The sequence below is a fragment of the Python bivittatus genome, unplaced genomic scaffold (assembly GCF_059951505.1).
Source record: "Python bivittatus isolate LINGU-HERP-01145 unplaced genomic scaffold, Pbiv_v1 ctg000480_np1212, whole genome shotgun sequence".
In the NCBI taxonomy this organism is placed as follows: domain Eukaryota; kingdom Metazoa; phylum Chordata; class Lepidosauria; order Squamata; family Pythonidae; genus Python; species Python bivittatus.
Window position 1 is genome coordinate 89,620,269 of NW_028277075.1, and position 288,358 is coordinate 89,908,626.

At 39.5% G+C, this 288,358-nt stretch overlaps 2 protein-coding genes and 1 long non-coding RNA gene across 6 annotated transcripts; 1 reads left to right on the forward strand and 2 right to left on the reverse strand.

Annotated features, from left to right (window-relative positions):
• Positions 1 to 6,596: 6,596 nt before the first annotated feature.
• DARS1 (aspartyl-tRNA synthetase 1) lies at positions 6,597 to 66,321 on the reverse strand. Of its 2 annotated transcripts, XM_088146509.1 has the most exons (16): positions 66,061 to 66,321; positions 63,660 to 63,717; positions 62,391 to 62,483; positions 51,025 to 51,127; positions 38,883 to 38,985; positions 36,681 to 36,761; positions 35,791 to 35,850; positions 19,357 to 19,468; positions 18,152 to 18,286; positions 16,480 to 16,627; positions 13,570 to 13,716; positions 12,714 to 12,756; positions 12,413 to 12,493; positions 9,869 to 9,980; positions 8,126 to 8,197; positions 6,597 to 7,144 (listed from the first exon to the last, which is right to left on the reverse strand). In XM_088146509.1, exons 1-16 carry the CDS (start codon positions 66,130 to 66,132, stop codon positions 7,053 to 7,055), a joined length of 1,512 nt encoding a protein of 503 aa, XP_088002635.1. In that variant the 5' UTR covers positions 66,133 to 66,321; the 3' UTR covers positions 6,597 to 7,052. The 2 variants fall into 2 exon arrangements, with proteins under 2 accessions (XP_088002635.1, XP_088002636.1); XM_088146510.1 differs by lacking the exons at positions 6,597 to 7,144; positions 8,126 to 8,197 and adding an exon at positions 8,204 to 9,285.
• A 5-nt stretch (positions 66,322 to 66,326) lies between these two features.
• On the forward strand, positions 66,327 to 134,882 carry LOC148215066 (uncharacterized). 2 transcript variants are annotated; one of them, XR_015797195.1, is made up of 4 exons: positions 66,327 to 66,468; positions 116,813 to 116,864; positions 131,609 to 131,723; positions 133,628 to 134,882. It is a non-coding gene; the product is annotated as an uncharacterized LOC148215066 (long non-coding RNA). The 2 variants fall into 2 exon arrangements; XR_015797194.1 differs by lacking the exon at positions 116,813 to 116,864 and having other exon boundaries at positions 66,328 to 66,468.
• Positions 134,883 to 143,634: 8,752 nt separating this feature from the next.
• CXCR4 (C-X-C motif chemokine receptor 4) lies at positions 143,635 to 149,976 on the reverse strand. Of its 2 annotated transcripts, none has more exons than XM_088146512.1 (2): positions 149,860 to 149,976; positions 143,635 to 145,338 (listed from the first exon to the last, which is right to left on the reverse strand). In XM_088146512.1, the coding sequence occupies exon 2, from the start codon at positions 145,336 to 145,338 to the stop codon at positions 144,277 to 144,279; it is 1,062 nt and encodes a 353-aa protein (XP_088002638.1). In that variant the 5' UTR covers positions 149,860 to 149,976; the 3' UTR covers positions 143,635 to 144,276. The 2 variants fall into 2 exon arrangements, with proteins under 2 accessions (XP_088002638.1, XP_007439392.1); XM_007439330.3 differs by lacking the exon at positions 149,860 to 149,976 and adding an exon at positions 149,589 to 149,693.
• Positions 149,977 to 288,358: the final 138,382 nt, after the last annotated feature.

Sequence of the window (288,358 nt, forward strand, 5' to 3'; positions counted from 1 at the left end):
AAACCATCTCAGCATTTTTAAAAAAAAGACGGTAAAAAGTCTAAGCAGAATACATTGCAGCTGAATGGATTCAGATCAACTGCCGACCTCAAATAAAGATATGACAACATAATACAATAATATAAAGTTCATAATATGAACAAATCAAAAGCAAATAGATTTCAAAGTAAATAAATAAACATAATAGTTTAAAATGTCTGAATATGTTTTCATCTGGTTCCAAAATAGCATGATAGCAGTGTTGGTGGCAGCTGAGTTAAATAGAAGAGAATATATGTAGCTCAGGGTTGAACTACGGAGTCCTTGGGGTTCTCTGAGCTTGGTTGTTTTCTTGCAAACGTTTCATTACCCGGCTAGGTAACATCTTCAGCGCTAGAATGGGATGGGTTTGCTCTCTGTTTATATACAGTGGCATGCCCTGCCTCTTGTTTTTTTTTTCTTGGTAGTTCCTTGATCTTGGTGTTGTCTGCTTATCTGGGTGATGATTACTGGCGAGGAGATGTTATGGTCTTTTGTTTCCTTTACCATTGTTAAACCAGTCCTGGTTTTCTCAGTCCGGTTTTCTGCATTTGTAGGAGACATAAATGAACCACAAACCATACAAGCTGACTTTACACAACATGATAGCCTGAAATGTGTTTGCTTAGCTTGGGATTCCGTTTGTAGGACAAGCAACATTTGCATGTCTGAGCAAAGAACCCAAAGAAAAGTCTTCCCTCAATAGTCTTGAAATACAAGCAATTTATTACAGGAAAGTAGAATTTTTCAAACAACTTTTTTCTGACACCAATAATTTTCATCTGCTGAGTTTGTTCTATTCAAAGAGAGCTACAGTATCTACATCACTGTCGATCAAACCGTTTGAATATTTGGAATTGTTCAAAATATCCTCTGAAAAGTTGGCATTTTGCCAGACCTACTTTATCAGTTGAAGACCTAAAAGTATTGGATTTCCCCTTTATGCTTTTGAATGCCAACCTTTATATTTCTTGGCCATTTTGTTTCACTGGGTAAGTGTAAGTATTTTCTCTTTAATTGGAGAAAAGCCAAAAAAGCAAGGCATAGAATAACTGGCAGTCAGTAGTTTCCTGCCCGGAGCTGGATAAAAAGCTATGAGTTAACTGCACAGCTAATGACTTTATCCTTGAAGATTAGGATGGATGTACAGCAAGAGACATCCTCTCAGATAGGAAATATGCTGAAGCTGCAGTGGGAGCAGTAAATTGTTGGCTATAATGGAGCAAAGTATTATTTAAAGGTATAAGTAAGGGGTAAAGGAGAAGAAAAAGCCCTTGGTACTGCAATTATTTTAAAAATCTGTACTTTGCTGCCACTATCTTTTACTCTTGTTATCTCTCATTTGCTGCAAAATAAAGACAAAGTAGTTTTAGGCTTGTAAATCAACTGTACTTTGATATGTTACTGCTATGATACTGAAGTATCATCTCCTTTAGGAGACTGAAGTCACAACAATGCGTCATCATCAGCAAATTAAAAAATGGTAATTAGATACTCCTCCCACTGAGCTGGGTCTGTGACCTAGCACTCCATTTATTTAGGTAAGAGCTGCCCATGGGCTCAAGGGATAACTTAAAAACATTAAAATGCCTTCTGGAGAAGAGTTGGCATCACGTTTTCCAGAAAACACAGTTTTGCTGGCTTGCATGTAGAAGACTAAAGCCTTTCCCTTTAGTAAATTCTAGTATAGGTATCATGTGGAGAAACTAAAGGCCATTGTATTTGAAATAGAAAATTCAACAACCTCTGCTATTGCCTCTGCAATCCTTTGGCTTATCTTTAGAGATCTTAATTGCAACTTTGAATTATGCTGAGGCATAGAATGGTAGCCAATTAGCAAACAATTAGCACACTCGTTTTACAGGCTCTGTTTTGGCTCCAGTATTCTGGGTCTGTTTAAGTTTCTAAGCCTTTTAAAAAGGCATCCCCGTGTAAAAACTTGTATAATAGATGAAATGGTGTGTAAACAAAGAGCATGATGTCTCCAGGAGCTGTTACAGTTAATGCATTGCTTTTAGGGGTGAAAACTTGAATCTGGAGTATTCCCCAGCTGCAGACCTGTGTGTTTCGTAAGTTGTTGTTTAGTCGTTAAGTCGTGTCTGACTCTTCGTGACCCCATGAACCATATTGCGCCAGGCCTTCCTGTCCTTCACTGCCTCCCTGAGTTTGCTCAGTTTCATGCTCATTGCTTCAGTGATGCTATCTAACCATCTCATCCTCTGCTGTCCTCTTCTCCTTTTGCCTTCAATCTTTCCCAGCATCAGGGTCTTCTCCAAAGAGATCTCTCTTCGCATTAGGTGACCAAAGTATCTGAGCTTGAGCTTCATTATCGATCCTTCCAATGAGCAATCAGGGTTGATTTCCTTTAAGATTGACTGGTTTGACCTCCTAGCAGTCCAGGGGACTCTCAAGAGTCTTCTCCAGCACCACAGTTCAAAGGCATCAATTCTTCGGCGCTCAGCCTTCTTTATGGTCCAGCTCTCACAGCCATACATTACTACTGGAAAAACCATAGCTTTGACTATGCGGATCTTTGTCGGCAAGGTGACGTCTCTGCTTTTTAATATGCTATCTAGGCTTGCCATAGCTTTCCTGTTTCGTAAGTAGGAGGTCTAATTTGTGGCATCTCCAGGGAGGGCACACAAAGTTGGAGATCCATTCCTAATCAGTATTGACAATGATAGTCTAGATTGGTCTTTTTCAAACTGGGTTTCAGGAATCGTAGGGTTCTTCAAGGACGAATGGGTTCTGTAAGGGACTAAAGGGGAAAAAAAAAACATTCTTGGCAAATTATTACCGGGGGGGCCCACCCTCACCCTCACCCTCACCCTCACCCTCACCCTCACCCTCACCCTCAAATGCACTCAGCCATCTGTTCTCACCTCAGTGCTCTTCTTCCCCTCTCACTGGCTGGACGTCATCAGCATTTGCAAGTGTGCTCCATGCAAGAAGCAGTTGGCTCCTGTTCCCTCACGATGTGCACCCAGACAAAACCTGACTCCCTGCCCACCCCCAAAGTCTGGCACACATTTCTAATTCTGCAAGAGCAATTGAAGTGAGTTCCTCTCTGTTTACTTCCACATTGCAGAATATACATTTGCCTGTCCCCAAAACCTCTGGTGCAAGTTAGCATCCTATGCATTAAGAATGCTTAGGAATAAGTCCCATTGAGCAGTGTGGCAATTAATCAAGAAACAGGATTGCACTGCTTAGCTGGTCAGTTGGCAACCCTAGTTGCATTCCTGCTCTCCCTCTTTTCTACTGTCAATCATTTGTTTCCTTTTGTACCATGGCAGTGGCACCTAGAAACTCTGGGGATGATGGAAATTGAAGTTCCAAAGATGTAGAGCAGGGCTTTTCAAACTCTGCTTGATGGGGTTTTGTGAGGAACTAAAGGGAGAAAAAAAGTTCATTTGAATGCAGACAGTTTGCTATCTTGATTAGTTCTTTGTCTCTTTATGAGGGTTCTGGATCTTTTTAAACTAACAAATTGCATGGCCTGAACATTTTGAAAACCCCTGGTCTACATGGTCTTAGTTGCCTATGTTCCTAATATCAAACCTGACCCATATTCCTAGTTGCAAATATTCAGGAAATTCCGAGAACTGTGTTTAGAAAGTAGTTTTCAAAATCTCATTTAGGTGCTGTTATGTGGTCAGCATCACAAACCAGTCAGCAACTTTTGCTTTACAGACTTGCTGTGTTTAAGATATATCTTTTAAAAATGTTTTTCTATTGGGATTTGGGCCTATAGCATTAATATTTTTTGCTTATTTTGAGATGTTGCAGAATAACTAGGTATGTACAGTATGTTCCAATAATGGGTGTGTTTGCATGACATGCTTAAGTGAGCCTGGCACGGTCTGTGGGTAAGTGATTTCCCAAGTGATCTAGCCCTAAACAGATGCTCAGAGGACTGTAGTACTGTACAGGAGTGCAGCTATCTTGGCTGGTATCCAAGCCATCTTTGCAGGGTTAAGCAGTTTCACAGTAAAAAAAGGTAAAATCCAGTGTTCTAATCAGCATTATTGCTAGTTTTGCCATCCCCTCTCCAAAACAGTATACCTGTTTCACATTCTCTGCACTTACAAAGGAATTTATTTATCAATCAAATTTATATGCCGCCCATCTCACTTTATCAGTGACTCTGGGCAGCATACAAGTAAAAAGAAAGGTATAAAAATCTTTACAAAAATATACAGTTAAAAAACAGAGAGCGTGTCCTCAAGCCACCAACCACCCCCAGTACTGCGAACCCCCATTGGATCCCCATGCTAGGTGGCATGGAATGGAAGAAAAAGCCCAGCATGGCTAGAACAGCCCCATTAAGCGGTTCTAGCCTCCCATTTTTGTATCTAGGCTGAAAGGGTGATCCTGTTTCTCTTCTGAATTTGAAAGAAACAGTATCCTGGATAAAGCAAATAACCCAATAACAAACCTTAGATACTAGCTATGGTCAAGATACTCTGCCTTTGCCAATTTCTTCTCAGGTTCCAGGTTCACAAAATGAAGTTGGTCTTATATATTACATAAGCAGTCCATATAATAAAAACTATGTGTTTGAGATTTCAACCCCAGTGATAGATACCCACATACATACGTACTATTACAGACTATCTATCTAGCCTTTGCTTGAACACATCCAGTGGAGCTGATTTCTCTGAAAATTGGATCCACTGTTGAACTGCTCTGTTGGGAACTTTTATCCTAATGTTCAATTGGAATCTGTCTCTTTAACTTAAATCCATTATTCTGTCCTGCAATCTGGAATGAGAAAGGTCTTGATTTACTTATTCAGTTTTCTTGGCAAGATTTTGGAAGTGATTTGCCATTGCCTCCTTCCTAGGGCTGAGAGTGAATGACTGGCCCAAAGTCACCCAGCTGGCTTTGTGCCTAAGGCAGAACTAGAACTCGTCTCCCGGTTTCTATTCTGCTGCCTTAACCGCTACACCAAACTGGCTCTCATGATTTACTTCTATTTGATACCTTTTGAGCATGTGAAGGTTCATATCCTTCAGTCTTGGCTCAAAACTAAATGTACCCAGCTCCATCAGACTCTCTTTGTAGTTCATTTCTAATCCCGATCATCTTTTTTGCCCTTCTTTTAATCCTTCTTACTGCACTGTGCCCAGAATTGGGACCTAACCAAAGCCAAATGGAGCACAATTAGTTCCTGATTTGGAAAGTATACTTACATTGATGAAACCTAAAATTGCACTTGCTTTTGTTATAGCCATATTGTGCTGCTGGCTCATGTTCAGTTTGTAATTATCTATTAATCCACAACCTTCTTTGCAAATATTATAACCCAGCAAGATACTCCCCCCCACCCTCCTGCCATCTTATACCTGTGCATTTAATGTTTGTTTCTTAAGTGAAGAACATTGCAGTTGTCTTTTGTTTACTTCCACACCATTTCTGTAACCTGCTGAAATCCTCTGAAGTCTATCTAACCCACCTGATTTTTTTTCACTTGAAATTTTGATAAGGTCTGATTAAGGAAAGGTAATTGTATTTGATTCCAATTGGATTAACTAAATGTAAGATTATTAGGAATAAATCTGAGGTAAATTGTTTTTTTTATATTCCACTGTCAGGTTAAGCCCAAGAAACTCCACGAGACAGTACTGGAACAGCTCAGTTACTTTATTAGCTCGCACCTGCTAGACAGAATCTCACCAGACTAACTCTAAACTCCCCAAGCCAGCAACTAAACACTATGAATTGCTTAGGGTGGTGCCAGTCTCATCCTCTTCACTTTCCCATGCTCAAACTGTGGGCTGAGGAGATGCTTCTGTCCTTGAACCTTCTCATCCCAATCCATCACACCACTTAGCAAACATAAATGCAAATGGGGAAACAAGCATTAAAGGTAATCCTCATTTGGGGACTGCCTCATTTAGTGACTGTTTGCAGTTACGATGTTGATGGAAAAGTAACTTTGCAACCAATCCTGCCATTTAAGACCTTCGCAGGCCTGTAGAACAAAGGAAAGCTGAGGCAAGATCGTAAGCAGTTTTGTAGTTTCACTTAGTGACCACTTCACTTAACAACCATGTTGCCGATCCCAATTGTGCTCACTCAATGAGGACTACCTATATATGCTGGTGTGTATGTGTGGAGCTGGTCTATTAAGCAAAGTTACCTTGCTTGGATGAGTTCACAGGTCTTAATATCTGAAGTTCATATATTTTTTTACACTCCCATATGTTTTCATCACACAGTCTTATTAAAATTTCTAAGACTTGTACTCAGTGACATTTATCAGTGGAGTGAGTTCCTCCCACCTTGCACCATCACATCTACTTCAGAATTGTTCTGGAGGATTGACGACCCTTTGGAGAAGACTGGGGTGTGTAGGATAGTTGGGAAAGCAAGAGGAAGTTCTTACGTACAAGAATAAGTCTGCTTGCCTAATGCTAGATCTATCTCTAGGTATACATTTTATATGTGAACTCTTGCAACAGAAACCTTAATTCATGGCAATGCCCTGTGTAAATAAAGCTGGTGTAATTTTAGCATCAGATAAGCATCAGGTACTATTTCTGAATAAAATATATTCTACAATATGGAAAAAAATGATGCGTAGAATAGTTTTATTGCAACCTTTTACATTTTAGCAAGATCAAACTGTCCATTATTTCCAGTTGCTTCTCAAGAAAATCTTGTCCAACTTACTTTCCACTTTGCATTATTCTTGACAAAAATCTAATTTGAGATTTTATTACTTTGCTTAAAGTGTTGAAACAATTTCTTTATTGCAAAACTATGAATTTTATTAAAACTTAAGGTTTTTTAGAAATTTGCTTAGATACACGGTAATAGTACCTTAACTTTATTATTTTCTTAAAAAGTTAGGACATTTTCTGTATCACTCTAGATCTGTTAAAATAGCTGAATTTAAGTATTAGTAATGAGTTGAACGATTGTTACTGTGGCACTTGAGTAGATGAGATATCCTCCCACTGCATATTGATTTATGCTGGATTATTGGAAGCAACATTAAATCTTTAAAATTTGACACTGTAGTCTTCTTAAGGTGTGAGACGCTTGGGGTCACGAGGAAACATGGACGTTTGCCGGACATTGCTCAACCCAAGATATAGCATGGTGACTCTTTCCAAGCCTGTCAAAATTAAATCAAGTCTAATTAATCTGAAGATGGAGTTATGTGTACATATACTGAAATACTCACAAGCAGAACAAACAAGAACAGACTGGCTGGGCTGTTCATGATAAACCAAGTCACTACCAGATATTCTTCTCCAACTGCCGCTGCCAGGTGGAATCTGGCACATGCCTGAGACAAAAATTAGCAATAGTGGAATTGAAGGAGAACGTTGGCAGGGATGCAATGCTTTTTCTGACCTCCCCAGATATTCTAGAGTCTTCCATCTAATTAGCATTTAAAGGGAAAATTGGATTGCTTTTTTTCATAAGATCTAAATTTGATATTATGAAAAAAAATATCTAAATTTAGGTAAAGTGGCAAGGGGGGAAGAAAAATAATAGCACTCAGTATTCTTGTTTTTATCATATTAGAATATCAACCATAGAAACAGATCCCCATCAAACAGCAAATGTTCCTTTGCCTCATTATTCCATGCCCTGTTAGATGAAATAGAAAGGGGAACGCAGCAAATACGTATTATGATTCCTTTTGTGATTAAGGATCTTTCAGTATTGTTTGATTACTTCTTTGGTAACTGTTTCATAAGAAAAGAAGGAAAGCAAGGTTTACAACAAAACTTAAAAAAAAACATCACTATGTATCTTCAGAGATAAACAGCTTGGAATTAGAATCTACAAAAAACATGGATAAGACTCAGATAAAGTGCACTGATGACGTTACCTAGTCGGGTAATGAAACATCTGCAAGCAAACAACCAACCTCAGAGAGCACCAAGGACTCCACACTCAGATAAAGGCAGTGAGTATCATGTGAAGTTGGAGTATCTGCATTTCTCAAGCACACGCATTACTTGTAAATGCAGGATAGTATTCTAAATTAAGATCAAATGCTAGAATGCTTTTCATCCTGAATTGCGCAGGCATTTGAACATAGACCAAAGTGAAAACAGAATATAATGAAAATAAGCTACATTACCTATGCCGCCACCAGCATGGGGAGGTGCACCAAAACGAAATGAATCAATATAAGACTTAATCTTCTCTAAATCTGAAAAGGAAATACTTTATTTTAGCTCAGGCCTAATTCCACTTAGCATCATGAAAAAAGTATTCAACACAGAGGAAAGCACCATTATTAACCAACTGTTTCAGCGCTTCTTCACAAAATTCCAACATATATTTTTACATTAATTCAATATTACTATCCAATGTAAGAGACCCAGTTTGGTTTAGAGGTTAAGGCATCCTCCTGCTAGAAACCAGGAGACCATGAGTTCTAGTCTTGCCTTAGGCACAAAGCCAGCTGGGTGACCTTGGGCCAGTCCCTCTCTCAGCCCCGGGAAGCAGGCAGTGGCAAACCACTTTCGAAAAACCTTGCCAAGAAAACTGCAGGGACTAGTCCAGGCAGTTGCCAGGAGTCAACACTGACTTGAAGGCACAAAATAAATAAATCCAATGTAAACCATCACCGTTGTGAGGTGTGAACTGCAGCACTGAAAAGAGGAAGCAGACAAATGTAAAGATTCACTTAGGAAATGGAGTAATGCTGCAGATGTTTCTTCTCATCTAAACTCATATTCCATATCCTATGCATAAGAATGTGTGGCAGCCTAACCCTATGAATCACTCCTATTTATTCAGACATGTTTGTTAATATCTTGGAAGGATGTGTTTTATTATAGCCAGGTTGAAATACATTTTACAGAGTTCTGATCTGAAGTCTCGAACTATCTTCTAAAATGAAATCTTGCTGAGAATCTCTTCGCTGCTGAAAGGAAAGGCAGTTTGGCTGATGTGGCAGTTTTTGTTAGGCCAACTCACACAAACATAGGCACAATGGCCTTTTTCCTAACCTTACATTATATTGATTTTTAGGTGTCTAAATGTAAGGTCTACAGGGAAGGCCTTGTAAAAATGCTCCTATTTTTAGAGATCTGCTTGTTGAGAATGCAGAAGAGTCTGAGTCCAAACTATGGAGTACCCTCCCTCAGAATTTGTATTTGTCCTGCTTCTGCCTTTACAAGACTCACTTTTTCAACCATCTGTTCTGAACTAGTTTTAATGATGATTTTGTTGTTATTAGTTTTAATTACCTTCTGTGGGTATTTTTTATTGTTAGAAATCCTGATCGGCTTCCTAGGTAGAGAGATGGAGTACGTAGATAAGTAAATTTATAAATCAAGTTTAAGAAAAAATTTTGTTACGGTAGCTTATATTATTTGATTGACACATATTTTGAATTTTTACTGTATATCTCCATGAGAGAACCAAACATTTGACTTTGTAAGGGGAAGGATATTCTAAGAGGCAACAATCATCTATAAAAATTCCAAACTCCTCTCTCATTGGTCCCATTTTGAGTTCTGATCCTGTGCTATTGGCTATTCAAGATGCTACTCAAATCAGGGCATGGCCCAAGGAAATTGCACCCCTCTTCTCTAAGCTAATTCATAAACATAGAAACTTTTAAAAAATGATAATATAAAAGATCAGGAGAATATGAAAGTAAAAATTCTAGTTGTGCCTAATGAACTAGAGCCAGCACTGAAGTCCACACATCTTGCTAAGGTTGAGAAATACTGACCTAGGAGAAAGACATAGAAGAATTATCTTTCTACGGTCACAAGGATCCTATAAAATAAGTAATGTCAAACTCTTCTAAATAAAGATGTATCCCTTTTAGCAATGAATTATTTAACTAATAGACCTCAAGAATTACCAATGCCATGATGTAAGGCTCTTTCAGTCAACAGCTGTGGATCATGAATTCGCTGTGCCCCAGACAAAATCTCTTCTCCCCTCATGAACATATCGTAGGAATTGGAGGTTTTCTGGGGGAAAAAACATGACTTAGTAATGAAGAATTAAGTGTGCTTCAAAACTGGAATCTATAGATAACAAATTACATAGAACTCAGATAAAGGCACTGACTACCATGAGAAATGTTATAAGAATACCTGCATGAGAGAAAAATGCTGCTTGAAACAGGCCCTGCCTGCTCCAACTTTGATTGCATCATGCCAGCATGGTCCCCATGAGAAAGCTTAGATTCTCCTCTTTCCTTTGTGTGCTGTTTTCAGAACTGGTGCTGTAGTAATGGTGGTTGATTTGTTTTGTTTTGCTTTGCCTTTCTCTTCTGGGATCATGGGAGTTCTGTTCAACCCCTAGCATCCTAACAAGGGATAAAAACTTCCATTCTTTAATTTTTTTCCCTTCAGTTTTGAAAGCAGCACAGATCAGGGAAAAAAGAACAACTCAGTAGGCTACTTTATTCTGTGAATATACTTTTATCCTAAAGATAATCTTTATACTAAGGGCAGAGACAAGACCTCTTATTGTGCTGAGGTATTTCAAGTTTCTCAGAGAACATCCTAGGGTGCCCTGTTAATTTTTAAGGCAAAAGCCCTTGCTAAACCCTTTTCCTGACCAAAATGACCCTATTTTAGTGTCTCGAAGGCTCTGCCTCCTTAAATCAATTTACTCAGAAGCTATATAGTATTTCGTATTAATATTACCACCCAGTTTTCCAGTATGAGATTCAGTAAGATCCTTTTTCTTGTACCTCTTTTTAAAATTAAAATTAATTTTAAAATTTAAAACTAACACACTGCTATCTGTAATAGGTCCAAGAAAGGCAAAAGAAAACATTATATATAATAATGATAAGAGATGCCATGAGATACAGAAATGACCTTTAGTTTGCATAGCTGTACAAATAAGTGTGGTGGAGGAGAAAAGCAGAACATTCCAAGCAGTAAGATGGCAGGGAAAAAGGAAAATTTATTTTCCTTTCTTTGGCAGGTGAATAAAGTAAAATGAGACTTTCTGGTTTTACCACTGCTTATAATAGAGTATTACAGCAGATGGTACCACCTAGAAGACTTTAGTTCATCTCAGAAGCTGGAGTGGCTTTGGTTACTACTTGGAGACAAGACCTCCTGTAGAGGCAAGAGTAGGTGGTTGAAAAAAACATCCTGGAAAAAAGCAATGGCAAACCAGTTCCTTAAAGCTGCCATCACCAAGAGTATAAGGAATAAGAAATTGGAAAGAACCAAGACACTAAGAAACATTTGATGGAATCTCAATTTCATATTAGCACTTTGTACAATTGTATGTATTTCTGGTTGTAAGCTAAAAGTTGCATTCTAGTCAAATCACAAACCTTTTTACAATGTCCACCTATGCAGTGAGAACTAAATACCACTGAATTTAATGAACCTTTTCCCAAGAAACATATACAAATTAATTTTTAGGTTTTTTTTAAAGTCGTTTCCTCATTTTTTATGTTTTTTTGACATTTTGATATTTCGTTGAGGATAAATAACAGAAAGCTTAAAAAGTATGTCCATCCATCCACTGGAACCATGACAATGGATAATTATCATGATGTCCTCCAAAAATCAGGGAGGATAGATATAGCAATATGTATGAGACTTAAGGGTTCTCTGGAATAATAGCTTTTTCCTTCATCAGATCTGAGATTTTCCACAGCTATTAGAAAGAGAATGCTTTTGCTTTGGATCCTGAAGTCACCTCCTAAGAATTTCAATTTCAGTATCAAAGGACTACTGAATGATGATATACATAGCTCTTACAATTTATTAGAAGGAATTGAAGAAACTGGTGGGGTTCTTAGATTAATTTTGCATTTATTCTTTCATACACATTTCAAAAGCTAACTATCATTTGTTTTTAGATTTAATAAAGTAGTTGTAACAATTAATTCCAAAGAATTAATGTTACGGTCAACCAGAAGCTACCAATAGTAGCTCAAGCAATAGTTTATATTATAGTAACTAAAGCTGAACTTTTACTTGGCAAACAACATAGAGGCCTCATGATCTTTTCTACTTGTTTCAAATACTATTCCTGCTGCCCTGAACAAATACTAGGGTTACTATTCTCAATCCTTCTCTACAATCATATTACCCCAATATCACACACTACAGTGATTCTGTCATGGAGAAAATCTATGTGGTTGCTAAGAGTTGAAAATGGCTTGACAGTACATAATCAAACAATCACAATAATTTTGTAAGTCAGGCACAATGCACTGGGAAGTAAAGGAAGGAATTACAAGATCACTATTGGCTGTGTAATACGGAAATTGGTATTTTAGTTTTGGGAATTATCCATATCTGACTGTAAACTTGCAGTATGTTTATGGTACATTTGTGGCACAAATTCCATGTTACATTTGCAATGTGTTCATATTTTGTCATTATTTCACAGCATTTTTTTCAATACTAAGAGACATACTTACGGGATTTGCTGGGTCTGGCATTGTGTAGAAAGGTCTTACAGCCAGTGGATATTTGTCAAGAATATAAAAGTCGGTGTCATACTGCAAATATTAATAAAATAATTTTTAAAGAGAGAGAAAATGGTAAAAATGCATTAAAACCCTACAGTGATATGAGACATACTATAAAATATACACAAATACCGTGATATACAAATGATTTTTGTATATCATAGTAATTTTCTGTGACAAGGTATAGTTGTTTAAGTTTGTGTCAGAAAGAGACTTGAGTGCTTTTTAAAAGTAGAGTTTAAAAAATTACCTTTTCCTTCACCAGACGGCCCAAGAGCTTTTCACTTGGTGTACTGAAAACAAACAATCAGATGTAAACAATGTTGGCTTTTAGCAAGAATGTCTCTAAGGTGTTACTGGGTTTTCTGTACTGTGCCTTCCAAAAATGTAACTGAGATAAAGTGTTTATGGTTCAAAAAATGCCATTTAATGCTTTAACTCAACTCTAGCAAACTAGAAATTAAACATTGGATCAGAAGTAATGGGGACCCTTCAGATTTTGTTGAAGTAAGGAGTGGGCAACCTGGCCAGAATGCTCATAGATATAGCATACTAGATTCCCTGCTTCCCCTGATTTTTTTTTTTTAATTCTTCCTACAGCACTATTTTTTCCTGACAATCTTCAGTCCAAGTATTAGCCATGTCTGATCCTGCTGAACTCTTGAGCTGAGGCAAGATCAACTAGTGCTGCTATCTACTCAGAACATGTATATACGAGTCAGAAAGAATTGACAGAGTTCCCCATAATTTGAAGATCATCAGTAGCATTTCTGATAAATCAAGTATTTGTTTCTGAAAAATTCGATTTTGGGTTATGTACTGTATGTATGTTTTGATTTGTATAATTCATGGTTTGACTGATTCAGAAGATCCTACTGTAACTCCAGATTTGTTCTAATCTTACTCTCTGAAGTTCTATCCATGTCATGGAATATGGAGATCCAACTGTTGCAAGGGGAACACGTGTTATTTTATAGAGAGATTTAAATGTCTTTCTGTTCGGTGCAAAATGGTAGCCAATTCCTAAATCCAGAAATAGCAGGATCCCAGAAACTGGTACCCTGTTTGCCAGTAGATGGCACTCCTCCTCCCTGGTAAAATCATACCTGAGGTCGTCTTCATCCCCCATCTCCACTCCAGCTTCCCGAAGCATAGCCAGAGCCTCCCGGTACTCCAGCCTCAGCGTTGGCTCCAAGAACTTGAATGGCTCACATGGAAACTGTTTGCTCACTGTCTGGATTTCAGTCTGAAACCTGTGTATAAAGACAAAAAGCTTTTCAACATAGCAAAGCAGAAAACAAAGAAGCATTGCCTTTCATTACCACAAGAGTTCACTCTGTCACTGTAATATTTAAGACTCAAAGTTTATTGCTTTTCTGCAAGGAAAAGTAATGTTTTGAGATAATGTTTTTGAGATAAGGTGACTGACATTTACATTGTATATGTCAAAGCATTTACTGGGGAGTCTGATGTGCTAAATGACTAAGCAAGTTAAATTTTACAAAAATTATTCTCAATAAGTTGAGGTTCACATGCATTAATCTGAATAAAGGCTGCATAAACAAAAATTAAATGAATTTTGAAAAAGTAAACTACACCTGTTTTAATTTGTATTTTATTTTAATCCATATACTTAGACTATGGTTTTATATGCTATGGTTCTATTATTTCAAAATTTATAATCTGATTTTCCAATGTATGCTACAAAAAATGTAATCCTGAAGTAAAATTCCAGTTGCAATGAATAGGAAGAAATATATAGACATAGGCTCTTAAATATTTTGTGATTAAACTTAAGACTAAACATCAGCAATTAACATTAGCCTGGAAACAAAATGGGAACCATAGAACTCATAAATCTTACATTCTGTGCCCTCAGCAGCTAATGCCAGAAACCACTCTGACTGCCATATTGTTCACCAACTACCATTTCCAGCTGGTCTTCTTCATATAGAGATACTAATGAACCACTGGTAGATATCGGGACAGCATACCTGATATATCAGCTGAAGCTGATCACACATGCTCTTGGCCACTGCTTCAAACAGACCTTTCAGTGGGTAGTCCTAGTGCAGGATAACTCCTACATACTCCTACTCATTATTCAGGATATCATGAATTTGCCACATAGGAAATTTAGGGTCCAAATGGCAAATAATGCCTGGTCGTTCTTGCAGAAAGATGAACTGCCATCCAAAACGGTATGTGGGCATGTAAGATGTTTAGTTAACTTGCCAGCTTCTAAAATTAATGATGATGCCCTATCAGACATTTCCCCAGTTTTTCTTTAAGATGGCTAAAGTTGCTTTGTTCAGAAGGATAAAAGCCACACCAAAATACCTTCAATTCAAGCAATCACAGAATAATAGTGAGTCACCAGGCCTGATCCCCGCCTTTTTTCCCTTTTGAGTTGTGTTTTTTAATAATTTAAACCTAAGTAAAGAACAAAGGGTTTTCAGTTGAACTGAACTCAACTACTCATTACTGTACGGACACATTTGTTAGATTCCTTTGCAGCAATATGGAAGTGATTTTCTACTGCTGCCTTCTAGGCATTTTTGATTTCCTACTCTAATTTAGTTTTCCTGGTGATTCCCCCATCCAAATACTAATCAGGTCTGACCTTTTGTAGCTTTTTCAAGATCAGACACAGTTGGCTTGATGCTGCCACCTGCTATGGCCTAAAGTAGTTTTATACTTTGGCTGGTGTGGGTCTTCTGGGCTGTGTGGCCGTGTTCTGGAAGTTTTGTTTCCTAACGTTTCGCCAGCATCTGTGACCGGCATCTTCAGAGAGCAGGAGCACAGACAGGAGCAGTTCTCTCTGTGCCCAGGATGAGGTGACCCTTTTGTGGGTATTTATAGAGATCTGAGGGGGGGGATTGGGGGTGTGGTGGTGGGGTTAGGGGGTGTGTGGGTGGTGTGTGGGGTTTGGGTTAACGAGTGGCTGCTTGTTTTGGTGTCAGAATACGTGTGTATCTTCCTGGGGATTAGGCAGGGTTTTTTTTTCTATTGAGTTGTTAACGAGTGGCTGCTGGGGGTGATTAGTATGTTCATTGTGTGAGCTGCTCACACGTCCTGGTGGTTGAGCTGAGTTTGTTGACCTTTTGCAGGCTGTATTTTTCAGGATTGGTAGCCGGGTTTTGTTGATTTTTAGACTCTCCTCTTTTTTATTGAAGCTGTGCTGGTGTTTGTGAATCTCAATGACTTCCCGGTATAGCCTGGTATAGTGGCTGTTGGTGTTGTCCAGTATCTCTGTGTTTTCAAATAGGATTTTGTGTCCAGTGTGCTTGAGAAGATGTTCAGCTACTGCAGATTTTTCTGGTTGCTGTAGTCTGCAGTGTCTTTCATGTTCTTTTATCCTGGTCTGGATGCTGCGTTTTGTGGTCCCGATGTATACTTGCCCGCAGCTGCATGGTATGCGGTATACTCCTGCGGCGGTGAGTTTTATACTTTCTTTTTCTGAGATCTAGTCATGAATTTGTTAAATTTCTCTTCTTCCCCACCCACCCTCATAATCCCTTTTAAAAGTTATCATTACTAATAGTTCATGACTAATAACAGTAAAGCCATTAAGCCAATTCTGCACTTGAGGAAAAAAATGTACTTATTTGACCTTCCACCCATCTATTTCACTGAATAATTGATCTCTAACCTTCTTTGATAAAGAGTAATCACTATGTGATTCCAGGGTATGGCAGCTGAGGCTTGCATCTTGTTGACTAAATGCTTCAGATACTGTTACATCTTCCTATAAGACAGAAGAAGCTGACTAGCTTATCCCCCTTGCTGGGACCCATGACAAAAAGTCTCTCGCACATTAGTGTAACCTGGAATAGCAGTTGGTGCCATGTCATGCTGCAACTATGAACAAGAACAATGGTTTGGAATTCCTCCAAACAGGTAAAATAAAAGGGAGCCAGAATATTTGCTTGAATGTATGTAACCTGTTACTGCTACTACTTTTGTAACTCACGTTTTCTCTTATTTTCTGAAGTAGTATAAAAAATGTTTTTTACCTTTCTTGGAGTCCCTTGAATATCTGCACCAAGGTATCTGCAATCTCATCCACCACTTCATGATAATGGTAATTAAAAGCCATTTCAATATCCAGGCCAACAAATTCCGTCAAGTGTCTGTGAGTGTTAGAATCTTCTGCTCTAAATACTACATGAGAAATACCCTTTTAAAATTATGTTATCATCTTGGATAAATGATTCTATTGGGTAAATTAAAAGTAGCCCTGGAGATATCCTAGCACTAGTTGCTACTATGAACTGCTCTAATTTGAAGTAAAACTCTGTTTCTCTGAGAGGAACTCCTTGAATCCCAAAATGGAGAACTGGGTACTAATATTTATACTAGTCTCACATTCACCTACCAAAACTGTTCTATTAGGCAGGAAATAATAATCAACAAAAGCAATATTTGAAAGCATTAATGCATTTTTAAAAGGCCACAATCCGGCATTACACAAGAAAACTTGCGCTTATTTCACTTCTATTTTCCTTCCTCTTCTAACTGCATCTACCTATATATCCCCATCTGGTCCTGAGGGACCCCCCACCCAAAGAGCTCATCTGAATGAGAACTCAGTCTCCCAGGCGTATGACTGTAGCGAATATAAGCTGGAAAGTACACTTAGTTAGAAGAAATCCTAGATAGTAGGGAAGACATGAGTGAAAATCTTCTGTAGTCATTTTTAAGGACCGACTCACTAGGAGATAGTCATTTGGTAGTTGCACATGCTTTTAATTTGGCATTTGGGTACTAAGCCAGAAATGGCATAACCATTAGTGTGTCTGTGCTGGTGGTGAGCATGTGGGGTTTTAGGGTACGGCTGCCAATTTAGCTCAAGTTAGTTACATACTGTAAGTGTCAGGATCAATAGGATGGATGAAGGATAATACTGGTTTGGTTTACGAATATGGGTTTATTTACAAGATTGAATAAAATGGAAACAAAACAGGAATAGCTAAGTAAGATATGATGACATTTTCTGAAAAAATGGTTCTGTCCTGCTTAGCACATCATAGTTAAAAATATCCTGGCTTAGCATTATTGTTTCAAAATCTATCAGTATGATTTTTTCCACTTATGGAAGAAAAAAGAGACCTGGCCAATCTTGAATGGCTTAGCTAATATATTGGTGGGAGTGATTCTAGAAAGGATCTAATTCTTGGCGGCATACATTGTTCACGTATTTTTACTGGGATTAGGAGAAAAAAAGATAAGCATATATATACTGCATTACTGAGCTGATTAACTGTGGAAAAAAAGAACAAATATTTGGCACGCATTAAGTTGGGCTGTATTGATTTCCAGCAAGCTGCTTATATTACAAACTCCTGGCCCTCCTAAGCTTGTAGTTTTGCATTAAATCCAATAATGGATGAATTATGTCAACTATAGTCGCTTTTTTTCTTACAGAATGCTGTATGATATTCTAATAGCCACTAGAGAACACTATTACTCTGTTCATAGCTCCAATTTCAGCTAAATATACTATTTGTTCTGCCTGCAAACTCTGTGAAACTGCCATATTGATTAGACATTTTCATGAAACTTTTGTCTGTTACCAAATTAGACAGGAAAAGGTATTGCAAAGTTAGTGCTTGCATAATCTGAACATTCAGTGTATTATTGCTCCACTGATGTGATAACTGCCTTTCAGACAAAATGCTTCCTTACCTGGTCCAATGCAGAAAACCTTGTCAAAGTCAGCACAAATACACATCTGCTTGTAAAGTTGCGGGGACTGTGCAAGATAGGCACTGCTTTTGAAGTAGGACACAGTAAATACATTGGCACCACCTTCACTGGCAGCTGCAAAGTAAAGGCATTTCTTGCTAAAGCAAGGGCAAACTTTGTGACATGTCTTGAACAGGGTACATCATGCTTAAAAATATGTGTTTTTCTTTTTTTAAGTTTACATTTTCTTTCATGGTACGATAAGTACCTATTATATATTTAGTTCCTACTTCCAAGGTACAAAAAGTACAAGCTAGAGGCTATATGTGCCTGCCACCATCCCTTTTGTGGTCCCCAGAGGCCCTTATCAGTGAACAGGCCAAAAAAAAAAAAAAAACTTTTTTTTTTTTTTGCATTTTTGGAATTGGGGGTAACTAAAAGGAAGGGCTAATCTTCCCTGATCCATTTCACCCCTTAACCTCCCTCCCACAAACCTTTGATCTGGCCCTGCCTACTTTTGGAATGCTGCCTTCAACATTCCACTCAAAACCCTGGTGCAGCCCTCAAGCCAACCAAAGTTAGCCCTCCTACCCTACTCCAAAGCTCTGGGTCAACAGGTCAAGTTTCCCCCATTGCCTACAACAAAGAGACCTTTCCAACTCATTCTTCAATTGGCATCTTTCACTTTAGCACAGAATCAAAGAGCATCAAAGCTTGCTTCAGACGAGAAGGAAGCAGCAAGAGAGACTTATATAGGCAATTATGAGAAAAAGGAGGAATCACAAGCATGAGGGTTTTGCAATCTATAAGACTAGAACTCTTTGCTGGCACTATTGAGACTGTCAGGTAAAGTCTATAGTCCAGGTTAGCATATAATTTTTCTTCAGTGCCAACCATTGCTCTAGCCACCCAGGACTTCTTTTATATACTCTCTATATAAGTATCAATTTAAAAGATGAAAATGACTACACAAGAAACTAAAGGTGCAGATGGAGAGAATTTCTTTCCACAGCAAACTTTAGAAAGGAAAGTGCTTCAACCTTTTAAATCAGCTACTGTTTCAAAAGAGGCAGCAGAAACTTAAAAAGAAGTGCTAATGAGCAACTGAAGACTTAAAATCAATTCATATTTTCTACCTCAATAATAAGATCTCCCCAAATTTATGTGTTCAAAGTGTGAATTCCACTGAAGTATCAAATACATACCAGAAATAATCTTTGGAGTCTGAATTTCCACAAACCCCTTATGAATGAGGGTCTCCCGAAAAAGCTGACAAATACCAGACTGGACACGGAAGACAGCATGACTAGTGGAGGTCTGAAAAATTAAAGATACTATATTAAGATTCATAATTTAATTTCACTTGCTGGACCAACTGTTTGCTTTGATCAGGACCATGGAAGTCATTCGCATATTCTTTCAAGGACATTTTATTACCTGAGGGCCTGCAGGTGCCTCTGATCATGTTTGCCCATAAGCAGTAATATCAAGCAATAATAAGAGTAACAGCTGAACACACATACACATACTAACAGTTGAGGCAGAGACTAGTATTAATTCATTCACCAAAACTATTTTTAATCTGCTCTTCCCCTTAGGATATCAGGGTAGCACTCAAGTGGAATACAAATCGAAACATACTACTGTACAACATAATGAAATCCCAAAGTATCACAGTAACAAATCCAAAGCATGAAAACATCAAGCTAAACAGATCGGTGGAATAGTTTAACATGCCTGGCAAGTAAGAATATGTTAGCCTAATGACAATATGATAGCAGTGTTAGTCAAGCATCAGCAGAGTGCATTTTAGCTATAGGAGTCGATATAGAAAATGCCTCTATGTAGTTCCCAAACAATGAGCTTCGCCTGGCAAAGGAACTTGGGAAAAGTTTTTTCTGAAGCTCTTAAGATGCTCTATAGGGGAAACACACTTCTTGGACAATATGGGTCTCAAATAGTTTAGAATTTCAAAGGTAAGCACCAATCCTTTGATTTGAGCTTGAAAACAAATACAACCAGTGCAATTAAGAACCCATATAACCTATTCCCATCTAGTTGCTTCTGTTACAATTCTGACAAGCCTATCTGTAACTATTTGAATTTTCTTCGTCATCTTCAACACATAACATTAATCCAATCAAAAGGTTACATACTATAGACAGCCTATCTCTATCCAGGAACAGTTGAAGCTACCAAACCAATTAAAAGTTATTAAAGGCTCTGCTTAAATGTACTGTTCCTCATCCAGCCCATTACTGATTCCAGGCTGGGAGATTAATTAGCATATGATACTTTACCACAAATTGCAGATAGCATGTATATGTATGTGTGTGTACACAAGATGGAATCCCGTGGGACCTCACAGCAAAAACATCATGCAGTTCAGAAAAAACCCACCTATGCTACTTTACAAAACCTGACTCTGATTACAGAAGCAGAACTACCTTATTACTCTGTCCCCTACTTCTGTACCATAGTTGTTCTATCAAAATACTATAAATAATATAAAAACTGAGAGATCAGACTGAATGAGTGAGTTCATAATCCTCCTGTCCTTTTCTGATAGAGGTCACTCATTGAAATGACTGAGACTCTTCCAGTATCAACTCTAGCTTGGTGTAGATTAAAATGGACGTATTACTATATCCATTGTTTAGATAAGAGCCTACTCTGGAATGCCATTACAGCCACTAATGGCTGACTCTGCTCTAAAGTGATACTATACTTACCCTAATTAGATCCATGATAGGGGCATGCAAAACGTTAAGAATTCAAACTGTTTCAGATTCAAAATGCTCTGTTTTAAATGTAAAATAGGCTTTGAGGTGTTTCAAGTGCCAATGTTCCAAAATACTTTCGACTGAAACAGCCCATTTCACACTCTAAATAGGACATTTCAAGCTTGAAATGATTCAAATTTAAAATGTTTTGTACATCCCTAATACGCAGATATAACAATAATAGATGGGATGGAAAAGCTGACTAAGTTGTTGAAAGAAAAGAAAGAAAACAATGGCAAATCTGATAAAAAGTGCATCAATATTACAACATTCACAAAGCAAACAACAGCTGGCTGTACAAAAAATAATTCAACAACAATAAAACAACAAAAATTGTTTTATGTGGGTGAAAGGAACATTCCTTTTATTAACTTCTCCAAAACAATATAGACAAGCTAGCTACTCTTAAAAATGATCATAGGGACTGCTTACAAACTGGCTAACACACATTACTTGTAAACAGATTAACCAGCCTCGAGGCTAAGTGAGAAGAAGAAAAATATGATTCACACTTTCATAGTCAGTGCTAAACCCACAACTGATGATTATGTTGATGAAGTACTAGGAACATGCAGCTGCCGAGCCTATAGTAGTTACCGTTTTATGTTTTTTACTAAAGGGATATGCGTCATAGAACTCTGTTTACTATTAACTTTTTTTAGGATGCCTATCTTTTTTGTTAGGTTAGAACATGTGGTTTTTCACATGACGTATCAGCAACCCACACACATGCATAAAACAGAGGAACTGTGACATAACTGTCAGTGTTATATGTGGGTGTAGACGTTTTAGACACAGCAGACTGGATTCTTTAAAATAAATCAAGTTTCATCTTCTTTGCATCATTGGAAGGCTAGCCAATCTAGTTAACCAAAATAGCCAGAGAGAAAAAGACTAATACAATCTTGCTATTCTGTTGTATTTTTACTAAGCTCTTAACTACAATTATGCTGGAATTTCTAAAGATCAGCCAGTCTTGGTTTCAGCTGTTTAGCAGAAATTACTCATGGTGGGCACAGCTAATCACAAAACATTCATTTATTGCAAGGGTAGGCATCTTATCTCTAGTTGGAAATTGCACCTTATTTTTATTTTTTGGCCTCTGAATGTTGCAAGAGGTATGGAGGGAGGACTCAGATGTTCAGCCTCTTGTTGCTGAGATGGATGGTTTGCTCAAAATATGTATAGCTTAAACAGTTACTTTGGGGCTTAAATATGTGTTTTAGAGAAAAAAAAGTCACCAAAGATTGATCATGTCTTGGGAAGTGGGGTCTAGAGAACTATGAGTTCTCCCTCCTGATTTATCTGAAGCAAAATGATTAATTTAATCCTCTCTAGCACCCATCTCCCAAATACTCTCTATTACCCATTTGTCTTTTCTTTCTGAGCAGGTGAGCATCCTGCCAAATGAAGTACTGAACTGCATTAACTCACCATTTTTATTTTCTAAGAATGTAGGATCAAATCTATGTAGGACACAGAAGCCTTCTTATAAATGAAGATGCTAGATAAAGTTGGTGTTTTGCACTATATCAGCTTCCCCATTTTTCATTCAATTTCAAACAATCTTAAAATAAAATAGAATACAATAAAATCAGAGAGCTTGCCAAGTGCAAGGAAGAGACTGAAGGTACATTGATGCCCACAGGCACCACATTACTTACCAACAGAGGAAAGCATATGAGAAGTCTACTGCAAACTGTAAAAGAAATCTGGGTGGTATTGAATTAACTTGTTTGCTAGCATAATGGTTTCTGTCAAGAGAAGAGGAAGGAGGGAATTTTCCTTGCCACTGAATCCCCATTCTGGTGCAAATTTAGAAGTGGGAGAAGGGATAAGAAGAGAATCAGTCCCACAACATATAACACTGGATTTCAACATATGGTTGTTACTTCTTAAACTTGGCAGTCCTGAAGATCTAACTGCTGACTGTATGATTTACTGATACCTATCTTTTTAGGATTTGCCTGGTGCATTTATTTACTTATTTAACATGTTTATATGCCTCCCCAATCAGAGACTCTGGGTGGCTCACAAATAAAAGACCAGTAATTCCCAAAGCTTATAAAAATGAACATAATTATTCAAACATCAAAAACAGAAATCCATTAAAAAAATAAAAAGCCTCCTATGTCATAAACTTCAGACTGAATATAAAAATTAACAGCAACCTACAATCTAACAATCCACATAAGCTTGGTAGAAGAGGATTTTCCTGACCTCTTTCTGAAATATGGACAGTGAAGGGACCAACCTCATCTGCCTCACTGAGGCAGCCACTGATTATGTCAGATTTTGAACCCCCATTCCACAACTTCTTGGGCAAGGAGTAAGTTATTTGCAACTTACCTTCTTGGTTCCTATGGAGAGGATGGATATACTCCATTTGGAGAAGATGGTCCTGCAGAAAGCAATTACTTGAACTATAGAGGGCTTAATAGGTTATGACCATAACTTGGAATTGATTTTGAAAATCTACCGACAACCAATATTGGTGGTACTCTGCTATGTGGCTCTTACCCACCACCAAATGGGCTGCTACATTCTGTACCAACCATTGCTTCTGAGTAGTCTTCAAAGGTAGCTCCAATTAAAGCACATTACAGCAATCCAAAGGTGTGATAAGGGGCAAGGCATCCTGCTCCAAAAAGGTTGCCACTGCTACACCAATTAAAGCTCTCTTGGTCACAGCATCAACTGGCTGATCAAGCAGGAGCTAGGAGTCCAAGAGATCCCCAAATCATGAATCTGCTCTATTGGGGGATCTCACCCAGAGCAATTCAGAGCTAACATGGAGCCAAATAGTTTCTGGGCAGCATTAACTATCTCTTGTTAGGATTCATCCTATGTCTGTTCTACCTCATCCAGTCCCTCACAGTCTTCAGAGAGTGGGTTAGGACCTCCACTCCTTAGACTGGCGTCATCTGCATACTGATAATATCCATCCAAACTAAGCCAATCCCTGAGGTACTCCACCCAGGAATGACCAGGAACTCAACTTTTCATTTCCCACCAATGTGGACTGGAACGGCCCACACAGGAAGGACAGAATCATTGTAACCCAGTGCTATCAATCACCAACCCTTGCAAGTGGTCCAATAAGATGTTCAATAGTATCAAATTATGCTGAGATCTAGCAAAACCAGAAGGGTTGTATTCTATCCAAATCCAGCCATGTGCCCTTTCCTTGGCTGCTCAAATGAGCTAGGAAGGGCAGGAGCTAGTCTACAAGTGGCTGAACTCATACTGTAGGGTGTCTTTCATGTCCATTCCATTAAGAGCCCACAAGCTCAAAAGTATGACTTTGTAAGATGTTGCCAGTCATTTCATTTCATTGGACTTCCTCTGGGGGAGATGGGCAGCATATAAATTTAATAAATAAAATAAAAATAAATAAAATCTACATGTGTCATCTAAATCTGAACAAATGTGAGTGATAACAACGGCATTATACTATTATATGGTAATTATAAACAGTTGATTCAGTATTATCAATGTTAGACTGTAAATGTTAAAATGAATTGCTTATGTTATTTTATTGTTTTGAAACAAAGTGCTTATTGTAATGTATTGAAAATTATTATGTTTGTATTACTGTTGCACTGTTCAGATGCTATGATCAGTTATTGAAAAAAAACATATAAAGATAATAACATAAAAGAGTTGACTCTGTGGCTCAATAGTTTATCTCAAACAGCCTCATCATATAGAATGGGATATGTAAATATAGAAACAGATAGGATTAATGGAATGTATTGTTTCTCTATTTTGCTCAATGGACTAAATACAAGGCTTGGATTTTGAGGACATTGTAACAACCTGAATATATTAAAAAACTTGATGACAAATCAATTATGATTAATTTATGACTGATAGAACTAGATATTGTGAGATTAAACTGCACATTAGTTTTCTAATAAAAATATTCCCATTAGAACATATAATTTATTCCTTTCCAAGGTCTTCAGAAGCAGTTAATCCATCAATGGTTCAAGCCAACTAATAAATTTAAATATTTCTCAAGCACTTAAGACAGTGATTCCTATTAAGTGGGTAAGATCCTGCCCAAGATAAATAGACATAAACAAAGAATATGAGCTTTCCACTCTGAAACTCAGCAATCCTAGGAGCATAGGGACTGCTCCAGTTATTTACAGCCTGCCCCTCTCTAAACAGCAGAAGGGGGGGGAAAACCCAACCACCAGCAGTATGAAAACACCCCTGGAACAATCTTCCCCATTAGAGTACTGACAGCGTATCAGACAGCAGCATTGTAGCTCTGATATCCCAGTGACAGAGATAGTGCTTGTAGCATGTGATGATTCGGATGGTGCATAAGATATAGTTGATGCAGGTCTAATACAGATTAACCAGGAGGCTTGCTGTGCAGTTTGGCCCAATATAGGAAAGAGGAAAAAGAATGCTTGAATTCTTTGGTCACACTAAACCACATTTTAAGCCATGGTTTGTTGAACATGCCACATAAAATGCTAAGCTGTAAACCATGGTTTATAAACTTCAATGGTTTGCTTTATTTATTGATTGATTTTGCGGCTCAGCTACCTCTTCAATGAAATATTCAGGACAACTAACAACTATTTTTTTAAAAAATGGAAGAAACTGAGTTTAAACAAAATTGAGATCTGTGACCGAATATAGCTTCCAAGAAGTCCATTCCATAGCCTGGGAACAATAAAGGAGGTGGCCTTGAAAAATGTCTTTATGGGATTTTCAGAAAGGACTCTTCTGAAGATTTTAATGTATGGATAGGTTCCTATTGGGAGACATAGTCCCCCAGATGGTCAAACCCTCAGCTATTTAGATTTTAAGGTTACACCAACACCTGAAACTGTACCTGAAGAAGTCCACTGCTACAGTCAAGAATATAAGTAAGCTCAGAAACAGTTACAGTTGATACACAAGATGTGCATTCCTTACAACAGCCCCCAACTAAAAATGTAATGATAGATAACTCTCAAGGCACTCCCAGACTCTGGGCTTACCCTTTCAAGGGAGTGTAACTCCATCCTCCAAGCTGCACTCCAATCCCTGAGCAAAGCTTCCTATTAACCAAAATAACTTCTTTCCTATCTAGATTCAATTTCAGTATGTTCTCCTGAGTTTAAGAAACAGTTTAGGGTAGTGACTGCTTTCTTAGAGTTGGAATGGAAAGGAGCAGTAAAGGTGGGTTTCATCAAGGTACAGAGGGCACTCCATTCCAAAGCTTCAGATGACATCTTCCAGCAAGTTCATATGGATGCTGAACAGCAAAGGAAACAAGATGAATATGACATCATAGGGCCACATGTCATTTTATTACTACTGTTTACAGCATACCAGGAGCTAAAGAGTTTATATATTTTCACCCCCTATTGGATCCATGAAGAACCTACAGATCTTCAGTAAAAGAAAAACATTTGGTGGGGAAATTAATTATAATTAAGGCTGAAATCAAGTTACACATTATGGAAGATAAGGTATTTATATTAGTGATATTAACAGTGACCAGTTATTTTCTTATTTTAGTCTGATGTTTCACAATACAATCTTCCAAATGAATTTGGGCAGATTATCTTTTTAACTTTTTATCTTGCTATCTATTTATGACATTAAAGCTGATTTTGGATAATCAATGGTTATGCAATGCTTTGGATTTAGAAGTAAAAAAGTACCTCAGAGCACATGAGGGTATAAATGTAGCACCTATATACAACTTCTTAAAACACTGTACCTAAGACACTGCACCTTCACATGATCCCAGGAAATGATTATTTGGTTTAAGGAGTTACAGATAGATGTAACATTTGCACATACTCCAAAGCTACTTTTTTACCTTCAAAGCACTACATAGCCCTAGTCTATTCACTTATATTAAATAACAGAAAATATAGCATAGGAAAATGAAAGTGTTGCCAATCTGTAAACCCCATCCCCATGACTATCAGATAACTTTAATGCAAGAATTCACTCTACACAGGCAAACACAGGTTGTAGTCTTTGAAATCTTTGTAGTAACTGGATTTAGGAATTCTGGCTTCAGTATATCGAAATTAAGCCTTTAGAGAAATTGGTTACTGATGCCTTAAGATGATAAACTTCTAAGCAAACTGAATACTTCTTTAGAAAGAAAAAAAAATAAGAATCAATATACTAAAGACCAGATCCAATTGCTGATATGAAAAATTTCAGAAAGGAATACTGTAATTTGTAACACTAGTCATTTGTTAAACTGACAGCATGAAGAACATATTTGTGAAGAGAGTGAAAAAAATAAGTCGGAAAACTTGCATGAGTTAACATGTTTGATTTGTTGGAATCTAATTTCACTGTAGTCCTCAGATTTTAATAGTACATTTATTTTAAATTACATTTAAAGCTGGAATCTATTACTCTAAAAAGCAACATTAAGATTTCTAACCTGGCTATAGGACTACATGTAAATTCCCACTCTAACACTCCACTCTCATCTCCAAACATGTCTTACTAACTTGTGCAATTAACTAATCCTTAATCAGAAAAGTGTTAAATTAATGGAATGCAGTGTGAAAGAGAGAAATCTTTTATTGTTGTATTTTCAATTCTTTTGCAGTGTATGGTAAGATACTGAAGATTATGCTGAGTGCTAAAGAACATGTAAAATACATTCCTGAAATGAGTCTTCCAAAATGAGCCTTAAATAATTGTGAAACTCTTCACTACTGCTCATAAAATGTGAACGTGAATATTGCTTTTGGAAAGCTACAGGCAATATTTTATCTTTCAAGTAACATCTCTGGTGTTCACATATGCATAATTCTATGTTGGTACAATACTCTGTTAAAATTTAAGGGAAACATTGCAGCCTCTTTGAACAATTTGAAAGCTGGCATATTCACAAAGGCCCAATTAGTAAGAAGCTAATTTGCTTCAGGCAGCAGATGAAGTGCCTGTACACAGAGAAATCCAGAGAAAACTTTTAGATCATGGGAATGCCTTCTCTTGCCTCCCCCTCTCCCCCTCCAATATATGTATGTGGTCTGGTAGCTGGACTTACCATGAAGTACCATTCTGATCACTAGATAATGGACCTGACAGGAAAGGGTTAACTCTACCTCTTCTTGTTAGAAGTCAGGGCTTAATACCTCTTCCTATCCTGTGGAAATCTCCTTCCTTCAGTTGCATGACTTGACATCAGCTGTGTGTGGCAACAACTCTCCTTAACTGCCTATCTTACTCTGTAACCAGTAAAAAAACAAATGGGAAGGGCAGTGTACAACAGATAGCAATAATGCAGTGAAGTAACTTACAATTTGACTGTAGGGCTGCCTAATAGCCTTCTTAACTCTCTGCCTCCTTCTAGCTAAGGTGAAATGGTCAAGTCCAACTTTGGGTGACCAGGACTATTACATAGTCCAATTAATGCTGGGTATCGGAATGGAGCTGTAGGAAAGGGACATGCTACAGCTCTCAGGATGGGTCAATTTAACAGCTTACAGCACTTTTTATAACATGGTGCAATCTGGTGTTTGAAGAGATGAAGTGTTCTTTTTGTCTTATAAAGGTACATGAGTCTACCCATATAGCTGCCTTATAAACATCTATACAAAGCACTCTGGCCATTAAGTAGATAGACCAAGTAACAAATGATAGTCCAACACAAACACCCTGGGTTCTCAGGTGGCCCACAAGGATTATTATCAGCTTTGTGAATGGTTTGAGTGCTGATGTTAGGGAGAGAGCTGGAAATGATCACTTCTATATCTAAACATTAGGAATTGATGGGAAGGTCTAGCTTAGCAATGCAAATAGGCTTGTGACAAATCCACCAAGGCCAGAAAGGTACTTGGTATGTTATGCACTTCAGTGTCTCCATTCAGAAGCTTCAAGTGCCTGGTCTGTTTGTTTAGAGGCCTGATATTCAGGATAGCTGTTTTATCTCCAGTTTCCTTTAGTACTATAAAGAACATAGGATATGTGCTCTATCGTGCCAATGTCCAGTAAATGTTCTATTGTCTCCATAATTCTGAGAAGTTTCTCTCTATTTTTGGAGATAAGGAAAGACAGGTGATTGTCTTTTGGCTTTCTTGTCAACTTGCATATCTGCATTAGACTGTTTTTGTAGGTATGCATCCAGGTGCACCAAAATTTCTGCAATTGCCTGCCTACCTAGAAAGTAACCATTCTCAACTACTCTATCTGGCTGACAGTAGGTGTGCTTTAGTTGTCATGGCTAGGATCTCCAGCATACGCTTCCTTGTATGCTTCCTATCCAAAAGGTTGGGTTATAGTCTTTGGCATGAAAAGGCGATACAGGACCTTTCTCCTCCTTCCTTCTGACTATAAGTAGTTCTTTTTCAGGACTGATTCAACTGCTCTTCCAAACAGCTTCATCCCCCACCCCCCATGGCTTTGCTATGAGGTTGGCTTTTGACTGGTGGCCCCTCTCCCAAGATCTGAGCCATAGGCACTGTTCATGCCATCACTTCCAATGCCATAGATCTAGCTGCTAAACTGTAGGCAGTCCACAAAGATGTCTGCTGTGATTGCTGCTACGCGAAACAGTCTACTGATGCCCTCTCTTAAGTACTTGACTTTTACCAGTGCTTTTAGGAGAACACCTGTCCATATCACTGAAACTCTGATGATGATGGAGAAGAGACCTGCAGCTACAATTCCTAGTGTGGACACCGGTCTTGGAAAGTGGCTGAGATATGTTTACATAATATCTTTCTGTAGCCTGGGATCCAGTGGTTCCTATCTCACCAGCCTAAGTCCTTTCAAGTAGGGTGAATAGACTAGATTCACCTGAGACATGTCCCTTCTCTAACCCTTATGCCACCATGAAATTTTTATTTAAGCAATCAGTATGAAAACAGATGAAGTAATGAAGTTGAAGAGTTTTCAGTAGGTAGAGTTTTTCTCAAAAGAAGGCCTCAATATTGAGCTATTAACTCAAAGCATAACTGGATAATAGAGAAAGGCCTTTCACGATTTCCAAAATTATCATTTTAAAAATCCAGGAAAAAATGAAATGGGAAAAGCTCTCTGTTTGACAATGCCATTTGATAATGACAAACCGATTCCCGCCTATGTGTATTCCTGGACAGTTGTTCTAAAACTGAATTCACATTGCTGAAACCATCCAAACTTGCCTCAGGAATGAATTTTGCACACCACTTACCTATACCCTCATCAGAAAGATAATCATTACTAGGGACTGGGCTACATCAGACTAAAAGGTTAAGTTAAATGTTGCAACAAGAAAAATGTGTCAGGCCTAGCCCAAGGAACTCCAAGAGACAATGCCAATTCAGTCCAGCTATGTTTATTAGCTACAACCTCTAGCAAGAATCTTCCCAGACTAAAACCCCAGTCCCCAAAGTCCTCCAGCCACAACAGTGTGAATTCCTCAGGGAGGTGCCAGTCTCATCCTCTTGTTCCTCCCACGCGGTTCTGGCGAGCTAAGAAAATGTTTATCTCCCTTAGCTTGGCCTTCATAATTCCATTCCATCACAAAATGGTATCATAACATATAAATGACTCACTGCTAGCTAGCAAGCATACTTTAATTTTTAATAACTTATTCTAGTTTTTCTATATGTAGGAAAGAAAATTCAGTCCTGCCTGAAGTGGGCATTGACCACATATTTTCCAGCATACACCATAGTCATACAGGCTAAAAATATTTCAAAAAGAAATTTAATTCTCATGAGGCTGTTTCCATTCAACACCTACACCCTACCCTACCCCAAAAGTGTGAACAAACTATCACTGGGGATTTTGGAAAAGCAGGGCACAACAGTAACTGCTTCAGTTGTGTGATGAACTTACACCTAATATAACAGTGCTAAACAACTTCATATCTGATCCAACCCAGATGACCTAAACCAGTGATTTCCAATCTTGAATTCAGACTGTGGTGTGGTCTATGGCAGATAGTGGTGTAGTCACCAAAATAAAAATAAAAAATAATTTGAAACAATTGCTGAAATCTCACATTATCTTGAATTTCAAAAGATGTTGGCATCCTCATTCAAAATCTTGTGAGATTATTTAAATTGCTATTTAAACTTGAGGTTCTGCAGATGTCATGTGCAAGATTCATTTGTGCCGCAATGTTTGCAGGCACTGTGTTTCTGACCTTTGATTCATGTGATGCTTTGCAAGAACTTGCCATGTTTTAGTGATCTGCAGAACAAAAAACAAAACAAAACCCCAAAGGTTCATAACTGCTGACTTAAGGCTGATGCAGTTTGTTTTCCTGCACAGACCGGAGAATGACAACAAAGTTGCTGAACTTTTCATGAATGCTCACCTGCTTTATAAGTGGGACATTCTATGGGTTAAAACAATTTGTAGTCAGTTTTTTAAGAAACCATTTCTGAGTTGGTTAATTTACCCAGCATTTAATTAAAATAACAGTTATTAATAAAAATCAATCCAGGTTTTATGAAACCTGAAAGTAAACTCTGCTAGAAAAAAAGGGAGGAAACATGACATATAACTTCAGGTCTCTGACAGCTCCTCACCATGTCATATGTTTATATTTCATCAGAATAATTTCTGTGTAACAGTTGAATCATTTTTATCCTTTTATTTTAAAAACCATAAAAGCTATGAAAATATATATACATGTAGATCCATTAAACAATACTTTTATTTGTGTAAATAAACATAAAAATATTAAGAATATGAAAAATCTGCCCTTTTTCAGACTATAGTATTATCCCTATGAAGATTAAGTGAGTACATTTTAAAAATTGTTTATTTCTGATTTGAAATGGTGGCTGTATCTATTACTTCTCCAGCCAAAAACAGCTCTGATACATCTCTTCCTGTATCTGTATGCAGAAGATAAATTGAAATTCCAAGCTGTGATGTGGTGGTGGAATATATTATACCCAAACTGCTGTGGAGGAACAAGGATGCGGGTTTTGATTGATCAAATTGGAGATTTTCCTCCTTTCAGCATGAAGATGGTACAGCTAAGGGGTCAGAAACTAATCTCCAAATCTTATATATCTCAGTGCTTCTGCTTCTGAAATTTCACATGATTTCATAGGAATACTAAACTTTTGCACAAATTCAGCCATGTTTAACAATTATTTCTATTTAATAAAGAGGTTCTAAAGATGTTATCTAGGTGAAGGAAGCAATGGCAAACTGTATTCCATACTGCAGCCAAGAAAATAATGTGGACATCTTCATGAAGACACCAGGAGTTGAGGTGAAGGAGACTTTATCATACTTTTTAACCATATACTGCAACCTACCAAAGATATTTTTATTCAGGAACGTTTTTCTTCTATTGGGAAACATTTATACCTGGTGATTTTAAGTGTTCGGCCTGCATCCGCTGCATTTTAATATTGTAGTTTTAGAATACTGCAAGTTTAATAGTAAGCTACCTCAAGCAGTAAGTATACATTAAGAATGTGGTAGCCTCCCCTCCCCGCAATATAAATAAAGGAATGCCTACCTCTTTGGATGCTTGTTGACCAAAACAAACAAACAAACAAACAAAAACCCAGCAACAACTGTCCCTGTCCTTTGAGATATGTTTCATTCATAGATGAAGGATGCAATTAGTAGAAGGATGCAATTGAAATTTTTTTTTCAATTTTTAATTGAAAAAGTAATCTAATACTTATGAAATCATGGTTCTTTAAACACATCAAAATACCCTGTGACCGACTTACAACTTAAACATATAATTTAATTCAATTAGAAAACAGGGGCTTGCATATAGCTGACAAAGTCTGGCAATTAATAATCTTTCTGTTTTGTACAGTTTACATAATGCAACTCCCTGACACCAATTCTCCATGCACATATATTTATGAATGTTTTCAGTTAAGAATACAGTTTTCTTTATATATTCAACCTTAAAGCTACACTATATAAATTTTCTGTTTTGGTGTTCCCATATAGAGCATCAGAAACAATTAAATAAATTTGGATGTCTCTGTTAAGATAGCTAAGCGATATGTAGTGTCCAGAAAAAGAATTAACAAGTTGTGCCAAGGTCACTAAAGGGTTGATTATTGAAAACGATATACTAGTAAATTAACGATGGGAATATCGTATACTTTAACCAGTTACGCCCTTTCCTGGATCAGGATGCCCTTCGAACGGTCACTCATGCCCTTATTATCTCCCAGATAGACTACTGCAATGTGCTCTACGTGGGGCTACCCTTGAAGAGTATCCGGAAGCTTCAGCTGGTCCAGAATGCAGCCACGTGAGCTATTTTTGGGGCCCGAAGGACCCATATACCACCAGTGCTTCGCGAGCTGCATTGGGTACTGGTTTGTTTCCGGGTCCAATTCAAGGTGTTGGTTATACCTTTAAAGACCTTCATGGCATGGGGCCAGGTTACCTGAGGGACCACCTCTTCCCCACGAGTTCATCCCGTCCCACCACACAGAGAGGGCATGCTCTGGACCCGTTCGGCAAAAGAACTCCGACTAGCGGGGTCCAGAAGATGGGCCTTCTCTGCTGTAGCCCCCACCCTTTGGAATAACTTGCCCCTGGAGGTGAGATTGGCCCCCTCACTCCCAGCCTTTCGGAGGGATCTGAAAACCTGGCTCTACCATCTGGCCTGGGACGAGGAGGGGGATCATCAAGTGTGGGGTTGGCTAGTCCCTTAGTGGCCTGGCGTTGCTGCCTTGAACCATCGGCCTCCTGGATTTTTTCCCTTTCATTTTTGTGAATGTGTATTGTTATAGGTTTTAATTGTATATTTATTTATTGTTTTAACGTGTTGTGGGCCGCCCAGAGTCCCCCATTGGGGGGAGATGGGCGGGGGACAAATTTAATAAATAAAATAAATAAACAAACAAACTGGAAGAGATGATATGATACATCATCTGGTTAGTTTCATCTGGTCAGCAGAGAAACTGACCATCCTAAAGGATCTAGAATAGAAATATTTTAGCAAAATTGTAGGTGGGGTTTCAGGAGAGGAAGATTTGGTAAATTTTGTTCAGTCTGTCCAGGTGCCACAGAAAATGTAATTAGGTTAATGTAACAGATAAGCTAGTAAAATCTTTTAGTATTTTTCTACTAGATCTCACACAGAGTTATTAATAATCTGCAGAATTATTATTTATTCAATTAATTTATTTATTAAACCAATTTATATAGCCGCCCATCTCATCACAGGCAACTCTGGGTGGTGTACAACAAAGCTAAAAATAGTCAATGAATACATTAAAAATATAAAAATGAAAATAGAACAGAGAATAAAAGGATGTTAAAAATAAAGGAGCCACCTCACTAATTCCCGTGTCCTCTGGGGCCCCCAGGCTAGCATAACCAAGTCATAAAGGTCTTCCAGAAGCTCAACGACAAGGCCAATTCCACCTCGGGGGGAGAAGATTCCACAGCGCAGGTGCTACAGCAGAAAAGGCTTGCTGCCTAGGGCCCGCCAAATGTAGCTCCCTAGGTGACAGAACCCATAACAAGCCCCTTCTGCTGGATCTGGTAGGACGGGCAGATGAAATAGGGGAGAGGCAGTCCCTCAGATAGCAAAGCCCCACATCATGAAGGGCTTTAAAGGTCAACACCAACACCATGAATTGGACCCAGAAACAAACTAGTAACCAATGCAGCTCGTGAAGCAGAGGTGTAACGTCCGTTCTACTAGAAACACACATAATTGCGCTGCTGCATTTTGTATCAGCTGAAGTTTCCGGATACTCTTCAAGGGCAGCCCCATGTAGAGCACCATTATAAAGGGGAACTAACCTACTTACTTACTAACCTAAAGAAATGGGCATTTTTAAAATCAAGCCGATGCTTAATTTCTATAAGTTTTTTTTTTAAAGCAGTTTAATAAAACTAATTGTTTAGAATCAGAATTTGGGTTGAACAAAGATCCTGCAATATCAGACTAGTTAAGCCACACAGTTTAACAAAAACCTAGCACAGAAACCACACACATCATGGCAAAATAATGGCAAAGCAAATAGCTTTAGATAATTTAAGTAAGGAATGGAAATCTATTTTTCTAAAGCAAATAAAACATATTTAGTACTATTCTAAAAATAGAAAGAATCCTTTGGTTTGATGCACTTGTATTTTTATAGGTTCAAAATACCTCATTTATCCCTAAAATTTGAAGTGCTACTTATGGTAATTCATTGAAGAATAGCTTGCCTCAATTAGGCTACCATAAAATAATGCATGATTCTGAGGAAGCTCAGAATCAGGTAATGTACTCCTTTGGATTATACTGTAGTATATGGGACAAAGCCAAATATTATTGTATACAGTGCTTACATCACCATTCTATGCTTAATTAAGAGCTTACTCCCAAGCATTTATAAAATTATGTCCATAATCAAAATCTATGATCATTCTGTGAACTGTGCCAGTGTTACTCATTTTAACATATTTTAGCATGCTTCACTAATGTGGCACAAAAAATGACAATACTGATCTAAGTGAGGATTATAAACCCAAGAGAACATAGATCAATTTGCAGATATTGATTTCAGTATTATTAGTCTCAATGAAATCCTTCATTTCAATATGCATTCTGATGTGAATAAAAATAAATCAAGAGCTTCAGAGAAAGGGTGATGTGATTTTGATGTTCTTAGGAACAAAGCCTGGCTAAGTATGTGGTTCTCTGGTATTATCACAGTATTATTCCATTTGGCTATGACCACACAGTACATAGCAAAAAATAAAGTAATATATAGAAGTTCAAGTGAAGGGTTGTACTTAAAAACAATAATGTATTATTGACTTTTGTTAGGTAAAATGTCTTTATAACAATGTATCATGGATCCTTCAGAACATAAATTGTTATAACATTGTTCATGCCAGCTTTTGAACAATTAGATCAGTTCCAAGACAATGAGTTCTTACCCTCAAGTCAATCACTCTGTTGTCCAATCTTGTATCCTGGTTTACTGTAGCTCTTCCTTCCTGAATAGTTGCAAAGAAACATATACTGAAAACCACATGTACTAACTAATTAAAATCTCATGAGATTTCGCAACATTTCAGGTGAAAGAGACTGCACTACATTTCAGCATTCTCACGAGATTTTGGCCATCTGAAATTTTTAAAACTGAAAAAACCTCATGTCTAAGATTGCACAATGGCACTTAATGCTTCTGACACTTGCCTCAGACATTTCTTTCTTAGCTTTTAAGAGTATTCCAAGCCTAAACCTTCCTTTTACAATCACTGTCCTCTGGACTATATTCAGAACATTTCATATGGTTAGTTTTGCCATCACTTTAATTTTAGGGAAACTAGTACTGTACTGCCTTTTCTGAGGTTGCTGTCTGAACACACATATACATACAAGAAAATTCAGATATAAGTTTTCCCGTAAGATTAACCAAGTCCCCTATGAAGTGAGATTTCTGTTCAGAAGGGCCATTCTGAACATGACTTTACAGATAAAATTGTCCTTATTAATCTAACTCCTGTTCAGTTTATAGAGTGACAGTAATTATGAGAACATTTCCATGTACCATGAGATAGAAATGGTATAACTATTATGCATTTAATAGTTATTTATAACTATTGATGCATAAAATCTTGGTCTATCAGACGCTGCTTAAGGACAGGTACCCAGCAGTAAAAATTATTTTCCATATTTATGAACTAGAAAGCAGATAATGTTGGATGGGGCCAACATTTAGGATTCAATATAACATTATTAACAGCAGCTAAAGTTTCAAGCCTTTGGCTAACCATTTATTATTTTTAATACAATGTTACTTATCTAGAAAACACATTTTCACCTCTTCTCCTTCAACCTCTGGCCGAATAGCATCATCCAGCTGCAAGGGCAGTCGCGGTTCAGCCAAACTGATTACGTATATCTGAGAGAGAGACCATTTATAAATAAATAAATGTGCTGCAGGAACTATAGTGTGATTCAGAGAGGCATGTTTTTGGTAGAAATATGAAAACAAGTTTCCATAACCGATTACTAAAAGAGTATAGAGGTCTAAAAAAATGAAGTATACATTTATTTGATTAATGTTCATATTTATACTAGAAATGTTTAATAAAAACATAGCACTTTTAAAATAAGATCCAACAAACTTTATTATAAAAGATATTAACCCAACTTAATATCTTAAAATAATGGGCCTGAAAGAACTGAGTTGTCTTGAAAATACAAAATCAGTTTCGGTTACAGCAAAATCCAACAGATAATACAGTGGTACCTCGGGATACGAACTTAATGCGTTCCGTGACTCTGGGCGTATCCCGAGTTGGTCGTAACCCGACCCAAATTTCCCCATAGGGTTCAATGTAAATCCGGTTAATCCGTTCTGCCCTCCAAATTTGGTCGCACCCCGAAGCAAATTTTCCCATAAGGTTCGATGTAATTACCATTAATCCGTTCTGGCGTCCGCGGACCACGCGTCAGGGGTGGGAGAACGGCCGGGCGCCACGCAGCGCGGCAGGAAAAAGGCCGGGCGCTGCGCGGCGCGGTGGGAGAACAGCCGGGCGCCGTGCGGCGGAAGAACGGCCGGGCGCTGCGCGGCACAGCGGGAGAACGGCCGGGTGCGGCGGGGCGGGAGAACGGCCGTGTGCCGTGCGGCGGGAGAACGGCCGGGCGCTGCGCGGCACAGCGGGAGAACGGCTGGGCGCGGCGGGGCGGGAAAACGGCCGGGCGGGGCGGGAGAACGGCCGGGCGGGGCGGGGCAGGAGAACGGCCGGGCGCCGCGCGGCGGGGCGGGAGAACGGCCGGGCGCCGCGCGGCGGGGCGGGAGAACGGCCGCAGACCACATGTCAGGAGCGGAAAAATGGCTGTGGATCACCTGTCAGGGCGGAAAAATGACCATACCCTGAGGTGGAGTTCGCACATTGAGGTAAATTTTTGCAGCCGGAGCTGGTCGTAACCCGAAAAGGTCGTTAGTAGAGGCGTTCGTATCCCGAGGTACCACTGTACTGCTGCAGTTAAGAGCAAAAGAGAGGCAGCTGATGTCTTAAACAGGATTATAATTTGCCTGTGCTGTGCTATTAAAATGTGGAAGTACAAACATAAATTTATATACCAGCAATGTAACAATCTTCTGTGGTAAAGTGTAAGAACAAAGGAGCAAGAAAAAAAAATAAAAGAAAAAATCAGTTAATAATCTAAGTGAGTAAATATTTAGGAACCTGCTTCAGTAAGTGATTGATAGATAGTTCCTTCTTTTTCCCATGACATATTCTTAGAACTGACTTTTGTTCCCCAATGACAGATGACTGAATTTGTCCAGGAAAAAAAGGTGAAGATAAATTGCAGTAATACAGAACTTTATTATGAGCTGGAGGAGTTTGCATGAAGCACGTTCACCATCATGAACATGTGCTTTGTGCTTGACCACCCTCACCGTGTCAGTCGCTTTATGAATATGCAAGCCCCGCCCAGGTAGCAAATTTGCAAGTGTGCTCATAATTTGCTCCCAATATTCCAAAAACCCTAAAAGGTTCCCTATCCATTTGCCCTTCACCTCCCATTTTAATAGGGAAGGCAATATTTTAAAAATTCTGGAGTCTGGACTTTTTCCATTATTTCTACTAAAGGAAAAACTATTACACTTTCTGAAATTGCCTGGGAAACAGCTGGAATTTAAGTAGCTTGTGTTGAAGGAAGCAAATGTTTATTTAGATTACATGATATATCTTTTCCGAATAGGTATCTGAACTAGTCATATCTACAGAAAAACACATGCCTATATATTTTGTCACTGTTAGAAACAAATTTTGACTATAATCTAGGACTAATCATTTAAAAAACAGGTAAAATGAATCTTCACTGTCTTATGAAACTAAAATTACTTCTTGATTTCTATTTTAGTTAAATTTGCTGCATAAATGAGGGGGTTTTTTTGGTGTTATTTACAAGTGTAAACCAAAAGGACTGTAGTTAGGGCAATTATCCTTCAAAATGGTAACAAAAAACAATGATATGGCACATTTTAATTTGCTTATAAAAATATTACCTTTTGAATGTGTAGTTCAACATCTTGCTGGGTGCAGCCACCAATTTTATGTGGCACTTTTCTTACTACACCTTCAATGTCAACAATGCTCTCTTTGTTGATGCTGTCAGTAAAAACAAAATAAATAACTGCATCAAAGATTCATTTCAGTTTTGAACAATTATTTAGTTATCAAGATAGCTACATAATTTTTAAAAGAAGCTGTAGACATTTTTAGAATAAAATAGAACATTTAAGGAGGTTATTTAAAATACTTCATTAAGAAGGAATGTTTCTGTTAAATTATTTCTTACAATAAATAACAGGATTAAGTTAAAATAATTTCTGATTCAATCATTATATCATATTTCTGGGAAGCTTTAAAGAGAACCTAAAAATCAACACAAATACAGAATAAAGAAAACAAAGAAAGAAAAAGAAAAGAAAAAAGACAAAAGACAAAAGTACAGAACAAAAAGATAAAAAGAAATAGAAAGAAAGAGCTTCCAATTTTCTCTGCAGTAAATATGATTACAAAGTTATCTCTTACTCTAGGATTACAAAAAAACCTCACTTTTTTTCTATTATCTAATTTTTTCCCCTAAACATCAAAACCACGAATCACAGGTGCATTTTTTTTCTGTTTCATTCAAAAAGTCTATAAAGCGTTTTCAGTCAGCCATGGATGTAGATATTGTTTTTTCTCTAATCAAAGAAGTCAATTTAGCCATTTCTGCAAGTTTCAAAGTCTTTACCAACCGTTCCTCTGTTGTGGGTAGTGTCAAACTTTTCCACCTTTGAGCATATACAGTGGGGCAAAAAAGTATTTAGTCAGCCACCAATTGTGCAAGTTCTCCCACTTAAAAAGATGAGAGAGGCCTGTAATTTTCATCATAGGTATACCTCAACTATGAGAGACAAAATGAGAAAAAAAATCCAGAAAATCACATTGTCTGATTTTAAAGAATTGATTTGCAAATCATGGTGGAAAATAAGTATTTGGTCACCTACAAACAAGCAAGATGTCTGGCTCTCACAGACCTGTAACTACTTCTTTAAGAGGCTCCTCTGTCCTCCACTTGTTACCTGTAGTAATGGCCCCTGCTTGACCTTGTTATCAGTATAAAAGACACCTGTCCACAACCTCAAACAATCACACTCCAAACTCCACTATGGCCAAAACCAAAGAGCTGTCGAAGGACACCAGAAACAAAATTGTAGACCTGCACCAGGCTGGGAAGACTGAATCTGCAATAGGCAAGCAGCTTGGTGTGAAGAAATCAACTGTGGGAGCAAGAATTAGAAAATGGAAGACATACAAGACCACTGATAATCTCCCTCGATCTGGGGCTCCATGCAAGATCTCACCCCGTGGGGTGAAAATGATCACAAGAACGGTGAGCAAAAATCCCAGAATCACACGGGGGGACCTAGTGAATGACCTGCAGAGACCTGGGACCAAAGTAACAAGACTACCATCAGTAACACACTACGCCGCCAGGGACTCAAATCCTGCAGTGCCAGACGTGTCCCCCTGCTTAAGCCAGTACATGTCTGGGCCCATCTGAAGTTTGCTAGAGAGCATTTGGATGATCCAGAAGAGGACTGGGAGAATGTCATATGGTCAGATGAAACCAAAGTAGAATGTTTTGGTCTAAACTCAACTCATCGTGCTTGGAGGAGAGAGAATGCTGAGTTGCATCCAAAGAACACCATACCTACTGTGAAGCATGGGGGTGGAAACATTCTTTGGGGCTGTTTTTCTGCAAAGGGACCAGGACGACTGGTCTGTGTAAAGGAAAGAATGAATGGGGTCATGTATCGTGAGATTTTGAGTGAACACCTCCTTCCATCAGCAAGGGCATTGAAGATGAAACGTGGCTGGGTCTTTCAGCATGACAATGATCCCAAACACACCGCCCGGGCAACGAAGGAGTGGCTTCGTAAGAAGCATTTCAAGGTCCTGGAGTGGCCTACCCAGTCTCCAGATCTCAACCCCATGGAAAACCTTTGGAGGGAGTTGAAAATCCGTGTTGCCCAGTGACAGCCCTAAAACATCACTGCTCTAGAGGAGATCTGCATAGAGGAATGGGCCAAAATACCAGCAACAGTGTGTGAAAACCTTGTGAAGACTTACAGAAAACGTTTGACCTCTGCCATTGCCAACAAAGGATATATAACAAAGTATTGAGATGAACTTTTGATATTGACCAAATACTTATTTTGCACCATGATTTGCAAATAAATTCTTTAAAAATCAGACAATGTGATTTTCTGGATTTTCCCCCCCGTTTTGTCTCTCATAGTTGAGGTATACCTATGATGAAAATTACAGGCCTCTCTCATCTTTTTAAGTGGGAGAACTTGCACAATTGGTGGCTGACTAAATACTTTTTTGCCCCACTATAGTAATCTTGCTGCAGTTGTCATATATAAAAACAAAGTTCCATGATTTTTTTCTAGCTGTCTGTCCATTAATCCCAAAAGAAAATATCTGGTTTCAATTACACATTAGTCTTTAAAATCTTCTGAATTACTGTATTTATTTGTATCTAATTTTTTTTGGCTTTTCTACATGTCCACCATATATGATAAAATGTCCCTTCATGTTGTCCACATTTCCAGCAAAGATCAAAGTACCTTTATACATTCTAGACAATTTCTCTGGTGACAAATACCAACAATACATCATTTTATAAAAATTCTGTTTATGTCTAATCCTGACATAATGATTTTTGAAATCTACATTAACCTTAGCTTTGTCAAACCACTGATGATATCCATGCCACCCAAATCTCAGATCATGTCCTTCTAACTCCAATAGCCTTCCATTTCTTAACAATACCCATCTTTCATCTAAGCTAAACAACAGGCCACAAAATAGATTTCAAATCTGGTAGACCCAATCCTCCTCTTTCCTTTGCATCTTGTAGTACCTTATATTTAACTCAGGGTTCCCAACCCCCCGCCATACAAATTTATATATATCCTTCTGACTTATAATTATTATTCAATAATGATACTGGTCTGTAGTTTCTTGCTGAAGTCAAATCTTGCCCCTCTTTAGGTATTAATTTTATATTAGCGTTTTTCTGGCATCATTCCTCCTTGTAAAATAGAATTCATCGTGCTTTGTAGAGGTTGTAAGAATTCATCCTCAAAACACTTATAATACAAACTCGATAACCCATCTTGTCGAGACACCTTTCCTAATTTTAGTAGCTTCTGAAAATTTTCTTATTGTTATAGGTCCATTCATAATTTGTCTTTGTTCTTCTGTAATCCTTGGTAAAATTGGTTTTCTGAGACATTCCTCTATTTTCTCCACTGAAATATCATGTCCTCTATATAAATTAGAATAATATTGATAAAAAAAATTTGTATAGCCACATTAACCATTAAAATGACATCTCCCTCTTGTAATTTCAATATCATTTTCTTTTCTCTTTCTCTTCAAAGTATATAAGTCTTTCCCTGTTTTATTTGCAAATTCAAATTTTCTTTGTTTCACATAATTCAATTTTGTTTCCATTTCTCGTATTGTTAACATGGATAATTGTTGCTGTAAGATCTTAATTTGTTGAGAAGTATTTATATTCCCTGGGGAGTTCTTTAATTCTTCTTTTATTTTTATCTCATCCAAAATATTTTGTATTCTCTCTTGCCTCTTCCTCTTAAGTTCAGAATTATGTTATATCAGGTAACCTCTAATAAAACCTTTCCTCGCATCTCAGACCATTCTCAAATCAGTACCTCTACTTAAATTATTTTCAGAAAATTCTTTTAATTTCTTTTTGCAATCCTCAACAATTTCATTCTTCTGTAACGCTTCATTTAGTCTCCATCTGAAAGAACTAGATCTTCTTTTATAAACCAAACTTACAGGATTATGATCTGAAAAAGTTTTTAGTAAAATCTCTACTTCGGAAATTTTAGTAGCCAAGTCTCTTAAAATCCGAATCATGTCTATTCTTGAAAAGGATCTGTGTCTTTCTAAAAAATAGGTGTACTCTCTTGAACTGCCATTCTTCTTTCTCCGTACAGCAACCAATCCTAAATTGTCCATCAAATCAAAGAAGGCTTTTGGCAGTTTACCTTGAGTAATTTAAATATTTTTCTCAGAAGTTCTATCCAGTTGGGGGAAGACAGCTATCCTTGGTTTCAATTCAGCTATCCAAGTATTAGTCAAGACTTTCTATTTTAACCACAGGATTGCAGTCTGGTAAGATCTGTACAAACCTCTTTCAGCAACAATTCTTGCAGTATTGCAAGATAAACCCACAGTCCCCACTTAGTGGTGAATCACTTTCAATAAGTTTTCTCGAACACAAATTTTTCAAATTAAAAAAAAAACATTTCTTTAGTTATGAAACAAATGCTTTTAAATACGTTTTTAATTAACTAAACACAGTATCACTGAACTACAGCCTGATTCAATGAAAAACAAATTCCTGTTTGTTTTTTCCAACCTGACTGATTTTCTGGTCACTCTGAGAAACATGACACCTTCCCAGTTGGTGGTCTTCATTTATATTAGTTGCCTTAAGGCCAATTTTCAGCATAAAACACAGTATCCTATTTCTTCCTCTCTTATTTCTTGCTGTTTCTTTAACTTATTTTCTAAGTTGCATTTTGTATAGAATAAATTATATGGGTTATTTGTAGCTTTGAAATCTGCATACTAGTGAACAGGTAAGCATGGATTCATTTTACGTATTATTGGTATTCCAAAAAAGATCCATTTAACTAAAGAACATACAGTATAAATTGAATTTCCCACATTTTGTAACCTTGCATAAACCTAGTTATCTTGAAACAGTTTTTAAAAGTTCTGAATAACTTATCTCTGAGTTTGAATTATCTCAGAGTGTTTCTTGGCAGTTCATTCAATTTCATCATCTGCAATCTGAAGCCTTTGATCTTGAAAATATTGCTACTCATGAAATTCCATGTTTCTGATAGTTGTATTAGATGCTCCTAAATCAATAATTTATTTTTATCAGAAACTGAAATAAGATGAAATCAGAATAATAAGTTCAAATATCCTACCTATTCTTGTACATAAGTGGTAAGTTATAAAAATTGAAAAAAGCTTTTTTTGATTGTAAATGTGGCTCAAACAACAATGATCTATTCCATGTTTACTGTATATTTCAGAGAATCTTCAGTTAGGATGATTACAATCCTGTTTTGAAGGTATAATTCAGGTCTAGGAAATCTATCTACCTACCTATCACTATTGTATAGCCACCCATCTCATGTATGTGACATTAGCTGTGAGAGATACATATTTAGGATATCCAATTTTCAGACCTACTTTTTTGGACTGAAATTAGCAGAATTGTCAAGCCTCTTTACATTAATCACTGCTAGTCAAAGATGTACACTTAATTCACTGTTACTGATACCTTATGCGTAAGAGTCAGCCAAAATAAGTAAACAACATTTGAAGAATAAACCTGGCTTGCAGCAGTGGATTGTTGATACTGGATCTTTGTCAACTGCTGAATTAATTTTCTTTTTTGACAGTAGAATAAAGAAGAGGAATTTCAAGTGGCTTGGGCAATTTTGCATCCATAATGTCATATTTTACATTCTTTCATGCAATGCATTTTTATTTTGTTTTTTTACAAATCAGATGTAATACACTATGTTTAATTGTTGATTTAAACATATAGTTTGGTAATATAATTTAAATTTAATTGAATGTGTTATTGTTATTTTTTTGCTGCCATTAAAGCAAAAAAAGAGGAGTTAAACATAGAATGGGTACTTTATCATTTCTAAATGAAATGCACAGGGACTTGGTAACTATGAAATTCTGGACGACTGCAGTCCCTTGCCATTTAACTGGACAAGTTTTCATACTACTCATATTCCAATTACTCCTGCTAGAGAATGTGGTTTAGTCTGTAATCAATACTTGTATAAATTATAATACTATGCATTTGGAAATTAGGATACTGATATTATCACTTTGTTAAGTTGCCCAATACCCGAAAATATATGATAGATATTTATTTTCCAGCTAAATAAAGGTCGTTTCATATTTTTATCTTCCAAAGTGTTAAATATTTATAACAGCTGAAAATTTTAAAAAAAGAAAAACCCTCAGGGAAACTAATCCATGCTAAATGAACATATCAACACGTCCTTTGGACCTGAGAACTGTTCTTGCTGCATTAAACATTGAGCTACAAACAACAATCTTTATGCTACTTTCTAGAGAACTGGCTCAATATCTTATTTACTGTAACTCAGCAGAGCAGGGCTAGCAAAGAGAGTGATCGTCTGATGTTATCTTACCTCTACTAAATGTTCCCCTAAATCTCAAACATTTTACTAATAAATCAACTCTGGCAAGATTGTTTCATGGTTACTAATGCAAATTTAATTTCATCAACAAGGAAGTTATGTTCTGGAGGCCTTCCTCCAAAGGAGTTGAATAGTAGATGAGAGTGGGTTTTTTCATGCATAATATAATTGGTGTCTTAAACTAACAAGCTGAGAATGAGCACTGGATACATTTACTCTTCATCCCATTGTGTATTTCCTCCAGTTCTGTGTAGCTTAAATTCAGTTCAGTGTTACAACTAAAAGAAAGAACTGTAGTTTAATTCCAGGAGCTAAGCAGCACCTTAACAATATGCAAATTATGATTACAACTGCAACTTTAAGATCTTAGTAAACCAACATTAAACTATTATATCCCAATTTCAATCAGGGAACTAGAGTAGCACACTAAAGCCAGATACAAAAAAGATGTGAGAAAAGTGAGTGGGCTGGCTAGCATTCATTCTCAGGTTTCCTTTAAAACAAACTGGGAATGCTACGTGTCACCTGACCAATGAATACCCCTTAAAATATTTCAGTCTATTTCAATTTCAAAGGTAAAACTAACTAGTTTTGCCATTTATCACTGTGTATTTGTAGGCTTGGCAAGACAAAGGGATCATTAAATTATCTGACCAGATTTATAGTAAGTTAGCTTCTGATCACAATCATTATTTTAATTAAGAGCATTATCTAATATTCCTGAGGTATGAAACCATTGTTTCAACTGAAACAAATCTTACACTAAATTAAGCCTTGTAAAATAAGTATCTTGAAATGCTGAATTCCAGGACAATACAGCACTGAAATGAAATGTTAAAAAAAAGTAAGATTTTTCAGTTGTATACACTACTGAGAAATATCTGGCCTATAAAAAAGGGAAGAAAAAAATAGTGCAGTCTTTAATAGGTGAGGTCAGTAGAATAAAGATAGTTTATCATATAAAGATAGTTAACAGCACCATCTCATACATGGTTACATAGGAAGATTCTACAGGATGGCAATCTTAATCTGGTTCCCCTGTTTCATAGCAGAAAAAGCTAAAGCTGTGAGGCATCTCCTGAAATCATGATGTGTTCTTGCATAAAAAACCAAGAACGTTTATATAAAAAGCAATGTATGCATCTTAAACAACTCCACACCATTTTCCTTTGTACTTCCGACATTGATTGAACAGCTTCACTCCACTGATTTTTTACTGCTGATATTAGTCTGCTGATATTTACTGCTATTAGTCTGAAAAATGTTTTCAGTTTAAGCACTGAAACCGTTTCTTATGAGTATGCAGTAGAAACGAATTATCCAAAATTTACATTCTGTATGAAAGCTGAAATAACTTCAGCTCAGTGCAACTGTGTCAATAGTTACCCTCACAGTTATGAAAGTGCTCAGTTATGTGCCAATTCTGAAAAAGAGGAACTATTACTTAGTTGGCTAAGGGAATGAATGTTGTACAAGAAATGAAAAGAGTGGCATGACCTCCAATACTCTTCTTTCCTTACTTACAGGCACATCTCTCATATAGTATCAGATGTTCAAAGCAGATTTCTTGAAAAAGGTTGAAAATCCAGACTCATGAACTGAACACAAGGCTGTTCATTTGTGTATGTGTGTGCGTGCATACATTAATGAGTCTTTAAAAAGAATCCAATTAAAATCTGAAAAACTTTTAACACTTCTTTTATTTTCTTCTTTCCCAATTTATAAAATTAAGAAGCACCATAAGTTATATAAAATACCACACAACAGATGTTCTTTGGGGGTCTCACAATACAGATTTGTTTTGTGGCTTATGACTGGACTGCTTCTTTCAAACTTTTTCATGCTTACTCAGTAGAGCAGCAGGAGCTAGTGTTTATTAAAAAAAAAAAAAAAAGGAAAGAAAAAAAGATTTAGAGTACCAGACATCCTGCTATGGTAAAGGCAGTTTATTTAGTCGCACGGAAGCAAGAATTGCTTTCACCCATAGCTCTGGGTCCTCTGCTTTAAACCTTTTTGTCCTTAACACTGATCATCTTGGCTTGGTTGTTAAAAATTTTGGCATGCCTGTGCATTCTGCACATGCTCTATGCAATGCTGATGTGGAACTTCAATGTGCATTTAATACTGAAAAGATTCTATGTTAATTTGGATACATTTGTTGAGCTTTGGAATGTGTGTGCATTTTTCATAAGTTCTTATCTTACTGTTGTAAAATTATTAATGTAATTAAGAAGCATGTGGGTTATTATGTGTGCCTTTGAGTCTTTCCTGACCCTTGGCAACTTCCTGGACAAGTGCATGAACTGCATTTTTTTCCCTTGCCGCTAGCAACCATCCCTGTGAGTAAACAAAAACATCAGTACTGAGAAATGTTTGAGTAGGGCTTGTGACTGGCAAGTAGGTTACAACGTAAGTTTATCAAATCTGTTGTTTAGACTTCCTAAGTAAGTCAGGTATTAGTAGCTTCAGAAAAAATAGTCCAAAAGATTTTTTAAATCAAAACATTAGGAAAATGTCATAGGGGAAATGTGTTAATTGAAAAGAATATTAAAGAGACTAACTATTCCCTTTGTTTTATAATCTGTTGGCTGTGCAACCCAGATTTACTTAACCTGAAAACACTTCTGTTTTTTCTCTTTTTTTTGGCGGGGGGAGATTTTTTGAAAACAGATTCTCACCTAAGAAGACTTTTCAGTGGGTGAGAGTAGAGCAGGGTTTTTTTTTTGTTTCCTACTGAAAATTCTTTTAATGGTTTCAAAAATGTTTTAAAAACCATCCCCTCACACAATTTTTCTGGAGTCTGATTGCCAGGTAGATCCTCAGCAGAGATTAACACTGCTTTTTCTTGAAGACCTGGGATGAAAAGCAAGGGAACTGCAGCTGGTCTCAAATTCCTACAATTTTGTATGACCAGAACACTTAAAACAGTTCAGATTTTACATCAGTAGAACACAAAACACTCGAGTTTTATTTTGCTACAGCTCAAAACAAAACAGGATTTATTTTATGCAGCTACACCAGCCCCAACTGTTGTCTCAGACAGCTAACTGAGCAAGCCAGAGAAAAGCATGATAGCAGACATCCTCCTCATTACTAAATCTGACAAAACATTGCAACCACTACCTGTGGTAGGGGTTTCTTACTCATCAAACATTATCTAGTGCAAGTGGGTGCTCCCCAGGAAAGGTGACACGCTAACCCATTGTTCAAATCTGGTTGCTGACTGGGGAAGTCCTCATATCCCTCAATAAGAATCTCTCCTTCCTGCATTTTTCTGACTTGTCACTTGAGGGTTAGTACCTTCACTAACCCTGCAGATTACTGGTAGCTACCTGCCTGCTGCTCAGATATGATCAGTGATGAGGGAAAAGTGGTGTTCTTCAGACACCAACTTACCTGTATCACATTTCAGAGTCAATCACTGGGTCACATCGCTTGGGTGATATACAGTGTAGGACTTATAGTTATGTATCACTTGAGTGATGCATGCTTCATGAAGACCTAATAGTAATCATCTGAGTGATCCACACTGGAACTCTCCAGTCATGCTATTACCTAAATGATGCATCCCAGAGCCTCTGTAACCATAACACCACTTGAGCTAATATAGGATTCAAACACTACTGCCTTTCTTACCTGGCTCTACCATGACTATCTCCACACTTCAAGCAAGGCTTTGGTGGATGTCAATCATTGGGACAGACAGGGTATGTTTGTCCTGAGCCTATACATGCTACATAGAGCACATAATGCATTTGTGTGTAAATCCAGGAGCATGAGGCTTGTTCCAAACTCTCAATGTTTCCCAAGACAATGTGAGTTACTTTTTATACTGGGCTGATAAAAGAGTTGAAAGTTATCGAAACAGGGATAACTGTTTATCCCTGTTTATCCCTTGTTTAAGGCAAGCTTTTAGATCTACACCAAAAAAGTGGGAAGAAAGCAGACAAGAGTTTCGTCACTCTAAACGGCTATACATGTGTTATTTGAAAGTACAGTACTGACTGCAATTCTTGTGTTGTAGCCTTAACTTTCCTTCTACTAAATGTTATTAATCAAAGTTTTTAGATTCTTGTGGATTAACTATTGCCAGTTTAGACTGCAAGGAAAGAAATCTGACAGGCTGGTAAACACTTGGAATCATTCAGGTTTTGTTATGTTATTATATGGAACACTTGAAACCCCACGTTATTCCATAGGAACTCCGGGGGGGGGGGGGGCTTCTTGTTTTGTGCACAACCATATACAAGAATAGTTGGAGAAACCCTCCCTGACATGGTACTTTCAAAACTGCAGGAGTAGTGTCTAAATAATATGGAGGGCATCAGGCTGGGGAATACTTAATAGAGACTGGGTCCAGTTAAGCATTATATCAGAATACAGTAATAATCACAATCAATCTGAATTGCTAGATCTATTGGAATTTCTCTTTTTCAACTAAGAGGAATGTATCACCTCCTTCTCTTGCCCATTACAACTATTTGCACTTCTGATATTTATAGATGCACAGAAGGACACCCACCTTTGGTGGCTCAGTGTTGCCTTTAATGGCTTTTTGGGGGAGGGGGGAGCCAAAGTCTGCAATAGTAGATTTAAGATTTCTGTTTAGTTCAGTTTGGGAAGGGGCTTTTAAAAATGTATTAGATCAAATTTAGGCTTACGCTGTAGTTTTTATTTCTTTTTTCAAAATGGTCAGAAGCAGAAATTTGATGGTATAGTCAGAGGTATAGAAAAAATATAGACAGGCTAGGGAAAAAAGTGTCCTGTTCTGGGAGACCAATTCACCAAGACCTAGATTACATGAAAGTTCATTCTTTTACTGATAAAAGCTAGAACAAACAGGAAGGAGAACAGCAGCATTTCAAACGTCTTGTACTAGTATGTTTTTAACCACTGAGATAATCCTTTATCTTAAATCTGGATATACCAGTTTAAAAGTGAATAATTGTAAGTACATATGTTCTGTTACAAATCAGATTTATAATTCATCTTAGAACAAAAGGGATCCATAACATACAACTCCCTCTCTCATTCTCACTGGTTTAACTGTAAACACCAGGAAAGAGACTCAGACTCAAACAGTTCTAAGAGCAAGTCTAGAAATCCTCTCTGATAACTCCATTGCTTAGCTTCTTTCCAGGAGATCTTGCTTTCTGTCCTTGCTCCCAGATTACTTTGGTTACCCAAGAAACTGTCACATCATCAGGCCCAAATTTTAAAGGTGCCTACAAAGAGCAGGAGCACATTGACTGCAATACTTTTTTGATAAAACAGAAACAAAATCCATTACTATTAGGAAAATGTTTGATAAAGGGGGGGGGGAACCCTACATAGAACAAGATTAAGCACCAGTGAGACCGATTAAAGGAATGTAAATTAGGTTCTTAATCCTTTCCCTTTTAAGAAAAAAAATTACAGTGCTGAACTTCTAAACACCTTTTAATTTGCCCTTGCTATTTAGACAAGACAAAATACATTGCATAGCTAGGAACTGATACTTAAAGAAAAAAAGGTTGAGCCTGTGTTCGCAGGGACACATAGACATCCAAGAAAATAACGTCTCAGAGCTCAACTTGCCAAATGTTTTGTTAGCGAGCCTGAAATAAATGGGAACTGTCTGTGGAAAGAATGCCCCTTTAGCAGCTCAGAATGAACTTCAGGCCTGGGTTCCATTTTGTCTTTTATAAATGTAAGGCGTTCAATGTTATAGTGAGCTGACAATTTTAAATAACTACATTTTAAAAACAAGTACAGCATTGATGTTAATGTGTGAAAATGGTCCCAACCCCCGGGAGCCAGAATTCCCACAATTGTTCACTGTGACAACAGGATATAATTGCCTACTTACTTGGCAGCAAACTTTACCATCTGCTTACTTGCATGGTCTCCCACAGCCACTAAAGCCTGAACATTAAACTGCTGCTGACGTATGACTAAGAAACACTGTTTTCCTGAAAAGAAAGAGGAAAAAACAATGCAAGTGTTTTCAGGACAAATTACTTGGGAACTTTCTGAATGAATACAAAAAATACGGTCTATTCCTTTAATATCAGGCCAGGTTTTAGATGTATAAAGCAAAGTACAATCACAGATATGTATAACCTTTGCTACAGTTTTTACACCACAATAATCTTGAGTTTATTTTGTTGCTATTTTTTAAAGGCAATTATCCTTCAGGAGAAAAATATCAGGTGACTGGTATATAGAACATTTAAGGAAAAAACCTCACATTTACCCTTGCTAATGATAACAATAATAAGATCCAAAGAATGATGCAGCTACTTATGTGCAAAGATATGCAAACAATTTAGATGAGGATATAAAACCAAAGCAATACCTAAGATCTAAGGTAAAGTCCAAAGCAGAATGGACTGATTGTGAGGTTCCCAATCTGCCTCACTGGTTTTACCTTTTTGACCTAATCTGGCATGTTCAAAGCACTTAATAAATAATATGCATTGAACAGCAGGAAGAGGACAGACACTGAAGAAACACAGAAGCTATTTCAGTTACCTCTTTAATCCAGAGTTAGGCAACCAGAAGCCTTCTAGATATTTGGAACCAAAGTTCCACAGTACATTATTATTGGCTCCATGAGTTGTATTTGATGAGAACTGAAGTGCAAACTATTTGGAGGCCACAAGTTGCAGATTCATGCCCCATTCTCTGCTAGACTATAACTGACTTGTGGCAGTGGTAGCAGTAGCAATGCCAAGTAAGGTACTATTCTAACCTCCAGAGCTGGCTTTCTTGTCTTCACAGGTTCTCTCTAGTATCCAATGTAGGATGAGCATTTATCACTTCAATTTGGCTATTCCAAGATGTCAAAAATGAAATTCACCATCTGTAGCTCTGCCTTCTCCAGCTCATCTAGCATTTTGTACTAGTTGCTCAGTACAAAAATGGCATCATAACAATCAATCAAGCTCTATGAGCAGGTAGCTTAATCAGGATTGGTTGTTAGGTTAAAAATGCTTTGTCTAATCTTTCCCTTACCAATGTGTCCTTTGATAGTCTTAGCTCGCATTACAACAGAAAGGAATTTTGGCATATGGCATGCTTGTTTCAAATAATAGTAATAAATAAAAATTACAAACAAAAAAATGTGATGAATTCAAGTATTTAACATGTATCAACAGCAGCAAATGCAGACTAAGGAAAAAGATGAAACCGTGGATCATGTAATTAGTGGATGTAGCAACATTGCTCAATATCTTGACAGAGTAGCTACTATGATCCATGGGAATCTGTACAAAAACAAAAATTTACAAATTTCCTGAAGGTGATATGACCACAAAATTGAGCAAGAGTTGAAGATAACGTTAACATTTTATGGGATTTTCACATACAAACTGATTGCTACCTACAGCACAACACATCCGATATAACAATATTTGAAAACAGTAATTTTGCAGAAGTGGCTATACCTGGGAACAAGAGATTCAAGGAAACAGAATTAGAAAAAATATGAGCTATAGAGAACTAACGCTCAAAATAGGAAGATTATGGAAAAGATTTTGCAAAGTCATTTCTATAGTTATTGGCACATTGGGTGGAATAACAAACAGATTAAACACAGTTTTGCAAGAACTAAATATTTCTGCTGCATTGGCTACATATTTGCAAAAAAAAAAATTGCTGGGCACATGTTATATCTTACAATATTACTTGGATAATTGATAGGTTCCTGGCTGGAGGTCAAATTTTCAAAAAATACCAGTCGAAGATGTGATTCTTTTTGTCTGTTCATTGTACTAAATTATTCTTGATGAATAACAATACTTAATATAATAATAATAGGAACAACACAAATAATACTTTGGGAATTGCCTGTTTATGCCTTATTGCAAGTACAGTCAGGTCCAGAAATATTGGGACATCGACACAGTTCTAACATCTTTGGCTCTATACACCACCACAATGGATTTGGAATGAAACAAACACAATGTGCGTTAACTGCAGACTGTCAGCTTTAATTTGAGGGTATGTACATCCAACTCAGGTGAACGGTGTAGGAATTACAACAGTTTGCATATGTGCCTCCCACTTGTTAAGGGACCAAAAGTAATGGGACAGAATAATAATCATACATCAAACTTTCCCTTTTTAATACTTGGTTGCAAATCCATTGCAGTCAATCACAGCCTGAAGTCTGGAACGCATAGACATCACCAGATGCTGGGTTTCATCCCTGGTGATGCTCTGCCAGGCCTCTACTGCAACTGTCTTCCTGCTTGTTCTTGGGGCATTTTCCCTTCAGTTTTGTCTTCAGCAAGTGAAATGCATGCTCAGTGGGATTCAGGTCGGGTGATTGACTTGGCCATTGCATAACATTCCACTTCTGTCCCTTCAAAAACTCTTTGGTTGCTTTTGCAGTATGCTTTGGGTCATTGTCCATTTGTACTGTGAAGCACCGTCCAATGAGTTCTGCAGCATTTGGCTGAATGTGAGCAGATGATATTGCCCAAAACACTGCAGAATTCATCCTGCTGCTTTTGTCAGCAGTCACATCATCAATAAATACAAGAGAACCAGTTCCATTGGCAGCCATACATGCCCACGCCATGACACTACCATCACCATGCTTCACTGATAAGGTGGTATGCTTAGGATCATGAGCAGTTCCTTTCCTTCTCCATACTCTTCTCTTCTCATCACTCTGGTACAAGTTGATCTTGGTCTCATCTGTCCATAGGATGTTGTCCCAGAACTGTGAAGGCTTTTTTAGATGTCGTTTGGCAAACTCTGATCTGGCCTTCCTGTTTTTGAGGCTCACCAATGGTTTACATCTTGTGGTGAACCCTCTGTATTCACTCTGGTGAAGTCTTCTTTTGATTGTTGACTTTGACACACATATACCTACCTCCTGGAGAGTGTTCTTGATCTGGACAACTGTTGTGAAGGGTGTTTTCTTCACCAGGGAACAAATTCTTCTGTCATCCACCACAGTTGTTTTCCGTTGTCTCCCGGGTCTTTTGGTGTTGCTGAGCTCACCGGTGGATTCCTTCTTTTTGAGAATGTTCCAAACAGTTGTTTTGGCCACGCCTAATGTTCTTGCTATCTCTCTGATGGGTTTGTTTTGTTTCTTCGGCCTAATGATGGCTTGCTTCACTGATAGTGACAGCTCTTTGGATCTCATCTTGAGAGTTGACAGCAACAGATTCCAAATGCACATAGCACACTTGAAATGAACTCTGGGCCTTTTATCTGCACATTGTAATTGGGGTACTGAGGAGATATCACACACCTGGCCATGGAACAGCTGAGAAGCCAATTGTCCCATTACTTTTGGTCCCTTAACAAGTGGGAGGCACATATGCAAACTGTTGTAATTCCTACACCGTTCACCTGAGTTGGATGTACATACCCTCAAATTAAGGCTGGCAGTCTTCAGTTGACGCACATTGTGTTTGTTTCATTCCAAATCCATTGTGGTGGTGTATAGAGCCAAAGATGTTAGAATTGTGTCAATGTCCCAATATTTCTGGACCTGGCTGTATGTATCCTCCCATATACAGTGGGGCAAAAAAGTATTTAGTCAGCCACCAATTGTGCAAGTTCTCCCACTTAAAAAGGTGAGAGAGGCCTGTAATTTTCATCATAGGTATACCTCAACTATGAGAGACAAAATGGGGGAAAAAATCCAGAAAATCACATTGTCTGATTTTTAAAGAATTTATTTGCAAATCATGGTGCAAAATAAGTATTTGGTCAATATCAAAAGTTCATCTCAATACTTTGTTATATATCCTTTGTTGGCAATGACAGAGGTCAAACGTTTTCTGTAAGTCTTCACAAGGTTTTCACACACTGTTGCTGGTATTTTGGCCCATTCCTCCATGCAGATCTCCTCTAGAGCAGTGATGTTTTAGGGCTGTCACTGGGCAACACGGATTTTCAACTCCCTCCAAAGGTTTTCCATGGGGTTGAGATCTGGAGACTGGCTAGGCCACTCCAGGACCTTGAAATGCTTCTTACGAAGCCACTCCTTCATTGCCCGGGCGGTGTGTTTGGGATCATTGTCATGCTGAAAGACCCAGCCACGTTTCATCTTCAATGCCCTTGCTGATGGAAGGAGGTGTTCACTCAAAATCTCACGATACATGGCCACATTCATTTTTTCCTTTACACAGATCAGTCGACCTGGTCCCTTTGCAGAAAAACAGCCCCAAAGCATGATGTTTCCACCCCCATGCTTCACAGTAGGTATCGTGTTCTTTGGATGCAACTCAGCATTCTCTCTCCTCCAAGCACGACGAGTTGGGTTTAGACCAAAACGTTCTACTTTGGTTTCATCTGACCATATGACATTCTCCCAATCCTCTTCTGGATCATCCAAATGCTCTCTAGCAAACTTCAGACAGGCCCGGACATGTACTGGCTTAAGCAGGGGGACACATCTGGCACTGCAGGATTTGAGTCCCTGGCGGCGTAGTGTGTTACTGATGGTAGCCTTTGTTACTTTGGTCCCAGCTCTCTGCAGGTCATTCACTAAGTCCCCCTGTGTGGTTCTGGGATTTTTGCTCACCATTCTTGTGATCATTTTGACCCCACGGGGTGAGATCTTGCATGGAGCCCCAGATCGAGGGAGATTATCAGTGGTCTTGTATGTCTTCCATTTTCTAATTATTGCTCCTACAGTTGATTTCTTCACACCAAGCTGCTTGCCTATTGCAGATTCAGTCTTCCCAGCCTGGTGCAGGTCTACAATTTTGTTTCTGGTGTCCTTCAACAGCTCTTTGGTCCTGGCCATAGTGGAGTTTGGAGTGTGACTGTTTGAGGTTGTGGACAGGTGTCTTTTATACTGATAACAAGGTCAAACAGGTGCCATTACTACAGGTAACGAGTGGAGGACAGAGGAGCCTCTTAAAGAAGTAGTTACAGGTCTGTGAGAGCCAGACATCTTGCTTGTTTGTAGGTGACCAAATACTTATTTTCCACCATGATTTGCAAATCAATTCTTTAAAATCAGACAATGTGATTTTCTGGATTTTTTCCCCCATTTTGTCTCTCATAGTTGAGGTATACCTATGATGAAAATTACAGGCCTCTCTCATCTTTTTAAGTGGGAGAACTTGCACAATTGGTGGCTGACTAAATACTTTTTTGCCCCACTGTAACAGATCAGATATTGTACTAACAGTAATTATACCAGGGGCTTCTAAAATTCATTTTCAGCTAATTTTTAAATATGAACCTACAATTAACCCACCCCATAATATATAAATATATGAAAAGAGACATTTGTTCAGATACCATAAACTCAGATTGTGAAGAAATCTGTAAATCAATACAAGAGCTCTGAATTGGGCCTAAAAGTATACTGGGAGCCAGTGAAAAATCATTTATTACTAGCATAATCATAAATATTAATTCCAGTTGTTGTATTTAACACCAGCTGAAATTTCCAGACTGTATTTATGGAAGACCCACAAATAAGATATTACAGTAATCTAACAGAGAGTATAAGGGTATAGATTATTGCAATAAGGTCTTCTGTATCAAACAGAATTATAGTTGGGATTTCACAAGACATTTTGTGCCACAGAGGTCACTTTTGCCACTAACGTCAGAAATGGATTCCACAGCACTTCTAGGCTATGAACCTGATCCTTAGGGAGCACTCAATACCTTCTAGAACAGACTGACCACTACTAACCTTGCTATTATTCTGGATCTTTGGCAGCTTTTGCTAGCGTCCTCTATGTTACCCTTCTGAAACAACTCTATTCAATGGAACTTGGTGGTACAATGATGCAATCATTTGATCCAGTAACATGGCTTCCAGAACAGGGGATGTGTCTTCAGTCCCATAGCATTTAAACTGCATGATATCTTACAATTCTCCATTATCTCCCATATACTGTAATGTCTATCCTGAGATGTTACTAGGGAGCAACTGGGAGAAGTCAGTTGGAGATTTGGCACAAGGCATTATCACAATGCAAATGCACTTTATTTCTGTATTCCATCTAAATCAGGAGAGATGGTACAAGGGTTGGATGTCAGGCCTAGCCCAAAGAACTCCTGGAGACCATGCAGGTTCAATCAGCAAGGTTTATTTGCCAGTACCTGTTTACAGAAATCTTCTCAGACTGACCAGCAGTTTCTGGAATGTTTAGGGATGCGCCAGCTTTCTCCGCTTATCTCCAGAGCATTGCTCTGGAGACGAGAGCACGTTTTCACCCCCCTTCCTCCATTCCAGTCCATCACATTGGACCAGCGATGGGTTGAATTAGAATAAACTAATACTATTCTGACAATAAAAAAAATTCTTATGATGACTATTTTATGGCTTTGAATGGTAAACAGATGACTTGTTCTGGGTGGGCTTACACTTCCCCAAAGGAGCAATTATGATTTTTGTAGGGAGCCACAGAGATGACCTTGGAGAAACCAACTGGAAGCCGTTAAGACAATAACAGGTGCAGAAGTATGCACTGAGACCAGTGAGGCATGAAAGACTGGTTCCCTCTTGACTCCCTGGGGTATATGAATGAAGGAAGGGGAAACACAGGCAGACTTGCGAGATCTTTTTACTATTGCATATCTCAGTAAAATATAATTCTAGACAACCTGATCAAGAGAACCTTTAATGACCTAACCAAGAAAGGTCAAATCACAAAAGAAGAACAGTGGCAGATGAAAAGCAGTGGACCCATTCTCCCACGCTTCCATGGATGCCCAAAAATACATAAGCCCGACATACCTCTTTGTCCTATTTTATAGTTACCAGAGACCGCAACATACAACATAGCCCAAAAACTTACAGAAAAGCTTGGATATCTCACACAGGGGAGTGAATATTCTTTCAACTCCCCACTACAGTGCCTCCAGAAATCAAAGATCTAAAAAGAGAACACGAAATTATGGTTTCATTTGATGTCACAGCACTCTTTATGTACATAGATTCAAAATAGCGAAATAATCCATGGCGGCAGTACTACACAACACACCCGACCTAGCCAAATACAGTAAGATCAAGATACCCAGAATCATGGACCTCATCAACCTCTGCCTCACCACCTACTTTTAGTTTGATGGACATTATACCAAAAAAGCAGAAGAACCCCTATTGGATCACCACTCTCAGGACTCATAGCAGAGACCGTAATGCAGTGTCTAGAAACTATAGCACTCCCACACATACAAACAAAAGTATGGATCCAGTATGTAGATGACACCGTCATTATAAAAAAGGAACAACTAGAGAAGACATACTGTATGAAACAACATCTGCAAAGGAATAAAATTCACAAGGGAAGAAGAAAACAACACACTACCCTTCCTGGATATCCTCATCAGCAGAGGAAAAAACAGCAAATTAAAAATGCAAGTCTATTGAAAAACAACCTACACTAACCAGGTGCTCCATTACCAAAGTAACAACCCAATCTCCCACAAGAGGAGCTGTGTAAGAACATTATTCAGATGAGTACAAACGCACCGCAGCCACCCAGAACACCAGAAAAAGGAAACAGACCACCTATACAACATTTTCCAACAAAATGGATACCCACACGACTTAATCAAAAAGTGCATGACCACTCAACCAACTACAGCACAACCAACACAAGCTATGAAAAGGATAACACTGCCATATATCAAAAACATCTCTGAAACAACCAACAGACTATTATAACCACACAGCATCACTGTAGCACACAAACCAACTAAACCCTCCAAAACATCTTAAGTAAACCAAAAGATTCACTAGCCCAAGAAGAAAAAAACAGGAGTCATCTACAACTTATACAGTAAGGATTGTAACAACTACTATGTAGGACAGACAGGCAGATGACTAGCAGAGCACATTCATGAACACCAACTAGCTGTCAGAAGACACCATGAAAACTCCTTAATCTCACAACACATGGACAGACTCAACCATAGTTTCAATTGGGAAACTGTGAACATCCTAGACCAAGCTAATTCCAAAAATGCTAGGGAATTCCTGGAGGCTTGGCAAGTCAGCCATCAACAGACACACAGAGATAAATCACATTTACATAACATTCAAAAGAGACAATAAAAAAAAAGCTAAGAAGGAAACAAAAAGACCAGAACACAATCTGTCCAGCAACCACCACAACCCAGACAAACCAGGGACCAGACAAACAATCAAGCAGAGAATACCCTAATACCCTAATCAAGGAACTACCAAGGAGAAAACCACACCTCCACCAACGCTGGCAGGGCACACTACTGTACATAAACATGGAGCAAACCCCACACTCACTAGCACTGATGATGTTACCTAGTCAGGTAATGAAACATCTGCAAGCAAACAACCAAGCTCAGAGAGCACCAAGGACTTCACAGTTCAACCATGAGCTACATATATTATCTTCTACTGGAATCAGCATCTGTAGAAACCGAAACTAGGTGTGAAACTAAGGGAGACTAAATAACTCAATCTGATAGCTTTCAGCTACTATCAGTCAAGCAACTCAGGATACAGTATTACAGCTAACACAGAGAAGATAGTGGAATTCCTCTTTTTCCAACTGCTTGCCCAGATCCACCTACTGGTAATTCCATATAGCCCAAGATCAAACTTGGAATAATGAACATGGCACTAATTCAATTACCAAGAGCAAAAGTAGTGTCACAATATAAGAATGTGAACTGTCAGTGGATGGCTCTGTTCAAGGACTTGATGAGCCAGCGTGAATTCTCTTAATATTAATGCTCTTAAAATATCTGTAATATTTTAATTTACACTTGACCATTATAGCACTGTAGGTCACATTTTTATGTGTTATTTTATATTTGTTATACTAGTATTTTATCTCATCTATTTGATTTTACTTTGGTGTTATATATATATATATATATATATATTTACTTTTGCTGGTCATTGATCAAATAAACTATTATATTATTATTCACCTGCATCCTACTTTTCAGAGGAGAGATTAACAATATGATTTTCATATAATTAGTGGCACAAAATAATATGTCATTTTGAAAGACTATCGCCTCCTATTTGCTCTTGCCAAGTCACTGTATTAGACAGAAAGGCCCTTTTGTATGAAGTATGTTTAGAAGAAGGGGAAAAAAAGATCTACTTTACTATAGAACTACAGTGTGCAACTCCTGTTTGTTGTTTTTCTCCTATCACTAAAATGCCTTTTTTTTTTTTTTTTAACAACAGGCATTTGTCCTAACCACTGTGATCTTTTATAATACTGTCTACAAAGCAAATAAACTTCGATCAACAGAATTGTCAGTTTCAGATGTCACCTGAAGATGTCAAAACATTTAAAGTTTGTGTGCTAGAAACAGATGTCCAAAAAAACCTGTTTCCATAGTGAAGAAAAATGACAGGCAGGTGGGTCTGCATAAGACATAGCATGGAGCTCAGACTTAGAACTTCCTCTGAGGTCGCTGTTAAGAGAAGATTTCTTTCTTCTTCTTCTTCTTCTTTTTTTTTCAAAGAATGAACTGAAGTATTTCATTTGGGACAACATGAAAGCTCAATTTGTTCCAGGGTTTCCCATTTCCTTAGACCGTATGATAGTACATGAAAAAGCTATGCTTTTTAGTTTGAAAAGAGAAATTCTAGCATGCCTGATAATTCAGCAATGCTTTTAGACTTTATTTCTAAATGGTTCTTTATGACCTTAAAGGCATTTAAAACAGTACTTAATTATATTCTCTTCACACAAAAGAAGTTTATCAGTTATAAAATTTAACATAACAATTATAGTAAATGTACATGTTTATTGTAGAAGTTTTCATAGAGTTTCAGTAATTGGAAGAATGTGCTTTTCTTATATTAAAAACCATTCCATAAAAATCCACGAGAAGGGGAACAGAAAAAAGAGGGAGAAAACTAGAGCATCTACTATCAGAATTATAATCTTGAAGCCAACACTGTGTCCTGCTGCACCTATCTAGAAGATGGCATTCCCCCAAGCAAATATCTAAAGTTCTTACCCAAAATGCCATGCTGAGATATATATCTGCAGTAATGTTCCCATAAGTGTATTCCCTAGGCTGCTATTTCAAACAGCAGATTGGAGCACTTTACTATCTCACTGAAGGAAGGGATCAGTCTTCTTGTCAAGACTACCTCTAGTCCAGAGTGTCAACTAGCAGCTGGAATTCTTGAAATATTTGGATATGCTTATCTCAAGTTGTCCTTGACATAAGCTTGAATGCTGATTTGCAAACTTCCTGCACTGCTACTAACCCTTCTGGATATTTGGTCTTCATCTAGTTACTCTAGAAATGACTAAGGTCAGTCATACCTGAGTTATTTCTCATCTGGATTATTGTAATGCACTCTACATGGGGCTGCCCTTGAAGACCCCTCAGAAGCTACCACTGGTCCAGAATGTGGCCATGCAAGCAATTATGGGTGCATCTTGGTGCATCTATGTGACATCGCTCTTTTGGGAGGTATGCTAATTACCAATGGACTTCTGGGTACAATTTAAGATGCTGATTGTCATCTATAAAGTTGTGTGTGGCTTACAGCATAGTTATTTATGGGATTCTCTTTCTCCAATTTTCTTTGCCTGTCCTGTAAGATCTCACAGGATGGGCATGTTCTGGGTCTTATAAACTAAACAGTATCATCTTGTGGAACCCCAAAGTCATACCTCCTCTGTTGCTGTCTCCATCCTCTGGAATATCATCTTCCCAGAGGCCAGGAACATTTGTGATCCCAACTGGTGGATAATGGTAGCCAGTATTTTTATTTGTATTTTTTCACCCTAATTTGCTGTGGTTTTGCTTTTGGTTTCATGCCGTATTTTTATGATGTTTTAACTTTCACGCCATCTTGAGTTTTTTGATTTGGTGATGTATAAAACAGAAATAAAAGAAATGTTGTGCAAAGATCACAAGTGTTCGAATACTTGGAAAAGAACACCTGGCAGCAGTGGAAGTAGAAAGGGGAAAAGGTAGGGTGCATGGTCATGGGATGTAAGCTTTGCCTCCTTCCTAGAGTTAAGAGTGCATGACTGGCCCAAGGTCACCCAGCTGGCTTTGTACCTAAGGTGGGGCTAGAACTCAAGGTCTCCCGGTTTCTAGTCTGGTGCTTTAACCACTACAGCAAACTGGCTCTCTAATGGAAATATTATCAGAGGTCTAACATTCAAGGTTTGGAGGTTCCTAATTAAAGCAAGTAAGGAATACACCAGGACAAGGAGATAATACTTGAGCCTTTTTGACTCATGAGAACGTTGAAAGAAGCAGTCTTACCTTTTGCTCTACTGGTATGAATCCTGCCACGAACCCAAACAGTTTCATCAGCTTTCTCTCCTGTCAAATCCTTTATTCGAACTAACACACGATCTGCATACACAAGATATAGTGACAAAAATGAGAACATTTTATTCATATTTACATGAAAAACTATTTATTGAATCCCTTGGCAAAACTTTAGGTTGGATCCAGGCTTGTTCTCACTAATATTTTGCTGGGAAAGGGGCAAAACAGAAATTCTGACTCCTCCATAGCCCATTTTACCCTAAAGTGTAGGTGGAGGGCTTAATGGAGTTGGGGAACAGGGAAGGGAAGGAGAAGCTGCAGAAAATTGCCATTGTGTGGTCTTTGTCCAGTTGAATATCTCTACAAGACATCATTTCTCTCCATGAATATTTGAAAATTTCTAATTATATTCTAAGTTCCAGATGCTTTAACATTTAAGAAGAACTTTGAATCTTATTTCAAATGTTGCTATGGGAAAAAAAGCTGTAATTGTTTATCAGTTTAATACAGGAATAATTCAATATAATTTCTTTCTGAAACTGATCTGTTTAAAAAATAAAGGATTAAAAACATATAAAAGCTGCTGGAATAGCCTATCAATAAATTGCAAGAGAAAAATGTATAGATGGCTTTTGCCTATGAGCCCTGAGAATATCATCTCTCGTCAAGACTTCTCTACGTGTGCCAGTGTAAGAGCTACTATCTCTATAGTAAAATGTCATATGTATTTGATAACTATGTGAACATCTGAATTATTTAGATGAGACCAATGGCACAGGTTGCTCCTATCTAATTTCTTCTCTAGAGGATCAGCAGTTCTACAGTATCATATAGTTCTGATATTCATACTTATTCTTCTATAATGGAAATTGCTACAACATAGCTGCAGGAATGTGTGTATAGTATGGTAGTGCTGGGATAGCTGAAGTGCTTTACTATATGTTCTAGGCCAGTTCTTTGAAAAAATAATAGGAAAGGGAACTCATCCTTAACCTAGCCATGATATTTTGTTTCAGTATGTGCCAGTGGTGGTTCTTCCAGTTTTTAGCATATGACAAAACTTTTAATTCATATCTAGCATATATCAGAATGTAGCAACAATTCCACAATCCTTTGAACCTGAAATGAATAAGTTCTTACCTTTTTTCTCAAACTGGCTCCATTAAAGCTAGAAACTAATTAATTTGATGTGACAATCAGCATTATGTTACTTACAATATTATTGACTAGCTCTCTGTTTTACAGAATTTTGAAACTGACCTGGTTTTTCCTGTGACTGTATCATTGGCAACATTCCATATCTTTCTTTTGCATAATCCTGAAAAAAGGAAAGAGGAAATAATTATAATAAATTGCAATAATCAAATACAAAGAAAATAACAGAGTTATACTTAGCTATATTTTACTATAGTTCCTGATGGGTGAACATATTCTACATATGAAGCTTAGAATTAATCAACAAGTAAGGGTTAATTCTCACTTTAGCCTGAGATTCTGAAATATACAGTATAGAGTACAAAATAGATTCACCTCTGAGGACAATGGGATACATGAATCACTTACCATGTTACACATATGTGATCACTTAGTAACATTCAGCCCTATGTACTAAATAACTTTCAATATTTATTATTGGTGATAAGCACAGGAAAAAGTACACTCCAAATGACTTCATCCTCTTTCCACTTTTTTTTAGCATGGTATGATTTGAACTTTGAGAACTGAATAAGCACTATGCTTCCCATCCTATACTCTAATTATAAAAGCATGGAAAATAAAAGTTACTAATACTGTTAACAGATGTAATTTATGTATTCAGCTATAACTTATAAGAATGTACTACTTTCTGAGGAGAAACTGGACTATAGCATTCAATATCCCAACTGATCTGGAAAAGAACTTCAAACCCTGAAACAGAGTTCATTGTTTACTTAGGCTTGTGCTTGACAGGTATGCAAATGGGAATAAAAAACTAAGTGTTCCCACAAATAGGGCTATACAAAACATGCCATGCGCTATGAGGCATAAAAGCAAAAAGTTAAACATAAAATGAATTGAAATGAAGATATTAGTACTAAAATAAAAATAGATGTCTAGAACAATGCAAAAGTGGTAGGCAGCAAGTTCTAATCACATCATGCTCATGTAGGGGTTTTTGGAAGGGAATATGTAACTCAGGTATGCAGTAAAGTTTTCACAGTATGCAACTCATGATATATGACCAAAAAAGACATGTTTGAAACCTGACAGCTATACCAGGCAGAAAGAATTTCTGATTTTCCAAATATATAAATACAATTGAAATGCAGAAACAGTGTGAAACAATAGATACATCCCTTTATTAAACTATTTTCAACTCAAAATACACTGTTCTAAATTTTAGTAATGTGGTAAAAGTCTATTTACATTAATAAGTTGATCCTGCAGACCACTCATTAGTAAGAATACTTTTTTTAAAACAGTATCTATGTTTAGAAAACAACTGTGTAAGAATTAAAATCAGAATTACTAAAATGTATGATAGCAAAAGAAACCTGAAAACAGCTTGAACAAACTTCTTGAACAAGTACTACATGAGCTTGAATAAATTCATATCATTTACACCTTGTAACAAAAATGGTCCTGAACAGAGACAAAAATCCTTTCAATGAAGCAAGCTATCAATATTCTGCATTTGGAACAGAATATTTTAACTTTATTAATGGGTACCAGGAACTTTACTCATCAGTACCAGGGCCCTGATATAAATAGAACATGTATTTTCCTGATTCTATGCAAATTTCCTGGAGCAAATCTGTGTGAAGTTTCAACAAGGGAAGTACAATTCTACCATTGTAGGACCTTACATTTAAGGGAAAGAATACCTATCAAATCTCAGAAAACTTACAGTTTATAGAAAAACAATCACCAGAAAAAATAAAGCAGTGGAAGCAACAGAATAAAGACATAATCAGTTTTCCTTGAATATTACATCATTTTAAACACAAGGGCAACTTTGGTATGCCTATTTCAAACCCATTCCTATTGCCTGCAAAAAGTTATACCTGGCTCTCATTTTGCTTTTTATATGGCAGATTTTGAAATATAGCTGTCCATTTCTTAGTGTTACATACAACAGTGTCATACATCTGCTTGATTCTGTCTTTAATGAACTAAGAACTTTTATCCCTGAAACCTAGTTTTCTCCCAACTGAAAGTCTGAAAAAGGCTTCCCTTGTAGTGTGTAATCGCGTTCTCCCTTTGCTTCTGAGTAATCTTTTTCTTTCTCACACAGAATACATCATCTGTCCAGATGAAATGGGACAAGTTTAAAAGATGTTAAAGCTACCGCATGGGTATTCACCGTAATTTATTTGACCTATTTCGCCCCAAGCCTCACTCAACGCCTACTTTCACTTCCTGCCAATTTCCATGCCTTCTAAACGCAACCAGAAGACAGAAGTGAAAAGAGGGTGAATGGCGTCCAGGAGGGGGAAGGGAGGGAAGCACGACCCCTCCACGGCTCAAGTTTTGCCCCAGGAGCGAGGTGGCGGCTGGGGGCTTCGGCCCATATGCTGGGCCTTTGACATTTACAACCCATCCTCCGCCCCCCTCAACGCTCCTCGCCTTCCTTCCTTCCCTCCCACCCATCCAGCCCGTTTCCATCCCGTCGGAGACCCACATCGGCCGGCGGCGGCTCCATTGGGCGGTCGCGGTTCCGTTCTTGATTCTTACGGACGGCCACGCCGGGCATTTTACCACAGGCAGCAATAAAGGTGGCCTGAGAGCCCGCACGCGCACACTTTCTTTTTGCCCCTTCAAGGCTCCCGTACCACCTGACAAAACCTTCCACCAAACCTCGCTCGATTCCCCACAGCAGCCTCCGCGGGCTACGCTTTTTTTAACGCTCTCTCCGCGTGTCTTCTCGCACTTCCGGGCACGTAAAGCACGCCAGGGAGAGCCGAGCGCGCTCTAACCATTACGTCACGCGGGAATGACTCTCCTCGCCGGCCCGTCCTACCCTTCCCCCCTCTCAATCCGTGGAACGCTTTCTCGCGAGGTTTGGATAGTTGGCAGCTCTACGCGTTAGGTACTGTCTGTCTGTTTCTGTAAGGTTTGAGAACGGATTTTATGCACAGATTTCTGGAGGAAAGTATGGTTATAGCAAAATGATCATGCCTTCTCATATTTCATAATACTTTAAAAAAGAATAAAAGCGAAAAAAATTGCACTCTTAATATATGCCTCTTTACACCCTTATTCGAGATTTCTGAGTGTATTGTTATGTGATTGCAAGCCAATGTTTCGGTGTACGTTCACCTACTACATTTTGTTTACTTATTCTCCCGTGCTGTTGAGCCAAAAAGTTACCAGCAATAAAACTAAACAAGGACATTATAGCTCATAAAGTTAGGTGTACTGTATAAAGTGCAACGGTCTATGAGTTCAACTCCCAGTATAGGAGTTTGAACTACACAAGATCTATACCAGTGTTGTCCAAACTTGGCTACTTTAAGATGAGTGGACTTCAACTCCCAGGATTCCCTAGCCAGCATGGCTGGCTGGGGAATTCTGGGAGTTGAAGTCCACTCATCTTAAAGTGGACAAGTTTGGACACACTGATCTATACTAACGGAGTGCTGTACTAATGGTTGTGTACTCTAACTTTTAACTCCAAGAAGCAGTCACTATTGTTGAATGTTGCCTAATCTTGATAATGGGCTGGATGAGGGAGCATATGCTGAAATTTCATTCAGGAAAGTTGGTATGGAGAAAGTGGGACTCTGGGACTGAGATGAAGTCTATTATGGATGGGGTTGTCTTTCCCTTACAACAAAGAGATTCTCAGTTTGGGAGTGCTCCTTGACAGCCCAGCAGTCACTGGATTTGCAGGTACACCTGTGGTTAGAAGTGTGTATGTATAATTGTGGTGAATGCATCAAGTCTTCCTAAAACAGTTGGACTTAAAGTTTATCTTTGCCTTTTGGGCTCTTTCTCTTGCCTGCTAATTGCAGAATGAAGATGACTTACTATTTTTGTAGGTCATGTCCTCATGTTGATTTTGTCTCCACCACAGTCTGCTAGAGAAGCAGTACACATTGAAATTTAGTACAGGTAGTCCTCATTTAGCAACCACAATTGGGACCAGCAACTCAGTCATTAAGTGAAGCAGTCACTAAGTGAACATGTGACTGTGTTTATGATCTTCACAAAATATCTATATGTCATAAAACAAACAAAACACTAGGCTGAAGCAGCCCACTATTATTATTATTATTATTATTATTATTATTATTATTATTATTATTAATTCTGATGCTTCTAAGATCTAAATAGATTCCAGAAGCATTGCTACAAATAGAGGTTATGTTTGTGGCTGATGCTTTCCTTTGCAATATGCCATTTCCTATTCATTGTTGTTAATTAAAAAAATTTGGAAAATAAATGAAGTAGGGAAAAGAGATTGGCAGTTGCCAAGGAACATGTCACCAGGCTAAATGTCACACTGTTCCATATGGTGGCCCAAGGCATAGAGCTAGAACTTCTGTGCTCCTGCCCTCCTTCACTCTATTGGTACAGAACACAGAGTATTTTGCATCTGCTCCAAATTGATGTCACCATTATTGCAGGATCTGTTGAATTTATGGGAGCATTAGCTAGTCAGAGATTATGGGACCAACTTCAGATATTGCAGCATGAGGAAACAGACAAGATGCTTGGGTGTTAGGCCATCTATCTGTCCTCTAGACCCTTGGCTATTGTGGCTGTTAAGAGCTAGTAGAGAAAGTTTAACCAGGTGAGTACAGGAAGTCATCAATACCTCTTTACATGAGAGAAGGAATTTGTGCTGCAATTTGTGTGAAGAAGTCATTCTGGACCATGAAATTTTTTGTGTGTGTTTTTTGTTTTTTTGTACAACTGCTGCCTAGTTACAAATATAATTTCTTGGGCAAAGTATTAGAGAAGGTGATGGCCTTCCCATGACAAGTGTCCTTAGCAGAAGCTAAAAGCATTTCATTCTGGCTATAAGTCTGGCTATTGCACAGAATCAGCATTAGTTCCCTTGGCTGATAAACTTTGGGGTTAGTAGGGAAGAGTGAGAGGAATATGTTATGAGTGCTACCATGTTGATTCTTCCAGACCTTTTGGGAGCTATTGATAAAATTGTTCCAGGGATACTGCTGAAGCACCTCATTGGGTTTGGAATGAGAGGTACAGAATTAATGATAATCCATTCCTGGCACAAGAGAATGTTAGCTGCATATTTCTGTTTGCATGGTTCTTATGTTGTGGAGCTGCTCCATGAGATTCTATTGTTTCACCCCTGCTATTTAGTATTTAAATGAATGTACTGCTGATGGTGCTCTAGAGATTTGGAATACAGGACCTCCACCTCTCCTTTCTACCTGAAACAGGAGGGGTATGCTTGGAGGCAGTGATAGCGTAGGTAAGGACCAAGAAAATGAACCTGAATTCAGGTAAGATAAGTAATGAGAATAGGAGATTCTCAGGCTCTGAAATGAAGAAGATTGGCTGTTCTGGATGAGATAGTGCTTCCTCTGAAGGAACAGGTACATAGCCAGGGTTTTTCTTAATTTCTATCTGTCACTAAAGCACACTTAGTAACAAGGAGGGCCTATGCCCAGCTGTGACTGCTGCATTAGTTACAACCATACCTGGCTCAGGATAGATTAGTTACCATATTCATACCTTAATTATTGCAATGCAATACAATAAAATGTATCTACAAAATCATCCACAAAATCAAAATCTTCAATAACAGTATGCCATCCCCTTGTGCTTGAGGGAATAATCAGCTTTAATTGTTTTCCTGAAACCCAAAAGGGAAGGAGAAGACCAGATCTCTGTGGGGAAGGAACTTATCTTTTGTGGTTTCTAAACCATGGTTTATAGCTGTGTGGTATACAAACCCAGCCAATTGTAGTTCATTCAGTAAAACATGGTTTAGCAAGATGCATGAACTCAGCCAATAATGTAGCCTGGTCTGTCTGGGCTGTAGCGAAACATTATTTCTGAGATTTATAGATATAAGAACGTAAATCTACTTTGCAGACTATTTTTGTTTTATAGCTGAAATAATTTTTAATTAACTGAACAAAGCTATTTAAGAAAATAAGCCCACTTCAAATTTAGACTAACTTCAGTATCAATTAAATAGATGGATTGTAGCCATCTGTTTAGTAAAAAATGCTAATAAAAAAGAAAGATGCAGGATTTAAGAATTATATTTGATTAACATTCGAAAAATGACAATGAAGAAATCTGCCTCTTTTTCTAACAGAGTTGTCTTAGCAGCTGCACCAGACAGAAATGCAGCTTGATGCACCTGTTCAGTTTCAGTCACACAGCTATTAAAGGCACAGTGTGTCTTTCAAAAGAAAAATGTAACTATCTCTGGATAAGCCAAATTGCCCAGCTTCCTATGTCTGGAGTGCCTTTTCATGGCTTCGAAAAGCACCCTTACCCTACTCTCTTGAACATTACCTTTCATTGTTCTTCCTGACTCTTAACTGCGAGAATTAACCAGTCTAGATTTTGACTGCTTCATGCCAGGTTAGGCCATCTAACTCATATTGTGTAAGCTGGCTGACAGTCTTTCTCCAGTATTTTAGATAGTAATGCCCAAACCTAGAGCCAGTTTAATGTGTAATGGTTAAGGCATCAGGCTAGAAATTGGGAGTCTTTGAGTTCTAACCCTGCCCCGGGCATGAAGCCAGCTGGGTGACCTTGAGCTAGTCACATTCAGCCCAAAGAAGGAGGCAATGGCAAACCACTTCCGAAATCTTGCCAAGAAAACTGCTGAGTTGTCCAGGCAGTCACCAGGAGTCAAAAATTGATTCGAAGGCATTCCCCTCCGCCCCAAACGGCCAACCTTCGGAAGAGATGACAAGGGTTGAACATGGGGCTTTTTGCATGCAATACACATGCTCTAAATTCTCTGAATGTGTAAGTATTTCTTCTCTTTGAAGAATTGCACAGAAAATCATAATGCAGCTGTATCTAACAAATTGTTTCCTCTGTGCAAGGCTTAAAGCAGGCATGGGGAACCTTTGATCCAAGAAACTAATCTAGCCTCACAAGACTTGTACAGCTAAACCTCCAAGATTCTTCCTGATAAGAATTTTCAGAAGTTGACTAAACTCCTTCCTATTGGAGCATTTTTATTTGCGTCCTTCTACTGGAGGAGGAAAGCAGACCACACATATTTGTCCTATCTCTGCTGCATTATTGCTGTCTTCCACGTTTCAGAAGAAGTCACCAGGACCATTTTTTCCAACCTGTCTCAATCCTTCCAATATGGACATCTCAGGGGAATCTTTTAGTGGTTGCCAACTTTCATGAGAAAAAAGATGGAGATTCACAGGTGCTGCTTTTCTGCTTTATTAAATACTCTTCCTCTAAGATACAATCAGCCTCCACTTTATCAGCATTTTGCAAACTTCTTAAAAAAGAGCTATTTAAGAAGTATTTGAATTGGGATTGTTACTTTCTGCATATTTATTTTAGCTATTGGCTTTATTTTTGGGTTTTGTGATAACTGATATATTTTAATTATATACCTATTTTGAAGTTTTGTTTTATTAATACTGTACTATGAATGTCTTAATGTAATGTATTAGAAGGTATTATGAACTGTTGAGAGTCGTTTAATTGTGACAGTTATTTAAACTGCACAAAAGATTTATACAGGCAGAGAGAATCCCCTCTTCATTTTTTTTTCTTTTAAGATGGGGAAGACAGAGCAAGGTGGAAGTGACAAAATGTTGCACTCTCTGCGTCATTGGAGAGGTTGATTTTGAACTGGGCTCTTCATAATTAATTTCCACACTTGTTCTTCTCTTTCATGAAGAATCTTTGGGGCAAAAATTGAATAAAAATATATTTAGTTTATCAATTTATTTTCCATCATTTTTTATACTGCCACAATACAAAATCTCTAAGTGACTAAACATTAAGTAATATAAAACATCCTTTTAGCAGTTTTTCAATGCAGTTACATGATTCCTAAGAAGTAAAGAGAGCCAGTTTAGTGTAATGGTGAAGATATTGGCCTAGAAACCAGGAAACTCTGAGTTCTAGGCTGATCATCATACTTGGATGGAGAAGCAGGCAATAAATGATTAAATGAATAAAAGAGCAGGCATAGAATTGTAGCCATCCATTTCCTGATATTTCCCCCATCCCTCTTGAAGCCCTGGCACTGTAGTGTGTAGTGTTTGGCCAATATACCCCTGTTCTTTTAGAGCAAATAAAGGGTAGGTTTGTCACTTCGTTCCCCTTTGCTGCTAAAGCAGGGTGGAAGATAGGAGGACAAAGGCTGAAAGTAGCATCTATGGGTATGTGTGTCAGAACAGGCAAGATGGCAGACAGTGTCACAATATGAGCCCTGCCTGTTTTGTATGCTCATCATATACAAAAGAGGCAGGGCTTGTATCATGATGCTGCATCCGCCATCTTGACCCCTTCCTGCTGAGAGTAAAATGCTGGCTAGAGTGTAGATTCTGCAGTCCCTTTTGGGTAGCTTCCCTCTTCCTTAATTTCCCAGCTCCAAGGAAGAGCTGTGAAGTTAGAGGAAAGGTGAGGCCATTGGTTGTGTGGAAATACCCAGTCCTGTTTCAAGACTTCAGTTTTGAACCCTTATAGGTTTCTTCTCTTTAGGTTTTCAGCTAGCCAGAGGTAGATTCCAGTTGTTGGAAATGCAGTTGAATTGTTTCCAGTGTCTTATGCTTATTACTACTGTAGGTCTAATTTGTTATGTATTGTAAAACAATTTATAAAATCTGAATCTTTATACTTTTGTTTAGACTCATGTAATTTTTTCTTTTATTTCCAGCAATCAGTAAGGATGTAAAAAACCAAGTCAGAGTAGGACCTTTGAGTTCTATGCCAGTTTACCCATGTTCGTAATGAATTATAAAATTAAGTTGAACATTTGTGGTACAGTCCAGTCAAATGTGGATGCAAAGTCCACATGCATGAAGTCCCACAAGGCCCAGTACTATTCTGATATCCTCATTCCTCCCTAGCAAGCTTTCCAGTTATTTTCATAGCCACACTCCATAATGCTGTCTAGGTACTCTTATTAGGAGAAAGAAAAGGTGAACACAGGTCCTCTCTCTGTATGTGCTGCAGATGGGGTCCTTATTCTTTTCTTTTAACCCAGAAACATACATTTGCAGAATGTTTTTCTTTGCAAACATCATGCTTAGATGGAGTACAAACAATACCTCCAGTTTCCCAGGAGACATAATTTTAATTGTTCCTTACTCACCTGACAAAATACTAGTTTAAGATTTCCAGATATTCTATATATGAAGGGAATGATCTTTGTTTATTGAGCAACACAGCTCTTCAGGGCATAATGCACATCTCTTCTCATAGACTTCTATAAGGCTGATATCACAATTCCTTGGCTCTTATTTTTCAGATTCTGTCTTTTCTCCCAGTGGATGTCAAATTACATTACAAGTCCATTAGAGCATATGAAGACCACACCACAGCTAACCCAAACTACAAAATGATATTTTGTAACTGTGATGGGTGGTGTTTAAATTTGATTTATAAATAAATAAATAAATAAATAAATAAAATAATTTTGTAACTTTCGGGTAGCAGTAGACATATTATTTTAACGATTTGAATTTTTCAATTTCTGTTATCCATCTGATGTAACTATCAGTCTGTCTGATACAGAATGGAAGAGCCAGCAAGTTCATTCTGGAATAGAAATGAAAGTAGTTTATTCTGTGTGTCCTGCCTTCTGAAGAGCAGCAATAGAAGAATCTACAGAATCTGTTATTTAAAGCAATAATAGTATTTAACAGGATACTACCAGCAGAGAATGTTCCATGGTGAGGCCAAATAAATCTGTTGCTTAGGGTTAGACTAGGAGAAGGAGCACTTTGAGAACATTAAATTTCCCCCTCTCTAATCATAAAGGATTGCCAAATGGGGGTGACATCACCAGCTGTCCATTGAATGGTCCCCTTGGGTGTACACAAATGAAAGCTGTATTGCACTTAAGTAACAAGACATGGCAGATCATGTGTGAGCGCTAAATAATGTATGCCTCAGGCTACAGTAAACTATTGAGTCAAATTGGAAATATATCAGCAGTTTGGGATTTCAGTCATAACTGCTTTTTTTACCTACCTGTCCAAGCAAAAGGAATTGAAAGATAGCAAGTGTAATGTAAAACATACAGAGACAGACTGAAAGCTAAGGGGATGAAGGTTAATGTCTCAGTGGTATACTTGTGCAAATATTTAACAAGTGTTTGTCAAAAAGAGAGGAGCCCTATTTTAAGATAACTGACATTGTTTCTTTGCAGTGTTCTTGTTTTTAGCTTAGCCTGTCTTTCTCTACTGCAACCATTAGAAATATGGATATACAAAGCTTCCATCTCCTAGTAGGATCTACCCTGCAAGAGTGCTAACTCTCCAATGTGATTCTTGTCTTTATAAGAGAATTCATTCCAAAGTGCTATTACATTTATGTTTTGGACATATCCTGGCTAGTGAGTATGAGGAGACACTGTTATGATATCCTTGGATTAAACTACTGGATTCCAAATACCACATTGATTTTTGGAGGAAGGAAGGAGAGAACGTTTCCATTTTTAAAAATAATCTTGCAAATTTAGCAGCTTCCTCAGTGAACCATGTATAGGAAATTCATCTCCTTTTAAAATTTGGGCATAAAGTTAATCCAGTACCTCCAATAAAGCTGGCCTTCAGCTACACTAACGTGCCACATCCCATTTTTGTGGGTTCCCATTGTGGAGGGCATGGTTTAATTATAACATATTCAAATAATAATGAGTGTAGGGCAAGTGAATTAGCATTCATATGTCATTTCTCTCTCCTGGTAAAGTTCAGCCTACTGGGCAACTAAAACAATTTCATAGTTAAAGTCAGTCAAAATCCTGACTGAAATGGATCTAGAATTAATTCAATTAATCAAAGAGTACTTCAGTCTTTTCAGTCACCACTCATTTGAGCACCTAGCCCAAGAATGTTTATTGGTCAATAGCCTAAAGTTATTCAAGTCTTCTGGATCCATTTTGTTTTCCAGAGTAGTGTCTCTTCCATTTCATTTACAGAGGCTGGGACCATTGTTTTTTAAATGATGACTCCAAACAGGCCCCACACTTGTGCAGGAGGAGTAGATTTCTTACCCCTAAAGTTCTATTTAATCATAACAAAGATCTCTAACTTTCAAATTACTGTTTCCTACCAAGTATGGAAGCTAAGTTCAAAGTATATCCAGCTACATATATTGGGCTAGTAATAATTTGGCTATCCCGTAGTTTGTTTGTTTGTTTGTTTATTTATTTATTTATTTATACATTCAATTTATTCTCTGCCCATCTCCCCCCAATGGGGAACTCTGGGCAGCTCACAAAGTATATATAGTCCTAATAGTGACAAATCTTACAATTACAAATACTACAGCGCTATATATATTACACTATGTGACCAGCAGTGGTCACTAGGGGGTCATCCAGGCTTTTTCCTCCTCCGAAGATCTTTCTCACCGCTCACATAGATCGTCACTCGTGCCGGTTGCATTCGGAGTTCGGCCAGCACTGGTATTTTGCTGCCCCGCGCAGCACCGCCGGTTCCTCCCATCTAAACAGGAGTCCCCATTTATCTATTTGCAGATGGAATAGCTTTCAAACTGCTGGGTGAGCAGAAGCTAGGAGAAGGGATGGGAGCTCACCCCGTCCTGCAGAGCCAGGCCTGAACCGCTGGAGTGCCGACCATTTCTGACCGGCAAACTCCAGTGTCATTAAGCCCTGCGTCATCGCGTCCCTTAATTATATATAGTTATTATGCCATTGACCATGAAATCCTCAGCAGGGCTAAGGTGGCCCTGACAGAGAGATTTAAGATCCCCAGAATCACCAAGCTGGAAGTCATCAACATCAGTTCTGAGACCACCTTAATCTGCAGGGAGGTTGGCAGTGGGTTGTGTAACTTACCAGCAGATTCCTTCATCTGAGTGCCTAACACAACATACAATAGATTGTATCTGCACCTGAACAAAGCTGCTATTCATGCTGTCCTTAATTTCCACTACATAGAAAATGCTGATGAACTAGAAGTTTGTTATTTCAGTCTCTTTTGGAAAAATTATGGATGACTTTAATGTTTCATCAAGAGTCAGTTATTGATGGTGTTTATGGTATTAACCGATTCTCTAACATTGCATAACATTCTTCCTTCAATTACTAAAGAATCAACGAAAGTGAGGACTTTCTCACTGTTCATATAACTGGCCACTCTCCTGGCTGTAAGGGAATAATACCTTGCTGATTTGTCTGGCCTTTGGATGACAATTATTTTATTTTGTTTTCTAATAAAGACCTCAAATTAGCCTGAAGAAAAAATGCTGTGTTTTAATGGCACTAAAAGTTGCAAACATACTTAATAAAAAGTTTCATTTTAGATGTCTGGATTCTAACAGTGTACAAAATGGGTAAACAATAAAACAGAGATGGATGTCAGATGGAAGAACAGGATGATGGGCCAATATCCTAACTACTATTTTCCTTCCAAATGGCCTGAAGCAAAGCCCATTTCCCCAGATGCTGCTCGTTTACTACTTCTGTTTTCCTGATAGTGGAAGGCGAGAAGATAGCACTTACCAAGATGCCAGCTTTGTACCAAAGACACCAGCTGCCGATTCCTGTCTTATTAAAATTCCTCTTCCAGCAGATAGATAGATAGACAGACAGACAGACAGACAGACAGACAGACAGACAGATAGATAGATAGATAGATAGATAGATAGATAGATAGATAATCAACCTCAGGATATTTAGATCTAGTCTGGCCCAGAGGACTGAATATTAGACTTGGAATCTGGGTCCTAAATTTTTTTTTTAAATATTATTTGTCAGCCTCTGATGCACAGTATAGTCACATCAGGTGGCACCATGGCTGAACTTGAAAAAGCTAAGCAGAGTCCGACCTGGTCGGCAGTTGGGTAAGGTACTGATAGAAAATCCCAGGGCTGTAAGCTAGATGGGAAGACAAAAATCCTGAAAAGTTTTGCCCATAACATGATTTATAAGAGGAAAACAATAAAAAATTAACTTTAGTGATTAAGGCACTAATTGTATGCAGATTTACCTTGGAGCAAGTTCCATTAAACTCAGTGGGATTAATCCTGAGAAAACATCAATAGTACTGGTGTGCATAATCCATTTTTTACCCAAAGTAAAAGTTTTAAGAGGCCCAAAGGAAAATTGGTTTCCAGTAATCTAAGTTCCTTTATTCTATGGCTATCTGTTATGGCTGTGCAGAACTTTGCTTTGACGAGATTCCAGGGAAGAGTCTCAGCAAAGCAGGATTTTGCTTCTAACCACCCAAACAGAGCCAAACAGAGTTCGTTTAGCGAACTGGCTCCTGCCTTTGACTGGGAAGCAGAATATGCATCCTTGGGGGGGTGGGTACCTTACTATTCCGAAGCCCTTTGATGCCCCTTGATGAGGTTAAATGCTTCTGGAGGCAGAGATTTCATGATCCTCACAGCCAATATTCTGTGACCCTCTGCAAGGGACAAAATTGTGTGTGTGTGTGTGTGTGTGTGTATGCGTGTGTTTTGTATGCTGCATTGCATGTGGGATAAAGAAAAGTAATTTAATTCAAGGATATAATCCAATTTGGTTCTGTCAGTGAGGAAACGATTCAGTTATTTATATATTCTGAGCTACTAGCAACTGTATAACTGTTTTTGCATAAATTCCTTTTTTTGTGAATAACAAAGACCTTTCAATGTGTGTAGGGACTGGGTTTGTGCTGCCTGGGATTTTCATTTAGGAAGTTGCTTCCTTTAGGAAGTTTGTACTCAATGGGAAACAAAACCTTATTCAAAAGATTAAATGCCAGGGATATTCTTTTTGTTTTACTACTTCAGTCAAAATGCTTTTCCTCTGGCAAACTACAATTCAATTAATGCACTACTAAAACAGGAACTTTGAGGAAGTACATTGCCTGTGATAAGAAGCAGAGTATTTCTTTTTCCACAAGGACTTCACACAAAGAAGTATCCTTTTTTAATTAAGTGACTGATAAGAACTGGGTTTTAAAATCAGATTTGGAAGGGTTACTCTGCTATCTGATCAGCATCAAGCCATGTCTAGTGTTAAGCTTTGATGACTTGTGTATTTAAATTAAGGAGAGCCAACCTCATCAACACTTTGGGTACAGTGAATTCCCAGCTTGTTTTTCTCTTCACAAAATGAAAGGAGAAGGAATTGCTAACTTGAAGAGGGAGAAACAAAGGTAATCTTAGTCATTGCAAGAGAGTTCCAGGCATAGGTATAATTGTATACATTTGAAGAATGCATTCCCTCTTAACACTCCTGTTCGGCAAAGATGTTTCCCCATTCTAAAAAGGGGGAAATATCTCACCCAAAGAATTTCACTAAGGCATCTTAATTTTCAAGAATATGGACTGAGCTTGCTTGGTTTCACTTGCAATACTTTTCTTGGAGGTTTTATTAGCCTTGATCAATCAGCCCCAGATCCTTCATCTTCTTGGACTCTCTTCTTCTTTTTTAGTAATGTTTTTTTTTAATTTTGATGTTTTATGCATTTATATGTATTTATGGTTTTAATGTTTTGTGTGAGTCGCCCGGAGTCCCCCATTGGGAGGAGATGGGCGGGGGAGAAATTTCATAAATAAATAAATAAATGTGGGGGAACATTTCTGTATGGCAGACTGTATGAGGGCTTTAAAGCCAGGCCTCAGATGTGGGCATGATTAGGCTGTAAAATCCCTGTAGGGATCTCAGGGAGGCCTTAGACTTGTTTCCCTCCCTACTTGCTGCTTTTATGACTGGTTTTAAATAGAGAAGTCTTGCTGGGAGAATGATGGGATATTTATGGGTCTGCAGTGAGTTTTTATCTCAACCACAGGATCGGTACAGGATACCTTTGCCCAGTGGAAGAAAACATATGAATACCTGTACGGTGTTATGTGTATATTGTCCTTTGTAGGGAAAATATGAGCTTACTTGAGGGGAGTATTGCAAAATAGTGTTAGCCTCTTCTTCAGTGCTGTGGTTGTGATGCGATTCAGCCTTGGCTGCTATTAACTTAAGAAAAAATGGGAGGGAAAATCTGATCTCAGATGTCGTCTGTGCCATATTCTTGTAAAAAGTAGTTTCCTGAGGCAGCATTTAACTTTTAAATTCTAAGCCATTATCTAATGTCTGCCATTATCAGGGCTATGCAACAACAACCAAGTTGCCCTGTGACTGAATATGGTGTTTCGGAAACAACCCAACTCATCCTACATTGGCCCAGGCACTAGTAGTCCGTCCTGATTCATTTCCAGTTCTCTAGCGTTGTTTGAGAAAGTGGAGTTCAGTTCTTGCTGGAAGGATTTTCCTATCTAGTATTTTAAGAAAAAAACCATTCCTCTTAGAAGTGTGGGTCTTCTACTCTAACCTTTAACTGAGGCAGTGGTCAGGGGTCAGTTTCTGCCATGTGGCCAGGCTTCTTTTTATCGCTTCACTTCCAGGCAGCCATGTTGCATAATTGTTCTCTAGAGGAACTCGTAGAAACAGAAATAATACTACATAGTATTTACAAAGCCACCTCCACCATAGCACTATGGAAGGCACAATCTATATGATTAATATAGATCCTGTGAACAGAATAGAAACATTCCAAATGCCAGTTTTACTGGCAGCCATGCATAATTCAAGAATTATGCCCCAAGATTTTACAACATTCCCTGAGTGCCCAATAATCCTATGTAAGCATGTTCTACTTGAGACCCAACCATGCCCTTTCTTTCTTCAATGTCTTCAGCTGTTCAGAGATAATTTTTCAATCTGCACCCCACAATTTCATCACCCATCCAAAAGCTGTGATTGGGATGGCCAACAGCATTCTGATCTAAGAGTCACGCTACTTTGGATTCAGTACTTCCTCCCTTTCCTCTTATTTCTGTCAAGGCAAAGATTTTATTTTTTCCCCTCCTTTTCAATGCCCCACTGCCTAAATAAAACAAATCAAATCTGCCTAAAAAAAAAAAATCAAACAAAGCTTAGTGGAATCTTTGAACTGTGACAGAATAGGTTGGAACCATCCATCCTACCCTGGATGAGTAAAAATCTGTTCCAAATTGCCTTGTGTTTGGATTGTCTTCTGATCAGAGCATAGCCCTAGCCACTACCATAAATGATTTCTAGTTTTTCTTTGCTTCTTTTCCTACTCCTACCTCCATACCTTCTGCCAAGTTGCTTCTAATTCCTAATACCCTCTACATTTTTCAAGCTACTGTAGTTTCTCCAAATTCATCTATAATTTTTTTTCTTCAACATATAACTGATGCTTCCAGAGCTGCTGGAACCTTAGCTTCACTTCCAGAACAACTTTGTTTCCATTTAATATGACATGTACCCCTTTTATTGCTCTCTTCTTTTCCACCCATTCCCATAATTTATATACTATATTAATAAATTATTTGAGCAGGGCACAAGCCTTTCAAATGCTTGTTTCACAGACAGCTCTGCATAATTAAAAAAATAATGCCAAAGATTTATTATTTACTTATTTATTTTTCTGTGCTGCTTGAATCTCACAGGCCCTGAGTGGCTTACATAACATTAAAACCCAAACAAAACTATATAACCATTATAGCCACCAACCTGATGCACCAGGGATAGAATGCTACTGCCTTGCCCCTAAATGTTCTCCTGAAGAGCCATGTTTTCACTGCTGTTAAAAAAACAACCTAAGGAAGGGCTAATCCAAATCTCGAGGTGTAGGTGTGAGAAAATTTAACAACGAGGTCCTTACAGGTGGCATTCTCTCAGCAGGGGGTTTCTTAGTAAGTTTTCTCTTCCCACTTGTACTGGGCAGGCAGATGCAACCCAGAAAAGGCAGTTGCAGATATAGCCAAGCCCTGAGCCATGTAAGGCATTAAGGATGAAAACCAGCACCTTGACTTACACCCAGAAGTAACTAGCAGCCAGCTGAGCTTTCATAGTAGGGTGTTTGGTGAGAAAATCTTGGTGTATCCATAACTACCCAGGCTGCCACTTACTGAAGCTTCAAAGTGTTTAAGCCTATGCAGAACAGCAGTGGGGGCAGTGCATCACCTTGGTATATGCTGCACTTGATGGCAACTTGTGCGAGCTGTCTTGAGTTGACTTCCAGTGTTGTCTTCCACAGTCCCATTAAGTTCTTGAGGAAGGTCCTTAGAGTCCTGTTGACTTTGTATAGCGCCAGGCATTCACAGATCCATGTGTGTGGCATTGAGTCATAGGCTTTCCTGTAGTCAATCCAGGCTGTGCTCAGATTGGTCTGCCTAGACCTTGAGTCTCGGGCGACTGCTCTATCCATGAGTAACTGGTGTTTTGAGCCTCTGGTATTGTTCCCAATGCCCTTCTGAGCTGTGTTCATGTACTGGCCCATATGGTCTTGTAGCTTGGCAGCTAGGATGTGTGAGACTAGGCTGAAGCTGCCATAACCTAAAGATCAAGCAGGCACGGTAAGCAGAGAGGACAAAAGCCAGGAATCTTATCTATGAGATCCCTTCAGGGAGGTAGATAAGAAGGAAGCAAGTCGTTAAGGAAAATTAAGGAAAAAACAAAGGACCTGAACCAGAAAGAGGAAGTTGGGCCTGAGCACATGACCTGAACCAGAAAGAGGAGGTTGGGCCTGAGCACATGGAGGCCCTCACCCCAATCCCATCAACTTCTCCTTTTGGGGATAAAAGGGGTCCCAAAGCCTGCCCATTCTGAGTCGTCTGAGTCCTCTTGGTCATCTGAGTCATCCCCTCTAGCTAGTGCCTGGCAGCCTAGTTGGGAAGGACGTGGGTAAGTGTGTGTGCGTGTGTATGAGGAAGAGCAAATGTACCTTGCAACCAGTAAAGTTTTGCTGTTACTTTAAATTCACTGGGTCTCCGTGTATTACAAAGAACCTCTTGTGCCTCAGTGTTCGGTTGGAAGTGATTTGTGTGTATCCCTAATTATTTCCCCGCTGTTGACCAGGGCTGTGTGTCTGTCTGCTCCAGCCGCACTTATCTGGGAAACCCAGGTAGAAAGCAAGGGGGGCTGACAAGATCCACGTGCCTCAACAGGCTATGCGTGTGTGAGTGAGTGACCATAAGCCGAACCTGGGAGCAGCGTGTGTAACAGATGCCTAACAGAACTTTCCATGTTGTGGGGAGGCAGGTTATTGGCCAGTAGTTGGATGGTGCTGTTCCTTTGTGAGGGTCTTTCATGATCAGCACTGCCCTTCTTTGTGTTAGCCAGTCTGGGTGGGAGCCTGCTGCTAGCAGTTGGTTCATCTGTGCTGCTAGGCGTTCATGCACTGCTGTTAGTTTCTTTAGCCAGTAGGTGTGGATCATGTCCGGGCCAGGTGCTGTCCAGCTTTTCGTGTTCTTGACCCGCTGTTGGATGTCTGCTACTGTGATGGTGACTGGTTCCTGTTCTGGGCGATTGCTGTGGTCTGCGTTCAGGTCCTGCAGCCACTTTGCATTGGTGTTATGTTTCTTCTCTTTCACCCATATGTTCTTCCAGTACTGTTCAGTTTCTGCTGCTGGTGGCTCAGCTGTTACTCTGTGGTTGCACTGCAGTTGGGAGTACACTTTGGATGCTTCTTTGGAGAAGAGGGCATTTATCTTCTTGGCCTCTGCTTCTCTAGTGTATCTCCTTAGCCTGGCAGCCAGTGCTGTGAGCCTTTGTTTAGCAGTCTCTAGGGCTTCAGATGGAGTCAGGCCCATATATTTTTTTCAGTAGCCAAGTCTTATCCTTAATCTCCATACCCTTCTGTAGTTCCACCAGCTGACTGACTTCTCTCCGAGTTGCCTTGATCTTAGCCTCCAATCTCATTTTTCGGTGTGGGTATGTACTACTGTTCTTCTTGATTGTGTAGCCAAGCATTTCCAGGATTACAGCGGCTGTAGCATATACCAATTCATTGGTTTCAGTTATGGTGGTAGTAGGGATTGTCTGGAGGGCTCTGTTGGCATCTTCTAGCATGGTATCTGATGGTACTTCTCCTCTGAGCCTTGGCAATCGATCTCGAGTGTTGACTGTAGCTAGTTTATCCATGATCTTATGCCTCATATCAGCTGCTGTGCTCTGTAATGGAGGGGGTGGCAGTGATATTCCAGCTTCAGGTGTTACCTGACCTGGAAGAACAAGAACAAGCAGTACACACACACACACATTCACATTATATACACATTATATGAACATACACATATCAGACTCTTGATTTATCCAGATCGTTCTTCTTACTCTGGCAGAAGAATTTAGTAACTATTTGGGAAATGCAAAAGGTTCAGCTTGGGATCTTTTGCATCCAAAACATGTGTCCTGCTGAAGAACTATAAACAGGAATCATAATAAAGCAAATGAGTCAAGAAGCATTGTTTAAGATACGTTTTTTTCTCTTGTCTTACAGTGGAAGCGTTGCAAGAAGAATAAAAAGTCTATTGACACTGAAGGAAACCTAAATGCTCTTTCTTTCTACACATAACAATGAATCAGACTTCAGGATGACTGACACACATACACACACATCTCATTTGTAGCAAGTGAACTGAGTGATCCCTGAAGGAAATAAATGTTAGCATGAGAACAACAGCTGAAGCAAAATCCCATAAGCCAGGAAAAACAGCTACACAATTGCACTAACAGGTGGCTGGTTTCAAAACAAATTTCAAGGTCTGACAGCTCTGAGCACCTGCTATAGGCTGTTTTCTTTTTAACATGCTGAATTTGGCAAGATCCATACTTAAAAACTAAGTTTCTCCTATTGATCAGTGAACATACTGGTAGATGTACTTACAAATATACAACTTCCTTAATTCCACAATACAAATGTATAAGCCAGAAGCTGTCAGTATGCCATGTCAATTCAACCACAGAATAAGCCATTCTTTGAAAATTATGAGCGAGGTCTCCACTGACAGAAAATGAATTGTAATTATCAGGGGAGACAAAATGCAAACAATATTTATTTTTCAGCTGAACATTTTCAAACCAAATATCAAATCATTTTTCTTAACTTATACAAAGAATGTTTTAAAATTTATACTAAAGCTTCTAAAGGCAATTCAGACCTTCTAAAAAGCAAAAATATAAGCTTACCTGAAAATAATGGTGACCGCAAAATGGCAGAGATGCTGTTAGGCACAGCACCACTGGATTTGAGAAAATGTGTCTTTTTATAATTGATATGGCTTAGGTCCCCAGAACATATCTGGCAAATGCCAAAAGCACAAAATGCTATCTTAGATTAAATATCTCTGTGTATCTCAGACTTTCTCCAGGTTTATTGGATCTAACTTGCCCATATATTTTACTACTGCGGTGGACAGATCCTTTATTGCCAGTGTAGATCTGTTTCTCATGTATTCAGTCATAGATTTGTGAGCTTCTCATGCATTTATTCATTAAGCTTGCCCTATGCCGTTTCTGCAGTAAACTTAATTTTTAAAAAGGGCATGAAAATTCATATTATATTTTAACACAATTTCTAACATAAATTGGTATTTTTTGAGCAAATAATTCTTGTGCAAAAAATGGTGACTTGTAGCATAACTGCATTTCCATCTATCAATTCATCCAGGAATATAAATCAGAATAGTTTATTTAAAAATGAGGGCTGGACAAAGGCTTCAAGCATCCCTAGTCAGAGTTCATATGCTGGAAGGAGAATGTTTTGAGAATGAAAATAAAACTGGGGTACTAAGATAACAGCGTGCATAGTAAAAATTAGGTTAAATGTTTGATGCATAAATCCTCTTGAACTAAATGAGTAATACATCACAAATCTGCTGCATATTCAATTAGAACTGTCTCGGCATATTCTGCGGGGCTCACTCTCAAGTAAGTTTACAGATAATTCTTTGTTTGTGGCAGGAAAAAAGGGGGTTAACAGCTGATTGCACAGACATTAGGGAACTGCAGAAAGTTGCTGCTACTACCTGAAAAATAATAAATTAGAAATGGGTCTTATTGACTTTAGGTAGTTATTCTGGGAACCTTCTTAGCCGGAGAGTAGAATAAAAATGCTTTAAGTAAAGAGCACTATTTGTAGTGGATGATATTTAATATGGGCTGTAAGCCTCTCTGCTCCTGAGGCACTTGTATTTCTTCACTCTTGAAAGTTTCTGGATAATATTTGAATATCCATGTGACAATATATTTTTGCCTACTGAACTTGAATTAGTCTTACGATACTGTATTGCCCAAAATATTGAGGCAAGCATAAGAAGTGATACTATTAGCGTTTTACATTTAAAAACTTATTATGGTAATGTAGCTATTAGGTAGTAACACTTATCTTTTCAATAATTCATTCCCAGCCTGGTAGGAATCATTATTATTCAACTGAGGAACAGAAAATTATGCACCTCTATTCAGTGATGGGGTCCTTTGTGATCCAGAGGTGAAAAAGAACTTAAGCCCCTTGACCTTAAAGTGCATTTTATTACAGAGGTCACTATGGAATCATCAAGTTTCCTTGTTGCCTTTAATCCTAACTCACATGTGTACAACTTCCTTCAGTTTGAGATCTGTGCCAAGCTTTGGAGAACAAGTTGAAGTCTGCACTGCAAAAATAGATGGGGCCAAGAACCCATTTGAGGGAGACTCAGGGAAATGGGTGCTTTACACTATTCTGAAAAAGTTGGGAGGGAAGGAAGGAAGGAAGGAAGGAAGGAAGGAAGGAAGGAAGGAAGGAAGGGAGGGAGGGAGGGAGGGAGGGAGAGGGAGAAAGAAAAAGAAAGAAAAGGAAGGAAGGAAGGAAGGAAGGAAGGAAGGAAGGAAGGAAGGAAGGAAGGAAGGAAGGAAGGAAGGAAGGAAGGAAGGAAGGAAGGAAGGAAGGAAGGAAGGAAGACAGAAAGAAAGAAAGAAAGAAAGAGAAAGAAAGAAAAAGAAAGAAAGAAAGAAAGAAAGGGAAGGGAAGGGAAGAAAGAAAGAAAGAAAGAAAGAAAGAAAGAAAGAAAGAAAGAAAGAAAGAGAAAGAAAGAAAGAGAAAAGAAAAGAAAGAAAAGAAAAGAAAAGAAAAGAAAAGAAAAGAAAAGAAAAGAAAAGATTAGAGAGAGGCAGGAGCTGGCCACCTGCAGTTCCTGTGTCAAACTTTCCCACACTGTTTTTAAGTGTTTGGAGATTTTTTCCTGCCATGTAGGATCATGATTTCTTCATATAATGGTGCCAGTACTTCCTCTAGTGTTGTTGAGTTCCTCACTTCCTCACTTCCTAGCTATTAAAATTTGGAACTAGCTATGTAGCTTTTGGCAAGAGAAAAATTACTTGTCCTCTGTTCACACAGAAAAGGGATATATTTGCACAGGATAAATAAGCATTTGACTTTAGTACTTAAACATTGTGATGAATATTGAGCGAGATGAGAATGGGACAATTATTATAAAAACAGGTGAAACAGAAATCATTCTGGAGACTTGCTGCCAAAAATAAATATATGCTGCAGAAGTGTCTGCTTCTGAATATCGTTCTCCCTAGTGCCTGTGAAAAAATAGAGGACTATTTGCATATGCATTTTGAATTAACTTGTGTAGAGAATGGCTAAAACAATGTTTACCTGTATTCTGCATTAAGGGTTCAAACAGTAGTATTTCTTGTTGATTAGCAAAGTAATATTTACAACAATCAGATAAGATAGGTTTATTAGTCCTACAGTGGAGTGAGTGGAAGACTTAGGCATAAGTGCAGTGGTTCACAGCTAATAAATTTGAACTAGATACTTCTCAATTCACAAGTTTACCCTCTCCCTGATTAAGAATATACCTGTATTCAAAATACAGTGGTACCTCTAGTTACGAATGCCCCTCCTTATGAATTTTTCGAGATACGACCAGCTCCGGCCCCAAAAATTTACCTCTACTTGCGAACTCTGCCTCGAGTTACGAACCGGATCCGCGGCCATTTTCCCTGCTGCCACGCGGTTGCGGCTTCCTGTGGGTGAGATCGCGGTAGCAAGGAGACGTTCGGTGAGGCTTGTGGTGTGTTTTGTGGCGTTTGGAAGGTTTTTGGTGTGCTTGTCAGCATGGCTCCAAAGAAAATGCAGAGCAGGCTGGCAACTGACTTTAGACAGGTTTTTCCCCAGAACTGAGCCTGCAGCTAAGAGGCAAAGAAGAGAGGAAACCCCTGAAGGAGATCTCCCCGATGTCCCTTTGGAGGGGGACTCTCCCTCCAAACAATAACTGCCTCCCCACCCCATTCTCCATACTGTGCTGTACTGTACTTTTTTTCATGTTTTTGAGGTTTAAAAATAAAATGCATATGTTTCAGAACTGTTTAGCCGTATTTACATTGAACCTTATGGGGGAAATTTACCTCGGGGTGTGACCAAATTCGGAGGGCGGATTAGCCGTATTTACATTGAACCTTATGGGGAAATTTGTCTCGTGGTGCGACCAAATTCGGAGGGCGGAACGGATTAACTGTATTTACATTGAACCTTATGGGAAACTTTACCTCGACTTGAGACCAACTCAAGTTGCAACCAGAGTCACGGAACGGATTAAGTTCGTAACTAGAGGTACCACTGTATATGTTCAGGGATCACATGATGCTCTCCATAATTTGGTATAGAATATTCTTAGGATTTATTGGAAGGTCTACCACAACAGAAACAGCCTGCAAAATTAGAACTTCCCCAATGATTTTTCACTAGTTCTCAAAAGCAAGAAAGAAAAGGAAAAAAAACTACCACCAGAGACTAATGGAAAACATACCTAGTATACACTGTACACCAGAGCCTGTTGAAATTAAGAATGGTTTCCTTACTTCTGACCCGAATCATCATTTCAGCTTGGTTTCAGAGTCAGTGAATTGCTATGTTCACAACCACTTACACTGTTGTTGTTATTATTACGGGCACCTTAATCTTAAATCATTTTATGTGTTGTAAATCACGTGAAGTCTCTCTTTCTCTGGCTAAATAACATGTTATGGCTACATTTTTAATGTGTAGAATTCAGCTGTGTCACAACTTTTCCTTGATTCATTACAGGCGGGGACAATTTGGGGCTTCCTGTCATGGAGAAATGAGTAAATCCTTCTGTTCCAATAGAAGAGAATGTACTGTATGTAGCTCAGGGTTGAATTGTGGAGTCCTTGGTGGTCTCTGAGCTTGGTTGTTTGCTTGCACATCGTTCATTACTCAACTAGGTAGCATTATCAATGCTAGTGAGTGTGGGGTTTGCTCCCTGTTTATATACAGTAGCTTGCAAGTAACCATCCTTCTGTCTTCAGATGCAGCGACAATCTGAATTAAAATCACACCTCTCCTCTCTCCAAGCTGTTGAAAACTTTAGGAATAAAGTTACCAACAGGATTTTGTTGTTGTTAAGCTCCTGTCTCCTGTCTCTGAATGTGTTTGTGTGTGAGAGAAAGTGATTTTTGTTAGTAGTAGCTGAAGAAATAAAAGATAAGCCTCTACTCCATGCCCAAAGAACAATCCTGCACATAAATATTTTCCTTAATTAAACTATAATTAATTAAAGAAGAGGCTGAGATGCAGCTTCATGCTGTGCATTAAGTGAATTTGTAGTTTGATCTAAGGTACTGCTACTGTAGTATTGCCAATTATCTCAAGATGAAGTTTCAAAATCAGCTATTTCAAGAGAGACCAATAAAGTTGCTTTAACTTCTTAGGGTTTTGTTGATTTATACTTAAATAGCTATCAAAGAGAAGTAAATTTAGTAACTCTTCTTGTTAAGCTACGTATCCCTTTTCTCCTTTCCTTTTTCTTCCCTTTCTGTAGACAAAAATCATGTATAAATAGGAAAATAATTGATTTTCCAGTTCTCATAGGCATACTGGAATTTTTTCTCTTTAATAATGATTTGGAGTATTGTATGAACTCACCATTGCCATTTATGATTCAGAGTTTATGACTTAGCATGTTGAGTAAACTTCAAAATGGTGGTTTCTTCAATAAGGTATGTTTAACAGAATTGTGATTTAATGTGATATGTGAACCAGGTGATCGATTGACTACATTTCTAGGCTGCCCAACTTCAAATGGCTTCACAATTCTATAAAAACAGCAGCCATAAAACAATTGTCCAAGAGAACAAAACCATCTTTCCATGTTTCCCTTCAATATATTTTTAAGAACAAAACCAGGATTTGGATCAAACTGGAATGGCATGTTGTCTTTGCTTTTGGTATCACTGCTTCAGTCTAAAACATGTGAAGGAATAACCGCCATGTTTAATCATTCAGCCAGGTTCTGAAGAACAGTAAAACAAACCAAGGCAAAACACTGATATCAATCTAGTTAGAAAAGATACAAGGTTTGTTTCTGTATATCATCAGAATGCCACTGATATTAAAATGTTTACAGCAATAAAATACACTACCGTTTGGGCTAGAGATGAGCTTAAACTAACACAATTTTCTATATCAGAGTTTGGAACACCTGTGTTTAGAAACAGTTTTTCCTTTGAGGACTTTGCACTTGCTGGACATAGTTTGGCCCATTAAGGGAAGGAAATAGAAAAAAATAGAAGTGGAAGTGGCAAGGTCACTTTTAATAGTATATGAAGTACTTCTGAACAAGCTTTACAATTGCTTTGTTTCTTCCTCCCAGAGCATTATAAGCAGGCATCGTCAAAGAAAGCTTTTTGGAAAACAACATAAGGAAGCTGCACATGCTCTTAAGAAAGGAGAAGAGGTGGCCAAAAAAGTTGGCCGAAAATGCAACATTGTTCAGCGACTGAATTGTGAGAAGACATCCACTGGAGAAAACTAAGCATTCCGGAATGACATTGGCCTGAATTCTTGGGCTTTAAACATAACATAAAAGGCCTGAGAACTGCGACCTGCAAATGCATAAGGATCAATGTTCTGATAGATGACATTGCAATAATATTAGGAAAGAATCATTCTTTCTGTTGTGCTGAATTACAGTGACCAGTGGAATGTCATCCAAAAGGCCTCTTGAGCCTTTGAAAGGATCCAAGGCTTTGTGTTTTCCTAATAGCGCCCATTAGCTTACTGTACTTTTAAAAATGTGCGACTGGGAAAAGAATCTTTGAAGAGGTGCTTTGGGTGGTTATGTCCTCTTCTACTGCTTAGTCACTTTTTATCGTTGCTCTGCTTTTATACACTACTGAGAACATGAATGAGACTCATCCATTGGTACTGGTTGTTTTGCATGGCTGGTGCTTTGTTATTAGTCCCTTTTATAAAATTCTGTGACTGTTCTTTTTAAACCTAAACTTCACATTTCTTCAGGTCTTATACTTTAGACCCCTTAATGTGGCTTAATAAACCTTTAGGCATCCTATTCTAGTAACATTCCGAGTGATTATAGGGAGAAGAGAGAATGGAACAGATACATTGGGAAAATCAAAGACTTTTTGGCTCCCTTGTGATTAGCAGCATGGAAATAGAGTAGAGAAGTTATTCCTGCATATTTCAGATATTAGAAGGCTGGCAGTTAAAAATGGATTAACATGTGTCTTGAAGTGTGTGTCCTGCACACCTCTCTAATGGGTTATGGTTTTGCTTATCATTGTAAAACATCTTGGATACAGTAATGGTTGATGTTATTAGGTTATGTTTGCTTATACTCTGAACAAGTTATCTCTCTTTTATTGTACTGCTGAGTGGCTGCTCGTGGCCTTTAGCTAAGCTATAAATCTGATTTATTCCTTGTTAGTTAGCACAGAGTACAAGGCTGTGATCTGCACATAGTGTAAAGTTTATGTGCCAACTTACTTTGTTCCAGAGCATTTCACTAAGATTTTCACCTCCACCCCATGAGGCATATAGAAGGAGCAGTGTGCCTACTGAAAGACTTGTCAGCACCTGCCAAACTCCTTACCTTACCTAATTTTATTTTTTAGATTTACTTTAATAAATGGAAAATCATTGCATAAATGGAAAATTGAAAATAATTTATTAATTCCATTTAATAAATGGAAAAGCACCAATCTCAAATCTAACTAAGTCTAACTTGTGTGTCCAACGATGCTCCACATAGAGCAGAAGGTGCTGGCTATAGGCAATCATGCCCTAGTCACTTCAGAAGTAGGCTGTAATGCACTGTACATGGGGTTGCCCTTGAAGACTACTTGGATACTGCAACTAGAGCAAAATCCATGTACAACCCAGTATTATTGTGTAATCCCAATATTGCAGGAGCTGTATTGGTTATCAGTTTGTTTCCTGGTGCAATTCAAGGTGCTGTTAATTACCTTTCAGGTCCAACATGGCTTGTAGCATGGATATTTTTGAGATTAGTGCTCCAAATAAAATCTGCCTACCGAGGCATGCCTGCAGAGAGTGCTTGTTGAGAATCCCTCTCCCGGAGGTGCAACAAGAAAAGGATTCTCAACAAGCATTCTCTGCATGAGCTCCCTCCTGTGGAACGCTCTCCCATCAGATCTAAGAACCATATCCTCACTTTTATTATTAATGTGCACTTGGGAACTGAGACAAGAAGGGATAGGAACTTGAGCTTGGGGAGGGTTGAATTTGGTTAGTTTGGTGAGATAAGGCATCATGGTTTTTATGATTTACATTGATTATATTTATTATTTTGATATATTTAATAATTTTGATGATTTCCTACAGTAATAGTGTTATATATTGCATATTGTTGCTTTAAGCTCTTTAAAGTCAGATGGCTGAAGCAGCATAAAGGCATTTATCATGAATAAATTGATAAATATATTCAGAGGCATTTTTAGAAAATGGTGGGGATGGCACAGTACTTTCTATGGCTTCTGGTATATGGATGTTTTGTGATTTGCCATCTTCAGAAAACAGCCATTTTCTGAAAGGGCTACATTCTGTCAAAACTACAAAAGTGGTTGCTGATCTGAAAAGGTTAGACAATATGATCCTTGTACTAAAGCTGCACAAAAATCAATCAATGCTTTTCTTAAGCTGTCATACTCATATTGACTGCTGAGCACCTGAACTGTTCTCAGATGTTTCTCTGGGAATAAATGACTGTATGCATGTATACCTGTGTTCCACTGGAGACGTGAGGGTTAATTCTAATTGTACAGAAAGAGCACCAGAAATGTGATAACAATTAGGCACTGGGGACCCAATCCTGACACTGTGATTTTACTCCTTCCTTACACATTAATTTTAACCTTTTTCATGAAGATCAGAAGATCAATTTTTTCATTGTCTATCTACTTACAGTAGCTCAATTTTTGCCACCCCATTGTTAAGAACAATGGGTTGGGGTTAGGTATCTCTTCCCAGCTAAGTGAATAAATTATGAAGCCTGAAATAATACAAGAAAGCAAACTTTGACAAGAAGATGTGCTGGGTCTTTCTCTCCTTGCATCTAACTATAGTAGGAGCATGTTCTGACAATTTATTTTGCCATGTCCTCATGACATTGATATTGTCCTCAGCCCATGATGGAGACAGACTTAAGATTCTTAGTTATTCCAGTTTTAAAGTAGTATTTTCCCCTTCATATGACAGCAACACGTGGCAATTTAATGGTAGCATCAATCTGCTGTGCTTCATCATCCATGTTGGTGGTGGCACAGTCAAGTTACCCTTAAGTGGCACAATGAGCCTCTCATCTATAATCCACTTGGGGCTAGGGCTATGCATGCCTTCTCCTCATGGTCCAGGCAATCTTCTCTGGCCTTATTCTGTTTTTCTTTTCTAGAGGAGGAAAGAGCAGGTCCAGCTACTGACTGCTTGGTACATGCCTCTCCGTATAGCCCTAGACAGGGTTGAAGAAGCTGCATGGTACAGAGCTTTGGTATTCTAAAACAAGTTGCCTAATAGCATAATGGGGAGGAGGCATCTAATAAAGGTAACTTAACCTGCCCCCCCAATAACTCTGGTGTGTGAGAGATATGGGATGGGACTCTCATAACCTACATTGCCCTTCTTACAATTACTAGGAAAAATGGCAGGGGGATAAATTATTTCTATAATGCTATGTAGTTTATAGATATGTGGCTAGAGGATTCAGCCCTTCTTCCCTTCCTTGGGAGATTGACCAATCTCTCCAGAGATAAACAAAAGCAAACTTTATTTAAAAAAGAAAGACAAACTAGGAATACTTTTATATTTTAGGCATTAAGATGTAAGGCTTAGATACAGAGTTTCCTTGGTCAGAGTCAGCAGCTAAACAGAAGAGCCCCAAGAAAATGAAAAAGTAGACGCTCCAGGGAGACCACAAGTTGGTGCAAGTCTGTACTTTTGAAGAGATTGGAGTAGAATTCAACATTACTTCAGAATACAAGATTCTATAGAAATACCACTTCATAGATACATAGTTCTCTACCTGGAAAGAGAAATTGACAGGACATTTTCACATAGCACAATAAAACAAAGTAACTGAAGACAACCTTTATATTTTACATTTATTTCAAGAGATAACAGTTCTCTGAAGCAGATAAACCCTTTTATGTATTCCTGCTCCTTGGAGATGCCAGTAATTTAATTCTAAAGCTGCTGGGAAGATAGACAGAACCCTAGTCCTTTTCTCAGCCTTGGTACCAGCTCCTTTCTCTGATTCCTTTTCCTGTCCTTCCTTCTGAGTTTTCCTTTTGTTTTTAAAAAGGATTCAAACTTTCTGTCTTCATGATGGAGGGCCTGGAGTATCTCTTTAGGTCTACCTGACAAATGCCATCCTGCTCTTGTAAAGACGTTCATTCTGTTCATTCTATGTCTGTGCCTGCCTGGCAGAGAGTTTGGCTGGTTGCGGACGTTAGCTTTGGAAGGCTGCCCTCTAAAGCAGGAAAAGCCACTTCACATGTACTCCCACACCACCTTGCAGAGCAGCCCTCTTGGTAATCAGTTTTGACAGACAGCTGAACCCATTTGTTAAAAGCATATGCCACTTACTGTAGTGTTCAATGGGTGGGGGGTTTCCCACCAGCTGCTGATGTCAAGAAGGGGGGAGGGCAGCAAAAGCAGAAGCTTTAACCAATGGCTTTGTTTAATATGCACACTGGAAATCAGGGCATTACAATTTATCCAAAAGGCTGGAAGAGTGGCAAGATAGAGATTGGCTTTGGGGACAGCAAATTTTCTGCTAGTTTAGTTTTCTGCTGACTTAAGGATGGGTGGAAAGCAGGAGCAGCTTGTCCATATAAATGAACTAGGCAGTTGTTTATGCTGCCAAGTTTAATAAGGTGCCCCATTTTAATAAGAAAAAAAAACTGCTTTGGGGTTTGGGGATGGAAGTTGAGGGCAAGAGTTAATAGCAGTTAAATTTAGGGCTGCCAGTGGTAGAGAGCATTTCACTGAGTCATGGGAAAATGCCACTTATTATGATGACTGTAGATTATGTTCATTAGATCTATTGCTTTGGGCAGAAGGAATAACCTTGAGCAACAGGAGGAAGAGCCACAATCAAGACAACAGTCAGATAAAAGAAATCTAAGTCTGAGGCAGAAATGTAATTTGAGAAAGCAACTCAGACAAGACCCTCCCTAGTTTTCACAAAGATAAAGGGGGGGGAGCATATTCAGACTTGCAAGTTTCTTTTACTGTAACTTTATAATAAAAGCAGTATTAGTATTCATAACTTTGGTTTCCTAGTCTGCCCTACCTTGAGGGGCTGACAGTTACAGATATGTTTATATTTTGATCCAACCTATTGTGTGTTTATCCATGTTCATTTATTATAAGTACTTTTGAGTGGAGCCAAATGAGTAAAGGACACACTGTAGTATGACAATATACTAATGTAACATCCCCAACTGAATGCTCTCCAAATGTGCAAGGATTACAACTATCAGAATTGCCAAACCATGACAGGAGGAATTCTGAGATTTATGGTTCCAACACATCTGAAGGGTAAGACTCTGCTAATCTAATGTCGTCACTTGATAATTTTTGCTGTAGCTATCTTGGGCTTTTAATATCTAGATTTTGCTATCACAAGCTATGCCATGAAACAAAACTCCTCATTAAGAAAAAAGATTGTTTTGCAACTAATTTAAGAACGGTAGCAAGAAAAAAGGTGGGACAGCCATCACTGTAAAATGCCTTTGTTTCTTGCGCTTATTTGCTTTCTGATGTTATCTGGCAGTGCTGAGTGATTTCTTCCTGTAGGACCCCCGTTTGCTTCTACAAAAGGAAGGGCTGGAACACTGGAGTCTTTTGACTTTTGATTCAGAATCAAATGGCACAACTTGCTCCCTGCCCTTTCCCGCCTCCCTTATCTCTCCCTACCTATTCAAAAAGGCAAGACTTTTGCAGCAGACACCATGTCTTTACAGCAAGTAACAATTGTCTGGATGAGTATCTGCCTTGCACACTTAGGGTCATGAGCCCTAAATGCAGCCAGAAAGCAATAACTGTTGATACAAAATAACTTTGTAGGTTCCCTTGTTCTGTTTGTGAGTTTTCTCACTCATTGTTGTGGCAGCAGATCAGCTTGGCTACCGAATGCTTAACTAGAGAGGCATTAGGTTTGATCCTGACAGTTTCTTCCTATGACACAGTATTATCTCCTTTTCCCCATAGCATCAGGTCATAACTAAAAGTTATGAGAAAAATACAGATTTTTTATATTATGCCAGTACAGGTTTGGGAAGAGCTAAGATACTTAATTCCTTAACATTTTTTTCTAGTGTGGTCCCAAATCTGGAAGTGAAACAGGGTGTTGAAAGAACAATGACAAGAAGTGTAATGATGGGTAGGTTTAGGCAGCAACTAGCCATCCATTTCTTACTGTTAATTCTTTCCTGAAAACATTGTATGTATCGCCACTACATTGCCAGCTGCAGCGTTTGCACAGTGCAGATACTAATATTATGACAAGTTTGGGCTGCATTCCCATGGAATTCTGTATCTCATTCTGTTCTGTATCCAAGATTATGAAATCTTGCCTTTTTGTCATATGTCATTTGTAATGTTTTTTGGCAAGCCCACAAATGGTCACAAGCAGCTGTATTTCCTATACGGCAACCTTCCCCAGCCTGGTTTGTAGCCAAAGGCCATGCTGGTTAAGAATTCTGGAAATTAAAGTCCAACACTTTTGGAGGCCACCACAGTGTGGAAGATTGCTGTAGAAGCACACAAAAATAGTACAACTGCATTTCATGCTGTCCCTATGCATGCAGTTTGTAAGAACTTCACCCACCTTTGATTGATTGGTTGACTGATCAAGGGCTATTAAATTGGCATCCATTCTTAGCAACCACATAGATGGACTTTCTCCAAGATGATCTCTCCTCAACTTTGCCTTTCAAGTCTCTCAATGGTGCATTTACTGCTGTTGTATTCAAATTCATTCACCTTGCTGCTGATCATCCTCTTCTCTTTCCTTCCACTTTTATTAGCATTATAGACTTCTCAAGGGAGCTGGGTCTTTGCATAATGTGTTCAAAATATGATAGTTTGAGCCTGATCATTTGTACCCTGAGTGAGAACTCTGGACTGATTTGTTTTATGATCCTTTTTTTTTCTGACTATCCATGATATTCTCAAGAGTTCTCTCCAACACCAAAATTCAAAACCATGAATACACTTTCTTTTCTGCTTCTTCAAAGTCTAATTTTTACATCCACAGAATGTCACAGGGAAAGCTGTTTGTATGATTCCAGTCTTTGTAGGTATGGATACATCATGGCATCTGAATATCTTTTATAAGGCCTTCATTCCTACCTTACCAAGTGTTACTTTGTGGCATATTTCTTGATTGTTGGTTCCTTTACTAAAAGGTAAACACTATCCAGTGCTTTAGCATCTTCATTTTCAGTTAATACTGGGGCTGAACCTGTGTCATCAGTTTGATTTTCTTTATATTTAACTATAGTCCTATGTTTTCCCTGTGCTCTTTGACTTTCATTACTAGAACATGCAGATCATTTGCACTTTCAACTATCAGAATACTGTCATCAGCATAGGATAGGTTATTGATGTTTTTTCCTCCACAGTATGCTCATTTTCTTCCAATCCAGTTTTGCTCAGTATGCAGCATATAGGTTGAATATATAAGAAGAGAGCGTACAACCGTGACTCATCCCTTTGTCAATCTGGAGCTCGTTTGTTTCACCATGATCTGTCCATACTGTGGCTTCCTGAGCTGCATATAGGTTTTGCATGAGGGCAGTGAAAGATTCTGGGATTCCCATTTTTCTGTACATATTCCAAGCCTGACACGATTGACACAATTGAAGGCCTTTCTATAATTAATGAAGCAGAAACTCATTTTTGGTATTCTTTGGCTTTCTCAAGTATCCAGAGTGTATCAGCAATCATATCTTGCATTTCTTGGCCTTTTCTAAAGCTAGCTTGAACATCTGGCATTTCTCTTTCCATGTAGAACTCTAATCTGCTTTGGAATTAAGCATGATTTTGCTAGCATCTGAAATTATAGACATTATGCAATAATTTGCACAATCTGTCAATTCTCCTTTCTTTGGTGCTGTATTGGTATGCAGACTGACCTCTTCCAGTCTGTTAGTCATTGTGTCATTCTCCAGATTTGCTGGCATAGTTTGGTTAGAACCCTTACTGAATCTTCTGCTATTGCTTGCCATATTTCTGGAGATATTCCATCAATTCTTGTAGCCTTCTGACTAATTACCAGAGTGCTGATATAACTTCATCTTCTAATTCTACAGATTCTTGTAAATAGAGAGTATATTCTAAAGTATCTTAAATGTTCACACCTTTACTGTATGGAATTTCAGTATACCCTATCCATCTTTGTTTGATCTTCTTTTAATCAATTACTGTTGGCCCATTGGCATACCAATTCAAGATTAGAATCTTCTGAGTTCAGAAATATTTTGGAAGACTCCTTGTTTTTCCATGTCTGTTTCTATCTTCAGTGTCTTTACAGATGTCACTGAAATACTTCTTGTCTCTTCTAACAGCTCTCTGAAATTCTTTGTTAACTTCTTTTCTAAGCTCTTTGTCTTTCTTGGCTGATGTCAGGCCCAGCCCAAGAACAACAGGGAAACAATCCATCCAAGTTCAGTTTTTTAATGTTTACACCATATAGACAGAGCCTTGCCAGACTAAATCTGTACTATCCTAACCTATGAGATATACCCTTGAAGAATCTAGGGAGTGACTATCTTAAGTCTCTTCTTCTTCCCATGCTCCTGCTCTGGACTATGTTGTTTCTTGTCTCCCACTTGTAACGTGCTCCCTCCTTCCTGAGAACCTGGATCTCTACTGCATTCCATCACCCCACCTCCCCCTTTGTAGTTTCATTCTATCACATCTATGGCTTCTCTTGTTGGAAAATTTTATTATTTGTTCTTACATCCAGTTTGCTTTCTTCTGTTTTGTGGTCTCTGGCAATCTTTTTTTCACATTCATCCCTAACAATTTCATTGATTTTATTCCACAGTTCCTCTGGTTCCTTATCAGTGAAGTTTAGGATTTCATAGCGATTCCTAATGTTCATTTTAAAAATGATAGGTATATACTCAAGATCATATTGTGGAATCTGATTGGCTTTATTCTTCTGTTTAGCTTGACTTGAGACTGGTACATGAACAGTTTGTGATGTATTCCACAATCAATCTCTGGCCACATCTTTGTTATTACTGAGCTTTTCTATCTCCTTGTACCAATAATAATTGATTTCTATGTGCTCTGTCTGGTGATGTCCATGTATATAAGTGTCATTTTGGTTGTTTGAAAAATGTGTTAGTAATGAAGAAATCATTGGATTTGCAGCAATGGATAGGTGGTTCTCCCACTCCATTTCTGTTGATTTCAGATTGAAATTGACCATAAAAAAGGTCAACTTCCTATTTTTCTACATCAGTGATTGGGGCATAAACTGTCATATTAAAGGGTTCTTGGTGAATTTTTATTGATATCACTTGGTCATTGACTGCATTGTAACCAAGTGCTATCTTTGCTATTTCCTTTATTGTTTGTGTCCTGAACACTAAGCAATATGATTTTTTGACATAAAGTATCCAATTCCAGTCCATTTCAATTCACTGATGCCTAAGATGTCAATGCGTAGTCAGTTCATTTCATTTTTTACTGTGTTGAGCATCATGCTTCTCACATTCCATGTTCTCAGTTTAATTTTTTTCTTTGCATCTTTGCATTTTTTTTTTCCCTGCATGGTAACATCAGCAACTAGACATCCTGAAGGCTTTGATCTAGTGGCATCAGAAACACTGCTCTGAAAGATCCTCAGCCTTTCTTCAGTAGCATATTGAGTGTCATCCAACCTGAGATGCCCATCATCTGGCACTATGTTGTCAATCATTTTATGTTTTATGTTTTATGTGATTTTCTTGGTAAATACACAGGAGTGGCTTACCATTGCTTCTCTTGCACAGTATGAAGCAATGCCTTTGCTGTTGTCACATCACTTGCCTCCTCTTCCTATACCACTGCTGCCCATATAGGTGCCTGCTTGCTTTAGTCGGGCACCTGGGATGACCTTCACGCCTTAGGTGTACTTCACTCACCCCTCCCCCATGAGGCAGCCTAGCAAGACTTAGGGGAGTGCCTTCCAACACGCTTACCTACAAATACATATTCACACATAAGGATTTATCAAAAGCAGATGCATTTCATAGCACATATCCCCTTTGCACAAATCCACACATAAGGCAGCATATTCAAGTCCTGTAAATTTCCAGTTGTGAAAGAGATATGGTCCACCCCTTTCACCTTTGACCTTTCTGTCTTGACAGAGGGTGTGGCCATATTTCAGTGCAGTAACAGTGTACCACATAATGAGAAACTCTGGGGGTGTAGGTGGCAGCATGCATGTTCTACATCCCAGCCATATTTAGATATTAATACTACTCAAATAAAGCTAGAGGGATGTGAAATATAATATATTAGAGGGGAATACTTAGAGTGGCATCTCAGCTGCTTTGCAATATTTTTTTCTGAAATATGGGTGATTTCTAGCACTTACACAGCAAGATGTCCCAGAGAGGACAACAGTTAGCTTGGGATTTACCGATATATTCCTGCAGTAAAAGGAATTGACTGCAGTAGACCAGCAAGAGTGTCTGACTTCCAGTTAATTATGAATAGCAGCCACAAAGCTTATTTCTGCCCTAAATTAAATACTTAAGATGAATGCTTGGGGGAAAGCCAGGAATGGACTTTTGTGAGATCAGCCTAAAGACTCCTTCAGACTCCCTGTGACTGGATGGACAAATCCATATAGTTTTCTTGGGAACAACATGGATATGGCTTGCCACTGCCTTCTTCCAGGATATCTTTCTTCCAAATACTATCCAAGGTCCAGATAGCCCCCACCCTACTGGTGTTTCAAAGGGCCTTGAGGACCTGGCTGTTTGTCCAGGCATTTGGCAAAGGTGACTGAAGCCCCCTTTGGGTTGCATGAGTCGTCTCTTTTTGGTTCCTATCTGATTTTTGTCAACTTTGTCATCTTATACTCCTTATTCTGTTTATTACTTTTTTACTTTATTTATTTTACATGTGAACTGCCCAGGGTCATTGGGAGTCAGATGGTGTATAAGGTAGGTAGGTAGGTAGGTAGGTAGACAGACAGACAGACAGACAGACAGACAGACAGATAGATGAAAATAAATACTAACAAGATCCAACATTGCTTAACTTTTTGCAATTAGTCAAGGTCAGCTAAGTGCTGTCACCTAGAAGAGAGAAAAAAGAATGACTATTCCTTAATTCTTAATATAAGCCCAGCTGCTTTGTCCCTGTTTAATTTTTGTCTGGTTTCAGTTGGTGGATCACAGAGTTCTCATTAAAAAGACAGTAAGTCTTGCAAGCTGAAAGTCTACCTACTCTTGTCTATATAAAATTTCAGAGAGTTGGGACAATTGTTATTACAATATTTGATATCATTTTTTTAACAAGAGAATATTCAGATGTTAGGTTATTTTTTTTTTATTTAAAAATTGTATATGGCCACCCAACTCAAACAACTGCAACTCTGGGTGGCATACAATAAACAAACAACAAAGTAAAGAACAAACCAATTATAGCTTCTATTTAACTCCGATGCTTAGTGAAATATCTAACTTTTGCACAAAATTGTGTGCAGTTGGTGGTGATTGTAGGGATTATTTTGATTACATGGACCATTGGCTCTTAATTATAAACAGTTCTTTGCTTTGGAAAATAAAAATAAAACTAACAAGAGGTGGTAATAGGCAGTTTGATAGCTTTAAAAGGTAACTAGACAATCCTGTGGAGGAATGCTTGCCAACAGCTGTTGGTCATAATAACAGAACCTCCACATTCGTGGCAATAGATTTTTGAATAGCAGGTTCTGAGTGTGAACAAGAAGGGACATTGATAGGCTTCATATCTTATAATGATTTCCTCAAGGGAATCTGGCTATTGCAACAATGCTAGAACAGTTGATTTTTTCTGAATCTATAGTTGAATCTTGAACAAAATCTACTGTGACGGAGGTCTAATACTGTAGACTGAAACAGATTATCTGTCTGTTTATATAAATATTATAGAAACCCGCTCTCTACAACAGAGACCCCTCAGTTACACAGCAGTTGTATACTACTTGCTTAATCGTTATCCTCAAACCAATTATGCACGGACAGCTATCATGCAGCTCTTCTGAGATTTCTTTCATTTCCCAGTGCTGGCCTTTGTTGCTAACCCTGCTAGATCCAGTACCACTAGCAAAACCAGTTCCTTGCCTTGACTGGAACCCTTACCCCGCCCCCCAGCCACCGCCTCCTTGCTATTGCCCATATTCCATATTGGTCTTCTGAATTTTTCACCTACAACAACAAAGCAGGATGACCTCTTGTGTGTAGAAGGCTACATCCTTTAAGCCTCTGCCCAAGTAGAGCAGGAGACTAGCTTACAGCCTTCAGTCTATCAGCAAAAGGAAACTGATTTGAATCCTGCCCTCTTGGCCTGTCTGCTTTCAGCAGTAACCAACTTAGAGATGGAGAGAAATGAACAAGTAATAGTCAATTTCTCTCTAAGCCCTAAGGCTCTTCTTTACATAGCAGCTGAGGAAAGGAAATGCACTAAGATTAGTCCATTTCCCTTTGAAGACAGCTGCATGTACCCAGTGCAAAGAACTGGAGTATTATTTTAATTGTCGCCTGGCAGCAGCCCCAAATTTGCAGTGTCATTGAAACTGGCAAGAGAAGAGGGCCAACGGAATATAGAAAATGGTTGGTTGCAGCATCTGTGTGGGGGGCTGGGAATTTGTATTCTTCCCATACCTTCTTCTGTTTCTGTTTTATGATTGAAACCTAGCATAAAACTGGTACGACGCAGATACATTTGTATCACTTGCAAAAGTACCAGCTGCAAATATTGACCAGAGTGTTGTGGCCTCACCCATTTTAGGACTGTAAACACAACCGTTTCCCTACCTCTCTGTGTTTTACTCTATGGAGAAATAGGCTCATAGGAAAAATGTTGCAGATCCGTAATTTTATCTCCTGATCTGTCTCTTTTAAATTCTTATCAAACACATGAGCTGATGTAGAGTAGTAGTTAAGGTGTCGGGCTTGGACTATGGATTGTGAGGGTCAGGTTCCCACTCAGTGATACAGGTCTCTGAGTGACGCAGGTAATTCATTAGCTGGATTCATGCAACACACTAAACCCAACTTAACAAAACATCTTGACCTTTCAAGTGAAAAGGTGGAATATATATAGGTAGCTCCTTTAGCTACCATAATTGAGACCAGCAATGTGGTCATTAAGTGAAGTGGTTGCTAAGTGAAGCATCACAATTTTATGATTTTACTTCAGATTCCCTTTGCTTTATGGACCTGCATAAATAAATAAATAAATCATAAATGCGAGGACTGGTCATGAAGTTACTTTTTCATCACCACTGTAACTGCGAACAGTCATTAAATGATTCCGTTCCTAAACAAGGACTACCTGTATGGGGAGAGAGTGTGAGGAGGAGGGAACAAAGAAGGAAAGAGAGAGTAGATATAAACAATCAAGAGAAAGGGGTGACTCAGTTGACAGCTTATGTGATAAATGCATCTTAGCCCTGGAGAGAAATCTGGAGCCTGGGAAGAAGGGTTTCAAATCATTCAAAGAGACTCTGCCTTAGTTAATTCTCTATGAGCAAGGCTGGAAAATTCCTTTTCCAGTTTTCAATACTCTATATTTACCCAGATGAGCATTAATGATACCATACTGAAAATGGTATAATTCTTGCTGCTTGATCTTGCCCAACTGAGAGGGGCTTGACATACACAAAAACAAATACAAATCAAAGCAGCTATGTGGGCAAAAAGAATTGGGACCATGGCACTGGAAGAGGAAGAATATAACCTTTCTTCCCTTCATGTTATTTCCTAATTCTAAATAAACTCCTGCCAGTTTTATATATCACCCGCTCCAAGGTAAATACCAGTTATGGCAATTCAGTTGGGAAAGAGCATAAACATTTTTCTCTTAGCAACCCTGAGCCAAATTCAGTGTGAACACTCTTCTGGCCTCTTTTAAAAGAGCTTTAGAAGACCATGATCTGAGTATGAATCACTGATACACCTATAGAGGCATTGGCCTGCAATATATTTAGGAGTAGATATCAACTACAATGTGGTTCTAATGTAAAGGTGGGAATATTTTGTCTCATATATATATATAAAATTTTATTTTATTTATTAAATTTCTCCCCCGCCCATCTCCCCCCAATGGGGGAGTCTGGGCGACACACAAATTTATTTGTCTTATGCTCTGCCTTTTAGTTTAAAAATGCCAAATAAAATATAACAATGACCATTACACATACAAACACTAATGTTTTTAAATGACAGGCGAAGGACTAAGAAAAGTTCCTCAGAAAATTTTATAGCAGCTATTCTTTCAAAAAGGCAACATTTTCCCCCCCCAGGATGGGCCTGTAATGGTATAAACAGAATGCAGAAACAACGGTTAGAGGGGGGGGGGGAAATAGTTTGTAAGCAGATGCCTTTCTCTTAAGGGTTAAAGGAAAGCTAAAGGCTAAATTGTTGTATGTCTCTTAAGTTTATGCAAATGCTATTAGAAAACTGGCAGTAATTTTTAAGCCATTCCAAATTCAGGCAACTTGGCAAGTGACTGGAGGTGTGAAAGCTTCAAAGCACTAGTCCGGAAGACAGGGAGAAAAAATTCCAAGCCAGCCAACCAAATTAAGGAATATCAGATAATTCGGCACTCTGCACTGGCCACCCCAAAGAAGGTCCCTTTTCGTCCCTGATACAGAGCATCACTGAAGTAGACTGGCCTTGCTCCATCCATGCCGCCAGCAGCTTTTGCTCCCTTTTTGGAGCGTCGCCTGGCAACAGCATGCTGTCTGCCTGAGTAACTGCAGGAACCCATTGAAAGTAACAGAGGGGCAAAGAGAAGAAGCAAGGGAAAGAAAAGAAGAGGGAGGGCAAAAATGAGCTCACCAGTTTAGACAGGCTTGGCTGGCATTCATAATGGAGGGGGAGCTGAATGGAAATGGTAAATAATTAGCCATGCAGCTATGCAGACATGGGCTTTCATTCTTAGGGATGTCACAGCAGATGTATGTGGCTCTCAATGGAATGGCTGCATTGTGTTTAAGAAGACAGAGAAGAAGGGTTGCCCTTCTAGAAGGCAGAGGATGATGTTGGAAGCAGCTTCCTAATGAGAGAAGGGAAGAGAGTCCTGACCGGTGTGTGTGTGTGTGTGTGTGAGAGAGAGAGAGAGAGAATGAGAGAGAGAGAGAGAGAGGACTGACTTCTCCAAAAATTAAATGAACGAGAATGTCCATATATTGTGTGTGACTTGAACAGGGTTGGATGGTACTTTCCAAAATGAAAGCTTGGGGAATGGGGATTAGGGAAACATTAAAATGGCCATAAGACTTTGTGTTAAGGGAAGTGATTTAAGGAATAGATGGGCAATTCAGTTGGAGATGGTACAAAGTTTTGTGAGAATTGTGCATTCATTGTTGCTTGCCTGAGCTTCAGAAATCTAGACAAATTGACTTGCCATGAGCGCTCTTTCAAACGGGAAACTTCGCATGCATGTAAAGAAGCTAATAAGCACAGACCTTGCATGAGAATTCAAGCAAATAATAAATGCTGTGATACTAAAGCCATTCTAAATCTTATAGCTTTACCAGCAGTTATGCTTATTCAATGGAGAGAATCCTTACTTACAAATACATGTACCTTGGATTGTTCTATTAAACTTAAATTTTATTTACATTTCCCTGAGAATAAGCTTTGCTGAACAAAGTTGGGTTTAGTTATGTGTAATCAGCTTTAGACTTTGGAATATTTTATCCCTCTGCATATTTGGTATAATGAACTGTGAACAAGTATAATCTGATTGACTGAGCTCAGATGTTTCATGCAAACAGTGTGAAAACATTAGACAAACAATGCAAGTAGAGGCAGCCTAAAACCAATTTGGAAAATGTAACCTTTAATTTCATGTTAAATTCTTGGGAGGACCAGATTCAGAACTGTTGGGCAAATGGAGTTATCCAAAAAATGTAACTATCTCAGGTATAATCTATCAGGCAGTTTAGAAAAACAAATCCCTTTTGGCTGAGCCTCCTAATGTGTGACATATTATAGTTTAATTCAAAACTGGGATTAAAATTTCCTGGGTAGTCATGGATGCTTTCATCAGGCATATCATCTCAATTCTTTGCAGCTCACTGGTTGATGGAAAAATAAATAAATAAATCTTCACAATGCCCAGGAAATGAGCCATGCAAATTGTCCATCAGAGGTGAGCAGATCTAAAGGTCAGCATCCTGTTTCTGTCTTTGATTAGGAGAAATAATATTCAAGTTGGTGAAAAGAAGAAAAGAATCCATAATTTTTAATCAGTGGTTAAAACACACACACACACATGCACACACATGCACGCACACACACGATCATGTCTATCAAATAGTCCTGGGGTATATTGACATACCAGGAATTTTTAAGCTGGAGGAAATCCATTTTGCTTTGTTAATCCAGCCTTGACCTTTACAATTTTCTTATCGGTTTTGCCAGGCATACTACACATACACACACAAACAAACTATGTTCACATTGCTCTGGCATTAATGTGTGACCTCACAAAAGAAGGAAATTCTGAATTAAAGATTTTCACTTATGCTTTCAGTTAGGATGGTGAAATGCTAGGGAACGATATGAGAGTTTATAGTCAAATACTAAGCATGTTTACCAGGGACTAAGTCTATGCAGTTCAGTAAGGTTCATTCCCAGGAAAACGTGAAGTGACATCACTTGATGCTAGTATTCATACTCCCATGGATATATTTGTGAGCAGAATATCCTATTCTTTAAAAAAAAATATTAAAAATTAAAAATTTTATTAACATTACAATTAACATTTCTTGAAAAGCCTTTGTTATTAGTTTGTAATATTACAGATAAATCAAATAGCAATATAACTATATAATATTATTGTATAAATGAAAATATACTTTAAAGAAGAAGCCTATTTTATTAAAAAAAAAGCACAAATAGTAAGGAAAAAAATTCCATACTAAACTACCTATGAAAAAATAAAAAGGAACCCCAGAAAATAAAAAAGCCTTTAAAAACCCAAAAAACTCCACAAATAAACTAAAAACTAAAAAAGACACTTACATTAGATCTAAATTATCTATTATCCATCCATCCATCCATCCATCCATCCATCCATCCATCCATCCATCCATCTACCCATCCATCCAATTTAAAGAAGAAAAAATTTATCAGCCTATTAGAATTACATAATTTTCTTCAATTTCAACATATATCATTCCATTTTTAAACAATGCATTCAGCATAGACTATATGGAATCATATTGTCTGGTCTTGTCTCCCTTTTGGAACTGAGCAAATTCAAAAGCTGAAAGTTGACAAATTTTATTAAGCCAGCTCTTGAAATCTGGGGCACAAGCATTCTTCCATGAATATACTGTACGTTTACTTTTTTGACCACAGTCTAAGCTTAGTATATCCAAACTTTCTCATAGACTGAAAGATTTTCATATTTTGGGGATATAATTTAACAAAATATAAAAATATAGTTTAATATCTTTAACCTTTCACTGCTTTCCTAGAACTGGTTCACCATAGTAACCATAGTGGACTACTCTCCTCATAGTAGGAGACTAGAAGTCCATAACACATGTATCAAAGTTCCTTCAAATGTTTTACCTTTTAGCCTAGAAAAGATGAAGGTGAATCTCCAATAGATATTAAAGAGAATTTTGTACTGAACTTAGTTTTTAGAACATAAGAAGCATATGTTAGATTCTGTAAAGTCTGATTTTCAACAAATTTTCGTAATAATAAATTGTTGGTTTAGTCTCAACAAAGTCCTCTTCCAGTGCCTCTGGAATTTCAGAGGCCTTATGTTCTTGTCTGTCCTGTATAATAAAACAGAGTTAATAATGGATGTTACAGGGATTAAAACCCTGCTTAAAATAATGTGTTTTAATACCTTTGTAAATACCAAGAAATAAACCAGTTCCTTTAATTCAATAAATAACATATCCTGGAGACCAGAGGTGGATATACTGTAGGTATGTTTTGACATGGCAGAATTTCTCTACATTCTTGGGTGACACTGCAGTTCAGTATGCCCCTAGGATATGTGCAAATCCTCAAATTAAAGGGCAAAAGTCCATGTTGTGGCTAAAATTGCCTCTGCCAGAATCCTCCCACATCACCAAGGCTTCTTAATCTGTTGACATGCTTCTTCTGGCACTTTGGAAGGAGCTACAGTTCTATGGCTCTCAGACTGTCACCACCACTTAAAAGGAACGTGCCAAGGAATGAGAAGGAACATGTGCAGATCTGGCAGTGACTGCTGTATTGCAGCATGTGGTACTGATTTCCTTTCCTTTCCTCCTTTTCATTCACTTTTGCATTATGTGAAATTGGCTGATCTGGCCCCAAACCTAATGTCTGTTACTCTGGATTAGATTCATTCAAGTATCTGTACATTTTTTTAATGGGCAGTAAAATAACATTTCTTGGCTCTACAAGTGAGTAAACATATTGGCTCTGAAAGCTGCATGCAGGGCTAGATTGGGGATGGGCATCCACATTTAGGTACTTACCCAAATACATACACTCTTGTTCATTCATAGATGTACACACACACTCACAAAATACATACTACAGAATCTCTGGAGGGTAAGATGTTTTAGTCTAGTTTGTTTCATATCACTGTTTCTCCATTGGTAGTAGCAGCAGGGACCCACCAATCTTGAGCAGGCTCACTCATGGTACTTAGGGGCAAGGGGTGCCTGCCTGCCTGCCTGCCTGCCTGCCTGCCTGCCTGCCTTCTCATGAGGGAAGAAGCAATCTTCTCCTCCTCCTATTGCCCCCAGTTCAACTGCAGCCAGATTATCTACTCTCAGAGGCTTTGCAGGCTGCAGCTAAGGTGGCCAAGGGCAATCTATAGCTGTCGGCCTTGCAAGGTAGTCCAAACAAGAAGCACACCCAGAAGTACTAACTCTATTTGATTGTAAGGATACATTAACCGAATCCTGCAAGTCTCAAAGTACATTTCTCCCACATCACCTTTACAGCCCAAGAAACTAGGGAGGGTCCCTTCTGAGATGTTTGCAAATTCGAGTTGAATACACAATAGTTCGAGTTCATTACACAATACTACTTATACAGTATTATACAATAATACTGTTCCGGCTTACATACAAATTAGACTTAAAGACAGACCTTGGGAACAGAACTCGTTCTTAAACTGGGGACTACCTGATTCCAAGGAAAAGCAAAAAGACAAATAATGAACAGATAAAAAGGAAAATAAACTCTGGTTTATTTAATCTGAATGGAAGGGTCTACAGTACGAAATGTGGAGGGCAGGGAATTAAAGAGTACAGCAGAAGGGATCTGTGGAGAACACCTAGCACCTGAATATGATAGTAGCCCAATACAGTATATTTGAAATAATTAACTTGTATTAAATATTAATAACATGAATGTAAGTAATACTGCCACAAAACAAACATATAATTATCCAGAATGAGTTTGGCATGTTTATATGTGCACCTGTATTGGGAACTTGGCCCTGTTGCTTTGATCATCTCTCATTTGGAACAGAATGTAAAGTGTAGCAAAGTTTCTTTTTCTACTCAGGTGCTGCTGTTTCATAAAGGCAGCAAAGGGATTTTCTTTCTTCTTTTATATTCCCATCTTCAGTGCCTGGAATCCTACCAGAGCTGATTTCCAGATCCTGCACACCTTGGAAAATGTAATTTTTCCAGGGCCCTCATATCTGGTACCTTGGGAAAATGGCATTTTGAGAGTGACAATAGATTATAATTCTATAGACATCAGGAAGGAAGAGAAAGAGGAGAGGGAGGGGAGATAACTCTTCTCTGTTGCAGCAGTTCAGTAAGAGGAATAAGGATTAATGGGAGGTTGGGGGTTCCTGGAGGGTAGAAGGATTTGGATTCAGTCATGCATCCAAAGATATAAAAGGGAGTGGAATATGCTTCCTATTGGATTCCAGATTCTATTGTCTGACTTTTTAGGGGAAACAGCTTGGTTTGCTAAGCTGGAGGGCTTATTACCTGTTGGTAAAAGTACATTCTTAATACTTCTCAATTATTGTACTACTCTTGTAAGCATGCTCATGCTTCGCACTGATTATGGGATGTTCCAAAGCTTTCAAAGAGGTTCCATGCCATGTGTAAGAAGGATGTCTTCTTCCAAATGTGTTTTTCAACTCCTGGAAGGCTAAAACAAAGTACAGGCGATGCACTGGAATAGATGTGGCTTGCCAGTATGACTCTCTGCCCTTTGTGCAGGGGCAAAAGAATTCCTGACAGAAGCTTGATTGTCACCGTATCCATATAGAACACCCTCAATTTTGGAACTCAGTTGTCCAAAAAGCCTGCCAAAGGCTTAGATGATTAGCTTCTAGATACTAATATCTTCTAGAAGAAATGCCAATTGGACAAGTGTTTGATGGACCCAGCGTGATGGAGATGAAGCTACTAACAGCTGCTACATGTTTTCTTTCCCTTACTTTTTGGTGCCAGGAGGCGGCAGTAAAAGTGAGGGATTGCACATCCAGCATTGTACAAGTGCACACTTGCTGAGTTGCCTTGGCATGTGTACAAACTGTTGATATCAGTTGAGGCGCTCCTTCAGTCAGTTCTTGCACTAGACTGTCTACAGGGCCATTCGTTCTTTCCCACTCTGAAAAAAGAAGGACAAGAAGATATTCTCCTGCCCTCCATTCCTTCTACTACAGGGCGGCAGCTGGCTATTTCACCTATTGAGCTGCATTATCCCTGCCACCACTCACACACAGAATTTTAGATGGTGGGAAAAGGGCTAGATTAGAAAGGAGACGTTAGGAGGAAAAGGACGAATAGAAAATATTCTGAACAGAACAGCATTTCAAGACAGCAATTACTGTGCTGAAATTCCATTCAGAATAAACTTTATAAAAAAAGAATAGCAGTGGCAAGGGAGGCCTTTTTTTTAATATATCATTGCCTCCATGATGCTGAGTTCAGCTGAAAGTTCAGTGGTGGCTGCCACAACAAGCACCAAGTAATCTGAACATCTGAAATGTGCCTTTTAATTGGGCGCCTTCAAAGGGATCAATTAGATATGGAGACTAGCCTTTGAGCTGAGGTCCAGAAACATGAGAAGGTATCTTCAGGGCTTGGTCCCTTTTCATAAATATGTACTGTTGAATCTTTTACTCCACTTTTAATCATTTTAATATTGACTCCAGTTTTTTGAGTCTTGATTATTTTCCCTTTTCTCACTACATTTTTAAAAAACTTCGTGTTTGGGTCTTGGTGTTTTAATCAACACAAACGCCCTGTATCTTGCTATATCATGTCTACAGTTTACTGACTGAGCTGGCAGGAGCAGCAGTCTTTCCAGGTTTGTCAGACCATGTCAAATGGCAGCAAATCCTAAGGAGCTGCCTCTTGCACACACGCACCCCCCCCCCCTCAATACCGGGATCTATCAAAAGAGTAACATCAAAGCTGATTATTTTACCAAGAGGCACCGCACAGTGCAGCCTTTTGATTTCTCCCTTTATGGCTTACACGGTCAGATAAAGCTAATTAAAATGAAAACTCTCCAAGTTCTTTTTATTTGTATTTGGGAAGAAGCTGTGTGTGTGTGTGTGTGTGTGCGCGCGCGCCCCAGTGCATTGGTTGGGCTGTGTTTGCTGCAGACTAATAAAAGAGACCATCTACACATTCTGATAGCCTGAGCTTTTCAAAATGCTTTTCTCCTAGAAGTTAAACAAAAAGGCTAAAAAAGAAAAAAAAGGGGGGGGGTCTAAAAAGACAACCCTGCGGTATACACCATCAGAACCATTGTGCTGGGAAGGATGCTAATGCCACAATTACTTAGTCCACTGATTCCATCAGCAAGATTGTTCAGATTGATTGGAGGAGTGAAATCACCTTCTGGTTGTTTGTCACAAGTTAACACACACACACATATGTAATATTTAGAAAGGCAACAGTTAACTGAGAACAGGGAGGTTTTGTGGAGCACTCAGCAGAGGTAAGCAGATGGATCTCCTCCTATTCTAATCCCCTCATTGGCTTCAAGATGAAAGATTTCTGTTGCTTCAGAGGAGAAGGGTTTATACAATGATTATGCCATATGTCACTGCAGAAAAACACATTAAGGATTGGGGCACTTGGGTGAAGCATCATTCAATACCTAATTGCCAAATTTTCTTCAATATTTCCTTAAAATACCAGTCTTTGTGCTTTATAATTTTTTTAGCCATATTTATCACAAAATAGGTGTCTGTCTGTGTATATTTATCACAATATAGGTGCATGTGTGTGTGTGTATGTGTATATCTATACAGTATATCTATATAACTATAAATATAGCTATAGCTATATGGAATAGTGTTGCTCTTTAAACTGGATAGCCAGCAGTTCTCCAAATATTAGTGTGCCATGAGAGATGCAAATATCTTAGTTCAAATTAAGCTAGCTCAAACTTTTGAATGTTCTCCTTGGATGGGATGTTATAGGGGCAATGACGTTACCCAGAAAAGGAGCATGGAGCCATTTGGAGCTGTGATACTACAGCTGACAAGAATGGGATGCCCCAATACGTTCTAGGATACATAGCCCCGTCCTCCTTCAGCACTGAAAGCCTGGGCAAAGGTGAGGAGATGCTGGGAAGCAATAGTAACGCTAACATCTTGCAACTGTAAGAAGAATATTAGCTCCTTGTTGGGTAGCGAGAAATACTACATTTACTCAAGGAAAGACTAGGTTTTTCCCCCCGAGAATTTGTTCCTGAAATAGAGGGATCATTTTACATTTGCTGAGAATATAGTAAAGGAGACAATTTTTATTTTTTTTTTGTATGTGTGCCTTTGTGTGAGTCTTCTTAAATTTAGAGCCGTCCACCTTTCAGGTAATTACAATATGTAAAAAACTTAACAGTGAAATATGATTCTAATTTTAACCCATCACCCTTTCAAGTACAAACTATATGCACATGGATATAAAGAAATAAATTATGCACTAATTCTGCCACAATTTAAGTGCATGGCATACTAAGAATTTCTTATTCTTTCAGTATTTGAGAACTAATGATGGTACTGTTATATTAAGGCACCGTTATTGGCTATTTTATGTTGTTTATGTTATGGTAATTTTATATTTAATGCATTTTTAATATTGTAATTTGTTACTGTATACTTCCTGGGGATGCTGTGCATGGCAGGTGGTATATAAATATTTTAAATACAATTTAAAATGAAATATATATAAATGAAATTAGAATAGCTAATTTACTAGAGCCGTGGTGTGTTTGGATTCAAAGGCAAAAAGATGCTTTGGAGCATGTTGGGAGCCCTCAAGTACTAGCACTTGGCTGCAACGCCTTAAAAGAGCCCCCTCTTTTTCTGCAATCGCACAGCTGCCTCTGCACCCCCAAAAGCACCTTTTTGCTTTTGAATCTTGAAATGTGTATTTCTTGTATCCTTCCTCTTTACCGTTATGTTATGCATGTTAATATGTTCATCTATTTCTTATCTTTGTCAGATTCATATATATTTCTTCTTAAATTCATTCTGTCTAATTTCCTTATCAAGCTCTGTGTTTGTGTGTATATATGTGTATGTGTGTGTATATATTTCATAACATATATATGAAAAAGCATGGATTGTAACTTCAGAGGGCACGCTGGAGGAAGTAAATTATCTAGATACTTTCAATCAGGTTTCAGGCCATGATGTAGTACAAAGCTGGCTTTGGTCATGGTTGCTGGTGACTTCTGGAGGAAGTGGGATACTGGTGTTGCAATTACCCTGGTCCTCCTTGATCTCTCAGCAGCTTTCAGTATCATTGATCATGATATCCTTCTGGACTGACTATGGGGATTAGGTGTGGGAGGCATGGTGTTGCAGACTAAGGCTCCTAACCTGTGGGGTTACTTCCTGCTTGACAGGTCCCTCCCTTCCTTGAATTGCCCTGTCCTTGGATATTGCTTTTTTTTGTTGCTATTCTATTTTGATTTGGATTTGTTTGTAATTGTTCACTGACCAGAGTCATTGTGACTTATCAATAAATATAAATACAAACAGCATCACAACATTATCAAAGGCATCATGACCCTGCTACCATTGCAGGTGGTATCTGGTCGCAAGAAAGTTATGCATTTTTTACTAGACTGACATTGTTCCAGGTGCGCTTGGACATTGTGGGATATATAACGTGGTGATATGACTTCCCAGCAGGAGGAAAAATTAAGTTGTGGTGGGGCAATCTGTCAAAAAGGTGAGATATGTGAGTCTTTCAAACCCAGTAGCTATTTAAGTACAGCAGATGTTGCTTGAATCATTGAACTGTAACTTTCTTTACGTTCCACGTCACCCTGATCTTGCAAAGTTTAACCATGCCTTGGTTTGCCTTGTACACAGGGGTGTTTTGTACACATTTTGATTAACACATACTTTCTCTTCACTTACTGTTAATTGCCAGTGATGATCAATGAACTATTTAATAGATTTCTAAGGAACAAGGGTCCTGCTTTAGTTTTTTTGCAAATTATCTAACAGGTTCTATAGAATTTCCAATGTCTTGGTAGGGCATTCAGCAGCAGTTTATTGCTGTTTCAGACTAGAGCTTCTTTTCATAGTCAGTAGTCATTTATCCCATAACATTTTCACAGAAAGCAGCCTATACTCATCTTGCTTTGCTAGATCTGTTTTGCTTCAGTGTTTTTCCAGGTCTGTTTTGTTTTGATGATCAGAGACTTAGGCCCATTGAGAGAGTTTGCACAATATTGTTTCTGAGCAGTGGCAAGAAAAAGGCTCCATTTGATGTAAATTTCAGCAGCAATTCTGTTGAAAACAATTTCACTGTAACAGTTTTGTGCAAAAAAGTTCCACTTTAATAAATAGTACCCAAGATCTGAAAACCAATACATCAGTAGTCTCTTTCTGAAGATGAAGTCTTCGATTTTTTTTCCCCCATATGATGTTGGGCCACATTCACTGGTGTTTTTTTTCTTTTTGAAAAAAAAAATGTATCTGAAATTCTTCCAAAGGAGCTGTCATTTGTATGGAAAGTGTATTTTGATGAATTAAATGGTAATAAAGTGACACATATTCTCTTTTTGTTATTGTTAGCAATAATTTCCTCTTGAATACCAATAAATTCTTGTCAATAAAGGCCTCTCCCAGTGTTATTTTAAAGCCAGTAACTTTTTTTGTGGTTGGCATATGATTCTACCTCTTCCTTTGTTATTACTGAATCAAAATTCTGTATTTTTCAGATGACTTATTAATGGTGGAGTGTCTATAAAAATCCAGATGCATTCAGTCAGGCTTGCTTCAGTTAAGTGGGTTCAGCATCACAGCATACAGTTACAAAGGATCTCTGATAGGACAGGTGTTATGTACAACTTTGTACAGTACAATTTTTTATATATATATATATATATATATATATATATATACACACACACATATAAAAGTTAGTCTTACCAAGTTCACCGTGGTTTAATTATAGAAAATGGGACTGGAACTGCTACTTATGGCTATATTCACTTCCCTGAGAGTACTGAATATCGTAAGAGTTATTTCTGAATACATATACATTGCACAGGTAACTATTCATTCGCTATAAAAATATCTGTCCTCATAGTATTTGCTAATTAATATCCACTCCTGATATAAAATAAATAAATAATATTCTAAATTTCCAAAGAGGATAAGAGGACAACTTATTCTGATGTTCTAATTATTTGTATTTATTCTTTAATTTTGTGTAATTGTGAATATTTTTTTTAAAAAGAAATAGTTTTAATTTGATAAAGCTTTTTTGTAAAGGACAGTAAGAAAGAAGGATTATCAAGAGTTGGGAAGATTATTGAAGAAAATAGGTATCATAAGCAAAGTGCATATAGTAGGCATTCCATGATGCTGCTGAATGTCCTGCTTCTATTTATTGTATGCACTCATTTGTATTAGCAGGAGATATTGATCCCAATTTTATATGCTAAACAGTTAATTAAAGGGCACATTTTAATTTTTTCCATTTGTACCCTTGGATTCAGTTTTCATACATAAGAAAGGAAATTAATTGTTTCTCCTAGTCCTTTTGTCACATATTTCAAACAATACCTATACCCTATTGGTATGAAAAACTAAAAAAAAAAAAAGTAAAGTTGTAAAAGCATAAAATAATAAGAAATATTTTTGATACAGATGGAATCAGAACAATGATAATAATAAAAAAACTATTGGGGAATTTCACTGCTAATGTTGGTAACAGAAGCTTTCCTCTAGATAACACTTATTTATTTAATTTACTACTTTCATTCCAGCTAAAAAGAATCTTATGTGGAAGCTGGATGACAAGTTGCTATGCAAATAAGCCAATTCTCCCTCTGTGCTTCAATCCTTCATTCAGTATGCTCCAAGATATTGTTATCATGGATAAGCACTGATTGTTCCCTAGATTTCAGCCTTTTTTTTTGCTCAAGCCCTTCCTGAATTAATTTTAGGAAAGACATTGAATATAATATTTGAACACAGATCATCATTATCTCTCTTATCTTGGGTTCTCCAGCTTAAACAACTCTCCAAGTAACACCCTGCCCCATTTCACATTTGTATTAACCCAGTTTGTTCCTGTATTTTATATACACACAACTCCCCCCCCCCCAGTTAGAACTGTGTGATTTGAAAGGCAAACATTTCCAGTGGAGAACCAAATCTACTCTCAAATATCATGCAGTTGGGAATCCTGATTTTCCAGGCTTCTAAGTTATTCAGGATGTATACACAAGTAGAAGGGGCACCTTGTGGCAACTGTTTGTCCCCACTCACCCTTCAGTTGCAGAAAGCAGCACAGAAGACAACAAACATAGAGAAAGAAAGGTGGGATGAAGTTAAAACAGTAATTGCCACTCTCTTTCATGCACTTCAAATCAATGTTGGGTTAAAACATCCAAATGGTTCTTCAGACTTGGGTATATAAATTAGCCTACTATCCTTCTTAGTATAATTTCTCTGGAGACAGCTGACTGAACTTTTTTTGCAGGGCTCCAACTTCTTAAAAAAAAAACATGTTTTGAACAATGACCATAGAGGGACAAACAAAATGAGTAACTCCATAATTCTACCCCATAGGCACTGAACAGGGGCAATGACATTATGCACATTGATCCTGCCTCTTTAGTCTTCTTGTTCACTGACCTCATTCAAGCTTTCATGTGGTATGGAAAGGGGTGCAATGTGTCAGCCCCACTAGATAGACCAAGCCAGGAAATCAAATCCACAGGAAGGCTAAAACTATTTTTATTGAGATTAGCTATAATAACTGAATCTTGCAAGTTGGATTGTGCTGTACCTCTTCCTCCTCCTTATAGTTCAATGTATTAGGGAAGTGTTTGCTTGAGACACTTCCAAATGTTATCTCACTTAACAAACTTAAACAATGCTTCAGCTCCTTTTGCATATCTTTGCCAACGTCATTTTTCTTATTCTCTATACAATGTTTACATGCAATGAAATATTAGGGGCTTACCTGATCAGAATTTCTCAGTAAGTGGGTAGCTTAATGCTTGTTTCACACTATGTCCTGTATGTGTGGGACTGGTGAACTGGGACAACAGATACAACTGTGCTTCCTCTGTACAGGCCTAAGTGAACCTTTGGAGGAAATATAGGAAGAATTGTGTGTATGCTGTAGACAACTTGATTGCACCATTTTAAACTCACTTAAAATCATCTGCTGGGTTACTCAATCATAATTGGGTTATGGATAAATTAGTTTTTTAATAACCTTTACATCTGCAATATTTAAGTGCTACAAAAACCAAGCCTGTGGTTGGTTGTAATTCCAGAATCCTTGCAATCTGGCAGACTGCCCTCTGTGTGCCACAAAAGAGATTTGGTAAGCATTATAATATTCTGTGGTCTAAAACGAGCTATAAAGGAAGTCAATGACTAGTTGTCATGAGAGAACTATGTGGGAATTGTATCCCTGTGTTTTCTTCACAGGATGCACAGGATGCACACAAGAACATGCACCTGCAGGATGAAGCTGACTAGGGTAATAGAGAATGGTGTCTTGGTGTGATCCCACTTGCTGATATTCCCCTCCTCCCCTCTCCCCCTCTGATGCATTTAGGCTATAATCATTGGGGGGGGGGGGGGGGGAGGAAAGAGCCTCTTCTTACAGATATGCCAGACCTCTTTTTAAAGTTTTTATATTCATATATTTGTTTTAAAAATATAATCAGTTCAATGTCTTGTGTACTGTTTCACATGTTCACAGTTTTTGTATTAACAAAGGAACAGAACTTCTCCCATAACTAAACCCTTTTATTTATGGAAATGTAAAAGGAAAAGATATTACTGAAAATGTCCCCCCTTTGGCTTAGTCAGAACTACAGTGACTTCTCTTTTCCAGTGCTCTAGCCAATGAATGTAGAGAGACTATGATGATTCACAATATACTTTATATTGTGCTATTTATATTTAGGGTTTTTTTCCTTGTTTTTTGTTCTTTTCCACTGATTTATGAGGTTTACCCTGTATGCCCTTAGTTGTCTTCCTACAAAAACAGAGGCCTGAAAGGCAACACTTTATAGCATCAAGAAACAATTGCCATTCAGAAACCTATGGACATATGGGCTGATGGAAACCATAAAGGAAAACAAAGGTCTAAGAGTAAAACAAAGCATCACAGCAGGTGCTATCTTTGTGGTTAGGAAGAACAACTGCTTGACTCAATCCTCTTTATCAGACATTGTGCGCTGAGCAAGTTTCAAGTTTGTTTACATCCTTCAACAGCTTTATCAACAGAAAAAGGGAAAGAAATTGCATCTAACCTAAACATAAATTTGCAGGTCAATTGCATTTTTGTTTTTAGGAGAAAACAAATTGCAATGTTGGGGGGCTTTTCATTTAGAAAAAAGGAAAACTAAGACGAAAGTTTTTCCTATGTCTGGCTGAAAATTTGGGGAGTTGCAGTCCTTACATATTTAGAGGGCAGCAGATTGGGGACAGCTGTGATAAAAATTCATAAAATTATGCATGATAAGGAAAACATGGATAGAGATATGTTCACCTTTCATGACAGCCCAACTTCATGTAAGGATTATTATGAGGCAAAAAAGACTGTTCACTGAACATTTATTATTTTTTAACATTTATTTTATACATACATACCTACATACATACTAACATGCTATTCTCTTTCATAGTAGGCAGTATTATTTAAAGTGCAGCAAAGGAGTCAGAATAATAGGAAATGAAAGGCATGAGCTAAGAAAAAGAAAATACAGCTAAATCTAGTTTACACCAACATATTCACTATACCTCTCCATACCTTTCTACACTTGCAAATCATCCTTCTTCCACATCCATTGATCCATCCATTGCCATTTTTATTGAAGCTTCTCCCCTTCTACTTTTTGGGAAGCTCATCAACCCCATCTAGCCAAGACTTCTCAATCTTCCTCTTGAGCCCTTTGCTCTTCCTTCACATAGTACTTTTGCAATTCAATCCTCATTCATTCTGTCTACGTAACCAACTCCCCTCAATATTCTTCTTTCATACTGGTCACCCACTTATGTATTCAATCTACATTCATTCAGCGCCCATCCATTTTTCACTGTGGCTCTTCTTGTTTTACTAAATAAAGCTAAGTATTCCATCTCCACTGCATTCGACTTACTCTTATATTCCTCCTGACATATCCAATTCTCACTTCTGTATAACAAAATAGGCAGAAGCACATTCTTATAGATAGCCATTTCAACATTCATTCCTCACACTAACCTCATATTAACCACCACTTCTCTACCAGTTTTGACATGTTTTAACTTTTCTCCATTCATTTCCCCATCTTTATAAATGGTCTACTTATAGTATATGCATACGTTTATTCACTTGCTCTAGTTTTTCACCATTTATGTATAACTTGCAATTGTTCATTCCATTTTCCCTGTCAAACTGAACTAGCTTGATCTTTGATAGATTCCTATTTCTTATTGCACTGAACAATCCATCCAACATTCACCTCAAATTACTTGGGTCCTCATCCAATAACATACAGTATCATCTGCATACAAAAGTTAACATTCATTCAGATCTCAAACCACCGTACTTCTATTGTCACAGGAACTAGCAGTATTGTAAGTAGTAGCACTAATCCTAATCCAGCATAAAGCAACACTGCACTTCCCAAATTTTCCTCAACATTATGTCTCTTTGATCAGAATTCTGCTGAACACTTTCCCTGGCACATCTAACAAACTAATGTCCCTGCAGTTTTTGCATTCATTCTTGTTCCGTTTATCTTTGTATAGGAGACCGATAACAACAGATACAGCCTTCACAAATACATTTTAAAAAATCATACGATTATTCCATATGCAAACCTCATCCATATTTTAATATTACTCCATCTACAGTTGCAGCCTTAATATTTTTCAACATTCTCATAGTATTTATGACTTTTCATCTTTTTTTCCTAGGACATTTATATTTATACCATTCATTTCAATTCCACTTCGATGTACCACTATAATTCCCATACAAATCTCTAAAATACACCTTCCAGCATTCCCTCACTCAATATCATCCAAAATAATTGTATCCCTTTTCATTTTTAATTCCATTCCAACTCTCCTGAAGGCTCTTTGTTTAGCCTTCTTCAGCCATCTCCAGAACAACTTTTTATTTGCATCACTCTGCATATTCTTTGCCTCCTTTAATGGGAACTGCTCCTTGTATTTTTTAATTATACTTTTGCACCTATTTTTTTCAATCTATATATTATCTTTCACTATGGTATTTTTTATAGCAGTTATATGCATTCTTTTTCTCATTTGCAGCTCCTTTCACTTTATTATTCCACCAATCATACTTTTTTCATACTTTAGTGTAACTTCACACACTTCTATGGCTCTCTGTAACATAATTTGTTTCACTCTGCTCCAAGCAGCTTCCACACCTTCTTTCCTTATGTAAACTTTCCATTAATTCTGTTGTTTTAATTCTGCTGAAAAACAATTGTTTGTCGTACTGGACTCATACTTCCTCTTTCTGCAGTCATTCTACCTTCATCCACTTTCTTCTTGTGTTCAGTTGATCCCCAAAGATCCATTCTTGACTCTGTAAAAAATGCTCTGTCCCACATTTGGAACCTCTCCTTACTCCATTATCCTTCACTAATTCTCTCAGTCCTTAATCTTAATCAGTCATGGTTTCAGTTTTTATTAATTTCTTTGCCATGCGTACATGTGAATAAACATAAGCATAAACCACAAATTCAAAACCATCACATCTTATTCGAAGGAGTTATTAACCAGCCATCACTCATTAATTTTTGATTCTCTAAATGACACAACTTTTTCTGTATTTTCTCGGGTCATTCTCAGTTCTTTATTCATGTTACCTAACAGAATATTTTTTTCCTGAGTTGCATTCTTTCAGAATATTGTACAATTTTCCCTCAAATTAATCTGTGTCTTCCATTTTTATTTGCTAGAATGTAACATACAACTCTCACCAACCTCTGAATTACTCCTCTTTCTTTCCTGCCATGTGCCATGGTCATCACCAGATGGGCCCATCAGTATTGACCTCTGCCACTTTGATTTTAATTATTTAGAAAAGGTGTCAGCTAGGTTAGCAGCCTTAGTCACCCATACCATATGCAGCATTCCCTGCTCATCAAGGGACACTATCAATCAATTTTGGCACAGTTTGGCCACAACTACAACCAAAACCCAAATTTACCCCATGCATGTTCACTCCACTCTACCCAAATCAGAGTCTCTAATCTAGAGACTACCTTGCAAGCTAATATACTTTTGCCCACGTCCCACTAAATCAGAGATAAGTGTCATATACTGTCACATACTTAGGATGCTTCATTTATTTCTTCTTTTATTTAAGTATGCATGTGACTGTGACTAACTAACTCTATTTGACTCTGTGTCTATGGGTGTGTTTGTGTGTATGTCATGTCCTGACTGTCTTGAGCTTTGTATCATCACTTGTGTCCCTTTTTTCTAAAAACACTTTGTTTATGTGACACAAATCATTATGGTTATAAGATATTTTCATGTTTAAAAGTAGTATGCCTCAGACCTACTTGTTTCTGGGGCAAAGGGAGTCACCACTGCCCTCAAATCCTGCTGGTGGGCTTTCCAGATGTATCTGTTTGGCTGGTGGACTAAATTGGCCTTTGTTCTATCAGGAAGGTCCTTGTATTCTTAACATACTCCGTACTTAACTAATTTCTCCCAGTGTGGACCATTTATTTCTATCACTATTAACATTGTCTGTCTGGAAGCTTTATGATGATCAGCACACACAATGCACCTGGATATGGAAAAGCTGAAAACTGTTTGAATTTTTCTGATCATTTTTCTGAATAACAAATCCTTTCTATCTGCACTTAAAAAAAAACCTGCAGTGAATCTAACAAAGTTATCTCTCCCTTTAAGACATTGCATTTCTGAAGGAAAGGAAGAGGTTTCGAACAGTCAAAGCTTTTTATTGAAAAAAAGGAGGATACAATTTGTATCCTCCAATGAGATTTCAGCCAAAAAAAGAAAAGATTGTAATCATTTGTTCAGACTTCTAATTACAGGCAAGGTAGCTTGGGGTTTCTGTTTTATCTTAACCCTAATTACTATAATTGGGAATTGTTAGCAGCTTAGAGTCTTTGGACTGAAGCAGCCTGAATCAGTCAATAAAACAGTAAAACTAAGATTCAGATTTTGGTCACAGGTAAAGAGCTGGGGAGTAGGAACCTGAAGCGGATGAATGTAAAATAAGATCTGAAATGAATTCTCTGGGGGGGGGGGCAGACTACTATTTTCTCTCCCAATTCTTAAATAATGCATTGAAATACATCTTCTAACATCCTCGGGCTTTGCCACATTACACATTTCTGGGGTAGCCTGAAAGAGACAGTCTTCTGATGATTGGGTACATAAATGATATTGTGGCAAGCATGCTTAGGAATACAGTGGTATACAAGGTTTAGTCTCTTTTTTAAGATTGCTAAAGTGGCTTTCTTTTGATTAAGCCCCCTATTCAGCCTAATTGCTGACTCTTCTCATTCCTTATCAGACACTTGATGGACACAGAGTAGTATGGAAGCTTTTCCTGGATTATACTAAATAATACAAAGAAACTGTTAAAAGCATAAGAGTAGGACTAAAAATAATAACAGCCCCAAAGCTGCAAGGCTAAAAGTGGAGTCTGGTCCAAATGGATCCAGATGGTTCCACAAAATGGAAGGGAATGGCATCATTATCTCTCACTGAGAAGGCAATCAGCTGCTAGGGATTTGAGATTGAAAAATGTTTTCACCATCATTTAAAAAATATACTTATATGTACAACTTTCAATTTACAGTCTTCTACCCCTATTGGGGCTATATGGAGGGCAGCTGCTGAATGACCCAAATGGTATGTGATTGCATGGCACGCGACAGGCCTGGAAATGCCAAGAGCGATACCTTTTGCCATCCTTACATAAAGCATTGCAAACGCTAAGGCCAACGGCTAGTGATTCTGCAGCCACAATAACACTCTAACCCTGAATCAGCAGCCCCTCCCTGAAAAAGGCATTTCAGAGGCTGTAAATGAAATTATCTAGAAAGAGTGAAGTTAATGTAACCAAAGGTCAGTCAGCCCAGCACATTAATAACAGCCCCCTACCTTCATTTTCTTGTAATATCTGTAGCTACCTAGGAGGTCATGTCAAAGCGAATACCTCCCTGTTGTATGAAGACAACCACAAGTCCCTTCTAAATCAAATTAGCGCTGATGATTACTTCACTAAATCATGGCTAAGGCTCTCCAAGTGTTTTCATTGGCAAGGCTAATTTCATTTGAACTACATTTCTTTTGAAATGTAATGGTCCTAGTTGTCTTGGGGTATGGCTGCCAATAAATATTCAGGGATTCTACCTTGTAAGATGGGAGAGAAATTGTTATTGGTTTGTCACTTAAAATAGGTAGGTGCATTTGGATTATTACTTGGAAGTGGCTATTATGGGTTGTGACACTTTTTATAGTATAGTTATATACACTATATTGTGGATTCCTTCCATATCTAAAGGAATTCTTGGGAATCTGAGAAGATGAAATAGGAACAAAATAATACTGTCTGTTCAACCAAAGCATTTCTGAATGTTCTTCATGCTATGCTGCTATCTAGTTAGAACTAGTAGGTCACCAAAAGTGGGACTAGAAATAAAAACTGCGTCCTCACAATATCCTATGTGTTAAAGCACAAAAAGATTCTATGGAACTTATTCCATCATCATGATTTCATTTTTAATCCAGTGGGTCTTACTTCCCAGGAAATGTTTATGATCAGCTAATTACAATATTTATCTTTGTTTCCTCTTCTGACTTCAGGATGTAGGACGTATATATGGAGCAATCATATTTTCACCTCACAACAGCTCAGTGAATAAGTAAACTCAAGGGAGACTAAGTGCCCCAAAGCAGACTCTGACTGTACTTGCTGCAGATTGATTTAAACTTGTCCAAAAGTTTAGGGTAGTGCATTTAAAGAGACTGACTTAGCAGTACGTGGGGATAGAGTTATAGTCCAATTTCCTCCCCCTAATCACTACAACACAGATGGACAACTGTTTGATGATAGAGGGGATACTTAATATTGGGGTGTATGTGGAGAGCTGCAGTGTGAAGTATACTGACACAAAATGGGGTGGTGCCATATCACCATATGGTGGGAGCAAGATTTTCTAGTGTTTTGGTGGTGGTGGGCAGTTAGTGGAAGGAAGACATTTGAAAAGTCACTCAGGGTTTACATTACAGTTTTCATGCGTTTCCTGCCCAGAATGATAAGAATCCATGACACCATTTTTTGGTGGTGGGAGTGGATTCCAAAATCTAAAACAAGGGGTTTAATCCATGACTTGGGAGCTTATTGCCAACCCTAACCCCATCTCTGCACTACTACAACATGGTTCTTTTTACTTTTCCACAGCTCAAAGCTTCTGTTAAGAAAAGACCCCAATACAGATGTTCCCTAGGCAATAGCAGCTTTAGAATGGCTACATGTTTTATGAGGTAATGGCCTTGGTTGTGACTATACAGTATAGCTGGTGATTGCCAAGAAAACACAATGTTTGAGTGCCAAACATCTTTTAGCACCTGAGCCCCTGTTTCAGCCTGGCTCTCCGATGCATTAGCGCATATCTATTTCAAAACCAACAGCCCAAATTGTGAATCCCTCTTAATAGCACTCTTTGTGAGGACTGAGACAGAATGTTGGACGGTTAAAAACCAGCACAGTTAAAGAATATTGGAACCAGCTTTCTTCCATGAGCAAAACAAAGTTCCATTTCATTGTTTCAGTTGTAAAAAAATACGTGTGACTAAGGAGGCACCGGACAAGTTGAGACTCTCTTAAGGCTACATTATGTTAAATTGAACAGATGTCATCAATGAGCAATCAGCAAGGGACAGCCAAATGACAGGGACAGAATGTTGTCTACAAAGTCAGGGCCTGCCCACCTGAACATAAGAAGGTGCCTCTGAAGCCACCTGTCGAACCACAGGTAAATAAGGCTTTGCCTCAGCAATAATGAGGGAGTTATTTAGGCTCAAAAGGTGTCAAGAGTGAAGGAAATCTTTGGAAATGTTGAGCCCATTTTATTTTATGTATTTATTTTATTTTGAGCACATTTGTCACGCCCAAGTGGGTTACAGAACAATCTTTTTATTTGGAAATGTTTGAATTTATATGCATTTCCATGCAGTTCAGCTCTCATTTCTCAAACCTAAAAAGACACATGAATAGAAAAATGGATCGGGAAGGAGGAAATGGAAAACAAAATAGTTTAGATACTGATCAATGTAGATTAACTATGGATGATTATAATGTTATATGGTTACTACTTATTGAAAGGTTTATACAGAATTTTTATATATGCCCAGCATGTTTTTGGTTCTTTTTAAAAATAACTGTGTGTATTTTTTATTTTTATATTGTATGGTTTTTTGGGTATTCAATTCATAAAAAAAAAACCCTCAAGCACCAGTTCTTAAAGCAAACATTGTAACTGCAGAATAACATCTTGAAGAGGAGCCCAGTCCAGCTGGCCAAAAGGCAGCTCCTTATAGTAATAATAGGTTAATTTAGACTAAAATATGACTATTTTGTCTATAGACTGCCCAGAAGGGCTATTACCAATATATGCTCATTTTTTTTTCTTTTAACAACATTTTTTCATGGATGGGTGGATGGTTATTACAGATTTGATATAACAGAACAAATTCCCTCAGGGCCATGGCTCAATCGGACATCAAGGAGATGAATTGTAATGTCACACAGTTCAATGAAAATAACTGCTGCTTCCTGCTCTGTCAGTCAGGCAGGGAAATCCCAGCTGTTCTTCCAACCTGGGGATTTGTATTGTTTCAAAATCATCTTTGACCTGACTAACCACGGAACAAAAGAAATGGTGTCTAGGCGAGGCATCCCAGAGAGAGGCCGCAAAATCTGAACGGCCAGTAGCAGCAACAAAGGAATAACAAAGACTCTTTAACATTTCTTCCCCTTTAGTAGTCACCCCAATTTTTGTAGCCCAGCTCGGGCATGTCTAATGTTTGCCAGCCTTGCCCGGGCAGGGGCCTTTCAGAGGAATTGAACATCTGAGCAAATAGTGTGTATGCGTGTTGGCTGGGGATTGTGGAGAGTATAATGCAATGCACACATCTGGAGGGGATCAGTACATCTTCTGACGAATGAAGCCTCTCTTCAATGAAATGTAACTTTCAAATAATTGGGGGGGTTTTCCCCCTTCTAGATTTAATAATGATATGGTTTTCTGCCAAAGCCTGGGAGTTTTGGCAGACTCCCTTTGAGTTTCGTCCCAGGAAATTCCCGACTGTTGCCAGGGATTGACCCTCTCATCTGTATCTTCTTATATTTGGTGATCCTATTTCTACTAACTGGAACCTGCATCATGCTTGTTTTGTGTTGCTTCCTTTCTCTAATATGTTCTCTTGCACACAATGCCCTTTATAACAAGCAGGGACTGTCCATAAAGTTTGTTGGATAGAATGATCAGACATCAGTGTATTTACTGAAGACGATAATACATTTTCTTGAGACAGTGCACATATGTCAGGGTATGTATTTGTAGATAGACTGATATCATTACCCCACCCTTCAAAGAGATTCCCAGGCTGGCATTGGACTTTCCAGTGTAGCGTTTATGTTTTTGGGATTATCAAATGTTCATGGTATTTAAACAATTATTTTCCTGGTACTCAAACTTATTTTTTTCCAGAAAAACGACCTTTTTAGTAAGCATCGTGTAGATTTCTGCTAATGTTAAAGACTCTTGACCTATGAAATATTTTATAGATAACTAAGGCATCCTTATAACCAGTTCATATTAAAATGTCTTTTAAAATCACACAACTGTGTATGTATAGGAACTACATGTACAAACCTGTAAGGATTATTAAGATTGCATATAAAGCACCTTTGAAGACTAGAAACAACCTATATGTTTGTGTAGTTTTTATCTTATTAATTTTTCCTTCTCTCTACCAATCTGAATTTTTCCAACCAAGCTTTATTCAACTTTTCAGTCTTATTCAGGTCTTCCATCCTTTTGTTTTCCAGTCAATTCATTCCCACACTGACCTTTCCCCTATAAATTATGTTAATTTATTCTTGCTGTTATAAGTCTGCTTTCTTTTTAGAATTTAGTTATGGAAGCTGTGTCACCTTATTCTTGGCACTTTCCTTTTTAAGTTAAATTTTGAATCAGTTCCTTCTTCGGTTCTTTTACCAGGACTGTGTTTGTATATTTAACCCATTACCATGAATACTTATTGTTTTCCTTATTTCTGTTCTGTCTCAGTATGTTCTGTTTGTGTTGTGTGTAGGAATCTATAGCTTGCTATGTTAGTATTTGTATTTAAACATGGATGGGCATACAGTGCTACAAGTGTGTATACAGAAGAAACCCTTACATCTTCCACTTTTCCCATCCCCTAATCAACATGGGCACATAGCACAAAATTCCCTATACCTATCCTTCTGTAATTTGGCAGTTTATTGCTAAGGGGTAACTATACATCATTTGCAATTTTAAAAGATATTGCAAACTGAACAATTAGGAGAAATTTACCTTGGCCATACTTATTTGCTTGAAGTTCAACAGAATTGGTTCTCACAGAAAAGGCACCTATTGTACCTCCAAGATTCTTGGACTTACTATTTTTCTGAGATTCAGCTAAACAAACAAATAAATAAATAAATATTTAAATAAATAAATGGTTACTGGTATTTATGCTCCATAATGGCTCTGAGAGGCATACAGCAGAAATTGAGGATGAAAACCTCAATGCAGTGAGAATTAAAATATATTACAATAGTACTAATCGAAGGAGGTAGATTTCATATTATTAAGTTTTCTCTTTTAAGTTATAGTTATATCCGTGGATTTTTTATGCCATTCATTAGGAAACAGAAAACTGAATTGTGTTTTGGATTTGGGTCCTGATTCAAACTGGGCAGCTCTGATTTGGTTTGACCTGAATTTGTACTTTTTCTAAATCACACAAATGAGAATCCACACCAATCTTTTGTTGATGCATATCCCTACAAATACTATTATTAGAGGAAAGCTGTGCAAGGATCAGCAGTCTGTAAGTTTTATATGTATAGGCAGATGGATACACACACAGACAGGTTCACACACACACATACCCACACACTCCTATCATTGTAGAACCATAGTCAGCAGAAAAAATATTAGAATTGTCTTGCCTGATGATATGTTAAATGTGGCTCTAGTGGCCTCAACATTTCTTCTTGACATAAAATGTTTTTGCAGGAGAACTTGTAGGAAAGTAGAGAAGTCCACATCAACATCTTTGCTTCATGACACGCAGCCTCTGGTACCATAGACAATCATAGACCTGAAAGACCCAATTGCTTGAGAGAAAGGCCATTCAGAGCCACCTGACATTTGCAAGCATCTTTTCATAATGCCTGGTGTCATTCTCATTTCCTACTTATTCACTGCTTCTTGTTAATAGGACTCTTTCATGCTCTGTAGTTTAGCCTAAGGAAATCCCAAGAGAGCAACATGTGAATCAAATGCCTATAGTTTCCCATCTGGTTGCAAGGTCTATCAGGGCTGCTTAAACCAACAGAAAAGCCCTGTCTTCCAGACGCAGTTCAGAAGCCAATGCAGAATCATGCAGATACGAGTTTTTTTTTTTTTAATGCTAGTTAGCTACTGGACTATTTTCACTTTCTCTAGAAATCCGTATTAAACATTATACACCTTTGTGTTCGATTTTGTTTGATTTCCCTTTCAAAGAATTTCAGTTTCAACATTATTTTTGGACCCGCCATTATTTCATTCACAACACTGTCAAAAGTTCATGGAAACCCGCGGAAGGATTACAATCAACTGGGATCAGACTTCTAAAATAAGGCCAGTTCAATATCCTTCCAGTTTCCTTTAATACCAGCAGCATCACCTACTTCAGATCTGTGCTGGTTTTCAGACAGCTAGGTCTTTTTAGAACAGAGCCTTTACTCAGCACCAATAATCAGGAAAAAAAAAAAATTCTCTAGCCAGAGTATTAAACCATGATTCAGTGATCCACTCCTGAAACTACTAATATCTGATTATTTTTTCTTCTTTGCTATGAAGTTTTCAAACACCACATCTTCACATTTAAAATATAATTTAGCCAGCTACTAGGACTCCAGATCCAATCAGTCTCCTGCTAGCATCTTTTATTCATAAAAGCCATTCCCCAGTCAGACTGTTCTAAGCTCGTCTTTGTTTCAATCCAATGGCCTCTGCATGTAATTCCTATGCTGACTTGGCACTGCCACTATACTTGGATGACAACCCTGTTCTGTTTCCTATTTCCCCTTCTGTTTGCTCCAGCTGCAAGACCCAGATGTCAAGTTGAGAAATATGGCCCCCTCAACAATGTTTAGCCCTTTGAAAGCTGGGAAGTTGACCATAAGGTAGTGAAGGAAGCAGTGGCATGAAGACAAATATTCTTAGTTTGATTTTAAATATCTTTCTTGGATCTCTTAATTGCATAAGAAATGCAGGGCATATATCTACATTTAAAATGTTTCTATTATATTCATTTTTTTTCAATCCTCACTGTTCTTTATCTTCCTTGCTGAAATACTATACAAGTCAGAAACCTTCCCATGGCTACTAATTTAGAAACAATCAAAAGGCAACAGAAGCAACCTGAAAAACTGACCCTAACAAGAAAAAAGTAGACATGATGATCATGGCATCATAAGCTAGAAAACCACGGCATCGCGGGAATTTTTTTAGGGGAGGCGGAGCAAATCTGCAGCGTAGGTAGTGATGATTATTGCATGCATAGTACACATAACTTACAACACACATATTCATTGTTGCTTTATGTATGATATTGGATATCTTTTGGAAACATCTATCTATCTGACTACTTTACATGATTTGTCAGGAAAAGGTTTCCATTTTCTAGACTAGGAACACTGGAAGCTGATTTTTTTACCAAATCATACCTTACTTGATTTGTGTTACTTCACTGGACTGCACAAAGCCCTTGAGACTGCATGTTTGTCCCTGAAACTGCAGATTTTGTATCTGGCTGCCCATTTAATAAAAATGCAGTGATTAACACATTAAATAAAAAAGGTACAAAACAGAAAGCTTCCTAAACTACATAAAAGCAACCTCCTCATAGTTCACAATACTGTCCATAGATTTATAAACTTACGGGGAAATCTAAAAGTTAAAAGAAGCATATTCAATCCTTATGTCCAAAAATATATTTGTATAGATGGAGGAAATCTATTAGAAATGACTCTATTGATGTAACCAAATGGGATTTAAACAATATTAAATTATCGGATTCTTCAAGATTTGTATTTTTGTTTTGTTTTGTTTGCTCAGGCTTCAACAAATGGTATTTTCTCTTTGTAGGAATACTACTGAGCCAAAGAAAGACGAACTTCCGTTTTTGTTTTTTGTTTTGCTCGATGATGTCTGAAGACTAAAAACAAGAATTGAATTAATTTCTTGTGTTGTACCATTTTATATCACCTGGGAACACAAAACTCTGTGAAGCTACGCTAGTAATAATTATTAATGACTGCTATGTAGTCTTTCCATTGTTATTATCCAGCCTTCTGCTTTATTGGTTTTTTTTAAAGAAAATATAGTTGGTGGGGACTGAAGCTGATTGCGATAGTTTTGCAATTTCTTAAGGAACTGAAGGATTTCTAGTTTATTCATGTACATTGTTGAGTAAGGGTACAATATTTCCTTTGTTTTACCTCTCTCTTTTTCTTAGAACAGGACTTGGCGCTAAGGCAATATAGTAAGTCGCTCCTCAGAAATGAGCGTTGGCTCATATAGTACAAGCCCAGTTAGTTGGCAGTATCTAGTTTACCTTGGCTAATCTTGAAAAACTAAACAGGGTCAGACCTGGGTGAAAGATCACTAGGATTGTAGTCTAAAGTGGAACAGGGAAAGTTGTCATACACAGCCTACTTGACCCTGAAAACAGGCATAACGGTACTAACTTTCTTGCAGTATTGGCAAAACTCATTGTCTCTTGGCCATCATCCTGCTTTTTGCAACAGGAATATCATATTTATGGACTTTAAAGCACCAGGAGAGTAATTGTGTAAAATGTTTAGAAACTCAGAAAAATCAGATCTCAGTTAAGAATAAAGAAATTCCTGCTTTTGCTTCCACTGCTGTCCAATCATGGCCACATCAAAAGCCCATTTTTTAAAATTGTTTTCTTGGAAGAAGAAATTGCTTCTGATCAGGGATGGTAAACAAAAAACCCTTCTCTGGGGACTGCACACATCAGTTATCATTAGGACAGTTCAGCCATTGGCTAAAGAGGTACAAAGCAGGAACCAGCTTTTCTTACAAAATTGGCAGAAGAGTGAGTACACATTTTTTAAAAAATGTTGGTTGGTCGAAAGGCTGGGAATCTGAGGATTAGGGTTCATCCAGGGGTAGGGGGGAAGTCATTGTGCCTTCTTTTGGAGAGACATGTGATTATGCTGCTGAATTCATGGCAAACAGAATTGAGAAGGAAGTTTTCTGGATTTAAATGGAACATAAAAATGTGCCTAGGATTTCAGTGGGATCTCCTGATCGTAGATACAAGCTTTAATTGAAGCAGACAGTTTGTTCTGCTAAAGCTGCAATATAATGCAAAGCAACCCTGGTTACCTCCTAATAATGCTGTGGGCCAAGAATGTGCCACGTTTTCTTGGTTGAGGGCTACATTTGGCTTTTGAGCAGTATGCCAAGGGCAACACTCCCAAAATAATGGGTGGGGCTAGACCACAGTGAATTTGGTTTCTTTTCATTATGGTTAGTTCAGATTAAATATAATTAATATTTCAGCCATAAAATGCTCCCACCCCAATGCACACACATTTCTATTTGTTTTAATATGTGGGTCTTTATTGGCAAGGAAAACAGTTCTCTTTCCCAGAGGCCATGCTATTTAAATAAAATATTCAGACATTGGAGAAGGGGCCGGGATGAGAGAAGAAAAGCGAAGCAAAATTCAGCTTAATCCTGCCTGGGTTATGTCTTCCATTCAGAAATCATAGCTGCCCAGAGTAATGGACGGCAGAATTTGGCCTGGAATTACTGATCGCAACAAGAGTTCTTTCTGTAAGCAGACAAATGGTGACATGTTTGGCAGGGGTGCCTTTTCAATAAAGAATTGACTGGAGTGATTTTTTTCTTTTTTTTGGTGCTCTAGGAGAGGAAAAAGGAATTCCGCGCTGAAAAACAGCGTGGAAGATCTGCAAAGACAACCGTGGGAAAAGGCTTCAAAGACAGGGAGAAGTCACTGAGTGGTGGAGGCAGAACAGCTTGTGAGCATAGTCTTTCTTGCGTGCTTTTTGTGTGTCTGCTGCACACATCTTGCACACCCATTACTTCAAAATAAGATTAGTTATCCCATTAAACTGCATTCATATTCATATTTGTTGTTTTGACTTCTTGTTGTATTCTGCTAAGGTACAATGTTTGCTCTGCAGTAAAACTAATTTGCATATCCATAACAACACTGCACGTTGCTTCTAAACTGTTTCCAAGGAGGGTGCCTTGGTAGCATAATGAATAGGAATTACAATTATGCAACATGGTGGTGATTATTAATTCTTAATATTTACTGCAGGTAGTCCTTGCTTAACGACCTTTCATTTAGCAACTGTTCAAAGTTACAACGGCACTAAAAAAAGTGACTTACCACTAGTCTTTGCACTTACAACTATTGCAGTTTCCCCATGGTCATGTGATCATGATTTGGGCACTTGGCATCCATTGTGCATTTACGATGGTCACAGCATCCCACAGTCATGTGATCACCATTTGTGACCTTCCTAGCCGGCTTCTGACAAGCAAAGTCAATGAGGAAGCAGGTAGGAGGTTGCAAGTTGCAGTCACGTGATGTCTCGCTTCACAAATACGGGTGATTCACTTAACAACTGCAATGGAGACTGCTGGAACTGCCGTTGTAAGTCGGCATGGTCATGTGATGTTTTGCTTAATCACTGCTTCGCTTAGTGATGGAGTTGCCGGTCCCAGTTAGGACTTGTCGGCTCCCAGTCATTAAGCAAGGACTACCTGTACAAGGTGTTCGGCTGCCTTCCAAAGTACATTTACCAGGGCATAAACTATTTCTGATTAAAGGTATATATGGCACTGCATGGTTACATTCAGAACAGTTATTTATTTTATAGAGTGGCAGTAACTTTGAAGGAAGATCACTTGTATTATCCCTGTATTAAAGATACTGCTTAAGTAGGATGAACAAATCTACTGAGTTTATACAAGCAGGAAGAGTTTAACTGTTGTGCATACTAATAACAGTGAGAATAATTTCTCTTGCAGAATGAGATAAAGGTGATAAAGAGTACAAACGGACAATTATTTTTTTGTTCGGTGCTGGGTTGATATCTTGCATAGAACAGACAGGATTTCTTGATAGAACAGATAATTGGCCTCATCAGAATTATTCCTCCTTTAAAGCACTCAGTGTAATCTCAGGGAGACCAGACTAATTTACGGAGGTGTTTACTCTCAAGACAAAAACCTTAGGGTAAACAACAGAATTACAAAGAAGCTGGTGTCACAAGGAAAGCTTCCAATAGATATATAATCATCCGTTTTTCTTGGGCAAACAAAGTTATGCATGGTATAAAAGCCCCATGAAAGATCACTGTAGGCCTGCCCTCCCTGATCTAAGTGTCTACCAGCTGAGAATTTTGGGAGTTGGAGTTAAGGGCAACAAACTGGAGAAGGCAGAAAATAAGTGGATTTTATGTTTTACTCAAGTTTTTACCGTAGTCATTCTTGTATGTTATGTTGTTATCCTTGTTTGTAAATCTGTGAGGAAATCTGCCCGTGAGATGGAACTTTCTTTTGTGGGGGGAGGGGTTCAGGGCTATACTTTTTGGAGGGATGCAATCCAAAATCCGTCATACACACAAACAGGGAGAGAGAGAGAAAGAAATCTACAACACATTGTTGTGGTGTGGAGTGCTCCCCCTCTTTTACAATCCAGCAGACATGTCTTCATGATCTTTCTGACCGCTCTTTTACACCGTGTTCTAGTGTCCCGCCTCTTCCTCCCACCTTCTTAATAGCCAGCCTTCTGTTCTGGGTTGCTTCACATTGGCTGGGGGGAAAAAAAAAACCTTCTGTTTTTCTACAAATGTTTTTTGTAGTTTTGTGAGTCTTGGAATTTCTGATCTTTCTGATCCTTCTTTTGCAGGAGGGCATGGTTGCGCCTGTCTAACAGTGGCACAGACTGCTTCAGTGTTGGAAATAATTTGGAAGCTGCAACAAAATTCTGTGACACAAGAGTGGGATTCTTCATTACGTTTCCTATCCCTCCACCCACCTAGTTAAGTTTCCATAGTCACTCAGCATGTTCAGTTGTCATTAGATTACTTTGACATTCCCCTTTACTTTCTCTTCTTTGTATTTCTTCCATAGTTGATACTGATACATTGTGGTTTTAGATAGATAAGCTGCAGCGTTCAGTACATTGAGATTGCTTTTAATTGTATAATCTATATAATCAGAGGTAGCCAGTAGAAGATTGTTTAGGATATAGTGCTAGGTCTCTGGGTGATCTGTAGTAGATCTACAAGAGTCTCAAATATTTCACGACAGGTGCAACAAAATAACTTGTATCACCTAAACTCGGATGAAGAAACCAAGAATGGACTTTGTGTGGCAGGATTATAAACTTAACTCAGGTTTTAGTTCCGAAAGCAAATTCCGAGATATGTGACCTCAGAAGAGGCTCAGCGACTGCCTGTTCTTTCATTCTAAGTGCACCTTGCTCTTGAAGCAATCATAAACACCAAGTAGGATCAACAGCCCAAGCCAAAATTCTGTTTACCCCTGGTATATTTGATAGATGAGCAAATATGTTCATTTGAAACAATTTTAAAATTTCTTCCCGTAGTCACTAGGCAGATTTCATAAAATAAACTGCTAGATTTTCAAATTGTACCAAGCACCTCTGGGGCCAAAACACACACAAAAAGGCAGATCTTTGACTTATGTTAACAGCATGCTGGCTTTCCTCCCCCTCCCCTCCCCCAATGCTGATGAATTTTTATTTTTGACATGCTGGTTGGTCAAAAATAGTATATTACTTTACAACAAATGTTGTGTTTTTAAAAGATAGCAGTACAGCTATTTTCATGAATTTTGGATAGAAATAATTTATCATTCATATTGGCTATGAACCGCTGTTACTCTGGAACTCACTTGGACTATGATTTATATTGGAAAATTGTATAAATGTAACGAAGAATCTATTGAACACAAGAATTGCATAATGTTGCATGGAGCTCATTTATTCCCATCCTGATTACAACAATAATTAATTATCTACATTCTCTTGAAATTAAGAAAATAGAGAAAGGTTCAGCCACATGGCTCCTATGAGTTATGGAACACTCACAAAACTGATAGACACCTGTAGATTGCACAAAATCAAATAGTAATAATAAAGAGACCTTATAATTTCAGTGTCCTTGCTTATTTCATGAAATCTTGCACAATAATACCGAAATTGCACACAATTTTCTGTGAAAACACCCAAATTTCACTAGTTTTTAGAATTTTTGAGCAAAGCTTCATATAATCTTTGGGATTTATCTGTAACCATTTCAGAGTGACTGCCTTCTCTCAGTAGGCTATATGATTAGGCTGGATTGGGCATAGCTTGTGGTCTAGTTAGTTTATCTCTTAATCAGAATGAAAGTCAGAGGCAAAGGCTTTCATTTCTCACCTTAGTTTTATTCCATGGAATTTACTTCAATTTATTTATTTATTTATCGTATTTATATAGCCGCCCATCTTGTACAAAGTGACTCTGGGTGGTGTACAACAATTAAAAAGAATACATAAAAACAGTTACAAATAAAAAACTATAAAAGCTCACAAAACAGGAGGGGCTAAAATTAATAAGGGAGCCATTGCAAGATCTCCCTGGTCCCCTGGGAGCCCCAGGCCCAATCACATAGCCAGTTCTTGAGGGACTTGTGGAATGTGAAGAGGGATGGAGCTAATCCCACTTCTGGGGGGAGAAGATTCTACAAGGCGGGCACCACGGCAGAGAAGGCCCACCTCCTTCGACCCGCCAAATGTAATTCTCTGGCAGACAGGACCCGCAGCATACCTTCTCTGCCAGACCTGATGGGATGGGTAGATGTAATCGGAGAGCAGTGGTTCCTCAAGTAACCCAGAACCATGCCACGAAGGGCTTTAAAGGTCAAAACCAGCACCTTGAATTGGACCCAGAAGAAAACTGGCAACCAGTGCAGCTTGCAGAGCAGAGGTGTAACATGTACCGCCCTAGGGGGCCCACGTAACTGCCCACACTGCTGCATTTTGCACCAGCTGAAGCTTCCGGATACTCTTCAAGGGCAGCCCCATGTAGAGCGCATTACAGAAATCCAAATGGGAGGTGACTAGGGCATGAGTGACAGTGATTGGGTCCCTCTGATCTAGGAATGGGCACGAGTGGCACACAACATGAAGCTGTGCAAAGGCCCTCCTAGCCATGACTGCCACCTGCTCTTCGAGCAGGAGTCGTGTATCCAGGAGGACCCCCAGATTGCACACAGGGTCTGTCTGGGGCAGTGCAACCCCATTCAGTACCAAAGATGGCATAGCCCTAGCACCAGAAGGCTGCAAAACCCAAAGCCACTCAGTCTTGCCAGGGTTCAGTTGAAGCCTGTTTTTCCCCATCCAGACCCTCACAGCCTCCAGGCATCAGGATAAGACATTCACAGCATCACTTAATTAGCCAGGGGCAGAGATGTATAATGGGGTATCATCAGCATACTGATGATACCTCACTCCATGGCGATGGAGGAGCTCATCCAGCGGCCTCATGTAGATGTTAAATAAGAGGGGGGAGAGCACCGAACCCTGCGGCACCCCACATAACAGGGGCCAAGGGCAGGATCTCTCCTCCCCAACTACCACTGACTGGAATTGGCCCTGGAGGAAGGAGGTGAACCAGCACAACACAGTGCTCCCTACCCCCAATCCTCCGAGTTGATCCTGAAGGATACCATGGTCAATGGTACTGAAAACTGCAAAGGGATCAAGTAGGGCAAGGATGGATGCACAACCCCCATTCCGCCCTTGCCAGAGGTCATCCAAAAGTGCAACCAATGCTGATTCCGTCCCATACCCAGGCCTGAATCCCGACTGAAGGGGATCCAGAATCCGCTTCATCCAAGGGCCTTTGAAGCTGTTGTGCAACCACCTTCTCAACCACCTTCCCCAAAAAGTGGAGGTTAGATACTGGACGAAAATTGTGAGTGGGGTCTAGCGATGGCCTCTTGAGGAGGGGGTGAACCAAGGCCTCCTTAAGAGATGAGGGAACAATGCACTCAAATGCATTAACCATCGCTAGAACCCACTCACGCAACACCCCCTTGGCAGCTTTAACCAGCCAGGAAGGGCATGGATCCAAAGAGCAGGTGGCTGAGTTCACAGCCCCAAGGACCCTGTCCACTTCCTCAGGTCAACAAGCTCAAACTGCTCCTGGATAGCAGGGCAAGACTCCTCCCTAGGCATCTCCACCAGACCTGCAGCAAAGCCAACATCCAACTGAGAATGAATCTGAGCAATTTTATTTGACAGATGCTGGGAAAATTCTTCTGCATGTCTCTGCAGAAAGTTCTCTGAGCCATCCTTACCCAGGAGGGCTCATGTCACCTGAAACAGGGCCGTGGGGTGGCTATCTGCGGATGCAATAAGAGCAGAGGAGTAATGACACTTTGCCACCCTTATCACTACTAAGTAAGCATGAATAGCAGCTCTAACCAGTGTTTGATTGAGTTTGCCCTTCCCCTCAAAAGATTAAAATGATTCTGGGGATGAGGTAATATGGAATAATACCAGACTCATTCATAGTGTCTGGCAAACATCAACCTTGGTTCCCTTAGCATACTTAAGTATCAAAAGAGGCAGATGAGGGACATTCAGTTTCCAGCATAGGCAGAAGTGGCATGAACGGGGACACTTCATTATGTAGGGAAAAGTGTTGCTGCTACACAGTATGTGGGTGCTGCTGCTTGAATTAGGACTGACTGTTCTCTCCGCAACTTCCTGCTATCCTATTTTTTGTTTCCATGCCAAGTACTTGAGTTTAAAGGCCACTGGACCTGAAAGAGTGGCATCTTTGAAGCTGCTCAAGCTTGACAATACAGCTGATTGGAGGAAATCTTTCATATTCATTTCACTTCCTTTTCTAATGTCATTATTGCCATCGTCGTTTTAAACCACCATCATCGTTTGGTTTAAAAAAAAAATCTACCAGTGAATGAGACATATATCAAAACTGCCTTCTGAGAAGAATGTTGCTGAATAGCATTTGTCTGAAAAATAACTGTTCAGATCCATAAGATTATTGTCTTTGCGGGATCAGAGGCATTTGGAATTTCTTTTGCTTGGGGGCATAGCAACATTTGTCGCCTTTGCTGCAGCAAAACAGATCCCCTGTATGTCAGCAGTGTGGCCTTCGGGTTAAGAGAGACATGCAAGAACTAGGGGTGATCTACCACACAGGATTGTGCAAATAAAAGGATGAGCTCAGGCTCCTGGAAGAAGAGTTGGAATAAAAAGATATTTAGTTAATAACACATCTTTTAACCTTTTGGAGACATTTCCTTATTGAAGGTAATGGTGCTTATAGTATATTTGATGTCTAATTATACAAATGTTTGTTCTGGAGCCTATAAGTGGATTGTGACATCTTCTGAAAGCAAGCAACATTGTTTTCAGATGAGGTAATATTCCTCTACCCAGTTTCCCAGTTCCCAGGAGGGAGAAAATGGATTATTTTTTATGCAATCACAGTCCATCCCTCTTGTTCCACTCATCAGGATGAATTTGACTCAATGTCTTTGACAGAGACAAATCTATACATACAAACCATAGCTTATGAAATGCCTGTCCTAAACAGCTATGTGATCAATGCAACATTTTTTTTTAAAACAATCAAATTGAATTTGTGCTGATTTGAGAGATTTCATTTAAATTGAGTCAGAAATTCCCTTTGAAACAGAAATTTCGATTGCAGGAATATGTCCTTCATGTCAACTACTCACTGAATTCTGGAAGTTACAATCCAATTTTTCTCAGCCTGGTTCCCTAGATATAGTGCTTTCTCAAAAGTTCATTAATATTCAAGGTATCTTCTCCTTCGCAGTTTAAGCAGTTGGGTGCCAGAGACTGATCTTTGCAGACACACTTCTTCGGAGACTAGCGCTCTCTCACATCCAGGATTTCACTAGACTCCCCATGTCTTGGTTGTATACTGTAATTGGTGATAGTGAGATAGTTCACCTCATACCTTAAAAAAGGACAAAAGCAACATTTGTCAACATGTTGGATACTATTGTTCAATCATTCTAATCTAATCTGCCCACTTAATTCCTATGCCATTTTAGACTCTACTCTTTGGTAGATTGAGGTGGCTGCTGATCCTGGGGGCAAAAAGCAACTGTGGAGTTTGGGGAGGAGAGTGTTTGCTACACATGCCTTGCACCCCCTTAGGCTATTCAGTAGCCTCTCTAATGCTGTAGAGGATCCTGATCTGTTGCAATGTTAAAGTAGCACTCAGCCACTATCCTTCTGGCTTTGGTATGTGAAACAGGAGGTAGGGAGAATCAGTCTTGTCTTTTAGCTCAAACAATAAACATCTAGGCGTATGCTAGTGGATTTATAACAACTCTTGCAAGAGAGAATTGTCATTTCTGGAGCACTCTAGCCATCTCCCACTTCCCTGCCTCAATTGGTGTTTCCACACAGATTTAAAAAGGGCTTCCAAACTGACCATCATAAGCAATCTTCACTGATAATTGTGACAATCGGCAGCCTTTTAACTTTTGTTACTCTAATCCAGTGCTTTCCAAACCTGGGTAAAATGCCCCAAATTGGATAAAAGTGGTTCATCTCTGGGTAATGACACACGAACCCTTACCCAATCACAACAGGGACATTTAAATTGACTTAAAGATTGCCACGGGTACTCAAATATATATGAAAACCTCTCAAAGTATTCCTCTTAAGACAAAAATAAATGAAATTACCAATGGTAATTTGTTGAAATGACATAAAATCTTTCAATGTTGTTATTTTTATAATACAGGTAGTCCTTGAGTTACGACCATTCATTCAGTGACCATTCAAAGTTACGATGGTACTGAAGGAAGGGACTTATGACCGGTCCCCAAAGTTCTGGCTGTTGCAGCTCCCCTGCGGTCACATGAACAAAATTTGGGCACTTAGCAACCAACTTGCACTTATGACCGGTTGCAGCATCCCACGGTCACGTGATCGCCATTTGAAACCTTCCCTGTTGGCTTCCCACAAGCAAAGTCAATGGGGAATCCAGCAGGGGAGGTTGCAAGTCACTCAGGTAAGTCTCCTCAACCCACCCCAGACTTTCTTCGTTTGTTCACACCATACCCTCCTTCTCTGCTTCTCTTGCTCGTATGCACCCACCAGGTTTTGGGTAATGAAGGAAAAAGTTTGTGAAGCACTGCTCTAATCTAATGGAAATATGCATTACTTGTTTGCCAAACCCTTTCAATATATTACAATCCAGTTTTAGAAATGAGCCTATGATTTAATTTGAACTACTCATATTGGAGTTGATGCAAATAGAACCACCAAGCGGATCTTTTTTTACCATAAAATGGTTTAAACATGAGTGCAGTAATAATGAAGTACCTCAGTGCTGGTGTAGACAAAGTTTAGATTTTTTTCGACATGTTATCACTCATTTGAATTGGGTCTGAGATGCAAGAATGGCTGTGGAAGCCAAGCCTTTTCAGATGAGGAAACTGCATTATCATGAGGAAAATGATTTTCCTCATGAAAACGTATAGTCTATTAGACAAAAATGAGAGCATTTTTCTGAGACAAATTTCCTTTCAAATAGGTTAATGAACATCCCAAGTCACTGATTACTTTATTACATTTCTATCCTGCCCTTTTTTCAAGAAAGCCCAGAAAGACATTTTCAACCTATCACCTGTGAGACAGGTTAGGCTGAAGGAATGACTAGTCCTATAGTATCACCCAAGTAGAGGCCTGAGATCTCACCCAGAAATCTGTATGAGGACAATGTGAATATTTACACAATGCTGGGACATCATAAAGATGGGAGATGCTTCTAAGATTGGGACAGGAATGGGTCAGTCCCCATGAGATTATATCAAGAGAGATTCCCCCCCCCCCGCCACACACAATGCATACAGAATAAAAATTGCACTCTACCTGACATCCCTCCATTTCTGCCATACTTCCAGAAGTCCTTGGCAACCAAATTTGCCAAATGTAGAGATTCTACGTTCCCATATAAAAGGGCAATGAAGTAATCAGAATGTGCCCTCTGCACAAATGCTGTCTGTATGTCTTGTGACATATGTTGATGCATTAGGCAATAATTTTGAGGGGTAGAGTTTTCTGGGTATGTTAAAATTAATCAGCTTCACATCCAGTATTGCTCTTCGGCTTGTTTTACAAGAGCACCCACAGCAAATTTGTTGCTTAAAGTGATAAAATGAAGAAGATATCATGCTTCATACAGACTAAGTTTGCTGGTCCAGGTAACTTGGCATTATTTACTGAAACGTGTAGCTTTTTCGTTGCTTCCACTTCAAGGACTGAACATGGAAAGCTCTTTCTGGAAAGAATGTGCTCTATCAGTGAACTAGGGTGTATCTCCTGGGGACATATGCAGCCTACAATATCAAGTTTTGTGCTTTTCTCCCCGTTCAAACTGATAGCATGCCTGAGAATTATGTTGCATCTCAGTGAATTTTTGCTCAGCCATAACAGGAGCAACATGACTCCAAAGTAAGTCTCTTTCAGTGACTGACAGGTTTGCATATGAGCACAGATGTTCTCAAGAGCACTCTGATGTCATGGGTGCACACTGGGGACATCCTCACCACTTATCCTATACTTTGAATGTTCACTAACCTCATAAGTCACCTTTTTAAAAAGATGTACCTGAATATTTTCTGTACTCATGAGTCTGTGAAGGCTTCCACTAACTTACTTGGGTTGTGATTGATGACTGGAGATCACATGAGCTAGCTGTAGCCATATGAATTGTATTAACTTAATATGCAGCCCTCCCAATTTTAGGCTTGGAAACTTCAGATCACATAGTGTTGTTCAAATTTCCTTCAGAAAAAGTGACTTCATCTCATTGACATCTATTTAATTATAGTGTTTATTGATTGTTCTTCCCAGTTTTGGTAATAACCTCCTTAAGAAGCAGTATTTTTATTTGTAAAATTATTTTAAATTGTAAAGGTGTAAGTAAATGTGAATGCAGCATTGAAGAACAAAAATGCAGTTAGACGGGAATCCTATATCCAGTTAGATGCATAAGGCAAGTTTCACTGAATGCAGAATCCAGGGAGACTAGAATTTAAGTACTCCACTGTTAATTTCAGTTAGGGGATGAGCTAAGTGATGACCAGATGTTTAATTATTGCTAGACAATTTGCTAGATGTTTGTTTATATTTTTGATCATTTTGTCATCATTTACTACTTGGATCTTGACTTTACCTTACCCCGAGAATGTAAAAGTGATAGCAGAGAGCCTGATTGGTATAGTGGTTATGGCATTCAGGCTAGAAACTGGGAGATGGTGAGTTCTAGTGCCACCTTAGGCATGAATCCAGCTGGTGACTTTGAGCCAATCACTCTCTCTCAGCCCTAGAAAGGAGGCAATGGCAAACCACTTCCGAAATCTTGCCAAGAAAACTGCGGGGACTAGTTTGGGCAGTCGCCAGGAGTCAACATTGACTCGAAGGCACCAAAACAACTGTTGGATTAAACTAAACATTTCTAAGCATTTTGCTTCACCGTCCAGCAACCATTCTTTAATGGTTGCATGGACCATTACTGGACACTCTAATTTGTTCATAGTATTTCCTATCACAGAGGCGCATCACCTCTGCAGAGATCTTATCTATCTCAGATTTGTTCAAACTTTTCTTGCGGTAATGAATCCCCTAAATATACATGTGGAGCACTTGCTTTTACCATAGCCTTCATTTAGCTGGATGAGCCCTTGCTCTACGAACACAAGAGGGCAAAACACAGACTTGTTTCCACTTTTTGTATAACCATTAGCTGTTGTTTCTTTTCCAAGGCATCCTGCTTGCCAGACTCTTTTGTTGCACTTGGCTATGAAGACACCTCTTGCCAAAACGCTCATCAGAGAACATGCACTCACCCAAAGACATTTAAAGTCTCATGCCCCCAAGATGGCCAGAGTGTAAGCTAAGGGGCTTAGAGGATTTCCCCCCCTTAAACTAGGGCTTACTACAAATACAGACACCTTTCTCCTTTCTTTCAGATGTGGAATAAAAGGCAGAGTACTATCAAGGGTAACAAAGTTATATTCCAGTTTTAACATACTGTAAGTGCAATGACCTAATTACTCAGGTGATATTCTTCCTGGCTGCAAAAAATGCTAGGCTCTGATACAGAAGGACTATCTGAATAAGTCTTAAATTAGGGGGAAAAGGGGGATGAGTGAGGGCAGAACAATGTACAGCCAAAAAGAACCAACGCAAAGGAGGAATGTGGTGGTGGTGGTAATTCCTACTTTTTCAAGGTTGCGCAAGGTTCTTATCATCCTAGAGAAAACAGACACACACACACACACACACAGCAGTTTGGTTTGTGACAAAAGCTTGTTTCACTGGTCAAGGCACACATACAAAAAGGAGTGAACTTCAGAAAAAGAGCAAAGGCCATATTCACTTCAAAGACACAGAGACATTTAATCATATTGAGCCATCTACTTTATCAAAACGCTTGAACTATATTCTGACAATGCAAACCATGTTACTTTAGATCTGCCCTCTTACTTAAGACTATGGCATGGATGAATGTATATTGGGTAATTTCTAGGGCTGGACACTCTTTTCAGCTAGGGAAATACTCTTACAGAACAATTCTATCTATATGAAGGAAAGCACAGTACGTGACACTTAATTTGCGCAAGGTATACTGAAGTCTTGGTTTGGCCTATGAAATACATCAGGAAACGCCAATGTGAACTACAGGTCCAAGAGTCATTTCTCTGGACTGGGCAATATCCTATCCATTCTTCTCTATAAATCTGAGAACAGAGAAAATTGGAATCCAAAGTAAGACAAATGGCAAGGGCACGCAACTCAAAATGATAACACATTCAGAATTTTCTTCACATTTTTTATTGGCAACTTTACAAGGGCAGTGATCTGCAAATTACTTTGTTATCAAAAGGCACATGACCGAAGGTACTTTGGTTGTGAAGTGCTGCTTGATGCAATCCAGCCGCATTCAAATTCATGTACTTCGATGTTTCCTACAGAAAGATGGGGATTGCATCCACTGCCTACAATGCAACTGAACTAGTATAAAACAAAACATTTTTCACAACCTGGGCAAAGAAATCCTAAATATCCACAATGATTATACAGCCTTTCAACAAGTATCTTGGAAATATTATTTTATATACAAACAGCTCCTGCACATTAACAATGCTACCATCTAAAAGTGTTTAGATTCAACATTTGTACAACTAGGCACACAAGCAGTACTACTCTGTCACCTATCCACATTTTTTTAGGCCCTGCCCAGACACGCTCTCATCAACAGGTAAAAAGGTTTTAATACTTTTTATAAATAAGTCCATCAATTTCCACAGAAAACTAATAGCAAATAAAATATTCCAACTGGGAATAAACTTGTACATTATCTTGGAGGATTCCCCCTTCCTCTTGTGAATTAATATACATACGTATGAGCTTGTGTGTTTATTAAGTCCCACTCATTACAGATACTAAAGAAAACAGGAGATGATGTTAGCTGGAATGGAAGCTGGAAGACTCTGATTCTGTTGAAACAGAAGAATGTCCTGCACGCTTGCCTTTGGAAAGGATCTTAAGGCTTGATCCTCGGCTGACAGAGGTCAATGCATTTTGGGCTGATGTCTTGAATTTGGCACCCAGAAAAGCATACAGGATGGGATTCAGGCAACAATGGAAGAACGCAAGGCTTTCGGTAATGACGATCCACTTATGCACTACTGCCTCAAAACTGCAGCCTCTGTTGATGAATCCAAGGAAGACAAAAGTGTCTATGGTGATACCAATGTAGTATGGTAACCAGCAGGCGAAGAATGCCACAATCAGGATAACAGTTGTCTTCAAAGCTTTACGTTTCTGATGACCCTTTGACTTTGACAGCTTGGAAATTATAATGCAATAACAAGTCAATATTATAAGGCCAGGCAAGACAAGGCCTACTAAGATATGCTGGAATCGGAAGGGAATCTGCCAGTTCTCATTCGTGTAAAATCGCTGGCACACATATTTTCCACCAACTTCACTAGTACTAGCAAAAATGATATCAGGTATAGTCAAAAGCAAAGCTGGCAGCCAAACACCAACGTAGACAATCCTTTCAGCCAACAATTTCCGAGGTCTCTGACTGTTGGTAGCATGTACAATCGCCAAGTACCGATCTAAGCTGATGAAGGCCAGGATCAGGACACTGCTGTACAAATTGACAGTGTAAATGATGTGAATAATTTTACACAAGATTTCTCCGAAGTACCAGCTTATCACAGCATCCACAGCCCAGAAGGGTAAGCTAATGACGAAGAGGAGATCAGCCACTGAGAGATGTACCCTATACTTGTCAGTTATGCTCTTCAGCTTCTTCTGACAGCCCATGACAACAATCACCAAGCCATTGCCAACAACTCCTGTCAAGAAAATGATGGAGTAGATGGTGGGTAAGAAGATCCGGCTGAAATCTGCATTTTTCTCTTCCAAGCATACCCACTGGTAGTTCTCATCATCTCCAGAACCTGGCTCATCAGTAGTATTATCAGACATAAGAATAACGAATCCAGAAGGCATCTGTAAATGACCAAAAAAAATAAAAATAAATTAGAAGATGGCAAACAAAGACAGAATAAGACATATTCAGTGGCAAACAAGAATCAGCAATGAATAGTGCTTCAACAGCCAACTTTAAACTATTTGTCTCTAATAAAATACATTTAATTCCACTGTTAAAGGCTCATTCCAACATGTACGTCTCAACTCTCTGAAGGACTCTTCAAACATGAGAAAACACAAACCATATTCAATGAACATGAGGGGCAACAACTATACAGACATCTATTTATTTTAGTTACATGGGATGTATATGCACCAGGTCAATCACTGTTTTCCAATGACTGCTTCATGGAACTAATTGAATGCCGAGATGCACAAAGAGTCTCTCTTTGAATTTGATGATTGGAAAACAGATCTGAGCAGGAATTTATAAAAAACACACACTGATGCTTCCATGTGGATATGGTTACAGCTTTGAAAACCATTCTATAAGTATGTGCAAAATGTTTTGTGCACAGACTGTCCCATGCATGGAAGGGGCAGTATTGGGTGATCTATGCCCAGACTAAAATGTGTACATCTCAGAAGAGGTGTTTTAGAGCGGGAGACAGCAGGAAAAATGCAAAGTCAGTGTTAGCTAAGTGGAGTTAGAGAAAGGAAGAGGCTGGGAAGATCAGAAAAGAAGAGGGTAGACTGACCATATATGATGTACTTGAAGTAGCAGTGGGGAGATAAGGTCCTGAGAAAAATGGCAGGTGGGCTGGAGCACAAGCCAAACTGAGAAGAAGAAAGAGAGGAGAGGTGCGCTAGCTCTGCCCTAGTCACCCGTAAGACTCCTACAGTTTATCTTGGATCTGGAACAACCAAATTGTATTGGGTTTTAGTTTAGCCAGATTATGTCCTGCCCAAAATAGTGGTTGAACTGCCAAACCAAAATGAATTTCTTCTATACATGAAACAAAACACATTTTCCAATTGGTACACACTTCTACCATATTTACTGTATTCTTCTGAAGAAGAATCAAAATAAGCAAAGGAAGACCATGATTGTAATGGTCGATTTACAGACCAGTAAGGATTTAGGAGACAGTTTTGTAAATGGCCACCTGCAAACTCCTGCATTATCAGTGAAAAGAACTGCCTTCTTGTTGGTTCACAAGAAAGCCATTAGAAAGAAACTAAAGAAGTCTCTACCCTAATACAGGTAGTCCTCATTTAGTGACCACAATTGGGACCAGTGACTCAGTTGTTAAACAAAGTGGTTGCTAAGTAAACCTGTGACTGTGCTTATGATTTTACTTCAGCTTTCCTTTGCTTTATAGACTTGCGAAGGTTGTAAATGCGGGATTGGTCATAAAGTTACTTTTTCATCATCACCTTATCTCCAAATGGTCACCAAACAAGACAGTTGCTAAATGAGGACTACCTGTATACTGGGGGATAAATTGGTATTAAAGTAGAAAGTAATGATAAAATTCTTGTAGTTCTAATCCTTTCATTTCAATAATCCTGTTAAAGATGACCCTGGGAAGATCTTGCTTAGAAGAATTACTTTCAGTTGAGTCAGATGCCAAGAGCCTGACAATGAAAATGTTTCCTCAGAACTGAGGGCCTGAAGCACGAATAGGTCCCTTCTTCCTCCTTCCAGCTGGGTCTCACATTTTATTCCCCACTAAAGTTCCAGTGTTAGTGGCTGTACTTCTCAGTTAAGAGACTGGGGGTGGAGAGAAGAACATCTGAGTGTCCCATGATCATTACTGTATGTTCTCTTCTCTTAAGTGGATGATAGGAAGGATGCTTCTGGAAGGAAATCCCATACACCCACCAAAATTAGTATTTCATGGCATTACCCTAAGGTTCTCCACAGCATCGAGTACCTTCTGGCTCTTTATAAATCCCTACTTAGGATATGTGGTTTTTCACATGCTCCTGGGGTCTTCAGCAGTACAAAGATACCCACCAGAAATGTGCTACAGGTCCATAAATAAATTTCTTATTCAACAGCCATAACGTATTACCAGATCTTTTTAGATCAATTGACCAGAGGATCCTGATTATGAGGGTTTTTTTCCCCTGAAGGAGAGGTAATCCCCAAATGAGTAATAAATAAAAGCTGAGAAAATGTAGCCTTGCAGCTAAGCACTAGTCTAGTAGCCATAGATAATGAGTTATTATTTACAGGGAGCACATGGAATTCTCTGCAAGCAAGTGGGAAGATTAGCAGAGGACTGATGAAGCCAAGGCCAGAAACGGAGGGAACTCCCTTTCTGCTCCAGTACAGAACCACAACTCTCTTCTGCTGGCCCAGAAGGCTAATTCATTTTCCCCTCCTTGGAGGCAGATAATGCTTCAGGACTTCTTGACTAGGCTGACTCAAAAGGCCAGAGGTTGGTTCATTAAAAAAAAAAAAAATCCAAACATGGTTAAAAAGTCACCATGAAGTGAGCAAGCCTCTAAGTTAATCAGAACTCCTCATCTGCCTGAATGTTATGCCAAACCAAAACAACTGAGACGCTTGGTTCATCAGCAGCACAATTGGTTCCATAAATTTAGAAAATGGCAAGCCAACAAAAAAATGGTGAAGGAAGAGGTGAAAGCCCAAGTCTGCTAATTCAAATTCTCTGCGAGAACATAAAGGAGGGAAGGAGATGTTTCAATTTAGCAAGGCAACAGATGGAAAAAAGGAGAAGTGCAATCTCAGGAAACCACCAGCCGTTTGAAAAGCAAGTAAGGGGAGTGGTAACCTGGCACAGCCTTGTTCAGGTCTTCCTACTGCCTTGCACAAACTATTCTTTCTTTGCTATAAGGCACTTCTACAAATGGGTTTGACAACAAATTCAAAACAGAGACAGTCTATTCAGGCTGCTGGGCTTTGAAAGGAAGCCTTCTGGCTCCAAGAGGGATTCTCCCATAAAGGACACAAAAGTGGTGCTTTTCTGAACTGAAACAGGACCGGTATCTCTCTCAACATTCCCACACATTCAAGTAGAAATTGAAAGGGCATGAAACCTATGCAGGAGTTTCTAAAGTTCATCAAACTTTTCTTGAACCCAGTATGTTTTCTACTTTATGAAGAGAGACCCGCGCTTAGATTCTCATGCTACCTAGCAGCCTTTCCACAAGTTGGTGAGGCAATACGCCAGTGGCAATATCCATGCAGAAACCCTGCTAAGTTAATCATTTCGGGCGCCCAATTGTCCTATACTTTGCTGCTTATTATTTATATACACACATACACACACACACCACTTAATTTTTTCCTCTTTTCACTCTAGAAGCAGAAAAAAAAAATCCTAGTAGGTCTTACACATAATGACTCATAGTTTTTAGCACATTCTGCGCTATACTTAGGATAAAGGGAAGAAACGCTATGAGTCAAGGAAGGCTCATAAACGTCCGAAAAGGGCGCGATCCAACGTTTAACTTTTCTAATTCAAGCTTCACTTTTAATATTAGTCAATCGCGCTTCATAAAGGCAGCCAACGATTCCGCAAAGCTTCTCCCACGTGTTCCAGCCTCGGCGAGTTTTTTTTCTCTCTTTTTAAGCGGGATAAGATCCCAGCGGTGGAAAAAAGGATCAATGCAATGCAAGCAAAATCGAAGACCACTTATATTGCCTGTTCACTCTGCAAAACAGAATCGTCACTGAGGGTCCCCGCCCGACCCCACGCGCTTTCACCAAGTCAGTCGCGCTCCTCTCCAGGCAAACTCCTGAGACGAACAGGCAAGCCGCTCACGGAACAGCCTCAACAAGTTGAGAGAGAGCAACGCTTGGTGGATTCGGGGCAAGAAACTGCCTCGTTCAAAGCAAAGGCAGAGGGCGTCCGCTTACACGACCTTTAGGAGATAGCTGGCAACAAGGTGCAACTCAGATCCACCACTTCACGGCCGGGTCCACTTTCTTAATGGCACCTCTGCGAGTCTGCATAATAGGTGCAAATGCTCACCAGTGGTTTGGTTTGGTTTTTTGGTCCCAGGTTAGAAAGATCTAGGAAACGCTACTCGGGGTCTTATCGGGAAAGAGAGCCAATACACGGTTTACAATCTCAGCAAAATAAAACCACACGGCTGCGCGTGTACTTCTCCCCCTCTCCCCCAAGGGCTTTACGAGATCGCGTCGGGCAAAGCAAGTCTTGACATTTAGGAACCTCCAACCAGGCGCTCCGTCTCTCGTTCACCCATCCATCCATCCATCCATCCATCCATCCATCCATCCATCCATCCATCCATCCATCCATCTCCGGGCAAACGCCTCGCGCCTCCCTTACATCTAGGCTTATATCCATCGCTCGAGCGCGCTCTCGGCAGCCTCTGCTTCCACGCCGCGGTAGCAGCCACCCCGCCACACGCAGACAAAAGTTCCCGTCCTGGGGCTATCCGCGCTCCTTATAAAGCTACCCCTCCTTCCAGCCAGTCCATAAAGCTGCAGGCGGCTCCGCCCAAGTCTGGCTGGGGAGGGGGAGGGGGAGGGGGAGGGTAAGGGCGGGGGGTGATTGACAGATCGTCCAAAAGAAGTACCCCGAGCATGCGCCGAGCTACCTGTTTTGTAGCCGGCCACTGTGCGTTCAATAGGAATCTTCAGATTTTTCCCTTACTTTTGCTCTCTGCGCCTGAAGTCAAGCCTGCGCTTTTCTGGCGTGCAACTGTGCGTTTTAAGGCATCTCCAAGAGTGCAGGTGCCGCGTGCTCTAATAGGATAAATAGCTGTCACCAAAATATTGTAAGGCACTCTTTGTTATTCAAGTTTCAAAGAGCCAAACAAAAAAACTTGAGACGAGACTTCTTTGAAAGTAAACAGATATATTTTGGCCAAGACACATTTGGGTGAGCCTAATCAACATCGTGGCAATGAATGCTGATTGAACCACACCTTGCAAAATAAACATTAGAGGCTTTATAGACATTTATAAATATAACAAACTTTTAATCAGATAGTACATCCCCTCATACCCATATAAGGAAATGCAGGGATGGTCTGAGGAGGAGGAAAGGTGGGTCCCAGAAGGAGAAAGTCACCTCAACTCTCTTCAATTGTTACCAAGGAAATACCATGCGTTAACACCTCCTTATATCTGTGGAATTTAGGGGCCTCTCTCTTTGCAACTTTTTAACCTTATATTCAAAGACAATCAGGCATTTAACAAAGAGATGAGGTGGGGGGGGGGGGGAAACGCTGTGCTCTTTAGAAGGCAAAAGGAAGTCAAACCTTTATAAAATAGAGTGGACTGTTATATGTATGTTTATACATTATGTGAAATATATATATAGTATAAAAAATTGTGTATTAAAATAATGCCCTTCAATATGTAGCAAAAAGGAAAAAAAAGGGAAGAAAGAAAGAAAGAAAAATACAAAATAGAAATGCATGAAACAAGTCAAAGAAAGTTTGATTTAAGGGGGCTCCGTTTCCTAAGAACCCAAGTCTTAGCCTAAGCCTCTTATACACAATTTTCCCAATCAATGCAAACTAGGAACATAAATCAGACTCCAGAATATTACTCTGCAAGATCAACTCAAGTTTTTTTTTTTTTAATCCAATCCTTACTTTTAAAACTGGCAGGCCACAAATGCTCCTTTATCTGAAGACAGTGACTGCCTACCCTGTTCCCCCCCCCCCCGCCTTGCTATCAAATTGCACTGACGGACGTGCAGGTTGTGTTTCTACTTGTCCTGGCTAATGGATGCATCCCCTCTCACTGGGCTTGCTTAATTTGTTGCAGCAAATCCTCTTCTTGAACCTTGCTGTCACAAGACTCCTTTGCTGTTTGTCTGGGTCTGCAGTCTGGGGCTGGAGTCCAGTGCATTAGCCTTCTGTAACCTGGTGGGCAACCCCGTGATTTCCAGCCAACATTATGGGGGGCCACCCAGGAAAACTATAGATTGCTCTATATGCTTATTTCAGATTAGCAAACTCATAAACAGTGACACTTCTGAGTAAGAATGCATGTATTGGCCTGTAATTCTAACAATAACTGCAATTCCAAATGGGAATATTCAACAAGGAACGATTAACTTCAAATCTCAAGAGAAACAGTCATAGTCACCAATCATTCTCCATTTTTCTGGAGAAGTACTGTAGTCCAGTGGGGCATTTCTGCCTTGGACCAGGCCAGCAAGGAATTCTTCGTAATTTTCTTAGTGCTGCGCTCACCTTATCCCTCAGCACCACTTGGCTGAGCTCTTGATGCTCCCCAGAGCTGCAAAGTCACGCAGGATCACGGAAAGTCTTTTGCATTTGTTTTCTGCACACTTTCCATACACTGCGTTGCATAAGTTTGTGGTTGCCTCCACAGGGTGTTTCTTTCTTTTTTTTTTTTTTGCAATTCCTGATGTTTTCTTCCTGCTGTGGCCATTGTTATATACTGTACCTTAACGCCTGTGAATTTCACTAGTAAGGAAATCATCTGCAGAATTCTAGAAGTTTGGCAGAATGGAAAGCAACTTTATAGATTTTCTATGGGCCCTTTTTGTGTATGTGTTTGCCTTCAAGTCAATTTTTTTTTACTTCAGGCAACTGCCTGGACAAGTCCCTGCAGTTTTCTTGGCAAGGTTTTTTGGAAGTGGTTTGCCTGGCCGGCTTCCTAGGGCTGAGAGAGAGGGACTGGCCCAAGTCACCCAGCCGGCTTTGTGCCTAAGGCGGAGCTAGAACTCAGGGTCTCCCACTTTCTAGCCTGAGACCTTCACCACTGCACCAAACTGTCTCTTTAAAATGGCCCTTCCCAGCTTATTATCCTCCATGCCCTGTTCCTAGAACCCCACGCAGTTGGGAATTCTGGGAGTTGCAGTCCAACGCATGTGGAGGACACCAGTGTGGGGCAGATCAAATCAACCCTTACGTATCACTGGTAATATAAACTGAAACACTGTTCCCAAGCGAAGGGACATGTTGGGACCTTCTGCCCTTTCCATTTGCCCTCTGGCTGCTGGGCCGTAAGCAATTACCCAAGATATTTTCCTTATCTCCTCATTTGCTCATGTTTTTTCTTGCAGGGCCAGCGTAAAGTCAAAGTTTGCGACACAGGAGACGGCCAGCTCCTTTTAATCCAGTCCCTTTTAATCCATTTATTTGCTGGTTCATTGAGCTGCTAGGATTCAGCAGTAAATGCTCAGCGAGCTATAAGATAAGGTCAGAGGGGCTTCAGTTCTTTAGATGAACCCCCCCTGCAGGCGGAAATCTTTGAGAAAGGAGTTTCAGATGGAAGCAAACGTCTGTAAGTTCAGGACTAAATCAGTTTGCTTAGAGCCAAAGCCCAATGCTTTTGATGAAATTCTGTGCATTTCCTTTTTTGAGAAAAAGGGCTCCTTTTGCCTTTCTCAGAAAGCACACTCTGTTCCCATCCTTGTGATAGTCTGAGGAACAGTGTTTGGAAGCTGGAGCAGAGGGTCCATGCAAGGTTCATATGCTATTTCCTACATGGATGCCGTGATTTCTAAGTATTGAGCGTCAGTGGGATTAGTAGTGTAGCCTTGGACTGGAACCCTCCGTCTTCGTAGTATGGCATTAAGTTCACTGGAATTTCCCAGGAATGAGTGATTTGTGGATTATGGCCTTTGGAGTGTCAGACTTTTTGAAAGTCAGTAAGCCCTTAATGAGATACATATATTTGACTGTAGGCATTCTTTGGGCTTTTATTTTTTTAAGATCTGTAGTCCCTTTTGTTATCCAGACCGTATGAAACTAATGTGAAAGGCTTCTTTTGAAAAAGAGCAGAATAATGTCTGGTTAATGATTTCCAAAGCAGTAGAAGAAGTGGCTATTCCAGCCAAAACTCCTTCTTGAAGGAGGGTGCGATAAACCCTAGCAGAGAAAACAGCAATTGTCAACTCCATGTTTCACATTAAATGCTTTACTATTGCTGAAATGTGAAAATTAGAATTCTGTCTATTTGCTACACGATTCATTAAAACTGCAGTATTTCTAGTGTGAAATTTTAAGTGCCTCTATCATATCGCCTCATTTATCTGTGAGTTATTAATGCATACTTGTTGAATAATTACAAAATGTTTATGGCACTCACTGACAAACCAAATGACACTTAAATGAAATTGCCCACATGGGTAACTAGCTGTTGAACTTAGAAAAGGTAAACGTGTCTTTAGTTATTTTATGCTACGCTTTTATGAGAAACTTTCAAAGCAGTGAAATTCATTTACACTCCATCATTTTATAGCGGTATAAAATGCTACAGGTACACTAATGCTGGCAACAGTATCCATTGTAGATATCAATAAAGTGAAAATCATATTAAAGGGATAGCTACCCATATCCCTGTAGACTGTGCATAAAGAAACAGATTAAAATTACAATACTGAAATAAACTGTAATGATTATGATGGTTGTTCTCACATATGGGCATCAGTGTGGGGACAAATGGGGGCTGTGACTGCAACTGAAGCTCTGTATCATTTTTATTTGCACTATGATGCAATATGGACTTTGGTCACATGGTTTTGACTACCATCTTGACTTTTTTGACCGCCTGGTGACTCCCCTGCCCTCACGATAATTGTTAACTGGACTGCACCGGGGAGACCCAGGTTTAGGTCCACCTTCATAGAAGCCATAGAAGCCACTGGATACTTTGGGCCCATCATTCTCTCAGCCCAACCTACCTCACAGGCACTTTGGGCAAAAAGTAGGAAGTGGGACCACTGTGTATGCTGCTTTGAGCTCCTTTATGAAATATGGAATATTAGAAAATAAACCAATACTTAACTCCTTAATGCATGCACCTGTATTTCTGCAAACTTCTCTGGCCTTCGCAGTTTTTCATTTGAATTGCTCTAATTGATATCTCAGGACCCAATTTTGGTTTCACATGTATGAGTGTGGAAGGATTTTTTTTTTTTTGGTCTGAGCTCAGTCATTGCTGACCTTGCAGTGACTGCTTGGACGAGTCCTTGCAGTTTTCAAGGCAATTGTTTTTCGGAAGTGGTTTGCCAGAGCCTCCTTCCTAGAGCAGAGCCCAGCTGGCGAGCGCAGGAGGCGGGGTTTCCGTTACTTCGCACCCTTTTCGGGCATGCACGGTTTTTCGCACTTACCGGCAACTGCTCCCAACTCCTTTTTGCAAGGCGCCGCCAGCATTTTTCCTCCCACCGGAGTGAGAATACCCATTTATCTACTCACGTGAGTTTTCGACCTGTTGGGTTGACAGGAACTGGGGAGGAAACAGGAGCTCACCCTGTTTAACGCGAAGGCTAGACTCGAACCGCTGAAGCGTCGACCATTTTTGGCCGGCAACTTTCAGCGTCATTAAGCCGCTGCGCTACCGTGTGGAAGGATATGCTGGCAAAATAGTGGCAGGGATGGTACAGCTGAAAAGTTCTAATTGTCCAGTTAACAATTATCATCTGTTCATTCTCAAGAAGATGCTAAGAATTTGACATTGCCTTTCTATGAAGATAAATGTGAAATGCTCATTTATAAGCCTCCCTTCACTGCCATCACTTGAATGATGCCCGTTCTCCTCTATAACATATTGATGCACGCAGTGTGATTGTCTGCAGGAAAAAGCCTTTGCGTGTGAGGATTCTTGTTTAAACTGAAGCTGACACTTTTATGTGAATATGAATGCATATCTGCTTACAGAGACAATAGTTACAGGCTATGATCTTTGTGTCCACAATTTTCTGGCTGGCTGAAAACTAGGCAAAAAACATACAAAAAAGAGAAAACACTTAAAAAAAAAAGTCTGATTTAAAGTCCTTTCATAGTAAGAATATCACAATAAAAGGCAGCTGCACAATTTATACATGAGGTTGAAAATAGAGACACGCATACTGCTAAGAGAGTCTAATCCCAAACCATGCATTTTGAAGAAATGGAGCAGCGGAGGTAGTAATAGCAGCAAATTTTATATTGGGGAGGCTTGTGCCTGGAAGAATGTTCAGGAAACATGATCAAGTAGGAAAGAATTGGGCATGCTTTACAAAGGCATGACAAGGTGACTTAGACCCCCACGGTATGTAATATGTAAAACAAATTTGGTAACCAGGAAATTAGAGCAGAAGTAGTAATTGACTAATGTCAGTAAAGCCTTTTTTTGTTACAATGCCACCCTGTGAAAATATTCCCATAGTAATTTTCATTGATCAGACACTTTATAAGCAAAATGGCTATTATGATAAGAGTTCTGTATAATTTGGCAAGGTGCTTAATTACTTGCAGTGTGTGTGTGTGTGTGTGTGTGTGTGTGTGTACTCTCTCTCCCTGGATATCTCAGTGCAGAGATTTCCTATGTCAAGCTTGGTCTACGAGTTCTTCAGGTTTAAGATTCCGTATTTCAAAGGGAAGACAGAGGAAAGTGTGTAAAAGGAATACTTAATAATACTGTAGGAACAAGTAAGAAGACACTAGGGTCTAATAGCAGGATAATAAGAGAGTTGAGGGCCAAAGATTATTATTTACTTATATGCAATACCTAAAATGAATCCAAAGGAAAGTAAGGGGAAGCCATTTCCATATTTCTCCCAAGAAAACTACTTGTAAATGTCCATGAAGTCAGCAGGAGTTAGGCCTGACTTGAAAGAGGCTTGCCTTTAAAATGAATATTGTACATAGATTAAGCACAAGACAGCTTCAGCCTGTAGGTTCATAATTTGAAGGACAGGCAAAAAAGGATTAATGAATGCAGGTGGAAGAGGCAAAAAGATGAGTTCAGGCACTGCGTCTCAAGGGAAACTGTGGAAGGAGAGGAGGAGTTCAAGGAAGCTGGTCTCTCAGCCAGCTCATACAATGCCTGGGAGGTCCTGCTGTCATGAGCTGGTGGTTCCCATATTACAGCAGAGGGAAACAAAGGGCCAAAGGCGGCTGGTGTCAAACTTGAATCAGTGGAAGGGACCTTGCTCCTTCATATGTCCTCTGCTCCCACTAGATCAGCTAAGGGAGGGCAGTTGGAGAAGACAGCTGATTTCTCTGCCTAGACCACTGTTTCTCAACCTCAGCAGCTTTAAGATGTGTGGACTTCAACTCCCATGCTGGCTGGGGAATTCTGGGACATGGTCCACACATCTTACAGTTGTCAACATGGAGAAACACTGGCCTAGACCACCCTTCTTCCTCAGCAGCAGCCTGGTGGAGTACCTCCCTATTTCGGTCCTGACAGAGGTGCAGGAAGAATTCCTCTGTTTCATTGCTGTCTCTAACTGCTGTCCCCATTTGATCTGATTTTGCTTGCCTAGACAAACCCTGCCCAAGGCAGTGGCGTTACATGGCCTGTACAAAAAAAGCACAACGTGTGTTGTGTGGCCTAGCACAAACAACTCTCATTTCTTTTTGGTTCTTTCTCCTTGTCCCCTCTAGCAAAGCAATAACCTCCATATCTTAATCCAACCACCTGTAAGATGGGACGATGCTGTTTTAAGTGCCCTAGATGGGTGCTGTGGTGAGCTAATTAGCTATATGGACTGGTTGCAAATGGACAGGTCTGTGTTTCAAAGTCCCCTGCAGCCATGGCTTGTTTACTCCCTTTGGGCAGTGTTTACATTTTGGGGGAAAACTGCTTGCCTGTAGCAGAATTTACTGTTTGTTTAGACTGAACTGACGCTGACAAGATACTTTAGACTGAACTGACTGGCCCGATTACTCAGTTAATCTTTCTAGCAAACATGCCTCCATTTGTGCATCAGGACAAGCTATCCATTTTATCTCTGAGGATTACACTGCAGGCCACGGTGGGATGCATTTTCAGGACTTTTTCGGAACTGCCATCAGATCAGGATTAGAAAGATAAAACAGAGGGGGTTACTACCTGAATTATGTCATCGTTTCACCTTGATCAGCAAGTTCCAGAATGTTAGCTTACTTAACCATATGTGGGAATGGTTTTCATCTTCCCATTTACACTCCACTAAAGCTTCTTTTGAGATATTTCGACGAGTTAAACGTTGAAGAGTCCAGTTCCGAAATCTGATTTTTCACGCCGACTAGATGCAGAATTAATGTACTGTAATTGGTTCGATGTTAAGCCATATTATGCAGTACTGTAACATTGGCTACTTTAAGGAAAATCTAGAGTGTAAAATTAGAAAATAAGAACAAGGATCTCCTAATGCAGAGGTAAAGGATCTATGTATTCAGATGTTGAACATTATCTCAACTCACCCAATATACCTAATGGTCAGAGATAATTGGAATTGTTTTCCAAACATCTGGATGGAAACAAACCACACATATTTTCTAATCTACAGTATCCCAGGTTCTTCAAGAAGTCTGCTAGCTGCTCAGAGAGACTATTGCATGTCATAAATAGTAAATAGTATTCCGTACATGTCAGTTCCTTTTAGCTTTCATGGTATTTCTCCATGGATTTATCAAATCTCCATCACTTCAATTTGGGATTGCAAATGTTAATGATGTATGATATGAAAATATACTGAATCTATAGCAATTTTCCTCTGTTGTTTCTATTGTTGTGAGGAAGAGAGTTGTCATTTGGTGATTTTTTTTTTCCCCTATGCTGAAAAGCCTAGTATATTTTCTTTCTCAAGAAAGGGTTCCGTCTGTTTGGTTATGGATGAACTTTTCTAATTCTTTCTGAGATGGAATGTACAAGACAATCAAGATTATTCCATGTGTGGCCACATCACATATAAAAGCATGATGGTTCTTGTCATTTGATTTTCATTTCATATATAAATATCCTTGACATAGAATATACATTTTTCAGTGGCCCAACAACTTGTCCATATTCCATTAGTCCTGTGTTGTGGGTGCCAGATGTTTAAACTTCCTATTGTTTTGTAATCCCAAGTAGATAGCCATAGTTTATCAAGCTCTTGTTAGTATCACACATACTGCGTGAGCTTTCTGGGTCACTGTTTACACAGACCCAACTTCAACTGTTGCCTGTTACTTAGACTTGATGGAAAAAATGGTTTCAAACATTACTTATGATTTGAGGAACTTCAATCTGTATGATATCTGAGTTTTTTGTGGTGGTTTGCTTAGAATTTTTCAACAAGGGGTGAAAAACAATACAGGAGGTTAGGCTAAAAATATCATAAGTACAGTTTGTGTTCAAGACAGAGTGTACTATAATACGTTGGTATCCTATTCAAAACAGGAAGAGATACAGTACATCTGAGGACCCTGAGGATAAATCTACTGCCTGCTTGGTTTGTTCTAGAAAGATCCCCTACCACTGCTTAGCGTAGGGTAACCATAAGCACCCATATTAATTTGTTCCTCTAAGTTCGGGTATATAAAACTTGGCAACGTTCCCAGCAAAACCACACTGGTGGAGGCATTATGTAATCACTCATTATGGGTGTCATTTTTTTTATTTATTCGTGGTCAGAGTAAAAGAAGAGACAAATTTGCTTAGATAATTATTATACTATCAAAAGAATATCCCCAGAGAAGGATTAACTTTGGAATGGCTTAGAATTGAAATTAAGCCAAGAAACCCCGTTTGAAATATAGTACTGCTATGATGTGCTTAATAATTCAGTATATACATTGATATTTGAAAACATGCAAGATATAGCAGCTTAGGGAATTCTGGAAAACGTTCATCTCCTTTGTTCTAAGAACTGAACACCCTTGGCAACTTGGAGCCCGAGTAAAATCTGAAGCGGTTTTACTGTGATGAAATCAACCTGTGATTTGCTAAAAGCTGATGAGATGCTCCCAAAGATATAATGCACTGTGTGAATATTGTATCATCTTTCTTGAATAAACACCACTTTATTTGCTAGATTTATAAGCCTAGTTTCTGCTCAATCCCATAGGGTGATCTAAAAGGCATTTTAGAGCATTTAGACCAATTCTGGAACCGGCAAATTCAGAGGCACTTGCGAAGTGGAAGAACCAAACAACCCGTATTCAGAGCTAGCTTGATGGAAGGCTCCACATTCATCTTTCTTTCAGTTGCATCCCTGATCTGGTGGATCCCCAACATGCAGCAGTTGACAGAAGAATGAGAGAAAGTGATTTTTGGTTCCAGTTACACCAAGGGGACCAAGTAGTTATCTCATAGATATTACCAGCTGAAATATTTTCAGGGTATCAGATCCTTTTATTACCCAGCAGCATAAGAGGAAAGAAGACAAAGAAAAGCATGCCCTTTAATATGAGGGGAAGACAACAGTGGTCATGGTAGAAGGATATGCTCTAGTAATAAGAAGTAAAACATGTTTGTTTGTTTGTTTATTTATTTATTTATTACAGCAGTACTCAGAACCCCTTTTTGTTATGTTCCAAGAATCACTTGGAATTGTGCTGTGGGAGAGTTGACTTTGGTTGATCCTGAAAAACATAAGCAGGAGTGAATGTGGTTAGCATTTTTTGGAGACCACGAGGAAATCCCAGGAGTGTAATAAAGATTTAGAAGTCCCCAAAACATCCTGAAAGAAGGCAATGGAAAGTGAATTCCATGTTATTGCTAATAAAGGAACATGGACTCATCGATGTGGTCACCAGAAGTCCAGCTTGACTCAAGGAAGTCTCTCTCTCTCTCTCTCCCTCTCTCTTTCTCTTCCTCTTAAATTCTATGCGCATGAGTTTCTGGATGTTCCCAGTCCATAAAAACATACCAATAAAATCCACCCAATCTCCATAGGACCTCAAAGTACAATTTAAAGAGTTTTTAATAAAACAGATACAAATGAAAAGGTACAATTACACCAGATGTCCAAAAGTAATACAGCCCAGTAAACAACTGCTTAAGCCCCAAGTGCTGGCAGAACATCTTTAGTGGCTTTCTAAAAATTAACAAGATGAGGACTGTCCAGACCTCTGGGGGCAAGCTATGTAATAACAATAGGACAACCACGAAGAAGGTTGTCCATGACCTCCAGGTTACCACTCCCCTTGCCTCTTGCAGGAGGAATCTAAAACATCTCTTCCTGGATCAAATGTTCTCAAATATCAAGCTATTTGGCAGAGATCTCCTTAGGAAGTTTGATTGAGAATAACCAGATGGGGTTACAAGACTTCCAGCAACCAAACTGTTTCTGATTTAGAATCAGTTGATCCCCATATATATTAAGGTCAAGAGTTTTTCATTTTCTTTCTAACAGCCTTCTTTGGATCTATCTGGGGATCTTTTCATTGACAACAGGGAAGGTTGCAGCTGGCTGTTTAGGTAACTGTCTCTTGAACACCTAGCAATCTGGGAACCAACAGTAATAGCAGGGACTGGTACATTCTGTTTGGAGAAGTTGGTCCCAGAGATAACAAGGAGTCCAAGGGTCTATGAGCTGTTTTTGGCAAGATCAGAAACAAACAGCCTGAAACAGACTATCCTACTACCATAATAAGGGACAGGTAGAAACCATTCCTCCCACCCAGAAGATAGCCCCTGTACCATACAGGTGGGGGGAAAATGGTAAAAAATTTGAACCTTTGTTTCACTATGCATAAGGCTTGCATTTGCAATTGCTGAAATTCTTTCAGAATGACTTCGATGACTGCAATAAAGTAATCAGAGATCTACATCTTTGAGTCCCTGCCTGTGTTGCTTCTGTACTGGTGTTTGCTGAGACCCTAACATACCATCATCGTGCATTCAAAAACCTCTTTGCAACTAATGCAATGCCCGCAAAGCAGGTGTCATACTGCTGATGTGAGTCTCATCCTTGCTGCATTCTACTATGCCCCAAATGATCAGGGCACTCTAGGAAGCCCCTACTGGAACTTCACCTTCCGTCACATCTATATCGTAATGTCATGCCCTTACCGCCTTGGGGTTCTCGCTGTCATCATTCTCACTGACAATGGGAGAAAGACCACTGCTTCAAAAAGGTTTCTCTTCCCTATTTTAAAACATTTGTGATGCTGCAAATGTGTATATCCTATCCCTCTTTGAAAGAGCTTAGGGCTGTAGGCCTACAGTTAGTTTAGGCTGAGGAATTAGCTTCTTTCTCACATTTATTTGTAGGGATACACTGATACACTCACATACACACACACACAGTATGTATCACTGTATGTATGATGGGGTTGTGGTGGGGTTGTGGTGCCAAAGTACTGCTCTCCCCAACGCTACTCATCTTCCTTGGCTGAATCTCCTGATGTCCACTTATGGGACATGATCTTCTAATTAAAGAACCTGGATCTCCCTGCTCCTAGTCTAATACCTTCACCACCACGCCATGTTTATAGAGCATACTTTTGCATAAGTTATACTAATCCCCCCAATATATTGATTAAAGATATAGCCTTATGCACTGAGATTCAAGAACCCATTCAGAATATGTTCTCTACAATGACATAATGAATAAAAGGTCAATTTTGTTTAATTAAGCACTTTTAAATGCTAGAAGCACAAGTAAGGTTTCTAGGGTAGCTCATGTGGGTATTTGTATTTTGCCTTCTCAAAAAGATGAACAAAGCAAGCCTAGCCAATTCAAAGCAATCATAGCTATCTTGGGCTATTGAAAAACAAACAAACTCAAAATGCATACTTGAATATTCTTTGTTAGGCCCAACTAGATGACAACCATACACACAAAATAAGCAGGCTTCAGGTTCTCCAGAAATCATCATCAGGCAAAAAACAAAGGATGAGGAAGATGAGAGGGAGTCCAAAAAATTAGAATATCTGTTAAATTCAGCTATCAGTTTTGCAGTTCAGAGGCAGTCACAGGATGGAGATGGAATACATTTGCTAGTGGTACTATAACTGGTGCCAGTTTTCATCTAGCATTCAGATACAAAGAAAATAGTGGCCAAGTTCTGTAAGAAGCTTGTAAGAGACTGTAATAGGTAGACAAACAAAGACAAACAGCAGATTAAAGAGCAAAGAGAGGAAAAGAAACCAGAACAATTACATAGAGGGCTTCAAGGAAACAAAGGAAGACATGGAATTGTAGCATATAAATTCCATCCTAGCTTTTTAATGGGGTAATACTGTCCATGTTTAAATGCTTGAGTTTGTAAGATTTATACAAGTCACCAGATGACCTTCTCTCCTTGTCTTCCCAACATGAAATAGATAGAGCAGGCCCAGAAAGAACAATAAAACAACATCCAAACATCTAGCTATTCTCCAACATTGTATTTCTTGTGCCAACCAGCATTTTGGTTCCTCAAAATCAAGGGTAGGCTTGAAAAAATGTCTGCTAGCTGATTTCCCAGGTGAAATTTATTAGCAAAATGGAATATTAGCAAACCAGTTCATCCAGACCAAGCAATGTCCTGAGATATAACCCTGTTTGTTAGTCTTTGCAACTCATCATTATGAATAGCAAAAGACATTTTTGATATCTTATCTTATCTACCTAATTTTATTTTATTATTGTCCCTTATGGGCGCTGGCCTTTCCAATTCCTATTGCCCACCCGAACCAATCAGCTAGTTAGGGAATGTATAGTCGGGCTGGTAGTCCGCAGCCATACATGAGAAAACCTCAACAGCTGTGCTACTTCCTGCCTGCCTGGGACCCCATTTCTTCCCCAGAAACTCAAGACAATATAGTGCATTTATCTAGAAAGAAGACTAATTTTATCCAAATAATTTGTTTTCATGAGAGGATCATCTTTGACTCTCCAAAAATATGGCAAAAATCCTAGTGGTTTTGTTTCTACCTAATTTTCCTTCAGGGGTGGTCTTCCTGAGTGTCTTTTGAATACAATAAAATAGTATGATACAATTTGATGAGGCTTGAGATATCTATGGAGTTAGTGAATGTTGCATTGGGGAAGCATCTGCAGATCCAGATGAGATAAGACATAGATAAGACATAGCTTTAAAGAGAAGTGCCAAGAGCTGAAGATAACTGTGGGTCAAACCCCTTCAAACAGTACTTGGAGTTTGCTTGAAAAGTTGATATGTCAGGAACCTCGCAACCCACCTGCTGCTTCTTAGGAATTGAAAGGACTCCAGCAGAGTTGTGCTGAGTAAACCAAAGCAAAGGAACCAATTGAGTTTCTCTGCAGGCAAATCTCAGGAAAGAAAACAAAGAGCCACAAGTGTATGTTTGGCACCCTTCCAACAAATAGTATGAACTAGAACCAAAATAAACATTAGAATAAAAGAATAAAATGTGCCTTGTGTTTACTTTTTCACTGGGTTGTAGTCTTTACGATCATCCGAGAATGGAAGTCCTCTCTAGCCGACAGGGATCCATGTATTTCAGTTTCTCAGATGTTTGCTTCCTCTAAGAAAGAGGTGTAGAGGGCATAGGGAATGGCCCTGAGGGACAGGAGGAAGCGTGGCTGCCAAGGCAATGGTCAGAGAAGCAGGGCTTGAGCCCAAGCCAAGAAACTAGTTTGAGAAAACGTCTCAGACAGGCCCCTCCCTAGTTCACACAAAGATAAAGTGAGGGATGGGGAAGCACATTCAGCCTTGCAAGATTCTGTTAAATAAAAGTAGTCCTGATCTATATGGCTTTGGTTTCTTAGCCTGGTCTACCCTGTAGGGCTGACAAGAGGTGTGTAATGGTATGTGGGAATGACCTTGGGAGACAGGAGGAAGACCGCAGACTAGGTCAGATAAGGGGCAGCTGAGTCCGCAGAAGGAATGGGGGCATGGTAAACATCTCCAAAGGAACCCTCCCTAGTTTCTTGGGCTGTAAAGGGGAGAAAAGTACTTTCAGACTTGCAAGATTCTGTTAATGTAACCTTACAATAAAATAGAATGAGCTCATCTGGCCGTGTTTCCTGTCTGGTCTACCTTGCAAGGCTGACAAGGCATCTGTTTTTCTATTTTATTCTTAGGATATTTGAACTTCCCCCCCTCCCCCAGTTGATTGCCTTACTGTTGTTGTAAAGATGTGGCAGAGGGGGTTGTTGTGTGTTACCTTTCCTCCTTTGAAGCCTCTCTGGCTGCTCAATATTTCCAGTCTGAAAAACATCAGTGGGAAAAACTCCCACATGATGCCTTCACTGGGGATTTAACTGCAGCATAGGAAGCTGGGAAGGTAATAGATCACTGGAGATAGGTTTGTATAATGAAATGCAGGCAACGTGCGGTCCTCCATGTATTTTAGATTACAGTGGACACCAGTTCCATGCAGCTTGGCCAGTGGCAAGGGACTGTGAAAGTTGTAGTATGAGATACCTGGAGGACTTCCGATTGCATATCTCAGAAGAGAACAGGATGTTCATGCACACACTTTGGCCACCTGAAAAATAAGAACACCACCACCACCACCACCAAAATCCTCTGTTCCTCACAAAGAAATTTCAAAAGCACATTTTTGTGTATCAGATTGAAAGATAACTGGTGGCAAAAAGCTGCAGAAGAATTTATGCGCATAAGACTTTTTTTTTTAAAGTGCATCTGTTCCTCCATCGCTTTCTTTTTCCTGGTGTTGCTGAAGAGCCACATATTGTCCTCAAAGACTGAGACTGTGTTTTGAGGAAACTGTGTTTCCCCAGCAATCAACCACAACCCTTGGTCATGGAAAAGGTCGTTCCTTTTCCACCATCCCATCTCACTACCAGTAGTCTTCATGGCAATAGTGAGTAGCGTGTGGATTTATATTGCACTGGATGAGCTTTGTTGGACCCAGCTGGGTCCTGCTGGCTTGGGGACATCTACAGAATAAGCAGCCCTGTGCCTTCCCCACTTTTCTATTCCAATCGTTTTTTTTAAAAGCTCGAGAGAGAGTAAACTTCACACAATACTGCCCAGAAAAAAAAGCCATTCCCCAATAGTAACACTAGTAAAACAGTAAGGGTAGCAAAATTATATTTTCCCTGTCCGTACTGCTGAGAGTCCCGAAAGCTGAGAGTTGATGTGTGGGAGACATCGGATAGTCTAAGTTCACATGCACAGAGTCAGTTGCCTAATGTATACCAAGTCCACCCTTGAAATCCCCATGGCTCATCCCAAATCATCGATTTCTAATGTCAGAACTGAATTCAGCTAGCTGAAAAATACTCTGGGCTCCTGAAACAAGAGTGAAGTAAGTGTCAGTCTCTGGGTGATTTAAGTTTCTTTCAGAATCCTTGTTGTTCGCTCTAAATGGTGATATCCTTTCATACTCGATTGGGATAGATCCATGTTTACATAATTTGACCTGCTAATGTTGCATAGAGTTTGACTCTTTACCTTTTAAGCCAGTTTTGTCTGTCCTGATAGTTGTTTTTGTAAAATCGAGCAGTTAGAGAGGCACACCTTTCCTTCAAAGCTAATCCGGTCCCTTTTGGTTCCCTTTAACTCCTTCACTGAGCATTTGCCAACGGTGCCATGCAGAACTCCCTCGTGGCCAAACTCCAAGCCCAAGATTTTTCTTATGTTATTTTCTCATGTTGAGCAGACTGCTTAAGTAGTGAGTTTATGCTGCATGTTAATTGCATAAACATTGGCATTTTGTGCAAACCAGTCATTGGCTCCCTTCACCTTGTCATTTGGAGAAGGAAGTGAAATGTTGTAACCCTCTCACAGCAGCAGTTGGTGTTGCTCTATTCAATGCCAGCAGAAGGAGGGCAAAGTGATGGATGGGTGCCAGTGGCTTCATTGTCCATGAAGGACTGTGTATCCTCAGCCTCCCTGCTTGCTTCCAGAGATTCTGAACATAGTCACCGCTACTCCTGGTTCCTTATGGTGTCCTTTCCTGTCTGCCTGTCCCCCCAGTTACCATGAATGGAATATTGTCATTGTGAGGCTTTAGGACAAAGTGTGAAAGATACCCAGAACGATGGCACTTTGTGAGGGATTAGATCCATCTTGTTTATGAGATAAGAAACAAGGCTTTTTCTGTGATTGCCCCATTTGGCTAGAGACTTTCACTTAAACAATATTAATTTATGATAGCTACACAACATAAAACTGATTGCACTATTTTTGACAGCTTTCCTTAGGAGCAGCCTCACTCTCAGGTTAACTTTTGTATCTCCTCTATATACGTACTTATGACATAAAATATTGTTTCCTCCTCCTGTTCGTCTGCTAAGGTTAGCACTCACAGTAATGCACCAGTTATCAAGAATGGCAGCACTGGAGCTACATCAAAGAGAGTGTTGGGGTTTTTGAAAGCATCTTCTTGTGTGTATCTTCACTGCCAAATATATTGGTTTAAACAGTTATTTAAAGAGTGCAAGACCTCTGTAAATTGTAGCATCAATCTTTTACAATGAATAGTACAATGCCCCCAAATCTCAGCACAGCTATTTCTAGAATAACTTTCACTTTTTTTAAAAATCTGAGCTCACTCTTTGTTCATTTTTGCAGTGTCCCAGATATACTAGCTTTTGGGGGCATGCAAGGCATTTATTTTTGTTCATTTTTATACCTGTGGGCTTTGGTTGCTAGGATGTTATGCTAGGAACATGAGTCCTCTCTCATATTCATCTTCCATAAGTCCACAGTCATCCATGGAAAGGGAGGCACCCAGACATTTCCTTTGGAACAACTCAGAAACACTGTAAATGCCAGAAGGTAACATTTGAAAGAAAAATCTACCAAATAATATAATAATCTTAATTAATTTGATACTATTTGGATCTGCCAAAACTCACTTGTAGTGAGCAGAAAAGATACTCAGATACCTGCCAGTCATAGAAGAGTGTTGTCTAGAGCAGGGAAGATGTGCTTCTCTCTTTCAGTGGAGCTGTTGAGGTTTTATATCCACACATATGCAAACTGTGGCTTGTTTCTTGGGTAATAGTGCCACTGATGCATTCTATGACCGGTCATTTCACAGTGGCCCATCCTTTCTAGTTCTGCTTTTACTTTAGAGAGTGGTGGGACTGATACTAGCTATACAGACTGATAAGGAATGGCTGTTCCTTAAGGGTTGTTTTTTTTTTTAATTGGAAGAATTGTTAAGGTTCATGTTTCTATTTCTGGCTCCATAAAAAGTTGTCCCCCATACACTAGGTCCATTGCAACAGATGCCCCCTGGGCCCAGAGTTATGGACTTGAGATGGGCAGCTATATAAATTGAAGTTATAAATCGATAAATAAAACCACAGAGCATATATACTTTAAACTCATGTTCTCTGCCTCTGTAGTGCATATACCCCAAGCAGTAGGCATTCTTATTGCAGGGATGTAGTGGACGCTTAGAAATAAGTGAACCTCTGGATGCTTCTGTGGACAGATTCTGAAATCAGTCAGCTCTTCTTATCAGTTTCAAAATACATAACATTAGCTACTGCAAAAACACTTCCCATGGTATAAAGATGATCTTTTTTTTAAAAAAAAGTTTGTTGGTATCACTATGTTTTTCAATCTCTTTCAATTTTCCCATTCACTAGGCAGTTCCAAAGTGACCCATTTTCTTATGGTATTCAATGATCTTAGCAAGACATTCTGTCCTCAGTATATATCCTTTCATGAACCAAGTACATTTAGAGTCCACAACTATATTGATAAAGATTGCTTTGATCATGGGCAAAATTTGTCTGGGCTAGTTTTCTCACTGTTTCTTCGTGATGGAGAAATGAAAGATGCTATAGAGCAACCCCCAGTGGCCCCATTAAGAATGCTTGCTCCTAACTTGGCTTTTGATCAGTTCAGTTCTGAGTTTCTTATCATCTTAGACCCTTTGAAGATTAAAGCAGTTTCCATCTGAGTTGTTTACTACAAACTTTGTACTAAATAACCACAAGCTGCCTGGTCTTTATAGTTTAATTTCTATTGTCTCCAAACTCAAGGTCATCTGCTTCTTCATGCATCTACTTCATATAGGCTTTAATAGATTCCCCAAGCTTCTGTGTCCTTTGGTGAAAGGAAGTCATATCTGTGGAGTCCTTGGTGTTCTCTGAGCTTCATTGTTTGCTTGCAGATGGTTCATTACCTGACTAGGTAACATCATCAGTGCTAGTGAGTGTGGGGTTTGCTTCCTGTTTATATACAGTCTCTTGCCTTGCCAGTGTTGGTGGGGGTGTGGTCCCCCCCAGCTGCCCCCCAACATTGGCAGGGCAAGCTACTGCAGTCACAAGCAAAAGTGAAAGATTTAGAAAACTGTTTGTCCTCTGGCCTTATGGCATAAATCAGAGCACATATCTGGATTTCTCCTTTTGTTGCAGTCAGTCTGATCATAGTTCTGAACCTGGAGAGCCTTTGCCAGCTAAAATCAAAGGACCTGGCTGGGGCAATTTTGCCACAGTAGATCTCCAGAAGCTTCAAAGAGGAGTTCTACTTCCATTCAAGAACCCCTCAGGTTGGAAAGTCGCATCAACTTCTGACACTACATTTTTATGAAACAGCTGAGACTTCCAAATAAAGGTAGGGTAACCAAACATCTGGTTTTGCCAGGACAATGCCAGTTTGAGGTGAGTTGTCCCAAGGGTTTCTCTCATTAGAAAGTGTCCCAACTTCTAGGAGGTTGCCTTTGATGGCCAGCAGCAAAAACATAAACAGCAGAAAGTTCAGACCACAAGTGCAGCAATACCATGAAAAGCAACTTGTTTGTGACTCATTGCAAGCAGAGCTACCATATCGGGCTATGAAACTCAGTTTGAGTTTTCTGGATCTCTTTGCTGACATCTAGCAAAGAGATTTGGATTTTTGCAGCCTTTATAGCGTCGTCTTAATTGTAATTGTGCAAGTACTTAAGGTCATGGATTAACATTAATGAATAGATAGATTTATACAAATTACGCTTGGAAATCTGTTCATGCTAATTAAAGGACAATAGCTTAGTTTATTTGCAATAACTAAATATATAAGCTACTTGCAACCTTTCATTTGCTTTCCGAGCAGAAAGCTTAACTCCCCAACTAACTCCTGTGTCTATTCTTTTTTGGAATTTTTTTGATCCTTTAAAGCATTGTCTTCTCTTTCTTCTATGACTAAGATCTCATTTCACTAGAGAACCTGGCTTTTCCTTTGCTTACTTGTAAAGGAGCCTTAAAGATGTTCCACTTTGCTTCTAACTGAATAAAAATACTGATGTTTTCAATGGCTCTTTTGTTTAACTATTTGACTGTTGCTCTGTTACTTAACAGTGGTTTTATTTAGCAGTTTCTTAGACCTAAAAAGCGTTTGTTCCTTAAAAAGTGGTATAAAATTGTGATAAATCAATCACAGTACAGTACCTCAACTGTTGTAGTAGTTATTCCAATTGAATTTTGATTTGAATGGCATCTGTACATTCTAAGGGAGATTGTAAAATAGGGAATAGAAGAAACACACACACACATATTTCTATATAAGCACAACAGATTTCAGGAAGTTCCTTCTTGGAGGAGTTATTTCCACAAATTATGGTCTAGTTATATCCAAACCACCCAACCACCTTTAGTTGAAGGGCCAGCACTCCCTTTGTTCTGAGTACTTTCCTTGCACTAGCCCAATCTTTTAGCTACTTTCCAAGGTGGCTCACTGGAGAAGAATTGTGAAAGACTGTGAGGTTTGTGGTTAGAGCAAGCCCAATGACTTAACTTCTGAAACTAGTTTGTGCACATGGAGTTGGCGCAATGCAGGATAAGATAGTGAAATATCACTAGACCACACTGCAGTCCTCCTGAGCCATGAGGAGTTTCTTTGCAAATGACACCAGACTTATACCCACCCAATCACAACTAGAAACAGCTCCTGTCCCCTTTGCATTTGCAAAATAGCTCTCACAGAGGACAACAGAGCATCAGATATAAAATATGATGATAGCTTTGCATTAACCTTGTTAATAAGAAAATTAATAGGAACAGTCTAGGAAAATTTAGCTGTGAGTGACCATGGTGTTGTTGGGTATGTTATTGGGTATGACTGGAACTTAGCAGTTTCACATTTTGAAAAACAACCTTTTCAACCTTTGTTTTCTGTAGAAATTATTGAACGGCAAATTCTTCTACATGTTACTGAACTGCCACTTCCATCTGGCTAATCACTGGGGATAATCACTGTGGATAATGGGAGTTGGAATCTAATACCTATCACATGGGTTAAGGGCCTCCACTCTGTTCTAAAGAAATACAAAGACTTGCCAAATATTCCAAGTCTGGCAGTCTCATACAGTTGACGCACCCATTGCTCCTGACCCTCACTATTAATCCCCAATGCTTCTCTCTGTCCTTGGGACATCTTGTCTCCCTTTATCCACCATTCTTGAAATCCTTCTAATTTGGAATCTTCCATGGGTCAAGAAATGATGGCCATCTTCTTCTTTTCATTTGCCTTGTTTTTCCTTTTCCAGCAAAGAAAAAAAAAAAAAGTGGGGGGAGAAGAAGCATAATTTGTGAAGTAAATTTTAACTAGATCAATAGATGTCAGTTTAATCATAAGTGGTTTCATTCTGGCATATCCACTCATACAGTCCACAGGCAATGCAGGAGAAGACGGTACACTTTAAATAATTGTGGAGAAGAGTGAATTTTAGGACATTAGATCATTAAGAAACTTTTGATGCTGAAGCACGCTTGCAGGTTTTACATCTAATTTTCATTTTGGGACTTAGAACTCATCCCACCCAGGGATGAGAAAGCAGGGATGGAGTGAGTTCACACGTATGTATTCATTGCTATCAGTAGACGTGAGGATTTCTCACTTCTAAAAACTACCCCTGAAACTCAAACATCACTGCATTCTCAGTGAACACAGTTCAGAACATCATGTTCAGGCTCACACTGGGCTAGTGGGATGTTTGCTGACTTCAGGAATCCTACTAAGTCATAATATATTTCTTTTTAGCTTAACTTGGATCAGTTGCAATGCACACAACCCATTACACTGTTACTTGCATTATGATTTGTAAAGCATGGTTTCTGGCTTAGGGTGTATCATTTCTTTGCGACCAATGCTAAATTATGTCCAGCTCTTTAATTTACTTGGAACTGTATAGAGCCTGAAAGAGTTAAACCAGCAGAGGATCACCAATTAGGAAACACGGAAGTGCTGGCAATTAAGAGCACTAAAAACACCCCTCCTCAATAATCTTTTTGCATAACGTTCAAATTGTAAAATGATTCCCTTTGTTGGAGTCTCTACCTTGTTCAACAATGAGTTTCACACAAAGGATCCTAAGGGCAGGAAAAAGAAACAGGATGTAGGCTTTTAAAACTGGCTAGCCTGATCAAGATTTTTATAGCCTTGGGCTTGGGAGCAACAGTTTATGAGGAGGGTTATATAATCATTAAAAACTTGCACAATGTAATATCTAAGCCTTTAACTCAAAGCTTTTATCCATTATGAGCTGGGGTTGCTAGAACTGTTCATGAAGGATCTCAAAAGCTGTTGTTGGAATAGTCAAACAGCTATTATGTAATGCAACGATAAAGTGAAGAAATGGCTTTGGGGTGACTCCTTTTCTAGTATTTTGAAGTACCGAAACTTGCTATAAGACCCATCTGAAATGGTAAGAAATGAAATGGGTCTTACCACCAAAGCCGAAGGAGGCTTCCATCCAAATGGATTTGTAGTTAGAAAGCAGATAAAGTTATTCCTTTTACTGTACTACTTTCCTCTAGTTCAATACATGTGAATTTTAGGACTTAATTTTAAAATTTAATATATCAACAATGGTATTTAAAATGTTATAATTTTATTGTTTTGTCCATCCATTAAAAATGTGATTACCATTGCTTTCAAAAAACAAAACTCAGCATGGTAAAGTTTATCATCCTCTTAAAAAACAGGTGATTGCTTTATATAAAAGTACACGTAGGACATGCTGCACTTATTATTAGTAGGCTGCAGAAAATTGTAATATCACTGAAGAACTTTGGGAAGTTTTAGAAGTATTCCTTCCTCTTAAAAAACTAGAGCTTGCATATTGGCTGGGCAAAAAGATTTCAAGTCATGAAAAACTGCATATTATTCTGCTGACATCTATTGCTTATACAAAATTCATAGAGGCCTTAGAACTTCTGTACTTTCAGATCAAGAAAAATCTCCTAGAGCTCATGAAACCTTTGCAACTTTGGTGTGCAATAGTTTCTCTGGACTACTCTGTCCTTCACTCACTTTTTCTTTTCTCAATTACTCCACACGTAACCATTCCTGATACTTTCATCTGATACAACAGTCACAGAACCGATCCAAACAGTTCACTAACCCTGTAATAGTGTTGTTTCTCACTCCTCACATAATTATTTTTATCTGTGGCTTTCTTTGTGGGTAGGTTTTGCATTTGGAAGGTTGGCCTTTTCATAAAGCTATAATTCTTCAATAATTGAAAAAGTTAGAAAGAGCTCTGTTTAGTCAATTGAACCTGAGCTATGTGAAAAGTGATTTGCCTAAGGCTATCCAGAACGCAAGTGACTTGTGCGCTATGAAGCCATCCTCTGCATGTTCATTCAGAAGTATGCTCTCCTGAACTCCTAAGGCCATCTATCAAGTAAATGCGCATAACATTTCATCAGTAGGCCCTGTAATATAGCAGTTATTTGAATGGTACCTACATACATTTTTAGCTTGAAGGTCACACCACTGTTATCACCCCCAATCTTTTAAAAGGAATCTGAAGCCAACTTTGAGAGCATTTACTTCCACATATCTTGAAATGCCAAGAACACATCAAAATTATCTTGAGTGCTCCCTCCCGATGACCAACAGGACAGAGAAAAAAACCAGGATTCAGTCAGTGCTCCACCTGGTCTACCCTCTTCTTGGAGTTAAAAAAAAATAAAATCCTTTCATTCCCCACTTCACACAGAAGAGAAAAAAAACCCCTCATTCCCATTGCTCTATATTCATGTTTTTTTTATATCATATGTGTTTATCTGGTTGCACATCCACATCTACACAAAAACCTGAGTACTTGTTATGAAGTGGAACTTTCAAGCCTCAATTCTTCTGTTGTAATCAAGAGACCTTGTGGACTAACTGCCTGTCTGCTTGATGGTATGGACAATAGGAGCTACAGCTATTAATTTTAATGGGGAGAAGCGTATTAAATGTGTAAACCCTTTCTCTTTCCCCCGTGTAGGAGTTGGCAGGCCTGTTAGGCAGAAATTCCTGCCAATGGCCAACCCACAAGCTCTACAGAACTGCAATGTTGCAGAAGGTGGTTGCGGTGGTAGGGAAACAACACCATATTTGTTCAGCTTTCAGTGGAGATTCAGAAAAAAGTTGGATTACTTCCCCAAACTAACCAATGCTATCATAGTTATCCACAGAGAGAGGTGGTCAAGGAGGGATACATGTTACAGCACAAACTGCATGACTTATGTACTTTTGGCTGATGTTTAGGCTGGAGTTTATGTTGTGATGTCCTAAAGCTGTTTCATCATTTTCATCATGCCTTATACTAGATTCCATTGGATGACATCAGTTCAGACAGGAATCAAGATGCTTCTAAACTACTCCAAGGATTTGGCCATGACCTGCTGTGTTCACAAATAGTGAACTGTGTTCATACAACACACTAAGTCATGGTTCCTTTAATGTGATTCATTAAATAAACCAAACAGCTTGTTCACACAACAAGTAAAGCTGAAACCACATTATAGTCTAGCTGAAGAGCAGTTGGAATCATGAGGAAAAACAAAAAACAGAAACAAAAACAGAAAAGACAGAAGAAGAGAGCCAGTGAGAGAGAGAGAGATGATTTGTGATGGTGAAAAAGTCTGTGGAGAAAGGGCAGGATATGTGGCAGCAAATGGGTGCAGGTAGGAAAAAATAAGAAGATGTGAAGCAAGGGAGCAACACAGGTCGCATCTGACCCCTGCCAAACCACACGTGGTCCAGAAACCACCCTTTTTTAACCCTTGGCTTAGCAAAATGGGTGAACTCAACCAGCATTGCCTTGTTGGGGAGATACCTGCAAGAGGGTGGTGGTGGTGGGGGGGTAACATGCTTTGTGATGTTGCAACATGAACTCCATCCCTCGTCTACTTGTGTCTGAGGTTGCACACAAGTATGAAAGGGCAGAGCTTGCATTGTGACAACATGATACCGCGTTTGTTATTTTGGTGTCCTCGTGGCTAGCTGTGGACGCCTATGGCCTTATGATTATCCGGGGGCCGGCCATTTAAGAGGAAATTAAAATGGGGGAAGACAACTTTTCTGTACAGTGTGGGATGGAATGGGATGTTTGTCAGATCATACAGTGTTATATCTGCCTCACGTTTTAGGTTCCCACTCTTTCTGCAAAATCAACCTCTTTTTAAGCGTAAGGTATTATCGCACAAGCTGCTAGTTCTCCAAGGACAGCATGAGTACGCAGTGGCACAGGCTTTTATTTTCAAGCTACAAAGCTTACCAGGTAATAAAAACCCCAACAGGAAAAGTTTGAAAAGGCGTTTGTAAAGATATTCCCAAGATGCACAGTTGTTAAAGCTTAGTTTGTGAAAGCTCTGAGGAAAACACCATTTTCCATCATAGTATTTCCAAGTTTTTTCCGGGTTGATTGATGGATATTGTGCCATCAAGTCAGTGTTGACTCATAGCAACTGCCTAGATAGACTGACTCCATGATGATCTGTCCCTAACCTTCTTCCACTAAATGCCACTGTTACTCAGTCCATCCACCTGCTCCAAAGCCATCTAGTGAGCTTCTGTGGCGGAAAGGGAAACTGAGCCTGGGACTTCCTTGGTCAGTTCCTAGCTGGAAGAAGGAACTGGTATGGACGCTACCAAGTTGGCCTTCTTGTCCCTGATCCTCAAATTATGGGTGATCTCAGTTTTATTTTGAACCAAACTGGCATGACAAAGGAGCAGGAACAGGTTCTTTGAGGGCCTGGTCCTCCAAGACCTAAAAGCTGATATGCAGTAAAGAAAGAGATTTTTCTGGTGCTTTGCATCTGCAAACTCATTGCCTGATGAGTTCTTTTGGGATTGCGAGGAGACTAACATCTAGGGAGAGGTGAAATGACTTTGTAGCATCTAGAGTTCAGCTGGTGTTGCTTGAAGGCAATGACTTCTCAAAATGGGAGTTATTATATGCTGTCCTTCAGGACTCTGTCTTGAACTACATGAAACTACTGGATAAGGAGGTTGAAATGGTGCTACCAGTGTGTTGATGACACTCAGATCTATTTCTCTGTGACACTTTCAGGCAATGGTGCGGCTCCCTTGCATGTTTTCCACCATCAGTAATGGACTGGATGAGAGATAAATTACAACTGTATACAGGCAAAAATGAAGATATTTATTATGAACAGCCATAATTCCAGAGAGACAGTAGGTCTGAGTATTTACAATGGAAAGTACTTCTCCTAAAAGGAATGGATACCCTGTTTGGGTATGCTTTGGTTTCCAGTCTGTCTTTGGTTTCCAGGGTTGTGACAACAATTATGAGTGCCTTTTATCAGCTTTGGCTGATAGACCAACTGCATTCCTTCTGGAAAAAAAGAAGACTTTAAACTCTAATACACTTTCTAATAATTTCCAGGCTTGACTAAGATAATGTGCTCTACATGGGGCTGCTTTGTTTCCAGTCTGGAAACTTCAGACAGTCCAAAATGTGGCAGTTGGGCTGGACCTGGGAAGAACATGAAGAGGCCATATTACATCTGCGCCTCAAACACTGCACTGGCTGCCAGTTCATTTCCAGAAAGAATACAGAGTGCTGATTGTTACCTTTGAAGTATTGATTTTACTTGTTTTATTGTCATTTTATTTTTAATGACTTGATTTTGTATTTGCTTTTACCATAAACCATCAAGAAACTTCAGTAGTGGGTGGTGTACTAAATGAAATAAATCATGATATTGAAGTTCCTCTCTCTTTTGCTCCTCTTATATCAATGACTGCCTTATCACCCTGAGGCCAGATGCACAGTGCATTTCGAAGGGAGGCGTGTGTTGGGAGGGGGCAGACAAATGAAATTTCTAGTCTATCCCAACCCACATTTTCTTGCCTCTTCAGTTGGGTGCATTACGCAACTTGCTTTCGGAAAGCCACTTGGAAGAAAGACACTCTACGAGGCAATCAGAGAGGTGTCTTCTTAGTGGGCTGGGAAGGGCAAGGATTCCAGTGATGGGACAGTGATGCAAATTGGGGGTGGGGCGATAGAGGAATCTGAAAGATGATGGTACAACTAGCAGGCTTCAATTTCAAGCGCTCTCTCTCTCTCTCTGCATGCAGATTGGATTTTTTTTTCTCATTTCAGATAATTATTGCATTTTAACCTGAAATCGATCATCAAAATATTTCACATTAAAATGCGATAAATATCTGAAATGAGAGAATTCTGATCTGCTGTTATTTGAGTAGGATTACAATAGGACACCCCTCCCCCCCAAAAAATGTCTGACAGGAATAAAAGCAGCTTGGAGAAACTCTGAACTGGATGCCATAGGCATTTCTTTTGACTAATGAGCCTTCCTGGGAAAAAAAAAAGCCAGCTATTAATGAAAATACCTCTCCTGCAAATGCTGGGTCCAGCATGAAAAAAAAATCACCAAGTACTGTAAGTCTGGGAAATTAACTTGAGGAAAAGGACTGACATTTCAAGAGCCCTCAACTTGCCTATTAAGTGTTGCAAAACAAAACAGACACCAGATGCAGAGAACGATAGAGATTCTGGAATAGTTGCTAGGTATGCAGTGATGTCCCTGAGCTCTTTAGAGGTAGGGCGGTATTATAATTGATTTATAATAATGCATTGGTATTTTTACAGTGCTATTCCTAATTGCTTGAAGCACTTCCATGACCTTTGTCAACTCTGTTAACAGGATGTTTGGACCCTTGCTGAGTTCAGCACTTCCACAGTAAGCAAGGGTAGCAAGGTAGCCTCAGAATTACAATGAAAATGGGTTTTAATAGGGGACCGCTGATGTGATAAGAATAATGATATGGGAGGAACTGGTCTCTAGCCATAGGAAGCCTTTCAGATAGCTAATGCTGCCAAACAAAACACCAGTGGAATTAGAACAGCATGTCTGTCAATTCAGTATCATCAGGTTACACTACAGAGATTCCCAACCCACTATAAATTTGCTGGACAGTGAAGAAAGCAACATGATTTATTGCATGTCAGCATTTCCAAAATCTTCCTTCTCCATCTCCTATTCTCTATTAATTTTGAAAAGTTTATGGGATGGTGCAGTCCCCACAGAACAGAATGGATGTCCCTTATTCCAGTCAGTAATATTTCTCCTTCGTTTGCTATGTGGAGCTGTCAACCCTCTTTCTGATCCCAATGCAAATGACTTGTAGAAAGGAAGAACAATGGAGACCTGCAGGAAGCTGCCTTGTATCAGATCAGTCTATTTCTCCATGTAGCTAAGGTTGGTCTGTTTTGACGGGCGGCTTTCTTTTTTTCTTTTTAAAGATTTATGTTGTACCTTTTCACCAGGAGCTCAAAATGTATGCAGAGTAGTCTGTCCTCCAATCATTTCTCCCATGACAACAACCTTATAAAGTAACTTGGGCTGAAAGAGGCCCATTGAGTGACTGTTCAAAGTTACTCAGTGGGCTGAGGGTGATCTTGAACCTGGGTTATTCCAGTCCCAGTCCTACACCTTAACCAGTATATCAGAATAGCTCTCAATTCTTCAAATTTCTCCTTATAAAATAGATTAACTCCGTGACTGGGTTCCTACATTATGCTAAGGCATGTTTAAACATGGTTTCTTGAATAATCCATAATAACCAACCTATAGTAAACCATGGCTTACAGCATATAATGTCTGATCCACACATTGCATGAAATCAAATCCAGCAGAAATAGTTAAGTGTGATGGGTGACAGTGGCTAGCGTAAGATAACTTCCTACATTCGCTGGTGGATAAGGTAGCTAAAATGCGGGCATTCGGCAATGTCCATAAGGGAATTTGCTTGAAATTTGAACTCCTTAGGTTTCGTAAAAGGGAAGGCAGAATACTATATGTAAATTTATTTGGAATGGTATGGATGAGATTTAGGCCATTAATGTACTTAATGAGGTTTCAGTGTGTGGAGAGAACGGCTTTTCCATGAAAAGTGCACATTTTCTTGTTCAAGGCCAGATTAAATTTGGTTGGAGCCCCCAGGGAACAATTCACTTTATGGATTGTATGGTGAAATGATTACTATAGCCTACTGCCCATATTAACCTGAAACTTCAACAGACTCAGTTTACAAATCTTTTCATGTTTCTCTTTAGCTTGATTATTGCTCTGAATGAGCAGTAATATATCTTCCTAACCTGGTACTGCAATCTTGAGGACACTTTTGGCCAATGAAAGATAGCCTAGGAAGGCCAGCAGATGTTTTGGTATCAGTAGGTATGAAATCCAAATGCTTCTTCCTTTCCATGTAAATAGTTATAAATGTGTGTATGTATGTACATAAACATGTGTTGCTTTCACTGTCATCCCAGATTTGCCCCTCTGTGAAGCTGCTTCAGTTTCTTTAATGATCTGGATAACTTTAGGCAGGGTTATCCACAGTGGAGGGTCAAAAACATCAAGATGGCAGGTGTCCCATGTGATCAAAGCCTCACCCTATTTTACATGCATCATGATGGTTGAGGCAGCCATCTTGATTTTTTTGACCCAATCCTTGTGAACTCTTGACCCCTGCCTTTGGGCCAACTAAAATGAGGAGGGGTTTTGAGAATGCTTGGGCAGATTTTATACTGCTGTTATTGGATGTTGCAGACTACAATTGTTCTGGACAACTGGGAAATGCAAAAGGAGGTCCTTCACTGAAAAAGGGCCTCGGTGACTTCTAAAAGGTACTCTCTCTCAAATTGAGCTCTGCTCCTGGTGACTGTGTAGACATTTCCATACAGCTTTCATGGCAACCACAGAGAAGTAGTTTCCCATTGCTTTCCTCTGGAATGTTGTCTGACTTCCCAGTCTAACCTACAGCTCTGAGACTTCTGGGGATTTCCTATTCAGACACTAACTTGAGACTGACACTGGTTAGCTTTTCCAGATCAGCCAGGGGCTGCTTTCTGTTGTTGACTTACAGTTACTGTTTAAATAATACCTCCTTATAATTGCTCTCAATCTGTTTTCATAGGTTTGTTGCCTTTTTAATTTATCTCATTTGAAAGAACAAATATTTTCCCCAATATATGTATGTGTCTGGCAGAGAGGGACAGAGAATTTAATTTCACCAATTAAAATGTCATGATTTCATGCATAAAATCAAGGCAATATATAAAGTACACAAAGAATAATTTACAGTTTGAGCTCAACAACAAAAATAAGTCTTTTGTTATATAGATAGTGATGCATTATTGTTGATTAAATGGTATTCCTTCAAAAACAGGTAAAAGATATGATGATCATGATCAGAGACAAACTCTTTGTTAAGCATTGATTTTCTTTCTATTCTGCAAGGTTGCCAGTAAATGATTCCAAACTGGGCCCAGTTGCTTGATTAGAATGGTACTTTTCTATCTTTCACTTCCTGATCCAATTCATTTACTAATCATGCCATCTGTTCATCTCAATCAGTAAAAGCACAATTCATTTGAATTGTTTCATCAAGCTGGCTTTTTTACGTATACATGTACCATAGTTTAGATATGCTTTCTTTTCTCCAGCTAGATTTTGACATAACCCTCCATTACCAAGTAGTCATTGAATTATTCCAAAATACAAATTGAGGAGAGTCTGGAAATATTTCCTGGACAAAATATCACAAGAATTCCAAGGGTAGGTTGAAGAATTTCTCAAAATGTTCAAGGAGATTTCATACAGCTTTCAATTGCCATGTAATCCATTCCAAAACACTGGGCGTGAATTTGGTTGTTTTCCTACTTGTGTGAAAAGATTTTGAGCATTTAAAGAAAAATAAAATTAAGAGTTTTGAAGACCATTAAACAGCAGGCGTTATTTTATTTTAATTATGAAACTCTAAAAACAAAGAATAGCTCTATTATGGTTCTCCCAGCAAAATTAGATCCAGAAGATGTAGTAACCGGTGTGAATCTTGGGAGATTTAAGCTATATTAGGACAGGTTTCTAGAATGAGAAATTCCATATTAGTGCCTGTATTACGTGTTGAAAGAGAAAGAGGAATGCATGTTGCGAGATGAGAAGGGAGCGTAAGAGCATCACCTTGAAGAACTGTTTGAATGAAGTTTGAACTGTTTGAATTAAGAACTGTTTGAATTGGTTTCCTCTTTCATTGCATGAAATGACTGAATTCTGGTTACGTGTAAAGCTAGAAAGGGCATTTGAAAGATGAATTGATTGTTTCTGTGGAAGGGTGGCCTCTCGACAGCTTTCTTCTTTCCTTTACATAGGAAGGAAAGAATGGAAAAAGCTAGCATCTGTTTGGCCTGCTTGTCTTTTGGCGTTGACTGTCATACCCACCTATTTCCTTTCCAGTCTCCCTGCTACTGCTTTTGAGCATTTTGTGGGTGGGAGAAAGAATTGGATTTACACATTGCACTCTGGGTGTGATTTGTTTTGTTCCTCGTTAGGTGAGTGAGTGCCTGCAGTGTACATCACCGTTGCACAAATTCCACAAATTTATGCACTTTATGTCATTTACATCAGGATGTGACTGACGCAAATTAAATAATTCAGGTCATTTGGAGGATGATGCCACAATACATGTGGCATCATCATGGTTTTTACTAGATTGACATGTTTCATATATAATGCTAAATCATGGTTTAAAATCACAATGGCTGGGTTAATAAATTATGTGGAGTCCAAGACAAGCAAATTACACTGTTGTTTAGAGCAGGAATGGCTAATTTTTCATAGGCCGAAGGGTGCAACTCGTTCTCCCAACCAGCGCTGTAAGGTATCTTCTGGTGACATTGTGATGTCACCTAAAGGGGGAATATGGTTTCTTTAAAACTGATTTTGGCTGGAGGGAGGGAGAGTGAGAGTCCAAAATGAGGAATGGCAGCATTAGCAGTTTTAAGAGAGGAAAATGGGTGGTTTGCTTCTCAGAGGCTTCTGGTTCCCATTCCCACCAGTATGTATATTTTTTTTTTAAGAAAGAGAAGTTGTGCTGCTGAAAACCAGTCATTTTGCCACCAAATTTGGTGATGTTGGTGGGCAAAGAATGAAGTGCTGGGTGGAGGCCACATATACTCTAAGTTAAAGTTTACCTTCCTGGCTTAGATCAATGTGTGAACCCAACCAGAGAATGGATGCGAAAGGATTGTCTGGCTTAATCATTTGTATGTGTGAACTTGAGAGTGATGCATGAATGTTATGTTGATGTTATGTTATTCAATTTATATAGCTGCCCATCTCACAATTGTGACGTGGGTGGAGCACATAGGATTAAAAACAAAAGTACATAGTAAGAAAAACAAGAAAACAAACCCAACTCCAATAATAAAAAAGGTAAACTCACAGTGACGGGTTCCCCTAACTTCCAGACCTCATGCACAAGGAAATATCCAAGTCTATAAGGACTGCTGAAATGCTAACAGGGTTAGGGCTTCATGAATCCCATGTATGATTAACTCTAGCTCTGATGGGGGATGTCAAAATCCCACCTATGACTAACTGCAGCATTGATGATGGGTATCAGAGTTTCTTGTATCATGTGTATGCATCAGACTGCATTGGACCGGAACAGCCCATGTGCAGGTGGGTCCGTGTGCTTGGTAAAGAGAATGCTCTTCTTTTACTTCATTCTTTTCCCAAGTTATATGGATAGATGAAAGAACATTAATATGCCCAATTTACTTTGATTTTCCTCTGCACAGAAAAAAAAGTGATTTGATTTGCAAATGTCAGAAACATTGTGAAGATGTAGAAGAAAACTTCCCTTATACACATTAATCTTCTTAATGATAAGAAGTTAATTAGTGACGGCTTATTCTTTTCAGATACTTTGTCACTCTGTTTTCAATTAACACTCCATTGTCAAACCAACCTTATCTTGTATCTTTAGCTGACATCAAATGTGTCCTGCTTGTAGTTACAGTACCCTTTTATTGAAGGGCAGAAACACCAGAAGAGATTATTTTTATCTCTGATGCCAGCATTACATAGGAATCATTTGCTGGGAAAATATCTAAATAATTCAGTAAATTAAACCCACTTATATCAAGGATTGCATGATCAAGGAAAATGCAGATTTCCTTAATTCAGGACAGTTGGAATATAAAAAATATAAATATAAATATTAAAAATTGCTGCTATCCAAGTCTCAATATTCAAGTCTCCTTTTCAGGCTTCAGGTATAAATCTCTGCTCAGCCATGATGTTCATGAAGTTTTTCTTTTTCTTTTAATGTGATATTTTGCGATTCGTGAACTTTCAGCCTGGCCTAAACTGATAGACATTGTGAAATCAAAGCAGGCATCTTCATGGAAGCTGTCTTGCATAGTTTGTATAGTAAATTATGTTCGGCAATCGAGGAGTGGATTCACGCATCTCACTAAGCCTTGGCCTGCTTAACTAAGGGTGGGTTCGCTCATCATGTTGAGCCATTAACTCTGGTTTGGAAACCAAAATGATTGGATTTGTATAGCATGCTAAAACAAAATAGAACAAATCACACATGGCTTAGCATGGCACACTTACCTAATCACACTTTTGATGATCCCTGCATTACACAAATCTGCCGCATGAGCTTAGACCCATGGCCTTGTTTCCATTCTTTTTCACATGGTAAAATTGGGAGCTTTTTTTCACTTTAGAATCCAAGGACTTTCTGTTTTAACATTCATTTGTAGGCGTGCATGACAGAATATTTAAGCTGAATTCACATGTCGTCCCTATATCATGGTTCAGTTATGTTTTGTGCAATTACTACAGTTGGCTGGATTCACACATTGTTGGGCTAAGTCAGGAACTAGGCTTTATAAACAGTAGTGACTGAGTTTACATATTATGCTAAGCCAAACCCAACCATGTCATGGGTTAGTACAATGTGTGAACTCAGTCTTTGTGTAGATATGTGGATTTCTATTATCTGTCCATCCATCCATCCATCCATCCATCCATCCATCCATCCATCCATCCATCCATCCATCCATCCATCCATCCAGGGCTTGGTTATTCAATTATGTTAAATAATAAGTTAGAAGAAGTAATGGTTTAATGATCCATTATCTCCATGATGGTAAAGTCAGTTTGGATCCAACATTTTTGTGAGGAGCACTCTGCTCATGGGACATTTTCACCAGCAAAATGGTGAAAAAGCAGTTCTTCTTCTTCCCCTCCTCTACAGTTTCTGTGCCTCAGGAAATCAGCTTTGAAATAACGTGGGGAGTGATGCGGGATTTGCAGTATGGAGACAGAATTAAACACAAAGTAAAACATGGAGCCCCCCTTTGATTACCAGCTAGTCTGCCAGTGGAAAAGACACTAAGATCTAAGTCAGTGTATTGATGACTGTATGCAATTGTTAAAGGAAGAAGAGCTCTGTCAGAAGAGCAAATGGCTGGGTATTTCCACTACTTTCTTTTGCATTTCCTTTTTCTTCTGTGCACCAATTTCCTATGCATTTTTAAAAATGATACTGCAGAACCCAAACCCTCATTCACACCCGACCAAGATAGGATTATGATTGTTATCTGGAGGTTCAAAGATAAGTCCACCAAGTGTTAATATTGTAATTTCTTGCAACACAAGAACTTCAGGCTGAATGACTTTATATTTTGTACTCTGCACTGATGCCTGTTTTCAATATCTGTGCATGACTTATTAAGAGTAAAGTCTTGACCAATTCATATCCCTTCAAAATGCTCAAGGTTACTGTCTTATTTGCCACTTTGGTGTAGTTTAAAAGGACTTGCATCAATTTTGTACACATTCAGCCTTTATGCTTGATGGAGATGTATGCCAGTATTCTGTTTTCAGTGAAAGAAAGACAGAATCATTATTCTTCATTTTGGAAAGTAGTTCAGAAGAAAATGTGTCTGCACATTTCACATTAAGCCCTAATATGGTTTGCTAGCTCTTGCCTTGTGTGTGAGCTCATGCTTTATTGTTTAGCATTCTGTGTAAATCCAGTTAATTGGATCTTATCTATCAAATTATGGCTGTGTAAAATATATGAACCAGATTATAGTACTGTCTAGTTTATTTCCCATGCCTTCACCAAGATACACAATATAGCATTTCCTTCTCATTCTGACATGTTCACACAGCATCCTAAGCCAGGGCTGAGCTTGCATCCAGAAGCAAATACCATTTCTGATTAGCACTGCTGTAACTGCAATTTGAAGCCAGAAGTGAATTGTTCTTGAGAAACTTGTAAGGTATCTTCTCTCTGCAAAAGTTCTTATTTTGGCACAAAAGAAAGTACTTGTAGTAGCAGTGCCCATAACATCAATACATCTCCAGTTTCTTAATTCCATGCCCATCTCTGGTTGCAGATGTTTATTTTATTTATACATTTTTAAGCCACCTCGGTCTTAAAAGACTCTAGGTGTTTTTCGTTCATGGCTTCGACATTGCAGCCATATGTGCTCCCTTCAGGCAGAAAAGCTGTTCTTGGTGAGCAATTCATTCAATTTTTTCTTGGTATATCCAGCATGGAAGCAGTCTTGCCATCCACCTGTGAGTCTTCTATGAAAAGCTGACTTAGTGTTGTCATTTGGGGCTTATTTCTCTAGAAAAGTACTGTCCATATGAAAGGCGTACTAATATTCTGCACTTTATGTTATTCCAGGTTCTGAACTGATCTTTAATTGAACTTCTTAAATTCAGAATTCTTTCCACATAAGTCAGCAGAATGAAGAGCCTGCTGGGGTAATGTATTTAAAACCTTCTTCCGGAAAATAATTATTATTGCTCAAGCTCTAAAAATTGATAGGTTCCAGTCATTCAAAAGCTGTTCTCCAGATCAATATGGATCACTATCCCATTCATTATTCTCTCAGCTATTCCAGGCTTTGGTATTTCATCATTTTATACTTTTGCTATGGTTGTCTGCTTCTGTAATTATTTCTGCATAAAATTTGTTGCATATTTCATTCAGTTCCATAAAAATGCCCAGAAAAAAAAAAGATTTTTGTTGGTTAATCAATTATGAGTGGGTACTGACAAGTTGGTGAGGGGGGAATTGAATGAAATTGATAAATGAATAACCCATTTTGTCTATTTTGTTTAATTAAATTATTGAAATCTTGTTACAAGGCTTGTGTTCTTGTATTTTAAAACCTTCAAGGATCTGCTGCTGTATTTGATTTCTTTGCTGAAAAAAATTGCCTTTATATAAAGCAAATAATCTCATATAAATTCATTTTCCTAGTTCTCTTGTTCAATTTTCTGTTGCTGTTCCTGCCCTTGTTTCAAGAGATGTGAAAATACTGCCTGGGAAAATGGTTTCACGGTGGTGTGGGAACAGTCAGGATGGAATCCAAGGGCAGCAAAGACGGTCTTTGAAGCTTTGCCAAAACTATTTCTCTAACCTTTTCCTGTGACCAGTGTAATATTATTTAAATATCTAATTAAAGTGGACAACTGCTTGGAATGGAAAGGAGCTTAGAAGAAATTATTTTTACTGGAGAAGTTAAGCTGGCCCTCAAGCAGTCTGCATCACCCATATCTGCATGGGTGGCTTAACTATGGTTTGTTGAAAATGGTACACCTACCAGATGTGTGGATTTCAGCTCCCAGAATTCTCAGCAAAGGCCACAGTGGCTGGAGAATTCTGGGAGTTCTGTGTATCTGAAGGGCACCCAGGATGGAGAAACTGCCACAAATCAAAATGGCTGAGTCCTCATGTTGCACTAAGCCATGAGCAAGGAAAGCACTTGGAGTTTTAGTAACAGTATGATGTGTGGTAATACCTAATTCCATTCCTTGGAAACTGCATAAAGGGACAGGGTGATGTATCCCTTCTCTTGTATGCTTCCCTGCTGAAAATCAGCTACTCTTGGTGCTGGTTCTCACAACAAGAAGCAATCGGGAAATTTTAAATTTCCATGTTAAAATGAAACACCAAATTTGGCTCCTAGTTATGCAATATTTCTCTTTTAACAAGATGGGCGGTGACAAATTTGATATATAAATAAAAAATAAAGTAAATAAATAAGATTGCTTAAAAGAAAATTTAAGTGATGGTGTTTTTATATTGATTTTGCCAGTGCACGTTGAAGTATCTAGTCCTCCAGGGAGCAAAGTTATGGAATCATCAGATTGGAAGGAATCTTGAGAGCCTTTTAGTCCACCTCCTTACCCAAAGCAGGAATCCTCAGACCATCCCAGACAAATGGCTTCCCAATCTTTGTTTGAAAACCCTCAGTGATTGAGCACCCATGACTCTGCGAGGCAGGCTGTTCCACTACTTTAACAGTTCTCACAGTCAGGAAATTACTTTTTATTTTGAGTTTGGATCTCTCTCTGTAAAAGTTCCACAAATTGGTTCACATCCCCCCTCTGGCACTACTGAGAATAAATCCACACCCTTTTTCTGTGACGGCTCTTCAAGATTTGAAATCTGCCAACATGTCTCACCTTCGCCTTCTCTTCTTTAGACTAAACACACCTGGTTCTTTGAACCGTATTTAGCTTCTAGTTTTAGTTTAGATTTAGCTTCTAAATCCCTCACCATTTTTTGCTCTTCTCTGCACCCTTTCTAGTCACTTACCATCCTTCTTGTATTATGGCAACCAAGACTGGACCCAATATTCCAGGTATTTTCACTAGTGCAGCATAGAGTAGAATGATCTCTTCTCATGTTAGTGCAAGGCAGTTCTGCCACACTTGCTTTTGTGGAATTGTTCATCTTCATTGCAAGTTCTGTTCAGTCCTGCAGAAACATTTGATGGGAATATCTATAAAATTCTGTGTGTACCCTTCAAATGTACCTGTTTTCATACATACTTTTTGCAAATATTTTTCCCACAGGAAATGCATTATGGCATATTTTTTCAATGTCCATGTTTTCTTATGAATTATGTATTTTTGTTTTATTTTTCTCAAGTTGTACATCACATTGCAAAGTCCTGCATGTGCATTTTGACTTTCTGAATGTAATCAGCAGTTCTAAAATTAATTTAGACATCCAAAATGCATGCATGTATGTATGTATGTATGATTATTTATTTATTTATTTATTTAATCAATTTGTATAGCCGCCCATCTCAACAAGTGACTCTGGGTGGTGAACTTATTAAATAAAAATAAAAACAATTACAATCATAAATACAAAAATTAAAATACATACCAGCCAAGGAAATAACACAATCAACAAATGCTAATACCACCAGGAGACAGGTCCCTTCATATGAGTCACCAAGCCTGGGCACAGAGGCAGGTCTTTAGGACCTTATAAAAGGCCAGCAGGATCAGGGCCATCCTAATCTCCAGAGGGAGAATGTTCCATAGGGAGGGTGCTGCCTTCTGGCCCCCACCAACCAGCATTCCTTAGCCAATGGGACCTGAAGCATATCCATCCTGCTGGACTGGATCAGATGGGGAGAAACAACTGGGGAGAGACGGTCCCTCAAGTAACCCAAGCCATGAAGGGCTTTAAAGGTGACAACCAGCACCTTGAATTGAACCTGGAAGCATACTGGCAACCAATACAGCTCACAGAGTAGAGGTGTTACATGCACCAAGTAACCGGTCCCATTCATGTTACCACATTCTGCATCCACTGACACTTCCGAATGTTCTTCAAGGGCAGTCCCATGTATAGTGCATTAAAATCTTGATAGATTGACATTTTGTTTGTTTGTTTATTTAACTTATACCTAGTTCAGTCTAACTACTCTCAGCAGCTACTTCAAACACTGAGATCCCTCCCTGGGATCTGATTTCCAGGGAGGGGCAAGTGGAATATTGCCCATCATCTTTTGGGGAGAAACAGGGCTTCTGTGGATGCAAGAGCATTGGAGAGGTGTAACATGGCCTTTTACTGACTCAGTGTGGCCAGTGTAATCCAGACCTGCTTTTGGATCTCTCTCTTTTTCTTTTTTTCCTGTCTCTTTTCCTTATAGAAGAAGGTGACTTAAAGAAAGACATTTTGTATTACATTCCATATATTGTGAAGCACGTGTTGCCATGGCATGGAGCAGAACATCTCTAGTGGTGATCCCTCTTTCATAAAGCAGCTTCCTCAAGGAAAACTCTTCATCTTCAGTCCAATAAATAGGATTCAATCTGGTGTAAGCCCACTGAATAGTAGAACTAGTTTGTAAGCATTAATTAATCAATTTATATCCTAATCACCAAATTCTAGGCACAACTTAGAGGCTTAGTTCACATATTGCGCTAAGACACAAGTTCTATTCAGGTGATTCATATACAATGTTAAGCCATAAACCATGACTAAAAAACCCAGGATCACTAATTGTGCACAACATAATAAGCCAATGTAAGAAAATCCATCTGATGATTTAGCACAATGTATGAACTTGGAGATAAAGACCCTATTTTTCAAAACCTTTAACTTATTCTTCTCCTGTTTCTGCTGCTTTGCTAGATGAATTTTACACCACAGCATTGTTCCTTGTTTTGTTCTTGATCTGCATTAAAATTTTCCTTTTTATACCACGTTGGGTAATTTTGATTGGAAAGGAAATGCAATATAAATAAATGCCACAGTCAGTAAACTACTAAGTACCAAGCTTTCCCATAGATTTCTTTCAAGGAAAGTTTGGATCAATATACTGGGAACAAAGGATTGATCTCTTCTCAATTTCCTAGTTTTGGCTCTTGTTATGAATTTTATCTGTTTTGTTATATCCTTGCACAGTTGAATGTGCTAATAAATAACCATAGTTGGGACAGTCAGGAGGTAAAAACTGTCTTCTAGGTATAGCAAGAATAAGGAGATGCCCTTATCATGCAAAAATCAAAATAGTAAGAAATGGAATAATCCCATATTATTCTGAGAAAACTCAATGGTATAAAGAAAACCTAAGGATGCTTTACAATTTTCCAAACAATAACCCCACCTTTTTTGTGTGTGTGCACAGAAAAATATATGGAAATATGGTGGTATAATTCAGTCATCATCCTGCATGTGCAGACATTCTGGAAAACTATAACTAACCTTGGCTTTCAAAAGGTTGTTACACACCACGTGCATATAGTGAAAGACTGGATGTTGATGACGATGTGCAGGAAAAAAACCAAGGAAGATTCATTATAATTACTGTAGTATCATTATTTCTTGGACATCTATAAAATGAGGATGTGCTCATTATGAAAGAGAACAACAGCAACAGCCCCCCCCCCCCAAAAACAAACAAACAACCCAGAATCTTTCTGTGGGCTTAAGTTAAAATAATCAGTACTCCTCATATTGGCTGGAAGTTCTAGGAATGGTGATTCCAACTCATATGGAGATCACAAGACTGAAATAGGTTGGTCTAAAGCATCTATAGTGATTCTTTAGTTACTTCCTCACATGGTTTTCTCAAAAGAGCAGTATGTGACATCAGAACAGATTGCATTTTATGGCAGTTTTGTTAGTTCAAAAGTAAAATGTCACCTTGTCTTTCAAATATAAACAACAATTCCTTGCTGTCACCTTCTCCTGGCTCCTTTGGTTTATCTGACACCTTTGCAAAATGTGTAGGATCCTGTTACTCAGTACAAACCATTTGTCTCCCATAGAGAGAACCTTCTTCCTGTGAAAGTTGGAACGGGTGACAAACAGTCTTCTCAAATGCTCTTCAAAATCCTCCCCTCTGATTAGGAAGGTATGTGTTCAGATTTAATAGGCGGGAGATCTGCATCAGCTATAGCATAAAAACTTTTCCCATTGTTTGTCTTGCAAGAATGCATACTTATTCTGCTCTAGATTCTCTTTAACATGATTTTGTCCCATCCAGTTTGTCCACTGTCACAGTTACAGCACACAGAAATTCAAAGGCAGTTGTTAAGTGTGCTTTGGGTCATAAATATGTCAAGAAGTCACAGGACACACTCTGAGGTCACCATAAAGGTCAGAAATCATGTATGTTGTCCAGTTACCCACAACCGTTATCTCACTCTTCCTCAATCTGGTGGTATCTTCCCACATTAGATTACAGTTCCCAGAATTGCCAGCTCACCTGGCCAAACATTCTGCAAATTATTGTTCAACACATCTGCAGGGTACTTAAGTTGGGAATGTCTGATGTAAATGTTATTTCTCCTTTTATTTTCCCAACCAGATTAAGAAAGATGTAAGACTGACAGTGACTATGTCAAGGTCAGATAATGGCTAGGCTAGGCTCCATCTTCTGTAGACAAATCTTACCCACTCATTTTTATCCTACAGTCCTTCTGGCTTTGAAGTTAGAAAGATATGGAAATGACTATTTGCATTATGGATGCGATGATAGTATCTGCACACTGTTCCTTGATCTAACATTATAAAAGTCAAAATTTTGACATGTGCTTGGTGATGTCATTGCCTAAACACTATGATTATGTACTTGTGTTCCAACATCTGATGCTAGTAAGTAGGTGATTACTACATTTGTGTGATGATGTCATCACAGTATAGCATTTCATTGCTTGCTCCTTTGCTCCTTTGTCCCTCTATGGTCCCTCTAAAGTCCATGTGACCATTAGACTTTAGCTTCTTAAAAAAAGGGTTCTGCAGACCCTACCCTGAATGTCCTAACTGGAGATTTAGAGCATTAAATATGACACATGCGTGCTTTCACATTTTTTCTTTTTTCTTTCATAAAATGAGCGATATATTCTATAATCTTAGTAGGTTTAATTGTTGAATTAAGTGACTGAAGCATTCCATTGATTATTGTGGGTAAAGACAAAGAGATGGACAAAGATTAATTGATGGGGTTGAGTATTAAGGATTACTTTTATAAAACTTGAAGGCTATTTGGTTCTGCTCCTTATTTATGTAGATAATGAAGAAAAACATAAAAAAAAACTTATTTAAAGGAAAGCAGTTTTTTTAAATATTGTAATTACATTGTAATTACACTATGAGTTATTTCAAACTTCTGCCAATAGAAACTGAGAGAATTTTCGTTATGCTAAACTATTGGCCATCAGTGAACAGATTCAAGCTAGAAGATTAATCAGCTAGCAATAGGCATGCCTCCCAAGTTTTCACTTGTATAACCTAGTGCAGTGTTGTCCAAACTTGGCCACTTTAAGATGAGTGGACTTCAACTCCCAGAATTCCCCAGCCAGCCATGCTGGCTGCGGAATTCTGGGAGTTGAAGTCCACTCATCTTAAAGAGGCCAAGTTTGGACAACACTGACTTAGCACCTCAATTACACTTCCTCATTTTTCTTTCCCCTTCAGCTCTACAGTGCAGCATACAAGAGTTCCTGGAAGGGCAGGTCAAATATTTGCCAAAGTGGCCCTGCTTAGGTTGACTTAAGGGCTACAGATTTCTCCAGGGCAGGAAACGAATATTTTCTTATTTGTGAGGCTCTTCTCTTCCCTCTCCACAGTTAAGATGCTGAGTACCTAAACCAGTCAAAAGACTTTGATATATTAGGCAGAACATTCCAGAAGCACCTTTACTCCTTTCTGGCAGTAAAAAATACAATAAAAACAAATTAAATGACTAATAATTTGCTGCCCTTTCATGATACCCCAGATCTTCTGCCTGAGGCACCCACTTTATCTAATGGGAGAATTGGCCCTGCACTTGGGTATGAAACAATATTTCAACAATATGAAATATAATTCTTATTTGTTCCTACTGATTATTGATCCAGTAACACTAACACTGTAATAAAAATCTTTGTAGTGATATAGTGTTATATCTCTGAGCTGTAGAAAGCTGTGTACAGTCTCCAGCTAAGTAATTCTCAGGGAAAGAAAGAAACAATGGAAGAACTAAAGACAGAAGGCTGGATTTTGGGCAAAACTGAACACAAAGGCCCAACTGAGCTCAATATACTTAAATCCAGTTGACAGAAGGGGGGACTTAATGAAGTCCAGTTCCACAGTATGAATGAATGAAAGCCCACTTCTGTAAGAGATAAACTAAATCAACCATTAAAGAGCTCACAGAATGGGAGATAGTCTTTGTACTGTGGTCCTTGCACTGTGGCCACTTGTTATGTCATCGCTGTATGTGATGTGCAAGGCCAAATGGGAGGAATCCCCTGAAGGACTGCAGCTGGATAGGGAGAGACTACTGGTGAAACTAGGGCCAGATGCAGGTTTAAAATGGTTTGATCATGTGGTCTGTATCCCCCTGAAAGCAAACTTCTGATTGCAGGGTGGCGACAACAAATGCTGGCTTAGGACAAAAATAGGTGAGCTACAACCCAAAGGCCATAAAGCCATCAGAATGTGATTGATGAATTTTGATGTGCAGTTTTGAGCTGAGAAAAGGCAACAAATGTAGCATAAGCTCTAAAATTGCCTTAAAACAGTTTTTTAAACAGAAGTACATATATTTCCCCTAAAATCATATTCCGTTCACCTGTGTGATATTGCCTGGTCAGCTTTGTGATGTTGCATCATCTTGAATCCCCAGATGTCTTGGGAAGTGCCAAGCAAGACGTGAGGGCAACAGCCCCCTTCTAGTGCATTCTTCAGCAAATAGGACTCAGAGATATGCTATCTTTGATGCTGGCACTTATTTGTCTAGCCAGTATGACTGGCACCTGTGAACTGATAAATGTTAGTCTTGAAATTGCTGAATTCCTTTTAAAACTGTCCAGATTGATGATTAAACCTTGTGATTGCAGATTCCATGTTTTCATTATGCACTGTGTGAAGAATTCCTTTTTAATTTGTCCTGAATCTCTCATTGTTTAGTATCATAAACAATCATAGGTCCTTTTGGTATAAATGAGACAGGAAAAATCAATCCATTTTCAGTACATAATGTATACACATATATCATGTTTTCTCTACTCCGTACTATTTTCTAGGTTAAACTTTTAACTTCAATCCCTTGATAATGTTGTTTCTACACATCTTCTATGTCCAGAAGAATACTTCATATTCCAAATGTGATTGCACCACAGTTTTTATCTGAAGACCATCACAATATTGATTTTATTTTCAATTCCACTCCAAATTATTCTCAGTATAGAATTTGCTCTTTCACAGCAGCCATGCTGTGACAGATATCATTGGAGACCGAAACAGAAGGCCTCAATCAGATCAGTCCTTAGCTTATCCTTTAAGGGGCTCCCTTCCCCACTTCCCCTTAAAATAAAGCTATGTTTTGGATTGTCAGTTACCTTAAGCAAATTAATAGATGGAACTTTCTTATTGAACATTTGAGGACAGATGACTTGCACTAAGAAAGAAGGGATGAGGAACTTCTGTGAATTTATCCATTTTACCTTTAGATTTGAATCAGTATACCGAACCAGAGCTTTTTTGCATAAAAAAATAACCTATCATACAGGAGGTGTAGTGAAAAACTGAAAAGTAAAGTCCTGTAACTCATTATACATCTTATAAATGTTGTTTAGCCAAACTTTCTTAATCCATTTCTTTCAAAGTGTTTAAAGAAGAGAGCTGTGTATCTGCTTGTCCTCCACCCAAGTTCTCACCATGACAAGCGTATCTGAAAGATTTCATAAGAGTCTTTTCACTATCAAAAAGGAAAAGGCTGCAGTGGGGTGAGCAAGGAAAGAGTGAATCAAATAAAATTGTACTGGTTAGGAAATAGCATTGCTGCTTGAATGTTGTGAGTGTGGAAGGAAGCCGATGCTGCATCACCCTGTATATTGCAAGAGATTTGAGAAACTCAATAAAGAAACCAAAAAAAGAAAAGAAAAGAAAAGAAAAGAAAAGAAAAGAAAAGAAAAGAAAAGAAAAGAAAAGAAAGAAATGGGGGGCGGGGGAGAATGCATCTCTCCTTTGAATCTCATTTACTTCAAGATTTAAATTTAGAAGGATGAAATGAAATCCAAGTCACTGGGAAAACGTCTTAAGCAATTTAAAGCAAGAAAAGCATGAAGCCGAAAGTGTTGTCACCCTGTTGTCTAAGAGAAAAACTTCCTTTTTTGGTCATCTTTAATAAAGTAATGATACAGGTTGGGAGGAGGAGGATGTTGGAGATTGGGCAACGTAACGTATCCTAGATGATAAAAGCAAAGATGTCTTGATACTTAATCTAAGCACAATTGAAAGATGATAGAATTTTAGTTTTCTTCAGCATGATGTTAGTGTTGTACATAAAATAAACTGACCGCCCCCCGCCCCAAAAAAGAACATAGGTGTTCCAAATTCACATATGAGGATGCCAGTGTCAAGGCCAAGATTCAGGATGAACTCTTGCAGAAAAGTAATTTTAAATGCAAAAAACAGTAAAAATGGCTTTCATATAAAATCACCCTCCAAAAATATTCCCTTGAGCTAAAGTTTAAATGCCTATATTATTTAGTTTTGCTTTAACAAGATTATACATTGATTATCCATTAAAAGGGTGGTTTCAAGAGTCCATTCCATTAATCTGAAAGGGTTTGTCTTATACTAACAACTGCTTGCACAAGGATAAAGTTAAATAAGATTAGGAGACGTAGACACATGAAGATGTCCAACCCCCAATGCTTCTTGCAGATATCTTTGTGGGAAGAGTGAAAAAGCATTGTAGACACATTTGAAGGAAAGCCTGCCCAGCATCACCTACACTCAGAAACCCTGATAAGGCAAAGTATCCAGGTATGGTAACAGTCTTCACCCAAACATGTGTTTACTGCAGCTGTTCCTTTCAAGTAACTTAGTAAATATAGTACAAAGATCTGAAAAACGCTTTAGGCAGATTTGGGTGACGACTCCTATAATCCTACCAGTGACCAGAAGTCCCATAAGACAGGCTTCCCTCGGGAAGAAAGATAATCTGACCTTGCTAGGATGATTACAGGGAGCTGCGAGTGCAAGGTGTGTGTGCTGTCAAGTCTCCAAGTCTAGTAAATCTTATATTTGTGCCCAGGAGTGAATATATTGGTGAATGAAAAAGGAGGGAGGGGAGGGACTTACTGTGTAAGAGTAATTTCTTTCCATCTTCTACTTGGGCTATGCACCCTGTTACAGTAATTGCTACAGCACAGCAGTGAGAACTGCAAACCCCAAAACAGCCTTTTCTGGACTGGCTCTAAGCAAGCCTTCTCCCTGTCTTTGTGGTAACTTTTCAGGAATGGGAGATTTATTGGCTCCCAGACTTCCAGTGAGTCCCAAAGATCATAACTGGTTTTATCGGTTCGGCTTCCTTCTCTTCCCCATATCCAATACTCTGCGCAGCAGTTGTGTGGTAGTCAGTGCTGTGGTAAGGCAGGACGAGAGGTAGCACATGGTGATGTAGCAGTCAAGTAACAGAACAGAGATGTGGGCTCCTAAAGAAGCCCTTGAGGACTTTCCTGATCCGGGATAAGCAGATTCTCGAGAGTGGCAGGGCCTTGAGACTAGTTCAGTTCAGGTTGCACATAAAGTAGCAGTCACACAGCCCGCGAGTGACTTTACAAAAACCAAAGGCACACACCATGCAAATCTGGCCAGCCTAAGAAAGTTTCGAGAAATCTTCCCACCCATCCTCCTTCTACAATTAAATGTAACCTGAAACAGGAAGACTGTCAAGGAAGAGATACCAAATGTGCAGAGGGGTGGATTTGCCCAGCAGTGTCCTTTTGATCTTGATAGTTTTCTTCAACAATCAAAGAGCAGCCTGGGGATCTGCACAGAGCGTACAAAGATTTCACACCTGATTCAGTGTGCTTGCCACAAGACCCTAGTGCAGAAGCTGACTGAAACCGAAAAATTGCCCTTTTGTAAAGTTAAGTTGTTGTCACTGTGGAACTAGTGATATATTTGGGTTTGATTTCTAGTTACTCTGTAAGCAAAGGTATTATTAAATAGACACCGTAATTCTTTCAGAGATTCTGTATCTAAACGGTCACAAAAGATTGTGTTGAACAGAGCTGGAGAAAGAAGAATGCAATCTAACCTTGATACTGTTACACAATTTGAATAGGATGGTGAATTCTGGCATGAAGGTGAATTAATTGGAGATCTCTGGGTCACGCTTAAAGGTGAAAAGTACTTTGTCTTAACTGCTGAAATTTTTGTTCTCAGAAAGGGAAGCAGCAGTTATTTCTTTATTCTGTCAAACTTTGGAAAAATCCTGTTGGCACCTGATATGACCCAATTTGCATACAGTACATGCAGCTTATTGCTGTATCCATCTGGATAGTAGTATTTAGGATCTTGCCTTATCTAAAACAACAACAGCAGCAGCAGCAGCAGCAACAACAACAACTGAGCAGAGTCAGACTTGCTTAGTATTTGGTGGGAAACCCCCAGGAAATATCAGGGCTGTAAGCCAGAGAAGTTGAACAAAGTTTCCAGAAAAAAGTATGAAAACTCTACTTCCATAGTGGGCCAAACTACATGGTATCAGGTAGAATCAAGGTCAGTTCAAAGATTCTCTTTTCTTTTCTTAGCTTATTCCCACATTCCATATAATATTGACAGCCTTTCTGCCTCTGTGTACTGCACTGGCCTTAACAGCTTTAATAGAGAACATCATGACATGACTTTGCTAGTCTAAGATGCAGAATTTCCAACATGCTTCTTTTTGTGAGGGATCTCGTTATGTTTTTAGTGGGTATCTTTCCTTGGCTCTTCTCTTCCCATTTCTCTATAGTGGTAAAGATACCACCATTTTATTTCCATCCAAATGGGACACAAAGACTTAGAACAGCAGATACCATTGAGATGGCCAAAAATGACATATGGCTAAGGGCACAGGAAACATTAATGCTGCTCAAAATCAATCGATGGTGATTCTCAGATTCAATACTGAAGATTCAGTGCTGCAGAGGGAGAAACTATAGAGGACTGGACTGGTCAGCTTTATCCAGCCAGTGTGACAACATGCTTCACCCATTGATCCAGACAAAACATAGTCAAGACAATAGCTACAATATGAACATCCGCTTTAAAACAACCATGATAGCCAGGTCTGAGAGGTGCAAACAACCACTGTTTGGTGAGCTCTGTCATTCATTCATTCATTCATTCATTCATTCATTCATTCATTCATTCATTCATTCATTCATGTATGTTATAGCCACCCAACTTGGTGGTGTACAAAACTGAAAAATCCATAAAAACAGATAGACTATAAAACCACACAAACAATCCAGACTAAAACAATCTTATTAACAACACAAATCAAACAAAACAGGGCCCCCCAAAATACAATCATACATTAATACATCAGCCCCAGGCCTGACACCAAAGCCAGGTTCTCCTCTTGAGGAAGGGGCAAATTAATGCAGACGTGTCTTGACTATTTGCTACATTTATTCCTGTCCTGCTTTTTTCAGTTGTTTAAAATCCATCTTCGTTGCTAAAATGTTCTTGAAAATTTAAACCTTCCATGCAACTTTGTAACTTAGAATTACCTTTAAAAAGGTATAACCTAAATATGGATTTAGTATCCTTTGTATTGTTATAACTACAGACTTTGGGGTTTTAGTATGATGCTGAATCTTTTGTTTTCCCATTTCCTTGATTACTTTGCTTACTATTCAGCCTGAAAAAGCATTCTGGAAAACAATTGCACAATTGTTGTGACATTGGCAACATTTAACACAATTGTAATAAAGGCAGCATTGTGACTTTGTTCCCTCCTCAAAATATCAATGCAATTTTCTATGATTTTTGTCAATTTCGAGAACTGCCAGACAAGGTGGATCTGAATAGGAGATTAATACATTAAAGAGAAAAAGAAAGGAATGAGGTGAAAAGAATTCACCTTAGAGTGAAAGCCCTCAAGACATAATCTGCTGAAAACAACAGAACCCTCTATGTTGTAAAAGTGAAGCATTGAATCCCCACAATTCCATGCCAACTGTTGATTGGGAAAATCTGCCAAGTCTCTTCTTGCTTGAAGAGCTTTGTCTGTTTGGCTGGGTTTTCCCCCTCTCTGTCATAAGCGCTTGGTACTGCTAACCTATAATCTGGGCTACCTGCTTGGAGAACAGAAAATAAGCTATTAAGGAGGAAGCAAACAAAACAACCATGTGCATATCCACATGTCCTGCTTAGCCCATCACCAGTACAGGTAGTCCTTGCTTAACGACCACAGTTGGGACCGGAATTTAGATCACTAAGTGATGTGGTCATTAAGCGAAGCATCACATGACTGGACCTGATTTTATGACCTTTTTTGCAGTGGTCACTAAGCAAATCACTGTGGTCTTTAAGTGAATCATGTGATCGTTAAGCAAATCACATGGTCATTAAGTGAATCATGCAGTTCCCCATTGATTTTACTTGCCAGAAGCTGGCTAGGAAGGTCATAAATGGAGATCACGTGACCTCAGGATGCTGCAACCATTGTAAGTCCAAGCTGATTGCCAAGTGCCTGGATTGCAATCAGATGACTGTGAGAGCACTGTGACGGTTGTAACTTCAGGCACCAGTTGTAAGTCACTTTTTTAGCGCCATTGTAATTTCAAACGCTTGCTAAATGTATGTCATGTACAGGTGTCCATCTCTTCTGGTGTGCAGAAACAGACAACTTCATGCTTCTCCCACTCCTAGTCCATCGCAAAAGCAGTCCCCACCCATGTTTTCCAGCTATGATTCTGCTCAAGCCACCTTATACCCGTCTGAGTAGATTGTTTCAGGTGTTCTGAAAGTGGATTGTTTCAAGTGATTTAGTTAACAACCATAGCTGTGATTGGCTGCCTGGTTTGCCACACCCCCTCCCCTGGGCTAGTTGCTGCTCTGGGCTGCCAGGCTGCTAGGATCTCCACACCTTTTTCTTTATATCTCCATTAAAAAAGCTGTTTATAAAAATAATAAAGGTGGGATCTAAAAAATCTAAAAAAATAACACTTTCAAAACTGTAAGATAAAGACTTTCTAAAGTCTAGGAGCTGATCCAAGGGTGCTCAATGGTGATTTGCCAGCCTCTGTAAAAGCTCCTGCTACACTCCATATTCATTATTCCCAATAAGCCCCCTTTTCATTTCTCCCCTTCCTCTCTCACCCCTCATGGTATGCAATGTTTCCCCTCGGTTCTATGACTTACAAAGAAAAAGCTCTAGCTGGAAACATTGCACCCAGCTTCTAAGCAAACAGTTACTAACTGTGAGGGCATTGAAAAGAGAGGAGCCTTTGCAGGAATGATGGATTGGTCCACAGTTTATTGGGGCAACGTTGGTGCAATGTTGAGAGAGAGAGAGAGAGAGAGAGAGAGAGAGAGAGAGAGAATGAGTGACCCGTTGGGTCATCGTTTCAGAGATATTTCCTTACCTGAACAGAAACAGAATGACCAAGGGCAAAAAAGCAGTGAGAGTGTGAGCAACTTGCAACTTGCTGCTGGCTTCCCAATTGACTTTGCTAGTGGAAAACAGGCAGAAGTCTTCCTTCCTTCCTTCCTTCCTTCCTTCCTTCCTTCCTTCCTTCCTTCCTTCCTTCCTTCCTTCCTTCCTTCCTTCCTTCCTTCCCTCCCTCCCTCCCTCCTTCCTTCCTTCCTTCCTTCCTTCCTTCCTTCCTTCCTTCCTTCCTTCCTTCCTTCTCACAAATATTGTACCATTTGCCCTCCCCTTGTGACCTTCAGGAGAACCCCAGTGAAGCTGCTTCCTCCTCCTCCTCCCCTCCCCTCCCCTCCCCCTCCTTCTCCTTGGCTGACCCACAGAACTGCCTGCTGAGGGGAGGTGGAACCAAGGGAGCCTCAGACCATGAAGAAAACTACACCCCCGCTCCCCATTCTGGCATGTCCCCAAAGGCCCCCTCCCTTGAGAAGGAAGGGGGCTAACCCATCAACCCCTAGCACCCCCCCCCCTCATCCAGCCCTATCTTGCCAGCAGGCAGCCAAGTTGCTCTCTCGTCCTTCCCTTACCACCAACTGCTATTAAGAGATTTCAGATTTCTGGCTTGTTTCCAAAGCAACCAATTGCCACTTGCCCATCAGGCCTTGCCGCTTGCCGATTGGGCACAGGGGACAGAGGGAGGCAGGAAAGAGGTCCGGAATACACTCATGAAGATCATGTGACCTGGGCTGATTGCTGCAGTGCAATGCTGAAGCAGCCACAAATTTTCCAAATTTCAATACCACAGGAGTAATGAGTCCCGGAATTTGGACGCATTCTGTAAGTTAGCCCATTTGAGGTACCTTGGTTCAAAAATTGTTGCCCTATGGCACACCGTTTCACCCAGTTGAAGGTTAAAGACACAAGAGTTTTAGTAGTATGTAAGGAGAGAGAGAATAAGGGACTTTTGTAAAGTTAAAGTGACCAAATACAGGAAGGTGGAGGGAGGGCATCCATAAGAGAAAGCAAATAAAGGGGACTAGGTAGGTGGAACCAATCCCTAAAAGGAAAAGACAGACACAAGAGACCTGTCCACACCAAAGTCATCCGATAACATTTGACGTCCCTGCATAGATGGGAAGGACAAGAAACAGGAGAACAACCAATCTGATTCCACACCTGCCCTAGTCCAGACTTGCTGCAGTTTGGCCTGATTCCGTTGCCACCCCATAGCAATCTAGACTGCAATTTCTGAAGTTGGCTTATAAAAAGCCAGGAGCAGCATGAGAAACCAGCAGCTTAGGCTGCCACGCAGAAATATTCTTTGTATGATTTGTATATTTTCCATGTATAAACAAAGTGACTGCTTTGTGAATCTGGCCCTGTTCTGAATATACCTAAGCTTGAATGAGCCTTTTAACCCAAGTTCTTGCTGTCCCTTTATCTTTAGTGCAGGAAGATTTGCTCAACACTTTCAGAGCACATTACATTGCAATGTATTGGGACTATATCTAAATAGAATTAAACATTTGACAATATTATTAGATGTTGTTAATCCATGTGATTTGCTAATGTAAATTAGGTTTCTTTTGACCTACAGCTTTTCAGCCTTACAAGAGGCTGGAAGTATCTGGAGCTTCAAATGAACCAAGAATGGAGGACAGTATTCTGTGAACACTGCTTTTCATTATTGCTTTTTTTTTTTTTTAATTTGCTTTTCTGAAGGCTTGAGAAACCAGATCCCCCAGCTATTGTCCTGAATAAAGCCTATGCATCTGCAATTTCATGAACATTGCCTGCACAGAATTTGAAAGAATAGAGGAGTCAGCTGGGAAGACATCAGCCTGGACATATCAAATGTCAGTGTTGATTGTATTTGGAAATTAAGGCGTATGCAGCTGAAAAAGCTGCAAAACTATTATTTGATGCTGGCCAAAAAATCATTTGTTCTCTCTGTACATTCTCCTTGAAGTAGAAATGGGATTCATATGGTCCTCCAGGTATTGTTAAATTTCAGCTCTCATCAGCCTTTATGAACACAATCACTGGTAAGGGATGATGGGTGTTGTAGTCCAACAACAATCAAACTCAGGTCCTGAGTGCTTAAATCACAAATAATACCATGGATACAATTTTCACATCCTTTCAAAAAGATTGGTTTCTATGCCACCTATTCATACATTTATGATCATCAGTGGTGATCATCAGAGTCAACTCTACTTCTGACTGCAAGTGAGGAATGTCATAAAAGGATGCTATCCTACATAACATTTCCCTGAATTAAAGGGGATCATATAAAGGAGTTATGCCTGAAGATCTAGGACCCCATGCAGCTCTTGGAATCCTTGGGTGCAGTTTCCAGCACTGCTCCAGAATTTCCTGCCAAATGTTAACATTTAAGGTGAAAATTATTCAGCCCATAGGATTATCATATTTTTTGCACTTAATTAATGTAATTAGAATTAGGTCAATTAAATTAACTTGAAATTTAATTACAGATTTCAACCTGGATGGCCTCCAGATGGAGAGACTTCCATTGCTACGGTCCCAAGCTGACAGGGCCATTGCTAAGAATTCTGGGAGTTCAAGTTCACTTGTTTGGAAGATTCTGAGGTTGGGGAAGACTAGTGCAGAAGGTGTCACGTGTTGCTGATGTGTTACCAGCACAGCAGGCAAAGGCTGGGCTGACTCCAACCCTTTGTAGGCACAAAATGAATGGAAACCTTTCAGTGCAGTTTGAGGTAGCACAGCACATTTCTATCGTACTTTGATGCACATTGAGATCTATCTGAAGCCTACGGGAAACCACAGCAACAAAGGAACATATGAAGCATGTGCACCTGTTTATTTGGTCCTGCAAATGTCACACTTGCAGACAAAGAACAAGAAGTGGTAAAGCAGTTGAAGTACAACTCTCTTCAAAGGAAGTTGTTCATACATGCAGACACTGGAAATGTAGCGGTTTCTCTTCTTATCTGCCATCCCGTCTGCTGCCAACCATGCCTGAGAATGTTTTCCTTAATGAGGGCACAGTGGTATTGAGCCATCCATCACATGAAAGACCAGCTCCGCATCATTCCACACCAAGACAGCAATTGCACAAATCAGGGCCGCACCACAACACATTCTTGTTTCTGTGAGCAGGCAAAGTAGCTTTTGTAATGGAACCACTTAGGCAATTTGCTCTATTTTTCCAGTCAGTTAAATGACCCCCTGCTCGTTCTCCTGATGAGTTTTAACTTGTTTGGGTTTTCCTCAAGCCCTTCACTTCTTTTGCCGTTCCTCTGGATGTCAACACTTTCACCGGAATAGGTCTTGCTTTGTAACCTGTGCAGCTTTCCTTTAATGCCATTCTGAAATGACACCAAAGAATGAAACAACTTATGTATTGGAACAAATGGTTTCCAACCCTGAAATAACCTGACAGTTCTTTCACCAGACTTACTGAAGTGAATTTCACAGAACAGCCACTAATCAATTAGCCACAACTGTTTGTGGGTCATTCACACACGGTTTGTATGAAACAAGGCAATTGACTGGGTTGTTGAGTTAAAAGATACAACAGGAAGGATGAAGTGGTGTGCTCCTTAGCTTTGGATCCTTCTGCTATTTTATTCCACGTGCAAGAGTGCTTATTTGTACAGAAGAATACAACTTTTTCTTCTTCAAGGTCATTAAAAAAGAAGAAATTCCAAAAGATGATTGCATTTAGTAAGGAATAGCTCGTGAGTGGCACATGCTTATTGTAGTAATTTGTTGGACATGTCATTGTTTTGGTCCGTTGAGGGTGAGGGGTGCTGGCAATGTTATATGAAGAGTTTCTATCACTGGGATATGGGATCCAGCTACAGTCACTAACCTTATGATAGCAAAATGGGCCGATTCTGGTGCAGTCAGGAAAGCCAGAGGTTAGTGTTACAAGAATGAGCTTAGCTCCTCTCTGGGCTCCTGCACACGTCTCCTATCATCCAATGCTGCCATTACATTTTGATTTAGTACAGCTTGCTTTGTGATCTAGATCTAGACAAACGATGACTTGATTTTAATGTGATTATGAAAGCAAGCCAACTTCTAAGTACTGTTTATGAAGCTGAAGTTTGCTAAATTTCAATTATTAAGACTAACCCCAAAATGAACATCATAAAATACAATTAAACCTGAAATGCCAATAGAAATGATTCCAGTATCTTATGATAATGGGGAAATGAGGTAGGTAAGCTTAGGTTTTCTTTGTCATGTTAAGCTATAGTTTAGCATTATATCTGAATGCAGCCAAAACTGTGGACGCACACCACACACATAAAAACATGGGCTGTGAGAGAGCAAAGAAAAAGCAACAACTTAACATTTCTGAAGACAAAAAAAAATTGTAGAAAACCCTTCCCAATAGCTAGGTGCTGTGACAAAGAATTTATGCCTAAGGCAGGACGTGGTAAGCTTACAGATAGGCTGAGGGCTAAAGTGGTGGCTACGACATAAAACTGCATTATCAAGTGGGAGGCAGTATCAGGATTTTCTTTTTCCCTGCGTGTTTTATTTATTTATTTTAACTGTGTTCTTTTCTAAGTTCAGTATTCAGGGGCCAGCCTATGAGCCTCTCGGGGACCACCCCTGAGAGAACTATAGCCAATACAACACCAATATGTTCTAGCAGTTGAGGGTTGGACAAGGACTGGAGAGACACAGGTTGTAGTCTGCCCTCAGCCACAGAAACACACTGGGTGGCTTTGAGCCAGTCAGTCTCTCAGCTCAACACGCCTGTTGCTACTGCAGTGCTTTGTTATGGATGCCCCTGCTGACAGGGCTGTTACTGGGGATCAAATAAAGAGAGATCCTCATATAAGCTGCCTTGAGTTCTTGGATGAAAGAACTCAGAAATGAATCATTAAAATAACCATATAATGAGCTTCTGATGACCTGCACCTTCAAGGGAGTCTCCTCTGTTAATTTAGGACATGGGGGGAAAACATGTGGTCAGCCTGCTACTCCTGCATCTCCTGTATAAAAAGCTTCATTCACCATGACCCTTTCTGGGGCTTCTCCATGGCCCTGATATCCCTTTGACTCCTGCCTGAGTACTAGCAATGTATCCAAATGATTCAGAGGGATCAGAAAAGACTTCCACTTTTGCCTTCCCCCACCATTCGTTTGATCTAATCAGCTCACATGGTTTTGTTCTTTTTCAACCCATCAAAATAATATAGCAGCTCTGTTCTTGGACAACTTTTTTGTGACTTAACAAATCAGAACTTCTGATTAATCTTTGGTGCCTTTTGAGAGATGGCTCATGTATCACATGACCAACAGTATGACCACTGCATTGTTTGTGTTTCAGACATGAACTTTGATTTCCTATCTTTCACTTCAGTTGTTTGTGGCCGTCTGGGTCACTCAGTGTAACAGCTGGAGCTTCCTGTTTTGAAATTCAATTTCACTCATGCATAGAAGAAAGGGTCAAAATGATGCATATTTTCTCCCCACTTGCTAGCTAAAAATGACTGGGGGAAGAGTTATGCTAAAATGCAATTCATATAAGAGAACAGATTTCCCCAAAGGGTGCCGGAAGATTAGGTTGGCTTAATGGGGGTTGCTAGAGGTCTTATCAGACTTGTGCATTCAATTTGTGACACTGGTTACAAGTTGACACAAGTGACACAAGTTAGCTGGTTGCTGTGCACTTTTCTTGTTTGTTGATAATGCTGGGGTTCTAAAAGTGTTTCATAGTAAACCACCCCATCCCACCCCTTTCACTCCTGCCTGAATGTGCCGCAGGGAAACAAAAAAGGATGGAACTCTATCAAGATACTCTTGGAGTTCATCCAGCTACAGTTGCATCGAATATCACCTAAACGGTATAATAATACTACCCATCTGTTAATGTAAGATTTCCATTGGCAAACTGAAAACTAGGAGATGGGGGGAAAGCTTCTGGTGCACTGTATGCTTTGTCAATTATGATGATTTTCTGTTTTATCAAAAGTTCTTAACTTGATGTATTTTTAATGTGATCCTTCACTTCTCCTGGAAATAGTGCACTCTATGTTAGGAAGTTGGCATTTACCAGTTGAACCTACCCATATTATAGAGAATAACAAAATGTTCTCACAGATTCCTTTTTCTTCTAATGTACAACTTGTAGACATTTTTGATCTCTCTTGCTTCTAGAATATAAAGAAGTATTCTCTGAAGTCACCATGTCATCACACCTTGCTCATTATAGCCTACAGTTTTAGCCCACTTACATGAAGGCTTTCCAGAGATTGAGAAGTCCAAGAGATGTGCTAACAACTATTTAAAAATACAGTGGTACCTCGGGATACGAACTTAATCCGTTCCGTGACTCTGGTTGCAACTCGAGTTGGTCTCAAGTCGAGGTAAAGTTTCCCATAAGGTTCAATGTAAATCCGGTTAATCCGTTCCGCCCTCCGAATTTGGTCGCAACCCGAGGCAAATTTCCCCATAGGGTTCAATGTAAATCCGGTTAATCCGTTCCACCCTCTGCCCGAGTTTGGTCGCAACCCGAGGCAATTTTCTCTTCAGAGCCTTACTCCTGCCAAGCCTGCTCTGCATTTTCTTTGGAGCCATGCTAACACACACACCAAAAACCTTCACAAAACACCACAAAACACACCACAAGCCTCACCGAATGTCTCCTTGCTACCGTGACCTCACCCACAGGAAGCCGCGACCACGTGGCAGCAGGGAAAATGGCCGCGGATCCGGTTCGTAAGTCGAGGCGAGTTTGTAACCCGAGGTAAATTTTTCCTGCCGAAGCTGGTCGTAACCCGAAATGTTCGTTAGTAGAGGCGTTCATAACCCGAGGTACCACTGTACAGTAAAGGCATAGGATAAAGTATTATCAGCAGAAAGCTTAGAACAACTGGTATCAAGTGACAAGGATATCCAGATGCTATATATGAGTTATACATAATGAACATGTGCTCAAGAAGTTGAATAGACTATTGGAATAGTGTTGAATGGTGCATGAATTAATAATTTTATTTAGAAAGGAAGGGATGTGAGGAAATTGGTACATACCAGTTGAACCTGCCTGTGGAGAATAATGGTGTGTTCCTTGCAGATGTTAAGTTCCTTTTTGTACCAGGTCAAAGTTTAGTCCAAGCTGATCTTAATTAATATGGTCATGTTAGGCTTATGTCATGGCCTCCCCATCATTCAGTCCAATTAATTGCTTCTTTCTGGTAAATGTGTAGATGTGGGCTACACTTTAAACAGAGAAAGATACAGAACAAAAGAGAAAAAGAAGGCAGTTAGCAAAGGAGAAAGATAGAAAAAAATAGAGAAGTAGGAAAGAAAGAACAGAGAAAATGTTGGCACAGATGAATAGTGGGTTCCTTGTTTCAGGCTGGGTGAAAGTCCAGCTTGCTAACAGAAAATATTGTGGTCAGAGATTGAATGTTGCATCTGGTTCTTATTTTATAGCCCTTTGACTCTGTAAATCAGGATGTGACTAACATTACAACTGATTTTGATAAACCCAGGTCATTCACACAAACGTTAGTTTACCATTTGGTGATAGTATCGACTTTACTAAGCTATAGATAACCTTGAGTCAAATAAGTATAAAGTGAAGTCGTCATGCTTAGGGAAACAAGTGAAAATGGTGTGGTGGCTTCAGTAATGTGCAAGATGAATTGCTTATACAAGACGTTCTCAAAATGCAGAGAAGGGCTCTGATTCACAGCATGTGAACTGTTCTTTCGGATGGCTGATGGATTGTCACTGGTCTATAGCATTACTTGTTCTCAGTCTGCTGAAATTTGAATTAAAATGGTGGCTGTGCATGGCAATTTCAGGATACAGAGTTGCGATTCCACAAACTGATTTACTAATAACAACAATATGGAATTAAAGCATTTCTATGCAAAAGGAGTAGTAGGTGTTGGATTGCATTGAAACGTTAGCAAATTGGAGTGGAAAAGTTTCTTTCTTTCAAAAAAAGAAGCATAAAATTAAAATCATAGTAGTTTTGAACAGCTTTAATAATATGCTGGGCAGGCAGGCATTGTGCAATTCCAATTAAAAAGTGGAAAAAATAATCAGGAATCAGATCTGGACAAAGCCAGGAGAATAATATTTAGAGCACTGGAATGCAACCTGCTAGCAGTAATTTCTAGATACTCTATAAGCTATGAATGAATGAAGGGTGGCAATCCTAGGGGGAAAAAAGTTAATATAGAAGCAAACAGTGCTTCTTTTTCCTTCTATCCCCCTTCACCACCGCATCTCTCGAGTTTGTTTTGACTGATGGATATTGATATGGGGCTGATAAGGGGCTGATAAAATACAATTCAGTCCCTTAAAGTTGCAATTCTCTATAGAGACATAGGTAGAAATTCCCTTCAAAATGGTCTCCCCCCCACCACTAAAACAGTTGCTGAGTACAGCAGGGATGGGGACGGGGAGAAGTAAGGAAAATTAACATAAGCAAATAGCCGAGTGCTCTGGCAGTATTGGGGGGAACTCAGAATGTCGAAACCCAGTTGGCTTCAGTGAGATTAACCATTCTGAGCATGAATGGGATTGCAGCACAAAGAGCTGGGTCTTGCAAGAAGACAAGACGATTAGGTAAAAGCAAGCAGAAAACATAACAGGAAAAGGAGAGTTCCTGGATATAAACCCGTGCAAATAAACAGGAGAAAGCTTGAACCTGCCATGTGTCAAGGTCCCTGTTTTGGGAACAAATGGTTTCCACAGGTTGTGTCCCCATGCTGTAACTCATTGTCAGCCTGCACTGAGGCAGCCTGAAAAGATGCTCTGAGATGGTCTGTTATGGAAGTGATGTTTTCCCTCTTACCTTCTCAAGACCTCCAGTGCCAACAGCTGATGGTGCATGGAAGAGGATGTTTAAGGGGATGCGATGAGGGGCAGTGATTTGTTTACTCTGCTTGGTCTAGCGGGTCTGCTGCAAGACTGTCCCCTTCTGTCCAGTCTTTGGGCTTAGCACCTGGTTTGTAGTGCTGTTCTGACTGTGAAAGGGATTGGACCCATGGCTTCTGCAGCCCTCCCCCTTTTTTTAAAAAAAGTACATAACTTGATTTGGTTGACCTAGATAGTGTGAAACTGAAGCTGATTAGTCTATCCCTGGCTAAATACATATAATTGAAAGTGTAATTGCAAAGACTTGGCTCTAGTGGTTAGGAATTCCCTTCCCACTTGTCTGAGAAGTTCTGGCTTCCTGTTTCATCTCCTCATGTGTGTTCTTAGGGTAGTTTACAGCTTTGGCATAAATCCCCATAATCTGTTTCTGAAACTCCAGCACTTCACCTCTCAACGCTTCACGTCCAGTGGCTGGATTTGGACTGCACAAATATGGATCACCACTAAATGGCAGTCAAGAGATACAATATATATTTTCAATATATGCTTTCATATATATATATTTTTGCTTTGCTTCCACCTAGTGGTTGAAAGGTTGAATGACTGATCTGTCAGCTGATAAGGAATCCTCAATGATGCAACAGGAAAGGGAAAAAAAATGCAGTGCACAGAATAACTTGAGGATTGTGCATGCAAATGGGAGAAGAGTTTTCACGTAGTGGATGATACTGGGTGGCACTGGAAAATTTCAGTACAGGGAATCATCAATCACCATTCTGAGTGTTCATGTTGTGGAAGCAGGAGGATTTAGGGTGGCATGATTTCCTGCTGGATTCTGGACGGAAGGAAAAAAACGGCACAGTAGCTGTGTGGATGTGACCTTTCTGCAGCAGTGAGTTACAGTGGCGGAGAAAAAGCTTCATATATTAAAGCAGTAGAAGATAAAGCTGCCAGGTCCTCATTTGAGATGTACATATCTTTAAATGTGCTGAGCATATATACAGTCACTAATCTGCATACCTCATCTATGTTCTCCTCTGAGCTGAACCAAGTTTGTGGATAGATGCATAATAGTTTAATGATAAATATGCATTCATAATCTAATATACTTCTGACATTGATATATCCACACAACTTTTACAGAAGCACTCTAAAACTGTAATGTGTAATACAATTCCAACTCAATTTTACATTCAAATATTATTTGTCGGAAATAACATACATCCTGCCTGTATCCCATGGGTGAAGCATCTGTGGCTTTCCAGATGTTATTAAAGCACAGCTCCCAGCCTCTGTCATCATTTACCATATTGTCTGGTGCTGTTGGAAATTACACTCCAGCAACATCTTTAGGGTCACAAATTCTCTACCATTGATTTATTTCCATTGTAGAACTTCAGGCTTGTATAGCCTCTGTATGATGACTACATCAAGTACATTCAGACTATACCCCACATCTTATCCATATATGCAGTTTAAGGAGTATGGTTACTGGGGAAGATGGCATGGTCCCCGAGAGGCCCTCCATTTTACGAGCGTCTTTATGATATTTTTAGGCACAGTAAGACTTTCTTTGTATGCAAATGTTGTCAGCAAAATGTTGCACAGTCTTTAAGTACAGAACTATTGTAGGTGTTGGGGATAACTGGCATTTACAGAGAAGCAAAGGTGGACAGAAGTTAAATAAATCCCATACACTGAATTAGGCGTATTAATTTGATAAACACAGTTCTGACTTCTCTCTGGCATCCACAAGGATTTTACTAATCTCTGACCTTCTCCCCTTCTTTATTCCCCATTCTCCATATAAAACAGACAGGGCTATGAAAGAAACATGGTATTATGGCCACAATGAGAACAGCCTAATTGTAGAATAGCTTGTTTCTGTATTTGAATAGTTTCATATTCTCTGTTAGTTGTTCACTCCAGGACAAATATCACAATATTATAAAGGATTGTGAATTTACTGCTGACAAAGGATTTTAGGTCAAAGTGGTTGGCAGGTTTTTGCCAGCTAAATATATTAAAGCTGATTAACGGTGGTCCCAAATTAATATGAACTATACATTTCTTGACCTTTGATTTGCTGTATAATATTCCATTGTTGTTTTACATGTCCAAAGGTCAACTTTGTACTTCCCTAGACATTTTACGTGGGCTTTAACAAATTACTACAAAATTTCCAAGCCTCAATTTGGTCTTGATCAAGGGCCAAATTAGGCAGAAATGTATCTCCGTCATCTCATCTAATTAGGCTCATAACCATCTGCATTTTCAGCAGCGCGATCCTGAGGAGAGTCCGGAGGCTGCAGACATGGTGATGGGGGTGGGGGAGGAACACGTGTAGCCTGGGGTGTAGATTGTTCACTCCTTTCTTAGAGCATGCTTCTCCTTAACATGATACATGTGAGAATGGAAATATTAAAACAAGAACTGGCCTGGGGTGGGGAGGGAATACATTAAGTGTGGGGATGGCTAGCCCCATAGAGGCCTGCTGTCTTCAGCCCCAGATCTATCATCTTCTTGGACTTTCTCCTTCTTTTTTGGTAATGTTTTGTATATTTTTGTATATTTTATGTATTTATATATATTTATTGTTTTAATGCTTTGTGTGAGCCGCCCAGAGTCCCCCACTGGGGGGAGATGGGCAGAGAGAAATTTAATAAATAAATAAAAATAAATAAATAAATAAATAAATAAATAAATAAATAAATAAATAAATAGGTTAAAAAGACAGCAAAGCTTTTAGATTTCTGGGGCTACGTGTTGATGAAGCAGGCTGTGTGGGTACCCAGCAGTTCAGCAACCTGCATCGTTCTGCGTTCTGACAAAGTAAAAAAGAAATTCAAGTTTTTTTGGAATTGCGCTTCATGGATGTCTCTAGGCAGTTTTCTTGGAAACCATATCGAATCAAACCCCCTTTTCCTGTAGCTGACAGGCGCAACATGAATGCCCCTAAGTGCTGCAAATCACCCTTTCCCTTTGAATCAGGATTGTGTTGCACAAATCAGGTTCAGCCAGGCTTAGCTTTTGGAAATCAGCCAAGTTGGTTGGAAGGTAATTGCATCTATAACCTGAGATTGCAGCATATTGAGGCTCTGATTTTCTTTAGTGGTGTATCTTAAATAATCCATACAAGGACCTTCAGCAAAAGAAGAACTGAATTACAGTGAAATGGTTGAGAAGTAACAGTTACTCAAATCCTCCAATGGGAAGCTTGCCTTCAATTCAGTCACTTGGTACGCCCTGTCTATCCCTCCTGTTCAGCCTCAGCTGAGCCAATCCAAGGACAATTTTGTAATAGCTGTGATGTCTATCAGACATGATTAGTTTGTCAGAGGAGGCTGCTGCTATATTGCTCCAGCTATTAGCATAGTTTGAGCACTTGCAGTTTTTTTTTAAACGTTTAATTAAAAAACCATAAAGTTGGCAGGCTGCAAAACAAACACCAGCTTCCAGCATCAATTTTATTTTCAAAAATAGTTCAGGACCCCAGTGGGCCTCATAAGATTTCCTAGAAAATACAAGTGACATCCACTTGCAGTCCAGTGCTTTGTATTACACATCTGGCCTGAAAAAGCAGGAGTACTATGGAGCATCCTATGAAGTAAACTGCTAGAGAAGAAGGATTGATAGCATTTTGATAAATTAGTATTTTATAATTCTTCCCATGAGAAGTATTTGGTCATGCTCCCTCTCTAGCAGACATTTAAATCATTCTAGCATCCACAGTATGTTCTCAAATGTTCAGATGTGGCCACCAGCCCATAAGGCTGAGGATTCATGCATTAGTCTATAGTATGCTTTGTTTGTTTTATCTTAGGTAGACCTACCAGACCTAGGCTGCAAAAATCCAGACAATTGCTAGATGGCAGCAAAAATCTGACATTTTAATATTTCTTCATCCAGATTTTTGCAGCCCAGATCTGGTAGCCCTACTGCAGCATGTTGTATGAATGCAATGACTGTGATTTGTAAAACATTTTTTATGGCTTAGCATGCTCCATGAATTCATCCAGTTGTGGTTTATTCAAGAGACTATGGCTTAATAAGCAAAATCATATGAATCCATTTTATGAATTTACCTAATGTTTGTCCGTATATGTGGCTCATCCCATGCCGAGCCATTTTATGCAATAGTTGCAAGCTCAGGGACAGATCCAGTAGTTTTTTCCCCCCTTCTGTGTTTCCCAGATCAGAACAAGAAATAAACTACTATAGGAGGATTTCTTCAGAAACTATAAGGGGAAAATGAGAAACATCCTGGTTAGTTGTGGGATTCTTCAGCTCCATGGCTGCCATTTTAATTAAGAAAGCTTATCTAAATGTAGCTCAAAAACTGATCACAAAACCCAGATGAAGTTCTGTGTCAGGCAGTTGAGACAAGTGATTCACTCTATAGCACCACATAAATCACTCCTTTTTTCCCCTGAGTCAGCTTGTTTGCCTCCCCGCAAAAGCAGGTGAAAATTGGAGACTTTAAATTCAGCTTTGCTGCACAGAAACGTTATGTATCTGAATTAATATATTGCTTGCTTAATTACCAAGAGCAGTCTTGACCATCAAGGTCAATTTACATAAACTTATTTGGATATTATGACAATATGGATAATATAGATTCAGTGACATACACAGAATGGATGGTGAAGTTTATTACTATAGATGATCAGTAACTGGTTTAAGGAACTCATTCAGTGGATCCAGAATATAAGACACAGTGTTGTAATATTGCTGAAGTGGGGAATGAGCAAATTAATAGCCTATTATGAATAATTAGTGCTTGAAACAGAGCCCAGTTGGCTCCATTTTTATCTATCTGCATAAGAAAAAAGTTACCTGCACTGAAGCTCTTCCTTCTCTTACTTTGATGGTGGCTGGGCCCAGTGCACTCTGATCTGCTCTCACGTGCCTTACCTGAGAAGCCCTTCTCTGCCTCCTTTGTGCAGCCACACCCAATCCCTGAATGTAAGATTTTTTTGGATGAGGGATGACAAAAGTCCAGTCAGACTCAACATACCAACAGGCCTGCAGTCTGAGGATTCCAACCTATGTGCCAGCTACAGCAGAAATGGTCTTGGGTGAAACCTAGAAACTCTTCTTGCAATTCCAATGACACTGATCCTTTAGCTCATGTCCTACTAACTATAAAGGGGCAACGGGATATAGATAGAGAGTTAAGGTTTTATTTATTTGTCAAATTTATGTAGCCATCCATCTCACAAACAAGTGATTTGACTCTGTATCTCCTCTTTGTCTATCACTCTGCTCGTTCTCAGTTTAACAGAACACTAATCTGCTTTCCTTCTCTTTTGACTGTCCTCCTGGTTGGATCTAGTTAGCTAGGTGCTGGGCTTTGCCTATTATTATCATGTATTCCTTCATTAATCCTTGCCCAGGTTAGATTTCTGCTTTCAGGAATGCACACACACATACACAAAATGCTTCAATCTCCAATGCTTATCATCAGACACTTTTTTTTTTGGTTACAAAGAACTAAGATTATTTGCCAGGTCTAACTGTTGCCCTTTTTACCAGCAATATTCATTTTCCTTTAGCAGGCAGAACTGACAGAGGTAAAGTTTATTTTCCTGAAATGGAGTTGGACTGCTGGAATATTATAACTGGTTTAAAGTAGGAGTGAGAGATTACTATTTAAGACTCGGAAACCAGAAAAAAGAAGAAAAGAGGAAGGAAAGAAAGAAAGAAAGAAAGAAAGAAAGAAAGAAAGAAAGAAAGAAAGAAAGAGGGAGAGAGGGAGGGAGGGAGGGAGGGAGGGAGGAAGGAAGGAAGGAAGGACGGAAGGAAGGAAGGAAGGAAGGAAGGAAGGAAGGAAGGAAGGAAGGAAGGAAGGAAGGAAGGAATCTCAAAGTAACTTGAAACAGAAGCAGACTTTTATTTTGCTATCCAGGGAAATCCAAACTGTTCAGGGTCTAATGCCTAATTTTCCCCTTATGCTTTGGGGCATTTCATGTACCAAAGCTATGATGAGAACATTCTGAATTAATATACATATTAAAATGTTTGTGGTGTGATGGAAAAACTCACCTAAGAACATACTGTACAACATTTGGAGAGGATCCAACAATTATTTTATTAAAGATAGAAAGCTTCAACGAATCACTGGTCTCCTGCTCCTGTGAGTGAAGAATATCAGAGACAGGTCAACAAAGTTATTTAAGACATTTACAAAGATGAGTGTATGTGTGTGTGCACATGTGTGCACGTGTGTGTGTGCACGTGTGTGTGTGAAATCATTGGCAAATAATTGTTCTAAGCTGATAAGAAGTACACATAGGTATACATAGGTGTCCCCCTGTCCAGAAAGAGAATGCTTTGTAATGCAGTGTACTTAATCTTTGAAAAGTGTGAATGCCACTGTTATTCACACAGTTTGCCCCTGCATCCCATTTTGAATTGGGAGAGTCAAAATGAGATAGAGGGGGAAAAGACAGCGTGCTTTAAAAAAGCCAGCCTGTTGCACTGACCAAATGATTGATCCATTGCCTCTTACCTATAAGAAGCTGTGTTGGCTTATGTGTACGCTTGGGCCTTTTAAAAGCTTTGTTGGCCCAATCTACCCATTGGCTAATACAAAACTGGATTAGTCTGTCAATGGATTTGCCCACCCTACAACTCTTCTCAGCCAGATCCATCTGTTGGCCAATATGCAGCAGTGTTATCCAATGGGTAGACCAGTCTGCTTGAAAAATCCATTGGCCTGATCTACTTGAAGGCCATACAGAGCGGGGTTGGCCAATGGTGAACCTGCCTGCCCCAAAACTTGTTGGCTTTCATTAAACATGAAGCATTCTGTTGGGGTAGAGCAGTGTGTTTCTCAACTTTGGCAGCGTTAAGATGTGTGGACTTGAACTCCCAGAATTCCCCAGCCAGCAAGGCTGGCTGGGGAATTCTGGGAGTTCAAGTCCACACATCTTAAAGTTGCTAAGGTTGAGAAAACTAGGGTAGAGTGATGGGGGCAGGCAGGTTTGGCTTCTTTGCTTTCATCCTGCCAAGCAGTCACCCATAGCTGCTTTTGCTGTTCTGCTTACCCCCTTCTTTGAGGTCCAATGCAGCTGCTTACGCGGTGTTCCCCTTCAATCAGCCTCTGAATGAGATTCTGACAAATGATGAAAGTTCTGGGATTCTATGTATCTCTTCCCCTTGCTAGTTTACTACCTGTTTGTTTGCCTGGTAGAAGGACAGGAGTATGATTACATATGTTTATACACAGTGGAATTTAAGATTTTATTTTTATTGTATTTTTACCCCAAATTATTTCAATCTACTTTTACTTTAGAGCATCTAGAGAAACTCTTCACAACAGCCCAGAAAAGGTAAGTCATAAAATAATTAAAACTTTGAAATAAATCCCTGTGTATTATTTTTTTCTAGCATGATGACTGAGCAACATATTAACAGAGACATTCTCCTCATCTTCAATACAATTGGATTATATGATATGTTTGTTGTATTCTGTGCAAAAAGCTGTTATTAAGATATATTCAGGACTTTTATTATTGGACAGCTTTATAATTCTCTGCAAAGATTTACACTGGAATAATAATAAATAACAGCGACTTAAAATGTATGTCTATGGGAGAGAAAAATGGTATACCGCAGATTTCATCCTGTGTGTGTTATTACAGAAATAAGTTATAGATTTTCCTGCCCATTCTATGCACCTCCTGGCCTGACAGCTCAGACAAGCACACAGTTCGTGGCTATGCCACTTTTGACTTGTTTTGTTAACAACAACAACAAAAAAATCTGTAATGGAAATTGTGAGGGTCATTTTAAACCAGCATCCTCTGAGAATATTTATGGCCCAAGGACTGGAGCTTTGATTTCTGCTAATATTATTTTTAAAGTTTAGGCTTGGCCTGAGAGTGAGTTAATTTTTTAGACTGGCAACTTGTAATTTGGACTTTTAATGAACTAGCCCTTAACCTTTGAAATTGGCATGCTCCAATGAATATATATTTGAACATTATATACATTGTATGTAAATAATGAAACAAAGCCAAAGTTTGGAGGCTGCTCAATAGTCTGTATACTGGACAGAATTCTCACCTAATTCTGGACCTAAAGGAATCTACTGTGCGATTCTGGTAGGAGGGGAATGAGTCTGAGAAGCTGAAAATTCACCTGGACGAAGAACCAATCAGGGACCAGCTTTCTCTGACTCCCGTGAAACAGTTCAGTTAGAAAATAGCTTGGCTGGTAAGATGAATCAAAGCCAGATCATCCACAATAGTTACATATACAGGAGCCTGAGACAGCTCAGTTGCTTGTGAGCTGCAGACTTCACCTTTGAAGATGCCGGCTGTAGGCGCTGGCCAAACATCAGAAGACCAGAAAACTAGAATGTGGCCATTCAGCCAGAAGCTCATCCCCATTTGATTGATGCCGGCCGTGAAAGCCTAAACCGGTATATAGCCTGAGAAGTGTTATCCTCTATCTTACACATTTACAGCATTTCTCCTCCATTCTCTGATGCCAGTCAGAAGAAGAAAGGTATGCAGTTGGGGCAAGGAGAGAAATCCAGTGATGAGGTGAAACAAAGCTATCTGTCGTGCAACAAGGGGTCTGTGTCTTAGGGGAAAATGAGGTTTCTCTGCCACAGCCCATGCCTTATAAAGCCATATGCTGCTGGGCCTCTAAAACTCACCACAATCTGCCCCTTCAGCTGCTAGAGGGCCATATGTTCCTGGCTGTCATTCTCCAGAAATTATTCACGACTCTACAATTAAAACTCTGGGGTTGAACCACTCCATCCCTCTCGGGCTTTATCTCTCTGGGCTTTAAAGGCCTTGGAAGTGGGGCTCCCAGGTGCTGTTTAAAACAGGTGGATTAAAGCTGTAGCCCAAATAACTGTGTGCTGGTTTGTTTATTGCTGGATTCCTGGAAGATGGGGCGAGACAGATAAGCATCAATCAGTGAGGAAAAAGTTCAAGAAAACAGCTATAAACCCAGCATGAGCAGGGATAGCCAAGAGAAAGACCATCTTCTAGCTATAAAACAAGGATGCATGATGTCAACATAAATAATTCACTGGCTTGGTCTACAATGAAAGAAGAATGTTGACGTATGAACCAGAGGTGGACAAGCTACAGCCTGCAGCCCTTGACAAGGGTCTTGGTTGCCCAGCTGATATTACTTTTGCTAATTTCCCCTCAAAGCTGATTGGTGGGCTTCTAAGGAGTGCTGTTAAATTGGAAAGCTCTCTTCCCCAGTGCGATAATACATGTTTCCCAGCAGTCCACTGACCAACAGACTGAAGTCTGCCAGGGACTGTATACTATTGTGTTGGAGAAACACTGTGGAATAATGCTATTTCTAAATAATTCCTATTTGGTGGGAAGCACGAAAGCTCTACTGGGAGTGGAGGAGCCTTCTCTCCTTCCCTGCAGATATCCTGCAGCAGGATGTAGCTGAAGAAGTCTACAGAAGTATTAAGGGGAGAGAGGAAGACCAGCTTTCTCCTCTCCTTTTCTGCAGAAGAGCTGAGGGCATCTGTGTGTGCACAGCTCTGTGTGTGCACTTAAAGCATGCCAGTCCTGGCCTCTGACTTGACAACTCATGTAGTTTCTGAGACAAAAAAATTGCCTATCCTTGCAATACAGTGTATCTTTGTTCATAATTGTGGACACCATAGAACTCCAAGCAACTCTCTTTTGTAACAGAATTGGACATTTGCTTTCTTGGCATAAAAATAGTTATTAGATCCAGGCCATAGTTTATCACAATCAGTTATTGGAGCTCCCTTTCTCACTCCTGCTGCAGTGCAGTCAGGAGAAGATAAGAAACTTTGCTTCTGAATTCAGTCAACCAGGTTAGAATTGCAGCTGAACTGGAAACCATAGCTAATCTTAATGTAACTGTAGTTTATTAAAACCGGATAGTTTCATAACTCATGATTGCATTGGGCTATTTTCAAATAAGTCATAGTTAAATGTAACTACAGTTTGGCTAAATAAATAAATGAATGAATGAATGAATGAATGAATGAATGAATGAATGAATAAATAAATAAATAAATAAATGCTTTAAGCTTCCAAATTTCTCTGGCTTCTCTGAAGACAGGAGGGAGGGTGGAAGCAGGGAAAAGGCTGTGAAACCATAATTTATCTCAATATTCAAATGTTTTGACTCTTCAGAGTGTTACTAATTCATCACCTACATGCAGTGCCATCACAGCTTATTTGAAATAGCTTGTTCAAGATAGTATCATGTGAATCTGAATCGTCTTTCAAAGATTATCGTAGGGATACGGTTCACAGTTTTCATTATGTGTTAAGTACCACATTAGGTGAAGTAAACATTGATTTGCACTTTGTGTTGTACTTCAGAATGAGTTACTCCCAGTTTTGATTTTATTGCACTTTGCTTTTTTGTTATTTTTTAAAAATATTACTACAGAACAGCCAGGTTCTATTAAAATCTGAGAAAGTTCTTATTATCTGCAAAAAATAACCTTTGGTCTCTACATTTTAAAGGTTATCTTTTTCTGCAGTATAAGTGATATAGCCTTGCTATAGGCATGTTTTCCATGGATGCCCATCAAATAAAAATGCAAATTAATTTACCTGTTTGTTAAAGGATGCAAGCTTTTGCCAAAACCAGAAACTAGGAATTTAAAACATACATTTTAGATTGTCAGTCACTCTCTGATATTATCTTTTATCAATGTAATAAAGGATACATCACTACATAGGGATGATGATGATGATGATACATTCCTTTTATTTCCAATGCTTGGCATATGAATGCCATTGTTTGTAATAATCATAGCACTATTTATTTGTAAAACTCCAAAATTGGGTGCATATATATACTCTCTCTGTGAATGTGTGTGTATGTGTATACACATACATACACACACACACACATCCGTAAACAAACTGTAATGGATGAGATGGGTGGCAATGCTGGCCAATCCTTAGGGAAAAAACTAAGTGGAGGGAGTTGAAATAGAAAACTAGGGCTGAGGAGTGGCTGGAATCCTAAGCAACAGACCTAGAAACAAGAAGCAAAAGAAATGGCAAAGGTTTCTTCATGATTTGTTGATTTTATTTTTGAAAAAACCCATATATGTGATTTCTATTTCTCTGAGGGTTGATCTGCCCTTCTTGCTCACCTGAGGGTGAGGTTGAGCCACCTGTCATTTGTAGAGGGCAGGAATGTGTGACATCATCCTCAGCCTGCCCCTAGCTTGCTGGAAAGGTGACTTCTACCCACATTTTCTAGGTTCATATTGAAAGCAGTGGGTTCCCCCTCAGCTGACGCAAGCAGGGCAGTCCAATCCATTTACTGTGCTTCATTCTGACTTACACAAATATTTGCATTCCAGTTGGCTGGTGTGTGCAGGCATAGCTCCCAGTCTCTGCTCTCTGCCTTTGAGGGCCATGTCATCCTGGGCTCCTGGGCTGGAAGGCCGTGAAAGGCTGGACCTCGGTAGATGTGTTTTGTTTGTACGTTTGTTCCTCAACAAGTTCAGCAGAGGAAGAACGAAATATGGGCCATTTTTTCCCCCTTTTAATTGACATCAGTGCAGTCAGGTTTCTCCTTTTAGCCCAAGTGGCAAGAGGAACTGCAAAGCTGGTTATTTTTTTCCCACCAATCCTCAGCAGGCATGCCAAGAGAAGAGGAAGTAGTTGGGGTTTGCTTTTCTGGCAGAGGTGGAAGGGGAAAAGAAGCAAGGGAATCCACCAGCCAGAGTTCACTGCCTGCCAGACAGAATCCCTGCCCATCACTGGGGCTGAATCTGGGAAAAATTCTGAAGCCAGCTTCATTTACAGCTGGTTTACACATGAGAGACAAGCAGCTGAAGGCTGCAGTGCGGAAAAGCCCCTAGTTGGGAAAACCCCAAAGAAGCTCTTCTTCTTTTTCCTGTAATTAACTTGAGATGGACAATAATTATTCGTCGTCTCTCTCTTTCTTTGTCATTTTGTAATTCTCAGAAATAGCTCGGTGTCACGTAAAAGACTTGAAACGTACAGCTGCCTGACTTGTCATGTCTAAATGGTATCCTTTGCCAGGAGTACTGTTGGTGGGAGGCCATCAATCAGGACTTCGACATAGGGAATGACAAGGACTGTTGGAAGGCAGACTTGTGCGCATGCCTATCTGAGGTCACCCCGTGCTTGTCTGCTGCCTACAGATGTGTTAGAGGACACAGTTTCAGTCCAGCGCTTGTAGTAAGACTGACTTATCTGCCTAAGAGATTTTTATTAAATGAAGGGGATATCTTGTGTTTTGCTTCAGGCAGCGATAAGCAGGCTCTCAGTACTTGCTGTGATGATAGGCCCGCTCATTCAGCAGAATACAGACCTGCATAATTCATAGGAGATTGAATTAATGTATATTCATTGCCCTATTTTCAAAAATTCATCTGCTCTATTTAAGCAATAATGAAGGATTATTCTAGCATTGTTCTCGCCTTGCCATCTCTGAGAGCCTTTTCTGTCCAGCTAGGTTCCTCCTTACCTGGCTAAATTTCCCAGGGGCTTAAATCTTATGGGAACTTCCACACATAGAAAATACATGGGGTGTGATCTTATATGATCTCCTCCTTTCCCTTTGTGTGTTACATATTGTACACAGAGAATAATGCTTGAAAGGGCCCATATGAATCAAGAATTCATATGTCAGCAAAATTCACCACCATTTTCCTGCTGATTGTTGTTCAGTCAACAATTGTTCAATAAAACAAATAAACAAAACCTGTTTTACTGCTCTCGCAAATGTATTTATTGGATCTATTTGAGGGTCCAGTAGATTTTTGTTCGGCGAAATTGGGTGGGTGATTTCGCCAAATTTACCCAAGTAGAAGGGAAAATATCTGGTAATTTCTAAAGAGCAAGTCTCCCCTTTACTGAAAGCCTGCTGAGAGATGTGCTGATGCCTTCCTGCTGGATTTAATGGAAGCACAGGAAGTCAAGGGGACTGTCCCCTAGGGCTGGGTAGCACTTTGGAGTCAGTTCCTAAAAAATACTTTGGAGCTAATGGGGATGCAAAAGTAGTCATCCCTATCTGTAACTCTTTAAAGCAGCCCTGCAAACCCAAGAAAAGAAACAAGAGTTTCTGGTTTGGACTTCAAATAAAGTTTACATAGACGTTTGCAACCCTATGTGTTCTGAATAACCCTGCCTGGTCTTCCTGCAGACAGCTGGAGCGGTGATGGGAGAGCGAAAGATGGGACAGTTGCATATATGTATCGGTCACTTTGTAACTAAGTAAGTGCAAGAACACCACACTCCCCTCATGCAAATTTCCTCAAAATTCTTTTGAATACATTTATAAAGTAAATTCATTGAATTTCAGAAGACAGCGGTAAGAAAAAAAAGGTAGGAATGATTTTTTCTTTAGTTTAATGTATCGTGTATGAGAGGAGATTAACAGACATTCACTTTTATTGGTTTCTCAGAATAGTTTTAATGTCACTTCTAGGATGTAACTGGTTGTAACTGGTTGGATATTATGGGATTGAAGTCCAACATATCTAGAGTGCTTTGGGAAAGTTGTCCCAGGCTTCAGCAGGTAACTATTTCTCCTAACTGATCTTCAAAAACTTGGTACTGAGTTTTCAGAAATGGAAAGATTTTCTGGATTTTATATGACTTTTCAAACAAGAATAACACTTTGGAAGAGAGAAATCCATGTATTATGTTTAAAAGGAGAAGAAAGAAGGGTCATGAACCAACCTGGAATAAAAGGAAAATTGAGAGCTGTCAAAAGGGGAGGATGGCAACCTGTTGCTTTCATTGTCATCTTGACATGGGATTCAAAGTTGCCCTTTGCTCCATATGCAGCTGTATGTGAAAAGTGAATTATAGTGATTATCTTGGCAGGTTCACACCTTTTTTCATAACTTAAGCAGCATCCCTTTTTGGCATGCTGACTTCTGCAAAATATAAAGACTCTAAACATTTTTTTTAAAAGCAAGGAGTGTTGTCAAATTCATTCCAGAACAAAAAAGTCTCCCTTTGCACAGCACATTAACTCACAAGAACCCTAACATTAGCCATCTTTAGCATGTTGTTTGAATACATTTGCTTAGTCTTCACCTGATCTGGTAAAATGTGCTGTATGAATACAGGAATTGAGCCACAAAGTAACGAATCACATTTTTGCTTAGCATCCTGGGTGAACTCATCTTATTTCTGGCACAAGATTCAACAATTTAAAGGAAACTGAGAAAACTGTTCAGAGCCACAGGGTTTTGAACATTCAAGATTTTGATCTATATTTCCCTGTGGATAAAATACTGTGTATGTGTGTGTGTATAATTTTAGTAAGAATTTTTATTATAATAGTAAAGTCTAATACAAACTAAATTTAAGGAAAGAGAAGAAAATAGAAAGGAGTAAAAAGTGCAAGGAAAAAGAAAAAAGAAAGAGAGAAGAAAAAGAAGAGTAAGAATGTAATAAAGAAAGAGAAAAGAAATACTATATATAAAAATGTGGCTTCATAACAAGTATAAACAAATTTAGTGATTCGTCACCCCCTCCAATGTTACAAACAATTATCTCTTCATCTCATATTCCATCCCTTATCTATAGGCAAATCCATAAAAAAATAATCTTTTCAGTCCCGGGTCTGAAAGCAGAAAGTCGATAAAGGATTGCCAGAAGTAACAACATATCTTGTTTTAACCTTGATCAAATAAACCAACATTATATTCCTTCCTTTTACTTCTAACAGTCTTAATCTTTAGTTCATTCAAATATTGTCATAGGATTTGATTTCTCTTCATTTCTTCTTTGTCCCATCGTACAGAGTTCTTCACAGCTTTAACAAGCCTCTTTTGTAAATCCATTAAGAAAAAATTGTCCAGGTCACTCTCTTGGTTTGTCATTTGTATTTCCCTTTTAAATTTTAAAACCTCAGCCAGTTTCTTTTGTAGTTCCAGTAAAACATCCTTTTTGAAGTCATTTTCTTGGCCTGTCAGTTGTAAATCCACTTTCAATACCATCTCTATCTTGTCAGCTTTTGGACATAGTCTATTCATAGAAGCAGACATCATTACTGACATTGTTGATATTGTGGCTACTATTTTTTGACTCCATTCTTCAAAAGTCTCCTTTAGTATTTTCATTTTTATAACGTTTTACATAATTTTGTATATTTATATTTTTCCCTCTACCTAACAACTTTAGTCTCTTCTAGGGTCCAGTTTTTAAATTACTTATCTTTGCTATGTCTTGGAAAAAACAACAGGATCTATTTCCCATGAGAAGCTGTTTGTTCTTTATAATTAATTCCAAAATCTTATTGTAAAAGTTTCAATATTCCAAGTTTATCTGGACCCTTAGTCCATTTATAACTCTTATTTAGCTTTTTGCTGTTTATTTCAGATTCTTTAAATTCTTAAGCTTATGATTAAAATTTTCTTTTATTCAGGATTGAAGGCAAACTCACCTGGAGTTTTCAAACTTGCCATTCCGAAAGTCTCTAATAGCTTAGAAGTAATTAATCAGCAATTTCCAAAAGTGATTAGAAAGTGAGGTTTGTGAACTTAGTGTCCTTTAAAAGCTCCACTGTGGTTGCAAGCAAGATGGGTATTCCTGTTGTCTCCCAGCACTCAAACCCATGGAGACCACTATCCTGCAGTCTTCTTGTGAGGAGCAACCATCCAGAGCACATGTGGGTGATCTCCCATCCTCTCCTTGTCCGGAGAGGTTAAGAAGAGCCAGTCTACCCACTGGCTCTTTGTTCTTCACCAAGGTTGTCAGGTCCACTTTTGCGGAGATATCTTCAGTTCACCATTCCTCCCCTGGAAGCAAATAAAATAGTAATGTCATGTTCCATTTGGGTCTAAATTCATCCCTAGCCTCCCTTGTTACTGTGTATTACACCCAGATTCCTATGCAGGCATATACACATGATGCACCATATTGAAACAAACAAACCCAATCAAACCATAATGGACCTCCAGAAGAAATATTTTGCCAACAAAGTTAAAGTCATACTATGGAATACTATGAGGTCAAAGCATATAATAATTACATTTAATTATCTTGGTTCAGATATTCAGGAGCTGAATATGACTAATACTGAAACATCACACATTTGGTGATGCTATGCATGGGCTTTAGGACAAGCCATAAGTGGTAAGCATGTGCTTTATTTGTTGAAGTTCAAATCCAATATTTTCAGCTGCTTATTTCAGCTATATGGCTGTGAATGTGCTCTATGTAAGACTTCAAGGGATTGGATCTTGCCACACTACATCTACAGGGCTAGACCCATGGATAGAGCTTGCCCTGTCAGAAGGCAGAGTGTGAGGGTGGCCTCAGGCAGCAGATGCTGGGAGTTGGCAGTAAGACAGTGAAGGAGGGAACTATGTGCACGGTGGCTTGTCTTTCACTGTCTTTTACGTAGCCGTAGCCTCATTGACAGTGTTTTTTTAAAAAAGAGAGACTCAGCTACTAATCCACATGTCTTTTGTACAAGAGCAACTTCAGAAAACATAGTGCTTTGGGCCAGCCCCACCCTCTGCTTGATGAAAGCACCTTGATATGTCCACAGCCATAAATACTCTATCTTTTCTTGCATAATGAGAGATAACAGAGGCTTTCCATCCTGGGCTTCTTATCTGCTCTGTCCTCACCTCCCCATCCAAAGTGATATATCTTCTCGCAATAGGTTTTCTTCAGTTTTCCTCTTGTGTTCTGCATTGCAACACTCTCTGAAATTATGCTGGTGAGGATATGAGGGGGAGAACAGTTGTTCTGGGTGCTTCTGACTAGCCTATTTTTTTGTAAGGTAGCTCACTAGATTCAGGTGGCAAATGGTTTTCAATCACACACCTGGAGGGAATTCTGTCCTTTGACCCAACAGCCATTTTTTCTGTAATGAACTCTGATTTGCACTTGACATATAGACAAGCAGAAAAATGGAACTGTAAATCTTTCCAGTCATTCCCCATTAAGCTGAATGGGCTCAGTGGGATCGGGATCTCGCTAAGGCCGCAAGTCATGAAAGAAACCGGTCCTCCATTTTAATTTTATGCAAGAGAAATGGTATCAATCAAAATCCCTATCGGTTCCAAATACCCAGCTTTTGTACCTCTATTATTATTGGCAGTATAGATTGGGCTTAAAACACAACCGTTTTTAAAAAGGCCAGACTCTTTTACAAGAACCCATAGAGTGTCCCTCTATACCATTACAAAACTGTTTATGACTTAGCTGAAGCTGCACAGAGATTTATATTTGTGCTTTGCTTCTTTAACAAGCATGGGTAAAAAAGAAATTGATTCTTTTTTCCAATTTCTTTCTTTTATTAAACAGAAAAACAAGCTGTTACTCAAAAACAAAAACAAAACTGTCATATCAAACCTCTTTATGCAGTTTGCTACGGACCTTTCCTCACTGCTGAGATGAATTGTTCTCCACCCATCTTTGAGTCATCCCAAAACTGTAACAGCACCAAATATGTTGATCCCAGAGCCAATCCTTATCTGCCTCTATTGCCTCTTTCTTAAGTAACTGCAATCACCCAGCTTCTCTCCAAGGTAATGGGTAACAAAGCTTAGTGGATTCTGTACACCTTGAAGCCGCTTTGGGATGCTATCAGCATCAAGGGAAATACTATGATGGTGGTGCTACGGCTAAGGCTGACTGAAGTCTGTCTTGCTCACGGGCTGGGGACAAAGAAAGCAATGCCATGGGGACATGGCAGAAAAAAAAAATTGCCATGGAAGGCTTGGGCTATGGCAAAGTGCAAGAGAGAAAACCCCTATATTTAAAGATGTTGACCAAAAATAGAACATTGTGACTTCGATATACAGACTTCTGTAACTTCCATTTTTTTGGCCAAGAAGCTGCTGAATGAAATGGCCACGAGAACCTGTGTTTGTCCCAGCAATATAAAGAAGTCCAAGCACCGTGAAAGCTACTACACACAATGTTTTTGTTAAATGCAGCCATACCCTTTAGAAGCAAAACAATTTGGTGTCCTGCCATGGTAACCAATGTCCTGATGTGTCAGGGAAGGGGGGAAGGGGGGAAATAAAAGGGACAGCTGTGGGAAGTGATGGACAGCTCTTCTTTGAAACTGTAGGCTGGGCTGCATTTGTCTTGATGGTTGCCATGCCGGTCTTCTTTATAAGAAGGGCACCCCATCCCCCTCCCAAGGGGGCAGTATGGAAAGTCACTGTGTTTTGCCTGCCTCATCAGATCAAGGAAAGTTCATCAGAGAATGTCCTGGACAAGCCTTTTTTAGGGTGGGGAGCAGTATGAAAAGCATTTCCAGGATTTTTTAACCTGATGATAATGCCTGCTCTGTTTTGCCTTGCACCCTGATCAGATGAACCAGTTCTACTGTTAAGGACAATGGTTGATTTCAGCAAACCAAGACTTATTTCAAGCACTACCCATTATTTCAGAAAAGGTCATGCACTTCATTGCTCAACAATACCTACACAATTACGCTCGGTATCTATGAGGTATTTTATATCTCTGTTCATTCCATTAAGCTGAAACAAAAAGAAAACAAAGAACAAGACGTTTCTGTGTGAAAATTAACACAGCTATTTTTACGTTAAAAATTCTTGACCCCAAACAAGAGTCAAACATTGTGGTCCCTTCAAGCTGTTAATGGGGCTGCATTACCAGGACATGCATTTTATGACTCTCAGAAACCAAACATTCAGGAAAAAAATGTAGCCCTCTCTCCAGACAGAAAAAGGTTGCTAGCTTGCTCTAGGAAATGATTCCATTTTATCTTTCTTTTCCTCATCCTTTCTAAAGTAAAGAAGCTGGAAAATTGGGGGAAGGGGTTAATAACAAAATGGATTCTCTTATCTAGGTAGAAGAGGAGCATGAACAGACCAAAAGCATGGGGTGTGACTCTTTTTCCTAGCTTGGTTTATTATAAGTCCAGGAGATATAATCATATATCCATTCATTCAAATATATCCCAAGGTCCTTTTCAAAAAATTTGACAGGCCCCCAAATGTTTTCTTGACAGAATTTGTAGAAGTACACACTTAAACTGTAGCCTTGGCCAAGAGATCCAGTGAGTAAATACACAGTTCAAAGCAATTGCTGCATATCCATACCACACACACATTAATCCATAAGTTGTTCTGGACTCACTCAAGCTTGAAGTTTTGGTTTTTTTAAAAAAAACAATGATTTGTTTAGTGCAAATGTAAAATTATACATTGTCCTATGAATCTTTCCAATAATCAGAAGGTTACAAAGATTGTTGGCACCTTCAGTATGACAGTGGTGCACGGAAGCAACGTAGTAGCCAATTGTAATGCATGTGTATCATTGGCATTCCAGTTAGAGCCACGCTGATTTCATATTTCTAGGAATTTACTGGGAACATCTTTATGTCAAGAATATAATTGTGTTCTCTCTGTGCAGCACTTCCTTTGTTACTTCACTATGCTTTCTCAGACTCCAGTAACATGTCCAAAACCAAACAAGATTTGGGATGAAAAGCTGGCTTTGGGAATCCCACTGAACCTCTGTGCTTGGATAGGTAGCTCTTATCCTGAGTTAAGTTTTATGTTGTTTTACTCTTTGGTGTTATAATTCCTCATTTTCAGATTTGTTGGGGGAAGTAATTAACACAACATGCTATGCCCATGATAATTTTACCATTTTTATAGCTCTTTGGGGTTGTGCCTTGTTCACAGTTTGAGAAAAAGATACGTGAAAGTTCTCCTGTTGGGAACTTTTCACATTTTATCTGTGGTATCTTGGACTGTGCATATACCAAAATTCAAGTTTCCAGTTTATCAGGCAGCTGCCTTCTCCTGTTGATATCCCTATCAGTGGACGAGCAGGAGAGTTGCTCCTAATATGGGTGACAGAACTATCTCTTTACATCATAATTACTTAACCATGTAATTTCCATTTCTTTCTCTCCAATTCACTTGGCACCTCTGTGATCAATAGCTATTTTGTGAATGAATCAAGCATGCCAATGAAATTTGTGGCCTGTGAAATCACCTTAACCAAATGTGATGTGCTAAATTTACTAAAAATTATTACAGTTATCCGATTCACACAAATACACAAGTAGCACATAGCCACCAGGAAATAGGAATAGTTTTGATTTGTAGCCAGACAGTCAGAGGAGATAGATGTGCTGCTATTTAAATGTTAAATTGTACTTAGCTTTGAAGCCTGTAATTCTGAAACAAACACATTGCTATCCATACATCTTGGATTTTGACATGCATTTCAAGCTGTTACCTATTTATTGATAATCACCCATCAAGTATATTTCTTACCTGGATACATACAGCACCACACAGTATTGAAGAAGGATAGCCAGATACAAAATGCCAAATAGGGAAGGGCAATAACTAAATAGATTTTTAAGAATGTATGGCTCTATTTTTGAAACTCCTGCTTAATATATCATTTGGCAATGTGGAAAATGCACTATGGATACATCTTGGATAGGATACTGTATATGCACCATTTAATGATACATGGAAAGGAACAATTAAGAAAGCCAAACAGTGCACCACCAAAATGGAATATCAGGTTGGAAAAAAAGATCAGCTTGCTAATCAGATGCAAGCAAGCTAGATGAAAGAAAAGAAGCTGAAGAACAAGAAGACCAAAGAATATTGATCAAGAAATATCACCTAGAAACAAGGAAGATCAAAGCAGCACTGGAAATAATAAAGCAGCAAATAACAGCCATAGCCAAGAAGATCAGCAGATATGAAGTTCGAATTACACACTATAGGCAGAATCTCCAGTTTCAATAGAATCAGATATGTTTCTACCAATCCATCAGTGGAGAGACTGAAATGGAACCAGTCAACACCTGACAAAGAAGAAACAGTGCAGTTCTGGTGCAGCTGTGGGACAGCCCAAAGAAATACAACAAGAATGCAACTTGGATAAAGGAGGTGGATAAGAATAGAAAAGAAGCTGAAATGAAAGAACTTGTAATAACAGCAGAAATGGTGGAGAAAACAGCAAGGAAGATCAAGAATTGGTCAGCACCAGGTGAAGATGAACTGCATGGTTTTTTGGTTGAAACATCTGACTGCTCTGCACCCACTCATTGCCAAGTAGTTTAACAACATACTGCAAGGAGGTGAAATTGAAGATTGGTTAACATCTGCCAAATCCTACCAGATAATGAAAGATCCAGCAAAAGGGGGAGCAGCAGCAGGCAATTACAGGCCAATTACTTGCTTGCAATCAGCTTTCAGATTGCTAGCTGGTGTGGTAGCTGATGCAGTCCAACAGCATCTAGTCGAAAACAAGCTCTTTCCATCTGAGCAGAAAGGAAACCACCCAAACAGCAGACGAATTAAAAATCAGCTCCTAACTGACAAGATGATTTTGGAAAACTTCAAGAGAAGGAAGACCAACTTGAACGTAGCTTGGATTGATTACAAGAAGGCATTCGACTCCCTGCCACATGATTGGATAATCAAGTGCCTAGAAATAACAGGAGTGAGTAGAAACATCAGAAGCTTTGTGCAAAGATCATTGACACAATGGAAAACACACTTGCTGGTCAATGGTGATAGACTGGGAGAGGTTAATATCAAGAGAGGAATCTTTCAAGGAGACTCACTATCACCACTACTATTTGTCATTGCATTGATTCCTCTGTCAACAATACTGAACAAGTCAGGCCATGGCTATCAAACATCAAAAACATTTGCGGAGTCCTTGGGGTTCTCTGAGCTTGGTTCTTTTCTTGCAAACGTTTCATTACCCGGCTAGGTAACATCTTCAGTGATAAAATGGGATGGGGTTTGCTCTCTAGATGTCAAAAACATCTGTCAGGTTATCCCATCTCCTTTACATGGATGATCTGAAGCTGTATGGAAAAACACCATCTGAAATAGAATTGCTGCTCAACACTGTCTGAATATACAGCCAAGATATTGTAATGGAGTTTGGACTGGACAAATGTGCCACCCTTACCATCAACAGGGGACAAATAATGAAAACTGAAGGAATCAAAATGTCCTATGGAAATAACATAAAGAGTCTGGATGAAGTAGATCACTACAAATACCTGGGCATTGTTCAAGCTGACAACATCAAGCTCACTGAAGTCAAGAAGAAGGTTAATAGTGAATACATCATGAGAGTGAAGAAGATCTTAAAGCCCAAACTTAGTGGAGGAAATACCATCAAGGCAATTAACACCTGGGCAATTCCAGTCATTAGTTACACAGCTGGAATAGTGGTCTGGACTCAAGCAGAACTAGAAGCTCTAGATAGGAAGACCGGAAAAGTAATGACAATGAATCATGCCCTCAATCCACGCAGTGATGTTGACAGATTCTACTTATCAAGGTGCATAGGTGGGTGTGGAACATTACAAGTACATCAGACAGTTGAAGAAGAAAAAAGGACATTAGAAGAATATCTGAAGGACAGTGAAGAAGATGCACTGAAGCTAGTACACCATGGAGGCTTACTGAATACTGAAGAGACCAAACTGGCCTACAAGAAAGACCAAATGAATAGAAGAGATATGGCAAGGCAAAGTATTACATGGCCAGTACACAAAAAAAACTAGCAGGCAAAGCAGATAACAACAAGATCTGGCAATGGTTAAGAGCAGGAAAGTTGAAGAAAGAGACAGAGGGGCTAATTCTGGCTGCACAAGACCAAGCCTTAAGAACAAATGCATACAAAGCCAGAATTGAGAAGACAGCAACAGACAGCAAATGCTGCCTCTGCAAAGAAGCTGAAGAAACAGTGGATCACCTAGTTAGCTACTGCAAGAAGATCACTCAGACTGATGACAAACAACGGCATGACAAAGTAGCAACAAGGGTGCATTGGAATATCTGCAAGAAATACCATTTGCCTGCAAGCAAGAACTGGTGGGACCACAAAACAGACAAAGTAATAGAAAATGAAGAAGCTAAAGTGCTCTGGGACTTTAGAATCCAAACAGACGAGCACCTGCCCACAACACACCAGACTTAACACTTGTTGATAAGAAAGACAAAAAAGTCTGGATAGTGGACATTGCAATACCTGGAGACAGCAGAATAGAAGAGAAAGAACCGAAGAAAATCACAAAATACAAAGACCTGCAAATAGAAATAGAATGACTGTGGCAAAAGAAAGCAAAGATATTACCAATAGTAATAGGTGCCTTGGGTGCAATCCCAAAACATCTGGAGCACCACATGAACACCATCGGCACTGACAAAATCACCATCAGTCAATTGCAAAAGGCAGCTTTACTTGGAACAGCTTACATCCTGTGACAATACCTTTAACACCATCAAGTAACAACATCTGCCCATCCCAGGTCCTTGGGAAGGACTCGATAGGTGGATAAAAATGCCAAATCCAGTCTAAACTTCTGGCTGACTGTGTGACCAACAGTAATAATATAATTAGTTGCACTAATCTGTTTCATTTATTCAATTACAGTTCTATGGCCCTTGGGATCCTAAACTCCTCTCTCCTTTGTCAAAGAGCGGGCTGCCTTTCTCTCCACCAGCCTCAGCAGCTCTCTCTTCCCAGAGCGATGCAACTCTGATCTCCAAAGACCTCAGAAGGGGAGGCTTCAATGATCCCTCTTCCCATTGCTTACAGTGGGGTGGATTAAGGAAACCAAGGGGAGAAGAGACATGAAGAATGCTCCTTCCTGCACTTTTATCACCAGCCCTGTGTTGGGTTTGCCAGAGTGCTTTGACATCAGAATGCTCAGACTGGGCAATAGGATTACTCACACTAAATTAACATTGCTGTTCTCCTTGAGAATGATCAAGGAGGTGCACTGGAATTGAAAAACAATCCAACAATTGATCACATCACCAACAGACAATTATACTCACTGAGATGACATTAAAAAGCACAGCAGCAAATGACAAGGCCAACATTAAAAGATAAGTCAATACCCTCTTTGAAAGCAGAATAAAAGGGGGACTGGTTGCAATGGGAAAGAAAGGAATGCATTTCACGGTTTACCTACTTCAGTCATTAAAGAGCCCTGACACATGCAAATGCTTCTGATCATTCACTTTCACACAATTAAGTCAGTGCTAGGACTGTGTTTATACACTGAGCCAAGCTTAGTTTGTGTAATAGGCTATGAGTCAAATTCATTACAGCATGCCCCATCATGACGAACCCCATTGGCTGGGTTCACACAACATGCTAAGCCCAACCAACCAAACTCCAGTATAGCCCAACACTCTACATGATCTAAGGTTAACCTCATATTCTGAAATATATGTGAAGCAAAGATACTAGAAGAAGAGGAGGAGAATTCCACAGGTTGCTGGGTGTGGCCTTCCAAGGATCCTCCTGTCTTCGGTCTGCACAAGTGACTGACCTTTGTAAACCTTTGAGAAATAACTCTGTATCTTGATGAATGGCCCTGCCTTGCATAACAATACCCACAATAAGAAGAGTGCAAAACCCAGCTTCTTCTATTCTCTGTCATCACCATAGCTGGCTGGCTGGCAGGCTCAAGCATGCTATCATTGTTCAATGCATTTAGAAGCCAGACAGGTCTACAATGGCTTTGATTTGTTGGCTCAGGAAACAGTTACTGTGGAGATGGGCAGGGGAAGGGAGTGCTGCAGCCAGATCTCCTTGGTATTATGAGACAGCGATGATGGAGAGCAGATTGGACACTCTAAGGAAACATGTTTGGCCAGGAAATGTTACAGCAGAAAACGATGAGGTCTGTTGTAGCCAACAGTTATTATTTACACATACTGCCTCCACCCACTCTCTCAGTCTGCTCTGGAGGCATAAAGGGGTGATTTAGATGTGACCATTTTCTGACACAGAAAGCCCGGGAACTGTTTGGAAGCTGCTCATGGGCCGTTTTTTGCCACTGAACTGCAATCATCTTCACAAATGGAACCTGTATGCACAACAGGGAAAGGAAAGGAAAGGAAAGGAAAGGAAAGGAAAGGAAAGGAAAGGAAAGGAAGGAAGACACATGTTTGTGTAATCTTACATGCACACAACAATAAATCCAAATTCTGGACAGTCCTAGGCATTTTTTTTTAAAAAAGCATTCCTCTATAGTTTTTATGATTTGATTTCAATATTTTCTGCTGGTCTCACTGAAGCTTTCATAAAAAAATGAGATATAAATCCCTAGATAAATATTAGTATCCCTTGGAATGAACGAAAATAAAATAGTCTCTAGTTCTAGGAATCAGCCTTAGATCTGGACCTGCGCTATGTAAATAAACCAATAGCAAGATGCATCCATGCCATGATTATGGCTAGAACCGAGATATTCTAAACCCTTCCTTCTTTGGGGAGCTGTTACCATTCAGAACAAAACCATAGAGCCAGTGTGGTGCTAGAGTGGCACACAGGTCAAGCCCATCCCCAGCCATGGGGGTTCACTGGTAGCCATCAGTTAGTCTCTCTTGATGCAACCTACCCCACAGGTTGGTGTCGTGGGGGGAAATGGGAGTAGGGAGCAGTCTGTATGCTGCCTTGAGCTCCTGAAGGGAAGGTAGGATATAAATCTAACAAATCAATACATATTTATCTAAAGGAAATCTGTCTTCCATGTTAATGTGCCTTTGAAAATGCTTCTCCCCTTCTACCTGTGCTTCGGCAGAAAAAGTGAAACTATTAACTACTGCAGTTGATCAATTCATATAGCTGTGAGAGATTGGCTGTAGCTCCTGGGTGAGAATTTTGTCAAAGCTGTGCTTCCTAAAAAAGGTTTCATCACTCATGATTGTGTAAGCATTCTGTAACTATTGCCTTTACTGAAAAGGTGTTCATAACATTATATTCCAAATCAATGATTATTTGGGTTATTCCCATTGAGGAAATTCTGTGTAATTCTGTAGCTATCCAGTGGAGGGAAGAACATTGCACAGTCCTCCAAACAACAGAGAGTAGAGCCCAGATCCATATGTTACACCTGAGCTTCTCAAGCTGTGGATCACAACCCATAAGCTTGAGTCATAAGCAACCTAGGGAGGGAGGGCTTGCTCAGGCACAGCAAGGGTGAATCTTGACCATGCTTCTTCTTTACCTGCACAAGCTCACAGAGGGCAGTTCTGGTATCCAAAGGTTGACGTGATGTGTAGCTTTAGCTTAAAATGTAATGATTAAAGCTGTTATATTGATTTCTTGACCAAACCTAGTTCAAATGAAATCATTAATTTTATTCATGGGGGCTAACAAAAATTCATTTATCATTTGAGGGGCAAAGTTCTAGAACCCAACCATTAGATCCTATGCATTGTGCATGCATTCCCCTCAGCACAATGCATCAGGGAAGAAGAAAGAATGAGGGACTTTTTATAGTCCTTTATAATTAATGATGCAATTATTGCATGATATAATAATTCTTAATCTTTCATACGGTTTTTTGACACAGAAAGGTTTTTATATGCTAGCATATAAGGACTAATCCATACTGAACCTTGACTCATGGGTGAGGCAAAAGTGAATTTGCTTATGCAGAGATAATTTTTAAGTCATTTAAAAATGAGACAGAGAATAAGTACATGTGAGAGAGAAGCTTACCTCTTCAGGTTAAAAAAAAGAAGTTCACAGTGATTCCATCTTGATTGGATGCTTTTTCTGATTTTATGTCCTTTAAAGCATCTATTACCTCTGACAGTTCTATCAGATTTCTCTTGCACTTCCACCGATTAAGTTTCTAGAAACCACAAGTAAATTAATCTGCTTCAATCCAGTCGTTAATCAGATGGGGGCTAGGGGAATAACTGGGGGTGGGGGCAAGAGAGGAAGGCAAGCTGTGCGTAATTTATGGTAATAGGGTTTCACTGAACGGACCCCTTTCAGTTAATGATTTCTTCTTTTTTACATCTAGGCTTGAGATTAGATGGCTGGGACTTGTTCTGCAGACTGGATCAATTAAGTAATATTGGCACAGCTGTTTGAAAATATAGTGACACTATGCAAATGTGGAATATTAACAGTAATAGTAGTTGAGTCAATAATCTGCTGTGTGTGTAGTTCCATATGTAAAGGTGTCAGACTGTATATACTATTTTTTTTTTACCAATAGAGTTCAAAGGCTTTTGAGCTGTAGAAGCGTTAGGATCTTCCTACTGGTGAACATTTATGTCTGTATCTCTCTCTCTTTTCTACTTATCTTTGTGTGTGATCTGTTTCTTTGTAAGTTTGTTTTCCTAAAAGGTTCCTCCCTCCCTTGACAGACGTGTGGAGATAGGAGGTATTTGATAAAATAGGAATAGAGTGGGGGCAATTTAGATTTTCCAGGAACAGACCAGAACAATTAGCAGGGCACTGAAGCATAATGGGTGGATGCCATCCAACAAGCTGGGGAAATAGTGAATATTCATGTTTTCTGAGGGAGATTGAGGTTTTTTTTATTGTTTGAAACCATGTTGAGCCTATTTTACAGCCTAGTTTTTGTGCATTCTCCACTAAAAATGGTGGAGAACCTCACTTCCAATTTTTGATAAATGTACGGCCAAAATGTGGCCGTCCTATGGTGATAAAGATCCCTTTTGTGTGTGAATTATGTGGGCTTGTTTTAGACGATTCCTGTGAACCGCATAGGTTTGGCTGCAAGCCATTATGAGCAGAAGGAGAAATTGCATTCGCATCCAGTCTATGTTGTAAAAAATTAACTAAATGGTTAAGTTGACTTTTTCTGTAACCAAGGGAATATAATGCTCATTTTAAAGCAACATGTTAGATGAATTGTTTGGGTGGGGATTATTTAACATTTCCACAGGATCATCTCCTCCCCAAATAATACAAATTCAAAAAAGGGAAAGGGGAAACTAAACCTCCAACCCCCACCAGACAAATCCACCAGTTTTAAAAGTAATAGATAAGGTAAAAGAATATGTTTATTGAAACACTCCCATATTTTAAATGACCTTCATGTTTAAGGAAGTGCCTGAGACAGCACTAACCAGAAAAGGAAACAATTCTGGGCTGATCTGTACTATGTTTTATTCTGGTATGGAGATGCCTCGTTCACTTGTGCAGCCCATGAAAAAGTCCACACATCTTCAAGTGGCCAAGCTTGAGAAACACTGGTATAGACATATCATGATGTGAATATCTTTTCTAAACCCTTCATTGCTACTCTACCAAGTGCTGGTCTGTAGTTTATTGGTTGTATTGTATTGTACTGTATTGTATTGTATTGTGTTGTATTGTGTTGTGTTGTATTGTGTTGTGTTGGTTCCTTTACTGTTGACAGTTGATCCTAAAAGGCAGAAGCTATCCACCATTTCAGTATCTATATTGTTAGTTCTAAGGCTGGATGGGGTTCTTGGTATTTAACCTTAGTCTCATTTTTCTCACTGTCTTCCGACTTCCATTTCTAGAGTTTCCAGATCGTTTGTATTTTCAGCTATCAGAGTACTGTCATCAGCATAGCACAGGTTTCTGATCTTTCTTTTAAAACCACGCTCATCTTCCAATCCTTCCAATTCTCCTCCTGCTTAGGACAAGCCCATCATCCAGCATCACACTGTCAATCTCTTTTTCTCATATCTCCATGTGGTTTCCTCGGTGAGATATAGTTGTTCACTATTGCCTTCTCCTGTACCGTATGAAATGATGCCCACTCAAGTGATCACCTGTCTCCAGCATCCTTCTATATTGCTGCTACCCAGTCTGGCGCCTGCGTGCTTTAGCTGGGCCGCTGGGATGACCCTCAGGCCTTGGGTGATCCTGCTGGGATTATATACTCTTGGCATATACTCCTGATGTTCTTCGCTCATCCTTCCCACAAACTCCATCACCACAAAGAGGCAGCACAGCAGGACTTGAGGGGAAATAAGAATTTATGCTATTGTATAATTATTTTTGTTTTATAGTGTGTATGCGTTCGGTTGTATTTCTCTGGCGGCTCCTTTAAGCAGGGAATTCTTGTTATGATGCCAATTGTTATTAAATGCCTATAGAATTTATGCCTAGAATAAAACAATAGATTCAAGGATATACATTGCTGTGCTTCCTTAATCTCTCTCCCTCCTTCCACAGTAAAATACTGGGTCAGCTTCTCTGAATAACAATTAGAGCCTTGACACCTCTTGTATATCAAAACTGTTACGTTGCATTCCAAAGAATGTATCTGTAATATTTTTACACCATGCATGGTATCCGTGTCTCCCTCCCTTCTTTCCTTGTCAGCTGTAAAGCAGTTCTCTCTCTATTGAGGTCTTCTCTTAGTGCACAGGTAACTCAAACTGTCTTTGAGCACCAGCCTATAGAATACACCGGTGTAACCTTGCAGCTTTTGCTCTTGTCTTGTCTGAGTACAAGAGACCAGTGAGGTACTATAGCCTGATAGCTTTGGAAAGGAACCATTTGGATCATCTCCAGTTGCTGGCATTTCTTTAGGTGAATTTTCCACCACAGGGGTTTGCCGCCAGAACATCCTGGTTTGTTTCATTTCCTCCGTAAGTTTTTTTTCACAATTTATCTGCATTGCTGTGTAACTATGGATAACTGCCAATCCCTGTTTTTAAATCTGCAGTCTGCATTACAATCTCTGCCCTTTTCAAAAACCTGATATGGCAGCATAACAATATTATAATTTCATATAGATGTACATGCAATTTCTAGACTTAAAAAAAACATCCTTGAAACAAGCATGTTATCTTTCTCCCACAGTTGGCTTGGGCCATGTGTTTGCACAAAAAACAAAGATACTGTAATTGTGCAAATTGCAACTATTTCTTCAGGAATTGGTATATAGTACTTATTGCATTAAGAAGACAGAAATATTGAAGTATATTCATTAATGTCTGCCTGCCAAGCCACAAGTGCATCTGGTAAAAATGCTAATGTTGCAGTGTTCAGAAACAAATGAGGCTCAATATACTGTAGGTTCCAACCAGGTCTCCTCAGCTGAAACCTGTCCCTGGATTGGATCATCACTTTGCAATGTTTATTCATGTTTATTCCTCCTCTTCTGCCCCTTGGGGTTTTATATTCATTATGTATTGTTCAATCAAAGAAAAGAGGTAAAATGAGAGGCTATTCAGTTCTGCATCTCACATGGACAAAAAATATGTACTTAAACTAAAGCTTAAAACATAACAGTGTGACTACCATCTACTAATTGAAAGCTCCCAGAGAAGGAGATTCCACAAACATTTTGGCCAAATTATTCTGCTATTATGTTAGGTGGCATTTATTGCCCTGCATTTCAAAGCCATCCTTCATCTAACCTCTGTAGTAGAATGACTAGCACTTCTTGTCTTCTGTTACAGCAAGTTAGATACAGGAGACCCCAGGAGTCACTTCTTGTTTAATTCATTAATGCTTTCAATGTATTAATACAAGGAGATAAATTAACATCAAAAGAATAGACCGCAAAGTCAATACTCTTCTGGCTAATATTTTACTGAGACCATCTGGCTTGTTTTTTTCAATCAACCTATTGAATGTTAGATACTGAATAATTTTATTAAATAAGCAAGTACTCAAGGCGACAGATAAGTTTGTTGCATGTCATCAAGTCAAGTATGAGGTACATGACACACGTATTTTAATAAGTCCATTGTGTGACAGGCTTAGAGGCTCTGTGATGGCCCCTTTGAATAAGGTATCCACCAAGTATGAAATCTAAGGCTACCATCTCTAAGCTGCAAAAGCCCAGGGGACCCCTCCATGACAGCAAAGACTTTTCTGAATCTCTTTGCTGCCAACAAGAGGTTAGTTGGGATTTTGTGGCCTACATGTAGTAGTTCTAGTTACACCAATTTTTTTTGTACCAGCTATCTTGCCAATTCATTTTTTTTTCATTACGTGATTTTAGACTTTCCTCTATAAATTCTAACCCTGCTTGTACTCAGGATGATTGTGAAAACCTTCCTTCCAGTTCTAGCTGATGGGTGCACAGGCATTCTCCCTACATGTACATTTCTGCTGTATTTTTAGTTAATTATTATTTTAGGTTTATTTCTAGTTTGTTTCAATGCCTTGTACACTGGCCAGAGTCAAAAGACTGAGGCAGTTGACAAATACAGTAAGAAAGTATGTGAATAAAATAAAATAAAATAAAATTCTGAAATTAAAGTTTTGTTGTGTTTTGCTGTCCCATCCTTAATAGAAGTAGTATTATTTGCATGTGGAGGGAGCTAAAGAGGGTACCCCTCCTACTTAAAATTTAGGAGGGGAATTAAAACAGTATCCTTTCCCGTAGACTTTTTAGTTTTTTTATGCCTTTTTGTTGTTATATTGACTTCTGGGACATCTTTTAGAGCTAGTTAGGGTTAGATAATGTCTCTGCTTATTAAATTAATAAATAGTAACTAATGGGATTGCCAGGAAATTCTATTGTGGTTGGGTAAAACCATCAGGAAGAGCATCTCACCCTATATTTTACCTATAAGAAAATATAATTAAACATCTCTCATGCATTTTTGTCTCTCCATTTGAAAGAAGGACACCATGACAACCAAACAGTGGAAAAGCAACACTTCCTGCCAGTAAGCAGAAGGGAGAAGCTGGCAAAGTGAATGATGGAAGTGATTTTAATAATTAAGAAAAGGCTCTTTGATGCCATATGAAAGGGCTTTTCCAAGTAGAAGGACAGATGAAACTCAGCAGTGCCACCACCTGAGAGAAAACAAGAGGAGAATGGAAGGGGACCATGGACATAATCAATGTGCAAAGAAAAGTGTTGCTAGGAATCCTCCTTTCAAGTATGATCTCACAATCCAGAGACAGCCACCATCTGCATGGAAGACTAGCTTCAGGCTTTCTGCCCAGAGAGGAGGTGCATTTCTAGTTTTTACAAAAGGTTTTCCAAGTTGTGTTACGCATCAAGTAAACCAGCTCTACGAGCTGCTTTAGCTGCTCTGATAAGAGCAATAGTATTTGGCAAACAAGCGGACTGAAGAAGACATCCAGCATTGTGCCTACATCTCCTTCAGTTGTGGAAATTTGACAGCTGATCTGTTTGCTTTTGGTCCCAAGAGAAATTCTAGATGTAAGCCCTTCCTTGACTCCAATGTCCATTCTTGATCTGCCATCTGAGCTTTTATTTATACATGGTACAGGCCTGGGAAAAAGAAATGTAAGCATTTCTGTACTAAAAGCACTAAATCGCATTTATGGAGTTTTTTCTCTATAGCTTTAACACACCCCTCGCATGGTGAGGAGCCACTGGTTGCTGGCATAGCTGTATATCTATCTATAGATAGCCTTCTTCAGTTCAAATATTCTCTGTTGCTAAGGCCCAGGTTGGTAAGATAGCTCAAATCCCTCATGTGGGTTATTTTACAGGTGCTGCCCTTTATTTAAGACCCTTCTGTCTGATGAGCTACTCAATCCAAGTCTATTAAAAAACAAGCACACAGAGATAAGAAGGTGCCTAAAAGTTGGCAATCAGATATTAACATCAGGATGGCTGGTCACCTGGTTACAGTTTTTTCATTAAGTCTTGACAAATTAGAGTATTTGCATTTCATGTATAGATATGTATATGTATATCTTTCCAAATGTTATGCATATCTGTTTTTTCTTTAACCCTTTTTTTGTAATTCAGGTTTTTTCTATATTTTTGTTGATGATTATGATGCCTCAGACATGGAGTCTGGAGTTTAGGTGAACCCTGCCACTGACTGGAGTTGGGTTTATCTTCAGCTGTCATTACTTTTCTTATCATGTAACTTTGTTTGACTTTAATCCTATGTGCACTACCCAGAGTTATGATTGTGAGTGGGTGGCTACAGATATTGATATACTACTATTGCTACTAATCCTAAGTGGCCACGTTGAAGGCTGGTGTAGGAACTCAAATGTAGCACTTGTTGCAGAGCAAGGAGCTAAACTTGGTTTTATGATTTTCTGCCATTAGATTGGCTGGAATCCTGACAAAACAGATTTACACCCTACCCTACCCCACCCTACCTTACTACCAATACTTCAGCTATAAACCTAGTATATCTCTTGGTTGATAGAGCTTGGGTCAGTTTTGTTTTTCTCCTGCATAATAAGATGAAATTAAAGATAACTTTGTAGGTACTTTATAAACAACTAAGGGTTGTTTATGCCTTAGGGACCATCTTCACCTTAGGGACCATCTTTTCCCAGTTGTTTCTACCTGTCCAATCCAGTCTGGCAGGATGGGCATGCTCCGGGCCCCGTCAGCCAAGGGATGTTGGCTGGCGGGGACCAGGGGACGTGCCTTTTCTGCTGTGGCGCCTGCCCTCTGGAACATCCTCCCTCCTGAGATTAGGATGGCCCTGACCCTTTTGGCTTTTCAGAAGGCCTTGAAGACCTGGCTTTATATGTTTCATGGATGTGCTGATACCGACAGTTTTTTAAGATCTCTTGGCTGTATTTATATTTATATTTAATTTTTTGTGCTGTTTTAAATGTTGATTGTTTTTATTGTTAGCCACCCAGAGTCAACAATGAATGAATGAATGAATAAATGAACAAACTGGATATGTATTGTCGAAGGCTTTCACGGCCGGCATACGATGGCTGGTGTGGGTCTTCCGGGCTGCGTGGCCGTGTTCTTGAAGTTTTGTTTCCTAACGTTTCGCCAGCACCTGTGACTGGCATCTTCAGATGAACTTCAGATGAACTTGCTAATCACCCCCAGCAGCCCCTCGTTAACAATTCAATAGAAGAAAAAAACCCTGCCTAATCCCCAGGAAGATACACACAGATCCTGACACCAAAACAAGCAGCCACTCAGTAACCCAACCCCCCCCACACACCCCCAATCCCTCCTTCCCCCCCCCCGATCTCTAAAAATACCCACAAAAGGGTCACATCACCCTGGGCACAGAGAGAACTGCTCCTGTCTGTGCTCCTGCACTCTGAAGATGCCGGTCACAGGTGCTGGCAAAACGTTAGGAAACAAAACTTCAAGAACACGGCCACACAGCCCGGAAGACCCACACCAGCCAAACTGGATATATCTGCTGCCATGGAGCATAACTTAGAAGTGTAAAGGAAAGCAAATGTCACTTTGACTTAAACACAGAATTGTGCTTGACACCAGGATCTCTTGTGGGAATTCACCAAATTCATAGAGCAGCCTCTTCTGCCTTTAAGGCAGGGGATGAGATATGATCCACTTTCTCAGAATCAGAACTTATTTGTTACTGATTGTATTTAAGGATAATTTAAGTTTTCCTCTTTCTCCATGCACTATAGTGTCTCTGCCCCACATTCAGGGAGGTACTTTTTCTGGTTTTCAACAACCCTTCCAAATATGAATTGATAGAAAGATTACCTATACTTTTGTTCAGATAGAAAAGGAAACTATAAATGGATGAAATCTGTCCTGAGCCACCCATTCCAGAGAAAAGCAAAGAACCCAAAAAACAAATGCCAGCCAGACACCGCAAGATTTCCAGACCAAGCAATCATGGAGTCATGAAAAATTCCTAAGTGCCTTCAGGTTAGTGCCACACTTCCTTTTGTGCCACCAGCCATATCCAGTACAAGTTATAGCGATGTGACACTCATCATGACATCGTGTGACACATGTTGTCATTTGTGGGATCACCTCATTGCTCTGTTGCCTCTCCCATAGAGAAGTCTATGCCACCAGTGAAACCTGACAGTCACAACCTCTAGACTGGGGTTTCCCAAGCTGTGAGGTGTCCTTCCCTTGGGGAGGTGCAGACAGAGTCCAGGGGAAGTGTGAAGAACCTTTTAGTTGTACATTGTTCAATAGATCCACCTTTCCCAAAGTTTCATTGTATTGTTTTGATTGTTCATTTGTGTTCATTTTGGTGTTTGGAATTTTAGGGGACATGTGTACATTAAGATTACACTAGAGGGAAGTGGAATGGCAAAAGGTTTAGGAATCCCTACTCTAGATAAAGGAGAAGTGCACTGTAAGCCTCAGAATCTGTCTTTTGTTAAAAGCTTTTTTCAAAACTCAAAAAAGAAGCAAGAAGAATCACCCTAATTTATATTTTTCACTTTTGAAGCTAATTTACATTTTTGTTAACTCAGACTATAAAAGAAATAGCAGGAAGGAACTCTAGAGACGGTACTGTATCAAAAGACTCAGTTATTTGAATGCACCCCAATCTTAAATTTTTGGATTTATCAACAGACATTAGTGATAACAATAACTATCTGAAAGTGATAGTTTTGTTTTGTTTTTAACATGAATATTAATTGATCTGAGGCCCTGGAACGTCAGCACCTGCAGGGTTCAAGAATAAAATACCAGAAAAAAGAGGAAGCTTGTGCAAATTAGGTGTCTGAAACACAAGAGTGTCTGAGGTTACCAGAGGTTGTCTGTGGCAAGCATGCACAGAATCACAAGACAAAGAAATGACCGCAGAATGTGTCATATAAACAAGCAGAGATGATTTTCACGTGGGTGTGATTGTTTTGTATGCAAGTCTCCAGTTTCAGCTTGCAGCCACATTTCAAACCAGTTTTCTTCAAGGGGGTGCCCTCCTTGGGACTGGGACTAGCTCCCAGAATTCTCATCCAACAGGGCTGAAGACCATATTAGCTGAGACAGGTGGGAATTGCAGTCTGAATTCACTGTAATACAGTAGTGTCTGGTTGGGGAAGGCTGGTTTAAACTAATGCAGTAAAACTTTATAGACCTTGCTTTCTTCTAGACCTCTTTCAAGGAATCTGGGCATCAGTATAGGATTTATCCACCATCATATAATGTTCTCTTGAATGTTTACATTAAATATGATCAATCAATCAATCAATCAATCAATCAATCTAATTTGGATGCTTTAGTCTTCAAGAAGGATTACAACAATGCAATCTATTTAACATGTTTATCTTTCTTTTGGACACAGATATTGGGGCCTAGCCAGAATATTTATTTCCAGAATACAATCATGGTCCAGATTCTGGGGGTTCCTAGGCAAGATGCTTTAGAAAAACCCATTCTAATTTGGAGAATCTCCACTGCCTTTCCCTTGCCCCTTTTCTTTGGCCTTATCTGCTGAGGCCAAGCCCATTTTCATTGCTTATATATTTGGGAAGAGAAGGTTATGAGACTCTAACAGTAAGGAAAAGATAAGCAAAGGAAGGAGGTTTGGTGGTCAGCAATGGGATCATATTGAACTGAGTGGCCTTTGAACTGATTTCACTGGGCTCTTCTAAAGAACCTAGATGCAAGTTATATTTGAAATCCAAATTTTGTTGTGGCAATGTCCCATGGAGTTTCTTCACAGAAACAAATTTCTAAGTGGAATGTGAGATGGCTGCACTAAATCAAAGGCTTCATTTTGTTCAGCAACCAGTTTTGATTATTCATGATGAACAATCTCAGAGGCAGTCAAAAGTATGCTTGGATGACTCTGTACACAGAAGATACGTTTCTGGCTGATGACTTTGCATGCAGTGAATGCTGTTTGCACTGATGGTTTCAATAGGAAGTTGATTGGGCCCTTTGTGGAATCCATTAGTATCATACCAGCTATCAACTCTATTGAAACAAAATGACATTTTCTATCAATGCCATCTGCAATGGGGAACATTATTCTGCATTTCTCTCTGACTCTTAAACCCAGACAATTAGATTTAGTAGTCAACATTAAGTGAAAAAGTTTCCAGCTTTTTTATGACTGGCATTTTTCCGTTCCACCTAGCCATTTGGCAAGGAAATTGCTAAGACCTTAGATCTGCTCTTTTTACTAGTAAGCGTGAATGATGGAAAGAGTAATTAGTTGCACCTCAAGAACCTCCAACACTCCGACCCTAGTTTTTTTTTCTGAAACAGAAGTATTTAGACATCTAAACTGGGAGATGGTGGAAAATGAATTTGAATTCAAACTATCTTCTCTTTCTTGGATTTCTTGTATTTCCTGAAAAATTGGCCAAAGGAGTAAATATTTGTTTATTAAATTGCTGGTGCTTTTTGAGCCACAAAAGCACCGAAAGCAACTTACAATAAGTGATGAAATTAAAGCTTTTCAAAGCAGGGAAATGGTATGGCCAGAAAAAGACAGCTGTTGTAATAGAAACATAAACGTACAGCAAAGACCAATGAGCTGAGCCAACGGTACTGTCCTATGCAATCCACAACTGGATTTTCATTTTGAACCCTTTCAAGCAGTGCCAGAATAATGGTCAGGTTTCCTGCATTTTGCTTTGCTGGGTTTTCCAGCTTTCCATACTAAAAAGCCTTTCCTAATATTTATGAGAGTCAGCATCTGTTTGGAGCTTAAACAGAGGTCCAAACATACAGATATTCTTTTCATGGTCTTAATGGCTGCCATAGACAGGAATTTCAAGCAATGATGCAGCTAGGCAGGGTTTTAAAAGCAAAGTCACAGTGACGACCCTAATGGCCACACTGAGAGCAGCAAGCGATGGGGGTAAAGGTTTTGTTGGTAGCTAGAAATTTGGTGTAGAGAATGTAAGCAGGCAACTGCTGCCTATAAACAACAGTGGAAAAAGAAAGACAGTGTATCATCACACAGAGGGAAACATGGAAAGAGAGGTCCCTAGATTGGAATCCAAGGAAGGTGCAGGTTTGAGAACTAGCCTTACCTGTCAGAGACTGTCAGCGTTTGTAAAAGCTTCATGACTTACAATAAAGATTTAGTGATAGCCATGCCATGAGGAGTTTTGAGGAAGCTTCAAGTTTGTGCCTGCCCTGGAAAGGTCTTGGACTGGGGGAAATAGGCTCAGGATCAATAATAAGGGCACTTTTTAAAAAAACATTATTTTAATTTATTGGCTGCCCAACTCTAATGGACTCTATTTGGAGTTGGAGCCAGTATGATTTGCAACTGATTTTAGGAACTGCCTTTAACATCCTACATGCGCAATAACTTTTTCTTTCCAATTATGGATGAAATACAATCCAAATCTTATTGGAAATGGGAACCCAGGAAGCATCCTTATACTGAATCAGGTCCTTGTCCACTTGTCTCAGTATTCTTGACAGTGACTGGCAGTCGTTTCAGGCTACAGTTATTGGGGATTGAAACTGAATCAAATCTAAAGCTTTAATCCATGTGGTGGCTGGAGACATGAACAATGGATGTTGCTGCTGGATACCACAGTATGTTGCCTAATTCATGGAAACATCTTTTCATTTGGCTGGATTTCTGTTAAAAGCTGCATTTTGTGCATTTCATTATCTCTTTTGAGTTTAATGAGAATAAATATTATTAATCTTTCATTTTATTACTCGGTTACTAAATATTTACCTAATAAATGTTCACATAAACCACCATATCTACCTTACTGGTGGTTGTTATAGGGAAAAATGAGAGAAGGGAGTGTTATGTGCACACCTGGAGCTTCTGGAGAGAAGGCAGGATATAAATCTAACCAAATAAATAGAGTAGATATGTTTACATATGAATTCTGTTAAAAGAGCAGGGACAGAAATATTGCGTTAGTGTGTCGATTCCATCGTCTGTCTGTCTGTCTGTCTGTCTGTCTGTCTGTCTGTCTGTCTGTCTATCTATCTATCTATCTATCTATCTATCTATCTATCTATCTATCTATCTATCTATCTATCTATCTATCTATCTACCTACCTACCTACCTACCTACCTACCTACCTACCTATCTTTTTTCCTAGCCCAAATGCAAATGTCCACCCTTTTCATTTTGATCGTAGCAGATGTGAGCATGGAATATTTACCAAGAAGCAGCAGAGACAAAGCAGCTGTTTTTCTTATTATTTCTTGCAGCGCAATGCCATGGCTGAAAAAGGGGAAGAGAACTGAACTGGCCACAAGAATTTGGCATCACGGCAGAAGAACTGTGGGCTCAGTTTTAAGTACTGTCCAATTCTATGAACGTATAATTACCAGCTGCTTGAATACAAATGTCTTCCATTCCAAAATTCCATTCTTTATCAAGTTTTATTATTAATGCTCAACGCATTTCACGTGTATTAATGTTGATAGCTGCATAAATAGACTAGCAGGATTATCTTCAAGCTGCAGGGTAGGGAGTCAGGACTGAGAGAACAGCAGCTTTTACAAAAATACATAATGAATTCAGGACTGAGGTCAAAGATTATACTTACAGCCACTATGTCAGAGCACTATTGTATTATAGAGGTCTGACACATGCTCTCAACCATCTACTCCTCCATAATGCATCAGGAGAATTAGGCAAGGAGTGTAATTGACCTATCACCCCCAGAATGTGCCTAGACACTATCTGGATCATTTTTAGTTGCTGCGTTAAAATTTGTTTATATTGCAATATGCACACAACTCCACCTGCACTTAAATGTCAGATATGCCAGCATTTAATCAGGAGTGTGTTTCATTAGAAAAAGGTTGATGAATACAGATGGTACTTCTGTGATGTAAGATTTATTTAGTGGATAAGTCCAGTGGCCTTTTTCCTTTTGTATCTAACTATGGCCTGAACGTGCCTTACCTCTATTTTCTGCCATGTTCTTATGACATTACCTTTATCTCATCCACAACCCAGCTCTGAGTCATCCTTAGCTTTTCCAATATTTCAATAAACAGGCAACAAGCCATGGCAGTTTGACTGTGGGAGCAGCCTGACGTTCTTCAGGGACCATTTGATTGGTATCACAGTCAGGAAACTCCTAGAGGTGAGATGAACCTTGCACCTATTGGCTACATTATCTTCCTCCTCTCCAGTCCCTCTGCACTGTCTTCCAGGCCACTCTACGTTGGCCGGTAGGAGTCTGGATCTTTTAAACCTGGTTTTCCCTCTGTACCTGCCAGGTGTCTGAGTTGGTCTGCAGCTTGGAGACCTGGATTAACCTGAGCAGCAGCTGCCCAGGAGTTGTGTCAGCATGGAGGTTTGCACAGTGAAGCAAGAAAGGGAGATTTCTCTTTCTCAGTTGCTTCAGAGCATTCCCCTGCCACCCTATGCATTCATCTGTTGTTTGGGCTGTTTTTTTTTTTAACAAGGGCTAACTGTTCTTTCAGAAGACTGCTAAACTCATGTTTAAAAGTAAACAAAGCAATAGCTGACAGACACAGTATGCAGTTGTAGCAAGACAAAGTAGGAGGGAATTCTCCCACTGTTTTGAGTGACCACCTATCTAGTTGTTAGGGTTAACTGGCCTAGTGCTGTTCCGAAAGAGCAGTGAGCCCATGTTCAAAAGCAGTCTGAACATAGGTTTGTCTCTTTTTTAGAAGAACATGTATTTATAATAGCTTGAAAAATCTGGCAAAAGCTGAAGTGACTGTATGGTGAACTGGGAGCTCACCCAGTTCACTGCACTAATCCTCCAGCACCTGTCAGCACTACATCTGCTGTCTCCCCTTGACCACCTGTTTCTGGGATTCACTAACAGATGCTGGCAGACCAGCTCCACTCTTCTCCTGTCACCTATCATCACTGGTAGCCTGGGGGAAAAGATTCTGGGGCTAGGTTGGGAGAGGGTAGGAGAGGGAGGGAGCTTCTCCAGTTCTGGAGTCATGATGGCTGCCAGTGAAGCAGAAGCCCCCACACTTTGCATTTCAGCTGTCACAGTACCAAGTTTTGAAAAATGACTAAAGCCATGGGTTGGTTGGTCTGTCCGTCCATCCATCCATCCATCCATCCATCCATCCATCCATCCATCCATCCATCCATCCATCCATCCATCCATCCTTGCTCTCCTACCTCAGCCCCCAGAGATGTCTCAGCGAGTGTGTGTGTCAAGGTGGGGACAAATAATGAAAGCATGATTGTACACACATCATAACATCAGACTCATGTACAAAAGGGGCGGAGCTTGTACTGTTGTGATGTGACACTGCTTTCCTGATGGACCCTGCAGATCCCTCTGCCAGCCTCAACCTCACTGTACATTAGAAGAATGATTGTTAGATGTTTTCCTGCTGGCTGATGATATTTAATGGAAGGGAAGGAAACAAATCCAGGAGATCTATCAATCCCTTTGCTCAAGTTGTCCTATACACAGCAAATAAGAACACCATCATTTGGTGACATTAGTGCTGTGGCTGGATGAGGACTTTATGCCTATACAATTTCCTGATAGCTCAAGAATGGGTGGGTAGCAATTGAACTCAGCCATGGGAAGAACCATGACACAAATGTCCAGAGAATTCACTTCAATAGTCTCCAGTGTCTCACCAGATCTTTAGGAGAACTGAGAGTGAGACTGAATTTCCTGCAGGAGCCAAGGCAGCTTTCTGCCTGCTTTTCAGGCCAGTTTCAACAGGAAGAACTTCCTGCTATATATACAGACCTCACTTGCTTTCTGTCCTGGAATTGTAAAGGAAGAAAAATGAATAATTTTTCCCAATCATTAATATTTTTTTGGCACTGCAATTCCTCTGGGCACCTATACACATCATTCTATCACATAAAGAATCACTGGGAGTTGGGTGACATATAAATTTAATTTATCATTGTTGTTGTTAGAGTCAAGAATGTCAAGATCCTTGTTGTTTTTGTTAGAGTCAAGAGTGTCAAAATGGGAAGAAATGCTATTGGACTGTCTGACTTGTAGACCAGAGATGTATATCCTGTGGCTGCATGTCAATATCAGGAGCACATCTGTGGTTTCCAGAGTTGCCCAATATACAGTTGTTGTTGTAGGTATGGCTAAAATGTTTGGATACGTATACACACACATGGGGAGGATGCTGAAAAGTCACATTGGGTTCCTTAAACACACACAAGGGTTAGAGAACTACATCCACCCCTTTAAACTCCAAAGACAAAACAAGGATCCATTTCAGCCTCACTTTCTTTGGCAACCTGCCATTCTGGGTCACTCCAGGGATTTATAGTAGAGTGCCAAGGTTAAAAGGGTTTGCACACCCCAAATCTAGATCTTTAATATTATCTTCTCAGGGTTTTATATGAAATTAACTTTGGTTTCAGTCTGTGGGTAAATTCAGCTATATTTTAAACCCCAAGACATCTATTCTGCTGTCTCTTTAGGTTTTGAAATTTAAAACATACTTTCACTGTAGTTCTGTTTTTCTGCAGCATTTTGATGATGTAGTTTGATTTTTTTGCCATTTCTTATTAGGAGCTACCTTTGACTACATGAATGTCAGTATAGAACTACCATGAAATAATTTTAAAAAATATCAATATTGCTGGCATTCCATACTTACGTAATCTTACACAGTTATGTAAGCTGTGTTATGATGAATTTATTTCCCAGTAACCCAGCCATTAGAGTGAATGCTCTGTTATTTAGATGAAGGACTGAAACAGAAAATGACTTTGCCTTTTTTTGTGCATGTAGTGGGGAGAAATCATTGCCCAGGAACACATGTTTTACCTGTAGAACATTTCGGGCTTAATTTACAGCATCATTAGTTAAAAAATAACCATATGGGCAGCAATCGGAAAGGCTGTTGTGACAGTACTATAAGAGTCCATAGTACTGGATGAGATGGATAGTTTGACCTGATAATTAAATAATGCATTGTATTATTAAATAATACAATAATAATACAAATTAAATAATGTATTAATTATATTATGAAGACACCATCCAATTCATCAATTAAGTTATATTTTTCAGAGTACCCAGTCTGTGTGAACGTGTGAATGCATGCATCTGCACCTTTCTGAGCTGCTGAAAGAAATACAAACTTTCATTGTATTTTTTAATCTTTTGTTTTAACTTTACCACTAAATGCACCAAAGGTAAGGCTTGAAAAAGCAACAAGTTATTCTTATGGATGTTTAGTCAGGACTAATGCTGTTACAAAAGATAAATGTACATAAGATGTCCAAATGACATTAATATTTAAAGTATAAGTTTCTGAAAGAATTGGATGTATTCACTGGCAATATGATTTTGGTGAGCAGTGAAGATTTGAGTCCACCAAGGAAGCAGTTGAAACACATCCGCCCTACCCAGTGTCATGGTTTATTTTGGATAGTTTGAAACTCTGCTTCATCTCCATGCTAAGTTCTACTACCATCCTCGCATAAGAAGACAGAAGTTGAAACAGAGGATAACGTTTCATTCATGGACCATTGCAGACAATTTAGCTTTCATCTGAACATTTTCTGTATATTTATCTTTTGCAACAGTTGTGTGTGTGTGTGTGTGTGTGTGCGCGCACGCGCGTGCGCCTTTGAGTCAGTGTTGATTCCTGACTTAAGTGGGGTTCGGCATCAGAACTGCAAAACATTGAGCCACCCACTAGACAGCAACAAAGAGTTCTGCATTTTCTGTAATGCTTTGCTGGCCTCTAGGGCTCTGCTGGAAGTCTGCAGCCTTGATCTGACAATTTAGTCTTACTAAAGAATTAACTGGGTGCAATCCTCTCTTATTTAAGAATACAAGCACGATGCTCCAGTGAGGATGACAACTGAACAGATACCTATGATTGCAGTGTTGATATTCTGGAGATCTACAGTGCTATCCTATACATTTTGATTCATCGGTAAGCTATCTTCAATGTATTGTTTTGCTACAATAAACTGATTCTAAAAATAAGTCAAATAAAAATTCAGTAGAGCTTTATTTCATGAAAATGCAAGCTAACATTAAAGCTTCTTGATGTCAAGCATTCTTATGAGGAATGTTAAGCTGTAAACTCCATGGCAGTATTCGTTCTCTTAAAATGCAGAAGATGTTCCACTTGTATTGAGCTGAAGGCCACACTTAACATCTGACTGAGCTGCTTCAGGTCACAATCTCAAAAGGAACAGGGGGCGTGAAGACAAAAGACCACATTTTAATTTCATTAAAATTAAATAGAGTCAGTACAGTTATTCTTCATTCATATATGTATATATTTATCTCCTCTGTCAGCTATTAGAATTTCATGACAACTTTTGAAGGAGTCTGAAGGCTGCATCCAAGGTTTTCTGGAGTCCTCAGGTTGTCAACCTCTACTGTATAATATAACTATACTATATAAATGTATAAAAGTCATCAGTAGCTCAAGATATTTTGCTGCCTGAAGGAGAGCAATAAATGACTTCACACTTTTCACACTTTTCCTGTGAAAAAACAGTACAGGGATAAGATACAAAGGAGGTAAGTCACAGGCAACAGCTAGATAACTCTCAGGACTCCCCAGTCATTTACCTGAGTCTTGATTGCGTTTCGTCTGGTAATAAGGGCCAGTTTTACACCAAAAAAGTAAAAAGCTCAGCTGAACAAAGGCTTCTTTCATGGCAGTCCTGGTGCATAAAACATGCCTGACCTGAAGAGGAAAAACTGTGTATCTGAGATACCTGAGTGGAGAGCTTAGGCAGATATTTATGCTGTCTCTTTTGACTCCTGCAGCTGATGGTTCATCTCTTTCTGTTTGTATTTTTTCCTTCCTTCCAAATACTTGTACAGAAAAAACCTTCAGGGGCTCACACCTGGAATTTCTTTAATGTTCAGATAATTATTACACCACATGCTTATGTGCACTGCAGCAGAGCATTGTTGCGGGAAAATGGTGGTGGGAAATCTATATTTTGCAATCATATTTTGCCGCTTTTCCCTTAAGTAATCTCTGTTCTCAGGTATTTTATTTAAAGTAACATCGATTTTCCTGGGAGATTAAAACTTGCCTGGAAGACTGACAATGCTGTGGGGGTGGGTTCTCATTTTGCACGTTTAAAGAGAAGTTTTATTAATCGACTCCCTGTAGCTTAATTTTGTTCATGTAAGTAAAGAAAAATAGAGGATTGGGTTGAAGTTTAATTTGCTCACTAGAACAAAAATGCAGAGAACAAAGGAAGAGCCATGCCTTCTGCCTCCTCTGAAACACCAGGCACTGTGCTAAACAAGATATAACAGAGACAACCAGAAGAACTGAGTCACCTCTCAAGATTCATGATAGATAGTTAGTTTGGCTGGGAAACTCTGACCCTTACAATAAATACCACACATAGCCCAGTGTGTGGGGTGTTTTTTTTTTTTGGTGTGTGTGTGTGTGTGTGTTTATTGTGTGCACTAATATGCACACAGAGAAGTGGTTCACAAAACTACCTCCCACTGTACCTTTAGGATGTGTGGGTTGAGGCCTAAGAGGGTGGTGGTTTCGGTTGCCTTGCCGACCATAACAGGCCTGAATGTGTGCATGTACACGTACATGTGCATCCACCTGGTTTGGAAGACTTTTGTCTTTCTCCCCTGAATGTCTTGCCTTTCACAAGGACCTATTTTTAGGTTCTCAGTGCATTTTGCAAAATCAAAACTGTGTTATGTCAGCCCGGTTCTAAGTGGAAGAATTGCTGGTGAGTGAGTTCAAATCAAATTGTAGCACATGCCTTCTCTGGCCATTCTAAAAGTTAAAAAATGACGGGAAGGGGGTAATGATTCTTAACAGCTACAGTGTTTAGAAGTCAAATATATGCATTTTTTTTTACAAAAAATGCAGAGGGTACTTACTGGTGAAGGGTATGGGTAAATAAATCCTTTCTATGAATTTAGGAAGCCTGATTCAATCTCAGATAAGGGTAGTGTAATATCATAAGGATTTCTGTCCCAGGAATAGAGTTTATAGTATAGTTGCAGTAGGGGGGTGGGGACAAGATCGATGCCTCCTCCATCTCAAAAACATCAGCAGAAGCGGCAGAGTATTTGGCAAATGGTTCCAATAAATGTGTGGATTATGAAGCTGTACACAATTCATTCTCAGTACAATTGGAAAATGGAAAGGGAAAACCAAATAGAATGGTAAAAGAGGGACTGTGCATTCAAAAACTGGCCCATATGAGCCCGCCATCTATGGTTTTCAACTGCCCTACCAGCTGAATGGGCAAGACAGAGCTGTGTCTGATGGAAGAGTCTATGAAGCTGCCCGTTGAAGGCTTCTTGCAAAGCCAGCCTGGCCATGAGCAATAATAGGAAGGCCCCTCTACATTTTAAAATGTCCCTGCTGATGATCTCCTTGAGAAGGAGACTGGCTTGCCTCCCCACAAAGCATCTGATTGCAAAATGCCCCCTTTTCTGCAAGTGCAGCGCTTAGCGATTACTACATTGCCTGGATCTTGAGCTTCTGGCCTTGCCCAATCACACTTGAGATTATGTGATTAAATGGCATGTCAGTATAATTTACTGAAACTATTATTCGTAGGTTAACCAACCAGTTTAGTGATTAATAATGAGAGGGCTCAGAGAGCATCCCAAAATCTTATGGAGAAATATGCAGGCCACAGGCTGCCCAATCCTGCTATAGATTTCTGATGGCAAGTGTTACACCTAATTTTATGAGCTGAGTCATTAAAAAGAATCTTCTAATTCATGCAGTTATATTGTATATAACAATAGGCATTCAGTGCCTGCCTGCTCTCATTTGCTACTGAAGATCACTATACACACACACACACACACACACAGAGTATGTATGTATGTATGTATGTGTGTTTGTGTGTATGTATGTGTGTGTGTATGTGTGTGTCTATGTCTGTCTGTCTGTCTGTCTGTCTGTCTGTCTGTCTGTCTGTCTATCTATCTATCTATCTATCTATCTATCTATCTATCTATCTATCTATCCCTACAAGATGTCTTCTTTGGGAAAAAAGTAGAGATATGAGAGTCAACCATATGCCATAGTTTTATGTGGTGATACTTCAAGGAAGTGCTTAATTTGGCTTGGCAATAAAGTCTATAATAGGACAGACTACAATGGTATAAACCTGTGGAAATGAAGACAAATATTATGGGTGAACATAATGCACCATTCATGTAACAGCCTATTTTGCCAGACTCAGGCAGATTTATATTCCATAGCCAGCAGAGCACTGATGCCAAAAAGCAGAGAAGGCAGTTAAATGTCATTGCCTGAAAATTAATTATGAAGCTGGATGTCTTCCAGGAACTACAAATTCACACAGGCAGACAAATATTTCTCATTTCCAAAGTAACAAAATGGGGATATGATACCAGGCAAGTTCATGGTCTTGGTTGTCAGGGGTATGGCTAATGTGTGTCATGTTTTAGGATTAGATCAGCAACAACTTTTATTTAGCTTTGGACATTTTGGGGGAATTTTACTTTTATTCCACATAGTTCTCATATTTTACTTTCATTTTGAATTTCTCCATTTCCATGAGCACAATAATTTTTTAAAAAAAAAATATGATTGCTTTTCTTCTGCTTCAGCAGATTTGTTTATTTGAGAGCAGACTAGCTAAAGGTCATCAAGGCTTATCAGCAAACCATGTTAACCTTATAGCTATAACTGATGAGAAACCTATTGCAGTTCTGGTTCTGTAATGCAGAGAAGTAATCTTATATGGAAATAGCATAGTATATTTTTGCCCAGTATAAAACTAAGAGTATTGTAGAAAAACGGACGATTAAGACTAAGCAAAAATCAATATTCCTGAGGCAAGATAGAAGCCAACCCATGGTGTTAACCCTTATCTCCAATCCAATGGATGCGGTTATTGATCTGTTCCTCTGAGAGTAGATATTGAGTTCAAACACAGCACATCAAAACTTTGACTATACTGAGACAAAATGTCAAAATGAGGTTTTCTGAATCATCATCATCATCATCATCATCATCATCATCATCATCATCATCACAAGGAAAGTCATGAGAAAGAGGCTACCAAGGTGACTTTCTACAAAATGTACCCTTCCAGACAAAGTTACCTGTTAACTTCTGACTATAATATTTCTCCAACCATATTAAGTGGGAGAGGAGGAGCTAGTGATCCACAGGGGTTGGTGGGTGAAAATCCACCTTGGATTTTAACAGTGACTTGACAAGAGATGAATGGCCCGCCCACATGGTCTCAGTCATGACATGAACGCAATGCTGTATTGGCAAAGGTCTCAAAAAGAGACTGTTTAATAATTTACCCACTGTTTTGCTCATGCATTTTTTTTATCCAGAATTTGATAAGAAACTTTCTTTTCTGATGTTTGTCTAGATCCACACACTGCTTTGCCATGTTCCTGTCCCATCCCAGAGCCAGCAGGAGATCGTGTTGTGCTAAATCTTGAATCTCATTCATTAGCTGGGCTAGTGGTTTAATTTAGGTTTCTTGAAAAGTCTTGAAAAGTATTGCAGAGATACCAGCAGGTCCTGGAGCTTTGTTCAGTTTCAGGGTTTTTAAAAGTGCTTCTTTAGTTTCAATTTCTGTTATGTATTTATTAAGAGCTTCCTTTTGTTGACCCATACATTTCATAGATAATAATGTATTCGAATATCTTCAGTCTTTTCCAGATCAGATGTCTGTTTTCCATAGAATCTTGAATAACATCTAATACATTGCTTCATCATCTCCTTCACTGTGGAAATGGTTCTAGTTTCATCCCAAATAAAATAATTGTTCTTTTGTTCTTATGAGTAAAAGAGTAATTTAACTGACTTGTTTCAAAATGCTTCAAAATACTTTTGTTTGACAAAATCCAATTTCTTATAGTTCTCATTTACTTCCATGAAATCTATTTGATTACAGATCACTTTAATCTTTTGTTCTAAGTCCAAAACTGTGTGATGGTTGTACCTTAATTCTAATTGCTTCAGTTTGCTTGCCAGTGTGTCTTTCTGTTTTTGCACAGCATTATTTCTATTTTATGCTAGGGAGATAAACAATTCTCTCATAAAATGCTTTGCTGGAGTCCCATATTGTAGATAAAGAAGCTTCAGAAGTTAAATTAACTTGGAAGAAGCTCTTGAATTCCTGTTGGCAATTCAATTTGATGTCCTCTTGTAACAGTGAAAGTTCTTTGACCTAGGAACCTCTATTTAATCTTACAATTATTGGGTTATAATCTGCACACATAGGAGCTGCAACTTTGATGCCTATGAGATTCACAATGAGTTAGAAATCCAACACATGTCTATTCTCGTGTAAGTTTTATGAATTGAACACTAGTAGGTATATTCTTTCTCTGCAGGGTGTTTGTATCTTCATGAATTGAAAAGAGCTAGCAGTGACATATAATCTAAGACACTTTAAGGGGGTTTATCAGAATTCCTTTTAGATAAAGCAGTTTTGTGTATGCTTGGAAAAGAAGACTCATTCATATCCCTGAGGATCAGAATGAAAAAATTTGAAAAAAAAATTCATAGAACTTTACTTTGCTGTCACTTGGGGCATAAATGGAAGCAATTATTATTTTCCCAAATTCTGACTGAAAACGTAATACCACAAATCTCTCTTCTTCATCTTGGATTTGCTTCTCCAAATTCCATGGTACATTTTCTTTCCACATATATAATTAGTCAATCTTTTTCTCATTTGCCTGAGGCCATACATATTTGACTGAGATATTTGCATTCCAAATATGCATTATCTTTTTTTAAAAAAAATCTGCCTTTTAAACACGTAATATTATCTATTTCAGTTATATAACTTACGCCAGGAGGGTCTAGTCAATTTCAGGGAAATTTCACTTTTCAACTGTTAGAGATGGGAGCCATTTGGATTTCTGGTGGAATGCTATTCCATTGAGCAGGCAAAGTGACAGAATATGTCTTTTGGGTCTCACTAGATGGCATTGCTTAAGTGACAGGACTTGGAGCATGTGAACCTTTTAATTCCTTATCAGACAAGCAGAGATAATTGGAAACATGTGGTCTTTAAAGGATTTTAAAGGTAATAACCAGCACCCTGAGTTGTACCCTGAAGCTCACTGGCAACCAATACAGCTCACGAAGAGGCTGGGTTACATGGGCATACCAAGATACACCTATAACTGCCCACACCACTAAATCAGCTGTAGCTTCCAAGTGGTCTTCAAGGACAGCCCCACATAAGCACATTTCAGACAATAAGCGATCAAAATATGAGTGACCATGAGTAGGGCTCCCAGATACAGAAATGGGTACAGTTGGGGCACAACATGGATTTGTACAAAGGTCCTCTAAGCTACAACTGCCACTTGCTTTTCCAGCAGGAGTTGTGAGTCTGTGCACCCCCAAATTGTGCACTAGGTCATTCTGAGGGACTGCAACCCCATTCAGAACCAAAGATTGGAAATCTCTAGATCCAGAATGTCAAAAACTGTACTCACTCAATCTTGCTAGGACTGAATCTGTTCCTTCCCATCTAGATCCTCACCAACCCAGAACGTTGCCTGTATCACTTGGACAACCATGGGCTGAAATATTCAACTGGGTATCATCACCACACTGAACATGCGGGGTCCAGAAGGCGGGCTTTCTCTGCTGTAGCCCCCGCCCTTTGGAACATCTTGCCCCCGGAGGTGAGACAGGCCCCCTCACTCCAGGCCTTTCGGAGGGATTTGAAGACCTGGCTCTGCCATCTGGCCTGGGGTGGGGAGGGAGGATATCAGAAATGGGGTTGGCTGGCCCCTTAGTGGCCTGGTGTGGCCCTTATCAGCCTCTTGGATTTTTTAGCCTTTTTATCTTTGTAATGTTTGGTTTTTATAACTTTTAATTGTATTTCTGATTTTAGTTTGTTGTAAGCCGCCCAGAGTCCCCCGTTGTGGGGAGATGGGCAGGGACAAGTCTATTAAATAATAATAAATAAATAAAAAATCCCATCCTCATAAACCAGTGGTAAGTTGCTTTAAACAACATGCAATTGATTTCTTGCAATCTAATACAACAACAACATGTTTTGTGTATATTAGATACCCCAGAGAATATTTAACAATGATTGCTGCAAACTATCTTGCTATATTGAGTTGGAACATTTGTATGGTTTAGTTTTATCATATCATCACACCTTGGGTTGATTTCTACAAAACTGTTAATATGACTCTGACTCATTCAATGTGTATTATAACATGCATATGTACTTCTTAGCTACATCTTCAGTATTTGGAATCTCCCAAAGCATGCAGAATTGTGGATTTTGAGGCACGGAGGCTAATTAAAAGAATTATTATAGAACAGTGGAAAAGGAAATGTATACCTGATTTGCAGCAGTGGTTGGCTTATATATGTTGTTTTGTCAACATTTGAATTAGTTTTTTTCCAACAAAGAGTCAAGGAAAAAAGCTCATGCAATACAGTCAGTTAGTGGGGGTGGGGATTATTCTGCTTATAACATAATTTTTTAGCCCACTTTCCCACTCTTTTTAAATTATGCCATGATTCTTAGTTTTGAAATGTTATTTTGTTAATGGTGTTCTATCTACTTTTATCTTCTGTTAGGTAGTTAAGCAGGATAAAAGATCTGTGGGCCAAAATATTTTTTATTCTGAACCCTGATGGATCAAATTTCAAACAATTTGATTTATTAAGAAAAATATAGAGAATATTTTGTTGTTAATGCAGACAAGAAAAATCAGTTGATGCCCAGAATTATTGTAAGGGTTTATGGAATGTATACAATTTTTTTTTTAATCAAGAGTGGTGTATGGCAGTCTCTGTAGAATTGCAAAATAGTAATTATTATAGATATGTAGGGCCTCAACATTAATACCTCCAAGAAATCTGGCATCCTGCGGCACTTACATTGGCATGGCTAAAGGGAGCAGTAATGTTCTTCTCCCTGTTTTTGTATCAGATTTGTGATGGATTTCTAAAGTTGAACCTGCAAGGGGTAATTAAATCTTCTAAATCTAGAATAGTCCCCAATCTGCATAGGCCATGCCTGGTCCTCTTTAATCTCCCAACTTAGAGTTGTGACCTTTGATCTTGAAATGTAAATCAGATCCTGGGATATTCTCCATTGGAACCCTAGGACTTAAAACCTTCCCCCTCTTCCTCTATTACTATTTCATCTATCACAACAAAATACCAAGCTAGAATTAAGCAAAATACTTCTGTAAATGGCCCTATGAGGGCCAGGCCATTCTGAGATGGTCTTTGTCCAGTCTTCCTCTTTCTATCCTGGAATCTAGCACATAAGCACTACCAATATATATCTTGGCCTTTCCTGTTCTGCTAAGAAATCATCATTCTTCTTCGTGCTATGGAATATCTAAACCCGTGAGAGAATTTCTAACAGTATATGAATGCATGCAAGCACAGTCAATCTGAAGATATATAAAGAATCATGCTGGGGTTAAATATATTTCCTTTGGATTTATATGTCAGCTTGTGAGGATGTATAAGACTGAAGTGCAGACTAAAGGACCATTAACAAAAATGCTGCTAGGTGGGCTGAAGGCTGAAGACTTCATGCTAGTTTGTCTTTTCTTAGTTTCATTTGGCCAGCAAGAGTAAAAAGAAAGGAGATAATGAATTAAAGGCTGCAACTAAAACACAGTCATTTCATTACCTGAAGCAGGCCCAGGTGGAGGGCTTTTCCTCACTACTGATTTGAAGTCACTTGGGCGAGATACAAATCAAATCAATCAATCAAGTACTATCCACCCGTCCTTGAGTTGGCAACAGAATTACACCATCATGAAATGTGCTGTCCCCCATTAATGATTCATATTCTGCATGTATTGCTTTTGTTCCCAGTCACTATAGTCATCTGACTTCCCTCCAAAAACAAGGGTAGAAATGCCTAACTGATTTTATACACCTTGAGGCTATCCTTAGATGCTGTTGGAATTGCAGGCGTGGGGGATACTACTTTAACTGAGGATGCCTTAAATCTGCCTCACTCGTGATCTGGGACTGAGATGAAGACAGGACAGGTTTGTGGTGAGGTAAATGCAAGTGGAGACTTCAGTCAGACGGCTGAGCTACCAAATCCAGTGTTGTCTAGCAGTATCTTTTGAAGGCCTTTAGCCAATCCTGATACTTAGGATTGCTTTAAATGGAGAAACCAGATAAAGATCAAGGGCACTTCCATTTGCAAATGTGCAGTTTACCACAGAGCTATAACTTCTTGCCAGACTCCTCTTAATCTTGCCCAGTAGCTTTTGTATGGCATTCAGGAACAAAGCCATACTTACACAGGTAATCAGGTCATTATGATCTTCATTAGCATTTATACTTAAGAGCAATTTTCAGTGCTAATGAAGTTCATAATGACCTGATTCCTAAATCAAATCAAGGAGGTTTATCATTTTCAAATGGAGTTCTGACTTTATGCCAATGAGTGTTATAGAAGCATCAACTGTATGCTTTGGTAGGGATGTTGAAGGTGTCAGAAAACGACAGACACGGGTTCGGTTGTCCAGTAGACAAGTTTTTATTGGGCACGTTTGCAAAGGTGGGTCCCTCCCGCAGCAATGGAGGAACCCCGAAGCAAGGTCTGACAGGTTTTTATACCCCCTATCTGTCCTCCCCCTCCTACGAGGGCTTGGCTCACAATCTCACCTTTTTTTACCGCCCCGGAGCGCCGCTAATTAACCGCAAAACCGCAGACATTCCACTTTCCGAATCCAATCAGCGCAATACACATTCCAATCCTCACTTGACCCGACAGCCGCCCCCTGCCGTTTCTCTTCACTCTGGTGCGAACGTGCCTCTTGCCTGCAGTCTTTCCTCCCTCCTGCCGTCCCTCTCCACTCTGGTGCGAGTGTGCCTTCTGCCCATCCTCCCTCCTGCCACCCCCCCAAGGCTGCCCCATGGTGCACAGCGCTCTCCCCTAGCAAACATGGTTCGTTTGAGGCCCTCACATCTCCCTGCCTTCTCACAATCCCCCTTTTTTCTTTTCACGCCTCTGTTGGGCCTCAAACCTGGCTAACAGGATTGCTCCCTCGTCCCAGACCCGGGGCTTCACACACTGGGACAGGTAATTCCCACAAGCAGGGAGGCATTGCATTAAGCAACATACTAGGACCAGTAAGGCAATGAAGCCAATAGCTAGTACAGAAAGTTGTTTTAACCAAGCAAAGTTAGGTAACCAACTAGTGAGCCACGACCAATTCCATCCCTCTGGATCCTCGGATATGCGAGAGGCTAAGGTCTTCAACTTGGCTAGTTTTGCTTCAATATAATTCTCATTGTTGGTTAGGTTAAAGCAACAAAGACCTTGAAAAGATTCACAGCCTTGTCCTGCCCTTAATAGGAGATAGTCTATAGCTATCCGATTTTGAATGACCGCCCTCCTGATCTCAGTGACTTCTTCAGTGAGGGCTGCAATGAGAGAGGATGTAAGGTTGACACTTTTAGCCAGGAGGCAGGCCACCTTCCTTAGGTCCAGGTAAGCTCTTCCACTTAGTGCAGGAACCCCTACTAAGGAGAGGGCCAGAGCCATGGCTTCTGTTTCGGACAAGAGTGTCACATCACTCTCACAATCAGATGGCAGCTCCCTTTTTCTTTTTTCTTTTGATGGGTGCGCTTGTATTGGAGGCAGGGCATATAGAGAGGTCAGGCGCCCTATGGCACAAGGGCCCCTGAACTATAGGCTGGAACATAGGTGTAAGCTTCATGTCCACATAACAAAAAGAAACCTTTAGGTAGGTATAGAGGGGTTGAGGCGTAAGGGATATTATAGATCCCTCCACAAGTGAAAGCAGGACCTTTTGAGGGCAGTGGGTGGGTACGGTTCTGGGTATTGTTGAAATATATACATTGAGTTGCATTGGTTATCCCCAAGAGATTTAGAGCCATTTGCCTTTGATTAGTCCAGGGTCTTGGTGTGGGAGAAGACCCAAAATGATAGAACATCCCCCCCCACGGGGGATCATCCCCAGTGATATCAATATTCGCTATCTGAGTAACATTCTTCAATGCTTCCAAGCTGATGGGCATTCCAAAGAAACAGGTGGAGGTGACACCATTCACAGTCAAGAGTTGCCCCACACAAAAAGTTGTGCTGTTCAAAGCTGTCTGTGCCAATTCTACAAAAAAATTGTTGTTAGAGCTGTGCTGTAGAGCATCTAAGCAGTGACATAACAGAATAACCTGGATGCAAGCCTTTATGTTGGTCATCTCCTCCCCTGCCTTAGTTCAGTTCCTTTTAAGTTTTACTTTGAGTCCGTCTCCCAGTTGGGCAGTCCACGGTCGGGGGTCGGGAGCTCGCTTAACCCGATGGTAGTGGGTCCAACCCCCCTGTCGGGTCCGAACTGCTGATTCAGTTGTCAGGAGAACTTGGTATGGTCCCTCCCAAGACGGCTTCAGCTTCTCATCCTTCCACGTCTTTATCAGGACCCAATCCCCTGGCTTGTGGGGGTGTTGGTCTTCCAGCAAGGGGGGCCGCTGAGCGAGGAGTCCCTGTTTTCTTAAAGATAAGAGAGATTGTGACAGTACCAGGAGATACTTTCTCAGGAAGGCATCCTTTAGCTCGGGGATAGGCTCTCCCATTGGAGCCAGGAAAGGTCTTCCCATCATCAGCTCGAATGGGGAGAACCCCACATCCTTGCGAGGGGCTGTCCGCATTCGAAGCAGGGCAACCGGAAGTGTCTTTGTCCAAGGTAGCCCTGTTTCCAATCCCAGTTTGGTGAGATGTTGCTTCAATACCCCGTTAGCTCTTTCCACTTTCCCACTGGATTCAGGATGCCAAGGGGTGTGGAGTTCCCATCGAACCCCCAGGCTTTGCATGACCTCCTGCAGCACCTTGTGGGTGAAGTGGGTCCCCCTGTCAGAATCCAGACTCTCTACTATCCCATACCGGGGGACGATCTGTTCCAGGAGAACTTTTGCTACTACCTGTGCAGTCGCCCTCCGGCTGGGCACCGCTTCCACCCAGCCAGTGAGGTGATCTTTGAGTACCAACAGGTACTTCAACCCAGCCACAGGAGGGAGTTCCGTAAAGTCCACCTGGACTCGCTGAAAGGGCCATACTGCCAAGGGCCTTCCTCCCCTCTCCCTTCTCCTCATGGCTTTGCGATTGGTTTTCTGACAAATCAGGCATTTCCAGCACACAGCCTGCGCCTCTGTCCACATCCCCAGGCTCCAGTACCACGGCTTTACAGTGTCTATCAAAGCCTGCACCCCCCAGTGAGACCCTTCGTGCAGTTTCTCCAACATCCCCCTCATGTCAGCACGGCTCACTACTGGGGTCCCCTCAATTGTAACCCAACGACCTGCTTCCTCCCTGCAACCTTCCCTTTCCAGCAGCACCTCGTCCAACTTCCCCGGCGTCCAAGCCGGAGGTTCTTCTATCTGGGGGATTGCAATCATGATGGCAATGGGGACACCCTCCGCTGCCTCCTTTGCTACTCGATCAGCAAGTCGGTTCCCTCTTGCCTCCATCGAGTCCCCCTTCTGATGTCCCATTATATGTACCACTGCAATCCTGTCGGGTTCTTGAAGAGCTTCCATCATCCCCTCTATCAGTTGCCGAGCTTTCACCTCCTTCCCAGCAGTTGTGAGTAAACCCCGTTCCAGCCAAATTTTCCCGAAAGTGTGCACTACTCCCCAGGCGTATCGCGAGTCTGTGTAGACGGTGAGGGACACTCCCTTTCCCAACTCTAGTGCCCGTTTCAAAGCGTGCACTTCACACAGCTGAGCCGACCAGTCCGCTGGTGGTGCCCCCTTCTCTATTGTCTCTCCCTCCGCAGTCACTATCGCGTACCCTGACTTCCTTTGTCCCTGCTCTACTCGGCTAGACCCATCCACGAACCAGACCTCACCCTCCTCCAGCGGGACCTCCTGCAGGTCCTCCCGGGTCTTTGTTTGCAGCTGCAACAGGGTGGAGCACTCGTGCTCCGCCGGCTCCCATTCTTTCCGCTCCCCCGCAAGAAACTCCGCTGGGTTCAAATTCCTGTCTGTTCCTACCACCACATCAGGACTTATCCGGAGAACTGTCTCATATTTCAACATCCTCCCTTCTGTCATCCAAGCAGCCGCCTGCTGACTAAGCACACTTAAGATCTGATGGGGTGAATGGACAATCACGGGGCTCCCAAAAGTGAGTTTTTTCCCTTCTGTCACTAGCACAGCAGCGGCAGCCACTGCCTGCACACAAGTCGGCCATCCCCTCACCACTGGTTCTAGGGCTTTGCTCAGGAAGGCCACTGGTTGATATTTCCCAGCCCGTCTCTGAGTCAGCACTCCAATGGCGGTTCCCCCATGGGCTGTAACGTATAGGTGAAAGGGGAGGGCCAAGTTCGGTAGAGCCAGAGCCGGGGCCATCACCAGGCTCCTTCGTAATTCTCCCCACTTCTCTGTGTCCCTGTCTGTCCATTCTACCCTGTCAGATGATCCTTTCAACTTCTCATACAGAAACTGAGCCTTGCTCATGTACTCATCTATCCACAGCCGGCAATATCCTACTAGACCCAGAAACCGCCGCACCTCTGTTTTAGTATGAGGGAGCTTCAACTGCATTATCCCCTGTATCCGAGAAGGATCAATCAACTTCTCGCCCTTCCGGAGTACATGTCCTAAATACTTGACCTCCCTTTCCACAAATTGGACCTTCCCTTTTGACACCTTCAATCCTTCTTCAGCCAACCAGTTCAATAAAGCCACTGAGTCTTCTCTCACCTTTACTTCCTTCTCTCCAGACACCAACAAATCATCCACATACTGCAGCACCCGAGAACCCCCAGGGGCTCGGAACCCCTGGAGTTTCTCTTCCAATGCCTGTCCAAACAAGAGGGGGCTCTCGGTGTACCCCTGGGGCAGCACCGTCCATCTCAGTTGTTGCTTCCTCCCAGTCTCCGGATCTTCCCACTCAAAAGCGAACAGATCCCTACTTTCTTCTGCCAGAGGGCATGACCAAAAAGCATCCTTCAAGTCTATCACCGTGAACCACCGATCCCCGGGAGGGATCTTCCCCATCAAAGTGTAGGGGTCAGGCACTACCGGGGTCCGGGCCAAGACCAAATCGTTGACCCTCCTCAGATCCTGCACCAGCCTGTAACTATTGTCCTTCTTCTTCACAGCTAAGATAGGGGAGTTGAAGGGGGACATAGCCGGTTCCAACAGCCCTTGCCACCTCAGCCCATCTATGATGGGCTTCAGCCCATGCCTCCCATCCCGGGACAGCGGGTATTGGGCTTGCCGCAAACCAGTCACCCCCGGTTTCAAGGGGATGCTAATTGGGGCGATGCGAAACCGACCCGCCCCCCCTTCTCCTGCCCATACCTCAGGGTTCACAACCTCCACGTCCGCCTCCCGCAACAAACACATCCTTTCTGCCTGTTCCACATTCCACAACTCCACTCCTAGACTACCCATTAGATCCCTTCCCAGCAAGTTCACTCCTGCCTGTGGGATCAGTAACACATCTGCAGTTACCTCCTTCCCATTCCACTCCAGTCTCACTCCCTCCAGTACGTCTGCCTTGACCGGAGAGCCTCCCACCCCCATCACCGATACTGACGCGCCCCAGGATTTCGCAATCCCTGGGATCGGTTGGTACAACGATGTTCGAGAGGCTCCGGTATCCACGAGGAACTGCCGTTCCTCGCCGGTGGGACCCACCGTGATGTTTACCAAGGGTTCCCTGTGGGTCCCGGTTGGGGAACCATGACCCCCCTAGTTGTACAGGGGGAAACTCCTCTCACCCGTGGGGCGATCCACCTGGCAGTCCCGAGCAAAGTGTCCTACTCGCCCGCAGCGGAAACAACCTTGCCTATCCCCAGTCCACCTCTCCCTTCTGGGGTCGACGCCACCTCTCCGGGGCCAAGGTCCCCGGACCAGATGGGGAGAAGGTCGCGCCTCCCTCAGTCCCTCCCCCTTCGTCTCATTCTTGGCCGCCGCCTGAACGGCTGCCATCATCATTTGAGTTTTCTGCCTGGTCTTCGCCTCCTCCCTCCCCACATAGGTCTGTTGAGCAATCCTTAGGAGTTCCCCTATCCCCTGTTCAGTCCAACCCTCCTGTTTTTGTATCTTCTTCTGAATGTCTGGCCATGCTTTGGTGACGAACTGCATTTTTAACAAGGTCTCAAAGGCTGGGGTGTCCGGAGTCACGCCCGAGAATTTGGTCAGGCCAACCCGGATCCTCTCACAAAAATCTCCGGGCGATTCATCCTTCCCCTGGGTTACCTCAAAAGCCTTGGTCAAATTCTTCCCCTGGGGCACTGCTGTTCGGATGCCCTCCAAAATCATCTCTTTCATGTCTCTCATGTTCTGCCGGTGTGCGGCATTATTGGGATCCCAATTTGGGTCTGCCAGAGGGAATTTAGTATCTGCGGCCGGGGCATTTGGGACATTTGCATTCCTTCGCTCCCAAGCCCCGAGCGCAGCTCGCCGAATCTGGCCCCTCTCTTCTGGCGTATAGAGGTGGGCTAAAATGTAATTCAGTTCCCCCCAGGAGTATTCCACCAGGCCGAGAAAAAGTTCCAATTGTTTGGCGGCGGTATGGGCGTTCTCTTGCATATGAGGGAGGGTCTTTTTTAATTCCCTCAACTCACTGGGTTTGATGGGAACTGTTACGTAACTGGTGACGGTCACCCCCTGTGCGTTCGTTCCGTTCGGGACTTCCCGGACGGGGAAGGCACTGGCCGACCTTAGACTAAAGGGCAAGTTCTGAATGTCTTGGTTCAGCTGGTCCAGCTCTTTCCGCAGCCCGGGATAGGGTGGGGGCGCCGGAGGGGGAGCGGTAGGAAGAGGAGGAGGAGGAGGCGGCCCCCATTGAGGTCCAGTCAGCCAGAGGTCCTCCTCATCCTCCTGTTCTTTTTGGACAAAAATTTTGGCTAACTTGGGTCGAGGCCCCTCCCAATGAACATGGAACCAGACTTCCACATAGGGTTCCTGTGTTAACATTTTATGCTCCACAATGTAGTTTTTTAGTTGGGTCACCCAGTAATTACTGGGGATTCCAAGAGTATCCCAATGGTAGGGGAATTCGGGGTCCACTAGTGGATATTTTGGCCATTCTTTAGTGCACAAAGTTATCATGGTCGGTTTTTCCAGACCCCTGGTGAATGGACACAACCAGGGTGTCTCCCATTGTTGCAACAATTGTCCTAATGGAGAATCCGTGGGGATTCCCCCTACTGCGTTTTTCCCACTGGCCCCTGGCCTTACACTCTTACTCTGCGCCTTACCCATCCTTCCTGACTACGTTTCCCACCTTACAGAAGGTCCCGGACTCTTCTGTCCCCTTGTGGCATCCAACGCCTCGTAACCACGCTAATCTCCCCGAGATTATGGGTAGGTTGTACTCACCAGACCTCCCAGAGGTCCCCTCGTCGGCCGACTTCCTCTTTACTTCTGTCTGACTGGCGATTGGAGTCCCGTCCCGGACCCGACTCCGGGGAAAACGGGAGACACCTCAACGGGGTGTTACGGCCGATTACTCACCGGTTCCCCACAGTCCGGTCCACGTCGAGGACTCCTGGCTGGCTCGCCAATTTTGTCAGAAAACGACAGACACGGGTTCGGTTGTCCAGTAGACAGAAGTTTTTATTGGGCACGTTTGCAAAGGTGGGTCCCTCCCGCAGCAATGGAGGAACCCCGAAGCAAGGTCTGACAGGTTTTTATACCCCCTATCTGTCCTCCCCCTCCTACGAGGGCTTGGCTCACAATCTCACCTTTTTTTTACCGCCCCGGAGCGCCGCTAATTAACCGCAAAACCGCAGACATTCCACTTTCCGAATCCAATCAGCGCAATACACATTCCAATCCCCACTTGACCCGACAGCTGCCCCCTGCCGTTTCTCTTCACTCTGGTGAGAACGTGCCTCTTGCCTGCAGTCTTTCCTCCCTCCTGCCGTCCCTCTCCACTCTGGTGCGAGTGTGCCTTCTGCCCATCCTCCCTCCTGCCACCCCCCCAAGGCTGCCCCATGGTGCACAGCGCTCTCCCCTAGCAAACATGGTTCGTTTGAGGCCCTCACTTCTCCCTGCCTTCTCACAGAGGCATCTAGTCCCAATCCCTGCTCAGTGCTGGGATCTGCTAAACTATCCCTAACAAGTAGCCATATGGCTCTCACTTATCAGTGAGGGCAGGTCTACCAGTGTCCTCAGCAAATTCCTGCTAATATTCAGCCTGAATTTCCTTTCCTTTCCTTTCCTTTCCTTTCCTTTCCTTTCCTTTCCTTTCCTTTCCTTTCCTTTCCTTTCCTTTCCTTTCCTTTCCTTTCCTTTCCTTTCCTTTCCTTTCCTTTCCTTTCCTTTCCTTTCCTTCCCTTCCCTTCCCTTCCCTTCCCTTCCCTTCCCTTCCCTTCCCTCTCCTCTCCTCTCCTCTCCTCTCCTCTCCTCTCCTCTCCTCTCCTCTCCTCTCCTCTCCTCTCCTCTCCTCTCCTCTCCTCTCCTCTCCCCTTCCCTTTCCCCCGTCTGGTCCTTCTCTGCCCCCTGTTGTACATGACAGCCTTTTAGACATGCCTTTGTCCCTGTAATGGAATGTGAGGATGACCTTGGAAGATTGGGGGGGGGGGGAGAGATGCTTCCTAGAGAATAATCGGATAAAAGGGGGATGAGCCCGCAACTGAGTAACAGGCAGAGAAAGAAACTTAGAAAGGACCTGTCCTAACAGATCAGGTGGTAAATAGGGACAGTGGGAGATTTGCACTTTCAGACTTGCAAGGTTCTATTAGTGTAGCGTAGCGTAGCGTAGTGTAGTGTATCAGTAAATTTAATCGTGTTTCCTGTCTGGCTTACCTGGGAGGCTGACAAGAGATGTTTGCCATGTCCCCATTCCTTCTGCAGCTGATTGTCCGACTGCTGTCTAGTCTGTGGCTCTTCCTCCTGTCTCCCAAGGTCATTCCCACATACCACTACATCACATGACAGACTAATAGATTCCTTGACTTTTATTTCACACATACCCTACCCCTCCCTTCTTATGATAGACAGGATCCTCACTCATGACTTCTAGAGTCCTTCAGCCCTAGGCGGGCCTGTATAATAGTAATGAGGACAGGTTTTATATCTCCTCAATGATGACTGGGTGATGTTAAAAGATATTGTAAATCCCTAGCAGTAGTCTGCATTCCTCACCAGTCCCATCTCATTCTGAGCCTTAAATCTTTCTGATCCCATTCCTATGGGCTTAAACTACCAGTTTGTCCTCTTTAGTTTTCAGCTGCTCCTACCGTTACCTATTCCCCTCATTTTTCCTTCAGTTTGTCACTTGCTATTCACTAACAAAGGTCTTTTACATCTTCTCCCATTTTGGTAAGGTTTTTGTAATTCTAATTGAGATTGATGATGAGTTAATTTATATTTGCTGAGCATGTGCATTCAAATAAGCAATGCAAACGTCAGTGTTTTGTAGAAGCCCAAGTGTGAAGTGCTTGAAAAGCCCACATGATCACAATCAAAGAAAGAAGTCATGGCACAGATTGTTGCAGAAAAGAGCATCATGTTACCTTGTCATAAGGCACAAAAGTTCTAAGTTAATTCAAAAACAGAACAGAGAACTTTTATCTAAGGATGATATTAGACCATCAATTTAGCAAGGAAGTGAGAAGCTATGATGGTGGAGAATGAAAATCTTTCTAGTCTTTTGTGCCTTACAAAAGAATAAATAATTACTGTTGATGCACTTCTTTACAAAAACAGAGAAAAACAAACCCTGCTAAACCACAATTGTTCTTTTATTCTGTTTTTGAGTGTTATTGTCTCTCTGCAGGAAAAACCCATAGCCTTTCATTATATGACATTTAAGCCTGATTGAGTGCTGCCACCTCTTGGTTATGCAAATTATATATATGGTCGATGAGTAAGTTCTTGAGTAATACCAGTCCTGAGAAATATAGGCATCAATTCTTGACGTATTTGCAAACATTCTCTATTCTCATTGAAAGGTAGCATACTGTCATAGCTTGGCTGCTACTGGACAATTAGTGGTGGCTGTGATGCTAATTAGATGTTAATTCTAACAGCTAATCAAAACACATTATTTGTTTGGCAACATATAAGAATTGCCAAATAACTGGCTGCCATGCAATCTTCTAGGGACAGAACATAATTTTTAGACTCTGCTGATTTTGTTAAGTCAGAAACAGGAGCCCTATGGCCTTCCAGATGTGGTTGAATCAGTATTCCCAGTATGGAGAATGGAGTTCAACAATAACCATGCTAAGATGTCCTGGGGAATTCAATAAAAGGGTCAGCCCCCTTTCAGGATAATGTAGGCCCAAGTACAAGAAACATGGACATCGATTTTTTTGCTTTTGAAGGAAGGCAAACAGGTTGCATTTTGGATTGATGTATCTAACACTGAGCCAAGCACAAGTTAAAGATTGTGTCTCACTTTCCTTTTGCAGTTGTCAGCTGTCTCCATAGGGAAGGAGAAACCTACCATCTTTCACCATGTGCACACGTATGTATGTACGTACACTGTTTCTAGAGGCCTGTGAATAATTCTTACAGTAACTGCTAATTATAGTTCTGTGACCAAATGTCTTTACTCTGATATAAGGGTGGAGACCTTCAAATTACCAGAGCTTTTCCAGAAAATTATGTTTTTGAAAGAGTTCTTTGATACCAAGAAATGTTATACATGAATAAGGTGAACTGATGCATAGCTTTGCCAGCTGCCAGGAAGAAAAGGTTTGACTGCTGCAGAGTTTCATCTCTCCATGACAAGCTGCATCTGTCAATATTTATTCCTCTCTTCAGGAATGAAAGCCCTGTCTCTCCTTGCATTCTCTCACCACTGTATGGTCCCTCTTGCTACCATGATGTTCCGTCCCACCCACTTTTGGTTTTTGATCCACGCATTCCTGATATCTCTCCAGCCAGATATTTGACCAGAATGGCCCAGTTGCCAAGAGGTGGTTTTCCATGGAACTCTCTAGAAAAGCAATACTTTTCTAAGATTCACTTGGAAGAAAATACTACTAATCCTTCAAATACGAGGAGGTTTCAACCATTCTTAAAATCACTGGTTTTCCCCCCCCTTCTTCTTCATCTCACAGTAAATTATTCCGGAAGGTTCAAGACAGCAGAAAATCACCTGTGATTAATGACTGCAAGTGCTGGCTGAATTCATTCCTATATTCAGTTTAATAAGTGAAGCCTGAGATAAACAAGCATTAATATTCTAATCTGTGGTTACCTTCTCAGCTCCATGCACAGCAATTGCAAGGGCAAATCCAGTTTGATTTGTGTTATTCATTTGGATGGTGATGATGGAAACAGTTTTAAGGGGAAAACAACACAGACACATTTACTGAACATATTAATAACAAATAAATCAAGGTTTACAAGATACCCTAAACAGACATGAAGAATCTACATTCTACGGTTAAATTAGGGTTAGGGTTAGGGTTAGTATAACCCTATAATATACTATGTGACCACAGATGTTTGTAGACCTGGGTTCCAACATATGAATCAAGGAGTCATTTAGGCATTACTGGAGATGTTGGTGGATATTGCTGTCCTTCTGTGCAATGTAATGATTTTCCTTCACTCTCCCAGTCCCTCTCCAATTTTTGACAACCCCCCATCCCCATGATTGCTCTCCATCCTCTGCCTCAGTACATATTAATTATGCTACTTTGTTCCGCAAGCAAGAATGGGAAGATAGTTCTGTAGTTAAAACTGGGGAGATAGAAGAAGGAAAGAAGTAGAGGAAGGATGGCGTATTTTTGGAGGAAAAGTGGGAGTCCTGCCTCCCCCTATTTTCAAAGTTGTTTATGTTCCCAAATGAGGAATGCAGCTTCATTACAAGTTTGAGATGGAAGAAAATACTGGGCCACTTATTTTGCCAAGTATCAGATTGGAAACAGGAAAGGAAAGAAGGTTTTTCAAGCATGGAAAAACGATTTTATTTGGAACCAGCCTCCCTTGTTTTGCTTCTAAGAAAAGGAGACCCGAATAAGCAGAGTTGGCAAATTAGTTTATCATCTAGTTGGCATTTTGCTGGACAAGGAATCCTGTGATGGCCATGAAAAAATTCTATGGTGGGAAATGCTTGGGTCAAGTATTCTCAAAACATTCTCCATTGTAGAAGCTCTTCCTGCTAATTCCATCCCAGATGACTGGCACCTTGAAGGAAATGCCATTTTGTATGTGTTTGGAAAATGCTCCTCCTTGTCTTCATGTTTCAGCATTAAATCTAATACTGAAAACAAAATCTAGAGGAGAATCCCTGGAAACTTTGGATCAACTGTAGCTTCACAAGAAATGTAGCCAATACAAGTTCTGTTCCTGGAAAAGACAGGGAATGGTGTACCAGACAGCCCATCCCCATACTATCTTTCTTTCTTTCTTTCTTTCTTTCTTTCTTTCTTTCTTTCTTTCTTTCTTTCTTTCTTTCTTTCTTTCTTTCTTTCTTCCTTCCTTCCTTCCTTCCTTCCTTCCTTCCTTCCTTCCTTCCTTCCTTCCTTCCTTCCTTCCTTCCTTTATGGTTCCTTCAAGTCAGTGTTGAGTCCTGGTGGCTGCAGTTTTCTTGGCAAGTTTTTTCAGAAGTGGTTTGCCCTTGCCTCCTTTCTTGGGGTGAGAGAGAGGGACTGGCCCAAGGTCACCCAGGTGGCTTCATGCCCAAGGCAGGACTAGAACTCACAGTCTCCAGCCTGCTGCCTTAACCACTACATCAAGCTGGCTCTCTAATACCACCATACAGATAGTATTGTTTTATGTGGTGATGGGCAGAGAAGGAGTAACCAGAGATGACAGATCATGTTGAATCTTTGGACATTTATAAATCTGAATTCAGTGGTAATAGTTGAGAGAGAATTTTGTTTATAAATCTTTTCTGCCATGTAATTACAGGCGGATAGATAGTTTTCCTTCTGAACCCCCCCCCCCCCCACTAGTTTAGCATAAGTCCTGTGGCTGATGAATTTGTATTTAGCCCAAAGTAGTCTGAAATATTAGCCTGAATGAAGGAATGATTCTGCAGTGAATATTCTTGCACTTTTAATACTCAGCTAGCCAACCTGTGGTCTTTTAGATGTTGTAAGCTACAGTTCCAGTAGTTTCTCCCATTATTAGCTATGCTGTCTGGGGCTCAGGGTGGTAGCACTTACCGTCACCTGGAAAGCCCCATTGCTGTAGCAGAGTAAGAAGTGCACGAAGTGCATCCTTTTTCAACCTGACGTAGGAAGCTACAATGGGCAAAATTCCCTCTTCTGTATAATTGAAAGTAAAAGGTTTTCTTCCTCTTTTAGTCATTTGATTTCTCATCTATAATCATGCACAACACAAGCAGGTTTTATTCCCTGCTGTTCACACCAAAATCACCAAGCTAAGAATATGAACAAAAGTTTGAGAATTTGTTATCATTCAAAGCAACAAGTAGGAGGCGGTGTGAGGAATAAACTCTAAGCAGCATTTTTGATGGAGATCACGAAGTAGGTCTTCTGCCTGCCCCTGAAATGTGCCATGAAGAGGTGCTCAGTTTAATTGGAAATGAACATGGCAACTCAGCTTCGTGATTCATAAGGCAGTAGTAAGGAAAAAGAAGAAAAAGATTGTACAAGTTTATGTGCTAAGATTTGACTTCATATTTTAATAATTAAATCTCAGTATCTTTAGTCTCCTGCAAATTGTTCTTTAAAACTGTTCCATTGCTTACATTGTAAGTTTACCTTTATACACACTGCCAATGGAATAGCCAATGATAATGTAATAAATTGTCCTTCATTTCCTTAACTCAAAGAGAACATTTGAGTGTTCCTTCCTCTGACAAGTAAAAAATTCTAAGGGTAGTACTGATAAGTTTGCAGTGAGACTATTGGATATTATGGTATTTTAGTGTTGCTCCAATGTTCCATCTTCCTCACCCCCCTATCCCTACTCCCCTGCTTTAGCAATCGTAGTAGCTTTTAAAGCATTAAACTCACCAAGTAGGTCACAATGAGAAGTGCATCCTTTTTCAACCCAATGTAGGAAGCTACAATGGGCAAAATTCATATATATTCATATCAATTCATATATATTTGCTTGACTGTTATTAGAAAAAATAGTATAACAAAGAAACACATTGAGATCCTGCAAAGCTCCAGATCTACAAAAAGTACACTTTGCTATTTCATGCTACATAAAGCAATGAATTAAATTTTATTTATTTTTCAATTTGTATAACTACCCATCTCACCTAAATGACTCTCGGTGGTCCACAACAGTTAAAAAGCACAACTAAGCAAAAACAAGGGAAAAAACAGATATATAGTCATATAAAACCATCAATTAAACCACATTGAAACAAAATTAATGAATGGCTAAGTCAATCACTACATCATATTCAACATGGCCACTGTAGTAGCCCTCCACTTCTACTTGATCTTCAAGTTGGATGGCAGAGCCATGTCTTCAGGCCCTTCCCAAAGGCCAGCAGAGTTGGGCCAATCTAAGGTTCAGGGGAATGATGTTCCAAAGGGTGGGTCCCACGCAGAAAAGGCTCTCTTCCTGGGTCCCAACAAATGACACTCTTTCTAGACAGGACCCATTACATGCCTTTACTGCTGGACCTGATGGGACCAGTAGATGTAATTGGGGAAAGGTGATTCCCCCAAATAACTCGGCACCATGCTGTATAAGGTCATTATCAGCACCTTGAATTGAACCCGGAAGCTTATTGGTGACCAGTGCAGCTCATGGAACAGAGGTTTAACATGTCTTTGATTGAGGAGTGCAGATAACTGCCCACGGTGCTGCATTTTGCATCCAGAATACATCTATTTTTTAAAACATTTAAAACATTTTATATCCTACCGTTCTGCATCAGGACAAATCTCCTAAAAGAATGATAAGGAGAGATGAACACACAGGAAACATTATTTATTTTCTTTAAACGTGTTGACTGAGGAAAGCAGCAAAGGTTTGATGGTTTATAAGAATCCCCAGACCTTACTGCCTGCTCTTCCAGCTATGTCAGAGACATCACTAAAAGTAAGCTAAAAAATAATGAAAGAAGAATGAAAGAACAAAAGACCCAATACAAGACAATCAAAGCAGCAGTAGACAATGTGTAAGCTAAAAAAACCATATCAGCCGGTCATACCCCAAGCCTTTTTTTGGAGAAGAAATAAATCATGGGAATATTATAGGGATCATTAAAAAGGCTGACATAATGATTTAGGGCAAATGCAGTATAAAGGAGAAAAAGTTGATCTTGTTTCCTCTTTTACCAATGAGAAGGAAAGCATTCTCCTAGTGCAGTGTTTCTTAACCTCGGGAATTTTAAGATGTGTGGACTTCAACTCCCAGAAATCCCCAGCCAGCCATGCTGGCTGGGGAATTCTAGGAGTTGAAGTCCACACATCTTAAAGATCCCAAGGTTGAGAAACGCTGTTCTAGTGGGTAAGAGACTGCCCTCGATGACTCTTGCAGCAGTAATTTTGTTCCATTTTTCAAGGCTGAGATGTGCCTGATCTACCTTACAATTGCTTGACACATTAAATAAATAATGGGGACATCTAATTTTGAAATAATTTTATTGTCAGACATTTTCATGGCATGTAATCAATATTTATGCATGCTTTAGTCACAGGAGTAGCAACTCCTTCCTTTCACTCCTGTTTGTTTCATATCTGACCTCATCCAGGTGTTGACAATATTTTCCCTGCTTTAAAACGATTTACTGCAATTTCAATCATTTCTTCTTTCACCGATCTAGATGTTCAGCAGGGAAGTGTGATATGCTCTTGTTTTATTTTCTGCTCTTTCATACCTGGGTGTATTTCAAGGCAATAGACTCTGTCCTTGCTGTATTCTCCTGCATTTCTAAGTCAGAAAAAAGTATGTCAACAATATTTACTGCTTTGAATAGTTATACCAATATCTGGCAAAGGATCAGCATGCCTGGTGGTAATTTTGAAAGAGAAATGGATTATTTTTTTCATCAGTATTTTCTCCCCTTAAGGTTGATATTGATTTTAAAAATTCATGCACAGTACTATTTTAGTTACATATTGAATAAAAAAGAAAATGTGCAGATGGAGCTTCTTTCAGATACATTGTAAATACTAAGGTTTCAGTACTGGTCAAGAAAGGGTTTTCTCACCACATGCATGTCTGTGAAGTGTTATTTTTCTCTGTGCTTCAACAAACAGCAAACAGTCCACTTGGTGTGAGAAGGAATGTCTGTGAAATATACAAGCAATATCTGAGGATTTAATCGATAAGCCGGAGTATAGAAATCTGTAGAAATCTGGCAATCGCTGGTTTTGAATGCCATCAACTGTGGCCATGAAGTAGAAGAAATGGGCTACAGATAACTAATAAGCTCCTACATCTTTCTCCAAGTTACCTCTTTATTGTGGGAGTTAGATATATTAGTTTACATTGTTTAAAACAATTGTTTATTAAACACCAGTGTGGCTTTAGAGTTGCCCAGAGTCATCCTTAACTCCGAATTATGACACATCCATGGCCATGTTATTTTTGGGCAGCAACATGGAAGTGGTGTACTGTTCCTTCCTGTGGGATGATTTTTCAATTTCGAGTTGACAGCCTTAAGATTTCCCCTTTATCTCATCTTAACATGTCCTTTTAAACTTTATTCCATGTCTTAACATAGTTATTTTGAAATAACATACAATTCATATTTGTCCTAGTTATACCTTCTTCTCAATATTAAAACCTGTTTTATTCATCAATTCTGTTTGATCCTGTATCTTCATATTTTTTGTTAACATCTTTGTTTTCTCTTTATTAATTCTGAAACCTGCCAAGGCCCCAAATTCTTTTAATTTATACATTAAAAGTTCAGTTCCCTTTAAAGGGTCTGCCAAAAACAAAACCAAGTCATCCTCAAAAGCTCTCAATTTGTATGACTCTTTTTTAGTCTTTATGCCCACAGTCCTCTCATTTTGTCTTATAACTCTATTCAATATTTGAAGAACTAAAATAAACAAAAGAGGGGACAGTGGGCAACCTTGTCTTGTTCCTTTTTGTATCTGACATGGTTTAGTTAAATCTCCATTAACAATTAGTTGTGCTGTCTGTGAAGTATAAATCAATTTCACCCATTTTATAAATTCTCTCCAAAATTCATATCTTCCAGAACTTTAAATAAGAAAGTCCAGTTCAGATTGTCAAAAGCCTTCTCTGCATCTAAAAAGATCAATGTGGCTAATTTTTTATTATGTTGCTCAAAATATTCCAAAATATCCAACACAGTTCTAACATTGTCTTTCAACTGTCTTTTAGGATAATTATTTTCAGTCTTTCAGCTAAAATCACTGTAAATAATGTATAGTCATTAATGATATTCATCTGTAATTCCTTGCTAAAGTCAGGTCTTGTTCTTCTTTAGGTATTAATGTTATATTAGCCTTTTTCCAAGTCTCTGGCATTTTCCCACCCTGTAAAATAGAATTCATTGTATTTTGTAAAGGTTGTAAATGTTCGTCCTCAATGCATTTATAATACAAACTTGATAATCCATCTAGCCCAGGTATCTTACTTGGTTTACGCTTTTATTTACTTTTGAACTTCCCTTATTGTTATAGGTCCATTCATAATTTGTTCTTCTGTAATTCTTGGTAAATTTTGTTTTCTCTGATATTCATCTATTTTCTTCAATAGCATATTATGTCCTTTATACAGATTAGAGTAGCATTGATAAAATGTTTTTGTATGGCCATGTTATCTGTAAATACAGTGTCTCCTTCTTGTAGTTTCCATATCATTCTCTTTTCTTTTTCTTTTCAGTTTGTAAGTCAACTATTTCCTTGGTTTATTTGCAAATTCAAAATTTCTTTGCTTTGCATAATTCAATTTTATTTCCATTTCTCTCATTAATATGGATAGTTGTTGCTGTAAGATCTTAATTTGCTGAGAAATACTTATATTACCTGGGAGTTCCTTAATTCTTTTTCTTTTCTTTTAATCATCCAAAATATTTTGTTTTTTCTCTTGCCTCTTCTTCTTAAATTCAGAGTTATATCATATCAGATAACCCCTAATAAAAGCTTTGCTTGCACCCCAAACCATTCTCATGTCAGTACCTTCATTTAAATTATTTTCAACAAGTTATTTTAATTTCTTTTTACAGTCCTCAACAATTTCATCTTTCTATAGCAACACTTCATTTAATCATCTCCATCTGGAAGAGTTAGATTTTCTTTAATAAACCAGACTCACAGGATTATGGTCTGAGAAAGTATTTGGTAAAATCTCTACCTTAGAAATTTTAGTAGCCAAGTCTCTTGAAATCCAAATCATATATATTCTTGAAAAAGGTCTGTGTCTTTCTAAAAAATAGGTATACTGTGTTGAACTACCATTCTTCTGTCTTCATATATCAACCAGCTCTAAATTGTCCATCAAATCAAAGAAAACTTTTGGTAATTTACCTTGGGTAATTTTAATATTTTTTGCAGAAATCCTGTCCAGTTGGGGGAGACCATTCCATTCCCACACCCCATCAAGCACCAATTGTCATAAGAAAAATCCATTAATTTCTCCACAAGTTGTTTATAAAAAGTCACTTTATCTTCATTTGGGGTATAAACTCCCAAGACCATGGTTTTAACTCCATATAATGTAACTTCTACTCTAACAAATCTACCATGTTCATCAGATAATACAAGTTCTGGGTTTAGTTGAGGTTTAAGATACAAAACAACTCAATTTCTCTTCTTAATATCTGCTGAGATAAATTCTCCACCAAAAGTTTTATAGGTCAACTATTTTATATCTTTTTTCCTGACATGAGTCTCTTGTAGGCAAATAATTTGCTTTAATTTTTTCAAATAATGAAATATTTTTTTCCTCTTCTGAGGAGCATTTGCTCCATTTATATCCCATGCTAAACATTTGAAATCTACACTCAGGCCAAAAATTTAGAAAAGTGCATGCCTGTAGTGCCTAATTCAGTATCATCTTTTGGTTCCTGTTGAATCTGTTGTATTGTTATGTAGGTTTCTTTGACACCTCCATTTCCATCTCCTCCAATTCTCCTTTATATTTTTCTAAAAAATCCCTTGCATTCTGCACAAAATTCAGCCTAGATTTTTGCTGTTTAAAAGTAAAAATCACACCTTCCAATTTATCCTATTGAAATGAGATATTTTTTCTGTTTTAATTTTTCAGCCAAGAAGGAATCTCTTACATAACATTCTAATAGGAATCTCTTTCAAAACAATTATGTCTGTATTATCCATTTTCAGTCTTGTATTAAAATGTTGCTGCAGGACTTGATCCTTTGTCTTCTTTCTAACAAAGTACACCAAAATATATCTAGGGACATTCCTCATCCTGGCAAATCTGGAATTTATTCTATAAATTTTGTTGATTTCTGCCCCCATATTTTCCTCTTCTAGATCCAAAAAAATTGCCAAAACATTAATAAGCTGCTGCCTAATATTTTCATCTGTAATCTCTGGAACAGCTATAAATCTCAAACAGAATTCTTTTTCTCTCAATTCCAGTAAAGCCAGGTTATCCAATTCTCTTTCCAACTCTCTGTCTTGAACCTCTGACTTACTCTCTAAAATTTCCACTCTATTGTTAATTTGCTTTACCTCTCCAGATATTTGTTTTATAGAATATTCTACCTTTTTAACATCTTCTCTTATCTCCTGTCTTAGCTTTACAAATCTTTCGTCCATTCTTTTTTCCAAAAGCATCCAGTTTATTTCCCATTCACTCAAAAAATTTCTGAAGTACGTAGGTTGCTCTGGTGAGCCTGTTCTGTCCTCTCTTGCTATTTTTCTAGTAGTCATTTTTAATCCAAAAGCAAAAAAGTCCCCAGCCAGCAGAATAAAAAGACAAGCTTCTGCTGTTTTTCTCCTTGTTATCTTCTTGTTTCAAACACTTTCACATTAGTAGCTCTCAGTGACTTTTGCCACAACTAGTGTCACATCTCCATGACAACTAAACGTCATAGTCTGTCTGTGCCTTGTCTTTTGTTAGGCCGATTCCACAGATCACATAGACTCTTTAAGGATAGCTAGCAATATTCCCATGCCAGGCTAATCTCTTTAGCTGGTATAGTAAAGCATTCATCAAAAGTAAAAGTAATAAAGATAGAAATAGAAAAATAGGAAGAAAAAAAAGAGACTGACCCTTTGTCTGTTTTAAAAACCTTCTTATATCTTCTCTTAACTGACCTTTTTGCAAATAGTTCTTGAATCTTTAAATCAAAGTCTTTCCTGTTATTTTTTTGTTTTGTTTTGTAATCTTGAAAGAAGGTTTAACTCACTGCAAGGAATATTATCTTTGTTGCACGGAAAGTCTCTCTTCATCTGTAATTAATTACTTTGCAAGGTGATTAAGAAGTGGGGAGAAGCAAGGCTGTAATGTCCATATGGCTCTTCTACAGTTAGGAGCATAGGTGGAATTCCAGGTTTCCTGGAAGCTCAACCCCTGAGCCGGCTGAAAAAACATTTCAGTTTCTGCAGTTATGTCAGAAGGAACTGGTGTCCGGAGCACACGTGGTTTACCTCTCGATCTTCCTTTGATCCAGAAAGATTGCGCTAGCTGGAATTTGCCTCCCAGCCAGCGTTCTCAGCTGTGATGGCTCTCCGCACTTTGGAGAGTATCAGCCTACCATTTTTCGCCACCGGAAGCTGACAGCCTTGAGATTTCCTGATGATCTCTTATTCAAGAACTAACCAGGTTTCCTTGTTTATCTTTTGGGAATCAGCCAAGGTAAATAAAATAAGGCAGTTCCTGCCCACAGACTTAACATACCAATAACCTAAAATCTCAAAGGAAAAAGATAATAAAGATGGAGAAATGAGACCTCCATCCTCCCTGATTCTAGGTACCCATTTTAACGTTATAGATCTGGAGAGAAACTGTAGGATAATTCTTCCTTCCCCTGGAGAAATTCAAAGGAATGGTCTGGTCATAAATTTGGTGGATAATAATTTTGTAAGACAATCTGTGCTCAGCTCTATGTTGTTTTGAAAAAGGACATCTGCAAAAGTTCTCTCCTGCTGCCACTGCCTCCTTTTCTTCCCTTCCATAAGTAGCCTCTGAAGAACAGAAACAGCCAGGACTGAGTGAAGCTTTGCTCTGCAAGGTGCCTAAACTGAAATGAAACAGAAAGAAAAATAGCATCACTGTGGCCTAAGAAGCTGGAGAAGAAGAAATAATAGATAAGTAGTTGAGCATTAAAATTATATGAAAGACTTCAATGGCTCATGATTCTTCTGTTTGTAGACAGTCTTCCTGGGTGATTTTAACTGAGTTTAGCTCTAATACAAATGTGAGTTGGCTGGAAAAAAGGGATGGGATGGTTTGGGATGGTGTGGTACTTGGAAAGAGGGCAAATCCTGGACAGAAAAAGGTGGGGTGGGTGGGTATTGCCCACATCAGATTTGCACTTAACAAGTCCTTCACTCCTGCTTTAAACACAGTAGCACTGACCCTGGTTTAAACAATCAGATCTATTGCCATTTGATTTAGTTTTGTCCTTACCATACCAACTTTTTCAACCTTGACGCATACCCCATTCCGTTACTATTTAAATAACACACCAGCAGAGGGCAAGTGACAGCAACCCACTTGCTGATGAGAAATTCCAGGATCAGAATAGGAACATTATGGAGATTTCTTCTCATTTGTCAGCCTTTATCTAGAAATCAAATTATAACTGATCCAGCCTGAGCACAATGAGCTTAGATGGCTGCAAGGTCTTGGTATGAAATGGTATCACTTGTCTATTTGGATAATAAGTGGATGGAATGGTTATCTGTTTTGTTCTTCCTTTCCAGTTTGACTTAAGGTTTGTAGTCTAGTGAAAAAAAAAAATGAGGCCAAAACATTGTTGGAAAGCAAGAAGAACCCCCAGAGTGAAGCTAACACCCTTAGAAGGCTGGCTGGATGGTCTAGGTGGCTGGTAAAAGGACCCTACCTTGGCAGAGAGATAAAGTAACTTCAGTACTCCCCTTTCCATGGCTAATTCTGAGTCATCCTGCAAACTGTTAATTGTAGCTATTGAATACCAGGTGATTATTTAAGTGCCTAGTCTTCCATTAGCCCAAATATTATTTAATAAATTGTTTCGATTGGCGGCGGCTGCTGCTGCTGCTGCTGATAATTTCGTTTTCGGACTTGCTACATGCATAAGCCTGTAAGAGCTTATAGCATTGAGTTCCAATGGAACTGCCACAGGCCCCAGTTCGGTGCAGAACCATGCATGGCCTATAATCATTAATGGAGAACATTAGCATCAAACCATAGAGAACTCTTATTCATATGAGAAAAACAAAACAAAACCACAACAGATATTTCCTCCCATCATAGTGTGGTGAAGGAAGAAGGTCTCCATATGCATGAAGTTGTCTGTCCTTTTTCTCATTTCCTGCCAGCAACAAAATACAGCAAAGACAGCCTGAGAGGCATCAGGAGAATGAGAAGGGTTTTTCCTGTTTCAGCCTCATTCAACGGCCACAGCCAGACTGATGAGTTGGTTAATCACTGTGTCAGATGCTTCAGTGCTTTCTATAGGGGCATCTGCATATAGATAGAAATATAGTTCCTGGCTAGAAACCTGGGCAGAATTATCAATTAAAAAAATGGATTGCAAAGCTTGGTAGAAGCATTTGTGATTGCATCTTATTGTTGACACTTTCATAAAGAAAGAAAAAATCAAGTACAGGCAAGGCAGGGTGGAGGTGTCAAGGGAAAAATGATAGAAAAGATATCCTGGGCAGGAGATGGTTCAGGAAGAGCTTCAAAGCTCTGAGAAGTGGGAAGAATATTTGAATATTTTTTTATTATGGTCACTGACCAGAATAAGTGGGAAGAAATCTTGTTCCATGTTGACAGCAATAGCAGCAATGCTTCTCAGATTTGTGAATGATTCACAGAAATGGCTGTTCATCTTTGGCCTTTACCGTTACTCATACCTGCATGCTCTGTTCCTGCCTGTTTTTGGCAGTGCTGTCTCTCTCTTCTGATATATACCTTGGGCTTTCTGTGGCACTCCCCACTCAGCTCCAGCCTTTTTGTTTGGCTGAATTGCTGCTGCAGCAGTTCTGAGGACCTCATTTCCCCCTGCCTTTGGAACCATGTTGGCTTCATCTCTGCCAGGTTCTGCAGGCAGAAAAGCAAAAGGCTGAAGTGCCAGAAACCAGGCGAGGAGCTTCATTCTGCTTGTTAGAGCTGGCAAAGCAAACCATGGCAGAAGCTGTGGGGTTGACAACGAGAGCAGAAGAAAAGGCCCCAGGCCAGCTCTCAGGAGAAAACAAGAGAAAGTGGAAGCAAAGAAAAGGAGGAATATTAAGGTCAAGTGCAGACAAATGATGCTATCCAGATTGCAAGAAGGCAATAAGTGCATGGGGAGTAAAGGAACTGTAGTCTACTGGGGCCCTGCCAGTCTTGTGATATAATCTAGACAGGAAGCATGCCCAGATAAACTAATTCTACTTGATTGTAAGGTTTCATTGATAGAATCTTGCAAGTCTGAAAGTGCATCTCTCCTACACAGCCCAAGAAACTAGAGAGGGTCCCTTCTGAGATGTTTCCCACACCCACATTCCTTCTGTGGGCTAAGCTGCCTCTTATCCGACTGTTCCCCTGGCTGTGGCTCTTCCCCCTCTCTTCTAAGGTCATTCCCACTTACCATTACAGGCCCTCCAAATATGTTGGATTTTGGTGCCCATAATTCACTGGGCTGCATAACCATTGCATATGCTGACTGAGAGATGATGTGAATCCAGTATGTGCTGGGATGGCTAGACTAATCGGTGCTGAAAGGATGTGAGAATGAGGAGTGTTAACTGGCTGGAGAAGTAGGGGATTTCAGTAATGAAAAATGGCTAAAGAAAAGAGAGGAACAAAATGGAGGAGTCCACAGGAGGGAGGGGTGTCCTAAAAGTTAAGATGGCACCAGTGATCAAGCCCTGACCCATTTTACATGTGATGTCTTTGCTCATGTGACTCACTCAAAAGAAGGCAGTGACTTTTTTGATACCCCCGCCCCCCCCCCCCCCTGCAGACAGTGCTGGAACAGACACAGAGAGAAACTTTGCACTTCCATCTACGTCATGTTTAAAGCTCCAGGAGGACAAAGAAATTGCTTTGAGGAACAATTCTTCAGTATTTGAGATCAGTATTCAATTTATTCAGAATTCAGAAGGCACAGCTCAGGTAAGGCATCTTACTCCACTAAAGAACAGGAAATGTGTGTGTGTGTGGGGGAGACACCTGTTGGAGTTCTTTCAAAATGAGCAGGTGAAAAAGAATACCAGCCTGTGTGTTATTTTACCATTTTGTCTGAAGATGCACTCACCTGTTTAACTTCAAACTGAAAAGCAACTGTTTTTAAAGACGTGGCTGGGTAAGTAACAAGAGCCTTTATTGTTTGCCTGTTGTTTAGCTCATTCTGACAGAGCAATACATGGTGCTCGTGATGTGGTTAGTAGCCTCTTCAGAGGCTTTCAGTGCTCTTAATGCTTAATTAATACATCACCCACAAGAGGTCCACAAGCTGTGCTGACAATTTAAGAGCCACTTTAAAAGCAAAAGCATCGTTTGTACAATCTAGGAGGAAACTAAGTCAAGGTTTTGCATTCCACAACTTATAATGGGCACATGGGACCTGAAAAATATTTGGCAATATCCTTCAGGATAACCTTTCATAATTTGCTTCTGAAAGCTGTTCTAAACAATGCACTTTACAGATCCACATTGTACTTCTGGTATTGCTTAAGATAGCAAAGGACACAGTAGGGAAAGAAAGCAAGATCCTGTGTGGATAATATATTGTCTCGTCACTAGGTGGCATTTCAATGAACGCTGATGAATTCAGAAGTTTCCCCATGCCTGTTCTCTGTTTTTCTTTAGCTTCCTCTAAATTTGATGAGTTTTGAAGTCCAATACATCTGGCAGGCATCAGATTGAAAAAGACTGATAGATGTTCTGACTGTAACTCCAAAACATCCTGAAATGCTCCTACACAGACCACCTGTAGACCGGGGCGTCTGTGTGTTTCAAGCCCCACCCCTTGTATGTGTCCGTGATGTTGATGCATGTACAAAAAGCATGGGGTTTAATTACACAGTTTTGACTGTCATCTTGACTTTAGTGACATTCCCCCATGCCCCTGCTGTAGGCTTCCAGATGTTGATGAATTACAACTCCCAACTTTCTTCACCATTACCAGTTCTGGGGGAAGCTTCTGGTAATGATAGTCCAGTAATGTCTGGAGCATTGTAGCAGCCCCATCTCTATCCTGGTACTTCTGAGGGCCATAAACAACTTACAAGCAGCTCCACAGCTCCTTTCTTCCTAGGCTATTGTTAGTTTCTTCCCAATTTTTAAAGCAGTACTGTCAAAAGAAGTTTCATCTTTGTGTGAACTGACTGGTCTAAAACAGCCTCCTTTAAGAAATCACGTGGAAGTGTAAATATCATGGTAAGAGGACATACCTAGCAACAGGGCTGGTATTTGTGGAATTGTCCTAGTAATAAACCATGACAAGCTTAAAAAATGTTAGATGCAAATACATCGGCAGGTTATTTTCCCTACAGTGCATTCTTTGATTTGGGATCCATTTTGAATGAATGGCCTTTGATTACAGAACATGACAAAGAATGTGCTATACTTTCCCTGATGTCCTTCAGGACTATTTATCGTTAAGCAGGGGAGCATTTCAAGAGGTCAGTTGCTCAATACTATTAGATTTAGTACTTTACTTCTTCGTTTACTAGCAGAGTTCCTGGCTTCTTTTGAATTTCTTTCTGTTATTTATAATCTTATGCCTCATATGCTTTTGGTTTATTTGATTTGAGAAGTGAGGGACGACAATTCTCCTTTCCCATATCTTCATTTCTTAATCTGAAGACCCTATTTTCTCATAGACTTGGGCACCAGTCCTTATTCCAGTACTGTCAAAGGACCCACTGCCCAAGTAAATGAGAAAATAGGGACCTTTCTGCTTGAGAACTATTTCTAAAAGGCAGTGATATAGAGGAGGTAACATTCATACATCCTAAAATGTACTTCCTACTTTTTAGCAATTTTTTCAATTCTCAGAGCTGCACTAATTAAAATTCTCAGTCAAATAGTAATAAAATATAAATATGATGGTCTCCAAAGGTCCACAATAATCACAGATTGCTAGGTATCATTAAACTCAAGCTTTTTGACAATAATTAGTTGAAATTTCAAGAGGCATGACAGCATCAAACTGGGAAAGAAAAACATTCAAATGATTGTATCCAGATGTATTTGTGATCTGGCTTGTAAACATCTCCAAATTATTGTGATTTTTCTGACAGAATAAACTGCACAGGATGTCTCATAGACTCAGAATCCACCAGTGCTAGAGATTTCCAGTAATTTCCTTTTGAATCTAGGTAACGTCATTTAGTTCAACAACTTTCAGCTGAATTGTCCTTCACATCTCCTAGGTTTTGTTCACCTCGGCTTGTTGTTGCAAAGAAAATTTAGTGCACTGCCAGATGTTAGAGTCTCGGGCCCCAGGATGGCACCATGAGCATTAATGTGTCCAGAAACTCTACCCTTGCCACCTGCCAGGCTCCATGTTCTGCCTAGATTTATTTTTAAATAATATTCTTTGAATTAAAAATAAATAAACCAATGAGAAATTAGTAACTGCCAGGACAAAGGAGCTTGGTAGTTCTGAGTATTGTACTGATTTCCAATGGTGCTTTTGGGTCCCACCTAGGCCACCGAAGGCATTCAAAAATAGATAGATAGATAGATAGATAGATAGATAGATAGATAGATAGATAGATAGATAGATAGTTAGATAGATAGATAGATAGATAGATAGATAGATAGATAGATAGATAGATAGATAGATACACACATACATATGCACACACACATACACAGAGTGGGTAGCTCCAGATGAATATTTTGTTTTGAAGTTTATACATTGCTCAGAAAAAAATATGATATAATCAAACTAGTAGAGAGTGTCTTTGGGGACTACAGAATGTGACATGTTACAGCTTCACCCATACATGTCCACAAGAGTGGGGCAGGGGGACAAATGATGAAATGTGCATCATAACATCACAGTACAAACCTGGAGACTTACAGACTTGGATCAATATCAGGATGGAAGTAAAAAATACCAGAGTTTTTATCACAACATCACATCACACATTTCATGGGTTTTTTTGTTCACCACTGTGATTTCTACTGGAGCCTTGTAGCTTTACCATTTACGAAGACCCCTTTTCTGTGCACTCACATGACATGTTCTTAACCTTTCAAATGTGCCCACTGGTCCAAAAAGGGTGGAGAAAGATAGATCTGTCACTTTTTTTGCAGGCTTTTTTTTTTTTTTTTTTTTGCTTAATGGAACTCTTACAGCCACTAGGGTTTTTTCAAAAATTGAATTTCAATGGATCAGTGTTCTCCCTGAAATCCTAAAGTGTCTGTCTCTAAAACAGAATACCCCATACATCTAAACATTCAACACATAGGAATCTGGAACTCATATATTTTTAATTCACCCTTTTTATTTTTCTTGCAATGGCAGAAACTTAGCAAGGAAAACTTTTCTTGCTGTAGAGATCATGCACAGAGGGCAACCTGTGGCCTCTGGATATTAATGAATGACAGCTTCCAGTATCTCTCACCTCTGGTCACATAGTCAAGGCTGCTCGGGGTTATACTTCAGTATGATGGGCCAGGAAATGGATTCTTTACCCCAGAGGTATGCTGGATTCAAACACAAGCTACCCTATGATTAGGGTTGAGCTATGTCCTACTAAATAAATCTAATTGCTTCAATTTAAATTACATAGGGATCATCCACAAGCCACCATGGGTTTGCACAACATGCCGAAGCACAGACTAGCTGATGACCTTTTACCTTAGCACATTGCGTTAACTTCGCTGCAACTTATACGAAAAGATTAAAGGTGTAACCCCTGTACTAGCAGGACTAGTAAAAAGAAAAAGGGGGATGGGAGATATTAGCTATCTGAAGAATAGTTCTAGAAGGAATGTTCAAGTACTGATTTCAAAAGGGAATTTCAAAAGCTGCATCTTGTCACGAATGGCGAGAAAAGCTGCTGTGCCAGCAGTTCTTGCGGTATAATCATTAAAGGCAGAGCAGCACTGCTTTTTATTTT

What these genes read in the sequence shown, in the direction of transcription:
- DARS1 (XM_088146509.1), bottom strand. Translation starts at nt 66,132, where the DNA reads ATGCCCGGCGTGGCCGTCCGTAAGAATCAAGAACGGAACCGCGACCGC. An exon ending in ATGGTAAAGTTTGCTGCCAA is followed by an intron (nt 38,986 to 51,024) that starts GTAAGTAGGCAA and finishes TTTTACTGACAG; the next exon opens with CATCAACAAAGAGAGCATTG. An exon ending in AGCCTTACATCATGGCATTG is followed by an intron (nt 8,198 to 9,868) that starts GTAATTCTTGAG and finishes TTTCCTTTTCAG; the next exon opens with ATTTAGAGAAGATTAAGTCT.